The 242782-nt window shown below is 40.7% G+C and overlaps 7 protein-coding genes across 21 annotated transcripts; 4 read left to right on the forward strand and 3 right to left on the reverse strand.

Annotated features, from left to right (window-relative positions):
- Positions 1–9335: 9335 nt before the first annotated feature.
- Positions 9336–35571, reverse strand: LOC139474637 (translocation protein SEC63 homolog). Of its 2 annotated transcripts, none has more exons than XM_071257725.1 (18): positions 35400–35571; positions 24656–24758; positions 23858–23972; positions 22944–23059; positions 22494–22555; positions 21210–21268; positions 20847–20897; positions 19699–19807; positions 19322–19416; positions 17704–17839; positions 17419–17511; positions 14991–15136; positions 14396–14543; positions 12914–13089; positions 12089–12244; positions 11300–11614; positions 10454–10660; positions 9336–9704 (listed from the first exon to the last, which is right to left on the reverse strand). In XM_071257725.1, exons 1-18 carry the CDS (start codon positions 35521–35523, stop codon positions 9564–9566), a joined length of 2352 nt encoding a protein of 783 aa, XP_071113826.1. In that variant the 5' UTR covers positions 35524–35571; the 3' UTR covers positions 9336–9563. The 2 variants fall into 2 exon arrangements, with proteins under 2 accessions (XP_071113826.1, XP_071113825.1); XM_071257724.1 differs by having other exon boundaries at positions 24656–24761.
- A 119-nt stretch (positions 35572–35690) lies between these two features.
- Positions 35691–55478, forward strand: LOC139474257 (uncharacterized). Its single transcript, XM_071257186.1, has 6 exons — positions 35691–35775; positions 38708–38926; positions 42190–42358; positions 44013–44083; positions 45218–45348; positions 52929–55478. Exons 2-6 carry the CDS (start codon positions 38708–38710, stop codon positions 53161–53163), a joined length of 825 nt encoding a protein of 274 aa, XP_071113287.1. The 5' UTR covers positions 35691–35775; the 3' UTR covers positions 53164–55478.
- Positions 55479–56378: 900 nt separating this feature from the next.
- On the reverse strand, positions 56379–63590 carry LOC139474555 (charged multivesicular body protein 2a-like). Its single transcript, XM_071257617.1, has 6 exons — positions 63510–63590; positions 61639–61834; positions 60247–60426; positions 58962–59092; positions 58095–58156; positions 56379–57736 (listed from the first exon to the last, which is right to left on the reverse strand). Exons 2-6 carry the CDS (start codon positions 61810–61812, stop codon positions 57609–57611), a joined length of 675 nt encoding a protein of 224 aa, XP_071113718.1. The 5' UTR covers positions 61813–61834; positions 63510–63590; the 3' UTR covers positions 56379–57608.
- A 169-nt stretch (positions 63591–63759) lies between these two features.
- On the forward strand, positions 63760–82979 carry LOC139476071 (cold shock domain-containing protein E1-like). 2 transcript variants are annotated; one of them, XM_071259310.1, is made up of 17 exons: positions 63760–63811; positions 65350–65601; positions 66996–67130; positions 68172–68268; positions 68439–68599; positions 68921–69078; positions 69394–69607; positions 70977–71146; positions 72220–72391; positions 72579–72722; positions 74454–74589; positions 74824–74945; positions 75749–75921; positions 76441–76567; positions 77150–77446; positions 79977–80140; positions 81134–82979. In XM_071259310.1, exons 2-17 carry the CDS (start codon positions 65566–65568, stop codon positions 81282–81284), a joined length of 2457 nt encoding a protein of 818 aa, XP_071115411.1. In that variant the 5' UTR covers positions 63760–63811; positions 65350–65565; the 3' UTR covers positions 81285–82979. The 2 variants fall into 2 exon arrangements, with proteins under 2 accessions (XP_071115411.1, XP_071115412.1); XM_071259311.1 differs by having other exon boundaries at positions 67005–67130.
- Positions 82980–87207: 4228 nt separating this feature from the next.
- LOC139473912 (protein arginine N-methyltransferase 3-like) lies at positions 87208–99735 on the forward strand. 3 transcript variants are annotated; one of them, XM_071256717.1, is made up of 12 exons: positions 87208–87293; positions 88997–89259; positions 90327–90429; positions 90539–90710; positions 92523–92667; positions 93214–93401; positions 94265–94337; positions 95692–95797; positions 96673–96860; positions 97598–97735; positions 98377–98464; positions 99613–99735. In XM_071256717.1, exons 1-12 carry the CDS (start codon positions 87257–87259, stop codon positions 99720–99722), a joined length of 1611 nt encoding a protein of 536 aa, XP_071112818.1. In that variant the 5' UTR covers positions 87208–87256; the 3' UTR covers positions 99723–99735. The 3 variants fall into 3 exon arrangements, with proteins under 3 accessions (XP_071112818.1, XP_071112817.1, XP_071112819.1); XM_071256716.1 differs by lacking the exon at positions 87208–87293 and adding an exon at positions 87316–87635; XM_071256718.1 differs by lacking the exon at positions 87208–87293 and adding an exon at positions 87316–87635 and having other exon boundaries at positions 98399–98464.
- A 2150-nt stretch (positions 99736–101885) lies between these two features.
- LOC139473859 (uncharacterized) lies at positions 101886–224617 on the reverse strand. 11 transcript variants are annotated; one of them, XM_071256631.1, is made up of 15 exons: positions 224470–224617; positions 195100–195665; positions 188162–188374; positions 186136–186254; positions 137700–138605; positions 131213–132907; positions 114822–114997; positions 113371–113475; positions 113116–113136; positions 110121–110305; positions 109409–109511; positions 108624–108785; positions 107774–107991; positions 107058–107266; positions 101886–106770 (listed from the first exon to the last, which is right to left on the reverse strand). In XM_071256631.1, the coding sequence occupies exons 2-15, from the start codon at positions 195207–195209 to the stop codon at positions 106622–106624; spliced, it is 4371 nt and encodes a 1456-aa protein (XP_071112732.1). In that variant the 5' UTR covers positions 195210–195665; positions 224470–224617; the 3' UTR covers positions 101886–106621. The 11 variants fall into 11 exon arrangements, with proteins under 11 accessions (XP_071112732.1, XP_071112734.1, XP_071112733.1 ...); XM_071256633.1 differs by lacking the exon at positions 224470–224617 and adding an exon at positions 213377–213463; XM_071256632.1 differs by lacking the exon at positions 224470–224617 and adding an exon at positions 207475–207512.
- On the forward strand, positions 206724–211373 carry LOC139475633 (uncharacterized). Its single transcript, XM_071258821.1, has 2 exons — positions 206724–206771; positions 210009–211373. Exons 1-2 carry the CDS (start codon positions 206724–206726, stop codon positions 211371–211373), a joined length of 1413 nt encoding a protein of 470 aa, XP_071114922.1.
- Positions 224618–242782: the final 18165 nt, after the last annotated feature.

A 242782-nucleotide genomic window follows, 5' to 3' on the forward strand; every position in this document is an offset into this window, starting at 1 on the left:
AAAGGCCACAATAGATTAGTAACTCTATACAAAATTATTACAAACATGCATTTACTACAACCATATTACCATGTCCCAACCTATGCTACTGACTGATGGTGTGGAAGGAAACCTGACCTCTACGCATGGCAATCTTATTTCAGCAACAAATCACTGCTTAGAGCAAACTTCATCTACAGATACAATATTTGAAATTCACACAAATTTGTAAAAGGAATCCATGTCATTATAGTGTGATGCCATCAAAGCAGGTACAGTAACTATTTCACCTTTCCCGATGATGTATTTACAAGTATCATTTACAAGTATAGACCGCTTCCATGGTCTAGTGGTAGAGCATCCACCCGGAGAGTGGAAGGTCCGGGGTTTAAACCAAAAGACGTTAAAAGATGGTACTTGTTGTCACCCTGTCTGTTGCTGGGCATTAAGGGACTCAAACAAGGACTGGTTGGCTTGAAGTTAGTATACTGTGTCTGAGTGGGGTATTCATGTTAAACTGCGGCATGGTATCTCAGTGAGCTAACACTATAAATCGGCATCAGTCCGGACTACTACAAACACATGCACGCACGCACGCACGCACGCACACTATAAATCTATATATATATATGCGATAATCTTAGACATGAGTTAAACCCAGTTCCACCTCACCATTTACCATTACACCAGCAACTAATACTCCCCAGTTTGAATTATGTCAACAGGATTAGATTGATGATGAGAGATATGGCGAGGAAACCCATCCATCTGACCCATCAGATATCATTTGGGAATGTTTCTTTCTAAAACTTTGCAGAACTGGAACAAAATGGGTAGGGTTTGTTGCTGTAGCATAACTCGTAAGCTGCTCGATATTTCTTCATATTTTCTTCTTTTGCTATGAAGTAGTAATTTCAAATTACTTCTTTTTGTTATCCTCCTGTTTTAAGAACGGGGCCATATAGCAATCAGCATGTTTGTCTCATCTATCCGTATTCCATTTCTGTTGAATAGTTCGCCATGAAACTTGCCATACAGATCCGTCTAAAGTACTGTCGGAAAAGCTAGAAAAATGCATTTTACCCATTAAAAACTACCGATCGACTTACCTGTAGTTGGAAGTATTTCAGTCACAAGAGTCCTCTCGACAAGTTTACGGGAGAAATATTCGAACGTAAACATTAAGTTCACATTTATTTTAAGTCCAGTGATGGCAGTCTAAAACGGACTACAGAAATATGCACACATGACTGCATTATAATGATAATAATGTAGTCTTCATAAAACATCTAATGCACACAAAAGAAATCATATGGAGAAAATTCGAGAGAAAAATGACACTGCGTATGTTTTGTCAACACGGCTCCCATGATGCATGTTACTTTACACTTGCAAAGCCATAGCCTTGGCACACGACATTGAGTCTGTATAAGGAAAGTGTTTTACACTTTAGAGAGATAAGGGGAAACCATTTGTTAGTTTAGATAGAATTAGCGAACTGCCCAAGCCATGGGGTTTTCAGTTCATACCATCAAGTCTACGGATTGACAAGTAAAAGAAGAAGATTTAAGGGTGGTCTCAAAAACGAAAACAGAACCTAAAAGGATATAATGTGCAAGTTTAATGAGCAGAAGGTATCCCCGACTTGTAGAATTCGGGACACCAGTGTCATTGTCATAGATAACACCAGTTAACATAACGCCCGGGAATCAGATACTGTCGCCCAAACCATGAGTAGTCTGAAGGCGACCATACAGGAATATATGACATTGTCGATTTCAGACGATATGAAACGAAAGTTCAACTCATGGAGAGATTTCGGCTAAATAAAAACCAGTAAAGTACAAGGCATATGTGCTGGCGGCAAAACACGGCTACCTTGTCTAACGTACGCCAGTCAGATATTGTGAGCTCAACCCTGTTGTGCCCATCTTGGCTAAGTGTAACGGGTTCGTAGCAAGACATGAAACAACATTCAAAAGTACAGATTCATATACGTCTTTGGCGGAGATAAATACTTCCTCAAGAAACCATCTGTAGAACAACAAATACTGGATTCCAAAACCGCAACCTTCCAATACTCATCCCGTTTCATAGCTCTTAAGTAGTCCATGTTTCCAAGCAAATATAATGCAGTACATATTCTAAATTGCTACCCCATCAACGCATGTCAATTAAGTACAATAACAGCAATATTTTGAGACCACCCCAACTCGGCGACATTTGCACCTGGGAGAATGCACGGGACGGACGGTGTGAGGTCATCACCTAGGGACAGGTGTTAAGTAATTACCTCAGGTTTTGGCCATTTCAAACATGCATGACAACACACGATTATTTTCTAAGTTGATCATCATTTTACCTGTCAAAGTAAATTTTAAAGGTAATCACAATGTTGGGAAATGATGACATGTATGCGAGCCTGACCAGCCGATCTCGTTAGTCGCCTCTTACGACAAGCATAGTCAGTCACCTTTTACAGCAAGCATGGTTTGCTGAAGACCTACTCTACCCCTAATCTTTGTGCATATGTGGTTTGTATCATATACTGAACTGCAAAAGAAACGTCACCCCAAGTAATTGCATGAAAAGTTGTCATTTAAATATATGGGTAATTTTTGTCAAAGTTTCTAAAATTGAATATTACCTTGTCCGGAAAAATGAAATTTGATGAAATAAAAACAAAGCAGATGACAATAAAATCGATCGCCCAAACGCATAACGGCAACGGCCATGGTAACCTGATGCAATAGAGTTCCGTGCAAATTGAAATGCACATGCGTTCCCCCATTTCTTGCCCTATAAAAATCCACCCGGATCGGATAAATTCATTCGTTATTGAATTGCTACCACATGCCAAGATTGACAAGAAATCAACGACATCAAGCCCTTGGACGAGTGCAAGCCGGACAAACCGCCCGGCAAGCAGCCAATGGATTTCAAGTCCACATAAATACCATATACAGGCTTCAGCAACGGTACCAGACCACAAACACTATAGATGACCGACCACGTAGTGGAAGACCAAGGATCGTCAGATTGTGCGACAGCATCTTCAAGATCGCTTTGTTACTGCTGCGGAAACTGCTCGACAGACCATGGGGACACACCAGCGACACATAAGTGCTGACACCGTGCGTCGACGATTGACGAGCAGACACTTCCACTGTCACAGGCCACACCGGGGATCCATTCTGACACCACGTCATCGCCGGGACCGTCTTCTGTGGGCAACACAGCACCAGCATTGGCGCCACTAGCAGTGGAGAAGAGTCCTCTTCTCAGACGAGAGCCGTTACTGTATCTCAACAGCAGATGACAGAGAGTCTGGCGACGCCGTGAGGAACGTTATTCGGATGCTTGTGTTGTTGGTTTGGTTTGGTTTGTTGTTTAACACCACACTCGGCAATATTCCAGCTATATGACGTCGGTCTGTAAATAACCGAGTCAGGACCAGACAATCCAGTGATTAATATCATGAGCATTGATCCATGCAATTGGTATCGATGACATGCATCAACCAAGTCAGCATGCCTGACCACCCGATCCCGTTAGTCGCCTTATACGACAAGCATAGTCACCTTTTACTGCAAGCATGGGTTGCTGAAGACCTATTCTACCCCGGAATCTGCTTGTGTTGTTGAGAGAGACTCGTGGGGTGGTCCGAGCATCATGGCGTGGAGTGGAATTGGTCTTGCACAGAGGGTCGGCCCTGTGGTCTTCCAGAACATCGGTCCAGGGAGAGGCAATTGTGTCACAGCAGCTCGGTACATTGATCAAGTCTTGAGATCACACGCAATACATCATTTGGCACGTCGCCCGCCCTGCGATAGCAACTAGAGACTTCCTCCTGACTTGTGATGCCATTTTCTCAGAGACTAGTCTTGTGTTTCACTTTAAGAACATTTGACAGTTTAATTTCAACCTTGATGATCAGTTTTGTCAAGTTTCATCTTTTTAATGTCTCAAAATATGTTTACAGTGTTTGGACAAATAAGGTTTCTCATATACCTAGCCATGGTGATGTTCTTTTGCAGTTCAGTATATAATGGCAAGTGTTAATAATGCGATTAAAGCAATCTGATAAACTAGGTATGACAATCTGATAAATATGCAAATGAGGTCATCTGGCAGGAACCACTTTTACCAAGCATTACATTGATTCGATGCCTAATTACTCTGTTGTCATTGTTCCCATAATGTTCAGATGTAGGTTTCTCGATGTGGGAGTGTTCTCATAAACAAACGTGGTATAAATCATTTGGCACAATGTAAATAATAGATGGGGAAGTTCACTCAGGCATTGTATTCTTACACATTTCTAAAGTTACTTTTGTGAATGAAAATATGGTTAAACTTCAATTATTTTAAGAATTATAAATTTATTGTACACTCGCTCAAATATATCCCTTCAGGAAACTTGCAGTTGTTTCATCTGCACAGGCTATAAATATTCCTGCCTGCAGAGTGAGTGAGTGAGTGAGTGAGTATGGTTTTACGCTGCTTTTAGCAATATTCCAGCAATATCATGGCGGGGGGACACCAGAAATGGGCTTCACACATTGTACCCATGTCGGGAATCAAACCCGGGTTTTCAGGGTGACGAGCGAATGCTTTAACCACTAGGCTACCCGACTGCCCCACCTGCCTGCATAAATGTTGTACCATGCAAAGTGTCCTCAGCCAATGGGCACCATTACAACATTTTCTGAAACAGGGTAACCCTGAACCTGCTACACACCATGACGTTCTCACAGCATGGCATCACCATCACGCTTTACCTGCTTCTCGCCACTGCTCGCGTAGAAAAAATGACAGAGGTAGACTGACAATGAAAATAGTTTATTTTATTTTTCTGTAAAGAAACACTTCACACTGCTAGATCTGCCACAGGAAAGTGTAAGAAAGCAGAATGACGACTTGGAGCATCAGTATTGCACATCCTAGTGTTTTCATCTTGACGGCTCATGTTGGTCATAGTTAATGTCACGACCATAATGCTTAAAAAATAAAAGAATTGGTTCTCAGGAAATGACTTTTGAAAAATATAATGCAGGCAGGCGGTGGTATTTTTTTTTTTGCTCGTTCAAACCAAATGAACAGTCTGTGTACCATCAACCTGGGATAGGGCCTGCCTACATCAACAAGCATACAAACTCCTATTGCCGCATTACCATAACATGTGATGTGCAGTAAAGCAGTGCTCATGTAAAGGGAAGTAACTATGTGGTATATTGTATCGCATCTTTTTTAAGTATTCATATTTTTCACACAAAAAATTGAAAATGGAAATATAAACGAAACATGCGGCAGACTTTATAATGATGCCTGAGAACCAAGACTTATTTTTTTTAGCCTTCCTTTACTTTGTTCAGCACTTGTCGTGAAATTATCCATTCTACCGATACCAGAAATAGCTGGTGTCAAGTGTGGCCTTACCGTAAACTGTAGAACTATGAACAGTCAAAGAGCATTTCATATTAAAAACCCTTCTAACATCAACACATTATGAGATATTCTTCACAGCTCTGTTCTAGGTATGACATGAAGTACATTGTGTATTTCAGATTTTATTTACAAAATCAGATTAATAAGCTATTTACAAACATGATAACCTTCAACAAGAATGCGAATTATATTGTCACAAATATATTGACTGAAAACCCCTCAAACACCAAATTGTTCAACATCATAACAGTCTTATCCAGGATATTACTATGTACACATTCTGTCGCATTGATATTCAGTATTACCAGTGTTAAACAAACAATAGCCACTTCTTTCAGTGGTATTTAGAAGTTGGTATGATGAAGTAAGACAAGTTCTATGGATGAACAACTTCTTTATTACAATTAGTGCGACGTTTCGGTGTAGATCCTTACACCTTTATCAAGCAAGTGATAAAGGTGTTAGGATCTACACCGAAACGTCGCACTAATTGTAATAAAGAAGTTGTTCATCCATAGAACTTGTCTTACTTCAAACAATAGCCAATCAGTTTGGAAAATCAAATAAGAAGCTTTCTTTCAGCTGTGACTGCACAGGACTTTGTGATGGCAAACAGCAACAGTTTACTAGAGCATGACAGACGTACAGGCAGTGTAAGATTTATTAATTAGGTTCAAGGTGAGACCAATATTATTTCAAATTTTCAAATATATACTACTTAAAAAAAGTTCAGAACCAATGATTCTTTCCTATTGCTATAGTTAATCTGTCATGCCATGACATTACTGAGTAATATAAAAGAATCCGGGGGTCCCTAACATTTTTTAGTAGTATACAACTTTCCCATGCCGATGTATTTATATTTCTGACAATCTTTGTTTGCAAACTGAACAGAAGGCATACAACATGAAAATGAAGTTGATCCTGTCTGACTAGTTGTATGTAGTTAGTGATGGGTCTTCCACATGTCATCATCCAAACATATTACTACAGCACTTTATCCTAATGTCACAACTTGGTAAACATATAGAAACCTATGGCCAATAACAGCAACCAGGCTTTCATAACTCCTTGAGCACTTGACCAGCATAGCTGTCACAGTGAAATAAGGAAATACACCCTGAAAAAGATTAATTCTAAAAACAAAATAATCCTTTACTTTATATACAGGGATGAGAATGGCTGTTTTCCTTTTCAGCTGATACTTGCAATAGAGCATCTATAATTTGGGGGTGCTATGGGGGAAACCATCAGATTTGAATGAATTTGGTCACTAAAATTCGTGGATCCGCGGAAGATTCTCACCCCTGTATATAGAAACAAATGTTTAACATTGTCTTCAAGGAGGGCTAGGCTCTGGCATTTCCAGCAAGTTTTATTCCTGCCATTCAAAACGACAGTGTATGTCTGCTTATTCAAATTTTATTATACATATTAGCACTGAGATTACCATTATCACATGAAGACAATGTCTCGGCTTCATACACGACAGAAACTGCAACATCGAGAGCTAAACAGGAAATGGGAAAGAAACTATGGAGTCTTTAAGTAATAAGAATAAAAACTGTCAGCGATTCCTGGGACGGTTGTTTTGATTATTCATAGGAAGTCACCAACTATGAATGGTAGTCTATGATGAGATATATTGATGTTTAAAGATATACGTTCTGCTATACCATTATGACATGAGCCGAAAACACATACCACTCAAAAAAGAAGTTAAAGAACATCTGATTCTTTCCCATTACTATAGTTAATCTATCATGCCACAACTGTAGTAATATGAAAGAATTGGGTGACCTTTCCCTTCTTTTCAGAAGTATACATGTTCAATCATGTGATAAGACCTTGTGTGATTTAATTTGCAGAGGCACAGTAATGAATTTAATGCATAAATATAAAGAACAGCCATTTTATATCTCTAGCAAGCTCTTGCTTGATGAAGGTACCTGTATCTGTACCGAAACATTGCACTGAAAGAATAAAAGTTGAAATTCTTATCTTCTTTACAAAGTTGACTAAAAAGTACAACTAAATCTAAATTGACATTTGATAAGAGAAGAGAATTGGCAGTAACCTGTCTGGGTTGACTAAAAAGTACAACTACCGTATTCGACGTAATAAGCGCCCTGCTCTAATAAGCGCCAACGGCGATATTTGCTAATATCTTGCATGGCTAGTGAACAATCCCAATTAGCACCCCTTCCGATTGATTAATGTACACAAGACGTATTTATTCGTGCATAATACACACTCGTGTGTTATATGCACCCTTAATTATGGGCAATTAAATTCTGGAAAAATATATCTGTCGTGTATAATATGCACAGACTTTTCTCTTGTATCATTCAGGCTGTCAGCATAAACCACGGAATTTACGATCGTTCAACTCTGGTTTTTTCCCCCACCAAAACTTTATTCTAATAAGGGCCCCCTATTTCTAATTTTGAGAGCGCCCTGGGTGCTTATTAGATTGAATACGGTAAATCTAAATTGACATTTGATAAGAGAAAAGAATTAGCAGTAATCTGTTTGTCCCTTTCACAGATACACCTAAAACAGGGTCATATTCCATATAATCTGGTGTTTCCTCCATCTTGGATCTATTGACACAAGTCAAGGCTCTGTGCCAGCTCCATCTAGCAACTGTGTGGAACAGTGTAACAATCAACAGTCCCAGGAACCGTGGCCTGTGTAAAAGAGGTCCAGACAATATGGAGGGACCTTGTCTTCCTATGCCGGGGCATCCCTGTTACACATCATGATTTGGGTGCATTGTCCAATGAACAAAGTGATACAACTGATAAATGAATTAAAAAAAACAATGCCCGAAGATGTGAAGAGTTTATGCAGTAAAATGTTAAGCAGTAAATCTACAAAACGGATCCAAAACACAGCTTCAAAACATGGTCACATATTATTACAAAACAATGTGAACAAAACATCTATATAACATTCACCATCTTATTCAAACTCGACAGATCGTTCGATCTTATATATTATAAATATCATTCATTCTCAATCAGCAGCTATAATCAAGCGGACATCACAAGCACTTGCAGGTTCCCTTCTTACCCTGACACTGATACACATGTAGGCTACGAGACCTGATCCTCAAGAACGTAGGGACTGGTCACTTATCACAGGGGGAATACCAGTAAGGGGATGTTTAATTTGTATGCTTAAGCAGTAAAACAACCTGACCCAAAGTGCTTGTTTATTACTTTTGAGCTGCCTATAATGTAACATAGCCAAAGTGATTTCAATATGAGAAACACATTTCAGACAGTTCATATCTAAAAACAAAATGTCATTGTTTAAGTACCCTAAATCTGTCGTCCTCCACTGCTTCCATCCAGATGGCCGAACCTTACACTAAATAAAGGATACCTTAATGTTCACTCAAGATGGCCGACCCCTGCAATAACTGACTCATCCCTTAACGTTCAATTCAGATGGCCGACCCTTACACTAAATAACGGATCCCTTAATGTTCTGTGAAGGACAATATCTGATGCAATGTTTTACCTTGACACCCTCCTGGTTTGAGAATATGTAGTTTGTGGGTTGTTCCGTCAGGGATTAGCTCTGTCAGGACTGGAGCAACTATTGCTGTCATCACTCTGACATCCATACACACCATCCATATACACATCTGTCCTCAGTGCTTGCCCACACATCACCCAGGGGACTAGCTCGGATATAACAAGACCCCAATCATGGACCTCATTTGAACAACACTGCTGCACTAATCTCTCCCCGAACATACCACATAAGATAACAAGCTTGTACACTCACACGCTGTAACATTGGAATAGCCCGGTACTCCTCCCCTCCCCTCCCCACCCACGTCAACCTACCCCCTCCCCACCCACGTCAACCTACCACCTCCCCACCCACGTCAACCTACCCACTCCCATAATTACTTATCCCTCCCACTTAATTATTATCCTACCCCCATATTCACCCATTCTCATCCGAATCTAATTAAATACAAATATGCCGTACCCTCTTCTGCATTCCTCCCCTACTCCCTGCCTAAACACATCCCTCTTGGATAACATATCAATAACATATTAATAACATTCTGTACAACCTCCCACCTGTCATCATCCCCATCCCTCCTGTCACCCCTCCTAATCGTCGTCATCCTCCTCGGAAGAGTAGTCGCTATCTTCCTCTGTATCTTCTCCCGCGCCATCCTCCTTCTCCGCCTCGTCGTCCGAGATGTCCCACTGTGGATGGTCGGACACCACCTTCGCCTCCTTCACGTCCAGCTGCAACAGGAGAGGTCAATCTTAGTCTTGTCTTAGGTCTAAGTGAGTGAGTGAGTGAGTGAGTGAGTGAGTGAGTGAGTGAGTGAGTGAGTGAGTGAGTGAGTGAGTGAGTGAGTGAGTGAGTGAGTGAGTGAGTGAGTGAGTGAGTGAGTGAGTGAGTGAGTGAGTGAGTGAGTGAGTGAGTTTTTTTACGCTGCTTTTAGCAATATTCCAGGAATATCATGGCGGGGGACACCAGAAATGGGCTTCACACATTATTCCGGTGGAAATCGAACCCAGGTCTTCAGCATGACGTTAAGTGCTTTTACCACTAGGCTTCCCCATCTTGTATTTTGAAGGTTTATTGTGTTTAATGATGCACTCAGTAAAATAATCAAATCTGGGCCCTTTCCGCAAAGTGATCTTTGTGCTATGACTATCATAAATCTATGTTAAAAGATGAGAGTTACCATCATCCTACCACAAAGATTGCTATATGGAACACATGGACCAGACAAACCAGTGACTGAAAGCATGAGCAACCATCTATGCCATGAGGGGTGTGAAGACACACAATCATCCCAGTCACCAAGTCTCACCAAATGATCCTCTTTCTTTGTTTCTTCAGACAAGCGCCTGACACCGAGAAGCTATTCTTCTCTGAAACCCCACAAGAGTTCTTGATGCAGGGTTAAATACTGCTCTTAAGAGTGTATGTGATTTCAATAACATTACACAAGGAAATACATTTTCTAAAAGTGATCACATACCTTGATGTTGGATATTTTGTCGAAGTCGAGCAGGTATGAGTCTGAGCGCAGGATGACGGAGTACTGATACGAGCCAGGTTTGCGGGGGGCCGAGAACTTGAGCTGGACTTCCTCCTCCTTCTTCAGGCTGCAAATCTGTACGGGGGCGGTGATGAGATGGTGATGCTTCCTGTCCGCCACATACAACCACCACCATTCCTGCTTGTCCTGCAACAACACCGTCAAGGAGTTATCTCCCTGTTCAGAATTCCCAACAACATCAAGGAGTTATCTCCCTGTTCAGAATTCCCAACAACATCAAGGAGTTATCTCCCTGTTCAGAATTCCCAACAACATCAAGGAGTTATCTCCCTGTTCAGTATCCCCCACAACATCAAGGTGTTATCTCCCTGTTCAGAATTCCCAACAACATCAAGGAGTTATCTCCCTGTTCAGAATTCCCAACAACATCAAGGAGTTATCTCCCTGTTCAGTATCCCCCACAAACACTGTCAAGGAGTTATCTCCCTGTTCAGAATTGCCAACAACATCAAGGTGTTATCTCCCTGTTCAGTTTTCCCAACAACAACTAGGAGTTATCTCCCTGTTCAGTATTCCTATTCAGTATTAACTTCACACTCAGGTCCCTTCAGCTTATTCCGCAACCTACATAATACCTTGGGCAGCAATTCTTAACCTAATTGATTCATATTTGAAGAGGAAAATATAATTTTACAAACTGACCTAATGTTTTAGGTTCACTGGACATGTCCACAGCTGATCCCTTCCCCTAGCAAAAATCAGTACTTCAAAGAATCATTTTCTGACTACTGTTATAAGGGTGTTCAAGCATATTATACAACGTACTGTAGGGAAATACGGGCAGTGGACAATATGGCTCTCCTTGCTCTTGGTTTCTAGAGAGTTCTCTTTCCTCGATTCTTCCTGGAATTTGGACCAGTCCTCTTCCTCCTCCTCATCCTTCTCCTCTTCCTCCACTTTAGGAGGCTTCTTTGTCTCCTCCTGTTCCTCCTCCGAGTCATTCCTCTCCTCCTCCTCAGAGTCCTCAGCATGCGAGTCTCGTGGCTTTTTCTCGGGCACATCTTCATGCTCATCATCATCTGCTGCGTCTGCTGCATCTGCGGCATCTGCTGCTGCTGCTTCTGCTGGTTTAGCTGCTTTCTGTTCAATAAAAGCAAAAATAAGTTGCTTGCACAAGGTCGTTGTACACACTGTTTTACACACCTACAGCTTTCTGACAACAAGCATAGGCACCACTATGAGTAAAGATGTACGCATGTGCAGATAAACCATATATAGAAACATTACCCCAAATGGCTGCACTGCCAAACAGAAGCATAAGACCATTACCCAGCTCTGTTAAACGACAAGAATAGGATTGTTTCCTCATATGCATGCACTGCTAATCAATATGCATAATACTGATAACCCACACTGTTAATCAACTAGCAGAAAACTGTTACCCTGTTGGACTGTGTGCTTAACAACAAGTATAGGTTTGTTACCCCGATCAGCTTGTGTGCTAATCAAAAAGAAAAAAACCCCTGTAAGCCAATTAGCCAGTGTGCTCAAAAACAAGTAAAAAACTGTTACACCATTAGCCTGTGCGCTAAACAACAAGTATAGGACCTTTACCCCGTTCGTCTGCGCTGCTTCTGGTTTGGCTGGTGGAGCGGCAGCCTTCCATTGGTTGGCTTGCTTGGTCTTCTTCTTCTGCTTGGCTCCTCCCTTCTTTCCTTTCTTCTTCTGCTTCTCCCACACCTTGGGCTTGTTCTGGGGGGAGGCGTTTGTCTGGGGGAACAAGGAAGTCAAAGCAACATCTTAGAAAAACCCAACACAATGTATTCATCAAGTTTAGTTGTTTATTGTTGAACATCACACTCAATAGTTCAGCAGGGACAGCAGTCTGTAAATAATCAAGTCTAGACCTGACAATCCAGTGATTGATATTCTGAACAATATTGGTGCTCTTCTGTCAGAAATATGATGTCCAGTCACCCAACAGTTGTTGTTTTTTGTTGTTTAAGCTGCACTCAGCAATATTCCAGCTTTATGACGGCAGTTTGTAAATAACTGAGTCTGGACCAGACATCATGAGCATCAATATATGCAATTTGGATACAATGACATGTATCAACCAAGTAAGTGTGCCTGACCACCCGATCCTATTAGTTGCCTCTTACGACAAGCAAAGTCGCCTTTTACAACAAGCATGGGTTGCTGAAGACCTTTTCTACCCAGGATCTTCACGGGTCAATTAGCAAAAAAGGGAAACAGCAGAGTCACAGCTTGTAATTAATTCAACTCTAGACCAAGCAAATCAGATATTGAAAGCATTAGCATCTAGCCATGCCAAACCACAGAGCCTGGTCATCCAATCACTGTCTCGGTCTTGTGACAAGCATGAGGAGCTGGGAAACTATTCTGACCTGGAATTACCACAGGACTGTTTTGTCTCACCTGTTTCTCTTCACCATCCTCAGCCTCTTCATCGCCATCGTTGTCTACAACATCTTCAACACCTTCGGAGGCTGGCAACTCACGATTTAACTTCGAGCCCAGATCCTCGCGTGTCAGTCTCACTGTTACCGTGACAATTGATCCAGCAGTGATAGATTTGTCTTCATCATCAAGAACTGAAATTGGACAGGAAAGAAAATACATATTCAGTATTTCATCTAAATCACACTCACAAATACCCTCAATGTTTCTTTTTAGTGAGTGAGTGAGTGAGTGAGTGAGCGAGTGTGGTTTTACGCCGCTTTAGCAATATTCCAGCAATATCACAGCGGAGGACACCAGAAATGGGCTTCACATATTACCAAGGAACATCCTCAATTTGCCACATCACAGCTCAGTCTTTGTTTAAGCGTCCCAGCCACCACTGTGGTCATCTACTATTGTTCATAAAGAATTTGGTTTGGTTTGGTTTGGTTTGGTTTTGAGTGAGTGAGTGAGTGAGTGAGTGAGTGGGTGGGTGGGTGGGTGGGTGAGTGTGAGTGTGTGGTTTTACGCCGCTTTAGCAATATTCCAGCAATATCACAGCGGGGGACACCAGAAATGGGCTTGAAATATTGTACCCATGACGGGAATCGAACCCGGGTCTTCGGCGTGACAAGCGAACGCTTTACCACTAGGCTACCCAACCAAATCTGTTACCAAACAGTCTGTTACCATTACCTTCTGTTTGGGGAAATACGGAGACTGATGCAACTTGTCTGACATATTGAAGAGCCTTAATGCATTTCTGCTCTGAGATATCACATCCATTTGAATGACATCATTATCAAATACAGTATAATTTAAAGCAAGAATGCATCTAGCTTCCTAAATTTTAAGAAAGTTCTTTGCATTTCCAGGTTTAATGTTATCACTGCAAGTTATTCTACTGCAAAGCTGCAAACAGAATATTCTCTAATTTGAGCTAACTTTGTAACACACACTGTTGGATCGTTTCTGAATAAGGAAATCCCATGAATGCAGCAGCACATCTATAAAACAGAAACCCCATGACCTTTCAAGTGACCTTGACCTTCAAAGACCCACCTAAAGACTTGCTTGTAAAGCATATAACTCAATATATACACAACGTATGCATGAAGCACTGCATTATTATTACCCCGGTCAGTGGATCAGTGTGCACTCAATTTTTCATTTTCAGCTCCCTGGGGAGTATACAACCCAAGCTGCCTGTTAGGTGCTAGAAGGTTAACAGTCATTTGTGACCTGCAAGGAACAGACCAAGAAATGAAATTTGGGCAAATCCATGATCAGCAGATCCTGGCACAGCTAAGGGATGCAATGCTGCACAGCTAATTGTGACTTCTTACATCACTTGGTCACCTATGCTCTTGCCCTTTCATTAGGTTGTGATGTGTGATGAAACATGTCCTCTGCTTGTTTATTTACTGTTGGATGAGTTTCAGGACAAGCAAAGCTTACCCTCAGATGTGACTTCCATGATGACATTGGGCATGTGGGCACAGACGTTCATCACATCATTGTATTCACTGTCATTCAGACCACGCAGCATCGATCTCCGGTCTTCCTCCTTCATGGACACCAAGTCACGAATGGCGCGGATGTTCCTCTGAAACAGGGCAAAGACTGTTGTGATAACAAGGTGAATATTACCAAGGAACAGCCTCAATTTGCCACATCACAGCTCAGTCTTTGTTGAAGCGTCCCAGCCACTGTGGTCATCTACAATTGTACTTTAAGAATTTGGTTTGGTTTGTTGTTTGACGCCGCACTCAGCAATATTCCAGCTATGAGACAACGGTCTGTAAATAATCAAGTCTGAACCAGACAATCCAGTGATTGATATCATGAGCATCGATTCACGCAATTAGGATCGATGACCTGCATCAACCAAGTCAGCAAGCCTGACCACCCGATCCTGTTAGTCGCCTTTTACGACAAGCATAGTCGGCAAGCATGGGTTGGTGAAAACCTATGCTACCCCGGATCGTCGAAAGCATAGGGAAGCAAGGACATACTCTACACAAGTAAACCTTCACATTGACAGTGACCTCACCTTCTTGCCCACGAAGTGTCTCAGCATGTCCTGTGTGATGTGAGGCAGCTGCAGCAGTGAGCTGGCCTTCTCCTCCAGACCCTGGATGATCATCTGACTCAGCTTCATCAGGTTCTCCACCGTGTCCAGGCGGGGGCTCTGCTGCACTGTAACACAATGTTCTACATACTTGACACACCCTTCATACCTGGTGACACAATGTTCTACATACTTGACACACCCTTCATACCTGGTGCCACAATGTTCTACATGCTTGACACATCCTTCATACCTGGTGACACAATGTTCATGCTTGACACACCCTTCATACCGGGTGACACAATGTTCAACATGCTTGACACACCCTTCATACATGGTGACACTGTTCTACATACTTGACACACCCTTCATACCTGGTGACACAATGTTCTACATGCTTGACACACCATTCATACATTGTGACCCAATATTCTACATGCTTGACACACCCTTCATACCTGGGGACACAATGTTCTATACGCTTGACACACACGTTATACCTAGTGATATAATGTTCTACATGCTTGACACATGTCATACCTAGTGATGCAATGTTCTACATGCTTGACACATGTCATACATAATGATAGAATGTTCTACAAGCTTGACACACCCTTCATACATAGTGACACAATGTTCTACATGCTTGACACACCCTTCATACATAGTGACACAATATTCTACATGCTTGACACATGTCATACATAATGATACAATATTCTACATGCTTGACACACCCTTCATACATAGTGACACAATGTTCTACATGCTTGACACAACCTTCATACATTGTGCTACAATATTCTACATGCTTGACACACCCTTCATACCTGGTGACACAATGTTCTACATGCTTGACACACCATTCATACATTGTGACCCAATATTCTACATGCTTGACACACCCTTCATACATGGTGACACAATGTTCTACATGCTTGACACACCCTTCATACCTGGTGACACAATGTTCTACATGCTTGACACACTCTTCATACATTGTGACACAATATTCTACATGCTTGACACACCCTTCATACATAGTGACACAATGTTCTACATGCTTGACACACCCTTCATACATTGTGACACAATATTCTACATGCTTGACACACCCTTCATACATGGTGACACAATGTTCTACAAGCTTGACACACCCTTCATACATAGTGACACAATGTTCTACATGCTTGACACACCCTTCATACATTGTGACACAATATTCTACATGCTTGACACACCCTTCATACATGGTGACACAATGTTCTACATGCTTGACACACCCTTCATACCTGGGGACATAATGTTCTACATGCTTGACACACACTTCATACATGGTGACACTGTTCTACATGCTTGACACTTGACTTGTTAGTCCGTATCGAGATACGCATCGTATTGCAAATTACAAGGCAATACTCAGCTCTTCTTGACACACTTCATAGACGTGACACAGTATTTTACACAAACACAACATCAGGGTAGGATGTCATGATGACGCGTTCTGATCCAACTTCAGTCACTGTTTTTGACAAACAATAGCGTGCCATGTACATGCTTGACACACACTTCAAACATAGTGAGTGATCGAGCTAAAATTTAGTGTCACGGCATTATGTCAGGCATATAGTGACTCAAACAGTAATATAATTCTAACGATATCAATTATCATGATGTGAGTTCATATCACTTTATACACACACTACTGATATACATCTGAGCTTCTGAGTTGAGTGTGTGGGTGATATAAACATGCTGAGACGGTTCGTGAATTGGGTGGATGGGTTTATCGGGTGGGTTGAGAGGGATTAGTGGACAGGTTGAGTGGGTGGGTCATTTAAACATGCTGAGAGGGTTCGTGAATTGGTTGGATGGGTTCATCGGGTGGGTTGAGAGGAATTAGTGGACAGGTTGAGTGGGTGGGTCATTTAAATATGCTGAGACGGTTCGTGAATTGGGTGGATGGGTTTATCGGGTGGGTTGAGAGGGATTAGTGGACAGGTTGAGTGGATGGGTCATTTAAACATGTTGAGAGGGTTGGTGAATTGGTTGGATGGGTTCATCGGGTGGGTTGAGAGGAAATAGTGGACAGGTTGAGTGGGTGGGTCATTTAAACATGCTGAGAGGGGTCGTGAATTGGATGGATGGGTTTATCAGGTGGGTTGAGTGGGTGGGTGATATAAACATTCTGAGATGGTTCATGAATTGGGTGGATGGGTTCATCGGGTGGGTTGAGTGGGTGGATGATATAAACATTCTGAGAGGGTTCGTGAAATGGGTGGATGGGTTCATTGGGCGGGTTGAGTGGGTGGGTGATATAAACATTCTGAGAGGGTTCGTGAAATGGGTGGATGGGTTCATCGGGTGGGTTGAGTGGGTGGGCACAGAATGACATCCTGGCAACACTTACATCTTCCTGCCATTGCCATAGCAACCTGCTGGGCACAAATGTTGATCATCTCATTCAGGAGGTATGGACATTTGTTCAGGATGTATTGTTTGTCTGAGGAACCAAAACAAAATACACATGACAGTAAAACAATACAACAGAACACAGTTCCAAGAACAATTTACAATAAAAGACATTTATCTAACTAAACTTTACAGATGCATCTTTTCAAGGATGGTAAAAAAAAATAACATATTTTTTCAAGAGGCTATGTGTTGAAACAGATGTATGTAAGTTGTAACATACCAAGGTCAAGGCTGAGAGGGGGAAGGGGCATCCTCTGGCAGTGAGCCAGGATGAGGGCGCGGGCCTTGATGCTGTACGGGTAACACAGGGGCGGCTTCTTGTTCTCCTTCTGGATGTTCGGCAACAGTTTCATCAGCTGGAGCAGAGAACACAACATATGAAAACAGTCACACGTGGGAACACAACATATGAAAACAGTCACACGTGGGAACACAACATATGTAAACAGTCACACGTGGGAACACAACATATGAAAACAGTCACATGTGGGAACACAACATATGTAAACAGTCACACGTGGGAACACAACATATGTAAACAGTCACACGTGGGAACACAACATATGAAAACAGTCACACGTGGGAACACAACATATGTAAACAGTCACACGTGGGAACACAACATATGTAAACAGTCACACGTGGGAACACAACATAAGAAAACTGTCACACGTGGGAACACAACATATGTAAACAGTCACACGTGGGAACACAACATATGAAAACAGTCACACGTGGGAACACAACATATGTAAACAGTCACACGTGGGAACACAACATATGTAAACAGTCACACATGGAAACACAACATATGTAAACAGTCACAGATGGGAACACAACATAAGAAAACAGTCACACGTGGGAACACAACATATGTAAACAGTCACACGTGGGAACACAACATATGAAAACAGTCACACGTGGGAACACAACATATGTAAACAGTCACACGTGGGAACACAACATATGTAAACAGTCACACGTGGGAACACAACATATGTAAACTGTCACACATGGAAACAACATATGTAAACTGTCACACATGGAAACAACATATGAAAACAGTCACAGTTGGGAACACAACATATGAAAACTGTCACACGTGGGAACACAACATATGTAAACAGTCACACGTGGGAACACAACATATGTAAACAGTCACAGATGGGAACACAACACATGTAAACTGTCACACGTGGGAACACAACATATGTAAACAGTCACACGTGGGAACACAACATATGAAAACAGTCACACGTGGGAACACAACATATGTAAACAGTCACACATGGGAACACAACATATGTAAACTGTCACACATGGAAACAACATATGTAAACTGTCACACATGGAAACACAACATATGTAAACAGTCACACATGGAAACACAACATATGTAAACAGTCACACATGGAAACAACATATGTAAACAGTCACACATGGAAACACAACATATGTAAACAGTCACACATGGAAACAACATATGTAAACTGTCACACATGGAAACAACATATGTAAACAGTCACACATGGAAACAACATATGTAAACAGTCACACATGGAAACAACATATGTAAACAGTCACACATGGAAACAACATATGTAAACTGTCACACATGGAAACAACATATGTAAACAGTCACACATGGAAACAACATATGTAAACTGTCACACATGGAAACAACAGATGTAAACAGTCACACATGGAAACAACATATGTAAACAGTCACAGATGAAAAAACAAAACATCACCTGCAAACACAGTAAAATACAGAAACAAATACAACATTCACACACTCAAGTTTGATCTGTCAAAAAAGAAAAAGAATCAAGACTAACTGTTGGAATTTCTTCATTGTCACTTGGTCTGTTTGCGATCTCAGCATTGTGAAAGCGGTCAAATTCAAATGATGCTCCCAGGATCATTACAGCACCTAGGGAAGAGAAGTGATGATAGAAAACAAATGAGCATCGTATTGTTAAAAAATCACTGTCCATCTACAAACTGCAAAATAGTAAGTCACAAAAATTATCCAAAAACATAAATTACAGACAAACTGTATTTCCCAACTCTCAAGGTAGAGATAGAAAACAGCATTAGCAGACTCGCTCAAAATGGACACAGACAGCTGCAGGCATGTCCTACTTGGTACCCACTAACAACTGGAAGAACAGATACAGGTAATAATATTTCTGCAGTAAACTCGTGTACTCACGTTTGAGAATCATGTTTGGAGTTCGGCTTATGAAGTAGAAGTAGAGATGGGTGGTATCCAGTAGGATCTGATCTCCACTGAACTTGATTGACCGATACCACCACATGCCCTGGCGGAAGAAGATGTCATAATGCTGGTACAGACACACCCAACAGGAGATTTTATTACAACTTTTCAATCAATGAAAGTCACTGCATAATTAATTGAGTTCTTTTTCATACACGTCAGTGAGTGAGTATGGTTTTACACCGCTTTTAGCAATATTCCAGCAATATCATGGTGGGGACACCAGAAATGGGCTTCACACATTTTACCTTTGTCGGGAATTGAACCCGGGTCTTCGGCGTAACGGGCGAATGCTTTAACCACTAGGCTACCCGACCGCCCCTCATACACGTCTTATGTATACACTGTTAATATGTTTCCATAGATCAGCAACCCAACTATGGAAATGTACAGCGTGGAAGCAGAAGTAGACACACAAACTACAAACAAGACACATAATGTTTACATCGTAATGAATAAAACCCTCCCCATTTTCAATGGAACCAAACACAGTAAATCATGCACACGTACTCGGTTAGTTGGTCTCCATTGGAATTGTTGAGGTTTAAACACTACAATGCACATTTTGGGGGGAATTGTGTCTTGTTTGTAATTTGTGCGGATACTTCTATTCAAAGTGAGTACATACAGTAAACTACGTTTATAACGAACATGCTTAAAACGAATTGACTGATATAACCAACTTATATTTTTTACCTGGCCATTTGTGTATATTCTGTATATATGGTAATAACAAACTACGGCTATTACAAACAAAAATTTAGTGGTCCCTTTGAGTTCGTTATAACACTAGTTTACTGTCTTCAATAGTTTGGTAGGACTCTGGTTTGCTGGTTTTCTTTGGTAGGCTTGGGAGATGAAGTCTCAATAATGTAAATGCTACCTTTACATGGTCATATGTCAAGATAATAAAAGTTAAAATCATCCAAATCAAAACAATTGACAATGACTCTCAACATATTGTTGTGACATGTTGCTACAAATGTGTTTTTGTGGTAAATCAGACTGGGAGCTATCCTGCTGGGCGCCCCAGGGCCTACACATTTCGTTAGGCCCGGCAAGTTAGATATTGTTTCACTTACCACTATGATCGGCATTAGGATCATGAACACCAGGAGATAGGCAGCAAGCACCTGCAACACACACCACATGCTTACCTCACATACACCAGGAAACAGGGCTGTACATAGCCTTGAGACTCAGCACATATTTTTGAGAGGGGGGACTTTTTCTAAATTTGAGAGTTATGACTTTCTTTACACTAATACAGTTGAGTTTACACTAATACACTATTTTATAGCAGTTATGTAATCTATGCAACACGTGTCATTTTAGAAATTACTAAGAATACATTAAAATACATAGTCCAGCCATAATCCAATCCAGGCAATCTAGAGGAGCTTCAGGTCAGAAGATCAACATTAAAATTGTAGTCAGTTACTTACCCACATGGAGTTTTCTCTCTCTACAATCCACTTGGGCAGAGCAATACCAAACCTGGTAGCTGAAACCAATGTCATGCAGTACATGTGACATAAAGCGTCATCAGACATGGACAGACAAAGGACCACAACCTTACTCAAGATTAGTCCTGGGATGATACACGGATGTATCGGTGGATCGCGACTTTCTACTTCTAGATACAAGTATCGATCACAATCGCACACAAAGTAAAAAGTATTGATTCTTACTTGAATAGTATTCTTTAATAAAAAGTTACACCAAACGCTAATGACTAGGGAGAATGAGTAGAGAAAACATAAATATTTTCATCCGTTGCGCCATACTAACACTGCCAATAGTAAATCGTTAGTGTGCCAGATATTTGGCCATCCCGTCTAATGAAAAGATGGCTTACGCACCACAGATAAAAGCACATGTAAGTATCATGATACATATCGGATCACACAGTTGGTGTATCGTCACAGCCCTACTCAAGATATAGCACGTGAAACAGGAAACCACTTTTACACATTATAAACTTCAATTAAGTAACCTTGGCTTATCAGTACATTCTGCCGAAATTGCGACGCAAACATTTGTTGTCAGTGGGATATGTCAAGGGGTAACTATGCACATTGAAATCTTTGTATCCAAGTATTGATCACACCTAATTTGAATCTGAGTGAGTGAGTATGGTTTTACGCCGCTTTTAACAATATTCCAGCAATATCACGGCGGGGGACACCAGAAATGGGCTTCACACATTATACCCATGTCGGGAATCGAACCCGGGTCTTCGGCATGACGAGGGCGACGCTTTAACCACTAGGATACCCGACCGCCCCTATTTGAATCTGAACAGGACTTGACATGCTACTTGCCATCTGTCAAGTCACAGTATCTATAACATAGGGTAAACAGCCTTGGACCAGTAGTCTAGAACTTAGTTGGTACTGGATACCTAGTGAATCATGGATAATCATCACAATAGGAACATCACTAATTCTAGTTTCGATCCATTAATTTACTGAGTTGTGTCCCTTAGGTGTTCCAGGAGTCTATGATCAAGTGTTCAGTTTGGCTTAATTATATTTCCAGGTCTGTGAGCATGTGTGCTGGTGGTTAAACATCCAAGACCTGCATCACTTTGTGTGTCCTCTCACAACAAGCTGACACACCAGGACAAAATGTGCTGAAATACTGCTCTTAAGTGGCGTTGAACCCAACTCAATCACTCTATCCTGTCTTCTACAATTCAGAAGACTGCACATGTTCACAGCTCTTACCTCCAGGACCATCAGGGTTTCCGTACTCCTCCCAGTTCTTGCGAGATTCCTCATCTGTCAGTCTGTTCAATGAAGGGATATCAGAAATTCCGATCAAAATTATAACTCAGCTATCTTGGAAAACCCAAACCTAAAAATCCTTTAGATATACAGTACCTTTATAACGATCATGCTTATAATAAACTGACAGATATAATGAAATGAGTTTTGATCCTGTCCATTTGCTGTATATATGCTGTATATATGCTTTTAACAAACTAAACTAAAATTAGTGGTCACTTTGAGTTCTTTATAACCGCAGTTTATTGTATACATGATATATATTGCACTTAGGACATAAACCAAATGTGTTTTCATTTTAGCATGTTTAGATGTGTCAAACATACGTTTTGATACATGTTAAGTTCATTTCCAACCGAACACTAAACTTATTAAAGTTAATGTACTCACGCAGCAAAAGCTTTGGCTATTCTCATAAATTTCTTGGGGTCTCCAGTTTGCTTGTCGGGATGGTAGATCAAACTAAGCTTCCTGTAGGCCTTCTTGATCTCTCCCGGGCTGGCACCCTGTAGACATAGTTGGTAAAGGTTAATTGTCAACCTTCCATGGGTTTATATACACACGTTCCTTCCATCACCCGTGCATACATGTGGCCCCTCTGTGGTCTAACAGTGACAAGAGTAGAGTTTGTTTGATTGTTGTTTAATGGCGCACTCAGCAATATTCCAGCTATATGATGGCGTTCTGTAAATAATAGAGTCTGAACCAGACAATCCAGTGATTGATGTCACGAGCATCGATCCAAATGCGACCCCTAAGCGGGTTAATATCGATGCTTGTCTAATTTCAGTCAGGCAATGAAATGAGGCCGTGTATAATTCATGGAAGTCAAATGACCCCTACTACATGCAGCATCAACTCTGTGGTAACGCTAACACTGCATGACATTGAAGCAAGATTACGGAACATTTAATGAAATTTGCCGATTTCATCAGAACACACATTGGTCTGAACACTTGCTGTTATTCCTCTCGCTGGTACGACTATTGATCATGGCAATATTGCTTGACTGATCATTTCTGCAAATTCACCACTATAAGTTGATTTTGTATATCTTGTTCTGAAATCAATGTTTCCTTTCTGAACTAAAATAAGCAGGACTAAAATGAATCTTGATCATGCTGTATACCTGGTTATGGCCATAGCTGGGCCATAGCTGGGCCATAACTGGACCTCAGCAACGACTCAGCACCTAACTATAGTTTCCCCAATTAGTTCTGTCATCATACTGATCATATGGCCAACATGTATTGTTTTTGTTTTGTTGAAAAGCAGTTTTGGCACACTATCATCCATATACTCACTCTGTCAACTTCAAGTTCCTGGAAAGGGTCGTATTCCACATAGTCCATCTGTATTTTTGACACTTTGTAGGCCAACAGGAAAAAGATCAGCCAGCCAATTATCAAACCAATTTTCCTGAAACAAAAAAACCAATGGAAATATAATTTCACACGGAGATGCAGAACAGCGTCTATTGACATGACTGATGAAAGCAACCAACACAAACCATGCCAATTTTACTTAGTATCATTTTGAATTACAGATTAGCCATTTACCATTTTAAGTTAAACCTTTTTACAAAAACTAACACACTATTATCATGGTAATGAACTTCATTCACCATCACCTTCCTTCTAATATCTATGCACAAACTAATATAAGGGAAGATGACAAACTTGATCACATCGCCATGAAAGACATTAAAATGCTAAGAGAAGATGACAAACTTGATCACATCCATGTGCAAGACATTAAAATGCTAAGGGAACATGACAAACTTGATCACATCCATGTGTAAGACATTAAAATGCTATGGGAAGATGACAAACTTGATGACATCGCCTTGCAAGACATTAAAACGCTAAGGGAAGATGACAAACTTGATCACATCCACGTGCAAGACATTACCATGCTATAGGAACATGACAAACTTGATCACATCTACATGCACGACATTACCACGCTAAGGGAAGATGACAAACTTGATCACATCTACATGCAAGACATTACAATGCTAAAGGGAGATGACAAACTTGATCTCATCTATATGCAAGACATTACCACGCTAAAGGAAGATGACAACGGGTGAGTCTACTCACAGGGATTTGTCCTTTGCATGGAACCAGGAGTCCTTGGACTTGAGCAGAGTCTTCTTCAGCTGACATGGCTCGCAGCTACACTGGACCCGCGACTGTTGTATGTCTTCTGGAAGTAAGTGGAACTTGTTAACAAAGGTCTGGGGACATTTTAAAGAAAACAACAAATACTTGTTTGTTGCATTACACAACACTCAGCAATATTCCAGCGATGTGTTGGCAGCCTGTTAACAATTGAGCCCAAACCAGACAATCTAGTGATTGATATTATGAACAACAATCAATGACATAAGGGTAGATATCAAACAGGCCATATTTAAGGGTTTTGCTATATGTTATCATTATAAGGACTAGTGGACGAAATATGTTAATTTCCTTCCCCTGGCATGTGTTGGGTGTTGAAAAAAAAAACAAGGCAAAAAGTGAGCACAACTCACTAATACCCCCGACTTTGATGCCAACATATTTCTAATTTCAAAACATGAAAAAGGGATATTTTCTCTGATATTTCACTGCAACTCTCCTATTGGAATAGATACTGTACCCCAACTTGGAAAAGAATTCATGCAGTAGTTCCCATGTTATAGGTCTTACAAAAGTTGAAGTAAAAAAACAAAACATTCCAAGTTCAAAACATGAAGAAAGCAATATTTTCTCAGATAGTCCACTCATCAAAATTAAATTTTTCACTGTACCTCTTCTATTAGTACGGAAACTGTTCACTAAATTTTAAAAAATTCCAGGCACTAGTTTTGAAGTTATAGGTCGCACAAATGGTAAAGTAAAACAATTCTAAGAAAAAATATAGCTGCGAGCAGCGATGGCGGGCTCCCTATCGGAATTGTTTAGCAGCGGATCCTGTTTTCCATTCATAGAAGTAATTTTGAAAAATTGCACTTTGGTTATACAGAGTACAAAAACCATTGAAACTGAGTTCTTAATGACCCTTATCTATTAGCATTAAGACATTTTCTACTGTGGTTATATAAGTGCATTCCGATATGCGGAAGGATATGTGCATTACTGTGTACGAGTATAATATGACCTGGATTATCAATAGGATATTTCACCGGTCCGTTTTGACCAAGAAAAAAATTCCCATTTTGGCTCTGGGTCTGTTCAGGATGCAGAGGTCTGTTCAGGATGCAGAGGTGTTGGTGACTTGTTATTGTAATATGCAGGAAACGGATCTTGTAATTTGATCCGTGCTCAGGGATGAGATGGCTTGGGACATTATCTAACAGTAAAAACACATATCAGTCCCTTCTTGTCATCTTCTTGTTAAAACAATTCATCCAATCAGCAAAGAAAAACCCGTGTGTACCACTGGTTGACAATGGCTCATTATTATATTCAGTTTCGGTAGATCTTACCCACTAGCAGTCTGCAGTACGCTTTAACATTATAGTCCGTTTCTACCTGCGCTGTCAATGATCTGGCTAGGAGCAATAGGCAACAAATGTTGTTATACATAAATTATGTATCATTTCTCTCTTATATGCTGCGTGACTACAATACTCTACCAATACACACGAAATTTAGCCGAAATCGGACCAGTACTTCCCGAGTAACAGGTGTCTAGAGTTGTGCTATTTGGCAAGTTGATGGACTGGGGCCAAAGAGTGCCACATCTAAACGGCTGTAGCTCCGTTGTCCATTGAGCTACAGACAAACGGTTTGGTGTTCTGGAATCGCCAGGACAAGGGCTATCAGGAAAATATATCACATTTGACAGAAATACATGTTTTCTTTGAAGTTGTTAGTATGGTACTTGGAGACAAAGTATGGAGAGTTTGGAAGCTTTTGAGCTGGTAGTTTGAGCTGAGGAGATTTTGGGAGTCAAGTACTAAGAAATTGGGTAAAAAACAGTGCAAAAACACTTTATCCGATCTGGAGGCCAAACGAAGCAATTTCGCTACATTAGATGTGTAGAGAATTTGTTGGCCATCTGATTCCGGATCTGTTCAAGAATTTTGGAAGTCTTTGGAGCTTTCGTGGCGGAGATATTAGCTGTTGAAATTGCGATTTTTAAAGTTTTTTTGAGTTATCTGCCCTTAGTCCTTGAGTCTAGAGTCTTGTGATTTTTGTGGGCATCACTTCAGTAGCTAAGCTATCTTGCTGCAAAGTTTCAAGAGATTCTGAGCAGTAGTTTTGGAGTTACGATTGGTACAAAATACGCCGGAATAATAATAATAATAAATAATAATAATAATAATAAATCGAACAATAACAAGAGGGCTCTTGCCTTGTAGGCAGGGAGCCCTAATAAGAAATCGTTATTTTTGCGATTTTGGCACTTTTGACCCCGGGATCGGGTAGCTGGACTAAAACCATTAAAAAAAATTCAAGGTCACCAAGGTCACGGGGTCAAGGTCATTTAGGTGGTCCGTTAAACAAAAATGTACTTTTTTTGGCGAGCTCTCACGCAACTGTTGTTGCATGTATGGTGGAAGTGGTTGGTAATTATGCATTACCCCGACCAGTTCTAGCATATGTATAGGTAAATTTTGATGATATGCATGTCCGCCGTCCGTCCGCGCGTCTGTCCACCAAAACTCTGTTTTGTCATTTTCTCATGAACTATCTAACTTACAAAGCTGAAACTTTGCAGACATCTTTTCATGGTCTATATCTAATAGTGCTGTGAATATCAATGCACTCCGTTGTCAAGTCTGGTTTCCATGGCAACCTGACGAAAAAAAAACTTAAATCCAAGATGGCGGCCAAACGGCTGGAAATATCGATTTTGACGGCCCAATCGAAAATGATCGGTATCTCATGACGGTGACACATGCAAAATATGGTAGCTATTGGAGCAATATTGGCGGAGATATATGCTGTTTTGTGCCGTTTTTATCACTTTTTGCATTTTCACGGTCTTTAATCCAATATGGACGCTAAATGACGCAACTTTTGACAAACATCTAAGAACATGAAATGTTCAGCATCTGATGCTGGTGCATTGTGGTAATTTGTAGCACTTTCTATGAATAACTTTAGCAGCTACGTAGTTTGCTAAGTAATTTTATTAGAGGCTAGCAAAATCCAATATGGCCGCCACATCACGTGACTTTTGACATAAGAGTAAGAAGAGATCTTTTTCAGCAACCAAAGCAAGATTCAACAGAAGTTGTTCAAGTGCCTTACCTGATAAGTTTCCAATGCTAGAGCTTGCTAAAGATGTCCTATCAAAAGTTTCAAAATAACTTTGAGCCGGAAGTTGGAGTCAATATGGCGGCCATTGAAGACATATCTCAGGATTTTTTCTTTGAAGTTGTTAGTATGGTACTTGGAGACAAAGTATGGAGAGTTTGGAAGCTTTTGAGCTGGTAGTTTGAGCTGAGGAGATTTTGGGAGTCAAGTACTAAGAAATTGGGTAAAAAACAGTGCAAAAACACTTTATCCGATCTGGAGGCCAAACGAAGCAATTTCGCTACATTAGATGTGTAGAGAATTTGTTGGCCATCTGATTCCGGATCTGTTCAAGAATTTTGGAAGTCTTTGGAGCTTTCGTGGCGGAGATATTAGCTGTTGAAATTGCGATTTTTAAAGTTTTTTTGAGTTATCTGCCCTTAGTCCTTGAGTCTAGAGTCTTGTGATTTTTGTGGGCATCACTTCAGTAGCTAAGCTATCTTGCTGCAAAGTTTCAAGAGATTCTGAGCAGTAGTTTTGGAGTTACGATTGGTACAAAATACGCCGGAATAATAATAATAATAAATAATAATAATAATAATAAATCGAACAATAACAAGAGGGCTCTTGCCTTGTAGGCAGGGAGCCCTAATAAATAAAAATAGCTTTATGTTTTCAGAAAATTCAAATATTGAAATCAAACTTCACACTGCACCCCTCCTATTGGTATAGAAAGTGTTCAGTAAGTTTGAAAAGAATCTACAAGGTAGTTTTCAAGTTATAGGTCGCACACAAAAATGTCCTCAGAAGGACGAACGGACAGACGGAATTCCGTGTCATAACTATATACCTCGCCCTTTTAGGTCGGGGTATAATAAATAACCTTGACAATGGGAAGTCTGAAGCATACTAAAAGGAGCTTATTGAAACCATACACAAGTTAAATTTGTTGATGAAACGGAAAAAAAGAAATACAATTTTATCAAAAACAGTTACACTAAACTTCTACACCGCTGTTTTGCTGTCAATAATCTGCAGTAGACACAGGGCAATATGGACTGTCTTACTGGGGACACTTGCTTGAGCTGTGGATTGGATAATATATTATAATGTATTGTGATATATCGGGAGCCAAAGTGTTTGTGGGTGATTGTACACGCAGGTCGTATTTTCTACCTACTAAAGTAAATACTACTCAGCATGGTCTGTCACCACTATTTCATAATCATGGATACAGGGGAGATAACTACCAGTACAAGAGAGACAAATCACATCATTTTGCTAATCAATTTTGAAGGATTTCTGTTTAGAGTTTACTAAGTTATCCTTCTTTCTTTTATTTTCAGTCAGTGGTATATTTTGACAGTACCAGTATTGGTTGACATTTAGAATATCTGTACAAATGTCATCACAAGGGTAAAAATGAAAATAAACCATCTGGTACTCACGAATGTTTTAATGATGTGAAACTATGAAATATGTAGAGACTGATCTATGATTCCACACAAAGCAAATTGAGACAATGTTATTTTGTACAAAACTGGGATTTTCTTAAATTCGGAAGTGTGGAAAAATTGCATTCAGTGTAATAATGTCAAAACTAAACTTTAAACTAAGCCCCTTCATCACTGGACCTGATAACAGAGAAAAACAAGATAAGCCTGCAAAGCCATAACATCAGCAATCTCATAAAAATCATATCGAAGTTCTCGCTGCCACTAAACAAAAATGTGAGGACATCCCATTACGGGTCACGTCAGAACGACCTTTAGCGGACTTTGACCGACCACTGAAATGACTAACAAGAAGTTGACTTCAGCCTATTAGAAAGCAGCTTTCTCGAGCTTTATGGCACTTCCATTTCAGACTACGCTTGAAAAATATGTTGACACATTAAAATTTTGAAAACTGAACAAACATTCCGGAATGTCTAATATATGGTTAAGATTGTATGGCAGTTCTTCCCACATACTGTGCAACACCTCCTCTGTTCAAATGTTTATCCCACGGAAGCGAGAGATAGACAATAATTTTTAATGAATCAGTCGTACCGGCAGTAACTGTCGTTCGGAAGACCCTGTGTTAACATTTTCGAGGTTGCATGATTAGAAAACACTTTCAGACTGTCACTTTCATGATCTGGTAAGCGACACTTTGATTGGTTGGATGAAAGGTCGTCTAGACTTGACCCGTAATGGGATGTCCTCAGATCTTTGTTTAGCGATAGAGATTGTAACATCAGGGGATCAGTCATGCATATTATTACATGAAGAGGGGAAGATTTAACAACAAATTGGTAGCCAGCAGAGCTTTTTCCTTTTTGAAAGTGTCTGGCCCTTCATCAAACTAACTGAACAACTACTAAATGATGGAGTTCATGAACTTGCCGAACCCGAAGTCGGTTAGCATGCTTAGCGACAAGACATTTGAGAAATCCTGTTGTTGTAAACAACATTACAAAATGGCAGCCAGTAGTTATTCTATTGAGATGATCGACATGCATTTTTCTTTGACTTAACCACGACCTCATCATCCTTTATATTTACACATCAGAATTACATGATTCACAAGTTGTATCCAGTTAATGAAAACTAAATATACACGGAGAAGTGGTGAACTTTTGACTAGCCAGGTGGGCCACCTACTTTACGTTTCAGTAAGCCCTTTGCAAATTTAACTGGCCACGGGCCAAAGGGCCACCAGTTATATCGACCCCTGCATGAAATGGGAGATTCTTAATTCCCACTTTGGAAGTTTTACAGACATTATTTTACTGCAGACTTGCAGTGGAGTGCCTCATCAGGTCTAAATAAATCCCTCATATGACAAAAATAGTTGCAACTCGTATTACAATGATTTCATGGGCAAGATAATTATTTAGTTCTGAGTAATAGTAAGAAAATAGTAAGAGTCACAGTCACAGGCAACAATAAACAATCAGCGAAGTAATGTTGCCCATGAGATAATGCATCAGGTGATAGACCACGCTCAGTGTAGAGACAGTGGAAGAGGGAGGAGATCCAGGTCCAGGGAATAGACAGGGGCATGTTCACACACGAGATTATTGTTATGTCATGTATGACCTGGCATGGCTGCCATGAGCATGATGAGTGCAGGCATGTTTATTTGACTCTAGCTATGTAAATTAAGTTTTAATGTAAACAATATTTCACAACTATATTAGAGTGCATGTGACATGCCGGCAGTTCCCTACATCAAGCAAACAGGAGTAAGACAAATGCTTAGTCTCTGAAAACATATCATTTTGAGGGAAACAAACAACTCCCTTTAAATTAAAAAGGAACCTCAGTGAAATGGGATATTCTGAACCTGCAGCAAATCTATACTTGCATCTTTTAGGGCAATATCATCACAAGGACTGGACTGTAGGAAAATAATATGGTTCAGGGACTGTGGTTCAGACAGACTAAGGAACACGTAAATTAATTCACTGAAAACTCTTGTCATGGTTTTTCAGACTTGTTTGCAGATTAAAGACAAAGTAAATAATATTCATGCTTAAGCAACATGCCCTCACTTTAACTGGCCTATATGGCAGGTAACAAGTTATATCTGCTATGTAATCATATATTATATTGTCATATCATATCTATTTCATCTGGTTTGCAGAACATTCATTGATTTTGGGGAACATGTGGACAGCACTATGCAAATATTGATTACAAAGCATCCGTGATCCAACACATGTAACTAGTGGCGTGTTACAGAGGTAGTATTTATTTGCATGTCTGGAATAGCTGAATAGTTAAAAAAAAGAAGAAGGAAGAAACATGACACTGTAACGAGAGACAGCTGTCCAAAGTAGGGTTAGAAATTGGCACTAGTCCCGTAATCCTTGCCAAACTGCCCAATAGTTAAGGTATCAAAAGGACTAGTAGAAATATGTCATTTTTAAGGGTTTTGCAATTTGTTATCATTATAAGGACTAGTGGACTAACAATGTTAGTTTCTACCACTTGCAAAGGTCAATAAATCATTAAATGTCAACATGCTCGTGTCATTTTGTTAGTTTGTCATACAACATGATACAAGTCCCGCCCCTATTATATGATGACACAAGTCCCGCCCCCATTATATGATGACACAAGTCCCGCCCTCATTATATGATGACACAAGTCCTGACCCCATTATATGATGACACATGTCCCGCCCCCATTATATGATGACACAAGTCCCGCCCCCATTATATGATGACACAAGGCCTTTAAACATGGGAAACAGAAAGCAAAAAGTAAAAAACATTAAACTGTCATTTCAGTTTTCTCATCCCTCACAAAATGATAAATGAAGCTAAAATTTAACAGCTGTTGTGAATTGCATCAGACAAATGCAAGGCATTTTCTGGAAACTTCCACTTGAATTCAAAATTTTCATTTTCTCTAAGTCCAAAAGAAACCTCTATGTTTGTGATTTTTCAAACTTGTTTCGTGGTGTGGAATGTCTATCATGTTTAATACTAATTTCTTATAACCGATATTGTTTGAAAAAAACCAAGATGATATTATTTCAATGGCATGCCAGATAACTTCCTTAACAGCAGGTACAGAGTTTTTTCCTATCTATCCTGGCTAGCATACTTGTCATTGTTAACATCTCGCAACAACCCAACAATGGGGACGGCTGGGTAGCCTAGTGGTGAATGTGTTCGCTCGTCACGCCGAAGACCTGGGTTTGATTCCCGACATAGGTACAATGTGTGAGGCCCATTTCTGGTGTCACTCGCCATGATATTGCTGGAATATTGCTAAAAGCGGCTTAAAACCACACTCACTCACCTCAACCATGACTTGCTTTGCATCCGCTCACTTTCATTACACCATGTTACAACAGAAACATGAAGAGGAAAATACACCTCAGGAAAGAATAGGGCTCGGACAGGTAACTCTGGTACTTGGGTTGGGTGGGTAAGGCCCGGGTACCCACAGGACTACCTGGACCTGTGGTTAGTCACATGATATATTGTTTAATGACAACCACAATACAACTCCATGGTTACCACGGTTACACTACAAGTCACTAATGTTTGTATTTCTTTCTGAATATGCATTCATTTCTTCATGTTTATATGTCTGAGTTAAGATAAAGCTGCAATCAACTTCAATGTATGTATGATCAAATCATTTTTTACACCTCAATATGTTTTGCCAGGGCTCTAATGAAGAAACTAAAGACCTGAAGCAAGTACCAGGATAGTAAATTTGGACCCATCCCAGTCATTGGGAAATATGAAATTTAAAACAAAGAGCTTAAACATAGACCAGATAACCTCTTTGCCAAAATATATCTTTCAGAGGAGACAATCAAGCTCATGTAAACATTAACATGATAAATACAACATGGACACCCAGTACGGTCATTAACTTCTTTGAGATGCATTTAGAAGTTGCTGGTTTGTTTGTTTGTTTAACGCAGCACTCAGCAATATTCCAGCTATATGACGGCGGTCTGTAAATAATCAAGTATGGACCAGACAATCCAGTGATTAATATCATGAGCATCAAGCCACGCAATTGGGATAGATGACATGCATCAACCAAGTCAGCGAGCCTGACCACCCGATCTCGTTAGTCGCCTCCTACGGCAAGCTTAGTCGCCTTTTACGGCAAGCATGAGTTGCTGAAGACCTATTCTACCCCGGATCTTCTATTACAAATAGGAGCGACATTTCAGTGTAGGTTCTAACACTGTTATCAAGCCCTTGCTGGATAACAGTATGAGAATCTACTCAGAAATGTTGCTCCAAAATGTAATAATGAAGTTTGTCATCCATATATCTTATCCTTACTTACTTCAGTCATTGTTCACAATCAGTTCCATCATTATTTTTCAAAAATATGATTTCACAACCAAATTTAGCACTTTTTGAATGTTTTTAATGAGTCTAACATATCAATTGCATTTTGGAAACATTTCTGAAGTTGATCCATCAGTGATTTAGAGGGTTTTTTCTTTATATTTATCTTTTGTGACCCGGTCACTTATTATTACTAGATGAGCGAGTATGGTTTTCATATATTGTAATTTAAGCAAATGGGCAAATGGCTTCACACTCTTTTCGAGCTCCTAAACAACATGTGACCACTTGCATAATGACATAATCTAGGTAGACGTTTCAAAGCCCACTGAAGACATCAAAGTGTTCGTCACTTGCAGCTGAAATTATGTTACAAATTAAGCTACATGAGGTGAGATATTCAAAAAGTTATGAAAACATACCTCAAAACTTACTTTTCACAAATGCACATTTTATCAAATTTGATCTGATGACAAATTTGCATGCAGTTGCAAACAATTGTATGCACCGATGATGTATCAGCTGCTGGTTGTAAACTTTCTGCCTGTTATGTCACGTGACTGATCATGTTGTGCATTGAACAAAAAATCTAAATCCTCCACAAGGCATTATCACTTTAAAACTAACAAGACATGGTCCTTTGACCATCTAAGTGTTAACAGACATAAATGTTCTCAAAGGTAAAATTTTATTTTAGTGTATTGAGATTGTTATTAGACACGTAATGGGAAATACTTCTTAGGGGCTCGAAAACACAGTATGCTTGGATACACAAGGGGCAATCTAACCTGGGCCTTAGGGCTGGGATGGGTAACTCGGGTACTCGGGTCGGGTGGGTCCTGAGTAGGACCTGGGTACCCACAGGACTACCCGGACCTGTGGTTAGTCACGTGATACATTGTTTAATGACAAAAATTATCTAAAACTCTATGGTTACGCTATAAATCAATAATGTTCCCATTTCTCTCTGACAATGCACCCATTCCTTCTGACTTGTATATGTTTGAATAAAGATAAAACTTCATGCAGTAAACTTCAGTGTATTCATGACCAGATCGTTTTACACGTGTATCTTAACCTGTTAATACATTTTGCTAGGGCAAACTTTTCCAAATCGGACAGTTTGTACCTATCTCTTAATATCTACAGCGGGTACCCGGGTAGGGTCGGGTAATAGGGTGGTGGGTACCCGGGTAGTAAATTTGGACTCGTCCCAGCTCTACTTGGCCTTCAGCATGACGAGTGAACATTCTAACCACAAGGCTACCCCACCACCCCCATTACTGGATGAAAGTTTCACTTGAGCCAATAGAACTTTTCAGAAATTATTTATGCCTACAAAACATATGATAGCGATGTTGACCACCTGCCAACCGATGAGTGAACAATCTACAAATTGACATAAATACTATTTTCATACGTCTGATTATTAAACTATTGAATTTATTCAAGGTGTCATGTAAATGCTAACAATGTTACTATTAGGTTTTTATACTATAATTGATGTATTACGTATATGCCAATCTGCGGTATTCCCTTACCTGGCTCTTTGGGACAAGACATATGTGTGAATTGAAACATTAAATGAACAAATACATAACCATTTATTGAATGCCTGAATCCCACGCCTTAGGGTACACGTGAGAGTTTTAAATTACAAAAAGAAGTCTAGTCTGAAACAGTCTGATACTGAGACAGTATTGGATATCCATGTTTTTATTTATTTGGACTTTGTAAGGGTGTAGCAGATTTATTTATCCCATCAAAATACGAAATTCAAAATGGATGTCAAAGTCCTACCTTTTGCTTTGGCACGTGGCCATAGATAATATGTAGCCGGTATGAGGACTAAACCCCAAAAGGAGAGGAGGAAATAGTAGAAAGTTCCCCCCTCCTCATCATACTCAAACTGCATGCCAGGCATCTTGACTGTTTACGTCGCTTCCGTCTTCATAAAGGAAGTCGGTTGTGTCCCTTTATATAACCTACGTAAATGACTCGTCAGCATTCGGGTAATTCCGTAACCTTTTCACAACAGCAGTTATATCCCTTTGATAAACGATGAAACACGCACTTGTTTCTACACTTATTCAAGTTCTAAGTTTACAGAGGGCGCTTAAACGCGTGCTTTTCTAAACGAGATTTTGTGGTGATCGTGTTGTATTATCGCACAAAGGTAATGAGTGAGTGTGTAAATATTTGTTGCCAGATGCATCTGGCCAGCCTTTAGAATGGTTCCGTGTTTGTTCACACAAGTTTGAGTTCACAGGCAGTATGAATGTATTTCATTGTATTTCATATTTCATTATGCCTAAATACATGACACTTTTTTGTATGATCTGTAGCAACTCCTTATATTTTATAAGTGTCATGTATTTCTGTTCTTCCAACTTCTAAATGTCTACCAAAGTCTTCATCATGCCTAGTCTGTCATCATGGTCATACTCACCCTGAAACAATTAGATCCAATACAGCAATGCAAGTCAAAACAGTTTGACTTGCATTGCGCTTTTAGTTTAGGTTCTTGAAATTATTATTGTCTCTGGGCTCCTTTAAATTGTATTATTAGAGATTTTTCCTTCAGAAAACTAGATGTTATGGTCAACATAGGCCATAGGCTACCCCCTTATCCGTTTTTCATATAATGATCAGCTTTCTATACCGTAATCGATGTAAAAAGCACCGAGTGCACTCTCAAAATTAGAAAAAGGGGGCTCTTATTAGAATATAGTTTTGGTTATAAAAAAAAAACAGAGTTGAAAGATTGTTAATATTGTGGTCTATGCTGACAGCCTAATATGATACAAAAGAAGTCTGTGCGTATTTTACACGTAAGATATATTTTCCAGAATTTAAATGCCCATATTTAATGGTGCATATAACATATAGTTCGCAACCTGTGCTGAGCCATTCATAAACGCATTTGTCGCTTTTATTGATAGTGTAAGGGCGTATAGTCACATTGATCAACAAACTGAAATAAAGTCTAGTCTTGAAAATAATAATGAAATGTAGGTATCTTTGCATATGTAATGGTGACAAAGTTTTGAAAAGTCACTTGATTGGTATGGTGCGATTTTCGTTTACACTTTTTTGACTTGCAACATAAAGAAAATATTTGACCTGAGCATTGCTTATTTTATCGTGTGTATATTTTATAGTCGTTCTGACGTGACCCGTAATGGGATGTCCTCAGATCTTTGGTTAGCGGTAACGAAAACTAAGATCTGATTTTAATGAGATTCGTTGGTCCTTCTATAAGGGTGGTGTTCATTTCCGGAGCGTAACTGTTAAATACTTTCTCACAAAACTTTGCATGTCTACCAGGCACATACTGAACTGGTGCCTTTTGCTATTTAGGAATTTTATGAATTTTATTTTTTATGTTTCCATGGCAACAAGTTCACTTATGGAGTATAACAAATAAACTGTTAAATATTTCCTTGCCAAACATTGCATGTCTATGTATAAAGCAACTGGTGCCATTAGATATTAAGGAGTTTGAGAAATGTATATTTTAGAATTTCCATTGCAGCTATTTTGACATGGACTAAGAAAAATGTTGGGTCAGTTACCTGGTTTGGGACCATAACGTGTTAAAATTGGCGGGGGATATAGATGATTTCGTTGATTATACGCTTGTTTAGTTATTGTTTCTTGTAATTTGGCATTTGTTTGCATAAAAAAAACCCACAGAAACACACTGGTTTTACTTTCCATTTCATATGGATGCGACCATGGTGGATCTTTTATTGGTAAACAATGTATGCTTCTTCATTCAATTCTTGCCTCATTAGATACAGGATTGCACATTTACTTGTGGTTACTTTACAGACAGCTGCCGGGGGATATGTCATCTTTCTGATGATTCTTGTTTCTTGGGTAACCTGTGGTACATGTTAGCTACCGTAATTGACCCAATAAGCGCCCCCCCACCCCCCCCTTTTCCCGGATGCCCAAGTAAGATTTACTCACCTGTTTTTTACATACGGTCAAGAATCTTTTGTAGTCGGTTAATGAGGAGATGTTCACCAGTAAAACGTAAGTAACAGTTTATCTCTAGCCCCCCAGCAACAGAAGAATATTGATGAATCTACGCCAATTTGACTCTGAATTGGTCCCAATAAGCGCCCATCCCTTCTGTCTTTATTTTAAGCGCCCTGGGCGCTTATTGGGTCGTTAACGGTATGCCTAATTCATTGCCATTCTTTTGATCATGTGTCTTATATGATATAGCTACTAAATTCCCTGGTGGGTATTGCAACACACAGCCTTCATGTTGTGAGCCATATCATGTCTGCAGTATTGATGATCATAGTGTCATGTTTTGAGGGGCATTTGCAGTCCATGCTGATTGGACCCGTGAAGATCCGGGGTAGAACAGGTCTTCAGCAACCCATGCTTGCCGTAAAAGGCGACTATGCTTGTCGTAAGAGGTGTAGTCAGGATTGCTGACTTGGTTGAAGCATGTCATCGATCCCAATTGCGTGGATTGATGCTCATGATATCAATCACTGGATTGTCGGGTCCAGACTTGATTATTTACATTATTTCTTATTGCAGTCATATAGCTGGAATATCGCTGAGTGTGGATTTGAACAACAAAGCAAACCAAAACAATGCTGATTGGAATCAGGAACCAAAAGCAAAGCCAGTTTCTTTTGAACACAACCCTTTCACTACAGTCAGTAGCCAGCAACCCGTGAAGATCCAGGGTAGAATAGGTCTTCAGCAACCCATGCTTGCCGTAAAAGGCGGCTATTTCTGTCGTAAGATGGGACTAACAGGATCTGGTGGTCAGGCTCTCTGACTTGGTTGATGATGTCATTGTATCCCAATTGCTTAGATAATTGCTTATGATGTCAATCACTCGATTGTCAGATCCATTTACAGACTGCCATCATATACCTCTAATATTGCTGAGTGTGGTGTTAAACAACAAACTACTTCTAAGTTTCTATGCCATTGTTGTTTGTTTTAGGGGGTAGTTTATTACACTATTTCTTTAAAGAGTTCGCTCGTCATGCCGAAGGCTGGGTTTGAAGGCAGCCTATTTCCAGTGTCCCTTTCTGTGATAAAGCATCTCTCTTACATTATTTTTGTTTCAGATGTTGAAACGGAAAGCACAAACAGTTGAATCCAAAGCTGCTAAGAAAAAGAAACAGTCACCTGTTCCTAAAAAAACAGGGTCTGTAAAGAAAGGTAAAGTACCAAAGAAACGTGAGGTGAAAGAAAAGATGAAGAAGGATATTAATACAGTTGCAGAAAAAGAAGGAGGGAAGAAGACCCCGTACCCCAAGCTGATAGATGAGGAAACAAACATAGAGGTAATTAATACTCAAATAGTAGTGGATTTTTGGGCAAAGATGTAACCATGGTAACAGCAGTGTTTGAACTTTAATTTGGTGGTATGGGTTTTGTACTTTTCCCTTTTAGCTCACCTGACTGTCTTTAATTTTTGCATTTTCGTCATCAAACTACAAGCCCTATGAAGCTGAATCTAGTATGAAGGATACTAGCTGTGGTGTCTCTAAAAAATGCTCACAGAATTCTTATCCAATTTTAAACACAACCGCCATGGTGGCCATATTGAAAATGTCATTTTTGGCCATAACTCAACCATGTCTGCATGTATCATTATAAAATCTGATATGCAGCAAGTTGTTGGGTTTTTGTTTTTGTTTTATGATTTTGACTTTTGATCTAGTTATAACCACTCTAAGGTTACTGCATTTTTACATGTTTCCTCTGAAACTACTACGAGGCCTATGGAGTTGAAACTTCAAATGATCCCGGTTATTGTTTCTCTAAACTTACCCACAGAATTTCAGATCAAATTCTAAACATGGCCGCCACAGTGCTGAAGTTGAACATGTCATGTTTCCAGTGTCACTGCATTTTGAAATCTCTTCTGAAACTGTAAGGCCTGTGGAGCTGAAATTTTGTTGAATGATCCCAAGGCAGGACATGCTCACCCTTTCGGTGAACACCGGGTGTCATAATGGAATTCATATAATTTTCACTTTATTTAGCCTTTTGCGCGCAATGGAATCGGTTTCGGTGGATATTAAAGGCGGGTTGTTTTCTGATGTTGACGTTTCATATTTACTTTCAAAGTAAGCCAAATGAAAAGGAGTATTTTCAATCAAAATGAAAAAGATCAAACTTTCAAAATTCCATAGAGGATATTATTGGAATGTTCAGTGTCTAAATTCTGGTATTCCCGAGCGAGAACGGAATTTAGGCATGTGTTTCGAACAATCATATAATTTTCTATTTAATACCGAAGTAGATGTCTACATAGGGACGAATTTTAGTGTTTACCTATGACATGTAGAAGGATATCAAGTCACAACAGCAGCGGAACCACAATTTGTCGAATGACAAAACAAGAATCTTCAGCTATGACATCGTTTCTAGTGTGACGTCATTCCAACCTCATGTCACAATAAGTTTCGAATGACGTCCACAAAGCCAGCTGGATGGCGGAAACAATACACTGTAGTCTCGTGACATGATATGACCCTAAGGCACATATGATTTTTATGAACCCTGATAAGTTTGCCTTCATAGGTAATAATGCTGGCTATTCTCTATCCTTGGGGAAATCACATTTAATTTCAATGATAAATCAAAACTCTTCTTCTAGTTGGCACACTTCAATTGAAAAGGGCACGCCTATGTTTACGAGTGCCCCGTGGCACGTGCACGGTTCAGGTGTATAGATCCAGTCTTCTGCTGCTCTCTGTGTGAGACCTCAATGGGGAAGTACTGGTGTCTGGGAGGGGATCAGCTGCTGCCTGGGGCTAGCTGTGCAGCAACTACACACTGTCTTTCCCTATCAATCTCACTGAGATGATGATAGCCTAAAGACATATCATGTGTGCAACTCTATTGTCCTTGCCTTCCTGAATATGAACAGAAGTAGAATAAGTATTTACTGATTTGGATTAGTGAAGTAGAGGAGTTCATTTTAGGTATTGTAAGCCAAATATCCTTCTCGTCTGATCCAACAAGAAATTAGGACAGGTTTCTGCCTGTTATTGTTCTACCCGATGGTTTTGTTTGTTTGTTTGAGTGTTACATTCAGTAATATTCCAACTACCGGTATATCAGGCTTAACAAAAAGAATTGGTTCTCAGGCAATGTTTTTTTAAAATATAGTGTGGGCAGTGTTTTTTGTTTTTTTTGTTCAAATAAACCAAATAAACAGTTGTGAAACCAAATAAACAATTGTGTACAATCAACCTGAGAAAGAACCTCCCTACCTAAATGTATTCCTTGATGAGTAAAATACTAGAATACTGTATTTGACTACTGTTAGACTTGGTATATTTAAGGCTGTTTTTGGTTTTTGAAACAATGAAAATAAAAACGAAACATGCTGCGAACTTTATGATGATGTGGGCGGTGCCTGAGAATGAAGACTAAGTCAAAAGTGCAATATACTTGTGCTTTAGGAATACTTTTTGTGTTGATGTTATTTTATGTGTCATATTTTCCAATATTCACAACTGTTTAGAGTATTTCATGTGTTATTGTGAATATATATTTTTTATTCCTAATTTGAGTAAAATTTGTGCCAATTTCATTGTGCAGTGTTACCCCTGGAATCAGAGGCCCTTTTTACCATCACCATGTCCTTAGTTCTCAATATGGATGAAAGTACAAATATGCAAAGTTTGAGGAAATTAGCCTTTCACTGTTTCTTATCATTTCTTGTGTTCAACGTTTACAAGATTAACACAGTCATTAACTTCAGGAGACGTGTTGTGGTCACCGTACTTACACTTCATAGCACTGAACTGGGATAGGGAATTAACATGCAGGAAGAGGCCATAACACCTATGTACAAGCTGTGTTTTGATTGGCTAATATTGACTACTTGGTAATCTTTTCATTGGTTGTTCTAACGTGATCTGTAATGGGATGTCCTCAGATCTTTGTTTAGCATCATTTTTATTTCCATGTGGGCAGATTAGACATTTTCTAGTTGCGAATAGCCACAAGATTGCTGTTTGCGGCGTTAAGCAACACTCACTCACTCACTCACTCACTCACTCACCCACCCACCCACCCACCCACCCACTCACTCACTCACTCACTCACTCACTCACTCACTCACTCAAAAGGCGACTAGCGGGATCGGGTGGTCAGGCTCGCTGACTTGGTTGATGCATGTCATCGATCCCAATTGCGTGGATCGATGCTCATGATGTCAATCACTGGATTGTCTGGTCCAGACTCGATTATTTACAGACCGCTGCCATATAGCTGGAATATTGCTGAGTGTGGCGTTAAACAACAAACCAACCAACCAACCAATGCTTTGCGTGGAACAGTGTAGAAAGTCCCATACCATATTTCTTCTATTACACGCTTCGGCATCTTTTCATTTCTTTCAAGGTGACCTAAAAGAAAGTAACACAGCTTTGTTATTCCTTTGATGTGAGAATATGAATAGAAAACTATGCTTACATACTGCAAAATGTTTAATGAATTTTAGTTTAGATCACAAATTTATCAGGACCTTTTTCTATATTCTCTGGAATTTTCTCAACAGTTTGTGTTGCATCTTATCTTTTAACAGAGCGATGAAAAGATTGAGTTCACAGCTAGTCTGCCAACACGTAACAACAGAGGGGAACTGGTATTTGCTGGCATTCCAGAGTTCCGACCAAATATGACGCCAAAGGAAGTTATGCAAGCTGGCAGTTTTGGAGGAACTTATTTTCGACCAATCAAATCTGGTGCTACAAGTAAGATTCAAACTTGTTTGTTTCATATATGAGTTAGTAAGGGGGTGAGTGTGGTTTTACGGTGCTTGTAGCTATGTACCAGCCCCAAGAGAGCTTGGGGTTGGGGAGTAACACGACACCAGAAAAGTGATATAGATCAAATTAGATACCGTAAATCTTGATATTAACGCGAGCATGAATTAAATGCGAAAAATGCGAGTGGTCTTTGCTCGCATTATTAAACATCAAATTTATATCAACAATAAGACATTTTGGATAGCAGAAATACCAACTTAGACATACGCTGAAAACAAACAACATCACTGTTTATTGAGCAGCACTTGTTACAAGTATATAAACAATGTCATTCAAACACTAAGTACATCCTGTGAATTGTCACTAATGGGATCAAGACAAGCGTTCTACTCACTCATGTCATCACTGATCACACCTGCAAGTCCGGACAGACGTCACCCAACACAGTGTCTTTGCTCTTTGCTACTGTATCAAAGGCCGACACGAGCCAGCACGCACATATTGTTTTAGCTGAAGTACTCTACTCAGCGCTAATAAGCGGTGCTATTTGGTGTGTGATTGGAATAATGTAAGGTTGGCTTCAGGTGAGGATTCTCCTGTAAACCTGACAGAGGACATTTTGTTTAGATATAAATCCACTGATACTTGAAAGCAGGGGGTGTCGCATTCATATTGAGTCGCATTTGTGGCTAGGGGCCATCGGTCGCATTCTTTTGGAGACATTAATTTCACGTTTTACAGTATTCACAACTGCTGACAAACCTAGACACATCATCACCTAGTAAATCTGGGTAAGATCAGATAGCTCTGGCAAGTCTAAGGGACGCAACTCTGCCTAGCAAATTGCTGCCTTAGAAGACTGGGCCACCCAGTCACAATGATCACACCCATGTATTAATCATCAAGGTCTTAGATAAATAAATTGCAAGTGATTCCATGGCATACGATTGGCTAACCAAGCAATTGTTTTTTTGGCTGTATGTTTCATTTGTGTTGTTGGCTACATTTTTTGTGTTATTGACTATGTAAACAGCCTGAGAAGCTATTATTAAGGACTTCACCAGCCGATATTATTACTATTTGACAATGATTCATACATGCTTATGATATTGTCAGAATCGTAAAATCAACTCTGCTTTATGTAGAGATTTGTATTAGAAATGGAAAGGGTTTTGTCGCTTTATATAATTATCTATGTTTAAGAAATTACTTCAATATTAGTTTGTGTCAATGGAAGTATGCACACTTCCTATAAATCTGCAACGTTGACTTACAGTGTGCACACCAGTTTGCACATTGATACCTCCATAACCTCATAAATATGGAGGGGGCACGGGTGGCCCAGTCGTCTTAGGCAGCGTGATTCGCTGTGCAGAGTTGCGTCCCTTGGGCACGCCAGAAACCTATGATTGTGAGTTCGAATCCCGGTTTGCCCCAATTATGTTTCTAGGTTTGTCAACCTGTGCTCGTGGGTTTCACTGAAGTGGTAAATGTCTGAGATCTGCATCACTTCGGGCTTTCCTCCCACATTAAACTGACACGCCGTGATATAACTGGAATAATGTTAAAAGTGGCGTTAAGCCCAACTCACTCACTCATAAATATGGAAGTCCATTCTTACTTGCTTGTTTTGTTGCAGAGAAGAGCTATTCTGGTGTATGGAAGGAGCTGCCCAAGGACTGGCTGCAAGGTCTCAACATCGGAAAACAGGTGCGGGAATCTGGCTGTGTGTTTCTCATCTCACTGTTGATACAGTCCCATGAAGATTAGGGGTAGAATAGGTCTTCAGCAACCCATGCTTGCCGTAAAAGGCGACTATGCTTGTCGTAAGAGGTGACTAACGGGATCGGTAGGACTTGGTTGATGCATGTCATCGATCCCAATTGCGTGGATCGATGCTCATGATGTCAATCTTTGGATTTTCTAGTCCAGTCTTGATTATTTACAGACTGCCGTCATATAGCTGGAATACTGCTGAGTGTGGCATTAAACAACAAACACTGTTGATACGAGTATGAAACAATCTATAGGATCATTTTCAGAGATATGGCTTGACTCATTTTGAGCCTAAAGTCACAGACTGTGCTCCATTAGGTAGCCAGGAATCCTACCATGTCTCGTTCACATGTTCATAGCTACAGAGGTGACTGTAGTGTCAGGATTTACATTGATTTTTTGTAAACAAGTGCTGTTTCTAGCCATGTTTTAACCACTGTTCAGCATAAATGAGCAAGGAAGGGTACATTTTGGATTCCAGTGTTGTGTACACCAGATAACAAGAGTACAGGGAAAATGCCTCTAAGGTTTTGAACTGCTGGAAATGGTGCCAATTTAATCTGGCTGTTTTGTTGATGTGTGTGATGCTCTGAAGTTAGATGCAAGACTGGCTCCTTTTTGGTCTTGGAACGGAGGAGAAGCCTTGTTGTTGTAGTGTTCACTCATCTTAGCAAAGTCCCAGGTTTGCTTCCACACTGGAGTGGGGGCACGGGTGGCCCACTCGTCTAAGGCGCCGCAATTCGCTGCGCAGAAACCTATGAGAGTGGGTTTGAATCCCGGTTTGCCCCGATAATGTTTCTAGGTTTATCAGCACCATACCCGTGCTCGTGGGTTTCACCGAAATGGTAAACGTCTAAGACTTGCATCACTTTGGGCTTTCCTCCCACATTAATCTGACAGGCCGTGATATAACTGGAATACTGTTACAAGCGGCGTTAAACCCAACTCACTCACTCACTCCACACTGGAGTACAATGTAAAGCCAATTACTGGTCTCCCCTGTCTGCTTGATAACCGCAGGGTAATACTCACTCCTGGTCCAATGTGGTCATCTTGTCTTCCTCACAGGTGTCAGCATCAACATATGACGAGACGGTCAACACATACAAGGCAAAATGTGGCGGCAGCCTGGACATGTGGGAGTCAAGTGGCTGGATTCATAAACAAGACCCTTATGGCTGGTTCCAGTGGTACTGTAGGTGAGTGTAGGGTCAACACCTGACTGTGTCAGTGGTACTGGCTGTGAGCATATTACCAGGGGCAAGGCAACGGCAATGGTGTTAACTGACGCTCGATCATAGCGCCACCAGTAGCTATTACGAGTTATGTCCCTCCTTTGTCCCTCTTATTGATCAATCAAATTCCATCTCTCATATCACTTGCAGTTGCGTCAAACAATATGGTGGCGCCCGGGCAAGACGATCTGATTGATAATCAAGATCTATGTGGTGATAAGTACCGGTCTTACACCATGAAGTGCATTAAATTATTTGAGCACCTTGATTAAAAACATGAAACAATTTGTAAAAATATCTGTTGACGCCCAGTTGGCGGTACACATGCTTTGCAAGTCCTGCAATCACCCCAAATCTGCATGTTGAATTCCATGTTGTTAACGAACCGTATGTCTTGTTTGTTACATAATTTTGATTGGACTATGCATAGACTTGTTAGTCCAGCCAAAATGTAACTGTAGGGTTCCAGGGAAGTTCGGCAAGGGTTTAAACTGGACTTTTATAGTCAGTTAACTCCTTTGCCTCGGGAAGATGGCATATTACCAGCACAAATATGGCTGGTGGTTGCAGTAAATTAGATATGATACCAGGGTGCTGTTGTACAACCCTAAAGCTATGACTGTTGTAAGTCTGTGTTACGGCATGGGAGTTATGATCACCTTAGTGCTCGGATCGCTTTGTACAACAGCTCCCTGGACCCACACAACCCTACGGTGTTCAGGTAACAATTGGTACCCAGCCACCTATACCTGTTGTATGAGGCAACTCAATGGTTGTCAGGTGGCAGCATCAAGGACTTGGTTGATTACATGCCATTAAACCCAAACAATGTAGATTGTTGCTCATTTATCAATCATTGGATTGTCTGGTCATGACTCCATTATTTCCAACTGCTGTCGTAGTGCTGAAATATTGTTAACAACAAACTGAATTATTGGCTGAGAGTTATTGTGAGTAAAGATACATGCAGTGCATCTTTCCGAGACAAGCGTGTCCACTAGCCTATATCAAAGCCTAGTTTCTACCCTTGCCCCATCAAGGCTACTTTTCTTGGCTTGACCCTGGCACCACAAGTTGTGCCCTTGTAATGAAAATGCGATATCTAATCAGATCGCAGTTTTTATCTCGTTTCACAAAAAAAGGCAGCAACCATTGGCGACGACTTCGTTGAACAGATAACTTGAGACTCAGGTGATATTCTGTATATTTTTTACTTATCCTGCATTACTCCTTAATGCATTCACTGCTTACTTACGACAACTAGAAGGACAGCCTGCGAAGGTCCTGGGTGAAGAAATAAAGTTGTTGTTCTCAAGTCCCAATAAGTGGCCTTCCGTCGCTGTCCTGTGACCTTGATGACACCTAAGGTAATCTTCACATCACTGCTTGTCGCAGCACAGCTAGGACGTGTCCCAGCGGAGCTCTCCTTTTGGATTAATTATAGACCTTCAGTTTGTCTACAATCTTAAAAATTGATCTGCGATGGGTGATGTATTCTTTTCATATTACTTTCACCATGTTGTGTAGTTTTATGTGAATTAATTAGGCGTGTAAAGACTCTTGTCTTTTTTCCCGCCAAAATATTGTTGTTCGCCGCCATTTTGAATTGTGTTACAATCGTTTGCCTGCCAAGGTAGTCATATTGTTTACAATTCTCAGCTACGTATGTATAACATATTCTTATGTTCTTAAATACTACTAGCTTTGGCGTAACAGTGAGTTGCGTATACTCAAATTATTGTATACTTTTTCAACTCGTTAAAAATATGGTTGCCGAATCTACGGCATTCTTCCAGTCCCGCTTTATCAACAATTCTTTTATTGCGTACCTATGTTTATGCAATTAAATAGGTTTTTGTTGGTCTTTTTGGTTTACATTGAGTTGCGTATATGAACTATTGTATACTCTTGCAACTTGTAGTTTTGCCGATAGATTATTGTTCAATTCTATGGCATTATTCCAGTACCGCTTCATCAACAATGGCGTAATTGTGTAACTTATGATTGAGCGTGGTACTAATTGTCGTGGGAAAAATCTTACAAGATTATCATCCACGTTGTTTGGTCTGTACGCAGATGTGCTCTCCAAACCCTAAATGAAAATATAAATACCCTTGGTTTACATTTAGTTGCGCATACAAAAAGATTGTATACCTTTGCAACTCATAATTTTGCCGATAGATTAGAGTTCAAATTCTTCGGCACTCTTCCAGTATTGTCTCATCAACAAGGGTTTAATTGTGTAACATACCTTTGAGCATTGTACTAATTGTCGTGGAAAAAACCTTACAAAGATTATCATCCACGTTGGTTGGTTTGCGAGCAGATGTGCTCTCCAATCTCTAAATGTAAATAGCCTTGGTTTACATTGAATTGCGTATATAAAAATATTATATACCCTTGGAATTCGTATTTTTGCCGATAGATTACTGTTCAATTCTACGGCATTCTTCCAGTACCATTTCTTCAATGGTTTAATTGCGTAACTTATGTTTGCGTGGTGTACATATTGTCGTGGAATATTCGCCCAAAGCTCTTTATCCACGGTCCTAGGCATGCATGTAGATGTGCTCGCCCAAATTCAAAATGTAATTTTTGTGTAAATCTCTAATCCAACGAGTTTACTATATAAAAGCAGATTACTCACAATCATATTTTGCAGTTATTCCGTCGTGAGACGAGAGGAATGTCACTATCGCAGAATAGCGAATGACATGGTTCGGTCATTACCACCCAACCGTTATTATCAGCAGGTATTATGACGCCTGTGACTGCAGAAGTACACCATCCACCGAAATCAACAATACCGAGGATTTTGTGAGTATCGTAACTGCTCTTATTTTTTCAGCCGCCGGACACTTCCAGATACATGTATGTTAATCTGTGAGGTCGGCGACAGCACCAGCGTATCAAGATGCTATGATGGGGGTAGATTAGACGCAAGCCTTGATCCAGTCAATACTTTTGAGCTTTGTGTCTGATTTATCTGCGCCGAGCGCAGCACTTGACTACAACCCAAGCACTTCTATTACGCAAGCGACGCACGATCAGCTTAGCGCTGTTCCAACATATCCAGCATAGACATGCGCCGAGCGCAGCGTCTGACTGCTACCCAAGCGCTCCTATCACGCAAGCGACGCACGATCAGCTTAGCACTGTTCCAACATATCCAGCATAGACCTGCGCCGAGCGCAGCGTCTGACTGCTACCCAATGCGCTCCTATTACGCAAACGTCGCACGATCAGCTTAGCGCTGTTCCAACATTCCAGACCTGCGCTGAGCGCAGCGTCTGCGTACCAATCAAGGTCTCTACAATGACGTTAGCCCAAGGCTTACAGTGTACTCGGTTACGTAACCGGCACATGATCAGCTTAGCACATGTACCCGATTGGGAAGCAAACCATCTCGTGTCAGTAACGCCCTCCCCTGATAACAGGGTAAATAAGAGGGACACCACGAGGTCATTGGAGGAAGACTTCTCCAAAACTCACTTTTGCTCCGTCATTTAAGCGACCAATATCGTCAATGTTTGCAGTGGATCAGAATCTATTAGAGGATAACCCTATCTGAATAGATCACTTTCAAACTATCGTGTTTTTCCTACAGCGTCAGTTTGACCACAGGAAAATTCATCTTGAGACCGTTCTGACGGAGATTACCGTCACACCCAAGACTTTACAGCGTTTCCAACTGAGATGCTGGTTTCAAGGGCAGTCTATTACGTCAACCTTGGTCATCTACTCCCCTGTTCAACGAACAGATCGCAGACACGCACGTCAAGTTCCCAAAAAGCTTGGAAAGTCCAAGCGGGCTGGCAAGTCAGGGAATTATAAGCCTTGACGCGCGTTTCTCAGGGAAGACCAGCATTCCCTTACTGAGAAGGGAGTGGCAGAGACAAGTCTCAAGGACGATTTCGTACTTATCGCACTATATCATGGTGTCCGTATACGGGTAGAGATAACCCCACCGTTGACCACAGTTTGATTGGGAAAATCCAACATTGATATACTGTTGGTAAGAAGAGCTGTAGAGTGGGTTCACAACCCAGTTTTTACACCGGGGTTTTATCCTCACACCTACCTGGTACTCATGAAGGACCCAGACAAGATGAGAATGATCCACAATCTCTGTGTTCAACGAACGTTTGACTCTTGATCAGTCTCGACTATCCATCCCAACCGTAGACTTTTCAGGTCCAGTTCATTGAGGTTCACTACCAATGGTAGTATTTCCCATTTGACATGTCAGTGACACTTATGGCTATTTACAGGAGTAATGAAGCCAATAACTATCTACACGTGATGAACACTTGGTTCGAGTCGTAGATGGAGGGCGATCTACTGTATCATCAACACATGTCAATAACTGGGATAGACAATCAACGAGACGAAGTCGGGAGTATTCTCCTTCCTATTGACTTCAGTTCATAGGAGACCTGTTCAAGACAGACCAGGATATCCTATCTGTACCGAGGGACAGATGGCACAAGTTTCTACTTCTTTTGTCATCTACTCTACACCAACCACACACACTTCGCCAGTGGCAAGTGTTGCTAGGGTTAATCACCTCGGCACAGGAGTTAACTAGCATGGGCCGCTTACAACTGCGACCAATTCAATTTTTTCCTGAACCCTTACATCAGGAGTCAGGATCCACTCAAGGCCATCACTCTACCGACTAATCTAGAGCCTTGCCTCAATTTGTGGCGTTGAATGTCTGCGGAGTCTCTTTATTCGGGTTTTCCCCGAATACACACCTGTTTGTGGACGGCCCCTTTCAGGGGTGGGGTCTTCACTTACAAGACCAGATAAACTCAGGGCTATGGCCCGGCGCTCAATGGAAGTGGCACACAAACAACTTGGAGTTGGAAGCTTTAATTCTGGCTATATCACATTGGCAGAATCAACTACAGTTAGCCCGACTCGCAATATCCACAGACAACAGCACTGTGGTGTGGTGCCTGTGCAATCGGGGAACAACACACTCCCACTCTTTACTTCTAAGGACATTCAGATTTGTTCCATCTAGTGGATCGGCTGTGACTAAAGTTCATAGTTCAGCACATCCCCGGATGTAGAAACAGACTGGCCGATACTTTATCACGTCCAGACAGGGTGGCTCCCACCGAGTGGAAATTTCTCACAGAAGCATTCCAGTTACTGCTTCAGGAATTCAGGCAACCAAACATTGTCTTGTTTATTACTTGCCTAGGCCACCAACTCATGACGTATATCTCCCCGTTGCCGGATCCGCAGACTTGGGCGGTGGACGAGTTCAGTATCACTTGGGAAGGGCAAAAAAACTAACACTTTTCTGCCACCACTTTTACTTCCCAAGGTGATACAGGGGATCAAGGAGACAAGGTATCTCGATCTCTCCTTTGGTCGCACCCTGGTAACCGGCGAGAGGGTAGTTCGTCAAGCTCGGAAAAATCTAAAACGATTCACTACCCCTCTTCACAGTGGTCCAACCTACTCATCCACCCTCAACAGAAAATTGCCTCACCCAACGTCTGCACGCATGGTTCGTCTTTAAAAGGCGTTTAAGTGCGAAGGGTTATTTCGACACGGGCAGCAAAGCTATAGCTTTAATTCATCGTTACTCTCCCAGAGACGACGATGACAAGTGGGGATCACTTGAGACTTTTTACAGGGAAGGAAAGAATCAAGACCCTACGATTGCGTCACAATTCCTAGAGGAATACCTCCTACATTGCGTACCCAAAAACACTTGGAAGGTAGCACCATTACTACGTAATTGGCTGCAATTATCTTAGTGTTGGCCGTTTCCGGAAAATCACAATGTGATTAAGGTCACGGAACTACAGGCCATATTATGCTCATTCAGGCTTGAGGATCAGAAGGCCAAGTTCCAGCCACCTGATTGGGACTTGAACGTGGTACTTCGAGGTTTGCGAGGGCCCCCTTCGGGCCCCTCATTGCATCCTCATTTCATCCTCATTTTCAAGCTCCTTCCCATCGCGTGACACCTTCGTTACACTCTCGGTATAGTATAGAGAGCTCCGCGAACGGGCTATCGCTGTGAGGAGCTTGGACATCACCAAGGAAACAATGGTTTCTCTTGGCATTAGCAATGGCGGTACGGGTGAGCGAACTACATGTGATTGACTCAACCCGGATCCGTTTTGAGCATGGGACGCACGGAACGGGACATCTAGGGTTATGCTGGGATTTTATTGCTAAAATCTACTACCGGGCCAACCCGACCGTTCCTTCACCATCCCACCGATATCGACTAGTGTGGGAATCGTACATGGTGAAGTTCTCCTGGGCTCGGTGCGAGCAGTTCGAGTTTTCATTCGACGCTCCAAGACTAGGAGTTCGACGAGGAGTTCGAGGAAGCGGTCATTGATACCCGTATTTACTTTGTCAACGACCGAAGTTAGTCGCATAATTGCAAACACCATATCTCTATGGTTACGTGCAGTAATCCTTCAGACATACGAGATCGCCAAACGGAACTCGCCGAGAGCGAATTACCCTCAAGATCTCAAGGTGTCAGCCTTACCAGGACTCAACACGGCACTTGTGGTTTTGGAACAATCACGGAAGGATATTTCTGGAGATTCGACACATATTTTCGTTAGTCATAACCTTCGCGTTGGGGCTCTCGGGGATGTCGAAAACGTTTGAAGTTTGGCCCTCTGGTTGTTATCCTGTAGGTTGCCAACCCCTGACGCAAGTAATGAACTCGCCCTATACAGAGCCAGTCAACTTCCATGTGCAGTCACTCAGTCGCCGCCAGTGGAAGAATATTAGACAATCTTGTTTGTCAGCGACGGCTCGATGACGTAGTAAGTAAAGAATTAGCTGAATAGCTATTATTTTCTTTATTACTATGCGTGTATATATAGGGAATTTCTCTTTAATTCCTATGTTCAATCTTTTTGATTTTTGAACAACCCTACCGTAATGGCGTTTTGTTTCCTTTCTGAACTTTTCCGCTTCACGGTTTATCGACCAACTGGTGTCGTATTGTAGGGTGTGAATTATTGAGGTTTCTGTATTCTGAAGGTTTACCCACCTCCAAACCGTCCGATACAGATGCATTAAGGAGTAATGCAGGATAAGTAAAAAATTTAGTAAAATCTAAATATTTTTTACATTTGTATACTTATCCTGCATTACTACGCTTAAGGCCCACCCGTCGTAAGACTTGCCTCCCCACTTTGGCTTCAGAAACCTCAAAAGTATGTTTTTCTAAGAGCTTGGGCGACAGGCAGTGATGTGAAGATTACCTTAGGTGTCATCAAGGTCACAGGACAGCGACGGAAGGCCACTTATTGGGACTTGAGAACAACAACTTTATTTCTTCACCCAGGACCTTCGCAGGCTGTCCTTCTAGTTGTCGTAAGTAAGCAGTGAATGCATTAAGGAGTAATGCAGGATAAGTATACAAATGTAAAAAATATTTAGATTTTACTAAGAATCTAGGGACCCTTATGTCTGTAACGTTTAACATTAGGGTTATGACAAGGACCACTTGACGTCAATGCTTAGTTTCAACCACTGATATGTTTCAGGTTTTATCAAGGGCGTCGGACAGAGGATGATAGACGTCAGATTGGGCGGTGGTTGAGGTGTGCAGGCAAGACGGGACGGTGGCGGAACAATCTCATCTCTAAGTGTGTGAAGAGTGGGTGTGGCTATGACAACCACGGCATCTCGCCAGTGGTGCGACAGACGTTACAGCACTGGGGGTACAAACTTAACAAGGAGGATTTTGATGTGTATGCAAAACAGAAACGTCTTTTGTGAGATAAAATGTGAAGAAAACCTTCCGCCTCCATCTTTGACTGGACTGAGGGAAAAGTAAGGGGGGCACTCCACCCTCGGTGCATGCGGAACCTGCTCAAAATACTCAAATGTTAATATCAACACTCAGGAAATATGTTTCTTTTCTGTTATGAGAGTTAGCTCCCCTTGGCATTTGTGCAATTACAGATTCCTGATGCACTGGATGTGAAAAAGTGAGGGTTGCAACTTCAATGAAGAAGCAAATAGTTTTTCTTGCAAAAGGGCAGGGAAAATTACGTTTTTTGTATTTTGTAAACCTGATTCTCCCACCAGCTTGCCTCAGATGTTCCTTCACAGAACAGTTCCACAGATGTTTAAAGATGTCTTCTTGTACCATGTATGAAGGAGAGACTGGTGCCTTACTGGCGGTTTTAGCTATACAACGACAATTTTAGGAGTTCTTTTTTTATTCATATACAGAAATTCAGGTCAATCATTACTAATGAATTTATGGTTTACATGCTGCTTTTGCAGTTGATGTCAGTAACTAACGTGGTGTGTTTGTTAGTACTGCAGATTCTGTCTGTACACTGTCAGATTTATGAACTCTTTAGTTAAAAGAGTGGTACCCACTGGAAGTGTTCTTCAAAATTGTCATTCTCAAACACGTCAGTTTGGCTGCGGCTCTGTATTTTAAATCCTTTATCACTTTGGGTTTCTTGTTTCATTCCTCCGATAGGTGTTGCTTCATCCTGTGCAGTTAAAATAGTGCCCAACATAAGTCAAACCAGTCTGAATTGTAGTCAATAAGAAGCAAGTTTTTATTAATCCGCGGAGAAGCAGCCCATCTATATTTCAATACTTTCAAAGTTAGTGTGTTGTTTCCCTTTAATGTCCTGGAACTCTGGTAGAGAGTTCATGCCAACACAGTCAATGTAGGACCTGACAGGAGCTCAGTATCAGATCAAGGATTAACAATATGAACCTTTTGATGTCATAATTTCAGTCTCTATTTTGAATCTCCCTGCTCTAGACATTAAAGGTAGTGTTCAAATGATGGAGGAAAATGGAGCGTTTGTTTCTCTCCCTGATCCTTACGTTACATGATCAGCTGTTAGTTATTGGTGTGGATGGGGTACCATTCTACAATAGCATGTGGACCAGGCATCATAATACAAAACAAAGTTAAGAAACGTACACTTCATTCCAAGAAATCATTTGTCCAAGAAATTAACATGGCCTCGTAACTAATACACGAAGAATGCCTGTTTCATAGGTGTTCATTGGTCAGACAGTGTTTCAATGTGTATTTGTGGCACATCTACTTCTGGCACCATGCAACAAATGACAACATGATAAGAATGTCTGACTGAACATGTCCGTCATTTCTTCCTGTTATAACAATAACAATGCACCACTTATGGCATAATAAAAGTTATTTATCATATTATGGGTAGGGTTCTCTGCAGGATAAAGCCAACGGATAAAAACGATATCCGTTGGGGTCATATGCGGATTGAGATGCAGATATCAAAGGTCAAGTAGGGACTACTTTCACTTTTTACAAACATTTGGCTATCGAGGGTTAACCATCATGAGTTTTGAGAAACTACTGGGATAATTGATATCATTAACAAAAGAACAGTCTAATATATCGAAAGTCAGTGTCTAACTGTGACTGTCAACAACGTCTGAACGTGGCTGTGACATCTCATAGACTAGGGTTAGACTAGCTTGCCTTTGACAAAGGGCAGTTACTCTAGCGGACAGACCGATGGATTGCCGCGAGAGGCAAGTAAAAACAATTGTTGTTTTGTGTATATGTTGCTTTGCCACTGTATAAGAAACATATTTCGGTTGGAACTATATTGGCTACTGTCACTGTCCGACTGACTCATCACTTACCCTGTGACGTAATAAATATTAATGTGCAGAAGTTTAGGTAATGTTTGTGAGAGAGGGAAAGCGTTTTCCAAGCACAGAATTATAGAATGACAATATATGATAAAGAGGTTATCACGCTTGTGTGTTTGGGGATGCTAAATATCCTGTATTAGGAATAAATGTATTAGTGTTTTCATCACTCATATAGGACGAAATTACGACAAAAATTTAAGCCAGATTAAAAAAATAATCATAAGATATGATGTATAGAATGTTGAAGAAGGTAATCCAAGCAAAAAGATTCGTTAAAAAAAGTTAATTCTGAACGGATGGCTTGGATTATGAGAACAGAAAAAAAAGTTGTTTTGCATTAGACATGCGTTTTGAGAATTGGAACATGTATTGTGATCATCCCTATTACCCTATTTACAGTATTTTATACAAATAAAATCATGGCATTGTATTTGTTTCTTGGTATTTTAACTCACCTGAAAGTCAAGTGAGCTCGTCTTACAGCATCCAAAGACATGGTTCTCCTTCCACCCTGAAGCTTGGAAAAGGTCTTCAGGAACCCATGCTTGCCGTAAAAGGTGACTTTGCTTGTCGTAAGAGGCGACTAACGGGATCGGGTGGTCAGGCTCGCTAAATTGGTTGATACATGTCATTGTATCCTAATTGTGTTGGCCAATGCTCATGATGTCAATCACTGGATTGTCAAGACTCCATTTTTTACAGACAGCAACTCAATGTCTATGTGACGTGCATATGTTGTATCAACCAGGAGACAGTTGACAGTTTGCAGACTGCCGTCATATAGCTGGGATTTTACTGAGTGTGACTGGAATGGCTTATAGATGGCCTAGATTGAATGGATATAATCATAAACCCTGTAACTGTCGTTTGGAATACCCCATGTTAAATATTTCGTGGTTGCATGATTAGAAAACACATTCCGACAGTCACTTTCATGATATGGTAAGCAACGCTCCAATTGGTTGGATGAAAGGTCGTGCTGACCTCAGATCTTTGTTTCGCGATAGCGAGAACTAAGATCTGATTTTAATTAGATTGAGTACCTTCAGATCTTCATATGATTGACAAATATCAGTTTTAAGTCCTAATTTCACAAAGTCACTCATCACAACACCTTGACCTTGACTGGGAATGTGCCCACTGCGGAATGATATGCCAGCAAAGCTTCTGAGGATGAAGCCCTTAACGCGTAGTCATATGTAGAATGTAAGGTTATTGCAGCTACATACATATCCAGCCCATTTAACTTGGGACTTTACTACCTGCTCAGTACATCTGATGTCACACTTGACATGAAGACAAATAAATAAATCCCCACATATCCGTTTGAAAGTGTTTACTTCAAAAGGCATACATATTAATATATACACAAGTAAAAATACATTTTTACATTGAAAATTCTTCACAAATATACGAGAAGAAATAACGAAAAAAGCAGTTATTACTTTCATAAATAGCTTATTAAAGGCTACAACTGGTCAACTGATTATTTGGGCCAAAATGCACAATGGCGTTGAATAAAATTGCTTGCTCATATGTATTTATGGTATTAAAATATTCCCACATTCAAATCCTGGTGACCATGGAATCACAGATTGTCATTGTAGCGGAGGTACTGTACTATTTCTAATTCTCAAAAGCTTTTGAATATTTATTCTGTATAATTTTTCATTATTCAAGAAACCATACCCTCCTATTCTAATGCTATGCTACTGACCAAACATGCCAGATCAATAAATATGATCAAATCACACATAATAACAATGTCTCTTTAACAAGCAGGCATGACAGTACTGACAAACACCTAATATCAACCTTTGTACATGAACATTACATGTAAGCATTACACTTTACCAACTTATTAACTGATCATTTCATGTGGACTCATACAGACTAACACGAGCTTTCTTCAATACTCATTGGCACAGGTACCATGTATATGGAACAGAATTAACATGTCATTACTGGAAAATTAATTAAACCTATACATAATTGCTAAACCCCTAGGATGGATAACAGCCACTAATCAGATAAAAACTCAAATATGCACAGAGTAACTTAAAAGACGAAAAATGAAATGATATAAAAATGGATTACCGTTACTTGCAAAATGCCTACCAGAAATAATAAAGGACTCTGGAAGGAAACTCGATCATAAAGTGGAGAAACAGTTTTTACAAGCTCCAATGAATCTTACACATTGTGAATGATCTTATATTAAGTTAACTGACAATGTTATAATGTGTAAACTGTTTTGTAGTGCTTCCCTCTGTGACGGCCACTTTCATGACTAAAGGAGAGGGTTTGTCGTTGAAACAGACCATGCTCTTTTCCCGAACTGAACCGAAGATGTAGTTTTTAATTAAACACTACAATATGCCAACACTGTGTGAGCAAGACCTTTATCTTGCCGATGACTTGTTTCCATGACAATCTACACTCAAGTTTGTCCTTGATCACATAGCAGCTGTCATCACCAAGAGGTTGTCGACAGGGAGGTTGCTCTCAGGCAATATCACTCTTGTATCATCCCACAGATTCTGTAAGTCTTACTGTCTCTTCAGATTATTTAACCTTGCTTCAAGATCGGCATCTGCAGCACTGACATCAGCAGCGGCAGCAGCTTGGGGTTGTTTGGAGGCTCCGGCAGTGAGAGTCTGGTTGGCAGTTGGCAGACCTACAGAACAAGAACAAATGATCCTCAAACATATATCGAACCATAGCTGCCAACTTTCCCAAATTACAATTAAGAATTGACTTTCACTTTGTGTGAGTTCATTAGAGTATGAATCTTCATAGAGTGAGGGTCAAGCTGTATGAAGGTCGGAGCTTGCGATCCCATCCATACAATGTTTGGCTCTCATTCTACTCTATTACCCAGAAGCAGAGGTTACTGGAAACAAGTATCCCCAAAACGTCTCAGTGACTGGGGAACCATAAATATGTCAAAGTTGTCTATCTATACATTCTATTCTTAGCATTTTCTTATGTTTAATTAAACCTTTGTAACTTTCAGGAAATTTTGGTATTCTTACCTGATAATTCATCAGCCATTTGTAAGCCTAGTTCATCCAAAACTTGAGACACGATAGCATCACTACAATGAAACAATGTCATATGTAAAACAAATCAAGTTCAACAATAACCCAAAGTACAAATTAGCTGACATCACTAAAAGCATGGAGCTATATATCATATGTTATGTCTGGAATTACACTTTCTTAGTGTTATCCCAAACAGGATTCGAACCCACAGGTTAGGCACCTAATCTTCAGCACAAAAAGTCAGCAATCCAACCAACTCGGCCATAGAGGCTTCCAAATAAATAGAAGTCCAACAACTGGTTGTCTAGAACATCAAGCTGGCTACTATTTCTCTTCAGAAAGGAATCGGGTGGTGGGGTAGCCTAGTACTTAAAGCGTTTGCTCGTCACGCCGAAGACCCGGGTTGAATTCTCCACATGGGTACAATGTGTGAAGCCCATTTCTGGTGTCCCAAGCCGTAGTATTGTTGAAATAATGCTAAAAGCGGCGTAAATCCAAACTCACTCACTCAGAAAGGAGTCTTTTCAAATTTGAAAGCAATGTGGCAAGCAATTCCTAAATGACATTTAAAGTTTCATCCACAATGGTGATTAACTGACTAATTAACTACAACAGAGCAATTTTACCACAAACACTTTAGAATCTTCTCAGAGTTCACATCCCATAGCACATATCACTATTGCCAACACAGCACTGATGACACTGTATACCTCAAAGGATCAAAGCCAGCACATGTTCTGCAGATACTATTTCAGCGGAAAGTCAAAATTTTCAGGTTGGTCCCCATGGACTATTACAAAGGAGGATAGTAACCTGGATTAAATTTGACTGTTGCATTTTTGGTGTAGCCTCCCTTACCTCTCTTCTTCATCCTCCTCATCTCCGAGGGCATCATCAATCGCGTCGCTCATCATCTCTTCCTTCATGTCCATGATCTCGGACTGCTTTTCAAACTCCATCATAATCTTCTGAATCTGAGGCAGCTTCAGCTACAACCACAGCATAAATACTCATGAGAAGACTCACTTTGTCTCAATGGCTGATACTTGAAAATGTGATAGATCCATTTACATATTTGTGAAAAGACTGGTAAATGTTGTGAACCAGTGGTAAAAATTTGCACCAGTCTTGTAGTCCCTGCCAAACTGCCAAATAGTCAAGGTATCATGAGGACTAGTAGAAATTTGCCCTTTTAAAGGGTTTTGTTATATGTAACATTAAAAGGACTAGTGGACTAAAACTGTTAGTTTTTAATGCTGTAAATTACCCAAAATATTTATTTACATTCACATGTTCACATGTCAACTGTCTGTCTCAGTTGCAAAGCTAACATCACTTTTTCAAATCTAAAACACTTAGCCAAAAAAATCCCACGATCATGAACGTTCATACCATGTTACTATGCACATTATCATAAAAATATTCTGTTCATGCCACCCTGTGTCAGTTCATTATAATTAATATAATTTCACTGTTAATTTCACTTAAAACTATGCCTACTACTACTAACATAGCTATAGATCTCCACAGCTGAAATACAGGGAGCAGAGCTCCAGATAACTTTTTGAGCAATTGAGTTTTTACTCTAGGGTTTCTATTTTAATTGGGTTATTACATTTTTCATTGGGTAACCAATATTTTTTCACTCATCTATTCATCACTCTATTGGGTTTTTCCCAAAATGAGCGAACACTTAAAGATTTAAAAAAAATGAAATAATGTTTTAGATGTATATAACTGTTCTAAATATATATTCTTGACTCGGAAAGTAAATTAGCTCGTAAATGTGTTTCAGAAATTAGCTCCTTTGAACGCAAGCTGAAAAAGCTTCATTGGGTATTTACGCGAGCTGTTTTTATAATTCAAGTTTTCCATTTAATGCATGCGTTTCTGTACACAAGTTAATTGAAAGTAATTGGGTTTTACATATTTTGGGGGTATTTTAAGCAAATACGCTGCTTATCTGTAGCTCTGAGGGAGCATTTCGTACATGATCATTTCTGTGACTCTGACATGTACACATAGTTGGAGGTAAAACATCAGTGTCCACACCTACAACTGAATTGGGTTGTCCTTGTTGTTGCAGCAGGTTGATCATGACAAAATACTAAAACATACTAATGTCAAGATGACCCACAAGTACCTGTTTGTTCATGGTTGCCATGGCTTTTGTAACGCCCTTCATAGCTTGTGCCATTGCATTGTTAGACTTCAGTGTTTGAATTTTTAGTGACACTGCCTGGATGTTTGCTCTCATCGTGATGAACTTCTTCACATAGCGCCGTGTACGGACAAGGTCTTTTGCCATCACTTTAACAGCATCCTGTAACATAACACATTATTATGTCAAAAATGGCCATTATCATTGCTATAAATGTCCTGTTAATATTCAACCATACTTTGCAAAAGGCATACATCATGATGGTTTTCAACTTCCCAAGGCAAGGGAGTTAACTGGCTATAAAAGTCCTTGACGAACTAGGCTGCAATTATGGAGCTATATTTTGGCTGGACGAACGAGTCTTTGCATAGTCCAATCAAAATCGCGTAAAAAGATCGACATTTGGTTCGTAAACAATATGGCGACAGCCGTGCAGATTTCGGTCGATTGCAGCATTTGCAGAGCAAGCGTACCATCAACTGGGCGTCAACAGATATTTTCCAAATCTTTTCATGTTTTTAATCAAAGTGCTCAAGTACTTTAATGCACTTCGTAAGATAAGACCCTCTTTATTACAATATAGATCTTGATTATCGATCAGATCATTTTCACTGGCGCCGCCATTTTGTTTGAAGCAAATGCAGGTGATATGAGAGCTGGAATCAGATTAGTCAATAGGAGGGACATAGATGGGACATAACTCTCGAGCCCATAAATTCCAGCCTTGTTTGGCAAGGGTGGAAATTGGACTTTTTTACAGAGAGATAGCTCCCTTTCCCCGGGAAGATGGATGGTGTTATGATCTAGAATGAAAACAACACCACATTCACTAAGCTAATGATTACTACTTGTGTAGAAAAGGTCTGTGTGATATTGAAGATATCGAGGCAAATTGTTCATTGTATAATGTCACCAAAGATAAAAGACATTATTTTTTATTCTCCATGACATGAAGACTTACAAATTCCTGAACTACATGTTTGGAAATATCTATATAATGTCTTCAAATTTGGAGGTGATATGATGTAAATGCGATGTAACAAAATTGTACTGTTATGATTGTATGAATTATGGGTCATTTGGACTTACAAATAAACAATAAACATTGATTTGATTGATTGACTCATTGATTGTGTACCAGAGATGATGGCTAATTGTTTCTTAAAAGGAAATCGCATAATATATTCTGCTGTTGCCATCAACATCGTCTTTCATCTTCCAATATCAGTCAGTTAACCTCAAACAATCCTCAAAATATGTTTTAACAGGAAAACGCTCATTCAACTGATTATAATTAAAGGTTGGACATAAATTCAAGCTGCAATGATAATCACGCTAATCATATCTTTTTTAATAATGAATGCATCATCTTACCATTTGACCCTGCTTGGCCATCTTTTTGATGTCGGCAATGACCTTCTTCTCTTGTTGCTCCATCTTTGACCTCTCTCTGTCCAAATCTCTCATGGCTTTGTTGAGAGCTCTCTGGTTCTGGCGCAACAATTCCTCTGGCGTCTTTTTACGCCCAAATAACCACTCGAGAGGCATAATGAATAGTTTATGAAATAACCTGGAAACAAAGTATGAAATATTGCTTCAACATAGCCCACTGTCCACACTCAAATCATGCAAATGAAACTGCCAATGCTACCCTAAATGGAATATTAAAAATCCCCTGAACACACTGGTATGTCTAAGAGGGCAAGGGATCAAGTTTAGGCCATAGTAATAGCTTCCCTATCTCAATGTAATTTGGGTTACCAATAAACATGGTACTGCTAGTTGTTTAAATGGATGTTAGCATGGTTAGGCAACATGAAATTGCATCAAAACTTTTTAACTGTATTAAAATGCTCAATATGTCATTTGACCCGTGAAGATCTGGGACAGAATAGGTCTTCAGCAGCCCATGCTAGCCGTAAAAGTTGACTACCGTATTTTCTTGAGTATGCTTGTCGTAAGAGGCGACTAACGGGATCGGGTGGTCAGGCTCGCTGACTTGGTTGATGCATGTCATCGTATCCAAATTGCGTTGATCAATGCCCATGATGTCAATCACTGGATTGTCTGGTCCAGACTCGATAATTTACAGACCACCGTCATATAGCTGAAATATTGCTGAGTGCGGCGTTAAACAACAAACAAACAAATATCACATTTATCATTGTTCATGTGATTGCTTAGTATTTACTTTAACACGTGTAAGCTAATAATTATTGCATCAAGAGAGGAAGTGGTATATTATTGTGTGGAGATATCAAATATTGAGAAATGTAATACATCAATTCAAGCATGTTGTCATTAACCTCATAAGAATAATGAAACATAAGTGTAGATCTATAAATGTGTATAAATTTGAGAATATATGTTCTTGTGAAATAAATAAATGGTGAACAATGTTTTCCTTCAATTTCTTTCAGTGTCTTGAAATAATTCTTATATTACACATAACATTTTTTGCCAGAAGTCACTGTTCTGTTTTTGCCAACTATTTAGACAGAGTGTCTATTGACCTGACATTGTTTACATGGCCCTATTGAAACTTTAATGTCACTTCAGTTTTAGCTTCAGTTACTACAGTGATCTCACTGGCTCACTGCACAGATCACACTCCAATAATAGTCAGGCAAATTACAGGCCCGTCGATAAAATTGGTCCAAACTCAATTACATACAGGCTACTGTTTAATAGCTGGAATATCACTGGTCCTGCAGTGTTAAACAACATTCACTCACTGTGTCTAATATCAACATTCCAATACATCATCGAATTATTCCACCTCTTGACTAGGCCTAACAGGTTGCACATTGGGGTCTAATTCACCATTTTCATTCATTAATAATTCATATAATCCTATCATGATCATCCAACTGGTATTAGTGGTCAGTAAACGTGGTAAACTAACACAATATATATTGTTGGTGGACTTAAAACCATGAACTTCTGATGTATTCATTATTTCTGATGGAAAACCTCCACCTACAACACCTACCTCGCACTGCTCCACCTAAACTGACACTTATGACGGATATTTTTTTCAATCTGTCACTGAGTAATCGTCATATGAAGCGGTGCGTTAGAAATCCCATGACTCTGACTCTAGACTAATATTGAGTAAAGATATATCTGTTTGCCAAATATAACTCTGCATTTGGTTAAGCTATGTGACATCTATACCCTTGACACACAAAATGAAGATTTAAGACGATGTCATGATAAAACGTTTTTTGATACTTCAGACTCACACGACTTAAAAGAATGTTGGAAGTAAACAATCAGTTCTTGTGAAAGACCTCTTCCGTCTTTCCCCTGTTGTTGATGATGACGTCACGAATATCGTGATGTACTCTCTAATCTATATCACTTACTCGTATATATAACTTGCAGTTTTCTTAGATACGGCAAATGTGTTTTATAGTTGGTTCTTTAATTATAAAGGGAAAAATATGTCTCTCTATGGTGACATTTGTTCCTTTATACTTTGTAAGGTTAGAGGGTACTGGTATCCTAAGATGGCGGCAATGATGCAGTGATGTGCTGAATTGGGGTGCGCAAAAAATTATAGAATGTGATATATGTGATTGTTTTGAGCGCTTTTAATTGATGAAAATAGACTCAAGAGTATCTTTTATCATTGATCTGCTAGTGGGGCGTCTTTTCTTACCTTTAGTTATCGAGCAGTGTCGTTCAAATACCAGCTGCGTCGAAGGCCATTCTTTTGCGCAAGATATTTGGACAAATGCCAAACTCAGCAAATTTTGTTCAGCTACCTTGCTGTTTTAAAATGGTTTGCATACATTTTGGATAACTGTATTTTACAACTTTGAAACATTGGCCACTATTTTGCATATTCAAAGTGTTGATTTACACAGTGCACAAAAACAAAACATGTAGGATGCCTAGGCCTAAACATCTGTGAAACAACAACCCCCCCTTCACTTCCATGTCAGCACCATTAGTAGATGATCATGTGACCTCCCTACCTATGTGCAGTTTAGGCAGCTAGTTTGAAGTCTTTTCTTTTCTGCACACTTATCAAACTGTTAAAGTTTTCAAAATTAAGGTTCCTTAAGCTTTAGCTTGGTCTTTTTGGTTTGAGGTCCCTCTAGCTATGACCGTGGTGACATGACCCCAGTATTAGAAATTATTGGGAATTGGGGGCAGGACCCAGTATCCTTGATGTTTTTGATAATGATTTTATATTCTGAGGCTTTCCTGAATCATATCACATGCTAGATGAAAAACTGGTAAAAAAAATACCTAGTATTTAGTTTTGGTTATTTGGGTACAAATTTGCCCATATGGCAAATGCTAGTCCTTTAGTCCGTGATAAAATTGTCTACTGGCCCAAAGGTAAGTTTTGGCATCATTTTAAGTACACTTCAGTGGTCATATGTGGACTTATTATTATCCAAGAATACTTGACAGAAATAAATGTGACTAAATATGGATTGTGGACATGTGGCTGAAGACAGACTGCACTGGCAGTGATACCAAGTTGCAACCCTGATCCATGCTACTGCTAGACACCTATGATTGTGGGGTAGAATCCCAAGTTCGTCTCAATTAGGATCTTGGGTTGTCACAACTTGTCAGCACCATAACAGTGTTCCTAAGTTGTATTAACTTGGACTGTCAGTTGTTATTACTGAAGAACTGTTCAAAGCGGTGTTGAACCAAACTCACCCAGTCACTCTAATGAAGTGTAGCCATGGTATTATTTGGACAGCATTGCCCCAATGATTAATTAGCATATTTCATTCATGTTCACGTGATGATTTTGGGGGAAGAAGAGGTTGACATTGCTCCATGTAGTTGTGAGAGCTGATTCGCATGGATGAGGTGCTAAAATGTGACCTAGATATTGTGTCTTTGTACCTGGATGACATGGATCAATGTTCATATTGTCAACCACTGGTTTGCGGGGCCCAAGACATGGATTTGCATGTTTCTGTTAGATGACTGGAATATTGCTTTTTGGCATTAAAAAGCATTTTCTCACTCGCATTTCATGTTGGTGTATCTTTGTAAAGGAAACTGTATTTGTAAAATATGAATCCTAATGTGTTTCTTTTGTTTTTCCAGCACTCCTTTTTGAAAAAGGGGAAGATAAAACGTTGAGTTTAACCAAGATAACGAAAACTACGGAAAACCTTTTGATACCTAAGCAAACGAACCAGGTGCCCAATCCGTCAAAAACTAGCACACACTGCACATCTGAGGTACTATAGAGGGACAACAGCAGGACAACAAGTGACACAGAGCATCAACACAAGAATCTTCAAACAAACTTCTCGTCCAATGTCTGTCAGAAAGATGAATAGTCCTCAGTGGAAGGTACAGTTAGGTTTAACTTAACCATATCTAAACAGTTTTTTTTTCCCATTACATTTATCCTGTATTAGGGGTGACTATTGGTCTGGAAATCACTAGTGCAATAACTATTGATATTGAAAGAATTACAAGCAACTATTGCGATAACTATTAATATTGCAAGCAGCTATAACGATAAATGTAGATAGTTTTCAGTGTATCATTTTAGATGGATTTTAGAGTTGAATTTAACTTTGGAACTGAAGTTTCCTTTAAATGTGATAACCATAACAACAAATAAAAAGTAAAGTTTGAGATATGACTGATTTGTTTTTTCTTTTCCCTAATAATTTAAGAAAAAGAAACTGCCACATTACCATGTGTAAATTACTACCACTCATGATCTAAAGAAAAACAAATTTCAACAGCTTTGCGTGAAACTGTAAAACTACAGTAAATACAATCGAAACTATCAACTGATCAATATTCCTAACGGAAATCAATACTATTGATTGGAAACTGATTTAACAATCGATTTATTGACTTAGCAATATATCAATATTTCGATTTATCGTGACACCCCTATCCTGTATAATTACTGACTGTCACATAAGGTGTGAAAGATGACATAGCTTTGTTGGTGGCAGTACTGTGTCTGTTATCTTTAACCTTTGCCCTTATTATGATCCTTGGTTTATCAGCACCATACCCATGTCTGTGGGCTTCACCAAACTATAAAAATATCAATGACCTATTACTCCGTGCTTTCCTTCCACGTTAGACCACCTCTGTGGTCTTATGGTAGAGAGTTGCTATATATGTGCAATAATCTTGGACGTGATGTTAAACTCAATTTTACTTAACCTCACCTTCCTCGTTAAGCTGGAACGCAATTTTAAATAACTGAAATACAATGTACTGTTCAAAGCGAAATTTATTGTTTGATGGCAGAATTCAAATCCATTTTGATATCAAGCTCATGTTTGCTGAGTATGTGTCTCATCACTTATGGTAGTTATATTTTAAAGTCATATGACATTGAGTATTAAACAACTGTACTTAATTGGTGCTCCTGCTTGTATGAAGGTGGGGCAGTGTGGTAGTCCAGTGGTCAATGTGTTTATGCTGAAGGCCAGGTGTTATTACTGTGTGAGCCCTTTTCAGGTGTCCCCTGCCGTGATATTGCTGGAATATTGCTAAAAGTGGCGCAAAACCATACTCACTCACTAACACACTTGGAAGACTCACACCATGATATGACTGGAATACTGTTCAAAGTGGCGTGAAACACAACACACTAATTCATTCAGTTACTTGGTAAGCTGTCATTATGGTTCTTATTTGTGCTGATGTTTGTTTTCTTTTCTTTTTTGCATGTCAGTTTGCTACCACTGTTTTCTGTTTCTCATGACTATTAGAAATTCCAGCCGCCAGCCCAAGATCCCGCCATCATGTCTTTCCATCAGGGTCCCAACATAGTTTCATCTTACAATAATATTCCAACATCAGGCAACAATGGTCTTAGGGAAACAGGGATAATTGACAAACTTCAGGTAAGTAACCAGCTATAGACATGATAGACACTAACACTAGTTGTAACAGACTGAAATAAAATAACAGATTTTTGTTTGTTGTTTAACACCGCTATCAGCAATACCTCAGTTGTTTGACAGCAGTCTGTGAATAATCCAGTTTGGACAAGACAATCCAGTGATTGATATGATGAGCATTAATCCATGCAATTGAGACATGATGACATGCATCAACCAAGTCAGCAAGTCTGACAACCCGATCCTGTTAGTCGCCTCTTACGAAAAGCATAGTTGATGGTTAAGGCATATTCCATGATGCATGATATGAACTGATTATGTATGATCTATATACATTATACAGGCTGTGTATGGGCAAAAGATTGTATTGCAATCTGTATTACGATACATATTGCGTTGTATTGAGAGATAAAGTGTTTGATAGTGATTGACACTGATGTTTACAGAAAGATTGTATTTGCTAAATTCTAAAGTAAATATTACTTAACATTGTCGGTCACTGCTATTTTGTAGTCATTATCACTTCCGTCTTCCTACTGTTATATTAATCTATTTGGAAAGGAAACATTTTGATTTTTTGTTGTAGATTTTAGATTAGACTATATAAATTACAACGAAACTTGTTATACATTGTGTACTCAGTATGCCTGAAGTGTGTATACCAGTAATACTGTGCAGTCCTAATACATTACTAGAATAAAATAGCCCAGTATCCCTATAATATTTGAAAGGCTATAGCATTAGTACCGATTTGTATGTCTGACAACTGATGTTGCATATTAAATTGTGTTTATTTTATAGTTGTAAAGAGTCTGTTTGATAAGACATGTCCAACATGACATTTTTCCCCTTTGATCATGTTGATCCTAGTTTTAAGACATTTGAAGTAAGAAGCAATGTTGCACAAAGAATAACATATCTTGGTAATTAAGTGATGGTTATAGCATTGATGCCGTTATGACTTATTTCACGATAGTTTGGAGATGTTACAATGGAAGCATGTGTAATATTACCACGTCTGAAGATATGCATTGTTTGTTCCAGCATTCCTATGGATTTATTCAGTGCTGTGATAGAGAAGCCAGGCTCTTTTTCCACTTCAGTGAATATAGTGGTGATATAGACACCATGAAAATAGGAGGTACCTACATTTTCTTTATAAAACATGAGAATCTCATTAATCTTTCGTTGTACAAATTTTGTTGGTCAGTGTTCAGGGAGACTTGGAATCTTGATAGTGCTGATCAATTTTTCTGGAAGCCAATCAATCACACCTGATGATTTCAATATTTGTTTTCTTTTGTGTTGAAGATGCTGTGGAATTCCAAATGTCTTACGACAGGAGGACGGGGAAGCCTATAGCAGTGACTGTGGTGAAGGTGGACAACAGCATGGTGACCACAGAGATTCTCAGTGATGAGCGCTTTGTTGGCAGCATTGTTCAGGTGGCCAAACCATCGCATGCAAAAAATGTAAGATAAATTATGTCTAAGGATGTGAATTAGTTGCATTGTGCCTGACATTTTCATGGCAGTGGGTCTTTGGAAACAAGATGGTCATGCAAAAGGATTGGTCAATTATCCACATCACTTTAGTTACATTACTATAATTATAAAAAAAATGACTCCCATATCTGAAGGTCCAAGTAGATATTTTCCCATTTGCAACATTTTTTTTTAACCAGCCACTGGTAACTGTAACAATAGTAATAATTTTTGATATTACAAAAATGCAATAGAGAAACAACAAAGATGAACAAAGATGGTCTGAGGCTGTGGCTTATCATTGCACAGGGAACAGTTGTTAACACTCAGGATGGGCTTGGTCGAGTCACCTATGAACATAATGGAGAGTGCTTCTTCCTGCCCTATGGTCTGGAGGATTTGTCGGACAGTGGCGTGAAACTCAAACCAGGAGACCAGGTCATGTTTCACATAGCCACAGATAAAAGGTAACGCTCCCAAATATACCTGAATTTAACTTGTTAACTGGGCAGAAAAGGAATGAAGTCAAAAAGCTTTTCTCATCTTCAGATTGTTAAGGGGAGGTGTAGCCCGGTGCATTACCTTATGGAGATGACACTAGTTTGATTCCCAACATGGATAAATTGTGTAGAGCTGTTGCTGGTGTTCACTGCCATGATATTGCTGGAATATTTGTTACCACTAAAAATGTTGTAAAAACCATGCTATATAATGTTCAAAGAACCCACTGACTATCCCCATGTTATGATTCATAACTTGCCTTTCATTGCTCCTTGATACAGGAATGGTAACATACGTGCAAGGCAGATCGAGATGCTGCAGCCTCCGAGTCAGCAGAGGTTCCAGGGAGTTGTGTGTTCCATGAAAGAGACGTTTGGCTTCATTGAGAGAGCTGATGTAGTGAGGGAGATTTTCTTTCACTACAGTGAATTCAAGGATAACATCAATGAGCTAATACTCGGGGATGATGTGGAATTTAGTGTTCAGAATAGAAATGTAAGTGATAAGCAATGATTGTGATAAAAACTTAGGGCTGTATCCTCCATGCATTTTAAATACAAAATATGTCAAGGCATCATCTGTTGTCTATTAGATCATGGGTGATGCCTTTCATCTTGCCTCCAACCATGATAAGATAACTAATTTACGATTTTCCTCTTTAACTACTGCTCTCACATTAGGAAAATATAGTCCCAGCTAACAGCTTTAGTAATTGCCACTAGTCCTATAGTCCTTGCCAAACTGCCCAGTGGTTAAAGCATCATAAGGACTAATAGAAATTTACCCTTTTAAAGGTTTTGCCATGTGTTTTCATTAGGAGGACTAGTGCTAAAGCTGTTAGTTTCTAACACTGGATAATACACTGATCTGGTATGTTTATTGGGTCCACATTGTTTCCTGGTAAGTTCCAAACACTCTTGCTTGTCACAGTTGAATTAGGGGATCAGGCTCAGTGACTTGGTTGCTTGACTGTCATCGTACCCCATGAGTGTGGGATGTTTCTCATAGCATCATCCATTGGTTTGTCTTTCCAAGACTTGATTATTATCCCCCTGGCATATTATAACTCAAATATTTTTCAGCAAAAATTAGCAGATAATCGGGCCCTGAAGTGGCGCCTTTTGCTATTTACAGATTTGACATTGTACTTTTTCTCGATTTCCATGGAAACAATTTGGACTTATAAGGGGGTGGATTTCGTTTCCAGAGCACAACTGAAAAAACGTTCAATACCTTTCCACAAGCCTTGGGAGATATATCAAACAGATCCTCAAGTGGTGCCTTTTGCTATTTGCAGATTTTTGGCTTTTTCATTTTTCTATGGAAACAATTTGGACTCAAATTGCAGGGTTAGGTGTCGTTTCTGTGTAAGACTTTTCACCAACAGATTAAAAATAGATATGGAAATTCTCTGATGAGTCTGATGATTTGTTGGGGACCGGTGGGATTTGTAATCTTCTGATGACTCTTGTTACAGGCGGCTGTAATATAGCACAACTTGTCGTGATTCTGTGATACCGAGGTCCTTTTGAAGCAGAAACATTTTTGGCATTATCAGATTGGACCATTTGTGACTTTCAGTCAAATGAAAGGCGCTAATAGTAAATTGAGACGCATGAGGAAACGAAAATCATGACATTTACATTCAATAATTGAAGCAGTTGTCCTGTGATGTAAACAGTTTTGGGGACATTCAGTGACTCCCATCATTATATAAAATAAACCCATCTACATGAATGCACCCCTTGTCCCACTGAGAGTACATATCATGCGCCAATCGATGCAATATTGCGAGAATCCCACGCAGTGTTACCTCGGCAGAACATTGAGATTGTGTGAATGATGCATGTGACATTCCTTGCAGGGCAAAGAAGTTGCTGTAGATATATCTCGCTTACCAGAAGGAACTGTGATATTTGAGGATATTGGTCTGGATATGATACAAGGAAAAGTGCTAAAAACTTTAAAGAATGGCAACAATCGTCGACAGAGTGATCCTCTTGGTGGGAGAATTATATATGAAACACCTAAAGGGTATGTATCCATTGTACTGTGTGTTGAAATCGTGTCTGTTTATGAATTGTAGCAGGGAATCTTCATATGGGAGATGACACTCCACTGAGTCATGCAGCTCTGTAGGGGTCTCATTGTCAGAACTTTATACATGTTGTGATTATTATTACAGGAAGAATTTAATTTACTTGACATCCTTGAGAAATTACATGATGAAGTTGATACCTGAAAAAGAGGTTGAAAATAAGGCCTGTACGAGTGACTGTAAATTTGTAGTTGTGCAGGATAAGTTTACAGATGAAAAAAAATATTTAGATTTTACTAAATCAACAGCTAAGCACAACCTACCCCTGAGGCTGAAGTCAGGTACCTCTGCAGGAACATAGTGGGATAATGTTGGAAACTCCCAAACTCTTCACATCATGTCCGACTACAATGTCTCCATGTCCATTGCCATGCTTCAGTACAGTTTACAGTGTGTCAGTTCATTGTTGCTGATTTGCTGTGCATCTTTTTCTGTCATTTGTCTATATCACTGAAGACTATGTACTTTGGACATGAAAATATGCTTCCGATGGGATGGGTATTTGAGTTTTATAGTGTATCACAATATTTTAGAATGTGCAAGGCCGCACATTGCGATACTTCTCATGATATATTGCATAATTCTAAATTTTGAATGCAGAAGCAATTTGAAACACCAGTGTATGAATTAAAGTTCATAATGGAACAAAACAAGATGATGGTACAACATAATGTTTACTCATTGAATAAATAGGCATGGATGCACACTCTGGATTCACGCTTTGGGTATTTGGCCTGTGTATAACATTGAACACATGATAAAAATTGCCATTTGAATCAATGGATTGTCTGGTCCAGACTTCATTACTTGCAGGCTGTCATCATATAGCTGGAATATTGCAGAATGCTGCAATAAACACACACAATTAGTAGGAAATTAATTTCTAGGTTGTGATTTTAACATGTTTAACTGTGTTAGCTATTTTGAAACAATGACTGGTATGACCAGCATTGTCAGTGAAGTGTGTTGTCATAGTTGTTGTGGATTCAACTGTCCCATTCTCTTCCAGTACAATGGATATTCCATTTGGTGATAAAGACCAGAAGGGTGATTATACTCTCCAGCAAGGTGACACTGTGGAGTTCAACATTGCAACTGACCGTCGTGATAAACTCCAGCGGGCAACCAACATACAGCTGACGGAGGAAACATTTGATACTGTTGGGGAAGTCCGAGAAACGGTGTGTGGAATAACTTGTTGGATTGTTAGATTTACCTGTTAACATGTCATTGAAACAAAACACTACACATTTGTATGATAGTTCTTTGGATACCCTTGTACAAGAAAAACATAAACCATAAAGTATATAGATTAACCTTTTGTGGCCTGCCTAAAAATGTACAATATTTCCATTTTTCTATCTTCAGGGATTAGTTGTGAGCTTGAAAGAAGGCTATGGGTTTATCCAGTGTGCTGACCGAGAAGCTAGAATGTTCTTCCACTTTAGTGAACTGCTTGATCCAACATATGCAGTGAACGTACAGGATGATCTCGAGTTTACTGTTGCACAGGTAACATTATACAGAATCCACATAGCAGTGTGATGCATTATTGGATTTTTGACAAATAAAATTAGCTGTTATACTGTCTTAGTTATGTAACCGGAGTGGTTTTGGTGAATGAATCACGCAAACGCAGGTTGATTTACAGATGCCAGTTGTTTAATACATTAGATTAAATGAACGGAGGTCCAAGTGTATGGCACTGTGCCCTAGCATGTCACAACATCATAAACATCATTTGATTTGTCAGGACACACTTGTGATAATTGACTACATTGTTTCAGCAATACACTGAGAACTTGCTTCAATGCAGAGTCGAATACAAGTGTAAATTCAAACTGACCAGTGCAATAATGCACCCTGTCACTGAAAGTAAGGGGCTGGGGCTGGGGCTGGGGCTGGTGCTGGTGCTGGGGCTAGACAATAGAGACTAGAGAAACAATAGAGGAGGCAAGCGCAAGGGTGACTGCTATTGTAATAGTGAAGCAGGTTAGATTGGGTGGTTAAAAGGAAGGACTAAGACTTGGTATTAAAATAAGAGCTGACTTTAAAATACACTTGATGATATATGGATAATTTCATACTACTTGTTATTTCCAAAAATGACCTGCAGAAATATGAACTTGTTATGTATATTTGTGTTGTTACCCTCCATTAAGGGAAGAGGAGGTGGGGTTGCATTGAACTGAAGGTCATATGAATTAGGCATCAAAAAAGTTATGTAGAAAATAAATTATGAAATGTGACTTAAATTTTATCATGTTTATGAAACTTTATATTACTTCATGAAAACTTCTTGCAGTTTCCAATCAGATACGATACTCTCTGTAATGAAATCAACTCCTTTCATGTATCATGATTGTGTCAAATGTCATGGTCACTTTGAAGGTAATTCACTCATGACATGACTAGTATATAGTTTAGTTCAGAAAGTATTGTAAGGTTATTATTGAGACTTCTTATTTGTAATACCACCTAAGTTTGCAACAAGTAATGTTTGCACATGGGATTGTGTTGAAGGTCAAGGTCACTCAATGAATAAGGTTTGGAAACTTGGTATACATGACCTCTGTGGTGGGGTTTGATTGATCAACTTTTGGGTGACCTCAGTGTAAGGTGCAGGGCACTGTCACATTATGAAAAATAGCTCAGATTTGATGTAATATTGAGGAAATATAAAACATGTTTCAATGATGTATGACAGACACTTTCTTCTGGACTTGCCATGTGTCAAGGTTTTTAAGATGAATGTTCTTTCAGTTTTTTTTATCCATGAAGATTCCGGGGTAGAATAGGTCTTCAGCAACCCATGCTTGCCGTAAAAGGTGACTATGCTTGTCAAGGCGACTAACGGGATCGGGTGGTCAGGCTCGCTGACTTGGTTGATGCATGTCATCTATCCCAATTGCGTGGATCGATGCTCATGATATTAATCACTGGATTGTCTGGTCCAGGCTTGATTATTCACAGACCGCCGTCATATAGCTGGAATATTGCTGAGTGCGGCGTTTAAACTACAAACCAACCAACCAACTTTCAGTTTTAATTATGGTATTTTGATTAATTTGTTTATATTGATGGAGATGGTAAATGAGGTTTTATTTATTTTCTGGTCAGCAGAATGAGGAAATCCAGTTTTTCATATTCTTACATTTTTCCCTATTTCTGCTTTTTTATGTAGGTGGATTTTGTAAATAAAGTTTGGCCTTTTATGAGTTAATAGCATGGTTTGTATTTCAGGATCCCTCTGCCTCCAATCGTCAGATTGCCATTCGTATCAAGCATCTTCCTAAAGGTTCTGTGTCTTTCCTGACCATTCATAACGAAAAATATATTGGAACAGTAGATAGAGAGCCTGCAACTCATAAAACACAAGGTATTCTTTGTCTTGAGTTCTGTCTGTTTTTAACTTATGCAGTTTCTCTTATACAGCTCCTCTTAAAAAATAAGCTTTATATGGATCCAAGCTTGTGTCTGTTACGCTCACAGAATTCTGATCCCATTTTTAAAATCACAGTCATAGTTAATGAACATTCTCAAAGTTTGTCCTTTGTGTACAAGATACAACATGGAAAATATTTCACCTGTGAATTTTCCGTTTCTGTTCCAGCCAAGAACAAAGAACAAGAGGGTGGTAACGTTGTCTTTGACTATGAAGGCACCATCCAATCTATAACGTATTTTACTAAAGACCTTGTGGAGATGAAACAGGCTCCCCGCTATGGTGACAAGGTATGATCAATATTAGATTCACTTCTTGTTACTATTAATGTCACGGGTGGCCCAGTCGTCTAAGGTGCCACAATTCGCTGTGCAGAGTTGCGTCCCTTGGGCACTCCAGAAACCAATGATTGTGGGTTTGAATCCCGGTTCACCCCGATTATGCTTCTAGGTTTGTCAGCACCATACCCGTGCTCGTGGGTTTCACGGAAGTGGTAAACGTCTTAGACCTGAATCACTTTGGGTCTTTCCTCCCACATTAAGCTGACACGCCATGATATAACTGGAATAATGTTAAAAGCGGCGTTAAACCCAACTCACTCACTCACTACTATTAATGTGATAAAATGTCTGGGTATTGTTGCAAATTAATGTCAACTTTTGATGGACAGGTCAAAGTGTGTTGTTCCACTTCACATTCCGGACAAGGGCTCCAAGACATGGCATCATCAGTTCAATCCCTAAAGCATTATCAGTGATAACAAAGTTTGGGTAGCATACACCCAGGACACTTCACAAACCAATCATTATGGTGTGACATGTCCATCAATAGTTAAATGTAGGCACTGCAAATAGCAAGGAACTAAAATCACTAATGAAATTACTTGGGGTCAAGGACTGGTCATAAATCATTCATTACAGAGTGGGTGTGGGGGTAGGGGTAGGGGTAGGGGATGAGATTGACCTTAGGACTGTATGATATTTTTATATTTTGCCCACATTTTTGTACTGGGCCTGTGGAGATGATTCTAAATAGTACCGCTATTTGTATTCTTGAAATGGGTGTGTCAATTTTTATGTATTTTATTTTTCAGGTTGAATTTTCGATAGGGGAACAAAAGTCCAATAACAAGCGCCAAGCTGTGAATGTTCGAGTGGTTTTGAGGAACATCACTGGTCGCTGTCAGGGCTTTATTGCAACACTGAAAGATAATTATGGCTTCATAGAGAATGCAGAACATGACAAGGAAGTCTTCTTCCACTATAGGTATTCCATGATTTTCACACTCTTTAGAAACCCATGCTTGTCATAAGAAGTGATTTACCTGATCGGATGGTCTGACTGGCTGACTTGGTTGATAGTGTGTCACCCCGTGAAGATCCTGGTTAGAATTGGTCTTCAGAATCCCGTGCTTGTCATAAAGAGGCAACCAACAGGATTGGGTGGTCAAGCTCACTGACTTTTTTGATGCATTCAGTGTATCCCAATTGCATAGATCAAAGCTCATGATGACAACTGGGTTGTCTGATCCAGACTCCGTTATATACAGGCTAGCATCATTTGGCTGGGATAGTGCTGAGTTTAGCAACATACAAACACTCAAAGATGCTTGTATTGTAATAGAATTATGGATGATGTGAATCAAATAGAAATTTACCACGTTATATGGTAATGGCACATGTAACATTGGTGGAGTTTACTGTAAGACCTGGGTTATTGGTATCAGAGTCTGTTGTATTTGAAGTAATGATGTTGCATGACATTCACATGTTCATTATCTTGCAGTTCGTTCGACAAGGATGCCAATGATCTGGAACTAGGAGATGAAGTAGAGTATATCCTTGCTCGAAAAAGCAGCAAATTAAGTGCCGAAAATATCCGCAAGTTGCCAAAAGGAACTGTTGCACCAGAGGTATGTTTGTGTGGCATTTGTTGCATTTAATCAGGATTGATAATGATGTACTGTTTTCATCCATAACAGACCGCCTCTGTGGTCTTGTGGGAGAGCGTCCGCCCGGAGAGCGGAAGGTCTGGGGTTCGATCCCCGGCTGCGTCATACAAAAAGACGTTAAAAGATGGTACTTGTTGTTACCCTGTCTGGCGCTCGGCATTAGGGGCTAAAACAAGGACTGGTCGGCTCGGAGTCAGTATACTGTGCCTGAGTGGAGTGTTCATGTTAAACTGCGGCAATGTATCTCAGTGAACTAGCACTATAAATCTGCATCAGTTCGGACTAGTACAAGCAGCCACACACACACACATACACGTACATGCATGTCGCTATATAAGTGCAATACTCTTGGATGCGACGTTAAACCCAATTTCACCTCACCTCATCCATAACAAACAAATATAGATTAAAGTAAGAATCTTGTTCTGCAGGTATTATTGGTAAGCCACACACAATTGAAAAATGTATAATACACCAAATAATAGAAGCTCATCTGTGGAATTGAGAGCATAAACAAGGACCTGTTTTGCTTTATGTTTGCAGGAAATGATGCGAGATCAGGGTATCCTGCAGGGAAAGATTATCCGTCCAATGAGGATTGTCAACCCTGAGCAGGATGAATACTGTGGTCTGGTGCAGGTGAGGGAGGAGGACGACCCAAGCATGGTCACCTATCCATATGGAATCACAAGTCTAGCAGACAAGCGTGATTTCCTTCAGAAAGGGGACATTGTCAAGTTCAACGTTGCTATTGTGAAGTCCTCTGGGTCTCACCGAGCTGTCAACATAGCAGCACTGCGGAAGTATGTTCGAGCCAGGGTGGATTCTGTCAAGGGACAGGTATGACATTGTTTCAGATATTTTTTGTGTTTCTTGAATAAAAACAGCCAAATGACTGTTTGAAAAGATCTCCAGGTTTATTTTGTCATGGAAAGCAGCAAAAATGTTGACTGGATGTTCACAATAGTTGTCAAAATGAATATTACTTGAATTGGCCATGTTGAAAAACGGCTCGGTTTGGAGCCTCTCAATTTTTTGGCCTCAGGTTCCTGATGGTTTCACTTTGTTTGTTAGGACAGCTGGAATCTTAGAATTGCAGGCCATGAACTTACAATTGGCATATCATGTGTTTTTATATAAAACAGCCCAGATTTGTCAGTAAGATTTAATTCTTGTAGCAGTCTCATATTTTGAAGTTTTATTAGAATTTGACTGAAACCTTAAATATTAATTTTTAAACTTATCCTATCCCACATGATGGATCTCTCTTCCTTCTTTGATCCTGGTGTGGAGACGCCTCAGAACAAAGTTTCCACCTTCTAAAACCACCTGACCCCAACACATCCCTATTCATCACCATGGTCACTGCTTGTCCATCTGGGTCACGCACCAATCAATCCCGTGCGACCCTACCTCAGCTTACTAGACCATTTAGTATACCTTCCCAAACCATTTTCTTTCTCATCAAGACATGCCTTCAAGAATTGAAGATTTTTGGTTGTTTTTTGCTTTGATTTACCTACAAACATTGGCCATCATGTTCTCATTCTTTATGGAGAAACGCCTGTATTGCAAGTTATGCAAACATACTTTTTCGTCATCTGATCCACACAATGTGTGCTTTGACTGCAGTGGCCCATGTAAGGACAACGATCTCTGTTCTCAGTGTAGAGAACTTTCTGAGGAGGAATTTTGTGTTTATTAATATAACCAGCGTAATTTGGATCGCCGTTCCAAATCTGCGTCCAAAGACCAGGAGCCCAGATCATCGAGGGTAAAGAAAGCCAAACGTGTCACGTTAAAAGAAGTGAGATCAGCCGTGGTCGCTGTTTCATTATTAGAAGATCTAGGATCGCACATCTTCTTACTGATGATATTCTCGCCTAAGCGAGCATGCTCATTTCCTGCCCTTTTCAAGCCAGCGCCCATAGCCCGGGTTTTGATATGGCCGATCGACACACAGTGCTATCATCTGATCTCTCACCTACATCAAACACCACGAGCTGACCCGACGAACCAAGGAGGATTATGTGGTGATTTCCTAGGAGCATAATTCACAGTCTGATCAACAGCGTGTGGATGAACCTCAGCGATCAAACGACATAGATCGGCAGAACAGATTGGATCGTCTGGAGTGATCGCAATCTTGTGAATCCAGTTGACATTCCCTTGTCAGATTGGCATCGACACGCAGATCAACTACGGAATCGTTCTGCTGATTGTGACTCAAAATGGCTCGAAACAGAGGGAATTCAGGCATCCTACTGACCCAGATCAACTTCGTCTTTCAGGGTCACCTTGCCCCAGCAGATCGCACTCAACAATCGGCAGATCGCAGTTGACTCTCAGATCGTTGTCATTCTAGATCACCTATCTCAATTTGCTTTTCTCACTCGGATAGACAATCAGCAGATCACAATCTGCTATTGGATTGACCTTCCTCTGCAGATCGCAATCAATTCTTGGATCGATACTGTTCCAGATCACCTTTCACGGATAACTATAAGAGTTCGGATTTTCCTTTGATGGATGGCGCAATCGGATCTTGGATCTTCATTCTAGATAACCTGTCCCAGATAGCCATCAATGCCCAGCAGATCAACTTCGAACTTCGGATCAGCTTTCTCCAGCAGATTTGCTATCGACTATTGGATTGTCAGCATTCCAGATCACCTGCCTTGGAACGACATTCACGGTCGGATCAATAAAAGGCAGATCGACATCGTCATTCTGATCAGATGACACAAAATCCTAGTCACGTGAGTCATGTCGACAGCACACTTCAGAACGTTGTCGAGGCCCACCTAGTTGGAACAACAGCGACAACAATCAGCTACTGATCATCACCAACAGGTGGAGTCTGCCTCGGTGAAACTACACACTACGACCTTGGAGCAATCTACCCGTAACGATCAGCGTAGGGATCGACAGCACTCTGCCTCTATTACGCATCATCTACAGGATATTGCATCTGTGGATCGTCATCGAAATAGCATCTATCATAGCAGATCTCCATGGAGTGTGTCGTCGCCACAACATACTCATGTGCAGGATTGGCTGTCCAGAAAGGATATGACTGCTACTAAAACAATCCCTCTTGGGATCATCAACAGCTTTGTCGCCTACTACAAGCGATGTCATGACTTCAGTCATGGATCGTCTGATTGACCGTGGTGATGAATAGGGTAAGGTGTTTTTTTAAGTTGGAAATTTTGTTCTGAGGCCATTCCACAGCAGGATCGAAGTAGGAATTGAGATGGGATAAGTATATTAATGTACAATTTTTAAAACTTCCAGTTTTCAAGAAGGTAAATTTTTCTGTATGACTTATGAATCTGTAAAGGTGATTGATGTTGACATGTGTTTCCAGTTCGGGTTTATCCAGTATGAGGTAGAAGAAGGCAAGAAGCTGTTCTTCCACATGACAGAAGTCCATGATGGAGCTGAAATTCAGCCAGGGGATGAAGTGGAGTTTGTCGTTGTCCAAAACCAAAGAAACGGAAAATACTCAGCCTGCAGTCTCAGGAAAATCACGTAAGCTGATCTCAACATGCTTGCTCTCTAATTGAAACTGTCCAACAGCTTAAAAAGTAAACATTGGTAGCACCCAAGGTGGTTAACCATATTAGAATCAGTTATTTGGATAAAGTTTACTAGGGGTGACTATTGGTCTGATAATCACTATTGCGATAACTATTGATATTGAAAGAAACTATTGCGATAACTATTGTTATTGCAAGCAAGTAGTGCGATAAATATCAATAGTTTTCAGTGTATCATTTTAGATGGATTTTAGAGTTGAATTAAACCTTGGAACTGAAGTTTCCTTTGAATGTGATAACCAAGTTACCATAACAACAACAAAAAAGTAAATTTTGAGATATGACTGATTTGTTTTGTCTTTACCCTAACAATTTAAGAAACTTCCACATTACCATGCCTGTGTGAATTACTACCACTCATGATCAAAAGAAAAACAAATCTGACCAGCATTGCATGTATTTTATTGATATGGTAAATACAATCAAAACCTTCGATATTCCTAACTAAAATCGATACTATTAATCGGAAACTGATTTAACAATCGATTTATTGACTTTAAGTGCTTACCAATAGCAATATATCGATATTTCGATTTATCGTGACACCCCTAAAGTTTACCACAGTTACTGTTTTAGTTTACAAGTATTGATCATACCATCACATAACAGACCCAATGAACAGGTCATTCATATTGCCAGAGGGTTAGTAGGTTAGTAGGTAGAGCTGTTGCTGGGGGATTCCTGTGTGAAGTCAGTTCTCGGGCATTATTCCTTCCTATAGCTATAGTTTAGTGTGGATTCAGTGCCTTTAACTCAAGGCATTCTGATAATCAAGGAAGCAGGGATACAAGCACAGGAGACTGGGTTGAAAAGAGAATATGTATATTGTTGGGATTACAAGTTCCTCCAAACTTAAGTGCCAGATTGAAATGGTTCTACTAGTTCCACTAGTAATTCTTTCATGAATGTCTTTTCTTTTCCCCAGAGACCGTCAGCGCCCAGAACGCCTTATCAGTCGGCTGAAAAGTATGTCGGACGAGGTTGGGCAGCGCATGATGATCATCAGAGCACCCAAAGGCCCCGATAACACAAAAGGCTTTATACAGCCCCGACTACCATGGACGCCAACTGTTTGAGTTACAAGCTAAAGTCGATGTCAGTTTTTGCCGTCTTATGCAGATGAACAAAAAAAATCTAAGTTATAAAAAAAAAATAGTCACTAATTGTCAAAGTGTCTTTCATTTCTACATTTTTGTGCCTCAAAATGCCTATCCTATGTCTTTGATTCCTCTATGGAGGGCGATGGCTCCCCCTTTTGTATGTATGTTTGTATGTATGTGTGTGTATGTCAGCTGCCCAAGTGAGAGAATTAAATCCTATGATGTAGTAGACAGAAATGAAATCCTTGTTTGGCTGTTGCTTGTGAATGTGACACAATTTTAAGAAAAAAGCCTCACCAAAAACCAAAAAAAATATTTAAAAAACTTCCCAGTTGTTAAATGTGTAAAAGATGTTTCTTGCCTGTAAAGGCTTTAGCTACTTTTCCTTGTGTTTTGTTTTTTCTTCTCAAAGTTTTTTATCATTTACCCTGCCTTATAAGGCTAAAGTGGGCAATTTTCAGGTGGCGTTTTATCATGAAGTATTTTGACTGTGGAGTTGGTGAGCTGACTAAGGAATCACTAATTTCATGTTTGGTGCATCAGTTTTGACCAGATTTTTACCATCATTGTTGTGTACAGATTAACCATATTTTGCTGCAATGCTGAGACAGAACTGTGCATAATGTATAATGTGACAATAACAAATGTATGCTGATACCTATAATAACACATTAAAATCATGAGTATCATCCGTGTAAACAGTATTTTGTTAAGCAATTTATGATGGAGTTATGGACGATTTGTAACAATGCTTGCAGCTATATATCATCATGTAGAGGACACGTATCAGCATTGATAGATTGCTGACCACATGCTCACTAGCCTACTGACGGACTGTGTTCCTGTAGACTAAGTGCAGGCCTTGTGATATTGTTGTTAACTTGGGCCTGCTTATGATTAGATATCCAAGAAACAAGTTCACAATGCTCATGAAGCCTCTGTTTTAACGTCCAAATTAACCGGACTAATACTGGTCTCGTAGGAAGCAACACTGTTAAGGCTAAAAATGACATTGGTTCTCATGTATTGGCTTTTTGAAAAATAGTGCGGGCAGGAAGCCTTCTTTTGGTGTGTCCGAACTAGTATGTTACATAATAAGCAGTTGTGTACAATCACGCTGGGAAAAGGCCTCCCAACAGTCTTTGAAGAGAATTTTTTTGATAAATTATCTCCTATTGTCAAATTTGAAGCAGTTTGTGGTCACCTTGGTAACTCTTCAAGGAGGGTAAACAAAACAAAAAGTCACCCAAAATTATCTTCCGTTTACCATTCAATATTGTTTACATTAATTTCGGCAAACTTGTGTGTGAAAATGATCGGCTTATACACGTGTCAGACTTTATGAAGATGCGGCTGTGCCTGAGAACCAAGACTATTTTTTTTAGCGTAATAAGAAACTATTTATTGAAGCAACTCCTTTTATTTGTTATTCGTTGATTTGGCAATCTGAAACCTTTCCATACTTATTTTGTCTGTAATAACCATGAAACTATGTGCTCAATGGCTGAGATTACGTTGCGTCTTGAAGCAACTGCACCGAGCCATTCTGCTCAGGACTACTTAGGTCCTTGATGGAAAGACTGCGATACTTGTTACGTTTTCTTGTATGGCAACTAAATGCAACAAGATCATCCGCCAGGCTTGCCTGAGAAATAAAATAAATCAACCAAACAGGTGTTTGTGGTTAATTTCATGGCTTGATTACATACCCAGTATGAGAGGAAAGCATCCCACACCGACACTCTTAACTCACTACTGGACAACAAGATAAGTTACATATATCTATTATTGAGACCAGCAGGAGAAATCCGGTTCAGTAAACATAAGTACATAAATATACGAGCTGAAGCTTCCGACACAATACTGTTGGTACATGTATTATCACCTACCAGTACGTGTTGAGTCTGAAGTTGAAGAGGGGAAGGTTAACCAAGAAATTGGTGTGTACAAACTAAATTGTGCAATTGGTAAATTACCACAGACAACCAGTGAATAATTCACAAATTATATTGGAAGTCAGGAGTAGGTAGGAATGGTAAACTGTGATAGAAGCAGGTAATAAGTCGATGTTTTCCGCAATAGGTATCACTGGGCAAGTCTGGTAATAGAAGGCCTCGAACTGCCCTTGTCTTGAACTTATAACAATACAGCCAGGCTTCAAGAGACTGCTCCCTTGCTGAACATCTCAAACAATCAAGTTATTTCTGGAAGACTAAACTAAGGGAGGTAACTCTAAATTACGAGCTGCTGTGGGCATGCTTATAATATTCTATGAGTATTTGATTTGCTGCCTCTAAAATCAGCTGAAAAATAGTTACAATATATATACTACCACATCACACTCCTTTGATAAAAGGTTGATATATTATATATTTAATTTGAAATTGAAAGTTTATAGTAAATAATAAAATGTATGTATTTCGAGAATTCCACAATTGCAAAATCAAACAAATTTTATGATGAAAAGATATCCTTTATACATAGAACATACTGTGTAGGTCACTTGTATTCACATTGCGAGATGAGCATTCCTGAAAAAGTTGCCCAGTTCCTTTTTTTTTTAACGTTTCTATTTGAAATCCCGAGAACATTTGAACATGGGTTAAGTGAAAATATTTTACTATTCAAATTGAAAGTTACTTTATAGTCTGGAAGGTCATTTAAGGTACTGACATTTTTTACAATATCTGAAAAACTATCGGACCTACTCCAGTCAAAGTTGGTATGAGATTATTAAACAGTCATACATAACTGGATATTACATTTAAAGACAATCGGTGCATGAATAAAAAATCTATTAAGCTATCACTATATTTCATCAACAACAAGACCTGTTCCTCACGGGTGGAACGAGCATTCATTGAAACAGCCATCTGCATAATGCTACCCCTGCGTCACAGGGCCATATGACACAGTTGAACCAATCAACCCAACTCGAAAGGGTGCACGGGAATCACGCACGCACGAATACGGTGTTAGCGTTGGGCGTCTCAACATGTGTGATTCCTGTGCATCATTTGAAGTCATGACATGTAAAATTGGACGGAAATTATCACCTGCTCCAGTGGTTCAGTGGGAAAACACAGTGGGTTACAAAACTTAACACGTTATGTGAGATTGCAGGTTTCATTCCTGTCATCCATAATAGAAAAGTTTCATTTTCTTGTCTTCGATTTTAGAACATTGTACGTTTGAAACACCAAGTCCAAATTTCATTTGCTACTCAGGTCTTACAAGGAAAAAGGAAAACCTCATACCCAGGAGGTTATTACGACATAGGAATATACCTACAATATAATAGTCAAAGGTGGCAGTAGGCTTAAAAGCATTGATACAAATGACTTTCAGCCATTGGAGTGAGTGAATTGGGTTTAACACCGCTTTAAACAGTTTTCTAGTTATAAACCCACAAACAGATATGATGCTGACAAACCTATAAATAATCGGGACATACCAGGATAAGAACCCACAATCACAGGTTTTTGGCGTGCCCAAGGATGCATACCTGCACAGCAACACCGCGGCAAATTCTGTACCACCTCCTCCAAGAGGAACAACATTAGAGGTGTTCACATGGACGCAAATATGTTTATCAAGCTAAGGCCACACATTTTCTACTTTGTTTCATGGGTCCGCCGCCCCTACTGAAAAGCAGGTGGGGGAAAAAGTAAAACAAACAAAAATATATATTTTTATTATGCCTCCCACTAGTAAGTGGCAAAATAACGTCACATTTAAGTTCCATGTCTACATCATTATCAGTGATTCAAGAAACCAGCTGCAATTTTAACTCCATTGCAAAATGACTTCATATAAACAAATAAATGATTGACAAAGCTATTTCTTTTTATTTCAACCAACCTTGTGTGTTGTTTGTTTTTTAACACCGCACTCAGCAATATTCCAGATATATGACGGCGGTATGTAAATAATCAAGTCTGGACCAGACAATCCAGTGATTGACATCATGAGCATCAATCCACGCAATTAGGATACGATGACATGCATCAACCAAGTCAGCGAGCCTGACCACCAGATCCTTTTAGTTGCCTTTAACGACAAGCATAGTCACCTTTTACGGCAAGCATGGGTGGCTGAAGACCTATACTACCCCGGATCTTCACGGGTCCCAACCTTGTGTGGAAAAAGTGGAATAAATCTGCGAAACATAAAATAAAGTGTGGCCTAATTCAGTTGGAAGATAAAAACAAGCTGTTAACTTAACAATGTACATAGTACAGCCTCAGAATTGTTTTATAAAGTCTGAAGGACTTGTGAAAACTTTATTTCAGTTGTTCATATAGTTTGTAGCTATTCCGGCTTGAACATGACAATAATGTTTTTGTTTACATTTTCTGCCAGTGTTAATAATTTCCAATTTGTAGCAAAATAAAAGCATTGAGAACTGGAATACTGTTAAAGGTGGCATTAAACCCAACTCACTCACTCACTCAGTATTGATTCTACTAGAATGGAAATAAAAATATAACCAAACTTGCATCATTTTTGACTGGCTAGGTCAAATATTTAAAGTTTGGTATAAGAAACTTATTACTTTCAATCTGCTACTGTTTGTTCCTTAATTCTTCCACTTGCATACAAATGTGTTCGCCTGATTTCATGGACATATTCTGGCTACAAGCCTGCACAAATTAAACTGAATTTTCATTCAATCTGAGAAAAGTGTACATATTTGATTAAGGAAGGTGGCAAGGGTAAAGTAGACTGACTATACATGTTCATTGCTATGGTTTGGTTAATAACTGATCGACAAAATGACTTCAGATTAATTGGTTTTGGTACATTGCATGTATATATTAGAGTGAATTCAGCTTGTTCTCGTTCCATTAACCAGAATGTCACTTTTGAATCACAGACAGAAAAGACTGGCACAAGCATTTCATGTTTTTTCAATTGAAATGAGCTCAAGCTGAATTCTTCACTGCCTACGAGCTTCAAAGTTGTTGAATTGAAAAAATACACATTCAAGAATTTATTTGACATATTGTCTATTACTGTGCAAGAAATGAGAATGGTGTCTCCACTTCGACAGTATGTCATGGAACAATCTTGAAGGAAGAGGTATCTCAACTCCTCGTCCTCACTATCTGAATCGGAACCAGTCTCCTTCTCCTGTTTTGTCAGATACAGCTTTCTTGAACATTGCAACACGTCTTTCCTAACATGAAAATCGTGCATACTGAACTTACATTTGGAGCAGTAGCTATCTAGTAATACTGTCAGTAATTTGCAAGGGTGCTTAGGATCGAAAGACATAAGCTGGAATTTTCGATCTCTGAAACTGCTTGGTGATGTTCCAATGAGGGGATTTTGATGTCCTACAGGATCTTGTTCCTGTGCCTTCTTACAAATGAGAAGTTTTGACCATTTCTTTGGGCTGAGAATTGATTGAGGGAGTCGGAGCAGACACACCATCTGGTCTGGGCTGAGGAGGCATTCAAGAGGTGAAACTGTTGCAGAGTCGCGGTGAAAGAAATGATGGGTATCTTCGAATGCTGTCACTTGCTTGGAGCGTGGGTCTATCACAACAAATTTTACAAACCGTGCGTGTTTGTCGCTGGTGACGTACTGGGCAATGAAAATGTCGCCAACACATCCTATGCAAGTCATTTGACCCATCATGCTCCCAATCTCAAATTCACTTGGCATTGAGAAATAATGACAATATTTAACAACCAAATGTTTCCGTGAAATTGTTGTTGACTCAAAATTGGGTATGGCCTCGAATTCCCTCAAAGCGAACTTTCTCTCCGTAAAATAGGTGTGGATATTGATGAAACGCCCTTGAACATACTCAGGCTTTGTACCCATAAACACGAAATGATCACTGTCATGATTGTCTGGTTCTTCGGCCGACATCATTTCGGCTGGAAGACAGATGACGTTTCTCGCCTCAACTCCTTCAGCCTTGACCTTAAAAACAAATTATGACCTTCACCTTGTCAACAACCATGGCTTCCGGTGGTAAGGGAACACGTGTGTCCAAATCAGTGCCAAATATTTACCGATGGCATTGTTAATGATTCTTAATGACGTATTTTAGACAAGTTATGTTTACTCATGTATTACACATCTGTGTTTGAGCAAGTAACACACGCTACGCTTTTTGTAGATAGTAATATGGCTTGCTCTACATTGAGTGCCCGTTTGTGTCGCTGTCACCCTCACGGCAAGGCAATGCTGTTCCCTCCGTCAAAATGCAATACACAGACAGACATGATTTCTTATGATTAAGCACGTTTACATATTTCGTTATGTACACCAGGCGATTGTCTACAGAACCGGATCGTGCGAAAACCAGTCAAGGTATACACCCTGAAGATCCGGGGTAGAATAGGTCTTCAGCAACCCATGCTTGCCGTAAAAGGCGACTATATGCTTGTCGTAAAAGGCGACTAACGGGATCGGGTGGTCAGGCTCGCTGACTTGGTTGATGCATGTCATCGTATCCCCATTGCATGGATTGATGCGCATGACATCAATCACTGGATTGCCTGGTCCAGACTCGATTATTTACAGACTGCGGTCATGTGGCAGGAATATTGCTGAGTGTGGTGTAAACAACAAACAAACCAACCAACGTGATATAGGCACTAGTGATACATTTTCGAAATGCCCAACAGAAGATAGTTCACATGTATATCCTGGCTTTTACCATTAGGGTACACATGTACAATGAAGTCCTATTTATCGTCATTTCCTTGATATGGCTTTAGACTCTGACCCAAAACATTGATAACACAACATGCAGGAAGTCTCATAATGCTTTGAGTACATCACTGATCTTGGCCTTTGGGATTTTGTGTAGATTGTTTATAAGTTTGTAAGTTCTTGAATACATACCAGAGCAGAGGTCTGAGTGGTCGGTGTGAGATGAGAGACGTCAGAGAATCCTTATTCTATCCAAAATGTTGGCCCAAGAAGATAACGATCATTTCATGTTTGCTAATTAAATCCACTCAATTCCATTAATGATGATACAGGCTTGTCCCTCTTGAAAAGCTTTAATTTTCAGCATGTTCAGTGTCAACCTTTGAAAGCCTTGAAAATTACCAAAATAATTTGAGGAGCCCTGAATTTGTTCAAAGTGACATGTACTTGTTAATGATAACAGTTATTTACCATGAATGTTTAATTGTGATTTATCACAGTGATGGATTTGTGACAAGGACCGAGAAGAATTCATGTCAGCCATAATTTATTTTATTTGTTGGTTGTGAAAATAAATCGTGTTGGAAAATTTGTGATGTTCGTACTGCATTTTAGGTCTCACAACTAATACGTAGTACGCTGGATTTAAAAAAACATATTGACAGACCTGGCTAATAACCCAACGAAAAGCTTGAATGTCAGTGTTCCATAACTGTATGAGCCTTATGTATACTCAGTAGTTAGCCAATCTCAGTCCTCATTATCATAAAATAAACAAACCATTTACTGTATGTCTTGATACTAACCTAGAAATGCTACTCGCTGGATTCTTTGGAAGAAGTGCGACTTTTTATGATATTGGTGCTGTGCCATTTTCCCCCTCTTATCCATGCACCAACAGAGTGAATTTTCAAGATGCCTGAAAACTGATTACCTCACCGAAAATTCGTAAAGATGGATTGTAGAAATGTCTACATATCTACAACCGACACACAATTAGTAAAACATATTTACAGATACTGAAAACACAATTGGGACCAGGTGTCCAGAGTTGGACGATGAAGAGGATGATGGCATGTGGGATGAGGAAGAGGAAGAGGGAATGGAGATGCTGAATGGGCCAGTCAGGTGCTTGTTCTGTGATGGTATCCTCCAGGGTGTCGATGAGGCGTTCCGTCACTGCCAGGACTCACACCAGTTGGATATCCTGCAGATTGCTCGACGCTTCAGCCTTGACTGTATTGGGTACATCAAGATGATCAACTATATCAGAAAACAGGTAAATGATTTAGTGACTTTCTGATGTTCCATCAAGATTAGGCGGTAATAAAGTATTTGCTAGATAATCATCCCTGCCCATTCTCACTACTAAAACCCCCACAAATTTGCCTGTTTGAAAGGTTTAGAGCACTGTATGCCTGTCCTTTGCCAGTCTCTATGACGCTTTTGGGGCGGTCGGGTAGCCAAGTGGTTAAAGCGTTTGCTCGTCACGCCGAAGACCCCGGTTCGAATCCCTACATGGGTACAATGTGTGAAGCCCATTTCTGGTGTCCCCTGCCATGATATTGCTGGAATATTGCTAAAGGCGGCGTAAAACCAAACTCACTCACTCACACTGGCTAAGACTGCATGATCTAAGTCGGTGTAAACTTTTGAATCTAGTCGACCTAGCACTTTGATTGCAACTCTAAAAGAAAACCCAGTCCCCCCTAATTTTTGCCAGTCCCTGCTTTCAACAAATAAAAAAATGTATGTAAATTATTTGGTTTTGATTCTTTGAACATGTTCAGTGCAAAGATGTCATCTCTGAAGTAACTTAATTAGATCTATACGTCATTCACACAAACATCAATCACAATTTTCTCTCTCTTTTTTTAATATTTCAAGACAGTTGCTACAAATGGATATTTAACCTAGAAATATACAAGGGGAAACCCTGATGGTAACAGACAAGTTGACTTTGTTTGAAAAATGTACTTATGTGAATATCACCGGTGTTTTGTTCAACTACAAAGATTTATAAGGTACTTTATTTGCCAGTCCACAGGGACTGGCAGTCACATGAATTACCGGTCCAAGCCTTATTTCACCGGTAAAAGAGGATGCTGATGAACCTTGACAGGTTTGTATGTACAGGCCTGTGTCAATGATGACATGATCACGGTGATAGTGTGGAGTCATGTGTTCAATAATGTCACGGACGTATGTACTCCAGGCCTTGTTACACACACAGGCATTAAGAGAAGACAATGTAGAGCTTTTGTAAATTTTTAAATGTTTTTTCAACCTTCAGTGTCAGAATAACATGTCATATGTTAAAATGATGTTTTGATGTTGTGTTTTCAGAAGCCAAGTCCGTCGTCTCTGAGCAGTTTGACTTTACCAGTCCCCTGGGCCAGTGATGACTTCATGCAGCCGTCAGACCCTGATGATCTACTGTTACAGTACGGTAGGTAGTCCTGGATTGTGTTTTATATGGTTAAATTAATATAACATATTAAGTAAGATTTACTGTGATGCATCAATGTATTGAGGACTAGTCTCACTGTTATTTACAGATATAGAGTCCGTGGAAACCAGTTCTATACAGCGTGATACAGATCAAAGGGAGACAACTTCAGCCACATGTGGCACCCCAGAGCTAGAACAGAGAGCTATGACAGCTGAGGTTCGGGCCAAGCAGGCTGAAGAAGAACTGAGAAGAGCAGTCGCAGACTTGGAGAAAGTGAGGTCTGTCGCATAGAAAGAAGTTGTGATTAATTTGTGATGTTAAGGATTCAAATAAAGAGGAATTGTTGAGTTCTTGGAGAATGTTCGCATCTGGATGTACCATGTATGTCAAAGCCGGACTCCATTGCGATTTGGTCAGGACTGGGTGATTCATTGTCCCTTGAGGTTTCAGAAGTCATTGAGCTTGATACTTTGTTGTGAAATGATCTCACATTCAGAGTATATAACCATACTTTGAAAACACTTAAAAACTTAGATTAACTCAATCTCATTAAAATCAGATACAAGTTCTTGCTACCGCTGAGGACATCCCATTACCGGTCATGTCAGAACGACCTTTTGTAAACTTTGACTGACCAATGAAGTCGACATTAGCCACTAAGAAAGCAGCTTTCTTGAGGTTTGCGAGACTCGTTCCAAACTGGCGACATTCATTTAAAGTATTTTGTATCAGTCATGCAGCCTGTCACCTTAGTTTTGTGTTGAGCTTTAGAGGTTGCATGATTAGAAAACATATTCCGCGAACAATATAACATTTTGTATATGACGTGTATATATCGTTTGTACATACTCGTTAATCCGACATAGCATTATGCAACCAGCCCTGTCTGAATAACAGGACTTGCCTATATATAACCATACTTTGAAAACACTTTGAAACTTGTTGATTATGAACCTTAAGAAGACCTTACTCTGTATATGATTTATTTTTCAACATATCAACCAAAGTGAAAGTAGGAATATTTTCTCCTTTTTTTATTGCATAGGATACAATTTTCATAAAAGAGCAACAAAATCTAATGATTTATTTTAATTCAACAATCTTGTCTCATCTTTTTAAAATTATCAATTTTGGTTTTAGAATGTACCATAATAGGCCCTACAATGACGACTGAGTTTCCAAGCGACATGCTCAAACACCTGTGGCCTCAGTGTCTCCTCTTTAGATGATTGGACAAGCAGGTTCCATTTCCAGTTCAGGAAATGTTGTGTGTCATTACTCACCAAGGGCGTTGATCCTTGCTCACAATATCAGTCACTGGATTGTCTGGTCCAGACCCGGTTATTGACAGACCCTTGTCATACAGCTGGAATATTGCTGAGTATGACGTTTAAACAACACACATACCGTACACTTCAGAAAACATATTGTTTATACTTGGCGGGCCAAATTTTCAAACACATGAAGGATGAAGAAAGCCATTTCTAACGAAGTATTTAGGGTCAAATCTATGTTTTTGTGAAATATAGGTTATCGGTAAAGTTGTCAAATCATCCCCGCTGCAATTCCGCTGTCGCAGAATATTTTGCAGAAATGCCCTCTTGGTGCAGAAATGTGTCTATTTTTGCAGAAAATATTATTTTGTGCAGAACTCATGATGCAGAATTTGTGAAATACACTGAAGAATTTTAACATGAGAGTCGAAAGTGCATGTCTGTTTGTTTACACTTATCATCTCCAGATTCACTTCAATAAGTTATTCTAGCTGTGGATAAGTTTATCATAAAAATGCCTGTCACAAGTGAATCAGGCGCAAAACTATGATATTCGTGAAAACTAAGCTTAGAAGTTTGCAGAATTGTATGCAGAATTATCAACGTTTGGCTGCAGAATTTACAAAAGAATTACCAGAGAATGTGTATTTTTTGGCTGTGGAATACAGAAGGGACTGTATAATACGTCAGTCTGTTACTTCTTTGACTTCGCGCATGTCAGTCTGTCAGTCCTGTCGAAACTGGTGGATACAAGATTGTCTGTAAAAGGTAAGTACTGGTACTGTTTGATTACAAATACTTCACAAACTATTGCAGGTCATTTATGAAGACCTTAATGTCCACTGAATCAGAGGTGAAGGTCACACACTCGGCACCCTCTATACAGAGTCTGAAGGCTGATGAAGATGAGGCCTACTTCTCGTCGTACTCTCACTTCGGGATTCACCAGGAGATGTTGAAGGTTGGATGTGGGATCAGGGCGGGGAGTTATTGTTTATCTTTAGTTTCACGATTATATCACCTACATCATTTTTGATGAGGCCAGTTTTGCGGCCTAGAGGTTGTTCTTAGGTTTGATCCTCCCTCCTGTGTAACATTTGAGGGGGGGTTCTTGTTGTCCTCCATTGTGACATTCATTTGGTGCTGTTGATGGAGGCCTGAAAATGCATGCACACACGCACTATCCCAATTGCATAGATCAATGCTCATGATATCTATCACTGGATTGTTTGATCCAGACTCGTTTATTTACAGACCGCCATTGTATAGCTGGAATATTGCTAAGTGTGAGGCGTTAAACATTCACTCACAAAGCCCACAAGGTGGTCTTTCAATGATGTGAAGATTAACTGTGCTAATACTGCTGCTGCTGCTGCTGCTGCTGATGATGATGATGACTTTTATGTACCACAGATGAGGCACTATTCCCTTGTCAACAGATCAGACCAAACATCATGCTCGGCTCTCTGCGGAGTACTGATTGTAAAATGTCACATTTGTTCTTCAGGACAAGGTACGTACTGAGAGCTACCGAGACCTGATGCTAAAGAACAAAGACTTGTTTGCTGACAAAGTTGTCCTGGACGTGGGCTGTGGGACAGGCATCTTGTCCATGTTCGCAGCACGGGCTGGTGCCAGACTTGTCATCGGGGTTGACCAGTCAGAAATCATTTATCAAGCTATGGACATAGTTAGGTATGGGTTGACAAAATTGAGCTCTCAATTGTCCTGCAAGATGGCCTCAGCATCATTAGAGTCATGGGGGCACGGGTGGCCCAGTCGTCTAAGGCACCGCGATTTGCTGTGCAGAGTTGCGTCCCTTGGGCGTGACAGAAACCTATGATTGTGGGTTCGAATCCCAGTTCGCCTCGATTATGTTTCTAGGTTTGTCAGCACCATACCCATGCTCGTGTGTTTCACCGAAGTGGTAAACGTCTGAGACCTGCATCACTTCAGGCTTCACTCCCACATTAAGCTGACACGCCATGATATGACTGGAATGATGTTAAAAACGGCTTTAAACCCAACTCACTCACTCACTCATTAGTGTCGTAATTGTGTTACATGAACCAAGATTTGATTGTGGAAACAACAAGGAATTTAAAATGTCATATTGATGCGAGGCTGTGTAGATTTAGTAGTATTTTACCGTAAGGCATGTGTAGATGACTCATCACTTTATGATCCCTTAAAATCCCCTGCTTCATTGTTTTCTGTTTATGATTTGGATTTATCAGACTCAGTTTCAAGCAAACAAGTGCAAAAGTGACCAATTTTGCTATAGTGTTAACCTTGAAAATAAGTACTGGTATGCTGATAGATGAAATGATGTGGATGATTATCTCATTAATTGTTTAGCCTAAGGCTTAAATAAACAAGAACGTTAATTCTCAGGCATTTTCTTTTCACTGATTGGTAGGGGGAGTTACAACCGCAAGATGGCCTGAGAACAAAGAATGTTTTTGTTTTGACTTAATATTCATATCAAATTATTTATATCAGCATATTCATTACATACCAATAGCATGATTTAGCAAAAATCATTTTCTGTTTGTTAGGGAGAATGATCTCAGTGACAAGGTGACATTGTTGAAAGGCAAACTTGAAGATGTGAAGCTGCCCGTCGACAAGGTAAGTAGTACGCCATGATGGAAGACATCTTGGCTGGTGTGGAAGACAACTTTATTGGTGTGGAAGACATCTTGACTGGTGTGGAAGACATCTTGACTGGTGTGGAAGCAACTTGACTGTGTGGACGACATCTTGACTGGTGTGGAAGCAGCTTGACTGTGGTGGAAGCAACTTGACTGTGGAAGCAGCTTGACTGTGGTGGAAGCAGCTTGACTGTGGTGGAAGCAGCTTGACAGTGGTGGAAGCAGCTTGACTGTGTGGAAGCAGCTTGACTGTGGTGGAAGCAGCTTGACTGTGGTGGAAGCAGCTTGACTGTGTGGAAGCAGCTTGACTGTGGTGGAAGCAACTTGACTGTGTGGAAGCAACTTGACTGTGGTGGAAGCAGCTTGACTGTGGTGGAAGCAGCTCAACTGTGTGGCAGCAGCTTGACTGTGGAAGCAGCTTGACTGTGTGGAAGCAACTTGACTGTGTGGAAGCAACTTGACTGTGGTGGACGACATCTTGACTGTGTGGAAGCAACTTGACTGTGTGGAAGCAGCTTGACTGTGGAAGCAACTTGACTGTGGAAGCAGCTTGACTGTGGAAGCAGCTTGACTGTGGCAGCAACTTGACTGTGGAAGCAGCTTGACTGTGGCAGCAGCTTGACTGTGTGGAAGCAGCTTGACTGTGTGGAAGCAACTTGACTGTGGAAGCAACTTGACTGTGGAAGCAGCTTGACTGTGGAAGCAGCTTGACTGTGTGGAAGCAGCTTGACTGTGTGGAAGCATCTTGACTGTGTGGAAGCAACTTGACTGTGGTGGAAGCAGCTTGACTGTGGCAGCAGCTTGACTGTGGTGGAAGCAACTTGACTGTGTGGAAGCAGCTTGACTGTGTGGAAGCAGCTTGACTGTGGTGGAAGCAACTTGACTGTGTGGAAGCAGCTTGACTGTGGAAGCAACTTGACTGTGGTGGAAGCAACTTGACTGTGTGGAAGCAGCTTGACTGTGGTGGAAGCAGCTTGACTGTGTGGCAGCAGCTTGACTGTGTGGCAGCAGCTTGACTGTGTGGCAGCAGCTTGACGGTGGTGGAAGCAGCTGGACTGTGTGGCAGCAGCTTGACTGGTGGAGGTGTCAGCTGGAAGCCTGGTTGTGTCCACAATTTGGAGTTTGTCTGACACAAGAAACTGGAAACCGTGGTTCTGTTTCACTTGTGAAAATGAGTATCTTGTCAAGCTGCTGAATGAGTTATAACATTTAGTCAAAATGTCACACATCTGGTTTGCAGTAAAGGATAATCTATCTTTAGAGTTTTTAACCCTAATTGTGACCTGGTCCAGGACCACCTGACACTGACTTGAGTATTACTCTGTTGACAGGTGGATATCATTGTGTCGGAGTGGATGGGGTACTTCCTGCTGTTTGAGTCTATGCTGGACACAGTGCTGTACGCTAGAGACACCTATCTGAAGGAGGATGGAATAGGTAGTGCTTCTGGCTGTCTATGCTTGCATTGGCTGTTCTGCATCACACACAGACTGCAAGTTCATAGAAATTTGTTCTCAGTGCGCTACCAATACACTACACATGAAGGTCCAGGGTAGGATAGGTCTTCAGCAACCCGTGCTTGCCGTAAAAGGTGACTATGCTTGTCGTAAGAGGTGACTAACGGGATCATGTGGTCAGACTTGCTGACTTTGTTGATGCATGTCATTGTATCCCAATTGCGTGGATCGATGCTTATGATGTCAATCACTGAATTGTCTGGTCCAGACATGATTATTTACAGACTCCATCATATAGCTGGAATATTGCTGAGAACAGCATTAAACAACAAATAAACAAAACAAAACATAAATATGAGCATGATGAGGACATTGCATTACAGTTAAAATCAGAATCACCTTTCATCCAACCAATCAGAGCATCGCTTATCAGAATGCAGAAGTGAATGTCCGACTGTGTTTTCAAATAATAAAGCTTGAAAAGGTTAACATGAGGCATTCCAAATGACAGCTAAGGGCGGCACAACCGATTCCTTCACAATCATCATCTATCTCTCGCTTTGATGCGATAAACATTGCAAACAGAAGAGACTTTCCACAGCTCAAGGGGAGTACAACCATACAATCTTATACATTCCAAAACTTTCTTTAGTTGAATCGCCAGTTTTGAAACTGTTGCCATAAAGCTCGAGAAAACTGCTTTCTGATTGGCTAGTGTCGACTTCGTGCTCATTGGTTGGTTCTTTCTTACGTGATCTGTAGTGAGATCGTTGTGTGGCATTAGCAATAGCAATAGGGTGTGATTATCTCCCTTAGTAATGCTAAGGTGTTATTATCTCCCTTCCCATGTTGCAGTGTTTCCTGACCGATGCACGCTATCCCTCGTAGGGTCAGGTGACCTTGACCTGCATGGCAAGCACATCAGTTTCTGGGATGATGTGTATGGTTTCAAGATGTCCTGTATGAAGGCGGAGGTGATACATGAGGCCATTGTGGAGCTGGTCGAGGATGGCGGAAGTATCACCCAGCCATGTGTTGTCAAGGTGAGGCTCAGAGAGTCCTGACAGCTCCCAATACGAGCACTGTGCTGTTGGACAACTAGCACTGTTTATTACCCACAGGGTTAGAAATAACCGAGGTCATAAAAATTGTATGTGCACTAATGTGAGTATCACTTCTTGCCTACCAGTGTTTCTGTCATCCAGACGGCATCGTCGACATCTTTCAAGTTTTGTGGTGACCAGGGATGAGAATCTTCCGCGGATCTGCAAATTTCAGCGAATTTTAGTGAACACAAATTTGTTAAAATCTGATGGCTTCCCCCATAAACATCCCCAAATAATGGACCACGCTCCATTGCAAAGACGTTTCAGCTGAAAAGGAAAATATCTCTTCTCATCCCTGTGTGACGTAAGGATAGAATGAATCGCTTGGGAAAAACAAGAATTTTGACCCTCGCTTCGTAAAACCGGTATGACACACATACTCGTATAATAATCTCTATTTATGATCACTGGCAGTGTATAGAGACTACAGTGTCTCTGAACAGGGATGAATGCTTCAACTGACTGTTTAGTTTGTGGTCATATTACAGAAGCATTAAAGATGTTCATGCACTTGACCCTTTGATGGGGCATGTTTTGTGTCCACCGTCGTGATATTGCTGGAATATAACTATTGGCGTAAAACTATACTCACTCACTAACTATCACATATAATTACATGCATATGTCTATTGAAGAAACGTGGTGACCTAGTTTTCATCCTTTAATTGATACAGGAGTTAGATGCCTGCAGATGTCGCCTTGATGACCTTCAGTTTGAGTCGCCCTTTTGTCTGACATGCACACATGATGGCTGCCTGTCCGCGATAGTGGGCTACTTCGACATCTTCTTTGAGAAGGGTTGTGATACAAAGGTGGGTGTGAGAGTAACACAATTCACTTTATCCTCAGTAAGGGCCAGCAGACAGATGTGTTGTATCATGATAGTGTATAAGATATGAAGACTTGTCATTGGTGATATTATAAGTGGTCCAATTTTGACTCACGGCTTAAAAAAATTATCTTTACATTTCTTTGGCAAGATATACAGACACTGTACTTCATTTGGCTAGAATGAATAAAACTGGTAAACTAGTAGATAGACTTATTAAATTATACTACTCAAATCTTTTTAGGAATATTCTGAATGTCAAGATTGGAGCTGAATGAAACAAATTTCTTGGATAAGTTGTCAAGAAAATATTTCTCAAAGGTTCCCAAGGAAATGGAGCATTTCTGCTATTGGTCAAGTTAAAGTGAACATAAGTAAACAAGTTTACATACTGAGTTTTGTAAAAATATGAAATGTCTTAATGTCCTTATCAGTAGTTGAGTAGTATATTATAGTAGATATAAAATTATTCAAGTTAATTTTTTTATGTTCGAATTATTCAGATAGTTAGTTTGACATTGTTTTGGTCATTGTTAGTAGCGTTGTAGTTTGTCTGATTCCCTGAAGTTTGCTGGTTGTGACATGTTGCCAGGTGAGCTTCACGTTTGTTGTGATGTATTCCAGGTGAGCTTTTCTACATCGCCAGGGAGTCCGGCCACCCACTGGAAGCAGACCGTGTTTCTCCTGGACAAGCCCAGGACTGTCAGGAAAGGTGAGACGGAAGTCTGTGTGAACTCTCATGATCAACTGCTGCTTCATCCATAAATTGTGCAAGACAGAATTCTTTTTGTTCATCAGCACCTTTTATTTTGAAGGATAAGACCTATCCAAGAATTGTACAAGATTTATGTCCCCCATCAGACTCCAGGGAATAACACAAGGGTGATGGCCTGGGGTTAACTGTCAAGGTTTTAATTTAAGCAAGGACAAGTATACCAAGACACACCTTCACTGACAGTTTATAAATCTGATAACGCACAGTTACTGTTATAAGGCTGAGAACCTCCTGTGTGGGTTCAGGGGAAGAATAGGTCAGGGTTAGTCAATGCTTGATGTAAGAGTCTACTGATAAGGATGGTGTGGTAACCATGTGTCCCTTGAGTAGCATGCCCAGTCAACATACTCATGCTTATCAACTACTGAGATTACCAACCCCTTTTTGGTACACAGGATTTGGGACACCTTCACAAATTCAATTTTTTTCAGTTATTTACCTTCAAATCGCACCCTTTTATGACCTAAGAATGTGTACTATAGGTTTTTGTCTGATCGACTTCTTTGAATTCTGACATGTGCTCTTGAGATTTCTGCTAAGTAGTAGGGGGCACAGGTGGCCCAGTAGTCTAAGGCGCCGCGATTTGCTGTGCAGAGTTGCTTCCCTTGGGCACGCCAGAAACCTATGATTGTGGGTTCGAATCCCGGTTCGCCCCAATTATGTTTCTAGGTTTGTCAGCACCATACCCGTGCTCGTGGGTTTCACCGAAGTGGTAAACGTCTGAGACCTGCATCACTTCGGGCTTTCCTCCCACATTAAGCTGACACGCCGTGATATAACTGGAATGCTGTTAAAAGCGGCGTTAAACCCAGGGTATTCAGGGGAAGGTGCGTGCGTGCACCCTCACTACCAGATTGCCTGGCACAGATTTGATTAGGCCCCATTCATATAGAAAGACATGAAACTTTTTATGGATCTATATAATGTTTCATTAAGGGCTACATCTTGCCCATTCATCAGGTGATTGATCTTATCAAAGACCTGACACGCATTTGTAATGCTGGAATTTTGCTGACTGCAGCTTGAACAACATTCACTCCCTCCCTTGCTAACAGCCTCACTGACTCACCCATTGTTGATTGCAGGAGAGAAGCTAGAGGGCAAGGTCGTCTGTAAGAAGAACCGAAAGGATCCCCGGAGTCTTGTCATTACGATCGATGTGGCTGGTGTCACACACAGATACATCATGGAATAAATCCTATATCTTACCTACAGGAGTAGTGTTGTTATGTCATTGATGCCGCCAGGTGACACTTCACCTCAGTTGTACCTGGCCGGTAACCCGTGAAGATTCCAGGGTAGAATAGGTCTTCAGCAACCCATGCTTGCCGTAAAAGGTGACTATGCTTGTCGTAAAAGGCGACTAATGGGATCGGGTGGTCAGTCTCGCTGACTTGGTTGATGCATGTCATCGATCCCAATTGCATGGATCGGTGCTCATGATATCAATCACTTGATTGTCTGGTCCAGACTCGATTATTTACAGACCGCCGTAATATAGCTGCAATATTGCTGAGTGCGGCGTTAAACAACAAACCAACAAACCAACAAACCTGGCCGATTGTGTCAGCTTGGGGGAGCCCAGTGGTACAACTTGTCACTTTTGATCTGAGGGGATTCTGGGTAAGAATATAGGTCCCCAGCAATCCATGCTTGTCGTAAGGGGTGACTAGCAGGATCAGGCGGTCAGGCTCGGTGACTGATTGTATATCATCATATCTCAATTGTGTGGATAGATGCTCTTGTCAATCACTGAATTGTTTCGTCCAAACTTAATATTTTACAGGCCGTCTTCATACAGCTGGAATATTGCTGAGTGCGATATAAACAACAAACAAAACAGTCCATTTGGACAAGAAATACAGAACTCTGCTGTTTAGATCAGTATTTAATGAGAAATGAGTGAAAATTGTATAAGAGATTGCACCTAGTACATAATAAGAAACAAAAGTATTATTTATATTGTTTGCAATAAAACCCAACCATATATTTATATATGTTTATATACAAAGATAATATTTGAAATACATTGGCAAGTCGATTTGATCTGAAATTACAATAGCAAGGTAATCGTATATCGTAACATGAGTATTTCCATAGTGAATTGTTGCATACTTCATCATCTACTGACATGCCAGTATTTACACATGATTCACGATGGAGAAGCATCAAAGAGTGAAACACGGAATTTCTGCAACGGCTACTCAAAAAGTAGTCCAAACAAAAGTAGTTCCCAAGCAACAGACATGGACAGGATGAGCATCAGTCGGAGTTTGTCGGACCCAGGATGATTGTCAAGTAACTAAGGAAACTTTTCAATGTACATGGGATTTCATTGTATGATCTGCTCGCACAACTTGTACCAGTCTGAAAACAGATGAATATATTGCCCAGTGATATACTAGTATCTGAATTGGCCCGTCCAACAATGCACCTGTGGTGTTCCGACTGCCGTAAATCTATGTTAAAGTATAGGAATTATGGACGTCGTTTAACGATGGCTTTGTGAAACAGACCCAGACGTATATTAAGATAATTCACTGAAACATCTTAGTTCTTCCTGCGTTTAATTTCTTGTTTTGTAGATTTATGTTTGTGGCAGGAGGCAATAAACTGAAAATGTCTACATGGAAGATTTAACGTTCCATTCATAGATTGTAAATTGTATGCTCTTGAGAAATTAAACAGAAGATTTGACATTCATCAATGTACACTTCAGATCAAGTAGGTTTTATTTCTGGTTCTGCAAAAATCCAAAATTAATGGCCACTAATATGTCTCTACCCTACAGTAATAAACCATGTTTCGATGGTAAGAAATAGGATTCAAAACATCAATTCTATAAAATGATTAAAGGGCAAGGTCACCAATATAAAAGACCAATCACTAGCACTGACAATAAGATAAATCGTCTACAAATGTATATCACAGTTTGGTTAAAAGTCCCATTACCAGCTTCTGTATAGTTCAATAACAGATAGAGGACAAGGGACATAGAGAAATATTTATCATTTATCAAAGGCTCGGCAAATACCGATTAACTAAGACTCGGTTGATATTTGCCATATTAAAAAACACTCGTGATGAATCCTCTATATATTATATTGTATATAGGATATCCCTAATATTGGATATTTACCATTCGGAAACACATGAGGGTATAAATCTCTATATCACATAATGTCATTCTTTAAATACTAAACGTTTAAGATGTAATTTCGCTCGATGAAGTAGCTTTAGAAACAGTATATATTATGCAGTGCCAAATGATTTGCAGACACTTTTGTCTTCATAGTCCCCCACACATCAGAAAATCTCTATCTAAACTTACTGGGAATGTAAGTCAATAGTTTCAATAGTTTCCTAGGCAAGCAGACGTGGAATTGATTTATGGAGATCAAAAGTAGTTCTTCCTTGGTGACCTCATTTGCATATTTATCAGATTGTGATACGTTTATCTGATTGGCTTATTGATATAATAATCTATGATAATTATATGATCAAGTGCTTTATCGAGATATATAAGGTATGTTGCAAGAACAACATAAGGCAAAGCCGAGTCCTTTGTTCTTGCAACTGTTCCTTTTATCCTGATAAAGTACTGTCACAAGTCCTCTATCTCTCTTAGAGCACAGCCAAGTACTCGAGTTCCCTGAAAAGATTATCTGTGTATACAGTGTACAGTTGGCGCAAACGGCACTTTCCACTCAAACCCACAGCCCAGAAGTCTGTGTCAATCCTGAGGTAGATTGAGCGTCACTGTTATATAAAGAGTATTGGTTGGACAACATTATTGGGATAGGATTGTACCACACACGACCCCAATGATGAGTGCCTCATGGATCAGGGCTTCTAGCTGTGCTCTAACAATACATCAATCTCATTCAAATCAAATATTTCACTCCCAACACAATACCTCTCTGCATTAAGACTTGAGTGAGTATGGTTTTACGCAATATTCCAGCAATGTCACAGCAGGGGGTTTTACACATTGTACCCATGTGGGGAATCGAACCCAGGTTTTCGGTGTGACAAGCAAACGCTTTAACCACTAGGCTACCCCATCGCCCCGCATGACGACTTGAGGACCCAGCAATCAGAGATCCAAATTTGACTTTTGTATATAAAAAACAACAATAACCAAGGAAACCTGCTGGCACACAAAAATAATGCCACGCTGTTACATTGTTGTGGATATGATACACGTCCTGGTGTTGGCGAGTGCCGCTACATCTACACCCAAAAGGCTTACTCTGGCGAGGATATTTGAGTTCTGTGATGTTCTTCTTTGGCAGAGATAGAAATTTCTGAATTAAGACAGTAAACAAATGAAGACAGATTGTTTTAGAAAGCTGACATCTGATTGGCCCAAGAACCCCCACGCTTCCTTCATTTTGATTGGGTGGTCTAAGTTCGCTTAATGGCCACCTCACCTAACCGTCTGTGTAGGTGGCTTCAGATGCTGACGCTGAGAGGTATTGTGTCGGAGTAAGATCTGGTCTAACAAGACTGATGATTTATTAACATTGTTGTATACAGTCAATATCCTTTAGATGGTGTGTTTGTTCCAAGAAGATACAGCAACAATGTAGAACATTGCTCATCTCACTATAGGATGTTATTACACACCATTCATTGATACAGACAAGTCTTCTGTGAAATGATTTTGTCAGTGGTCTCCCTGCTTGAAGAATTGGTATCATGACAAATGTGGATGCATAGAACCTAGATATAGATGACACAACAAAACAAATCTTATGACCCAAACTAATTCTGAAGTTAACTGACATATACATCTTGGTTCCAGCCAAGGATAACATATTGGAAAGGAAACAGATTTGTACAATATGTATAGAAAGACAAAATATATATTAAAAAAGGTATAAACTTCAACAAGTATAAACTGTACAGTAAGACAGATAGAAAGCTCTGGATGTGTGAAAATATAAAGACAGACATTAGGAGAATCTATATACAATTGTCATACACAGCGGCTTGGCTTGAGACATGCACACTTCCAATGACTCACGTCGGCTTGGCTTGAGACATGCACACTTCCAACGACTCACAGCCACTTGGCTTGAGACATGCTCACTTCAAAAGACTAAAAGAGGTTTGGTTTGGCACATGCACACTTCCAATGACTCACATCGGCTTGGCTTGAGACATGCACACTTCCAATGACTCACGTCGGCTTGGCTTGAGACATGCACACTTCCAATGACTCACATCGGCTTGGCTTGAGACATGCATGCTTCCAATGACTCACATCAGCTTGGCTTGAGACATGCACACTTCCAATGACTCACGTCGGCTTGGCTTGAGACATGCACACTTCCAATGACTCACATCGGCTTGGCTTGAGACATGCATGCTTCCAATGACTCACATCAGCTTGGCTTGAGACATGCACACTTCCAATGACTCACGTCGGCTTGGCTTGAGACATGCACACTTCCAATGACTCACATCGGCTTGGCTTGAGACATGCACGCTTCCAATGACTCACATCGGCTTGGCTTGAGACATGCACACTTCCAAAGACTCACATCGGCTTGGCTTGAGACACGCACACTTCCAACGACTCACATCGGCTTGGCTTGAGACATGCACGCTTTCAACGACTCACATCGGCTTGGCTTGAGACATTCACACTTCCAATGACTCACATCGGCTTGGCTTGAGACATGCACGCTTCCAACGACTCACATCGGCTTGGCTTGAGACATGCACAGTTCATACAGTTCCAGTGAAGCAATTGTTAGGCTTGAGACATGAATATCATACAATTGCACAGAGACACAGACTCACAGCAGCTCGACATACATTTCCCGTATCCTACAGTTGTTAGTCTTGAAATGTTTATATCCTACACTATCTGTCATGTCCTGGTACACATTGTAACACAACTGCCACATGAAGCAGGTGCCCCATGATTCAACTGTCATCTCATACAATTTCATATATTAGTAAACATATGTATATTTTCCAGAAAGGTTGAAGGAAATCACTGAACGAGCACTACGCCGTTAATGTGTCTGTGTGCACTATCTTCCAAGGTATAACCAACCTTAGTTCAAACACTGCAGTGCAAATGCACAGGTCCTTGATGCACTGATGTAGAGTGAGCGAGTCCATGGATGCTACAGGGGGCACGGGTGGCCCAGTCGTCTAAGGCGCTGCGATTCGCTGTGCAGAGTTGCGTCGCTGGACACGCCAGAAACCTATGATTGTGGGTTCGAATCCCAGTTCACCCCCATTATGTTTCTAGGTTTGTCAGCACTATACCCATGCTTGTGGGTTTCACCGAAGTGGTAAACGTCTGAGACCTGCATCACTTCGGGCTTTCCTCCCACATTAAGCTGACACGCTGCGATATAACTGGAATACTGTTAAAAGCGGCATTAAACCCAACTCACTCACTCACTCATTCATGGATGCTACAGTCAGAAAGCCCAACAGCTACATGGCAGCTTTAGTAATCAAGTCTGGATCCAACTGACTGGAGGTCGACCATGTGACCAACGCCCCACACCGTGGGTGGGAAAAGCGTTCTCTCAGGACCTGCTACAATATGAGCCAAGCTGAATCCTACCACACAAAGCAGAGCTCTAGGATTACTTTCAGTCCATCTGCCAGCTATGTATCTTCATGAATGACATCAATTATTTCTAAACCTAAACAAATTCTACCGGTAGTTATTTCTAGCATTTTAGAGTGCTGCTAAACATCTTGTCCACAAGCCACTGACCGACATCACAGCCATCTTCCAATACTGGTGTATTTGGGGAACGTGGGAAAGTTATAACTCTAACCTTCGTATGTTTGTTTATGGGTCAAAAGAAAGGAGCCTAAAGTCAACTACCCGAAATTAAATAAACATAAATAAAATTTACCAAATATTCATGACCATCTGTTGAGTATAAAATACAATAAACAGGTTTTTAAAATGATTACGGTCAAATGTGTGGCAAAGATTCTGGCTACTGCAACACAAACAAACACTCCTCCGACTGACGTGAACATTTGTTACTGAATAGACATTACATAACCTCCATCTGGAGCAGATTGACCGTTTTCAGATATACAAATATATTGTTACAGGTAATGGGCTCACACCACATTCATTAGCTTGTTACAAACTGTAAACCACAAAATATTATTTGTAGCATTTGTCTCTCATGTTCAGCGGCTGTCACTAGCACTTACATTGATATACTTTACTAATGAATAACATAGGACTGTAATATACACTACAAACAAAACAAATGTACCCAGGTCAATGTCTGATAGAGGACAGCCAAAAACATCAGGACCACCTCTTGCTCCATGTCCTTGTTGGCAAACAAGCTACAGCACAACTTCCCCTGTATCGGCTCCAGGCAAAGGACCTACGGTGCTGTCCATTCATCTCGTCCACAGACACACCGTGCATGCTATGTTTATAATGGATGCTTCTTTGGCTTTATTCCCCCATATAATAGAATGGACTGTTCCAAGGCTTGATTCCCCATGTGAACAGAATGGACTGTTCCAAGGGTTGATTTCCCCCAGGTGAACAGAATGGACTGTTCCATGGCTTGATTTCCCCACGTGAACAGAATGGACTGTTCCATGGCTTGATTTCCCCATGTGAACAGAACGGACTGTTCCACAGCTTGATTCCCCATGTGAACAGAATGGACTGTTCCACAGCTTGAGACCCACGTGAACAGAATGGTCTGTTGTATGGCCCTGAATATGAGGTCTGTGCAAGTCTCTTTATAACTAATGAAATGGTGAACTATTCTGATTTAGACTCCGATGGGAGTGAGTTGATCTAGTCTCGACTGTCTACAGAACTACAGTTTACAGCTGGTGTTGCCTACAACACAGACGCTGGGCTCACCCTGTCACAGGTAGAAACGACAGATATCCAGGGCAGCCATGTCTAGAGTTGGCTTCATGATACAAGGCAGAACAAGGGCAAGGCCAAACGTCTCACAATAATCTGTCAAAACGTCCATGTAAACAGCATACTTAAAGTACGTGACCAATCCATGTATTTACAGACACACCACTATGAATGATGTGATTAGCTAGGTCCACCAGGCGTTATTTGCGTATCTCACTCTTGCCCATGGTTGCCCGGAGACCGATGGTTCCATCATTCCAGCAGTTGGGTCGGTCGATTGAGGACTGCCATATAGCTATCTCTTCCCCTCGTGCGTCCATCCACTCCACAGTCTTGCCTGATGCTACCCCTGCAGACAGAAACATTGTTTTAGCTGGATTTGGAAAGGTTGTTTACCTAATGACTATCATTCATTGTGAAACTAATAAATATTCATCAAATAAAACCTTTTTCTGATCCTCAAAAATAAGATTTTAACAGTAAAAAGCCTTTTCAAGTCTATATTCTGAGTGAGTGAATGCATGATTATTGTTTAACGCCACATCAGCAATCTTACAGCTATTCGGTAATCTACCTTCCTGAGCGCATGTGTTGAGCCTACCTCAGGAACTATAAGATGCAACAAATTGGTCATACCTGTTCCTATGTTGAGTCTGACGCCGCCCAGGAAGTCGTTGCTGGTGATCTTGTCATAGTCCCAGACAGTCAGTTCCAGGCTGCGGTCCTTCATTTCCTCCAGACTGACGTCCTCGAACAGGAACACGTGGTTCCACGTGGGATTGCAGTTCCGCTTCACCACCGCAGACTTCTGCTTGTTACTCTTGTTCTTCTCGGGCAGAAGGTAGCTGAACAACACACAACATTCAGTGAAGCCCTCATACCAACACAAAATATCTCCCAAACATCAATAACTAGTGACAACCATATCTTTAATCACTTTCTCAACCCTGTCAAACCCCTTGTTGAAAAATATGAAGTATTCTGGATTTGCTTTGCCAATGACTGATGTTATCAAGAAAAAAACATTGACCTGATGTTATCTTGTATCAGTATTAGTTTCCTTTTTAGTGTGTGTGAAGTCCCCCGTTGTGATGTTGTGATGTCCCCACGCCGTGATAAAGTTGGAATATTGCTAAAAGCGGCATAAAACCACTCACTCACTCCTTTTATAGTGTCTTTTCTATATTTAAACATAACTGATCAGCTGCTCCCTAGCAATTTAATGCACGAAATATTATTCGATTATACGCCTACCTAATATTGAGAAAACCATTGTGCATTAAGACGTCACATACTTGTTTTTCTGGCCTGCACAACCAGATAACAGAAAATTATATTCCAATTGTACGTACGCTTTGCAGAAGGGGTCTGAGGAGCCATTAGACCGCACGGCTGTCAGATTCTTGGCCTCCTTCACGAGCACCTGTAGTTCTCCTCGAGGTGGCGCCTTGCCCTTCTTAGACTTGCCCTTCCGAGAACCGTCGTTATCAAGGTTCTCGGCTGTGACAAACTTTACTGACAGGACAAGGTCACCCTTGTAGGACACTGGCTGGGCACCAGGAGCTTCCAACTGCAAAAACAAGGGGCATAACTCTGTCAGTTATATTTACTCACATATATATGAGATACACTATTAGAATATCCCAACTCAATACGAGACATAAAGATTGCTCTCCTTGCACTATACTCAACTGAACCAGGTGATACGGGAACATGGCTACCCCACTGCTCCTCATAAATGAAAGTTGTATGGTGGACTAGCAGTATATGTACAGATTTTTGTTTTTGTTTGTTTTTTAACGCCTCACACCCAGCAATATTCCAGCTATATGATGGCAGTCCGTAAATAATTGAGTCTGGATCCAACAATCCAGTGATTGACATCATGAGCATCGATCCACGCAATTGGGATACCAGGACATGCATCAACCAAGTCAGCAAGCCTAACTATCCAATCCTGTTAGTCGCCTCTTATGACAAGCATAGTCGCCTTTTACAGCAAGCATGGGTTGTTGAAGATCTATCCTAACCCAGATCTTAACGGGTCTATTTGTACAGAATTTCTGCAAGTATTATGGATGGTAGTATTCATTCTTCTTTTGTAAACCAAGTTCTTTATTTTACAAACAAACAATGCCCTACGACATATTGCAATACCAGTTGGTAAAGCGTCGCCTAGTTTGTACAAGTAAGTTGATTTACCCTGTCCTGGAGGGGGTACCACTTGAGAGAGGCGTCGCCAAACTTGTAGCAGTCCATGGGAATCATCACTTCACCAAGGAAGTCGTTCCTGCCAAATCGGTCATTGTGCCACACTGTTACCCACAATGCCCTGTTCTCTACTTCGCTCTTTGAGATGACATACTGTAACATAGCAACACATACTGTAACATAGCAACACATACTGTAAATCATTAAGAACAGAATATGTCTAACTGATGATTGTAGCACACAGCAAAACTTTCTTAATTTGAACTCCATTAACATGATGTATAAGTTTCTGGACGATGTTTATTCATGGTCTTGAATCTTCATTAGCACTGGGACTTTTAGTTAGTAGTTATTACATTAATGAGATTATTTTTGGGGTCATTGCTTCAAGACCAACAGATTTTATTCAGGATATCCTTGGTCCACATGCACAAAGCTATCTTAGCACCACAATGATGGTCATTCCCATATTCATGAGACACATTCATGATAGTTACAGTGCTAAGATTGCTTTTTGCAAGTGGGCCCTGTATGTCTGCAAACATTATTTTGGGGAAGGGTAAATTATATTTCAAACACTTTTTCTGAACAAAGTAAAAAAAAAATCAATTCCTCAATCCCTTAGGACTCTTAGAAAACAAGTGGGTTTTATCAATTTGTATTAATTATATCAATATATTTTTATTTCTTACAACACGACAACTTAGAATGACAGTTTAGTCTCAATCTATGTATTTGGAGATATATTTCAGCAACTGATAGGCAAGGCAACCTACTCTCAACACTTCATCAAATGTGGGGCTGAGGGTGTGCTTCTTGATCTTTGTTTTCCTCTTCCCACTCCGCGTCTTGTCTGGCAGCAGGTAGGTCTTCACGTACCTACAACATGTCACCAGAGTTGTCTCCCCTTCATCACTGATAATCTACATCTGACCAGATAATGAAGTAGTTCCCAGATAGCATTCAGACATTGGCCCAACATTGGTAATGGTTGGCAGTGTCGCAGTCAGTTTTCATATGTTGGCCCAACGTTGTTACCATGTCAGGTAGCATTTCAGAATTTATTTTCAAGGGAAAATATAGGAGTAAGTGTTTAATTAATGTCTTATTACAAGGTTCAAACAGTACCCCAGAAAAAAAGAACTATTGTTTATTCAGAAATCCCAACACGAGTAATTATTTCCCAGAAATTGAAAACAATATGTTCACTAACTTATTGACCGATTGAAAAATATGCCGCTCTGATTGTGGGCAAAATATAGCATACTAGCATCCCAAAAAACCCGAGTCTAAAGTTGGCTCAACGTCTGACTGCTATCAGGGTTGTCTCCCCCAAAGACACATATACGTCTTTGTCTTCCCTTTCCATGTGATTAAGGGAAATACCCAATATTTCTCACCCAAATCATATATAAGTATTCAGATTTTGCAGTTGCCATTTGAGTTTGAGTAGTGTATAAATCAAGATATTACTGAGCGGTAACTCACGGATCTGAACGATTCCTTTTCGTGTCGACCGGTGCGATATCCTTGCACTGCTTGATGTGGATTTCCAAGGCACCAGTCTTGTAGTTGTAGTCCAGCCCGAACAGTATCTCCCCGGTAGCAGGGATCTTCCCGAAGTTGATCTCTCCAGCATCACTGTACACGCTGTACAGACTCTCTCGGCTGTCCTGTAGTACCCACAATACAACTGATGTACACACGCCAAAGATGTCTGACAATATCTGGCACCAGACCAGGGTCAGGCAGAGCTTAAATTATGACATTCTGTAGGTAGATACAAATTACTCATCTTCCAAAATACCAAAATTAAATTCTACTTTTTTATTGGTTTGAGAAATGTCCCAAAATTCCTTCAAAATATTGGTGATGGTGAAAATTATGTTGATAGGGATGAATATGTCCCTAAAAGCATTGCCAACCTTTGCTTCTGAATGTTTTCTTAACAATATATTGTTATATCTGAATGAATAATTAAGTGTCATTTTTCTCTGCAGTCAGCCAAATTCCAGCTATATTTACATGGCCTGTGTTGTAAATTGAAACTCATTCTGTCATATAGATTTTAGCTTTATGTATCTAACTTGTGGGTTACTTCCCCTTGTCCAGAGGGCACTGTACCATGAACCAGGACTGGTCACTATCTTCCCCAGACAACCAGGACCCATTACAACCTGGACCATCACATCTTTCCCAGACAACCAGGACCTATTACAACCTGGACTATCACATTGTCCCCAGACGACAAGGACCTATTACAACCAGGACCATCATATCTTCCCTAGACAACCAGGATCCATTACAACCTGGACCATCACATCTTCCCCAGACAACCAGGACCCATTACAACCAGGACTATAACATCTTCCCCAGACAACCAGGACCCATTACAACCCGGACCCATCACATCTTCCTCAGACAAATAGGATCCATCACAACCTGGACCATCACATCTTCCCCAGACAACTAGGACCCATTACAACCTGGACCATCACATCTTCCCCAGACAACCAGGACCCATTACAACCTAAACCATCTCATCTTCCCCAGACAACCAGGACCCATTACAACCTGGACTATCACATATTGCCCATACAACCAGGACCCATTACAACCTGGACTATCACATATTGCCCATACAACCAGGACCCATTACAACCTGGACCATCACATCTTCCCCAGACAACCAGGACCCATTACAACCTGGACTATCACATATTGCCCATACAAGCAGGACCCATTACAACCTGGACTATCACATATTGCCCATACAAGCAGGACCCATTACAACCTGGACTATCACATATTGCCCATACAAGCAGGACCCATTACAACCTGGACTAGCACATATTGCCCATACAACCAGGACCCATTACAACCTGGACTAGCACATCTTCCCCAGACAACCTTATATAAGTGTAAGAATGACCTATATCATGAGATGTTATACAAAATATCAGGAACAATTCCTTGAGCATGATATATTGTCAGGCTACGTGTCCGCCATCCGCCCTTGCCCTATTGGTGCTGATGGTTACAGTTTCAAACAAAGGAAGTGAAATAAATACAGATGCAGCATCTGAATATGACTGTTCATAACCCTCTACCACAATAAAGTAAAAAAGACAAAAACCAACAACCTAAAATATATATATATGTTATTTTACAAAAAAAAGTCATATTGTTTTTGTAAAAACTAATCACCAGTAAACAACAACAAAAACAAGGAAAAATGACCTGTATAAAGAATTATAAACAACTTGAGAAGCTAAATGCCTGATTTCTGTAACCACAGTCAAAACCACATTTGAGAAGTAAGACTGAAAATGAATTGACATATATATATATATATATATATCCATGAAGCTGTTGTTATAATATCATATTGATAAATAGTAAAACATGAGACATTGACAAGCAAAAAGAGAAACACACTGTTGTGTAATATATAGTGTACACAAAAAGTTAGGAAGCTGCTGATACTAGCGTGAAGTGAATGCTAGGTACATGTGCACTACAGTGCAAGGAGCTCATGGTTGTGGGCGTGGCATGTTAGCAGTAATAACACACATGGTACCATTAAACAGACAACACTTGAGTAGTCATTATAAAACACAATAAACAAATCTACTTTTGTTATCAAAATTATGGTTGTTATGAAAGAAAATTTGTTAGCATTGTTAGTTAACATTATTAATACATATTATCCTACATGTTGATATTATTAATACATATTATCCTACATATTAATATTTATAATACATATTATCCTACATATTAATATTAATAATACATTATTGCTTATTGCTAGATTCATATCTGACTGGATTGAACAGGTCAGTTTTTCATTGATTAAAATTTACTGACACTGTCATCCCTGGTATAGGTGGAACTTGTTTGAAGATGCATCACAAAGAATACAACTACTAAACACTGCAGTATTTACTCACTCACTCACTGCAGGTTAATACTGTTTGTCAAGTATCAACAAGCCGTATTGTAATGCCAGTATTAGTTTTTCAGTTTTTAGTCTCCGAACTCAAAGCAAATGCCATTTAGTTTTAAGTCTTATTAGTTTGTTAAAATATGTCAACATTGTGTGAAAATTCTGAGTGGATGTTAAATCGTAATTCCGATAACTAAAACATTCTGGTGTTTAGTCATAACAACAAACTTCAATCTCAACAAAACTTACAGCATACTGTCCCATCATCTGAAAGTCATATTTCCTGATACCAGTAATTGTTTCTCACTGCTGATAATAAAAACAATCACCAAAAACAGTAAACATAAAAGTGTTGTCCAGTTAATATTTCCACTAGCCACTGTTTCTGTATGTGATATGAATAAAAGTAAATAAATATTTAAAATAAGAAAATGAAACTTCTGCCAATGACCAAACACCTTGTACGTAGAATATTTCATTAAGAAGGCCTATCTGTGCTTAATTTGTTCATGCAAAAATTCTAATGACTATTACCGAAGACAGTGTGCTTGAACGCTGAAAATGATAGTTATGTATAAACAAATATACCCCGTAATCAGTGCTACAAATAAACTAGACCTTAACTGTTTTAATTAATCTATATTGCACTGTTCCAATTGTTTATTAGTAAGCATGTATGAATAATAAAAAAACAAACATGACTCACAAGTATCATTAGAATCAGAACACAGGCAACAGAGAACAGACTTTCTCATCCATAGAACTTATCAGTTTGTGAGACGGACTTACTGTAAGACTGGAATGAAGGTTGCCACGACTACCACGTAAACTGCCAATAGACTTGTGAGAGGCAACCAGGTCATCAATGTCATCTTCTTCTTCTCTGTCTTGCTGCTATGGGACCAGGGGAGACAACTCATTATCACACATCTCCAAGGGGAGACAACTCATTTTCACACATCTCCAAGAGGAGACAACTTACTTCCACACATCTCCAAAGGGAGACAACCCATTTCAAAGGACTTCACACACATACATTCTGCCATGCTCAAGGAATGTCCTCAGAAAACCACCTTATACTTGACCCCACATCAGGTGTGTGACCACCTGCATTAGTTTATTATATCCAAGAACAGTCCACAAGGCTATCACAGTGCTACACTTGCTGTCACAGCTGTAGAAAGCAGTGATGGAAAGATTGTAGCATTTAGATTTCTTTGTGGAATGGAAGGCTGATCATCTCGATGATGAGGTACGTATGTGTTCAAGTGTGGGAAATGCAAGACAACATTGACATCTGGCTGGTAACCAGTACACACAGGAAGCAAAGTGCTCATTGTGATGACATGGAGAAGTGACCATTGCTACACTGCAGTGCCATCGCGCACACACAGGCCACACAATACATAGACACACATACGGAAGGGATGGGCAACAGGAAAAGCTGCAGTGTGGTACATATTGCAAGTGATAGACTTTGACATCCTTACTACTGTCTGACCAAGGTGTACATATATTGAACAAAAAAAGTTATTATTATTAACTGAATTTTTTTATTATCTCCCCTGACGATTGCCTTGGTTTATATACTGAACAAAACAAGTTGGAATCATGAATATTTTTGGCGATTTTTTTTGGTGAAGACTGAACACAAGATTTTCTAGTTTCCACAAAAAATATCCCAAAAATATTCATGGTCCCTAACCTATTTTGTTCTGTATAAAAACCAAACCAAGGCACTCAAACATCACTTCACTGCTAAGGGAGATAATCTCCAAACCACTGACATTCAGTGACAATTGTTAAAGGTTTGAATATGAGATTCCTCTGCATAAGAATGTCAAAGTTTAACACCTTGTCCTAGTTTCAGTAAGTGTGGGTATAACTACATGATGTAATATTATCATATCAATGAATTTATACTTTCGCAACTCAAGTTTAAAACCTGTCGCTCGAAAATAGAAGATAATGTTATTGCTAGTCATATACTATTTAAACATTCATAGAATATTTAAAAGGATATGAATTAAGAGGTACTTGTTAAAAAAAGAAAGATTACTTTATCAAAATCAGCTCATTTAGCCTAGAGAGGTGTTCGTCAAAATGTGACAAATTAAAATTTAATTTTAAACAATTTAAATGAACTTAAATAACAAGTGTATTACATATACCACACAATTACTGAATGCAAGATATCTATCGATGGAGGCACTAGTGGAGAGCGACTATGACAACAATACCTCTTCCGCAGACGTTGACGTCAATACAAGAGACGGTATGGACAAATGGCTGTGATGTCGGGACTTGTGTTCAGGGGTGTTCTCCGCAGATGTCCCTGAAATATGTCCGCTGTCGCCTCCATGACTCTCAGTCTCCGAAGTCCGATCGGACATCCCCGGAGGAATCATACCCACATCTGAAAATATGGCACAAAAAAAACCCACATATATTTCAAATACCGTAAACAATGTGCATGGTGTCTCCTGGAGGTCACATGATCAGAGTACTATTAGTGGCTTCGTCGATATTGGATTAATTGTTACAGAATGTTAGACCTGCAATACGCCAAATGTTTACGATTACACAGGTGGGATCCACTTGAAAGCAGCTGAATTCAGTGTTGACAAACACAAGGGAAAACATGGATGACTAGGATTCTAAATCTTTTTCTTTTCCTTATCTCAGCAAAAGAATGTACTGAAAGATTATTCACATGGATATCTTTTACCCCAAACATAAATATGCAAAACACGTAACACCAGAAACTCACGATCCAATTCCATCTCCCACTCCGCCATATTTAATTGGTATTAAATCTTGCGCCAGCTCTTTTTTATCAATATCTAAACTTTGACAACAACCTGAACTGTCCCTGCTGCTTCCATCAAAGTTTGGATCCTTGAAAGTCCCACTAAATATGTCATGTTTCCATACACAAACAGTTCATTACGACAAACAAACACCACCACCCTTTATGGAACACCAGTTCCCCATGTACATGTAATTAGCATGCAATAATACATCTGTTAATTCATGCAATTAGTAAGTTATGTGATAATGGCACTTGGTTGGAATGGTAATATATGGTGGACCAATCCTAGACATACTCTAACGTTGAATACCAGGACAAGCTAGGCTCAACAAACTCCAGTGCCGTAGTCAACCTATTTAGTGTCCTTTCTTTCAGCCTCCAGGGAATACCAGGACAAGCTAGGCTCAACAAACTCCAGTGCCGTAGTCAACCTATTTAGTGTCCCCTCTTGCAGCCTCCAGGGAATACCAGGACAAGCCAGGCTCAACAAACTCCAGTGCCGTAGTCAACCTATTTAGTGTCCCCTCTTGCAGCCTCCAGGGAATACCAGGACAAGCCAGGCTCAACAAACTCCAGTACCGTAGTCAACCTATTTAGTGTCCCCTCTTGCAGCCTCCAGGGAATACCAGGACAAGCCAGGCTCAACAAACTCCAGTACCGTAGTCAACCTATTTAGTGTCCCCTCTTGCAGCCTCCAGGGAATACCAGGACAAGCTAGGCTCAACAAACTCCAGTACCGTAGTCAACCTATTTAGTGTCCCCTCTTGCAGCCTCCAGGGAATACCAGGACAAGCCAGGCTCAACAAACTCCAGTACCGTAGTCAACCTATTTAGTGTCCCCTCTTGCAGCCTCCAGGGAATACCAGGACAAGCCAGGCTCAACAAACTCCAGTACCACAGTCATCCTAGTTAGTGTCCCCTCTTTCAGCCTCCAGGGAATACCAGGACAAGCCAGGCTCAACAAACTCCAGTACCACAGTCATCCTAGTTAGTGTCCCCTCTTTCAGCCTCCAGGGAATACCAGGACAAGCCAGGCTCAACAAACTCCAGTACCACAGTCATCCTAGTTAGTGTCCCCTCTTTCAGCCTCCAGGGAATACTAGGACAAGCCAGGCTCAATAAACTACAGCGCCGTAGTCAACCTATTTAGTGTCCCCTCTTTCAGCCTCCAGGGAATACCAGGACAAGCCAGGCTCAACAAACTCCAGTACCACAGTCATCCTAGTTAGTGTCCCCTCTTTCAGCCTCCAGGGAATACTAGGACAAGCCAGGCTCAATAAACTACAGTACCGTAGTCAACCTATTTAGTGTCCCCTCTTTCAGCCTCCAGGGAATACCAGGACAAGCCAGGCTCAACAAACTACAGTGCCGTAGTCAACCTATTTAGTGCATTTCTTTCAGCCTCCAGGGAATACCAGGACAAGCCAGGCTCAACAAACTCCAGTACCATAGTCAACCTATTTAGTGTCCTCTCTTGCAGCCTCAAGGTGCTTGTCATAAGAGGCGGCTAAAAATGCATTTCATATAAATAAATGTTTTAAAATACTATGATAAAGACCTGTTTAAAACATCGAACTAACAGGATCAGGTGGTCAGGCTCGCTGACTTGGATGAAGCATGTCATTGTATCCCAATTGTGCAGATTGATGCTCATGATATCAATCACTGGACTGTCTGGTCCAGACTTGGTTATTTACAGACCGCCGTCACATAGCTGGAATATTACTGAGTGTAGCGTTAAACAACAAACAAAAAAACATACCATCTACTATGGACCTTCACCTTATATATGTGCTTCATGATGACCAGAATGTCTGTCAATGGGCTTACTTTGTTTATTTATTTGATGGTTGTTTCACGCCGCACTCAGCAACATTCCAGCTATATGACAGCTGTCTGTAAATAATGGAGTCAGGACCAGACAATCCAGTGATTGACATCTCAACACAGGGATATGATGACATGCATCAACCAAATCTCCCTTCAATCGCCTCTTCTGATAAGCATGGGTTGGTGAAGACCATTCTAACCCAGGCCTTCTCAGGGTCGATGTGCTTGCTACTCTCATGGAATCAAGCATGATAACGTGACTGTAACTACAGCATGTGAAAAGGATGACATGAAACTGTTCCCAACATAAAACTATCTGTCAAGCAACGGCACCCAGTAACCTAACTATCAACTGTATTGAAGCATTTACACCCTGGTAGCCACGAAGATTGATTGTAGGGGTCACCTTTTATCATGGTGAAGGAAACTGGCAAATGCATCTGAAGAGGATGATCTAGTAGTGTGCCCTTTGCCAACCTCTGCCATGTGATCAGTTCTTGAACAGAGTGCGGGTGATTGATAATGATCTCTCAATCCAGGAAGGTGTAAACGAGAGAGTCCATCTCGGCAGGCCAGGCTCACAATGATGACTATAACCATTGATCAGAAACACCCTTATCAAGATGCTATTTGGGATACTAGGGAACAAATTTTGTATGGTATTCAAGGTTTTAAGAAGTGATGTCTCTGTTTCGAAAGAACTCTGTACAATGAAACTAATTATTAATAAATACTTTAATACACGTACTTTATTGAGAGTCTTGTACTGAGGATGACAGTAAAATGTTTGTGACCTACAGAACCACACATATTTATTCTGTTTCGACTTGTTATTTTCCTGTTCCAAATGCGCCCCTCACTTGGCCCACGACTAATGGAATAAGAGGTTAAATCTGGCCAGATATCCCACAGGACTTCATCTGTCAGACTGTAGCATAGAGTAAATAGCATGATACAATCCATTATGAAAAATAAATACCCTGGTTATTGCCGTAAGCTAATGTATGCATCTAAGCAGCATCTGATGTTCATCTGCAGTGGCTCAGAAGACTGCCGTAATCACCTAATGGTTTGGGATCAGGTTTGTACCGAGGGAGCGTACGCTAGGAGATGGGAAAACAGTCGTATAGTCTCCAGACAGACAAGCGGGGCTGTACTGCCACAGAAATATTGGCTGCATAGTTCCATCGGGTCAGTGGTACATGTTTACATTTTGATCAACCTCACAAATATTTAAGGTCTGGAAATGTTTTGCACACAGTCAAAGAGCTTCTTTAACCTGATACACATGCTTAAAAAGAAAAAAAAATAGATGAAAATATGTTCTGTGTTAACAAAATAAACAGGAAATATCAAGGAAAATATTTCATCATAATGTCTGCAAATACCTATCCAGCAACTACCTCTCTCTTCACCATTTCTTAATATGTTGGCTTCAAACTGAATTTAATCCTCTTGGTAAACAGTCCATTGCGATATTGATTTTCAAAGATTAAAAAATGAAGTTCTAAGAATCCTTACTTTTTGTCTAAAAAAATTGTAATGAAAATGAATGACTGAATGACAGCACATAAATCTGAAATGAGATTTGAAAAAATGATGGTTTTAAATTGCCAATCTTCCCATCTGTCCTTAATATCTTTATGTCTGAGACACGTTTATTCCAAGGTAATCTCTACTTGGGCATGAAGCTCCACAACTACTGATTACTGTGATGTTCTTTCACAGTTTTAAAAACACTGCTTCACAAGAACTACAAATAGTTCACCAACACAACACTACAACAACACTACAACACACAACACTACAACACTACCCTCCCTGAAGATATACACTTTTCCTCACAACTGTACTATTTTATCATCCAAAACTAGCTTCTTCAGGAGATATCCCTGGGTAAGATCAAGCCACATCTCCAAGGAGATATGCTGCAATAATTGAAGTTTCCTTGTGCTCATTGAAATTCCTGCATGCTGATTAGCTGAATTGGTCACGTGTTATTGCATTCATTTCCCAATGAATGTAAAAAATTAAGACACGCCCACTTAAGTGGACGACTTTTATTACAATGGAATGTTGGGGAATCCCAATAATACAGTCGAGGGAATTCCCTTTCTGCTCACGTGTATCGTCATGCATAGGACATTTAGCGAAATCCATGCATATTCATTGTCCAAACAACCCTTTGAGACCCAAGCCTGAGAAGGAATGAAACAGCAAACGTGCAGGCTCTCTCGCCGTTTTTCCCCTGCTCTCCTCAGTCCCACAACTTTCATGTCTTCGGGTTTCATTTCTAACTAGCATGTTTACAACTGTGTCTTCCCGTTCTCAGGGAACTAATACTTGAATCAGGCAGTAACTGACCATGTCATTAGAAACAGCCGCCTTCTCCCGGACAGATTTGTTCGGGCCAGTGACAGTCTGTTACACTGCTTCTCGCCTCTTGTCTTGATTGACAGGTCCTATGAACATTGTTTTGATCTTACACTCCATTCACTGGCTACTGACATTGTAGGCCACAGTATGTGTTCCTACCCCGTATGTATTCCTAAACCAATGTGCAAACTTTTGTAAGAATTCGGTTTTTCGATGCATACCTCAATGAACTGAAAGAAATACAAAGTCAATCCTTAAATGAAATGCTTTGCAGACCATTGTGATGTCATGACATCACAATCAAATGACATCACCAATCTCTCTGCCACTGACATCACAATCAAATGACATCACTCATCTCTCTCTGCCACTGACATCACAATCGACTGACATCACTAATCTCTCTGCCACTGAAGCTGGTTAGCTGTACTTCTTTCACTCAAGACAAGGTTGATAAACAGAATCTCACTCTCATATCTTTTGAAATCAAATATATCAACACTCGTCTTGTGTTGATGTAGCCTATTTGATATCAAAATGAGAGTGAGATTGTGTATACAAATACTGTTTAGGTTAAAGAACAAACATTTTTCATAATTAGGCAAGATAAATGTAATCGTTTGTTTTTAAAGATTTTCTTGGCCACCATGACAATATGCATGAATATGATACAATGGTGTCATGAGTGATTTTGAATTACTCAAAACAGTGTTTGAAACAAAACTTATAAACAATAATGTTCAAAATGCATGTATTTTCAATCAGTAAATTCTATCTATTCTGGAGGAACATATTGCTTATTTAACCTGAGTAAAAAACACTTGATGCCATAACTACTTTCAGTCTGCTTCCATGACACTACATACTTCAGAGGAAGATCATGAAGTGAGTGAGTGAGTGAGTATGGTTTTACGACGTTTTTAGCAATATTCCAGCAATATCACGGCGGGGGACACACATTGTACCCATGTCGGGAATCGAACCAAGATCTTCGGCGTGATGAGCAAACGCTTTAACCACTAGGCTACCCGACCGCCCAAGATCATGAAGATTACCAAGAAAATACAGAAGAAAATAGAACATGTGTAGTTTGTTGTCAGACATGTATATCTCATCTCGTGGACTGTGGAAGTTAACACTATCACTTGCTGTGTGAACATATCAAGACTGCCAGGTCAAACTTGTTATCTGATACGAACTTCCGAACACAGTATTCTCTATTTACCCATATTCAGGATCAGAGCCAATATGCAATTCTGCCAGTTACACTGTCTCCAGCAACATGTCATGTGGGTGAAGTTCAGTTAAAATTGGTTTCATGTACATGCCAAACAGTCAAGATAATAATGGTCTTCCTATAAGAGGATGCCAAATCTACAAGATCAGGCAATTTCACACAAACACTTGATTCTGGCAAAAACAACAGATATTGCTCTAAATAACCGTCAGTGATGTGATCAGAGTTATGAATCTCATAAATGGTTTATGAAAAAAGCGTTATTGAATGTCTAAACCAATATTTCTCATGCCATCCATTAGCTGTGATATATATCCCGTCAATGATTTGTGGATGGAATAAGATACAGAGAATCTGACACGAGTGGCAACGTGAATTTATACACCATAAAACCGGAGAAATGATGAACGGTGTCTACACACTGTCCATCCACAAATCTTGCCTCTGTAGTAATCGGGTCAAGCTGATCCCAGAAACCATTAAAAGTTGCCTCTACTTTGAAAATAACTTTTCAGGAACCCATAAAATTCCTTTTATGGTAATGTTGAAACATGATAAAGATGAAGGCGCAGAACGCTACAGACAAACAGGATTCTAAGAGGCCTGACTGTTCATGCTACTGAGAATCTGATCAAGCCCCTGGTAATTCCTCTCAGCCGGAATAATAAAACCAACATCTCGTTGCGGAGCCAGGGTAGGAAATGAGAGTGATATGGCATGGCATCCACTCTGGCTCATGTCTGTTATTAGAGTGTGGAGAAGTAGTCATACAACAAAATGGAATGGCAGAAAATTGCTGCTTAAACCACAATTTGCCCTGCACAACGGGTAATTGTGGTGTTTTTCAGAAATGTACTTTTTCAAGTACAGTATCCATGATTGTTTGACACAGTCACCTATGGATATACATGTACAGTCGTGCCCCGCTTATACGGACTTCAGATATCCGGAAACCTCGGTTCCCGGACGATTTTCATTCAAAACGAAATAATTACTATATAAATTTACCCGTATATACGGAAATTCAGTTTCATACACAAAACACTGAAATGCACACAAAATTGTCTCACTTTTCCGGACAATACACTTCCGCTGGTGGTAATCCTTTGATTCGTGAGAAGTCAATTAACCGAGTGACACTGAGTTATGTTTGAGACAAGCTTGTTTATTGTACATGTAATCCCGTTCGATAAATATGGCATCTGTGGAGGTCAGAGGTCAGAGTTGTGGAAGTATGGCCTGTCAACCAGCGAAACGTAAGCGACACGCAGTTACAGCACGCGGAAAAAGGGAAATTTGTCTGTTTAAGGAAAAACACCAATTATTGTTTAAAATTCAAACCTCAAAATGTGGTAAAGTTCAAACTTCCATGACAGACTTTTTGAAATGCGTATGAATAAAGATTGAGTGGATGTATCTGTTTGTTCTGTCATCTGTCATGAGTTGCATAATTGAAGGGAAGTAACTCTTCCAGTAAGAAGCTAGTTTCAGTTATACGGAAATTCGTTTATACGGACGAATTGTGAAATGACGCAAGTGTCTGTATAAACGAGGCACGACTGTATGTCATTTTACTCCATGTGATACTCAATATCAGTGTGTGTGATACACACCATATCAACCTATGTGATACACACCATATCAGCCTATGTGATACACACTATACCAGTTCGGAACTGTATGCTCAAGATGACATAATAACATCAACTTTACTTAACACAGGTTCACTGACCAGTACAAGGAGGAACTAGCCACAGTGCTGACAAACCTAGAGTGAGTGAGTTGGGTTTTAATGCCACTTGAACAGTATTCCAGTTATATCACGGCATGTCAGCTTAATGTGGGAGGAAAGCCCGAAGTGAAACAGGTCTTAAATGTTAACCACTTTGGTGACACCCACAAGCACAATTTAAGTCATGGTGCTGACAAAACTAGAAACATAATGATGGTGAATCTGAGATCGCAGGTTACTGACACTTCAAAGGGAGACAATTCTGCCTGACAACTGGACCAATCAATGCTCAGAAGCTTATTTTAGTTGCTGCATGGTACTGTGACTCCTACACAGGATCCTGGAGGGACCTTCTGTATCACTGCAGCCCCATACCATTGGATGCCTACAGCCACCTGTGAGGGTATGGCATGTTCACATGCTAGGATAGGACACGTTTAGCTGGCCTTGAATTGAACGATTAGATGTTTGCACTGACAATACTGTATCACAATGACTTTCTGTTATGTCCAATTTTCCAATATGCAGTTAAGTTTTATGTAAACTTGAATCTATCCTAAAATATATACCACTCAAAAGAGTTTCAAATCAATGGTAGCATTTGCCATTGGGATGTAACAGCAATACATAAATCAGCCTATCAGATACAAACTTATTCAGTGGAACTAATTTGGTGGAGGCAAATCATTTGTTCCCATCTGAATCCATGAAATAATTAATACAAGTAAGGAAACTACAAAAAGAATATTGCTGGCGATTATGGATTTTCTGTAATGTCTTCAAGGATTTTCGCTTAATTTTCTCAGTCGTCTGGCCTGACCAACGTCAAGGTCACTACTGCTTCTCGTGGCTCGATTTGATTGAATCTGTACGACTTACATTGGTCAGTGTGCTAGGCAGCGTGGATTTAAGTTTATAATGGCTGATGAGATCCAACCCAGCAGATGATATTGTCATCACCCTGGTCATCATCAATATGACTAAGTCAACCATGGAGGCAAACGAACCTTGTAGTGATTATCTCAGTGATGTATCTACCACTTGTGACCAGTAACTAGAGATTGATGGCATCACCCAGATTCCTTGTTTGAAGATGTCTAACATCTATCAATGAAATCAGAAAGCCCCTATAGTTTACCTTCAGAGTTGTATTAGATGTGATCAGAGTATTGTCTAACCAACTAAAAGCACTAGTTATTACAATGTAAATGGATTTCTATTTTACGATACTTTTAGGAATATTCCAGCAATATCACAATGGGGGACACCAGAAATGGGGGATACGAGAAGTGGGCTTCACACATTGTACCCATATTGGGAATCAAACCCGAGTCTTCGGACGCCCATCTTAACGTTGATTTCAGTGCAATAAAAAAATTAAACCGCTTCCTCTCCATTGGTCCTGTTAAGAATTAAATGCAAGTAGGTGAGGTGAAATTTGGTTTAACGTCGCGTCCAAGATTATTGCACTTATATAGCGACGTGCATGTACGTGTATGTGTTTGTGTGGTTGCTTGTACTAGTCCGGACTGATGCCGATTTATAGTGCTAGCTCACTGAGATACCATACTGTAGTTTAACATGAATACCCCACTCAGACACAGTATACTGACTACGAGCCAACCAGTCCTTGTTTTAGCCCCTTAATGCCGAGCGCCAGACAGGGTAACAACAAGTACCATCTTTTAACGTCTTTTGGTATGACGCGGCCGGGGATCGAACCCCGGACCTTCCACTCTCCGGGCGGACGCTCTACCACTAGACCACGGAGGTGGTCTGAAATGCAAGTAAACTAGACCAGTGAGTGAGTATGGTTTTACGCCGCTTTTAGCAATATTCCAGCAATATCATGGCGGGGGACACCAGAAACGGGCTTCAGACGTTGTACCCATGTCGGGAATCAAACCCGGGTCTTCGGCGCTAGGAGCAAATGCTTTAACCACTAGGCTACCCGACTGCCCCTAAACTAGACCAAGACATCACATTAGTAATAACTATATGAACATTCATGGTGAATTTTTTATACCTATTTGAAATAATAATAACAGGCTATTTATATTGCACATATTTCCACACAAATGAGGGGCATGCTCAAAGTGCTATTATTACCCCGGTCACTGGATCTATGTGCACTCAAGAATCATTCTCAGCTCCCTCACTGCCTGTTTGGTGCTAGAAGGTTAACAACCACATTAACATCTCATCCTAACGGGTACCCATTCACTGCTGGGTGAACAGTGGCAGATTCCGAACAAAGTCACTTGCCCAAGGAGACACCACATGCAGTACATATGCTTCAGAAACTCTCAGGAGTCAAGCTGCCAAAGCATGGTCACCCATTCAAGGACTCTCCGCGAATACTGGTCTACATAAACACTACTAACAACATTTGTTAGCATTTTCCTTTAAGAACTAGTTTCATATAAATCAGTTATTTAAATAATGGGGTTGCTTAGCGGTTGAAGCATGAAATAGCCACAGGCTGGGTTCCCTTACATGTGTAATGTGTAGTCTTGGTGTCCCAAGGCACAATATGGCTGAATAGTGCTGAAAGTGGCATTACAGCCACTCACAACAGAAAGGCTTGCTGAGTTTTACACAAGCAGAGATTAACAGCGTGTTCCTTGAGTGTGAAATAACGTGACACTGGTTCACAGTGAACGAAACAGAGCATGGTAAACGGCAGTAATTTGAAGGAACATAAAACCATGGACGGGCGTGTGGGAATCCTATGGATTGATCCGTCAGAGGGCCTAAGACTCTCTGATAACTAATGGCAGGAGAACAGGCAGGCAATTTGTTAGGAAAGTAGTATCTTGTTTGTCAAGGTCACATGGGGGAAATGGTGGAGTGCCAAATCTGTAACAGTACACATGAGGATGGGACCCCATTGCATTCATACCGTATTTACCATATTATTTGCCCTGCTTCTGTAATCATCCCTGACCAACTTCTAGACCAATCTGTAAGTAATATTTATAAGCACCACTTTAAAAGATAGCAAATGTAAATGACAGTTCACATTTTTGTGTGAATATTACACACATCAGCATCACAGAAGGGGTATCTAATCGCCAAGTGACTGTTTCAGTTTCATTGACATTTGAAAATTTGTTCATCACTGTTTGATCTCTAAAAACTAATTTAACTTGGTGTGTATGGTTTTAATAACTGCCACCTTGGCCAATTTTCTCAGCGCCATGGCACCTAATACTGCAAATATGGAATTTGAAAAGGGAATTGTCAAGAAAAAAACCAGACAACTTATTTAAATTTTACGGGGAAAACCATCCGTCAAACATGCCATTTACAAAGGCAGAGTGTTCTATGAATAATGACTGATGACACAAGATGAAGAAACAGAGTGAAGCTGCAGACGCTTGCCTCTCAAGAACTTACAACTCTGTCCAAGTGGATAGTATATAGCTTATCGGTGCCTCAGGAAGGGCAGATCCAGCATCCAGCAAAAGGGAGGCGCACAAAATATCAAAAACCTCTCTCAGATAACATACTACATATGGTTTTTAAAAGGGGGGTCCGGACCGTGGACCCCCTTCAGGATCCGCTTTTGCTTGGTTTAAGTGTCACTATTATTAAAAAAAAAATAGAATGTGTCCATTTCACACGGAGCATGGGCAAAATCATCTAGGCTTATACTGAACACTTGACAACAGACCTTGGAACATTTACCAGCATCACCGTGGGCCGGATTGAATACTGTAATTTGTTAAATTAATGCGTCTCCAGAAGAATGCGACCACTGGCCCCTAGCCAAATATGCAACATCCCCCCCTCCTTTCAAGCATCAGTAGATTTCTATCTAAAGAAAATGTCCTCTGTCAGGTTTACAGGAGAATCCTCACCTGATTCCAATCTTACATTAATCCAATCACACACCAAATAGCACCGCTTATTAGTGCTGAGTAGAGTACTTCCGCTCAAACAATACATGTGCGTTGGCTCGTATCGGCCTTTGACGCAGTTGCAAAGAACAAAACACTGTGTTGTGTGGGTGGCGTCTATCTGGACTTGCAGTGTGATCAGTGATGAGAACTCGATCTTGTCATGACCTCAGCAGTGACAATACACAGGATGTAATTAGTGTTAGAATAACGTCGTTGACAGTATATACTTGTTACAAGTGCTGCTCAATAAACAGTGGTGTTGAATACATAGTTGTTTGTTTTCAGCATGTGTCTAAATTGGTATTCCTGCTATCCAAAATGTTTTATTTTTATATAAATGCGATGTTTAATAATGCGCGCAAAGGCATTTCACATTTTTCGCATTTAATACACAATCGCGTTAATTTCAAGATTTACAGTATATGCTACAGCCTGGTGTCATAGCTGGAATTTCCCTTGAAGAGCCAGGTTAGAATCGGAGTTCGGCAAGTAATCCATGCTTGTCGTAAGGCAAGTAACATGACTAGGTGGTCAGGCTCACTGACTTGGTTCATGCATGTCATCGTATCCCAATTATTCAGATCAATGCTCATGATGTCAATCACTGGATTGTGTGATCAAGACTCAGTTATTTACAGACCGCTGTCATATATCTGGAATATTACTGAGTGTGGTTTTAAACAACAACAAATATATATAACAAACAAATATAGGTGGAATATTGCTGACTACAGCATAATATCTCATACACGACCTAAAACAATGCATCACAGAATACTTAAGAAAACTGACAACAAATATCTTCACGTATCAACCTACTGCCTGGATATTAACTGAAATACATTTTCGGCCACCTGAGTTAAGGATTCATTACATATCAGCATCAACCCCGTATCACAATGCCTTCATAACTGTTGCTAGGCAACAGCTGAGTCCTGAAGATGATGTGGCTACAGAACTCTTTACCAATATCTGCCAGCATTACAGAACAAGCATCTAGTTGACAAACATGTCCGTATTTCAATCTCTCAAAATTAAATTTTAAATGTTTCATCAATAAATTTGATTGAAATCTTTCTTTCCGAGACACACTGAAATTATTCCATATGGAAACTGGGCAGAATTCCAACAGATGAATGATCTTAAATTCTTCAAATGAAAATCAATCATTGAATTTTTCAAAAGATTATTCTTGTGTAGCTGAGACAGGCAATGTACAAGGTCTTGATACCCTGCACACATTGATGCCAAACCAGGTTTCAGCTACCGTAAAACATCTAATAATAGAATAATCATTTAGAATTTACAATCTCTTTTTTGAAATAATTTGTTTACTGAAAATGGTTTTGGTGGAGTAATTATTTTAAAAGCAAAAATATATCTGAATGACCAATATCAATTCTAGATTATAGTGGACCAGAATAGTGTCACAACTAAAAAGGTTGTTTTCAAGAGGAACTACATTCTTCTGACATGCCTGATAATGTGTTTTAACCTATTCACCTATTCATAATACTATTTTGGGGTGAAATATATTTTTTAACCTGCTTTATCATTAATGCATATCCTTCAAGCCATCCATTAATAGTTTGTCTAACATAAACTGTGAGGTTAAGATGATGTTATGGTAGATGGTATGGTAGACTTATTGTTTATTTTCAATCCTTTCAAATATTAACCCTATAAAGTGCATAAATATGTGGACGAAAAACAACACTGACCTTAAGAACGTATCAGTTTTATCTAAGTGACTTTTCAACACTTTGGGGGAAAACAAAATCTTTAATCCAATGTCACAATCTTCCGATTGCATGACGTGTAATGTGTCACTGTAAGAGGTGATCGCATTGTCTATACTGCCTGACTCTCAAGAGACCAGGATTGAGTGAGTGAGTATGGTTTTACGCCGCTTTTAGCAATATTCCAGCAATATTATGGCGGGGGACACTAGAAATGGGCTTCACACATTGTACCCATGTCTGGAATTGAACCTGTGTCTTCGGCGTGACGAGCTAACGCTTCAACCACTAGGCTACCCGACCGCCCCCAAGAGACCAGGAACTCAAAGAGCATATCATTGTCTCAGGTATCCAATTACAGCCTTTACTCAATCCAATCACCCGTACCTCAACTCCGCATACGACTAAAGGAATCCCAGACGAGCGACACGAGTGACAAGGATTATCCTTGACATTGCTCAGTCACTAATGAAGAAGTCTCCTGCCTCTGGTTGGAGACGCAGAAAATTGGGCTGATGCATACCAAGGTGCTGACAGTTCACCTCCCCATCGCTAAGTGGGATGAACTTGGAAAGACAAGATAAAAACCACGGATACAAAAAGGTTGTTACCTCTGGGAAAGCACTAATGCCTTTCCTGACGTCTCCCATCAATACTTGTAACCTTCTTACACTGACGTCATCCCATGGGGACTGAAGTAGGCCCCAGTGACCTATATTTGTTGTGTTGCCGATAAGGTTGGCAGCAGGTGGAAAATCTTTACAACTTCTGGAAATATGTATTGTCATGCTTATCTTTTCAATTTTTGAATGAGTACTCAAGCATCATTATTCATCTATTGGTGCATAGCTGATGATGGAAATGGTCCAAAGATATTGTTTCCACTGATATCATCTTTATTGCTAATGACGTACTAAGGTAGGTGGTCTTTATAATGATCACGTGTAGTGGGCTGGCACATGGCCTTGTTGTACACACTTGCCTGTATAAGATTTGTTCTGTTTGCCATGGAGTTGCTGCTGCCTCTCCAAGAACAGGACACTGAATACCGGTACAATGAACATGCATATTATCATCAAGGCATGCACGTGGAACACTGCACACACACTGGAGGGCCATGACCCATTACACCCTAGAGTCAACTCAGGTCTAACTCCAGAAAAGCATTGACCAACCTCACCCTATAATAAATTCAGGTCTATCTCCAGAAAGGCATACACCCATCTCACCCTATCATAAATTCAGGTCTAACTCCAGAAAGGCATAAACCCACCTCACCCTATCATAAATTCAGGTCTAACTCCAGAAAGGCATTCACCCATCTCACCCTATCATAAATTCAGGTCTAAGTCCAGAAAGGCATACACCCACCTCACCCTATCATAAATTCAGGTCTAACTCCAGAAAGGCATAAACCCACCTCACCCTATCATAAATTCAGGTCTAGCTCCAGAAAGGCATACACCCATCTCACCCTATCATAAATTCAGGTCTAACTCCAGAAAGGCATTCACCCACTTCACCCTATAATAAATTCAGGTCTAACTCCAGAAAGGCATTCACCCATCTCACCCTATCATAAATTCAGGTCTAACTCCAGAAAGGCATACATCCACCTCACCCTATCATAAATTCAGGTCTAACTCCAGAAAGGCATTCACCCATCTCACCCTATCATAAATTCAGGTCTAACTCCAGAAAGGCATTGACACACCTCACCCTATCATAAATTCAGGTCTAACTCCAGAAAGGCATTCACCCATCTCACCCTATCATAAATTCAGGTCTAACTCCAGAAAGGCATTCACCCATCTCACCCTATCATAGATTCAGGTCTAACTCCAGAAAGGCATAAACCCACCTCACCCTATAATAAATTCAGGTCTAACTCCAGAAAGGCATTCACCCAATCATGAATTCAGGTCTAACTCCAGAAAGGCATACACCCACCTCACACTATCATAAATTCAGGTCCAACTCCAGAAAGGCATTCACCCATCTCACCCTATCATAAATTCAGGTCTAACTCCAGAAAGGCATACACCCACCTCAGCCTATAGTTAACTGTGGTATAACTCAAGAAAGGCATTGACCCACCTCCCCCTGTGATAAATTCAGATCTAACTACAGAAAAGCCATAACCAACATCACCCTATAGTATAACTCCAGAAAGGCCACGATCCATCTTACCCTTTGATAAATTCAGGTATAACTCCATGAGGCAATGACTCACCTCACCCTATAATGAACTGTGGTATGACTCCAGAAAGACCATATCAACATAATACATAGTCACATCTACCATCTTCACCATTCATCCACATTCTCTCCGTTCATCCAATATCAAGTGAAACATTTCCACTGGTTTCACATGAATTAAAGACAAAATACAATTCTTTATCGTAAACACATCTGTGACACCAGGATGGTATAAGCATCAGTTATAAACACATGAAGCACCAGTGCAGGCAATTACGGACTGATACACAACACATACCCTGGTTAGTATAACAGTTAATACACAGACAATGAGCTTACCATAACCCATGCACTACCAGCTACTGAGACTGTGTGAACATGAACTGAAAAGGTTTTAGTATTTAGTTAAAACTGTGATGTTTTCTATGCCATTACTATCTACTCCAACATTCATAGAAGCTCTGACCCAGACAACAGCTCTTTGTTATTCATTGTCCAAGAAAGCAATGAAGAACTGCAATGAGTACAATGTGTAGAGACTTTTCTGTAAAAGTTCTATTTATTTGAACAATTATCTGTAGGAGAATAACAATTGAGAAATATATATTGTATATAAGTAATGAGAAAGCAACAAAAGTGAAAAAAACAACATAAATAGAAACAGACATGTCCAAATTATCTTGAAATATATAATTTATAATTTCTGAAAATAACTCAAAATTTGAATTAAAATTAATTAAGCCATAACAAAACCAGCTTGACTAAAGGGAGTTAATGCATAATGTGTGATAATAATTGTACCTGGTTGACACTCAGGAAGCGGGGATGAAGGTGAGGCAGCAGTTGGTGAGGTCAAGGTCACTGGTAGATCTTGAAGGTGAAGGTCGGGTGGGGAGGAAGTGTTTGAAATGGGATGAAGGGTTTCAGAAGGTACAGAAGTGGCATCAGGGTCATGCCCAGGCACTAAGGGGATGCTGGGGAAATCAGAATCAGACAGAGGAACATTTGCATTATTAATGTCATTCTCTATGCTAACTTGTTTGAGACAGTTAGAAATGTCTTTCTCATTAACCAATTTGTTTCCCTCCAGTGTTTCTTTGGAGTCCAAGTTGGTATCAGTTTCAGGAACATGAGGTTCGGGAGTTGTTCTGTCATCATCCACATTAGCAACACCATCCTGTGGAAGATCTTCATCACACAGAGTCTCAGTGCTAGCAGACATTAATGCATCTTGGGAACTAGAGTTCTTGGCAGTGGGAAGCTCTTTAACCGAATCGACAGACAGGGACATATCAAACCATGCTGAATCATGCTCCTCACTGGTTGTATCGCTGCTGTTTGTGTCAGCGTTCCCCACAGCACCATCGTCTACCGAGACCAGGATGCTGCTTGTGGGTGTCTGTCTGTTGGAATGGTCCACAGAACTCATATCACTAAGGCAGGCAGATATGGTGTCAGATGTTATAGACACTTTGTCCACAGACTCAGTATCACTCTCTTGTTCAGATGGTTCTTCTTTTGATTGAACAGGATTGTCTGTAAACCCCTCTGATATCACCTGAAGTTGAAAGGATGTTGGGCTAGCAAGAACCTCTTCAATGTGCTTTTTTTGCTGTTCTCTCCTTGCCTTCCGAATGGCTGCAGCGGCAGAGCCAGAACTGAGATTGTCGCTGCTGGAGTAACTCTCAATACTTATGTTTGCTTGGTATATCTTTTCTATTTCCTTATCCAGGTCCTCATCCTCCATTGTGTCATCTAATACTTCACTCAACTCCGATAATTCATCTTCTTCTGGTTCAGTCCTTTCTGTGATGACACTCAGGCAGTCGGATAGCTCATCTACTTCTTGCCGCAGGTAGCGCTGTAGAGCATCACTGATATCAACTGGTCCGGAAGCAAAGGGGTCACCTTCGTCATTGTCGGCTTTGAGTCCAATGGCGGACAGATTAGTAACCGTGGCAGCTGATGAGGCAGCTGTTGAAGTCACAGCTGCAGATGGTGATGGTTTAACATGTTCTAGTTCACTGTCATCTTTAGACCTCCTAGTCAGTGAATGTTGCGACTGAGGATAAGTAACTTGAGGACGAGACATGGATACAAGCTGAAATAAGTGCTCGTCATCTATGGTTTCTTCTAAGTGATTGGGTGTAGATGTGGCATCCGGCACATGTCCCTCAGTAATGTGCTGACATGGATGTGATGGTTCTGATTTAGTCTCCATAACATCTTCATAGTCTGTTCCTCCCTTCAGACCATGTGCTATTATATCGTCAGTCCCTTCAGTCTCCTTCATCCCAAAGTGTTTCTCAGCCTCATTGAACTCCTCTGCTCCAGGAGATGACGGCTCGCCAGACAACTGGTTCTCCTCTGTCCCTGACAGCTCCCCCGACAACGGCGCCTCCTGAGAGTGCCTGGGTGACATGTACAGAGGGAACTCTGCTACTTCCATCACATCACTGTCCGACCCACTGCATATGTCAGACTGAGGGGAGGAAGCTGAAGCAGAAGCAGCATCTCGGGGTACATTCATGGTGGAATCAAGTAGTGTTGCTTTATATGTCTCAATTGCTGGGGCACCTACACCCTCAGAGCTAACATTGGCTACACATTCAGGTGTTAATGGTTCATTTTTATGGGCAAGTATGTCATCACTATCTGAATCTAAAGTCTGGAATGGACTCCAGTTTCTGGCCGATGTAAAGTTGTCAGAGGAGGAAACTGGACATTTATATTGTGCAAGATCAGAGGCAAGGACAGAGGAAGTGGTGACTGTAGATAGAGGTGATATACTTGGGTCAGAGCTGTCGGACAACTTGTAGGAGTTAGTCAGATAAGAAACGTTTACATCAGAATCAAGTTGGTTATCAAGTGTGTGAGAAAGGTGCTTCTGTGAAGATGTAGGGCTTACAACAGTAAAGGTGTCTCTATCAAAGAGGTCAGAGTTACGCTCACTATCAAAACAGGCATTATCTACTGGGTTATTGCTGCTAAGTGTTAAAGGTCGTGCTTCAGCACCTTGATATCTGGCTGTTTCAATATGTGCACTATTCTCTCTACTGCTGGCTATCGTAGTTGATGGTACATCTACAACCTGGTCTTGTGACCTTGGAGCACACATGCTATGTTGGTGTGCAACCGGGTAAGTAGTACTAGCAGATGATTCAACATCTTGCTGCCTTTGCCCTGAAACAGGTTCTGCAGGGGTATCGAAAAGTTGGCAGCTTTCCGGAACTCTACTGTCTGAAGGATTTACAAAGGCACACTGAAAACTACCAATAGGTGTAGGATCACTTGTATTTAAGACAAATGGGTATTGGTTTTCTGACCCTGGAATGGAAAGATCCACAACATGGTGAGAACCATGGCCAGATCCTGCATCAGCGCCAGTGAAGTCAATAAGCTGATTGTCAAAACCATCCTTCACATCAGAGAAAGGGTCAACCAGAGGACCATCTGTCTGAGCTGATTCAACCGGAGGACCATCTGTCTGAGTTGATTCAGCCGGAGGACCATTTGTCTGAGCTGATTCAACTGGAGGACCATCTGTCTGAGCTGATTCAACCAGAGGACCATCTGTCTGAGCTGATTCAACCAGAGGACCATCTGTCTGAGCTGATTCAACCAGAGGACCATCTGTCTGAGCTGATTCAACCAGAGGACCATCTGTCTGAGCTGATTCAACCAGAGGATCATCTGTCTGAGCTGATTCAACCAGAGGACCATCTGTCTGAGCTGATTCAACCAGAGGACCATCTGTCTGAGCTGATTCAACCATACGACCATCTGTCTGAGCTGATTCAACCGGAGGACCATCTGTCTGAGCTGATTCAACCAGAGGACCATCTGTCTGAGCTGATTCAACCAGAGGACAATCTCTCTGAGCTGATTCAACCAGAGGACCATCTGTCTGAGCTGATTTAACCAGAGGACCATCTGTCTGAGTTGTATCAATATCTGGGCTGCAAAGCTGACTACTGAAAATGCCATCACTCTGCTGACTTGACACTGTGATACCTTGACAGTTCTCCAGACCAGATAATCTGAAGTCCATGTCTCTCAGATCTTCACCTTCTTCATCTTCAGGACCAGAATCTGATCCCATGGACTCCATGCACACCATCACAGCGAGCCGAGGATTAGGTTCCCCTAACACAAGTTCACTGGTTCCTATGTCAACAATCACTGGATCATAACCAGGACTCCCTGAATCACTTGATCCAGTAAAGGATTCCCAAGTCCTTTCTGAAGAACACACTTCTGAGGATTCAAGGGGATCAAATGAACACTTTGTGTCTACCTCCAGCTGAACAGCAGGTTGACTTGTTTTAGTCTTGGATCCAACCTTGTCCACATGTTCCACAGATGTCCCTGAAACAGGCTCAATCAAATCAGAACCCTCTGGGATATTTGAGTGTCCATATTGTTGAGAACCTACAGATGTCCCTGAGACAGGTTCAACCAAATCAGAACCCTCTTGGATCTCAGAGGGTTGACATTGTTCAGACCAATAATCAGTCTTGTCCACATGTTCCACAGATGTCCCTGAAACAGGCTCAATCAAATGAGAACCCTCTGGGATATTTGAGTGTCTATATTGTTGAGACCTATAACCTACAGATGTCCCTGAAACAGGCTCAATCAAATCAGAACCCTCTTGGATCTCAGAGGGTTGACATTGTTCAGACCAATAATCAGTCTTGTCCACATGTTCCACAGATGTCCCTGAAACAGGTTCAACCAAATCAGAACCCTCTTGGATCTCAGAGTGTTGACACTGAGGACCACGATGGTGTGGGTGGTTCTGGGGATCAGCTGCATGTGGAGTTACTGCAAACACTATCTCGGCATGTCTGGGTGATGAAGCTGCAATGGCAACATGAACATCAGAGTTAGCCTGGCTTACCACTGGACTGGGAAGAAACCCAGTGACAGCAGGAACCATGGCTTCCTCTCGTGTCTTCTGGTCTACAACTGTACCATCACTGGTGTCCATCATGTTTTGTTTCTGTCGAATTGACATAGCAGCAATAGCACCAGTGGAGTATAAATCAGTAGTAAGGTTATCTGGGTCATGTGGTTCATCATAGGACCTGTCTGATTTATGACCCTTGAACCTGCTATGATTATTACAGCTATCATTAACGTTTGAATCAATGCAGTCTGCATCAAGAAGCTTTTTATTACTCTGACTTGTTTGATCAGAAGTAGGACCAACAGTGTGATTTGACAATAAATCATCATGCATCAAGTGTTGTGAAAGAGTTATCTCCCTTGTGTTAGACTCAGAATTTGAAATATTAGATGGATTATTCATACCACAGAGAGAATTATTGTGCTCTGAAAGAGATGAGTAAAGGAGTGCAGGAGTAGCCTCCCTTGATTCAGTGGCGTCGGTGAAGTGATGTGGGCTTTCATGCATGAAACGGTGAGTTATTGGTAAAGTATTTGGAGGTAGAGTATGTGATGGTTTGTGAAACTCCTCCGTAGCATCAGCTGTGCACTGGGGCCCTCCACCCCCTGCATCTGCCCTCCACTCTACAGCACTACACATGGAAGAACCTTCACCAAACTCATCTGACAAGTAAACAAACAGCAACTGAATGATAAACACAATTTGGATGAATCAAGATGCAGTGATCGAAACACAAACCAGAAAAACAACAAAGAAAATGACGCTATCATCAACTACAAAAATCCACCATTTAAAATTACTCTTATACATATTTTATATTATTTATGGCCTATTTATTCAAAAATTCTTTGAGATATTTTATCAAAACCACGAATAGCTGTAATAACTGATGAGTCTTAAAGCAATATTTACTAACTCACTTCGAGATAATATACAAAGCTGATTGCAATAATAACTCTTTGCACGCTATTATAAAGCAAACAAGCTCAAATTAAAATAAAATGTTATCAAACATACGATGCAATAATTTGATGTAAGAAATATCCAAACAAAATATGTGCTTTAATACGTGCAAGTAGAAACTACAAATTGCACAAATGGATCCGATGACATTAGTGCCTAAGCACCATCACTCAACACAACAGCTTGAGTTTTCCTGAAACCACATATAATGCAAAGGTCAGCTATCAGATAAGGATTGTGCTGCCTGGTAATAATAACATGACATTCTAATATTTCCTTTCCCTATAGGATGTAACAGATACTTTGAAACAAAACAGGAAGTCAGGTTAAGAAGAAAATCTTTCTGAAAGCAAAATATTATAAAACAACCTGACTCAGCATAAAAGCTGAAAATAAATCCTGAAGATTCAGCCTCAACTGATCAGACAAATACCTGCATGTCTATTACATGTAATCTTAACATCTCACTACCAGAAAATGGTATACATGTATGAAAACAAAAAACTGGGTAGACTGCCATCAGGATCCAGCATGTTAAATGGTATCTTGGGTATTCAAACAAACAAAATTGTCGACTAAATAAGGGTTCGTCTGTTAAATTTTCATACAAAATGTGAAAACATATCTTAAGGTGATAAATATGATAACCACATGGCATGCATTATCAATCCTTTATTTCATCATGCACAAAGCGAACGGTAATGTTCCACATCAATATTCTCGGAATACGAAAATATACAATCAAAGGAATATTTTCTCATTGTTTTGAATAGGATATTATTGATATTTCTCATGCATTGCTTGTATTGAATAGTTTATAGATTTTATTCCATAATTCTTGTACACCTTTACTCAACACCTGCCAGAAACCCCTCCCCCAGGTCCTGTTGTGAGAAACAGGTGTGAACTCATCCTAGAAATATTTCTTGTTGCCAAAATCAAACATATTGATGTTAAATAAATGAAAATCCAATGAGGACTTTTTCTCAAGTTGTTACTTTTTAACTCTTTTGAAGTAGAAATGCAATTAAGTTTTTAAGATTTAATTTCTAAACCTTTTTTGTAGCAAACACTCATCCTAGAAATATTTCTTGTTGCCAAAATCAAATAAATTGATTTTAAATGACTGGAAATCCCATAAAGAATTATTTTTTTCAAATAGTTATTTTTTAATTCTATTGACGTGGAAAAGCAATTAAGTTCTTTAGTTTTAAGCTCTTAACCATTTTTGTAGTAAGAAATGAAAAAAAAGGTCTCTACTATTAACAAAGCATTCATGGTTGAAGTGAACAATGCAGAGACGTAACTGGGATAATCATCACTATCCCGGGAGACAAAGCAGGAACAACATGGACGTCACACTAACAGATCATGCGGCCGGGCTGCCATGCAGAGAGCATACACTGTACTCACGTCTCACTGGTGACGACGATCCACCTGTGGTCCGGCTTGGTTGGAGACGAAGACGGTTGACACCATTTGAAGGGGTATCCTCTGGTTTGTGTCTTGGGCTATCATGCCCTGACTCTTCCTGGTCGAAACTCTCCCGTTCTAGCGCACGTTTACTTGCCATGTCCAGGAGCCTCATTTTGGTGGCTGGGGAAGCTGTGCGGGCAGAGGACATGCTGGAAGTGTCGGACTTCTCAGAGGATGTTCTCCGGACGATGCTGGTTTTGTGGTCTGGGGAATGCGACATGTTACAAACTGGAGACACCGGGCTATTGGAAGAAGATGGCTGACTCACCATCAGCTGGTCTTGGGTGCCTGAGAACCGTTTCGAAAAAATCACAGCCTCTGTCGGGGTCATTTTAGGTTTTTCAGGGGAGTTCCTCGAACGTTCTGTTGAAGCAGACTCTGCCCCTTCAACTGTCTCTCCGCTGTTGGGTTGTGATTCTCCATTAGGCACTTTTCTCTCTGGAGACTCTTTTTGGTCTCGACGCAAGTCAGAGGCACTCTCTGTCTCAGACAGGTTTTGAGCCAAGATGGCTGCAGAAGTAGACGATACTTGATCTGAGGACTGAGTCTTGGAATCGGCAACATCCATAGGAGTTTCTCCATCTGATGATGACCCCGAATCTGAGTCTGAGACATTGTGCCGTCTACATGACACATGTTTTATGTCTTGTTCATCATTATCAGGTACATCTTTACTAGATTTAAAGGTTTCAAACAAGTTGGACAATCTCTTCTTGTCTGCATTTTTAGGACACCCAACTCTGTCAATGTCCTCTCGACTGGCAGAGTCTTGTCTGGTGACCCCTCGTTTAGTGTCTGGCACACCATCGCCACTGTCGCCATCACGAGTCTTGGAAACAGTGCCTGGAACAAAATAGGTCAAACAATGAAATAAACTCAAGAAACTATCTCCTTTAAATGTATTTACATACATCAGCCAATACTGAATTACTGGATGTCTTTTACTTTCATCAGACAGTGAGTTGGTTTATTGCCACTTGGAACATTATTCCAGTCATATCACAGCTTGTCAGCTCAATGTGGGAGGAAAGTCCAAAGACGTTTACCCCATTGGTGAAACCCACGAGCACGGGTATGGTGCTGTAAAACCTACAAACACAACCAGGGTGAACCGGGATTGTAAACCCACGGTCATAGGTTTCTGACGTGCCCAGGGGACGCAACTCTGCACAGCGAACTGCAGCGCCTTACACGACTGGGCCACTCATGCTCTCATCCTCTGGCATTGCTGTTTCTCAAAACTATATTTATTAAAAGCAAAATTTAATCATTTTACTGAAGTCAAGAGTTTGAATTACATAAAAACCAAGAATAATAAGTTATTTTCAGAATGTACTAGTAATATGATAGGAAGAGCAAATCAGAATCTAGAATATGCATGTAATCAACACCGAACCAGATAATGTTATAGAGATATTAGGGAATAACACTCAATAACATAAATAATGGCATGAATAAAAAATAGATGACAAATGTAGAAAAGGTCCAACAACCAGCCTGATGTAATCAAATGCTTACATCATCCACTCTTTGTAAACAGAGCCATCATGGCTACAGATGAAGGTGAATCATGATAATTCAGCAGTTTTTACAACCCTTTGTTCTCTGTTCAGAGCAAGTACTGAGAGGCAAGAAAACTTGTGACACTACTTCATGAAATCTACTGACAATATTTTATGGGAAAAACAGGATATATTTGATGCAATGTAATGACAATATTTTATGAAAAAAAAGGGATATATTTGATGAAATCTAATGACTATATTTTATGGGAAAAAGGGATATATTTGATGCAATGTAATGACAATATTTTATGGAAAAAAAGGATATATTTGATGAAATCTAATGACAATATTTTATGGGAAACAGGATATATTGGATGCAATCTAATGACAATATTTTATGGGGGAAAAGGATATATTTGATGCAATCTAATGACAATATTTTATGGGGGGAAAAAGGGGTATATAGACTACTGGGGTATTTCATGAAAATTTAATTAAAAAAAGGGATATATTTTATATGCATACAGTAATCTGGATATACGTTATCAGCCGTATATACCAACAAAACAAGCATGTAAGCATGTCAGGGCATGAAGTCTTTGGATGAACCCTGATCATCCGAAGCAAAACCCTTGTTCTCCACCATGTCCTTGAGGCTCATCTGTCCTTTTGAATGAGAAACATCAAATATGATGAAAGGGTCTATTAAATATTGATGTCGAATGCTGAAAACTCTGAAACCTTGATACACAAAACTATCTGTTGGTTTAAATCAATATATATATATGGAGACACTGGGATTGATGTCTATTTGTACTTGTTCCAGACTGAAACCTGAGGCTATCACTAAACAGATACATTTTGTTGTTTTATAATGATTAACTAACCCTTAGACAAAGGGATGGAAATAAACTCCCAGTGATTTGAAGGATGCCTTTGGCATTTCTTCTTATTATTGAAGTTTATTTCATTGTTTATAGCGCCAAATTGTTAATGTTTGTCCAGTATCCTCCAACAAATTGCTGGAGTGAGAGTGAGTATGGTTTAACACCGCTTTTAGCAATATTCCAGCAATATCACGACGGGGTACACCAGAAATGGGCTTCTCACATTGTACCCATGTCGGGAATCGAACCCGGGTCTTCAGCATGACGAGCTAATGCTTTAACCACTAGGCTACCCGACCGCCCCCACAAATTGCTGGAAGATGAAGATCACTGATGTTCTGGCACCACAGATAACACATGGCCTTGGCAGCATCTCATGACATGGCAGGTATTGTATAATTTTTTTTTGAAGCGGTATCTTTTTTGTGTATGGGCAAAAAGAATTAATTCCATTAATTCAATTTAGTTAACATTTTGAAAAAAATTGAAATAACAATTTCTTAATTTGAACTGGTAGTTTGTTTTTAGATAGGCGAAAAAAAATCTATTTGATTTTTTTTTTTTCTCAAATGTTTGGGTCTTTGCTGCAGATGGTCAAGCCATTAACTGAAAACATTATCAAAAAAGTACTGCTTCACATTTGCAGTATTTACTATCAGGGTAATATTGGCTGTGGCCAAATCCATTACACAGTTTATGCTGAGTCTAGACAGTTTCCACACACTACCATGTGGGGTCATGAGCTCTCATGGTCCCATGGCCCTTGGAGCACGGGGCACAGCATGCTGGCAACAGAAGAGCAGCCGGGTCAGCATCAAGAGTCTTCACATATGGACATAACAGTGATACTTCCAGCGGGACCGTTTCCATTTACGATATCAGGCTGAACATGAGCGATTACTCCCCAGCTCCAATGTTGAGTGTCATGGCAAAGGGTCATCCTACCCCAGAGACCCAGACGTATACTGTGTCAAACACTGTCTTATTACACAAGGGCATGGATTGAGGCAGGGATAGTCAGCCCATGCTTCAGCGAAATCTTGGTGCTACAATCATACAATTGAGTCTGAATGGGAGTTCAGAAGTCTAAAAGCTTGGGACTTTCTATATCATGATCACTTGCCACGAACGTGCTCACAGGATGTCAATAAGTTTTGTTTGTTTGTTAAATGCAGCACTCAGCAATATTCCAGCTGTATGACAGCGGTCTGTAAATAGTAAGGAGCAGACAATCCAGTGATTGACATCATGAGCATGGTTATACACAATTGGGATCGATGACATGCATCAACCAAGTCAGTGAGCCTGACCACCCGATCCCTTTAGTTGCCTTCTACGACAAACAGTCACCTTTTGATTTCATGCGTCACTTCATTCATCCATTTTCCATTCCCTCAGATATTGATACTTCCCTGCTCATGTACTGAAGCGATAGCATGTGTAAGACATTCAATACAGCAAGGAATCTGACTCCCTGAATACTGTCTCCCCAGACTGCTGTTCATTGAGCTATGACTGAATATCCCTTTGTCTGTATGACATGTATTTCAATGATAAATGTAATTAGTGTGACATATTCCAAACAGGTTAAACAATTTCCATGAGGAATCAATACCGACAGCCAGATTAAGCCACCCTCCAGCTCACCGACTGTATTAAGTCAAAGTTCTTCCAGTTTATCATCATGCAATCTTGGCAAGAAGACAAAATATTTTCAACAACATAAATAAGTGTTTTTTCGAGTGATATTATTGGCCTGCTCCAGTGTACGTCAGAGAGAGTGAGTGAGTTGGGTTTAATGCCACTTTGGAAAGTATATCGGTTATATCACGTCGTGTCAGCTTAATGTGGGAAGAAAGCCTGAAGTGATACAGGTCTTGGATGTTTACCACTTCGGTAAAACCCACGAGCACGGGTATGGTGCTGACAAACCTAGAAACATAATCGAGGCCTGTAAAGGCATGTGGTCCTGTGCATAACACACAGGTCACAAATCAGGTCAAGCAAAGGTGGCGGTGGAGAGTAGGTGGGTGGGTGACCACGCTCAGCAAGCTTGCCCTCTGAGGGTTTCTTGGGCTGAAGTTCCGCCCAGCAGTGAAACTTATATTACTTCACCCGTGGTGTGGCATCAGGCAACTGACTCTGTTCGACGCGTTCCTCTGTTCACCAGTCAGGAAATGGAAATGTGATAATGTGAATGGAAACACCTTACAGCGCGAAAAAGCAGATCAGACTATACTCCCCAGGGAGCTGAGAATGCACACTGATCCACTGACCAGGGTATTACAGTGAGCTACTTTGAGCAGACTGTGAAGTCTTGTGCTCGTCAACATCCAGGTGCTTCCTTTACCACAGGCGGCGATCAGGAAATACTAGACATTCCACCTCCCGACTAACCACTGCGACACGCCCACACAGGAAGCATGCGATACATGTTTCCTTATGTGGCTAGTATCATAGATACAGCTGTCAGACGATTTCAGAGAAGTACTTCAATGAGTTGCATGTCGATTTAAAGACAATTCAGGGCTAAATTCACATATCAATTTCACATACCATAAATAACTTACCGTATTCGACGTAATAAGCGCCCCGTTCTAATAAGCGCCCACAGCAATATTTGCTAATATATTGGCTAGTTAACAATCCCAATTAGCAACCCTTCAGATTGATCAATGTACACAAGACTTATTTTTTTTGTATATAATACGCACCCTAATTATGAGCAATTAAATTCTCGAAAATATAATACGCACAGATTCTTCTTTTATATCATTTCAGGTTGTCAGCATAAACCACAAAATTTACAATCTTTCAACTCAATAAGAGACCCCTATTTCTAATTTTGAGAGCACCCTGGGCGTCCAATACAGTACGGATAAATTAGTTTCAACAGTGCTTACTAAACATTTCCAAATCATATAGACACATCATATCTGAAACTATTTCTAGAGGGATATCTCTTATCTATTAAACAACATATCTATTGCAGTGAACAGTTTCTGCACAACTTTCTTTCACAGAAAAAAAATAAAATTGGCACCAAAACTCTGACAATGAATGAATTTGTTTTCTTTTCTTCCTTGGCACGAGATACCTCACAGAAGGTGAGCCTTCAGATTACTACTTCTTATGTGTTGTCCTGTCCAACCTTTAAAAGTGTATGAAACATTTATAAATGAATCTTACTGCGCCATTACAAGTCCATGCTTGAAAAACAACTTCGTTCGCTAAAATAAAATGAATGCACAATTAAATTTCTACTTTATCCCCACTTTCTATAATTTGAGAAAGCTGATCTGAGATCCAAGTAAGAAAAAGTTACTTTTTAAGGTTTGACTTCCTGCTTGGAATCTTTTTTTTTAATAATATGGGAATTTAAGCCAATAAGAATTCTCCTGTTACTCATGAATGTTAAGTAAAAAATAGCAGCATTGTATACAACAAAATGTCTCTCAGCGCACATGACAAATGCAAACCTGTATGGTCATAAGGCATACCAACTGAGTGAGTGAGTATGGTTTTATGCCGCTTTTAGCAATATTCCAGCAATATCACGGCGGGGGACACCAGAAATGGGCTTCACACACTGTACCCATGTCGGGAATTGAACCCGTGATTTCGGCATGACGAGCGAACGCTTTAACCACTAGGCTACCCGACCGCCCCGCATACCAACTGATGAGACAGGCTGGAGCATGCACTAGATGGGAAAACAGCTCAACTGAATGAAAGGTTTTCATTAGTCAGGGTGGTTTGATGCAAATATTCCATTCTGGGTGCTGCAGGGCTCCCTTAGAAGCCTTCCTGGTGGAGCACTATGGGTAATATACAGTCCTGGCAATACTGGGAGATGTCCCCCGGGATCAGTCTTGTAGCGTTTGACTTAAACAGCCAGTATGTTGTTGGTTCTTGTGGGTTTAAATCATACATGAAATAATTTCTGAGTGTGATGTCACACCTTTAGTTCATGCACGATTCAATTCTCAAACCAAGAAAGATAGCTCCTCACAGCAAAGCCGACAATAACATCGTCACATCTTACACAATCCATTCAAGATATTGTTATAAAATTTGTTTAAATTTCTTTGTGATTAGATCCTAAAACCACTTTCCATTCCCTAGTACTTATCCTTTGTTTACATTGGTTGCACAGCTGTGGTGTCATGGAAGGCCTACAGATAATTTTATGTTGAAGCCTCGGTGGCTGAGTGGGTTTGATCTCTGACTTTGTGTGCTGGCGATTAGGTGCCTGACTCTGGCAGTGTGGGTTCAAATCCCATAGGGCACACAACCCCAAAAAGTACTAGAATCTGTACTTTACTAAGAAAGTGTTATCCCGAATAAAACACTTGTTACATGGTCATTTTGATGTGTAAAGCTATATTGTCTTGTACCTCACTTTGTCACTGTCACAGTCGTAGCAGTATGTCTGTATAACTATGCAAAACAATATGCAAAGCACACTGAATGGTTTGCATCAGGTCTGTCGGGACATATTTCGGAATAAATCTGTTGGTTTAGAAACAAGAGTAAAGTCCAGTCAAGTGATAAGCCTACACCTGTGGTGTGGTCACTGGAGCAGAAACATCTGTTGTGGAATAATCCGAGCAGAGCAGGGCAGATTCAGCTCGGAGGGTTTTCTGGCTATTGTTTGTAAACAATGCCCAGAATGGTGGACCTACTGGTCCTTAAAGGCTATAATTTGGGGATGTCTTTCTGCTTCTGTAGTGTGGTTTTGGGGGCATATCAGGTGTCAATAGGAATCACAGTTTTCTGGTAATATGATTTACAAATATAATGACTTGAGGAGGGAAGCAGCTCGCAATGCTTCCAAAGGTAGATTTGGTGACCTGGCTCAAGAAGGTGAGGTGAGGTGAAATGCGGTTTAACGTCGCGTCCAAGATTATTGCACTTATATAGGGACATGCATGCACATGTGTGTGTGTGTGTGGCTGCTTGTACTAGACCGGACTGATGCCGATTTATAGTGCTAGCTCACTGAGATACCATGCCGCAGTTTAACATTAATACTCCACTCAGACACAGTATACTGACTCCGAGCCGACCAGTCCTTGTTTTAGCCCCTTAATGCCGCACGCCAGACAGGTCAACAACAAGTACCATCTTTTAACGTCTTTTGGTATGACGCGGCCGGGGATTGAACCCCGGACCTTCCGTTCTCCGGGCGGACGCTATACCACTAGACCACGGAGGCGGTCTGCTCAAGAAGGTTTACCTTACAGTCATAACACAGTGTTTGCGTTAGTGATTAGCTGGTATGTGTAGGAATCAGTTGGGTAGATCCATCATCCATGTTCTACACATACAACAAGACTGGATGCTTACACTCGATAAAGAAGCAAAAAACAATGGCACAGACATGCAAGCCATATCATAGCAGAACTTCTCTAAAAACAGGCTCTCAGTTCGAGTGTTCAAACAACAGTATAAAACATGTAGTCAACAATCAAATACTGGTATACAACAATCAAATACGAAAATGTGTATAAAACAGGCTTGTATCTGCATACACCAGTATTTGCCACCATTCACATGTTTTATACAACAATGTCGTACTTGTACACAACAGTCAAGTAATTGTACACAACAAATAAGCCTGCACAACACATTTGTTTCTAATTGACTATCATACAACATGACACATAGAGGAAGCAATGGGTGTACGGCGGTGCATGGGAGCCAGGTTAGGTGCAGTGTTTTCAACTGTGCATCTACAGATTGCAAGGAGACAGAGGGAGAGAGTCTCCTAGTCTACAGATGTCTACACTATATGCAATCATCTACCATCATACAAGCACATAGTGTATTATGATGGATATCTACTGCCATGCATGGGCCTATACATATATTTCACACAGAGTGTAACATAATATCTATCTAGCATAAATAAAACCTTCTACTACTACTTATGTGTAAAATGATATATCTACTACAACATGTATATAGATAAATATCTCTACATTGTACGACTATATATATACAAATATCTACTACTACATGTATATAGACAAACATCTACTACTACATGTATAGAGACAAACATCTACTACTACATGTATAGAGACAAAAGAAATGAGTTCAAGAATAATTCATATAAAAAATGGAAAAGAACAAATTACAACATCAAAATATATTCATGAAAAAAATGGTAAAATATTGTCAACCTTCCCAATACCATTTGATATTGAAGTAAACAACAATTGGAGAATAAATGGCTTGAACCAACCTGTGATTGTGTGGTGATGTAAGTCCTTCGTGTACACATCGGGAGCTGTCTGTATGTAATCGCGGCCTGTATACGGCAGCAAAATCCACACCATGTGTGAACAGTTTTCAAATGTGACTTTTCCATATTAACAATAAGTTTATGAATTTTAGATGAAGAGGTTTAACTATGTAACCTTTTTAAGTCTCATTAAGGCATGATATATTATGAAGGATTAACATAAAATATTCCAGTTTTCTTATATGGATTTGTAAATTTTAAACATTTAAAAGACTACAAAAACATTACAATAACATATCTTATATTCACCACAAAGATGAGAAAATGTAATTTTTTACCCCCCAAATGTTTTGGTTAGATTATAGATTTAAGTTAAGATTTAAGAAAATTGAGTTTAAACAATATCTGGCTTACCGGCACAGCAGAGTAAAGAGGCAAACATACTGCAGCCGTGAGACAAAACCCACTGGGTCAGTGAATGAATGCTGACTGCTGACTGCTATGCATCACAGCTATTCTAGAGGTCAAGGCCTGAGTGAGAGTACTGTAAAAAACCTCCCATTCACACAGTGTCCAGATCTTCACACTTCCAACAGTTTCATTGTAGTGGGGTCACAAATACCCTGGGGGCAGGTTTGTAGTAATCCTACAGGTCCAGCCAGTTACTGATGATACCTGGGTGGCTTGAGGGGATTTAAGCTTTTTCAATTGTTTTATCCCCAGACATGCTGTTTGTACAGGCATTTATAGAACAATGGCTTGATTGTTAGAAGTATGTCAGCTTTATCACATAGGCCACTCATTGATTTAATTAAGGCCAGATCAATTAAATGCTATTGTTTTTATCAGGTCTGAGGAAGCAGCAGCCAAGCTGACTATTTGTCAGATGTTTTAGAATTCACATAGTATTACTCCCTACATCCAAACCCTGACATTCAACCCCATGGACATGTTTTACTATTATCAGGTAAAAAGTAATTATGTCATGTCAAGAGGCTTTTCTACTTTGTATTCAATATGTCATTTAAAAATGAGATCCTAATGTCATTATTTACTTTAGCTGATTATTAAAAGTTTTTTTATTTAATTCTTATGAACACTATAAACACATTATCAAAATGCTGATCAATAAATTTTGTACAAGAAAAATAGTGGGTGAGTGAGTTGGGTTTAAAGCCGCTTTTAACAGTATTACAGCTATATTGCGGTGTGCCAGCTTCATATGGGAGGAAAGCCCGAAGTGATGCAGGTCTCGGACGTTTACCACTTCGGTGAAACCCATGAGCACGGGTATGGTGCTGACAAACCTAGAAACATAATCGGGGCAACTCAGGATTGAACCCACAATCATAGGTTTCTGGAGTGCCCAAGGGATGCAACTCTGCACAGCGAATCGCAACTCCTTAGACGACTGGTCCACCCGTGCCCCCACAAGAAAAATAAACAGGCCTCGTCTAACTATTAAATATCATAATTCCAAGGTCATAAAGATAGTAATTATAATTAGTAACGGAATATGTTCCTCATTTGTGTATTTGGATTAACATGCTATTGATAAAAGAGTCAAATGATATTTACATTCAATTCTCTGACAAAATAATTGACTGGTCTGAAAGAACGCAACTGCAGTCATGTTGACATAATGTCTCACTTCAGTCAATAAAAACACTCCAGTAAGTCTCACATATTGACTTTAGTTTGTTCATACGGTACATGCTGCATGCGTGGAGTATGTGGAATGACAATACAAACAAGGGACATGTGTTTGTAGCTGTTCACCAGAGTTAATGTTAACATAGACACATGGTGCAGTGCTTCAATCAATAACCGAAGAAAACAACCAAAAAATAACAAAAACTGTGATGCATAATGTACATGCAATAGATGGCTTAGCAATACATGCGACATGACATTGTTACAACACAAACAATCAAACAGCCATAACACTGTTATCTATCAGGAACAATGAGGCAGCAATAACACTGTATTATATATCAGGAACAATGAGGCAGCTGTAACACTGTTATATATCAGGAACAATGAGGAAGCTATAACACTGTTACACATCGGGAACAGTGAGACAGCTATAACACTGTTACATATCAAGAACAACAAGGCAGATATAACACTGTTACATATCAAGAACAATGAGGCAGCAATAACACTGTTACATATCAAGAACAATGAAGAAGCTATAACACTGTTACACATCAGGAACAGTGAGACAGCTATAACACTGTTACATATCAAGAACAATGAGGCAGCAATAACACTGTTACATATCAAGAACAATGAGGAAGCTATAACACTGTTACACATCAGGAACAGTGAGACAGCTATAACACTGTTACATATCAAGTACAATGAGGCAGATATAACATAGTTTTCACACCACAAACAACGAAGCAGCTGTAACACTGTTATATATCAGGAACAATGAGGCAGTTATAACACTGTTATAAATGAGGAACAATGAGGAAGCTTTAACACTGTTACAAATCAGGAACAGTGAGACAGCTATAACACTGTTACATATCAAGAACAACGAGGCAGATATAACATAGTTACACACCACAAACAATAAACAGTTATAACACTGTTATACAGCAGGAACAATGAGTCAAGACAGGAATAGTGCTGAGAATCATGGTAAATCAGAGATCTGAACCAAAGATCACAGGATCCTGGCATGTCTAAGTGATGCAACTCTGCACAGCAAATTCTGGAGCCTTCGAATGATTGGGCCACAAATCAATGCTCTGGGGATAAACCTACTAGCTCACAAAGGATTTAAGTGCTAAAGTACTAGTAATCAGGTATGTGTTTCAATTTACTATTGATTCTGAGTTCCCATTCTAGACATTGGAAACATTCCCTTCAAACTCATAATAGCCTCTAGAAACACATTACAATGCCTGGAAACACATGGAATTCACCTCCTTATACTGTCTCTCTTTAAGATCTTGCGACTGCACTAAAATCAATTACAAACGTACATCTATTGTTAATTAGTCACGAACTGAAGAAACTAGAGAGACAAACAACAGTTGCCAATGGCAGAGGTTACCTACCTCATCTGTACATCCACTGATGGTCGTAGCAAGCTCTACATTTAACTGAAGATATTTTGAGATTTGTGAAACTGAATCTTTTATCCAAAGATTACACTCACCTGTGAGATTTGAAGGGCCCTCTTTCCCATCAGAGTTGTTCATGAATGATTAATGGACTTGCCTCTGCTCATTCCCATCAATAGTGTTGGACAACATCCGACCCATTATAAGTGTTGGTCAACAACAACTCAAACAATAGTGTTGGTCAACAACAACCCATCAATAGTGTTGCTCAACAACAACCTATCAATAGTGTTGCTCAGCAACAACCCAAACAATAGTGTTGGTCAACAACATCCCAAATCAATAGTGTTGGTCAACAACAACCCATCAATAGTGTTGGTCAACAACATCCCAAACAATAGTGTTGGACAACAACAACCCAAACAATAGTTTCCGACAACAACCCAAACAATAGTGTTTGTCAACAACATACCAAACAATAGTGTTGCTCAACAACCACTCCATCAATAGTGTTGGTCAACAACCCATTAATAGTGTTGGGCAACACTGACACTATTTGGTAGGGCTGGCTATCGATACAGATAATAGAGAACGATAATCGCTAACTAAATATCGATCAATTATCAACAAATATTGGATCAGTAACTGTAAGCAAATATGTGAGAACATATTTCACGCCACTGGTGAGCAGTGACACATTATTTTATACACAGATTATTTTGTGGACATTTGAGATTTAACAAAAACAGTTGATTTCCGTCTTCGACAATTGACATAACTGACAATAACAAGTCTGTTTTAGTAAATCTAAACTTTATTTCATCACAATAGTTTATGTAAGTTATTATCGATGACAACAATTTCATATTGATAATTGTCAATAGTTCTTCCCATCGACGATAATTCTGATCAATCTTTTTAGCCAGCCCTACTATTTAGCATATAATTGGTACCTATTAATTATAACCCAAAGAACTCTGTTAAGGCAATCAGACACTGTTTCATAGTTGAGGTGGGACATTTTTATTATTATTTCCAATTGTAAGAGCACCAGCTGTGCACCATATACGGACTGCACCACTTATAACACACAGTATCCGATATCACAGTTATATTACCTACACTCCTGTTGTGTGTGTGTGGCTAGTATCCGATATCACAGTTATACCACATAGATTCATGTTGTGTTTGTGGCTAGCTGTCACAGGAGTCGAGGCGGGTGCGGAGGCCTGATATATTGGTTCCAGGCCGGTAGGTTTTACCTGCTATCACTCACCAGCTACACATCTTTACACACACACGGTACTAATTAGTGTACGTACAGGGCAGGGACATTTTCATTTCTGTATCCAATAACTAGGATGTATCTCCATTATCTCAAAACCTTATGGTAAACAGATACAGCAGCGGTCCTTCATACCTGGTGTGCCTTTATCAGGTTCCTAACCATCAGATAGACTAAAACAACTCTGGAATATAAATAGGCTGCAATACATTTGTTTGTTCCAACCACTACATTTATTTTGTGTTATGATTAATGAAAAAATGTCATTGCCAACATTCCTTACACAAGGGTTCTATGTAACCTTGGGTCAGCTTGAAAACTGCTTATTCAGCATAAAGCAATATTCACTCATTCAACTACACTAACAGTTAGTCTCACAAGCAAAGTTGTCTTGTTTAAAAAAAAGTTTTCTTATCTAAAAATAAATATCTACAAAATATAAAATGAGATCCAATGGCGTAAAGAACAATGCTTAATTTCAGGCTAGACTTGAAGTGGATACTTTCTTTTAAGTTTATTCTCTAGGTTCTGGGAGACCATCATTCACCTACAGCACTTCAAAATTCCAAGTATGGGATGACTTAATTCAAGAATAAAATTTATAAAATTTTAATCTAAAGACACTGCAATAAGTCAGCTACAAAGCAATCAGCTGTAAGGACTGAAATGATAACTATTGTGAGATATCATGTTATTAAGACCTGACCTATCCAACGTGATGTCAGTTGAAGGCAATGAGACCAGATATGGAGTTGGGGTCCAGGGGCTGGGGCACCTAGAGGACCTAGGGGTATAGGGTTATCCTAACAACTCTTTCCACTCTTTCTGACAATATGTTAGACCCCAGGTGACATTTTCAAATCATAAATGTTCTGATTGGAGCTACGTCCTGAAAATCTTTTTGTACAAATTTGTTTTTAGGAGGCAAGATTTTATATCTGGAGCGTGGGAGCGTGACTTCAAAAGAAACATGTCTCTCATGTCAAAAGCATGCGAGTGGGCAGGTGACGAACCTGTGGAGAGCTGGGTACCATATTCCTTCTGTCTGTGATAGCTGTCCCCCGCTGGGTCCGGGTAATCAGATGCTACCTTGCCTGTTGACAAACAGCCACAGCCGCTAATCACCATTTCAATCCAATAATGTGCTTTCCTTGAGCAAACATGCAATTCCTTCTTAAATTCTGTTAATCAAGATAATTAACTTTCACTTCTACATTTTTTCAAAATATATGAAATTAATGCACTAAAAGAAAAAATACAAAATTTGAAATTAATTCCTATATACAAAATCAGTGTTACAGATGATTTATTATAGAGTTTGGTTTTTAAACAGAATTAGTTATTAGGCAAGTCCCATGTGGACACTCCAACATGATGATAATGGACTCGCAATTTAATCTGTCACATCAATTAGAATTGGGATTAAATTATAGATGCAGATATTTGTATTTTTGTTTACTTCAAACAACACAATTTCTTACTTCATAAATAAAGCCCTACTTACCAGCACAGCACAACAGAGAGGCAAACATGATCACACACAACACAAGTATCCAAATATATTGAAATTCAATAAATCACAGCTGGCGAAGAACATTCCACGTACATCCAGAGACTATGTTATTTGCAATTTTATTTCCTATGAGAACGGAGAGGCCATTTGATCTTCTACAGAGCAGGAACTGTCAACGTAGAGGCATGAGGTGAAGCAACAAGTCAAGGCAGGACTACTCTCACTAATTGCGTTGGCTCTCATGACGTGAGGACTTGCACCACACAGGTGTGTTTGTCATCCTGCAGTTTCCACAGGTCATGTGACTGTGACAGCTGGCCACATCGCCCACCGACCAACGTAAAATGATTGACATGATTGATTCTAACACAATACTTGCAGTATCTATGTCTTCATTAATTTAGGATCAGAATGAACATCAATCATAACCTAATCACAAGTTGGTATTGGGTGTGGAGTCAGTCACACTCACTAAAACGGACATCATGTTCTCCTAACCATTGGTTTCAATGAAGAGTCACTTACACTTACTAAAAGGGACATCATGTTCTCATAACAACTGGTTTCAATGAAGAGTCAGTCACACTCACTAAAACGGACATCACGTTATCCTAACAACTGGTTTCAATGAAGAGTAAGTCACATTCACTATAATGGACATTATGTTCTCCTGATAACTGGTTTCAATGAAGAGTCAGTCACACTCACAAAAACGGACATCATGTTCTCCTAACAACTGGTTTCAATGATGAGTCAGTCACACTCACTATAATTGACATTTTGTTCTCTTGATAACTGGTTTCAGTGAAGAGTAGGTCACATTCACTATAATGGACATTATGTTCTCCTGATAACTGGTTTCAATGAAGAGTCAGTCACACTCACTATAATGGACATTATGTTCTCCTGATAACTGGTTTCAGTGAAGAGTAAGTCACAATCACTATAATGGACATCATGTTCTCCTAACAACTGGTTTCAATGAAGAGTCAGTCACACTCAATAGGCCTGCATGTAGTGGGAGGGAGGCCCTTATACTGAGTCCGAAGCATCTCTTGCTTGAAGTTTCTCCATGGAACTGATAAATTCATGAAGAGCGACGACTTGAAATCAAGACATGCTGCATAAATCTGCATCTCTTGTTGCAGTCATCAAACAGCCATCCATCAACAGATGACAGTTCGATGCTTTCATGTTTTCCACTATAAAAACATCCTGTTCTTTAGGCTAAATATCACCATGACAACAGCCACCAAGCATCCCATGTGCACAACAACCGCAGCACTTGTCATAGTCTGTAGTAGCATGCAGAGACAATGACCATCAGCACCACCAAGCCTATGTATGGCAGTATACTGTGGACACGGCAAGTTGACAGCACATACTGCAGTCTTCACAACCAATAACTTTATTATTGATTCACTGAACTTATTGCTACGAAACCAAAAAGAAGGTTTGTCAACACAGCACACCATATCTCTGAACTTCAGATTCATGTCGAGGCTTATGGTTGCAAACGCTTGCCTGTGGAGAGTGAGTGAGTGAGTGAGTGAGTGAGTGAGTGAGTGAGTGAGTGAGTGAGTGAGTGAGTGAGTTTGATTTAATGGTTATATTACAGCATGTCAGCTTGAGCTGGAAGGGTAGGCCTGAAGGGATGCAGGTTTTAGATGTTTATTATAACCAGGGTATTTTGGAAAAAGTTTTTTTAATATTAACTTAAAATGTAGTTTATTAAATCAGGCTTTAGGTTAAAACACAGATGGATATGAGAGAAGTGACTGTACAGGGTGAGGGCATCACCCACAGGGCATGTAACACCCACCCACATGTAACCTTATCACTAGGAACCGTACCCACGAGCATGTGTACGGTTCTGACACACCTAGAAACATAACCAGGGCAAATCTGAGATTGCTGTCCATGTCCCGGTTCCTGGCACCCATAAGGGATGTTACTCTGCACAGCAAATTCTGACAAACCTAGAACTATAATAAGTCAATAATGCAAAATTATGTGTGATTTTCAACAATCTATTTTTAGCCAATACCAAGGTGGGGAGTGTCATTATCTCAGTACATTGAAAAGAATCAACTACATCATTAGTCAGTTATTTACAGTCGGCTTTAGTCAGGTCGAGTTTCGGTTCGACCACAGAAGCTGTCGGGTCCTCGAAGCCTTGTCAAGAGTAATTTTTGGTTTTGTTCTACTGGAATTCACCTTAAATGTTATGAAGCCCTCAAACTGTAATCTGTTCCATTACAGTAACATGCGAACCGTCAAACGTTACTACCAGACGCCATCTTGTTTCCAGCAGAAAAGAGTCAATATTCACCACTTGACATGGCAATACTGATCATGTGACGAGTCAATATTCAAAGTTGAAGTGTCAGTCACATGATTTGAGGGTCTACATTGGTCTGTACTTTTCATGACATGATACGGATTATACCACGGAAATGCAAGATTCTCAATTGAGGGAAAAAAATGACACATGAGACTTATCAAGCATGAGACTCATCAAGCAACATTATATCTCTGAATATCTTCAATAATGTCAGTCATATTCAATGCAATTGAGCAAAAAAATGAATCACCCTAGAAAAAGACATCCAAGATGATGGCCACAACTAAATATCATGCCATACACGTAATGAATTCCATTGCTGTGCACACTGATTGATCCGTCTGCCCCAGGCTATCATCAATACAGGATCATCTGTACATAGTCAACGGATGTTACAGCTCACTCGTCCAAACCCTTAAGCTGTCTTTGTCAATGTTCCATTAACTATTCATCTAATTCTCCTGGATTATGTAACATATGTTATATTTGGGATAACACTTTCTTAGTAAAGTACAGATTTTGATACTTTTTTTGGGTCGAGTCCCATCTGGGATTCGAACCCACACTGCCAGAGTGTGCCCACCTAATCGCCTGCTCATGAAGTCAATGATCCAACCCACTCAGCCCCTGAGGCTTCCATGCATATTATCCCAAATATAACATTTGTTACGTCTGACCACTTTCTAAATGGCATTGTGTGTTCACACCTGGATTACGATGACATAACATCCGCCCAAAGAGTCATTTGTGAGTCACTAAACACACAATAGACAGCAGTATTGAGGTAAATTTATATGACCCAGCACGATCCTCAGGCGCCACTACTCCTGCTTAAGGAGACTCAGGAGACTCAGAGTGAGTGAGTGAGTGAGTGAGTATGGTTTTACGCCGCTTTTAGCAATATTACAGCAATATCATGGCAGGGGACACCAGAAATGGGCTTTACACATTCTACCCATGTCAGGACGTGAACCCTGGTCTTTGGCATGACGAGCAAGCGCTTTAACCACTAGGCTACCCAACTGCCCCCCCAGCCCCCCCAGGAGACTTGGAAGACAGTGGTCTAGTGGATAGTGCGATTGCCCGGAGAGCTAAGGCCAGTGTTTCAATCCCCTGCCACATCACACCAAAAGGCCTTAAAGCTGGCACTTGTTGTAACCCTACATGACTCTCAGCAATTAAGGGATAAAAGGACTGGTCAGCTTGGAGTCAGTATACCATGCCTAAGTTGGGTATCCATATTAAAATAATAATAAAACTAAGACTAGTACAAGCAGCCATACACTCATGCATGCCCTTTGCAATACAAGTGGCATAATCTTGAACGCAATATTAAACCTCACAGGAGTACTGTGGACCTCTTCTACCCAGGTCTCCCCATGAAGTGTCGACAGTATGTAGAAAAGAATGTGTGAAGCTGAGAAAACAGACTAGCATGGCCAGTGAAAGATAACAATGTTCAGCCTCGGAAAAAGTGAACATGTTCAAGCGTAAAGTATTTCATTTAATGCTTTACAAAACAAATCAATAAGACCAGCCTTGCACCTGAGGTATGAAAAATACACAGTGTGAGAAAACAAGATCTGATATTGATATTATTTGTATGATCTGATGAAATATTGATCTCAACACCCCGGGCTCGGGCAGTACACAGCCTTCCTCTTTCGAGGTGTAGCGCTGAAGAAGCCACTTTAATTTCATCGTTAATTGCTTCCTGCATTTTACAGTGTTGCTGAATATTGAATATTGAATAAATTGAATATATTGAACAAAGAAACCTTCTTACAAAAAACCCTATTTCTGTCTTGCCAACAAATTAAGCTGTTTTGGTGCACACATACACTAGACATATGAGAAACTGAATTAACATGCAAAGAAACTAAAATTACAACATCAGAGTAACATAGAGAGAGCATATACCTGGTAAAGTTGGTTATTTACCACTAGGAATAATATCTGTATACAAAATGTAGGCAAAAGATTCAGTCTGTGTTTTACATGTTGGTAAAAGATTCAGTCCATGCTGTACATGTTGGCAACAGATTCAGTTCATGTTGTACATGTTGGCAACAGATTGTGTACATGTTGGCAACCGATTCAGTTCATGTTGGCGCCAGATTCAATCCATGTTGTACATGTTGGCAACAGATTCAGTCTGTGTTGTACAAGTTGGCAACAGATTCAGTCCATGCTGTACATGTAGGCAACAGATTCAGTCTGAGTTGTACATGTTGGCAACACATTCAGTTCATGTTGTACATGTAGGCAACAGATTCAGTCCATGTTGTACATGTTGGCAACACATTCAGTTCATGTTGTACATGTAGGCAACAGATTCAGTCCATGTTGTACATGTTGGCAACAGATTCAGTCAATGTTGTACATGTTGGCAACAGATTCAGTCTGTGTTGTACATGTTGGCAACAGATTCAGTCCATGTACATGTTGGCAACAGATTCAGTTCATGTTGTACATGTTGGCAACAGATTCAGTTCATGTACATGTTGGCAACAGATTCAGTTCATGTACATGTTGGCAACAGATTCAGTTCATGTTGTACATGTTGGCAACAGATTCAGTCTGTGTTGTACATGTTGGCATCAGATTCAGTTCATGTTGTACATGTTGGCAACAGATTCAGTCCATGCTGTACATGTTGGCAACAGATTGTGTACATGTTGGCAACAGATTCAGTTCATGTTGTACATGTTGGCAACAGATTCAGTCTGTGTTGTACAAGTTGACAACCGAATTCAGTTCATGTTCTATATGTAGGCAACAGATTCAGTTCATGTTGTACATGTTGGCAACAGATTCAGTCTGTGTTGTACATGTTGGCAACAGATTCAGTCTGTGTTGTACAAGTTGACAACCGAATTCAGTTCATGTTCTATAAGTAGGCAACAGATTCAGTTCATGTTGTACATGTTAGCAACAGATTCAGTTCATGTTGTACATGTTGGCAACAGATTCAGTCTGTGTTTTACATGTTGGCAACAGATTCAGTCTGTGTTGTACAAGTTGACAACCGAATTCAGTTCATGTTGTATATGTAGGCAACAGATTCAGTTCACGTTGTACATGTTGGCAACAGATTCAGTTCATGTTGTATATGTTGGCAACCGATTCAGTTCATGTTGTACATGTTGGCAACAGATTCAGTTCATGTTGTACATATTGGCAACAAATTCAGTTCATGCTGTACATGTTGGCAACAGATTCAGTTCATGTTGTACATGTTGGCAACAGATTCAGTTCATGTTGTATAAGTTGGCAACAGATTCAGTTCATGTTGTACATGTTAGCAACAGATTCAGTTCATGTTGTACATGTTGGCAACAGATTCAGTTCATGCTGTACATGTTGGCAACAGATTCAGTTCATGCTGTACATGTTGGCAACAGATTCAGTTCATGTTGTACATGTTGGCAACAGATTCAATGTTGTACACGCTGGAAACAGATATAACAGATTCATGCTAAACATGTCGCTAACAGATTCATGTTATAAGTCGATAACAGAGTTATGCATTACATACTCCTATTTGATATATTCCGTATCCCCCAGACACCAGTAGCCCATGACCTCCAGCAGTCAATATCATGCTGCATGTCATGATGGTCTGACTTGGTCGAGTCATCATTTACACAGGTTCCAGACAGTAGTCAGGGTGTTTTAATCAATACAGCACAATTAGTCAATAGATGAATTTACAGGCAGGACATGGCTGGATGCAAGAAGCTCATGTAACAGTAGAATAGGCACCATGAAATGAATAAATAGTTCTCTTTGTCTGTGTATTCTCTCTAAGAACTAGAGCAAAACACTGTCATGAAAATTCCTCTCAAGGAGGGTAGGGTATATCATTCATCACACGTTTCAACAGTCTGTACTTTGCATCTGGACATCACTGTTTAACCGTGAACATCAAACAATGGATCATATGCAGCACTGGCAGATCCAGGGGGGTGCTACTGGTGCGTCCTCCGGCTTTTTTCACACCTTACATGTTCACTGCACCTCGGCAACCAAAATTGTGGATCCGCCTCTGCGCAGCATGATGCAACTGTTCATGTCAATCCTACCACCATCAGGTCTGAAGGGTTGCCATATTACGACAAGACAGACAAATGCCAAGCATCTCAATGAGAGGAATCAAACTCGACTGGTCATCACAAAGAACAAAAGCAGCTAGCAAGGGACTATCAGTCTGTCCTTAATTTAAACAAAACTTAACCATTTCAACAGAAAATGCCCTGCTGGGGAAGTAATCAATATGTTGACATCTATTGAAATAAAACACCTCAGCATCAGCAGAGAAGACACATGATTCTGTCTAACATGAAAACCAATCAGAGTCAATTTCCAACAGCTTTTTTACAGCAAGCTCTGAAACAAAGCCAGCGTGATGAATCTGTAGGCAGTGTTGACAGAAACCTATATTCTGTGTGTCACATATTGATACACAAACAAAGATTTATCGGCCAACTTTCCAGGATGGTCAACTTCACCCTGCACAGAGTAACAGAAACACATCGCTCTGTCTCTCAAGTAATCAAATATTGATCTCAAAGTACCCATCAGGTAATAAATATGGAGAAACATCTCATTGAGAGACCCAGGCTCACACATCCTTTCACAAAAGGGGAAGAAATGTGATCTTAGAGAATCCATTTCTCTGCGGTGAACAATTTGTTCTTTTCTCTTCAAAGCCTTCCATGGATTTGGACTAAGATACTTGGGAGTTAATGTGTTCCTGTGTTTAACCGTTCCACACAAATCAAACACAGCTGGGAACGCATTTCCTGGGTTCCCTTGTCACTAAGAGATGACTTCCGATGCAGTTGACACTGTAGTAGCAGGCCATTCTGGTGGCGTTCCGTATCAGCGGGATACTTTCCTCGTTGATCCTTTTCAGCATGTGTCCTGTTTGTTGTGGCAGTGTCTACCAAAGGTCACTCTTAACATGAAAACACTATCAATAGATGTGAATAAAGCTGGCTTGAGTAGTTATTATACACTACTCAACTAATGATAGGGATATTATAACAATAAGTGACATTTATAATGCACCAAATTCCATATACTGACTTAATGTCCATGGTGCTACAATATTATTACTTTCTTTCAAACCCGTGAATATCCGGGTTAGAAGAGGTCTTCAGCAACATATACTTCCCGTAAAAGGCGACTATGCTTGTTGTAATCTTAAGGTGACAAACGGGATCGGGTGGTCAGGCTCACTGACATGGCTGATGCATGTCATCGTATCCTAATTCCGTGGATCAATGCTCATGATGTCAATCACTGGACTGTCTGGTCCAAGCTCGATTATCTATAAAAAACCTGGAATAATGCTGAGTGCAGCGTTAAACAACCTGAAACAAACAGACAAACTTTCAATGGAAGAGTGTGCACTCAATTTCTTTCTCAGCTCCCTTGGGAGTATACAACCCAAGGTAGCTGTGAGGTGCTAGAGTGAGTGAGTGAGTTGGGTTTAATGCCGCTTTTAACAGCATTCCAGTTATATCACCGCATGTCAGCTTAATGTGGGAGGAAAGCCCGAAGTGATGCAGGTCTCAGACGTTTACCACTTCGGTGAAACCCACGAGCACAGGTATGGTGCTGACAAACCTAGAAACATAATTGGGGCGAACCGAGAGTGAGGTGCTGGAAGGTTAACAGTCACATGACCATCTCATCCTACTGGGTACCCATTCACTGCTGGGTGAACGGAGGTATGTTATGAACAAAGTCACTTGCCTAAGGAGATGCACCGTCGTGGGTATCAGTGTGGGGCAGGACCAAAGCCCGAGAAACTCTCAGGAATCAAGCAGCCTAACATGGTCATCCATCGAGAGATTCCCAACAACATGTGCTTAACTTCACCCGATCTGGGACCTGTGCCACCACCAATATTCAGGCAGGGACTGAAAGCGACTGATCACTGGGAGCAGTTGTCATACATTTAACATTGCCTTGGACCTCATTTGCCGGAGTAGTGAAACTTATCTAACATTCCCTAAACTTTTGTAACTGTTTGTAATATCTTCATATCCCTAGAAACAGTTGAGTAGTACATATTAAAGAATATATAAATTTTGTCATATTGTAAAATTTCACTGGTATCTCTAGAGGGTAACTTACTTTCCATTTAAACATTATGATATATATCTACCGAAATTTATCCTTGGATGACATGATTGTAACAGTACAAAATATTCTTCTTGTTTAGCATAAATATGTGTTATCAGGATCAAATGCAAGTTCTGCTACAAAAAAACTTTTTCACTGCACACAAAGACTGACATAAGCCAACATTTACACTGTTCACAGTGCGGCCTTTCTGATCATGTGTTTCATGGAGCAGTAATTCCCAAGCAGGGAATAAAACTAAATGTTCGGAGAATTCAAAGAACTCTACACAGTATGTTTCCTTCATCTTTAAAATCGTTATTTCATCCTTCAAAGCAGATTGTTTTAGACCACTTAAAGATATTAAAAATAAGTCTTACAACTTTGTTTGAATTTCCTTTCAACCCTGGTCTATAGTTCTTCTGTAAACCAAGCAAAAAAAACTATCTGATTTTCTTCTTCTCTGAGAGGCAGTTTAGGAATTGACAAGAACACAGCAGGATAAGCATGTGCATGTACATTTGTACAGCACTACAGCATTGGAAGGGACAGGTCTGGGTGCACACTGTCATGTAAACCAGAATTAATATATCAATGTTTTGTTTATTTGTTTGTTTGTGTTTAATGCAACACAGGGCAACAATCCAGCTACATAAATTGTAAATAATCGAGTCTGGACTAGACAATCCAGTGATTGACATCATGAGCATCAATCGTGGGTACTTTAGCACACAGTATCCTATGTAAGCACATCACGGCTCCTGTTGACATTCAGGACAAGGTGGTCTCACTAGATTAGTGTTATCCACTTGTGACAGTACACTAACTACAGCACTAAACATCACTAAATACAAAACAGATATAAACACAGCACTAAACATCACTAAATACAAAACAGACATAAACACAGCACTAAACATCACTAAATACAAAACAAACATAAACACAGCACTAAACACAGCACTAAACATCACTAAATACAAAACAGACATAAACACAGCACTAAACATCACTAAATACAAAACAGACATAAACACAGCATTTAATAGAACACTGCAACATCATTAAATACATAACTAAACACAGTGCAGATCTAAATCCAGCACTAAACCTGCGCTAAACACAACACTGCAACATCATTAAATCCATAACTAAACACAGTGCAGATCTAAATCCAGCACTAAACCTGCACTAAACACAACACTGCAACATCATTAAATACATAACTAAACACAGTGCAGATCTAAATCCAGCACTAGACACTAAACCCAGTACAAGACATCACCAAACACCTGACACTGACTACAACATAGGTTGTCAATTCACTTGTTGAAAATGCCTCACATAATTCTCTGTAAAAGGTATCTGTTCAATTCTCAGCAAGAAGAGACAATTCAGGAGACCATCCTAATGCATTTACTTGAATTCCACATACTGTATCCGTCACACTACGCTCCAATAAGCTCTCCCTGGCCAACATCTAGACCACTCCATAACTAATCTTTATAAGCGCCCTACAAAGACCTAAAATGTCCATGATAGTCCTTATTTTCTTGTCTACATGACAGATTTGTTCACAGAACTCCAGAGCAGAAGGGGTGTATAATTGCCATGTAACTATTTGAACTAAGTGACTTGGTGTTAATGACTATAATAAGTACCCCTTTGTCAGGTGTACGAAAGTACAGAATGGTATATATAGGCCTAATATCAATAATTCCAATTTTAAAATAATGGTAATTAGTGTCATTTTGAGAGAAAAGTAAAGAATGATCTCTTTTATTTTACATCAGATTCATATTCACAATAAGGTCAGGTGAGGTGAAATTGGGTTTAACGTCGTGTCCAAGATTATTGCACTTATATAGCGACGTGCATGCACGTGTGTGTGTGGGGGGGCTGCTTGTACTAGTCCGGACTGATGCCGATTTATAGTGCTAGCTCACTGAAATACATGAACATGAATACCCTACTCAGACACAGTATACTGACTCCAAGCCGACCAGTCCTTGTTTTAGCCCCTCAATGCCGAGCGCCAGACAGGGTAACAACAAGTACCATCTTTTAACGTCTTTTTGGTATGACGCGGCCAAGGATCGAGCCCGGGACCTTCCACTCTTTGGGTGGACGCTCTACCTCACAATAAGGGAAATGGCCTCTGTCAATACTGATTTACAATTAAACTTTCCTCTGTACCTCAGAAATATATCCGTCAATGGCCGAAACCTTATTCAGAAACATCCATGGCAATGTGCTCCATACAAAACTAATATCTTTATCCAATGCGTCTGATTTGCTGTACCCCTAATCTGGCCTGAATGCCCTTCTTCATGACTGAGTCCTGTCACTCGTATTAGGTCAATAACATTTAAGCTATTGAGCCGAGTCACTGGGTGGACCAAAACCAGAAATCTTCTACCGTTCTGGCAGTAATGGCCATGACCTTGGTACTATGGCAGAAATAATGAAGAAATCTCAAACAACAAAACTGTCATTGGTTCAGCCTGCCCGCTCTCCGACATCATTACAATCCCCTACAACTGATCACACAAACAAGCGAACAATTCAATTGCACTCTCTGGTCCAATAGAGACTTGCATCTGAAAACCATTATGGCCGAGAGAAGGAAAACGCTTGTTTCAGCTGACACGTAAAGTAGCTGTTTGCAGAGGGAGCCTTTAACTCATCTCAGGTTGGGTTTGTGGTAGTGTATTCTTTATTTCACAAAACAACTGCTCCTATTCCAGACTAATGAAATTATACTGATTAACTTGTTGAGGTTTTTAGGTTCTTTTTCAAATGTTTATTCAAATAAATTGGCAACGTTTCAAGAAAGGCGAGCACAGTCTCCCCTTGATCCTTGGTATGATGTGGAATAACAACCAGACAGAATTTCAATCAATCTCAAATTCTAGTCTGTCGTTTTGGTGAACACTCGTCTGCTCTAGTGAGAGTATGGTTTTACGCTGCTTTTAGCAATATTCCAGCAATATCACGGAGGGGGACACCAGAAATGAGCTTCACACATTGTACCCATGTTGGGAATCAGTCCCAGGTCCTCGATATAATGAGCAAACACTTTAACCACTAGGCTACACTCTTCATTCATGAGGAATACTGTTAATAGGGGCGTTAAACCCAACTCACTCACTCACTCACTCACTCTTCATTCATGAGGAATACTGTTAATAGGGGCGTTAAACCCAACTCACTCACTCACTCACTCACTCACTCACTCACTCACTCTTCATTCATGAGGAATACTGTTAATAGGGGCATTAAACCCAACTCACTCACTCACTCACTCACTCTTCATTCATGAAAACATTTGTTCAAATTTTATTGCAATATGAAAGATACCAATGCTGGAAAACATATAAACGATGGAGTGATGTGATGCAAAAGAAATTTAGTTGACATTTTTATTCATCGGTTATATTTGTACTGAAAGCTAGTATGATGGACCAGACACGGAATGCCGAGTAGTCCACTATTGGGCATCCACTAATCCTTCCAGGTTCATGGAAAAATCAACGCCAAAACAAACTGCTTGGTTAGCCCTTGAATCACTTGCAATTTACTTTTTCACAAATAAACTCATTTTACATTCTGTCATGAATGTCGTTACCAACATCCAATAAACAAACTACCATATTCGACGTAACGACGCCCACAGCGATATTTGCTAATATATTGGCCAGTGAACCCTCCCAATTAGCACCCCTTCCGATTGATCAATGTACACAAGACTTATTCATTCATTCTGGGAATAAGATTCTGGGAAATATATCTGTTGTGTATAATATGCACATACTTTTCTTTTGTATCATTTCAGGCTGTCAGCATAATTAAAACACAAAATTTACGATCTTTCAACTCTGTTTTTTTCTCACCAAAATTATATTCTAAGAAGAGCCCCCTATTCCTAATTTTGAGAGTGCCCGGGCGCTTATTACGTTGAATATGGTAAACTACTTGAAAAGGATGTGGCCTTATTTCATAAACTTATTATAACGTGGGATATTTTTCTTGTTGCATTATCAACTTTCCAACTGTTGAAAGACAATTCATAAAAATTATCAAAACATATTTTATATCCTCATTGAAATGAATTCAAGTGTCATAAACCTTCAATCAAATGAATTATACCGAACACTTACGATAAATAATTTCTTTGTTATAAAAACTATTCCCTTCTATCAAAATCCTTTCAAATAAAAATAAATGAATAAATAAATAAAAATAAATGTTCTATGTTATTGTTGAATAAATATGTAATCAAGGTAATATCCAGAAAGATAGCTGTCATTATTTATCAGGTACGTACATAGCATTAAGGACATTACAGAGATCATAAAGACATCGCATGCCTCCTCCCTGACAGGACAATACACAACTTGTGTTAACGGTGTCATAGATCAATACCGCTTCGAAAAACTGATATATCATTAAACAAGACTATAATATCAACCGAGGCAGAATAAGTTGTCCTTCATCACCAATGCTTGATTTGACGTCAACTGAAGACACAGGGAGATGATGTCAACTGCGGCAACAGGTGGCCGCCATCCCATCATCTCGCCACGTCTGTACGTCTACGTCAGTATGTACGCCTATGCTGATGTCATGTCAACTATAGCAATCAATTTTGCAATGACTGACCATAAATAGTCCTGTCAAGGCTTGAGTGATGGGTCGACTTTGTGATGTACATCAAGGAGACCCACAAAGGGGGAAATCTATATACAAGTGTGTTATCAATTAAACCAACCCCCCAAGCCAACAGGACGGAAAAATTCCTAATTGATCACGGTTAATATCAGTCTTGAATAGTGATAAATTGTGTGTATCTTTAACCATATAGTCAAAGCTCTACTCTTTAGGATTTCAAATTGAAATTGTTAATAAAAAGATCCTGTGGTTTGATATTTTACATGACACTTATGACAAATCATGACTTTGTTATTGCCGATTAATCATTGAGCACAATGAGAAAATCACTACATGGTGGTGTTCTAACAATCCATCAACCATTTATCACAAGACGTCAACACATTAGGGAAATGAAATCAGTTCAAACAAACCCCAGCTGGTTGTGTGGGCATTCAGCTGTAATAACAATGTTTCTGCTCATCTATCAATATGTTCCGCTTCCTGAAACTTGCCAATTTGGTCTTGAAATTCCATTCAGATCAAAACTACTCTTTCTTAAAGAAAAACCCCATAAAAACTGAATCAAAGTAGGAAACAGAAAAAGGAGACATGGTATTAACTTAGGTCAAATTAGTCTGTCAGGTATTGAAATAAGAATTCATTTGAGAGATTTCAAAGATATCAATACTTCTATCAGCTGAAAGGCTTTCCTTTCCACACAAGTCAAAATGGTAGGTAAAGTTCATTCACAAGTACAATGTCAATGACAAGTGTCTTAACAAATAATTTCAAAAGTTATTAAGAGACTGGAAATTTATTATTGGGGTTGTGGTGAGATTATGGGTGGGGTGGGGTGGGGTGGGGGGGGGAGTCAGCAAAATATAATATTGTCCTCATGTCACCCCATCAGCCACCCGCTCTAATAAATGACCAGTCCCTAAAACAAAAAATATTCATAATCTAACTAAAGCCAGATGAATCATCGTTACAATTGTATTATCCCTTGCAAAGGGCCCTCCATCTTCCCGAGGCAATGGAGTTAACTGACTTTAAAAGTCCAGTTTCCACCCTTGCCGAACTAGGCTGGAAATACTGGGCTTGATCGTAGCGCCACCAGTGGCTTTTACCAGTTATGTCCCTTCTAACCCTCTCCTATGGACCAATCAGATTCCACTTCTCGTATTGCTTGTGTTTGCTTCACACAAAATGGCGGCGCCAAGTCAGGACAATCTGATCGATAATCAAAATAGACTCCATATTGTGATAAAACGGGTCTAACAACGCGAAATGCATCAAATCACATGAGCACCTTGATTAAAAACATGAAAATATTAGGAAAATATCTGTTGACAACGAGTTGGCCGTGCACATGCTTTGCAAATCTGGCAATTGATCGAAATCAGTACGACAGTTTCTGAACCGGATTTAGATTTCGGGGCGCGATTTTGATTGGACTATACATAGACTCGTTAGTCCAGCCAAAATGTACCTCCATAATACCAGCCTAGTTCGGCAAGGGTGGAAACTGGACTTTTATAGTCAGTTAACTCTCTTGCCTTGGGAAGATGAGAGCCCTCTAATCATACATGTTATTTCCAAGATATTTGTTGTATGGGTCGACCTTGCCATGATGAAGTCTGCCTCAAATAATACCCCTTGATGATGAGGGAATCAATAAACTAACATCATCAACTAACATTTTACTATCCTTCCAACCAATTCATTTTTTGATCTAACACAAAATAATCAGTCATATAGTTTCATGGACAATCTAACTGTCATTACGACTGTGTTCTGTTTGATATACGTTTTCATGAATGTACACCATTAGCGAGGAAGCTTCCCCGATCAATGCAGCAGATTATTAGGATCTTCAGTTGGCGTGGTCCTGTGACAGACAGACTATTGATGAGGAGGCCATTGGTGTGCTTTTGATTAGGAAAATCTATTTCACATTCAAAACAAATCATGAACTTCAGATAACCAAATAATATCTGACATAAACATGGAACCAGCACACAGATGATGATGACGATGATGACAATGATGGTGACGATGATGATGATGATGATGGTGACAACGATGATGACAATGGTGGTGATGGTAGTTATGATAACAACGACAACGACAATGATTGTATTGATTCAGATTCAGTGATACTGTTTCCAGCCAGCCAGTTCAAGGAAAACTTTGACCGACAACCGTCTCAATTATACTGTTTTCTGACAACTTTAACAATGATACTGTTTTCTGACAACTGTCTCCATGATAATGTTATCTGACAACTGTAACAAAGACACTCAATGATACTGTTTTCCGACAACTGTCTCCATGATACTGTTTTCTGACAACTGTCTCCATGATACTGTTTTCTGACAACTGTCTCCATGATACCATTATCTGACAACTGTCAACTATCACAAATACAAACTAAGTGAGACATCATTGTGCCATTAATAATGTTATCTGGCATACAAAAACGTCATAACAGGGCTCCAGAAACATCTTCTGGCGAGATTACACGTCAATAGCTACAGTTTGTTTTCATTCCAAAGCTATTCATTACTTTTTCAGTACATCACACCATTTCAATTCCTCTTGTGTAAGTGATAGTGCTAAAAGAACAACTGATGTGATTTCAAGGCTACAGTGACGTCACTAGCGTATTGTCTCCTGCCAGAGTGCTTCATACGATGTCTGGCGCATTGCCATTGTGTGTAAAATTCTGTCTTGCATCATGTCAGATCCAGTCTCCTGGAGGAGGAGGCTATATCAATGATTCAGAATGCCAGACATGCGTCGCCTTCCATGCTAACTCCTTCAAGCGTAAACAAATGATGTCACACTTGAGGCAGTGTTGTGAAAGAGGTTGTTGCATAATGTACTTCTCAGTAGATGCATGTGTATGCAACAGAAAAAAGAAAATATATATTTGATTAGTTAAATGAGGATCATATGGATGATTGATGGCCGAATGTGGATAATTTGAAAAAAATCTATTAAGCTATGACTGGATGATTTGACATGTCATACCATCTGTGTGATTGGGATCAATACTCATACAACTGGTAACCATTTCATGGTTATTGGTTGCTCGCTCACTCACTCACTCACTCACTCACTCACTCACTCACAGCTGTATTCAATCTCTCTCTCACTGTCTCGCATATCTCTCTCTCTCTGCCTACATGTATTGGTAACGATCAGCAAAACTAAACACACAAAGCATTATTTTAACCTGATATTGATTTTCCCACAAACACCTGTGTCATTCGTCTAAGTGTGTGAAGAAATCACTTAAACAACCTCAAAATATCCCCAAAGCCTTGGCTCCCCTACTGTGCGATGTGCTTGATGTAATGTTAGAACACAGACTGACATTCAGGAACCTCGCACACATATGATATTGTGAGTTATGCATCAATACTCATACAACTGGTAACCATTTCATTTACTATTGGTTGCTCACTCACCCACTCACTCACCCTCTCACTCACTCACTCACTCACACACTCACTCACTCACTCATTCTCACTTACTATGTCTCTTTGTTTCCTCACACAGCCTCTCTCTCTCTCTCCCTCCTTCCCTCTCTCTCTCTCTCTCTCTCTCTCTCTCTCTCACTCTCTCTCTCTCTCTCTCTCTCTCTCTCTCTCTCTCTCTATGCACACACACAATATAAATTGTGTGAAAACAGGGAAAACAGACACAAACCCATGACAGGGACAAATATACCTAACTCAAACAAAATCCTTTGAAAATTTTTCCGCAAAATCCTCACACAGTACACTGACTCCGAGCTGACCAGTCCTTGTTTTATCCCCTTGATGTCTAGCGATGCAGCGTAACAACAAGTTAGTTAAATATAAGACTATTGCAGGTTTATTTTAAAGTATGGGAGTTGTGACAGTCGTTATGCTACGATCATTTTGATCATGATTGCTGAGTGCACAATGATCCAGTGACCGGGGTAATAATAGCACTTTGAGCTTGCCCCTGAGTGGTCTGGAAATTTGCGCAATATATATGACCTTTTATTATTATTATTATTATTATTATTATTATTATTATTTTTATTTTTATTATTTGAGGAATAGGGCCCAGGGTCATTGGGCTTGGAATTAACAATTCCATTTGCAAAGGCCCTGAAGTCCTGGTGTTGGTGCGGAGTAAGTCTTTGCCGGTGCACACCATATTGCTCAATGCCGATCCATGCAACTTGATGATAAAACAAGAGTGCAGTGTACACACACAGAGAGACTACAAATACGTCATCACTCAAACTATGACTTGAAATCAATATGGTTCTTTATAGTCACTGATACATGCATTACGTCTTCAGTATATACTTTCAATAGGCTGCTCCCTTGATACAACCTGGCCTACTGATCATTGTCACTAGACAATACAGTGTATTGAGAAACATTATTGCCTACCAGCTCTCATTCTGGCCTACATTATACAAAATACCCAATAAAACATGTCCGACCTAAGTGCTTAACAAGACATCACCTCAATGAGTTGCAAAATGTACCGGTAAATTTGCTTGCTTTTTTTTCTGCCACATTTCATTTTTCCTGTTTCAAAGTGTAGCAACAAATCTGTGTAGAAATGATATACATTATAGATGATGCTTCCGACAAAAGCAAGAACATTGGTCTTTCCTGTCGGTTTCACAATAGGATGAACAATCCTTTTTATTTTCTAATGGACTGTTGTCATCTTGATGTCATATTTCATTTTGTGAATCTGGTAATATTGTGCAAGGTAACCTATCGTCCCGCAGATTGGAACATTAAGATTTGTTGCTAGACAGGGCCAAAGGCACAGTAACGTACTGCGCCTGTGGTAATCTAGTAGAATTTACCAAGAGACGGAACTACTGATTCGACTCTCCCAGACTGTATTAAACTTCCAGTCAACTGCATGAGTTTCTCAATCACAACGCATCAAGACAATAAAACCTGTGATGGAAAAGTTAGCTGTGTCGCTGCCTGCACGAACTAATTCATCCTTAAATATAATAGTCGAGGAAAGATCCAGGTCTTCATTGCCAGATGCAATAACTTTGCCAACAAACAATATTCCAGCCATATCATGGTGTGTCAGCTTATATAGGTGGATAGTCAGTCATGCAGAAGATTGGGGACACCGGCAGGTAAAAGGTATTTGGAGCCTGTTCTGTCTACATATCTCCTGTACATGGAGCATGTCTTGTCTACATATCTCCTGTACATGGAGCCAGTTCTATCTACATATCTCCTGTACATGGAGCCAGTTCTGTCTACATATCTCCTGTACATGGAGCCAGTTCTGTCTACATATCTCTTGTACATGGAGCCAGTTCTGTCTACATATCTCCTGTATGTGGAGCCAGTTCTGTCTACATATCTCCTGTACATGGAGCCTGTCTTGTCTACATATCTCCTGTACATGGAGCCAGTTCTGTCTACATATCTCCTGTACATGGAGCCAGTTCTGTCTACATATCTCTTGTACATGGAGCCAGTTCTGTCTACATATCTCCTGTATGTGGAGCCAGTTCTGTCTACATATCTCCTGTACATGGAGCCTGTCTTGTCTACATATCTCCTGTATGTGGAGCCAGTTCTGTCTACATATCTCCTGTACATGGAGCCAGTTCTGTCTACATATCTCCTGTACATGGAGCCAGTTCTGTCTACATATCTCCTGTACATTGAGCCTGTCTTGTCTACATATCTCCTGTACATGGAGCCAGTTCTGCCTACATATCTCCTGTACATTGAGCCTGTCTTGTCTACATATCTCCTGTACATGGAGCCAGTTCTGTCTACATATCTCCTGTACATGGAGCCAGTTCTGTCTACATATCTCCTGTACATGGAGCCAGTTCTGTCTACATATCTCCTCCTGTACATGGAGCCTGTCTTGTCTACATATCTCCTGTACATGGAGCCAGTTCTGTCTACATATCTCTTGTACATGGAGCCAGTTCTGTCTACATATCTCCTGTACATGGAGCCTGTCTTGTCTACATATCTCCTGTACATGGAGCCTGTTCTGTCTACATATCTCCTGTACATGGAGCCAGTTCTGTCTACATATCTCTTGTACATGGAGCCAGTTCTGTCTACATATCTCCTGTACATGGAGCCAGTTCTATCTACATATCTCCTGTATGTGGAGCCAGTTCTGTCTACATATCTCCTGTACATGGAGCCTGTTCTGTCTACATATCTCTTGTACATGGAGCCTGTCTTGTCTACATATCTCCTGTACATGGAGCCAGTTCTGTCTACATATCTCCTGTACATTGAGCCTGTCTTGTCTACATATCTCCTGTACATGGAGCCAGTTCTGTCTACATATCTCCTGTACATGGAGCCAGTTCTGTCTACATATCTCCTGTACATGGAGCCAGTTCTGTCTACATATCTCCTGTACATGGAGCCTGTCTTGTCTACATATCTCCTGTACATTGAGCCTGTCTTGTCTACATATCTCCTGTACATGGAGCCAGTTCTGTCTACATATCTCCTGTACATGGAGCCAGTTCTGTCTACATATCTCCTGTACATGGAGCCAGTTCTGTCTACATATCTCCTGTACATGGAGCCTGTCTTGTCTACATATCTCCTGTATGTGGAGCCAGTTCTGCCTACATATCTCCTCCTGTACATGGAGCCTGTCTTGTCTACATATCTCCTGTACATGGAGCCAGTTCTGTCTACATATCTCCTGTACATGGAGCCAGTTCTGTCTACATATCTCCTGTACATGAGCCAGTTCTGTCTACATATCTCCTGTACATGGAGCCTGTCTTGTCTACATATCTCTTGTACATGGAGCCTGTTCTGTCTACATATCTCCTGTATGTGGAGCCAGTTCTGTCTACATATCTCCTGTATGTGGAGCCAGTTCTGTCTACATATCTCCTGTACATGAGCCAGTTCTGTCTACATATCTCCTGTACATGGAGCCATCTCTGTCTACATATCTCCTGTACATGAGCCAGTTCTGTCTACATACCTCCTGTACATGGAGCCTGTCTTGTCTACATATCTCCTGTACATGGAGCCATCTCTGCCTACATATCTCCTGTACATGGAGCCATCTCTGCCTACATATCTCTTGTACATGGAGCCATCTCTGCCTACATATCTCTTGTACATGGAGCCAGTTCTGTCTACATATCTCCTGTACATGGAGCCTGTCTTGTCTACATATCTCCTGTACATGGAGCCAGTTCTGTCTACATATCTCCTGTACATGGAGCCAGTTCTGTCTACATATCTCCTGTACATGAGCCAGTTCTGTCTACATACCTCCTGTACATGGAGCCTGTCTTGTCTACATATCTCCTGTACATGGAGCCAGTTCTGTCTACATATCTCCTGTACATGGAGCCAGTTCTGTCTACATATCTCCTGTACATGAACCAGTTCTGTCTACATATCTCCTGTACATGGAGCCAGTTCTGTCTACATATCTCCTGTACATGAGCCAGTTCTGCCTACATATCTCCTGTACATGGAGCCATCTCTGCCTACATATCTCCTGTACATGGAGCCATCTCTGCCTACATATCTCTTGTACATGGAGCCATCTCTGCCTACATATCTCTTGTACATGGAGCCAGTTCTGTCTACATATCTCCTGTACATGGAGCCAGTTCTGTCTACATATCTCCTGTATGTGGAGCCTGTTCATATCTCCTCCTGTACATGGAGTCAGTTCTTTCTACATATCTCCTATGTGTGGAGCCTGTTCTCCTTACATATTTCCACCGGTACATGGAGCCAGTTCTGCCTACATAACTATTCCTGTTAATATGGTCAAATATTATTTTTAGTGTTTATCATTAATAAAAAGCCATCAGAAATTCAAGGTTAAAGATGCAATTGTCCTATATCTGATAAAAAGTAAACAATCGTAATGGTTGCTATCCAATAAACATTTTTTAGGTGATCTGAATAAATACACACGTCTTCATTCAATTCACAACCAGTTTGCCATTACTATTTCCCATGTGGCCATGGGATTCTACGCTCCCCTTCCAAGCCTGCCCCTGCTAGAGCCTGTTGTAACTCTAAATACCGGCACATTGCCTGGTCCCTACCTGTGGCTGTGGCAGCCTCAACAATCAGCATCCGGAAACGCTCAAGCATCATGGCAGCCGATCTGCCCCTTTGGAACTGCCCTGAATTCACTGGTCCATCTTGTCACAAGTACTCACACATGGCGTACAGTTTGTTGTCACTGAGAACACGGACCACTTGCCATCACAGAGGAAGCAGGCCTGACCATAACCTAGATACATCCACACACCTGATTGGCTGATTGGTCTGTAAGGAAGCAGAAACTGTCGTCTGCTGGCTGCCCAACACGGTACATGGAATCGGGCTGTCCGCCCCGAGGGAAGGACATCGGTTACATAACAAACAACAAGTCTTTGCCAGTGAGAAGAGAAACAGTAATCAATTAATCAGGACTACAATGGCTGATCCTCCGAGACACTCTCTGGCAGAGATGGAGCCAATGTCCTAGGATTCCGTCCTACTCTCCCCAAATCAATCAATATCGTTTTGTCAAATCAACACACAGGCACACGTACATGCGTCTGCTTCAGAAGGTGCCCACTGTCATATCTCGTTAGCTGATACCAGACGCCACTATTCATATATTCTTCCACTAATCTGATCAGGTCATATCCGACATGGTGGCCACTTGACTACATGTCAAAGGGCAGTCTTATCCATGTATGCAGGCGGCTTGGTAATCTTAATATCAATAAGAGAAAAAAACATAACATTAAGCTGAACATTACGCTTGTATATTCATGAAAGTAACTAGCTTAAGGATCAAGGTAATCAATAAACTGGCATTAAAACAGGATCTTAAAGAAATTATCAAGGATGTCTATGGAGGCCAGTCAATTATCGTTTGGCATTCCGTGAATTAAGACATTTGGAACTAATTCCATCAGGCATTTATCACGCTCTGGAGAATCAGTGTAATTCCATTATTACCAGAACAGGATGCTTTGATGGTATAGTTGTGAGAAAGTGCATGTTTGACTACAGTCAATCTGATCGATACAACTCGTAACACCGAAAACAGGCTTGAAGAATTGTCCACCTTGATTACAGAAATAAAAGGTCATCATTGTTTTTGTTCAGAGCTGCTGTTTATGAAAGTTCTATTTGTCATGTGTCAACAAGTCCCAGGCTGCAAAACTCTCTCTCACATGAGCAAACTCCATATATAACAATCCCTTACAATCACCCTTACAAACAGAAGTCTATCTTGTCCCATATTGCTGATGAACAATTCTATGGCACAACGAGATATTAAACTTTAACAAGCTCCCAAGTGCTTAATAAGCCTACTGCATTGACAATTGTCTTCTTTCACAATGACCTGACTGAGTCATTCATATAGAAAGTTGGTCGTTCTTCTCAACAAAAAAGGTTTTCTTCCCTTAAGGAGCTTACTAATGGTAGGTGGATTCAGCTCAGTGAAGACATTAATAAGCTGTATTGACATGGGAATGTCTGTGTGATACACAGCGTATTCCATACTAACAAGCTGTGTGTTTTACACAGTGGTGGAAAGTCCTATACATGGACCATAAAAACTTAGAAATATATATTGATCTTAATTAGTATAGAAAGGAAAACATTCTCTTTCTGTATCATGGTTCAATAATTGTAACTAATGTAACCACGGAACACTGCTTTCCTCATCGATTATTACAATGATGTTATAGAAATCATTGTCATATAATTGATACTTGTGAAATTATAATGGTAATTGTGTTAAATGTGTCAATAGTGAGTTATACATTCATATAGTGTTTGTCTGATTGCTATTTAACGCTTCACTTAGCAATATTCCAGTTATATGATGGCGGTCTGTAAATAATCGAGTCTGGACCAGACAATCCAGTGACTGACATCATGAGCATCGATCCATGCATCAACCAAGCCAGTGAGCCTGACCATCCAATCCCGATAGTCACCCCTTACAAAAAGCATAGATGCCTTTTACGGCAAGCATGGGTTGCTGAATTCTACCCCGGATCTTCAGGGGTCTATAGTGAGTATAGTGAGGACTACATGCATGTGCACACCTCTAACTCAGGTCACTTGTGTCCACTGGTCACAGTGCACTCCACTATTGGCACATGAAACGCATAGGGTATAAATCTTTTCTAAATACATTAAAAAGTGTTCTATGAAATTACAATTACAATAAAAGAATAATCAGTTCATTGAGACCCTAATAAATAAATCGTAAGCGACTCCAAGCATTTGATTGGCAAACCATCAATTTCCTTTTTGCGTTTGTTTCCATAAAATAAAAAATATGAGGTCATGCAATAAACACACACAAAAAAAGAAGTCTATTCTTAATTGTCTTATTTCTATAAGTGCTTACTCAGCAGCTTTACTCACAGCATTGACACACATCCTATGTCTTTCTTATGTCCCTTTGATTAATTGATAAAATCAACTAATTGCCCAATGTAACTAGAAGTTAATGAATCATTAACAGTAACGCCTAAGATTGAAACCTGCTGCATCAGGGGAACCAGCTGAGCACACAGGGAACTACTAATGTATTACACGCACACAGCATCTGTCAGAGGGGGATAAATGATTCATGCAGTGACTGTCCGAGGCGATACGCTGCCGTAATGTCACGTCTATGCTTTTGTATCATGTATTATTACCTCATGGCATTAAGAGGAAGGTGATGATAAAAGTCATTTGGGGACTGAAAAAATATGATAAATGAATTTCAGAAACAAAACATTCATCAGGCCAGACCAACTGTATTGTTTTGCAGATGTATCCTGAATTTATTTTTGATTTGTTTTTATTTTTTTATTTTGGTTAAACTGTTATTCGAAGATTTTCTTTAATAGAATCTGAATGTTTTGTATTTTGCCTTCTATCTCTTTCCATATTGACCAAAAAGGCAATAAAGTCTCATTATAAAAATAAACATCATAAATGAAGATAATGTTCATGACTTTAAATATTTAGAAAACAGGATTAGTGTAGAAATTTGAATTGATTTTTGGAAACAGTTACAATGATTTTCTTCCTGTGGATGATCCAGTGATTTGAGGTTGTTGATAAGAATCATAATATGAGTTGGTACCCATCCTATAAGACAGTGTAGACACAGGCCAATTTGAATTTTTAGGAAGTTTCCTTCAAGTCATTTTCACCCATTTTGCTTGTTTATATTCTCAAATAATAATGTACATAAATCTAACAGTTAAAGAACATCTTACAGACTCAGAAACATCTCCATTTCACACACATGTAATTACAACACCTCTACCCCAAATGGGCGCCGGACCAGTGACGACACCCAGCATAAGAGAAAGAAAGAAACAAAAAAAATAGGGTTGGGATGGGTAACTCGGGTACTCATACTGAGTGAGTGAGTGAGTTGGGTTTAACGCCGTTTTTAACAGTATTCCAGTTATATCGCGGCGTGTCAGCTTAATGTGGGAGAAAAGCCCGAAGTGATGCAGGTCTCAGACGTTTACCACTTCGGTGAAACCCACGAGCACGGGTATGGTGCTGACAAAACTAGAAACATAATCTGGGCGAACCGGGATTCGAACCCACAATCATAGGTTTCTGGTTGCCCAAGGGACACAACTCTGCACAGCGAATCGCGGCGCCTTAGACGACTGGGCCACCCGTGCCCCCCTACTCATACTGAGGTTGGATGGGTACTGAGTAGGACTCGGGTACCCACAGAGCTACCCGGACCCGTGGTTAGTCACATTATATATTGTTTAATAAAATTATCTAAAACTCCACGGTTACACTACAAGTCACTATTGTTCACATTTCTTTCTGACTATTAACGCATTCCTTCTGACTTTTATATGTTAGAATAAAGATAAAGCTTCAGTCAACTTCTTCAGTGGATGCATGGCCAGATTGTTTTATATGTGTATCTAAAAACATTTTGCCAAGGTTACTGTCAAACTATTCCAAATCGGATATTTTGTACCCATCTCTTGAGACCTACTGTGGATATCCGGGTAGGGTCAGGAAATAGGGGGTTGGGTACCCGGGTAGTAAATCTGGAGTCATCCCAGCATGACAAGACACCATATACTGCAGAAATTCTGCTAATGGTGGCACCTACTACTGTTCTAGGTGCATCATAAATGGATCATTTTAAGACACTTCAGTTAAATGTACATAGAAGTATTGAATGATCATGATGCTTCATATGTGATGTACTGTAAACACAGACGACTTGGAAGCAGGGAGGAGGCTGAGGGTAAGAATGCAAGATTTATCTCCCTTAGACAGGATAAATAACCTATTTCCCCGGCCATCGGCGCTGACTTGATGTGAAATGGCATTTTCACTTATATAGCCACACGCATGCACATGAATGTAGTTGCCTGTAAAAGCCCACACTATTGCAGGTTTTATAGTTCTAGCCCACTAAGATACCATGCTATAGTTTAACATGGAAACCTCCTGGGCCGAACTTATCCATGTTACGTTCCCAGACCAAACCTATCCATGTTATGCTCCTAGACCAGACCTATCCATGTTACGCTCCCAGACCAGACCAAACCTATCCATGTTACGCTCCTAGACCAGACCTATCCATGTTACGCTCCTAGACTAGACCTATCCATGTTACGCTCCCAGACCAGACCTATCCATGTTACGCTCCTAGACCAGACCTATCCATGTTACGCTCCTAGACCAGACCAGACCAGACCTATCCATGTTACACACCCAGACCAGACCTATCCATGTTACGCTCCAAGACCAGACCTATCCATGTTACGCTCCCAGACCAGACCTATCTATGTTACACTCCTAGACCAGACCAGACCTATCCATGTTACGCTCACAGACCAGACCTATCCATGTTACGTTCCTAGACCAAACCTATCCATGCTACGCTCCCAGACCAGACCTATCCATGTAACGCTCCTAGACCAAACCTATCCACGTTACGCTCCTAGACCAAACCTATCCATGTTACTCTCCTAGACCAAACATATCCATGTTACGCTCCTACACCAAACCTATCCATGTTACGCTCCTAGAGCAGACCAGACCTATCCATGTTACGCTCCCAGACCAGACCTATCCATGTTACGCTCCTAGACCAAACCTATCCATGTTACGTTCCCAGACCAAACCTATCCATGCTACGCTCCCAGACCAGACCTATCCATGTAACGCTCCCAGACCAGACCTATCCATGTTACGCTCCTAGACCACACCTATCCATGTTACGCTCCTAACCCAAGGCTGGCAGTGTTTATCAGGGGTGACTTCTACCCGTTGATGCGATGAATGACCTTCAGAGACAAATGGTCACATGACTATGTCAGCTGTCATCTATTGACCCAGCTTCTTTGTCGACTTCATTATCTAATGAATTTTGTTGTTATACAAACAAAGTGGCATCTTTGAGATGAACCTACTATCGGATGAACCTACTTTGCTTAATGGGCAGACACCGAGACTTAATTGACGAAGATGAGCTCTTACAGTTTACTGTTAGAATCTTTATTCAACTGTGAATGATTGCTGAGTCATGACTTTGGATGAAAATTTAATTTAAAGGTGGTGTATTGACATAGATGAAGTTTACACAGCAGATAGCTTGAAGTACTCGGTTACCTAAGTGATGAATTCACACGTGAGTGAGAGTGGGTGAGAGTGGGTGAGAGTGGGTGAGAGTGGGTGAGAGTGGGTGAGGTTTTACAACTTTTAGCAAAATTCCAGCCATATCTGGGCAGGGGAAACCCAAAGGACTCCACACACTTAACTCTTGTGGGACATTGAACCCAGCCTTCGGCCTGACCACTAGGCTGCCACGCCCCCATTGTTTGTTTAAATGCATTCATTATGCAATAGTGCAAGTGCACAATAGGGGGAGATAATCCAATATAATCCAGTAAGTACAGATGACCTCCATCCACAGTACATTGATGTGTGTTTGTCAAGCAATTGACCTGCAAATACAGATATCCAGTATGCCTCATGATGACTGACATTCCTAATGATAATTAGTCAGCTGATCACCATGTGATAAGTGCAAATATAAGTGGACTAATTAAGATAATTTGTGACATTACCAGAAAAGGAAAAACATAATTCTGATAACTTATTAACTGAATTTACTGACTAACAGTATTCCAGGAGGCAGTTATTTCATTGTGGATGATACAATATACATTTCTTATTCCTGAAAAGTTCCTTTAACCATAAGGCAACCCAAACACCCCTCATCTGAGGGAGGACAAGGCTATAGAACACTTCCACACTTGTCGAAAATGAATTCTAAACAAGAGTTTGCCATTAACATGGCGATATCCCCACCCCTGTTGCAGAATTTATGACATAATTAAATCTAAACATACCCTAACCTTTTTTAACCGAGGTGGAACTTGTCATGAAAATTGTAAAAAAAAGAAGAGTTTGGAACCTAAGTCCATCTTGCTGCCATGGAAACGTAAAAAAATAAAAATTTCTAAAATTTCTAAATAGCAAAAGGCACAAGTTAAGCATGTACCTGACAGACCTGCAAAGTTTGATGAAAAAATATTGAATGGTTTATGAGTTATGCTCTGGAAACGAACCCTACCCTCACAGAACCTAAGACCATCTTGTTGCCATGGAAATGTAAAAAATATAAATTTCTAAAATTTCTTAATAGCAAAAGGCACCAGTTCAGCATGTAGCTGACAGACCTGCAAAGTTTGATGAACAAATATTGAACGGTTTATGAGTTATGCTCCGGAAACGAAATGTGACCGACGGACGTACGTATGGACGGAGCCTGTTTCTATATCCCCTGCCCAACAAAGTTGGCGGGGATATAGAAACAGGCTCCGTCCGTCCGTATGAATTATAATTATATGAACTGCATTGAAAACTCTATTCCAGTTAGGAATTCGAGAATATCATTGACTGTTATTATTAATAGTTCACACCAACATATGTTGATATCTTCATTGTGAAAGCTTTGTAACTATTTACCTTTTCAAAAGATCTAATCAGCTGTGACATATACAGATTACATTGTAATAACATGCATTCAGATATGTCCACCAGAAAGGCAATAATATCACTTCTCACACAATACAAACACTATCATATTACACACACAGTCTAAATTCTGGAAATCATTACCATACATACATTATATGAAAAAAATATTTAGTTAAAAAATGAAATTTAATGCACAATAAAAAAGAATTTGTTAAAAAATATTCACTTTCAAAATAACAAAAAGATTAATTTCAAGTAAATCAATACATGCTGAAACTGGTTTGTGGCAATACAAAATGGCATATTCCATATCATGTGTATCTGCCAATCTGTTTCCAACCAACAAGTGCACACCCTGCCACGATTCCCTACATTGTATTTACATAAAAAAGCAAAGATTTAATAAACAATATGTACATAGATATTATTTCAAAGTTTGAATGCAACTCCTTATCCAATACAGTGAAACCTTGTTAATCCAGATAATCAGCTTCCTATGAAAGGATCCAGATTAACAAGTGTCATGTGCTTCCAACTTCTAAGTGCCTATGAAAGACTTTAACAAGTTGCTTGGTTGGTTTGTGTGTTTCTTGTTTTACGCCGCACTTAGCATTATTCACGCTACATGACATCGATCTACGCATTCGGGATATGATGACATGCATCAACCAAGTCAGCGAGCCTGACCACCTGATCCCGTTTGTCGCCTTTTACGACAAGCATAATCATCTTTTACGGCAAGCATGGGTTGCTGAAGACCTATTCAACCCCGGATCTTCATGGGCCACTTTAACAAGTGTTCAGATTAACCAATCCAGTGTCGGTAGAAATGTCCCATTAATTGGTGTGGATGTGGATTGTTCAAGAGACAGGACTTATGGATGAACATGATCGTTTATAACTGGTCTTCGCTACAATAGTCATTATAAGTATATATAATAGACGTAAACGCAGATGCCTGAAGGCAACTTGGAAGGTGTGTTTTACTGCCAATACAGTAAACCACGTTTATAATGAACTGATGGATATAACACACTGTTTTTTGGTCCTGACCATTTACTGTATATATGCCGTATATATGCTTAAGACAAACTACGATTATTAAGAACTAAACTAAGTGGTTCTTTGAGTTTGTTATAACCGTAGTTTACTGTATCTTATTATTGCAGAAGTAGGGAGCAGTTATTGAGGAGAGCTGCTGGTTAGGATGTCTCCACTACGAACGATAGGTTGCCATCCCCTTCAATAATATCGGTACTCTAGGTAACGTGTTCAGGAACAGCTGTGCAGGAAGAGCATCACCGAGCACGGTATGCACATCCCTTGTATCCAGGTTTAGTAGTGGTCAACAACATTGGAACACAGTTGTAGTTGATAACATCAAACAAAAAGACAAATTGATACGGAAATAGGTTGAAATACACCATTAAACAACCAAGTATTATTATTAAATCTTCCATGGTTAATCATTTTAATAAACCTGGGGTGTTCTATGACAGCCCTGGAGTGAATCGGATATATAAGTATGTTCTGGAGTCGCACCTACTAACAACTAGTTGACAGGGCATCAGTTTGTTGTGCAGAGGGTTAAACCTCGTTCAACAATAATTCAGTTATGTGGCTTATCAGCCTGTTATGTGAGAAAATGTAAAACACTAATAATAATGATGATAATGATAATAATGATGATGATGATGATGATGACAACAACAACAACATAATGTGCCAATTCCATTGACTAAATGGATGCTCAAAGCATTACATTATTATTACCCCGCTCAATGGATCAGTGTGCGATTGATTTTCATTCTCAGCTCCCTGGGGAGTATACAATGCCAGAGAATAACCACTCTTGATTATGAACCAAGAACAGACTCCATTGGGTGTAAAAGGCAAAATAGTGGTGAAAATTAAGAATGGATCACTGAAAATCAGTGATAACACCAGGGCTTTGCAAAAAGGGTAAGCATGCCCTGCCCTGCCCTGCCGGTAGGACACAGGTTGTAGGGATTTGTGCTCCAACAAAAATGACAGATTACAACACCAAATACAACATTGTTTTTATGTGTCCGAGTTGTAAAATGTCCAAGAAACCTGAATAAAAACGTATCCACTGAGTTGAGTTGAAACAACCAAATCCCTGTTGACACTGTGTGTACACCAGCAGATGAACCAACGTTGCTTGTTCTCAGCTGGCTGGTATACTGTACACAAGGCTCACATGGATTTCACACTTCATTCTTCCATTGCACTGTTTGGTAGTGCTAGTACATTTATCACTTGCTTGATAAAGCTACAAGCACCTGTTTCAAAATGTTGCACTGGGAGAATATAGAAGGTGACATCCCTATCTCATAAGATCTCATTATAATGAGATTGTTTTGGTACAGTACTACCACATTTATCACTTGCTTGAAAAAGGGACAAGTACCTTCATCAAACCTCCATGTCAGAAAAATGACATCTGATTGGTCCTCGTGATCCTGATAAAACTAGAAAGTGTTTTTACTCGTAAAAACATATGTCTCCCCCCACTCCCCTAACCCACATTCATTCGTTTACTTCACGTTAAACCCCATCTCTTCATTCCCACCCTCCATTACTAAATAACAGAGACAAAAATAGAACTCCTAGAAATTTCAACTAATGGGCACCACTTCAGTGCTGGGTTAATGTGTATACAAAGTTTCCCGAAAAAATATTAAACGGTTTCTGAGTTATGGTCAGGAAACAAAGCTTACCCTATTTAGAGCCTATGTTCAACTTATCTCCATGGAAACGAGAAAAAATAAAAATGTCAAACATCTCTAAATAGCAAAAGGCACCACTTCAGTGCTGGGTTAATGTGTATACAAAGTTTCGCGAAAAAATATTAAACGGTTTCCGAGTTATGGTCCGGAAACCAAGCTTACCCCCATTCAGAGTCTATGTTCAAGTTATCTCCATGGAAACGAGAAAAAATAAAAATGTCAAAATCTCTAAATAGCAAAAGGCACCACTTCAGTGCTGGGTTAATGTGTATACGAAGTTTTGCGAAAAAATATTAAACGGTTTCTGAGTTATGGTCCAGAAACGGTGGGAACGCCGATGCCGACGCCGACGCCGACGGGAACCGTGCCAAAAACAATATGTCTCCCTCCATTCTGGGGGAGACATAATAATATGTATCCCGCCTAGGGAGGGAATAAATTTTTCCCAGGTGAATAAATGTCTCATACCCTGCCACGAGCAATACAGGCTCCACGTGGATATCTGGACAGAATAATTCCCTTATACCCCGCTTCAAAGCAAAAAAGCTGTTTTCCATCAATTTTGAATTTGTTTTAATTCATTTACAATGTCAAATGAAAACATGTTGGTTAGATAAATTTGTTGTAGCAGGATCACTCGCGATACATGGGGTTAAATGGTGAAACCGCGGAGCACTTCGCGTTAAACGCACATCATGTCACTGAGTACATGTTGTAGTGCCCAGTATAGGGTAATCGATGTATACTGTCATTTATGAAAATATTGGTTCACGCCGAAGTCTACAACAGGTGGTCGTCATGTCATACATATTTCATTGTGAAGCATGTGATCCTATCTAGCCTCAGACATGAGCATGTATCAATGACAGAAACTGCAACCAGACACCACATGACCACCATAACCATTATCAATTTCCATTTTCCCACTCAAAAACATATGCATCCCCTTTAAACCATGTGCATCCCATTCAGAAACAGCTGTCAGCTTAATTAATATGTCTGTGAAAAAAATGCCTCCTATTCTATAACTGCCTGTTGTAACAATGCCTCCATTTGACTAAAAAGCCACAGGCAACTACATTTAGACCAATGACTACAACATGTAATATGGATTTAGATAACATATAGATGAAATAAATTATCAAAACGCAAATCATTAAAGTGCATGTCAACTCAACTTTGCAGATTTAATACTTCAGGGCATGCTTAATCACAAATACTTGACCAAAATCACAAATTTGAAAAACTGAAATAGTGTAAAACAGACAACAAATAATAATAACCTAAATCGTCATGCAAATGAAAAAATCTGCCACTGGGGTCCAAATCGCTTCCCCGTGTTTGTCGCGCTGGGCAAATTCAATTATCGTGTCGGCACCCTGTCTGCTCACTTCTGCCTCAGATTTGCAAATATTAGCAGGCTAGGCACCGCTTCACCGGCAGCTGTGGACCACACCCCCATATAGGTTTGTTTGGGGAAGCTGATAACAGAGTGTGTGATTTCAGCACTTTCACATTTAAATACTTTCTAAAAATAGATTTACGAATGATATCAATTTTCACTCTCTCGGAAAATCAACAAAATCACAATCAATTTTTTCAGATTTCAGTAGAACACGAATATAACGAACACGGATAGAGCGAATAAACGGATACAACAAACTGTTAAAAAATTTGTGATTTATCTCCTATATATTATCATATAAAATTTACGTACATAATAAACTCTCTATAGCGAACTAACGGATATAGCGAACTGATATCTGATCACTAACAAGCCCATCTACCACTAAATAGTGACGTGTATAGCGAACTCAGAAATCTCACTCAGTGTCAAGTGTCACTGACATTTGGCTGTATGCAATCAGAGGCGAATCAATACAATCGCGGCAAATCAACACAATCACTGGTGACGATTCAACATGTAGCGCGGGAAGTCCCTAAGGTGACTGGTAAAACTGTTCCTTACGTACAAATATCCCGCAATAACAATCACCTGTACCAAAGTGCTACGCTTATGGTTCTTATAATCTTAAATATATATATAGTGAAAGCTGTAAGCTAAAATAGCACGATATTGGAATATATTATTCTGACAAAATAGTAATTTCAGATACAATTTCTTCCGACCATTGCATCAAAATGTTTTGAAGTTATATCATTGGGTATTTTTTACTTTTTAACTGAATCACTGGTAGATGCGGGAGGAAACATGTATAAACATGTATGTGTATTGTGGTCGTCGTCATTGATGCTTATCAAGGACGACAGAAATCTTAGTTAGATGCGATAATCAACAATTACTAATTGTAAATATTGTGAAAAACAATAACACTTGCCATTGTTGAATTGTCTTTATTCAAATACAACAACTGAAAACTGAAGTACCGCAAAAATTAGAGTCAGTCAGACAACATGTATATTTATCTAAACCCAAGCTTAAAGATCACAACATCTCGGCTGATCACTAAATGATATCTGTCTAATAAGCTTTGGCATGAAATCTTAACAGAAGAACCGCTTATTTATCTACAGCAATGCTGTGTGATGAGTAATGAGCGATTGGCAGTGTATCAGGCGGGCTGAAAAACGAATCATTTGTGCACAGGTGTATGCTGTAATGAAGCCATGTTGCATTGATGCCGCATTCATGCAGTGTGAGAAAGATGCAGTATGTGCAAGCTTGTGAGGTCCAGGGTACATGGTCCAGGGTACATGGTACAGGGAACATGGTCCAGGGAACATGGTCCAGGGTACATGGTCCAGGGTACAAGGTACATGGTACAGGATACACGGTACATGGTCCAGGGAACATGGTCCAGACAAAATATTCCAATTAGTTTGTTCAGCTATCATGGTTAAGCTGCAATGGACTGTTAATGTGACCAAGCTTGTTCCTACACTAACTGCTAGGAGGCGCCACTTACCATTGGAGAGACTATGTCTGAGTGATGCCTTCACCAAGTCGATGCCAGTCTGCGATTGTCTTCGCTTTTCATTATTGACGTTGTCTTGAATCCACTCCCCTGTTAAACCCTTGAGTTGCCTGGAAGAATATTTCATACCAAAATCATTTCATATATAGAGGTCATATTAAAAATAATTCCACAATTATTCCGAAGGGCGATATCTGCTCCATGGTATATGAAATAGATACGACCCAAGTGATGTATCTGTGTTCTCCATAGGGACGTTACATGGAATCCAATTTAGGCAATGTGTCATAAAATAGAAAATTTTTGTTGATGATTTAAAGCTATTTGGCGAATGAAAACAAAATGTCCCAATTTCAATATACTGAAACAAAAAAAGCTAAATTAAAGTATTGAATTTTGTAAAGAAAATTCAGCAGATGAGGACCATATCTCTCTTCGTCTCCCAATGGGGATTCCAGATCTGAATAGGTCCCCAGTACCCCAAGCTTGTCCCCAAAGGAGATTCTGGTTCAGAATTAGTCCCCAGTACCCCATGTTTGTCTCCCAAAGGAGATTCTGGTTCAGAATTAGTCCCCAGTATCCCATGCTTGTCTCCCAGGGGGAATTCTGGACCAGAATAGGTCCCCAGTACCCCATGCTTGTCTCCAAATGGGGATTCAGGATCAGAATTAGTCCCATGCTTGTCTCCCAAAGGAGATTCAGGATCAGAATTAGTCCCCAGTACCCCATGCTTGTCTCCCAAAGGTAATTCAGGATCAGAATTAGTCCCCAGTACCCCATGCTTGTCTCCCAAAGGAGATTCAGGATCAGAATTAGTCCCCAGTACCCCATGCTTGTCTCCAAAAGGAGATTCAGGATCAGAATTAGTCCCCAGTACCCCATGCTTGTCTACCAAAGGAGATTCAGGATAAGAATTAGTCTCCAGTACCCCATGCTTGTCTTCCAATGGGGATTTAGGATCAGAATAGGTCCCCAATACCAAATGCTTGTCTTCCAATGGGGATTTAGGATCAGAATAGGTCTCCAGTACCCCATGCTTGTCCCTAAATGGGGATTCAGGATCAGAATTAGTCCCCAGTACCCATGCTTGTCTCCCAAAGGAGATTTAGGATAAGAATTAGTCTCCAGTACCCCATGCTTGTCTCCAAATGGGGATTTAGGATCAGAATTAGTCCCCAGTACCCCATGCTTGTCTCCAAATGGGATTCTTACTCAAAATTGGTCCCCAGTAACCATGCTTGTCATAAGAACTGAATAAACAGGATCAGATGGTATGTGACTGCACCTAGAGTTTGCACAATGTCATCTTCGTATCTCTGAGTGGGCGTTCAGGCTGTGACTTCTCTAACAGTGTATCATCATGCCTAACTTAATATTACACTTTCCCTATATAAGCTGTGGACGAGCTGTATTGAACTTTTGGTGTGTATCCCAGACATGTACATTGCACACGTGTCACAGAATTAGCCATGTTCTACCATCATAGAGTACACCAGCTGCTAATCACTGCTAATTTATATACCCTGTCAATAAAGCAATCTGGAATGAAGAACATCACCAGCCCATACACAATCCCTACATCTGCAATAAAAATGTGTTTGTCTTCTGTTGCTTTTTAAACACCGCTTTTTGGTATTTACTCTAGCACAGGCCGCCATTTTGTATGTTGACATGGTGCCAAATTATGATCACCAAATTGGTGGTCATAAAATGAATTCATTTCTGAAGTCATAAAGTAAGTACGATAATGGTAATATATTTCCTGTAATTTAATCACTAATTAACTGTGTTTCAATTCACTAGGTTTAGTTTTGTCAACTTCAGTGTGTTGATTCAACAATCTCCAATGCATGCCTTCTGAAACCCTTGCTATCAACTGTAGAAACAAAGGGAAATTTTAGTGTTGACTCAACTTATCCAGTGATAAATTACTGTGAGCACCTAGAAACATTGTTTGCCAATACTGTATGACAACAGTAACTGTCAGTTTACGTATTACATCCTGACTGGTACTTACACTTGCTTATAGCAGAGAGTGCAGAGCCATTTCCCTGTCAACAGACTCTCACGGCAGACGCCACACACTCGGAACTTGCACTGGGAGCAGACGTCACCTGTGTTGAAGATGAACCCGAATGGTTTGTGACATCGTGCACAGATCTTGTTGAGGTCATCGCCATCACGGATCACACTCTGAAGTCTCAGGTTGTGTATCTCACTCCGTAGCTGACTGTGGAAGCAAAACATATTTCAAGTGAGTGTGTGAGTGAGTATGGTTTTACGCCGCTTTTAGCAATATTCCAGCAATACCACTGCGGGGGACACGAGAAATGGGCTTCACACACTGTACCCATGTCAGGAATCGAACCCGAGTCTTCGGCGTGACGAGCGAACACTTTAACCACTAGGCTACCCGACCGCCCCACATATTTCAAGAGAATCTTATCAAGATAATGAATATGGCAAACGACAAATTATTCCAACAATTATGCTGCAATTATGAGAAGAAAAAATGGATTCAAAATTAATGTTTGGCTGGTTGACAAATTTCTTTATGAATACTGGTATATTACCACCAATCGTATACTGGTATATTACCACCAATCATATACAACTAGAGCCCCTGTATTACCTCGCCCAAATAACAGCAACACAACCGTCTCCTTAATCATCAGAGTGTGAAGCCCATTTCTGTTGTCCTCACAATGATGTAGCTGGAATATTGCTAAAAGCGGCGTAAAACCATACTCACTCAATCACTTAATCATCAGAAATCTCTGCTAAAAGAAGCATCCATTATAAAATTCAGACCATATCTAGATCATGAGCAGACCGCCTCAGTGGTCAAGTGGTAGAGTGTCCGCCCGGGGAGCGGAAGGTCCGGGGTTCAATCCCCAGCCGCGTCATACCAAAAGACATTAAAAGATGGTACTTGTTGTTACCTTGTCTGGCGCTCGGCATTAAGGGGCTAAAACAAGGACTGGTGGGCTCGGAGTCAGTATACTGTGTCTGAGTGGGGTATTCATGTTAAACTGCGGCATGGTATCTCAGTGAGCTAGCACTATAAATCGGCATCAGTCTGGACTAGTACAAGCAGCCACACAAACACACACACGTACATGCACGTCGCTATATAAGTGCAATAATCTTGGACACAACGTTAAACCCCATTTCACCTCACCTAGATCATGAGCATGTGTTTATGAATCGATATCAAATAGTGATGATACCAGGTGTTCTCCAAAAGGTGAGCATATCCTGCACCATCTGTGGCACCCATCACAAACACATGCAAAGGCAACTACAAAAACATGGGGACACATGGTACAAGTCAAAATGTGGAATTGCATTTGCCATTTTTATTACTGTTGTAACCCTGATCATGCAAGTTTTGAGTAATAAGTTGTCTGATGCTCTTTGAAATATTTTTGAGAAAGGGCATACTCAACTGAATCTAAAAAATGTGAAATGTAGACACCAGAGGCTGGGACTTGGATAGATGAAGTCATATTTCTTGTCACTGTCTTGTGGATATTTTTTTTGTCAATCGGAATCTTCATGCATTGATCAGGTTATGAAACAAATGAGGCAGTTTCACTGGTCTCTTTTATTTCTAGTTCTGGTGGGTAAATAAGTCCAAAGGAATTGCCTAATTCACCATTATCATCATGTTTTTGGGGTTGTTTTTTTGTTTAACATCGCACTCAGCAATATTCCAGCTACATGACGGCCTGTAAATAATCAACTTTGGACCAGACAATCCAGTGATTGATATCATAAGCATCAATCCACGCAATTGGGATCTAAGACATGCATCAACCAAGTCAGCAAGCCTGACCACCAGATCCTGTTAGTCGCCTCTTACAACAAGGATGGGTTGTTGACGACCTATTCTACCCCGGAATCTTCACGGGTTACCATTATTAGATGATATCAGATCACTGGTAGTACTGATGCTTGGTTTGGGCAGATTTTCTCCTCAGTTAACATAATGTCCTTATATGTGGCATTATTTGATATGTCACGCATTACCAAGATCAAACAATTGATGTAGTCATGTTTACATATAATAGTCATGTTATTTAAGGCCTTCTCAGTGGGAATTAACAACTACAAACATTAAATGTAGGCCAGCCTGGTTTTGGACGACAGCTGGCTCAGACAGAATGGGTTTTATCCAATTCTGTTTCCTCGATCCTTTTCAGTTTGTGCGTTCTACCAATGACATCATCACGCACTGACTTAACCCACTCTGAAGGACAACCAACATCTTCATCTTCTCTTCTGGTCCATTTTTTGACATATGCATAGACAGCATCCACAGGTTCTTAACAATATTTTTGTCCATCTCAGCAGTAAACCAAAGAGATAATACACTTACATGCAAGCTTGAAATATATTGAATGACTCTCATGGACTGTCATGTATAACATGGATGCAGATTTAATTACCTGGGATTGGTTATGACGGCTGATTAGTGTGAAGAGTACCTACATGAATAGGAGGCCAACAGGAAGGAATGCCTGGGCCCCGTTCCACAAAGCGATCGTAACGCTAAGACGATCGTATCTCCCATACTTTAACATAGACTTAAGGCAGTCATGGCATCAGATTGCTTGATGGAATGGGTCTCTGGCTGATGGTGTTTGGTGGGGGTGGTGGGGTAGGCTTGTGGTTAAAGTGTTCGCTCATCACACTGAAGACCCGGGTTCGATTCCCCACTACTTCCATCACCCATCCATTCTCCTACTCACTCTATCACCCACACATTCTCCCACTCACCCACTCACTCCATCACCAATCCATTCTCCAACTCACTCAATCACCAATCCATTCCTCCATTCACCCACTCACACCATCACCAATCCATTCTCCAACTCACTCCATCACCATTCCATTCTCCCACTCACCCACTCACACCATCACCAATCCATTCTCCCACTCACTCTATCACCAATCCATTCACCCACTCACTCCATCACCCATCCATTCACCCACTCACACCATCACCAATCCATTCTCCCACTAACACCATCACCCATCCATTCTCCCACTCACTCCATCACCCATCCATTCACCCACTCCCACCATCACCAATCCATTCTCCCACTCACACCATCACCAATCCATTCTCCCACTCACTCTATCACCAATCCATTCTCCCACTCTCACTCCATCACCCATCCATTCTCCCACTCACTCCATCACCCATCCATTCTCCCACTCACTCCATCACCCATCCATTCTCCAAATCACTCACTCCATCACCCATCCATTCACCCACTCACACCATCACCAATCCATTCTCCCACTCACACCATCACCAATCCATTCTCCCACTCACTCTATCACCCATCCATTCTCCCACTCACTCCATCACCCATCCATTCTCCCACTCACTCCATCACCAATCCATTCTCCCACTCTCACTCCATCACCCATCCATTCTCCCACTCACTCCATCACCCATCCATTCTCCCACTCACTCCATCACCCATCCATTCTCCAAATCACTCACTCCATCACCCATCCATTCTCCCACTCACTCCATCACCCATCCATTCTCCCACTCACTCCATCACCCATCCATTCTCCAAATCACTCACACCATCACCCATCCATTCTCCCACTCACTCCATCACCCATCCATTCACCCACTCACTCTATCACCAATCCATTCTCCCACTCACTCACTCACACCATCACCAATCCATTCTCCCACTCACACCATCACCCATCCATTCTCCCACTCACTCCATCACCCATCCATTCTCCCACTCACTCCATCACCAATCCATTCTCCCACTCACTCACTCACACCATCACCAATCCATTCTCCCACTCACTCCATCACCCATCCATTCACCCACTCACACCATCACCAATCCATTCTCCCACTCACACCATCACCCATCCATTCTCCCACTCACTCACTCACACCATCACCAATCCATTCTCCCACTCACTCCATCACCCATCCATTCTCCCACTCACTCTATCACCCACCCATTCACCCACTCACTCCATCACCCACACATTCTCCCACTCACCCACTCACTCCATCACCAATCCATTCTCCAACTCACTCAATCACCAATCCATTCTTCCATTCACCCACTCACACCATCACCAATCCATTCTTCCATTCACCCACTCACACCATCACCAATCCATTCTCCAACTCACTCCATCACCAATCCATTCTCCCACTCACCCACTCACACCATCACCAATCCATTCTCCCACTCACTCCATCACCCATCCATTCACCCACTCACACCATCACCAATCCATTCTCCCACTCACACCATCACCCATCCATTCTCCCACTCACTCCATCACCCATCCATTCACCCACTCACTCCATCGCCAATCCATTCTCCCACTCACCCACTCACACCATCACCAATCCATTCTCCCACTCACACCATCACCAATTCATTCTCCCACTCACTCTATCACCAATCCATTCTCCCACTCACTCACTCACACCATCACCAATCCATTCTCCCACTCACTCCATCACCCATCCATTCTCCCACTCACTCACTCCATCACCCATCCATTCTCCCACTCACTCACTCCATCACCCATCCATTCTCCCACTCACTCACTCCATCACCCATCCATTCTCCCACTCACTCCATCACCCATCCATTCTCCCACTCACTCACTCCATCACCCATCCATTCTCCCACTCACTCACTCCATCACCCATCCATTCTCCCACTCACTCACTCACACCATCACCAATCCATTCTCCCACTCACTCTATCACCCATCCATTCACCCACTCACTCACTCCATCACCCATCCATTCTCCCACTCACTCCATCACCCATCCATTCTCCCACTCACTCACTCCATCACCCATCCATTCTCCCACTCACTCCATCACCCATCCATTCTCCCACTCACTCACTCCATCGCCCATCCATTCTCCCACTCACTCCATCACCCATCCATTCTCCCACTCACTCACTCCATCACCCACACATTCTCCCACTCACTCACTCCATCACCCATCCATTCTCCCACTCACTCACTCCATCACCAGCCCATTCTCCCACTCACTCACTCCATCACCCATCCATTCTCCCACTCACTCCATCACCCATCCATTCTCCCACTCACTCACTCCATCACCCATCCATTCTCCCACTCACTCACTCCATCACCCATCCATTCTCCCACTCACTCACTCCATCGCCCATCCATTCTCCCACTCACTCACTCCATCGCCCATCCATTCTCCCACTCACTCCATCACCCATCCATTCTCCCACTCACTCACTCCATCACCCATCCATTCTCCCACTCACTCACTCTATCACCCATCCATTCTCCCACTCACTCACTCCATCACCCATCCATTCTCCCACTCACTCACTCCATCACCCATCCATTCTCCCACTCACTCCATCACCCATCCATTCTCCCACTCACTCACTCCATCGCCCATCCATTCTCCCACTCACTCCATCACCCATCCATTCTCCCACTCACTCACTCCATCACCCACACATTCTCCCACTCACTCACTCCATCACCCATCCATTCTCCCACTCACTCACTCCATCACCAGCCCATTCTCCCACTCACTCACTCCATCACCCATCCATTCTCCCACTCACTCCATCACCCATCCATTCTCCCACTCACTCACTCCATCGCCCATCCATTCTCCCACTCACTCCATCACCCATCCATTCTCCCACTCACTCACTCCATCACCCACACATTCTCCCACTCACTCACTCCATCACCCATCCATTCTCCCACTCACTCACTCCATCACCAGCCCATTCTCCCACTCACTCACTCCATCACCCATCCATTCTCCCACTCACTCCATCACCCATCCATTCTCCCACTCACTCACTCCATCACCCATCCATTCTCCCACTCACTCACTCCATCACCCATCCATTCTCCCACTCACTCACTCCATCGCCCATCCATTCTCCCACTCACTCACTCCATCGCCCATCCATTCTCCCACTCACTCCATCACCCATCCATTCTCCCACTCACTCACTCCATCACCCATCCATTCTCCCACTCACTCACTCCATCACCAATCCATTCTCCCACTCACTCCATCACCCATCCATTCTCCCACTCACTCCATCACCCATCCATTCACCCACTCACTCCATCACCCATCCATTCTCCCACTCACTCCATCGCCAATCCATTCTCCAAATCACTCACTCACTCCATCACCCATCCATTCACCCACTCACTCCATCGCCAATCCATTCTCCAAATCACTCACTCACTCCATCACCAATCCATTCTCCAAATCACTCACTCCTTCCATCACCCATCCATTCACCCACTCACTCCATCACCAATCCATTCTCCAATTCACTCACTCACTCTATCACCAATCCATTCTCCCACTCACTCTATCACCAATCCATTCTCCCACTCACACCATCACCAATCCATTCTCCCACTCACTCCATCACCCATCCATTCTCCCACTCACTCCATCACCCATCCATTCTCCCACTCACTCCATCACCCATCCATTCTCCCACTCACTCCATCACCCATCCATTCTCCCACTCACTCACTCCATCACCCATCCATTCTCCCACTCACTCCATCACCCATCCATTCTCCCACTCACTCACTCTATCACCAATCCATTCTCCCACTCACACCATCACCAATCCATTCTCCAACTCACTCCATCACCAGCCCATTCTCCCACTCACTCCATCACCAATCCATTCTCCCACTCACTCCATCACCCATCCATTCTCCCACTCACTCCATCACCCATCCTTCACCCACTCACTCCATCGCCAATCCATTCTCCAAATCACTCACTCACTCCATCACCAATCCATTCTCCCACTCACTCCATCACCAATCCATTCTCCAAATCAGTCACTCCTTCCATCACCCATCCATTCTTCCACTCACTCACTCACTGCCTCCTACCTGGCTCTTGTGTCCTGTTCTTTCCGTAGTTCCTCATCCCGTCGTATCACACTCAGTATGAGCGTCTTCTCCTCCTCCGTTAAACCCTCCAGATCAATCATCTCCTCCATTGCTGTCTAACAGTGTGGAGGATATCCTGTATATTCCACTTCTACACACAAAATTCCTTTGTAGTAGTTCTGTTTACAACCATTGCTATCTGTCTACTCACAAAAAAAATCCATTTTGAAAAAGACAGCTGTCACACAAAAGGTCTTCTATCTTGGCTATCCAATTCCACAGATACAAACAAATCATATAATGTTGTTTTTTTCATATGGTAATTTTCACAATATACACAAAATGGAAGACTTCTAAAACAGGTACATAAACACAAAACAAAAACTGGCTTATTGCGTGCTGTAACTTGTAAAATGTTTTAATGATGTATCCGATATGACACTAAATGCGTGCACCAATCTCCAAGGCTGTGTGATGATCTGTGGTGGCACCAGTGCAAGGATGCTATGGAAGACTGGCAGACATAAGGCACAATGGTCAAATCCAGGACACCAGGTCTACGTCATCTGCAACAACCATGAACACAGCGTGACATTTCAAGTCTTGGAACATTTGCAAATACAATTCATTATTCTTCCAGTACACATCACTGTCACTCAGCCTGTGATAAATTAAATGTTTTTCACTTAATCAGCAAAAATCAATATGCACAAGGTTTATAATGTCACTAGTTTCATATGAGATTGTATCAGTGACCTTATCACCAAGTGACAGTGTAATATCAAGAATGATTGGCACAAATTCAGGAAATTAAATGTCATCGGGGAAATATCATCAATAACACCTCTTACAAGGCTATCATCAGTATTACCAGAATGTCATGTTTTGAAGTTGACATCTGATTCTGGGCATTTTTTATCATATTATCAATTAAAAGATCTTTCTTCTTTTGAGTTCTTGACTAAAACCACTTCCTCATGATTTTTTTTGAAAAACTTCATTGTGTGATAACGTTCACTCCTTCGAAATCTATATCTGACAACAAAATGTCCTAAAATAATTTTCATTAGTACACTTTGTAAACAATATACCTAAGTACAACAATGCCTTTTCTTTTTACAACAGTACTCATTTCTTTATCCATAAACATAACATACACCAGACTCATATACCAAAATAATATTCTTTAGCACACTGTTTGAACAATATTCCACAAAGCCTATCACTTTTACAACAAAACACATTTCATAATCAATCATATTCCATAAGTATAACCGTTGAGAAACTCAAATAATGAATCTGTCACAGAAAATATTTCCAGATAAACTTCCTACCATGAATATTCCCAGAGTGAGACAAACGGAGCTCCACACTGCTTAAACTATCCACAGTTGTGTTGCTAATTTCCTTTACCTCGCAATCTGCAGTCAGTGGACTGACACTGTGGCATTTACCATAATGCTTAGCGCTCCACCCACATCTCCTATACTGGTAATTGTACTTGATGGAGCAATGTTGGTTATACAGCATGCAGGACAATATGGCTCGTAGCGCCCTACATGTACTGCCAGTGCAACAGTGCACTGCCAGGGTACAAAGAAGTTTGTTAGATATGCCTCTGGCAACAGGTGCTCTCAACAACCGGCTTAATGTGACGACCACACATTCATTGGTAATAATATCATAAATATTTGCACCAACTCTGGCTGGGAATATTTAAGAGTTGATCGGAGGCTGAACTAATTATACGCCTCGGCTGGGAGCATCTTTAGGCCCTGAATGACAAATGTTGAACTCAAACAGCATATTTTCCCTGCAGCAGTGTGCAATTATACCATGTCCTGATGAATCAGTGGACAATGGTTGTGTGGTGTCGTGATACAGGGGATAATACAATAAATACCGAACATTCCTTCACTTTAGCTCTCAGGTTAGGTGTGTGTCATGACAAACTATATCACAACATTTAAAGACTGAATACTGGACCATGCGTTATAGAAATTATAGTTGTTTACCTATTTATCTACTTGGTGTATACTCATCAGTATTTTTTAACATACAGCTTGGCACGGTCTTAGTCTGATCATGTGACCTTGAAAATAAAAGCAGCAAACCCATTTCCCTAAAAGCAGAGTCTGTTGTACGATTCCAGCTGTATCACAAACATGTGTTACCGTATTCCAAGTAATAAGCGCCCACAGCGATATTTGCTAAACTGTTGGCTAGTGAACAATCCAAATTAGCACCCCTTCCGATTGATCAATGTACACATGACTTATTTATTCGTGTATAATACACACTTGTGTATTATATACACCTTTAATTATGGGCAATTACATTCTGGAAAAATATATGTCGTATATAAATATTTCAGGTTGTCAGCATAACACACAATATTTATCTTTCAACTCGTTTTATTTCACCAAAGTAATATTCAAATAAGAGCCCCCTACTTCTAATTTTGAGAGCGCTCTGGGCGCTTATTTGGTCGAATACGGTAATGTATCATTATCAAATAATGATGATTCCAGATTTTCACGAAAGTTTCACGTATCCTGTTCCACTGGTTGCACCTGTCACAAACACATGCAAAGGCAAGTCAATTGTCTACAATAACTGGAACGTATGGAACGAGTCAAAACAGAGAATTGAATCAGACATGAATTGATTCACTCATGAGTCAAATTTGAAAATGTCCCCCACATGTCTACCATGAAACATTTTGAAAGCCTTACGATGGCCGTGAAAGTTTGTAATCCTGATAAAAGACTACTCTTTGAAATATTTGAAGAATGAGCATGCTCGGTTGTTGAATGTTGAAGTGATCCCTCTTGTGAATGGATACCTTATTGTCGCTCGGAATCATTATGTATTGATCTAAATATAAAACAGATGAGGCGGTTTCACTGGTCTCTTTAATTCCAGTTCAGATGGGAAAATCAGTAGAAGGGAATTGGTCTTTTGGAGCATAACTGAGCGGTAACAGGAGCTTAAATTGGCCCTATTCCTGTGTACAGAATTTGACAATCTGAGCAGAATTCCAAATTCATATGCATATTAATCATTGAGACAGGGATTTGGTGGTACATGTGTTGGACCCTACAATGTATCTGTCTTCTTATGGGGCTTTTGAAATCCAGCATAAAAGGTAAATGGAGATATCTTCAGGTCAAGCAAAAAGTTGAAAGTGAATGAGTATGGTTTTACGCCGCTTTAGCAATATTTCAGCAATATCATGGTGGGGGACACTAGAAATGGGCTTCACACATTATACCCATGTGGAGAATCGATTCCCGGGTTTTCGGTATGACAAGCAAATGCTTAATCCATTAGGCTACCCCACCGCCCAAAAGGTTGCAAGTACTGATGCCTGGTTTGGGGCAGATTGTCAGACAGGGGGTGCCAACCCCTCCTCTTTGGGCATCCAGCATACCATTTAATTTGTCTTGGCAACCAGCTTAAGAACTCTCAAGTCAAAACAGTATACACAGCTGGTAAATTGGACTGGCATACCATGTAATTTGTCTGGGCAACCAGTTTAAGAACTCTTAAGTCATAACAGTATACACAGCTGGTAAATTGGACTGGCATACCATTTAATTTGTCTTGGCAACCTTAAGTCATAACAGTATAAACAGCTGGTAAATTGGACTGGCATACCATGTAATTTGTCTTGGCAACCAGTTTAAGAACTCTTAAGTCATAACAGTATACACAGCTGGTAAATTGGACTGGCATACCATGTAATTTGTCTTGGCAACCAGCTTAAGAACTCTTAAGTCATAACAGTATACACAGCTGGTAAATTGGACTGGCATACCATTTAATTTGTCTTGGCAACCTTAAGTCATAACAGTATAAACAGCTGGTAAATTGGACTGGCATACCATTTAATTTGTCTTGGCAACCTTAAGTCATAACAGTATAAACAGCTGGTAAATTGGACTGGCATACCATGTAATTTGTCCTGGCAACCAGTTTAAGAACTCTTAAGTCATAACAGTATACACAGCTGGTAAATTGGACTGGCATACCATGTAATTTGTCTTGGCAACCAGCTTAAGAACTCTTAAGTCATAACAGTATACACAGCTGGTAAATTGGACTGGCATACCATTTAATTTGTCTTGGCAACCTTAAGTCATAACAGTATAAACAGCTGGTAAATTGGACTGGCATACCATGTAATTTGTCTGGGCAACCAGCTTAAGAACTCTTAAGTCATAACAGTATACACAGCTGGTAAATTGGACTGGCATACCATTTAATTTGTCTTCGCAACCAGCTTAAGAACTCTTAAGTCATAACAGTATACACAGCTGGTAAATTGGACTGGCATACCATGTAATTTGTCTGGGCAACCAGTTTAAGAACTCTTAAGTCATAACAGTATACACAGCTGGTAAATTGGACTGGCATACCATTTAATTTGTCTTGGCAACCTTAAGTCATAACAGTATAAACAGCTGGTAAATTGGACTGGCATACCATTTAATTTGTCCTGGCAACCAGTTTAAGAACTCTTAAGTCATAACAGTATACACAGCTGGTAAATTGGACTGGCATACCATGTAATTTGTCCTGGCAACCAATTTAAGAACTCTTAAGTCATAACAGTATACACAGCTGGTAAATTGGACTGGCATACCATGTAATTTGTCTTGGCAACCAGCTTAAGAACTCTTAAGTCATAACAGTATACACAGCTGGTAAATTGGACTGGCATACCATTTAATTTGTCTTGGCAACCAGTTTAAGAACTCTTAAGTCATAACAGTATACACAGCTGGTAAATTGGACTGGCATACCATTTAATTTGTCTTGGCAACCAGTTTAAGAACTCTTAAGTCATAACAGTATACACAGCTGGTAAATTGGACTGGCATACCATTTAATTTGTCCTGGCAACCAGTTTAAGAACTCTTAAGTCATAACAGTATACACAGCTGGTAAATTGGACTGGGATTTCAACTAGAATGCATGACCTAAAGCTTGGGGCTAAATATTTTATTGATTTGTATCTCTGTGCCAGAAAGATGAGAGGAAAATTAAATTTCTACATTGAAATATCGGTATCTGTGTTCAGATAAACAGTTCATGGCATCCAGTGTACGCCAGCATCTGGATCCCCACCTGACACGGCTTGACTGACATCCGGTGTACGCCAGCATCTGGATCCCCACCTGACACGGCTTGACTGACATCCAGTGTACGCCAGCATCTGGATCCCCACCTGACACGGCTTGACTGACATCCAGTGTACGCCAGCATCTGGATCCCCACCTGACACGGCTTGACTGACATCCAGTGTACTGCAGCATCTGGATCCCCACCTGACACGACTTGACTGACATCCAGTGTACGCCAGCATCTGGATCCCCACCTGACACGGCTTGACATCCAGTGTACGCCAGCATCTGGATCCCCACCTGACACGGCTTGACTGACATCCGGTGTACGCCAGCATCTGGATCCCCACCTGACACGGCTTGACTGACATCCAGTGTACGCCAGCATCTGGATCCCCACCTGACACGGCTTGACTGACATCCAGTGTACGCCAGCATCTGGATCCCTACCTGACACGGCTTGACTGACATCCAGTGTACGCCAGCATCTGGATCCCCACCTGACACGGCTTGACTGACATCCAGTGTACGCCAGCATCTGGATCCCCACCTGACACGGCTTGACTGACATCCGGTGTACGCCAGCATCTGGATCCCCACCTGACACGGCTTGACTGACATCCAGTGTACGCCAGCATCTGGATCCCCACCTGACACGGCTTGACATCCGGTGCACCACAAAGGGTTGGCCACAATCCAGACAGCTATACGCAAAACGTTAAATTGGTTGGTTGGTTTGTTGTTTAACGCTGCACTCAGCAATATTCCAGCTGTATGACGGCAGCTGTAAATAATCGAGTCTGGACCAGACAATCCAGTGATTAATATCATGAGCATCGATCCACGCAATATGGATCGATGACATGTATCAACCAAGTCAGCGAGCCTGACCACCCGATCCCGTTAGTCGCCTTTTACGACAAGCATAGTGACCTTTTAGGTCAAGTATGGGTTGCTGAAGACCTATTCTACCCCGGCGTCTTCATGGGCCACAAAACGTTAAAAGTACTGATGCATGTTTTTTGCCGATTGGTTTTGGCCAACTGTGAGACATCCACAAGGCTGATAATTTTTCCCACCCTAACTGGTGTACAGTTGGGAGGACTGTCTGTTTGCCAGGTGCAACCACAATGACAGCTTAAGGAGCTGATGACATTCTCATAAAACGGACATACTCATTCACAAACACCAGATGTTATCATTACAATGTCGTTTGATGTGTCATGATAATTGATTTTCTTCCCCTATTATGTGTACACATGGTGTAAGTGTAGAAGTAGAAAGTAATGCTATTCCACACATGAAGACTCTCACACAAAGCAGACACATGGTGATTCCTGGCAAACAGTTTTGTAAGTCAGTTAAACTGGGGACCAGACCCTACATTGGCAGCTGAGTACTTGGATGGGTGAGAAACAGGAATGACCAACTCTCATCTGAAAGTAGATTCGTGAAGATCCGGGATAGAATAGGTCTTCAGCAACCCATGCTGTCTGTAAAGGCAACTATTGGGATCGGGTGGTCAGGCTCGCTGACTTGGTTGATGCTTGTCATCATATCCCTATTGCGTGGATTGATGCTCATATCAATTACTGGATTGTCTGGTCCAGACTCGATTATTTACAGATTGCCGTCCTATAGCTGGAATATTGCTGAATGCGGTGTTAAACAAACAAAATAAACGTCTGAAAGTGTCTCACAAAACTCAAACAGGTTGTTTCATCTTCACACTATTAACCACTGCATGGTTTGCGTGAATTATACTCACTCACTTCTGCATGAGTGGAGCAGACGGCTACATCCTGAAGGATCAATAACTCCAATAAATCCATCTCACCTTTCAAGTCTATTCTATTTAACAGCAGTTCCCACACAAAGCCACAATCATTTGTCTCTCGAACACATCCGTTCAGATAACAGTAACCTAACAATTTTATGGGGCTAAAGCCTGTAAAAACATATCTGGCGGAAAATTGGCAAATTGGGATATCAATCTTTCCTGTAGTGTCAGTCATTATGCTGCATGACACACAACTGTGTCAGCTATGTACACAGTGCAACAAACAATCAATACACTCTCACAATCAGCAGAATACGATCCTGATCTTTATTTCTTACAGGAACACAGAACCTATGTAGTGTTTGTTTCATGCCTATTCAGATATTTCAAAGCATGAAACAAAAACTGTAATGGATCTGGAACGAACTATGAACAGAGGTAACTATAGACAAAGGTTGAGCAGAAAAGTTTCAACGGGGAATTTGAAATGAATGAGATGAGTAGTTGTAACAGAACTGTGTCTGCACAGACACCAGGCACATAATGAACATGCCTTGTGGCAACATGCTCAAAACTTTTCGTTAAGGAGAAAACACGCCTCCAAGGTGTTGGTTGAAAGTGTAAACCCTTTTGGGGCAGGGAACATTCCTAACAAAACTGAAGAGAAATATTTTCTCCAACTCAAAAACTGTTGACAGAACATTTATTAATATTTGTTTAAGATTACTTGTATAAAAGTGTGTTACCACAGTCAACAGAGAGTTTGTCAAATATATCTGACAAATATGTACGTGTTATACGCTACACATGATACCTTCTAATGGACCATATCTTCAGCCAGCTCTGTGGTCTAATGGTTAGAGTGCCTGACTACTGATCAAGAGATTGTTGGTTCATTCACATCATCCATTATGAAAGAAATTCAATTCTTGTTTTTTATTTTAGAACATTAGATGTCTGAAACACTCCAAATTTCATCTGCTAGTCAAATCATCAGGTCTCATGAGGATCAAGTAAAACCTCGTACCCAGTCTCGAGGAACACGTAAAACCTCCTACCCAGTCTCACTAGGAACATGTAAAACCTTGTACCCAGTCCCACGAAGAACACATAAAACTTCTTACCCAGTCTTACTAGGAACACGTAAAACTTCTTACCCAGTCTTACTAGGAACACGTAAAACTTCTTACCCAGTGTTACTAGGAACACGTAAAACTTCTTACCCAGTCTCACGAGGAACACGTAAAACCTTGTACCCAGTCTCACGTGGAACACATAAAACCTTGTACCCAGTCTTACTAGGAACACATAAAACCTTGTACCCAGTCTCACGAGGAACACATAAAACCTTGTACCCAGTCTCACGAGGAACACGTAAAACTTCTTACCAGTCCTACTAGGAACACGTAAAACCTCGTACCCAGTCTTACTAGGAACACGTAAAACCTTGTACCCAGTCTCACGAGGAACACATAAAACTTCTTACCAGTCTTACTAGGAACACGTAAAACCTCGTACCCAGTCTTACTAGGAACACGTAAAACCTCTTACCCAGTCTCACGAGGAACACGTAAAACTTCTTACCAGTCTTACTAGGAACAAGCAAAACCTCCTACCCTGCCTTACAAGGAACAAGCAAAACATTGTATCCAGTCTTATTAGGTAGAAGTAAAACCTCCTACCCGGTATTAGTAGGAAGGAAACTTCTTACCCAGTCTTACTAGGAACACGTAAAACCACCCAACCGGTCTACCTAGGAACAAATAAAACCTCCTACCCGGTCTTACTAGGAAGTAAAACTTCTTAACCGGTCTTACTAGGAACATGTAAAACCATCTACCTGGTCTTTCAAGGAACAAGGAAAACGTCCCAACCGGTCTTACTAGGAACAAATAAAACCTCCTACCCAGTCTTACTAGGAACACGTAAAACCTCCTACCCGGTCTTTCAAGGAACAAGGAAAACCTCCCAACCGGTCTTACTAGGAACAAATAAAATCTCCTACCCAGTCTTACTAGGAACAAGTAAAACTTCTTACCCAGTCTTACTAGGAAGAAGTAAAACCATCTACCTGGTCTTACTAGAAACAAGTAAAACCTTCTACCCGGTCTTATTTGGAAGTAAAACCTCTTACCCAGTCTTACTAGGAACACGTAAAACCTCCTACCCAGTCTTTCAAGGAACAAGTAAAACCTCTTACCCAGCCTTACTAGGAAGAAGTAAAACCATCTTCCTGGTCTTACAAGGAACAAGTAAAACCTCCTACATAATCTTACTAGGAACAAGTAAAACCTCCTACATGGTGTTACTAGAAAGAAGTAAAACCTCCTACATGGTGTCACTACGAAGTCAAACCTCCAACCGAGTTTTACTAGGAAGAAGTAAAACCTCCTACCTGGTTTCACTAGGAATTGTAAAACCTCCTACCCAGTCTTACAAGGAAAAGTAAAACCTCCTACCTGATCTTACTAGGAATTGTAAAACCTCCTACCCAGTCTTACAAGGAAAAGTAAAACCTACCTGGTCTTACTAGGAATATGTAAAACCTCCTACCCAGTCTTACAAGGAAAAGTAAAACCTCCTACCTGGTCTTACAATGAACAGGTAAAACCTCCTTAGAGGTTGTTATGAAGAAACCAGTATTCGTAATAGGGTTAAAAAGGTGACAGTGTAACATCCTCACTTATCCAGGGTATCACATCATTATCGAGGATGACATGGAACCTACTTCTGCGTACAGTCTCACACTGCTGATACATTTATACTTGTTGTGTTTACATCATACTCTGTCAAACACTGTAAGAAATTCCATATTTACACTGCTGTGCAATGTTCTACCTATAAACCTTTTCCTACCTATGACCGTGCTATTCATCTACATTCACTGTGTTCCCAGCATGTGTCTCATTAGTTTTAGGTACCTGCAGTATGACAACCCTGAACACACAGTGAGTGAGTGAGTGAGTTGGGTTTAACGCCGCTTTTAACAGTATTCCAGTTATATCACAACATGTCAACTTTATGTGGGAGGAAAGCCCAAAGTGATGCAGGTCTCAGACATTTTAAGATACTACTTTGCTGAAACCCATGAGCATGGATATGGTGCTGACAAACCTAGAAACAAAATTGTGGTGAACCAGGATTCCAACACACATTCATATAGGTTTTTAGGGTGCCCAAGGGACACAACTCTGCACAGCAAATTGCTGGGCCTCGGACAAATGGGCCACCTGGGCCCCTAAACACACACAGAGTAGGTTTCTCTGCTTCGCATGCGGCACCTAGTAAGACCTTGACCTTGACCTTGACGGGGACATGAGATCGAAGACAGTTCCTTCAGGCTTTGATGAAAAGAAATAATTTCTTGCAAACTATCGGCTAACCCCTTCTCAAGGGAAAAAGACCAAAATGAAAACACAGAGTGTCGATAGAGTATTAGTTAGTGCGTGCAGATTAAGAAAATATCTGTTTTGCAATAATCAGTTAATATGTTAATACATCTGACTAAGGGTGTGCCGTATTTCAGAAGACGACACAATTTTTAAATGTTTAAATGTTTTGGTTAAATAATTATTTTGAGGTCAAATTAAAAATATGCATATAGTTTTAAAAAAATAATTTCAAATGGAATAAAAATGTTTGGGTAGGTTACTTAAGTTTGAAAAGATTTATGGTTATTCTCTGGACAATGTAGGATATATACTAATATTAAAGCAACATGTCAATCAGGGCTGGGACGGATAACTCGGGTACTCAGGTCAAGTTTGTACCGAGTAGGACGTGGGTACCCACACGACTGCGAGGACCCATGGTTAGGCACGTGATATATTGTGTAATGTCAAGCAAGCATTTGTTCTAATTTACATATGATTGAATAAAGATAAAGCTTCAGTCAATTTCAGTGTATGCAGGACCAGATCGTTTCATACATGTATGTGAACACTTTTGCCAGTGCTCTGGTAAAACAAGCTCTGGTAAAACAATTCCCAAGCGGACATTTTGTACCCAACTCTTCAGGCCTATGGTGGGTACCCGGGTAGGGTCAGATAATGGGGGTTTGGGTACCCAGGTAGGGTCGAGTAATTGAGGGGTAGGGTCGGGTACCCCGGGTAAGGTAGGGTAATAGAGGCTCGGATACCCAGGTCGTAAATTTGGACTCGTCCCAGTCCCACTGTCCATGTATTTACATCTGGGAGAGGTGTCCTGTGTACTAAGTGTTTGAGGGGTGGTCAGGTAGCCTAATGGTTCAAGCGTTCGCTCACCCAGCCTAAGACGCGAGTTTGATTCCCAACATGTGTACAATGTGTGAAGCCCATTTCTGGTGTCCCATGTGGTATTGATGGAATATTGCTAAAAGTTTCGTAAAACCATACTCGCCATACTAAGTGTTTGCAGTGACACTACATTTAAATCACATGGTCAATTATTATTTGTTACTTCTTGTTCAACTTTTGTAGTTACATACATATTCCTTACATCCATCACAGGTAGAATGGCAAATAGAAATATATTAATAGAAATACATTTTAAAAATCCTTTCCACTTAATTATAATATCCAACTGTTAATAAACTTTTTTTTATTTCTGCCGTTTATCAGAGCACCTACCTTACAAAGGTCGCACAGTGAAAAGTGTATATCCCATACATCAGCTGTCGACATAAGGTAATTTTGTACAACAATTACACTCCTCCACGAATCAGTGCACCTGTCACAATGCCTCACCTGGCCTACATCGTTACAGGTGTTAGAGAAGGTGTACAGGTATGTTATTGACTAGACAGCTGATATACAGTTGATCCCAATATCCCAGGGCAAAACGAAGGCTATCATCTCATAACAGGAATATGTACATTTAATATCGACCTGCTTGGAGGTCTGTGCTCTGCTCTACTTATCATAACAATGTTTGTAGACAATGAATTGAACTGTATGTGCCATTGATTGATACAAAACCTATGATACGCCCTCTGGATAACATTTAGCATGATTACTGAAGCAAAACAAACATCATCACATTTTATTATCAGGATCAAGTTGACATCCCATTTGTATAAAACGTGATAAATATGTAATAAATCATGTGAATTAATATATTTTTTTCAATAGTGAGTGAATGAGTATGGTTTTACACTGGTTTTAGCAATATTCCAGCAATATCACGGCAGGGGACACCAGAAAATGGGCTTCACACATTGTACTCATGTCGGGAATTGAACCCGGGTCTTCAGCGTGACGAGAGAATGCTTTGACCACTAGGCTATCTGACCGCCCCTTTTTTTCAATAAATGAAATTCACGACAATCTATTCATAATGATCATGATGACAGGAGAAAATATGATATAAGAGCCAATTCTGCTTCACAAAAAAAACATACATTTTTTTATACCTTATACTTGTCATTATCGACCAAATATAAAAAATTATATAAAAAATTATAACAAATAAATGTAATTCTTCAAATACCTTCAACTTGTGAATGTACACGTCCAAACCAACAGTTGATGACGGTTGAATGACTAACATAACAAGGCAACAAACTCCTCGTGATTAGAACCATTATGTAGCAAATTATTTTTAACATATTCTTATACAGATTTTTTTTTTCTATAATAGCATCATTGGCATGATTAATACATATGAATTCTCATTACCATATAATTACAAAATTGCTTCCTAGGGCTTGTCACTATAATATCTATTAAAATGAGTGAGTGAGTGAAAATGGCATTACCTCCCTTGAGCATTCTTTCAACTATAGTGAGTGAGTTGGGTTTAACATCGCTTTTAACAGTATTCCACCTATATCATGGCGTGTCAGCTTAATGTAGGAGGAAAGCCCGAATTGATGCAGGTCTCAGACGTTTACCACCTCGGTAAAACCCACGAGCACGGGTATGGTGTTGACAAACCTAGAAACATAATCGGGAAGAACCGGGATTCGAACCCACAATCATAGGTTTCTGGCGTGCCCAAGAGACGCAACTCTGCACAGCGAATCGCGGCACCTTAGACGACTGGGCCACCCGTGCCCCCCTTTCAACTATATCACATACATCTTTGGTATAACATCCAATCACAAGGGAGCTCCACTGCCAATTAAATGATTTCCTTGTGGGAATACCTGTTTGGAATAGATCCCCAGTAACCTATGAGGTTGTATGAGATGACCAAATGGAAGACATTGCTTCCTTGGTTGATGGCATGTCGTGCCGACATTGTGGATCGCTGCTCAAAATGTCAATCAATGGATTGTCTGGTCCAGACTTGATTATCTACAAGCAGATGTCAAATAGCCATAATATCGCTGAGTGAGGCATTAGAAAACAAACAAAATTAAATAATGATGAACATACACATACTGGAAATGTAATTTAATACGAGTTTACTGCTAATGATTTTTATAGAGATGTATGCAGTTATAACAATATATCTTTTTTAAGTGAGAAAAGCAATTTGGCCTTCTTCAATGTCAGAATTTTTGTGGTGTACAACCTGCATGTTATCAACATGATATACTCACCGCCAAAAGAAACACGTACCATAGAACATATAGAGAAGTATGTATGCGAAGATGAGATGTGTACCACTGTGTACCACTTAATGAGAAAACTAACAATCAGTCAAGTGTAACCACGGAGTGTCTTATTCACCATTCCCCTCACATCAAGTGTCACCCAACCCACTCACAGCTCACCATTCCCTTACATCAAGTGTCACCCAACTCACAGCTCACCATTCCCCTCACATCAAGTGTCACCCAACTCACTCACAGCTCACCATTCCCCACACATCAAGTGTCATTCAACTCACACCTCACCATTCCCTCACATCAAGTGTCACCAACTCACACCTCACCATTCCCCACACATCAAGTGTCACCAACTCACAGCTCACCATTCCCCTCACATCAAGTGTCATCCAACTAACAGCTCACCATTCCCCACACATCAAGTGTCACCAACTCACACCTCACCATTCCCCACACATCAAGTGTCATCCAACTAACAGCTCACCATTCCCCACACATCAAGTGTCACCAACTCACACCTCACCATTCCCCACACATCAAGTGTCACCCAACTCACTCACAGCTCACCATTCCCCACACATCAAGTGTCATCCAACTCACACCTCACCATTCCCTCACATCAAGTGTCACCAACTCACACCTCACCATTCCCCACACATCAAGTGTCACCAACTCACACCTCACCATTCCCCTCACATCAAGTGTCATCCAACTAACAGCTCACCATTCCCCACACATCAAGTGTCACCAACTCACACCTCACCATTCCCCACACATCAAGTGTCATCCAACTAACAGCTCACCATTCCCCACACATCAAGTGTCACCAACTCACACCTCACCATTCCCCACACATCAAGTGTCACCAACTCACACCTCACCATTCCCCACACATCAAGTGTCATCCAACTCACAGCTCACCATTCCCCTCACATCAAGTGTCATCCAACTCACTCACACCTCACCATTCCCCTCACATCAAGTGTCACCAACCCACACCTCACCATTCCCCTCACATCAAGTGTCACCAACTCACAGCTCACCATTCCCCACACATCAAGTGTCATCCACTCACAGCTCACCATTCCCCACACATCAAGTGTCATCCAACTCACAGCTCACCATTCCCACACATCAAGTGTCACCAACTCACACCTCACCATTCCCCTCACATCAAGTGTCATCCAACTCACAGCTCACCATTCCCCACACATCAAGTGTCATCCAACTCACAGCTCACCATTCCCACACATCAAGTGTCACCAACTCACAGCTCACCATTCCCCTCACATCAAGTATCGCACACTCACACCTCACCATTCCCCACACATCAAGTGTCACCAACTCACAGCTCACCATTCCCCTAACATCAAGTGTCACCCAACTCACACCTCACCATTCCCACACATCAAGTGTCATCCACTCATAGCTCACCATTCCCCTAACATCAAGTGTCATCCACTCACAGCTCACCATTCCCTTCACATCAAGTGTCACCAACTCACAGCTCACCATTCCCCTAACATCAAGTGTCATCCACTCACAGCTCACCATTCCCCTCACATCAAGTGTCATCCAACTCACAGCTCACCATTCCCCTAACATCAAGTGTCATCCACTCACAGCTCACCATTCCCCACACATCAAGTGTCACCCAACTCACACCTCACCATTCCCCACACATCAAGTGTCACCCAACCCACACCTCACCATTCCCCTCACATCAAGTGTCACCCAACTCACACCTCACCATTCCCCTCACATCAAGTGTCACCCAACTAACAGCTCACCATTCCCTCACATCAAGTGTCATCCAACTAACAGCTCACCATTCCCCTCACATCAAGTGTCACCCAACTCACAGCTCACCATTCCCCACACATCAAGAGTCACCCAACCCACAGCTCACCATTCCCCACACATCAAGTGTCGCACACTCACACCTCACCATTCCCCACACATCAAGTGTCACCAACTCACAGCTCACCATTCCCAACACATCAAGTGTCATCCACTCACACCTCACCATTCCCCACACATCAAGTGTCATCCAACTCACAGCTCACCATTCCCCTTACATCAAGTGTCACCCAACTCACTGCTAACCATTCCCCTCACATCAAGTGTCACCCAACTCACACCTCACCATTCCCCACACATCAAGTGTCATCCAACTCACAGCTCACCATTCCCCTCACATCAAGTGTCACCCAACCCACACCTCACCGTTCCCCTCACATCAAGTGTCACCAAACTCACACCTCACCATTCCCCTCACATCAAGTGTCACCAAACCCAAACCTCACCATTCCCCTCACATCAAGTGTCACCCAACCCACACCTCACCATTCCCCTCACATCAAGTGTCACCAAACTCACACCTCACCATTCCCCTCACATCAAGTGTCACCAACTCACAGCTCACCATTCCCTTCACATCAAGTGTCACCCAACCCACACCTCACCGTTCCCCTCACATCAAGTGTCACCAACTCACAGCTCACCATTCCCCTCACATCAAGTGTCACCAACTCACAGCTCACCATTCCCCTCACATCAAGTGTCACCCAACCCACAGCTCACCGTTCCCCTCACATCAAGTGTCATCCACTCACAGCTCACCATTCCCAACACATCAAGTGTCACCCAACCCACAGCTCACCATTCCCCACACATCAAGTGTCACCCAACTCACAGCTCACCATTCCCCACACATCAAGTGTCACCCAACTCACACCTCACCATTCCCCACACATCAAGTGTCACCCAACTCACACCTCACCATTCCCCTGACATCAAGTGTCACCCAACCCACAGCTCACCATTCCCCTGACATCAAGTGTCACCCAACCCACAGCTCACCATTCCCCACACATCAAGTGTCACCCAACCCACAGCTCACCATTCCCCTGACATCAAGTGTCACCAACTCACACCTCACCATTCCCCTCACATCAAGTGTCACCAACTCACTCACAGCTCATGAGAGTACAACCCAACCCATTCACTGGAATGAAGCACCATATAAATTGAACACAAACATTCTCGTAACAGTTTTACAGTACTATGATTAATTGCCAATTAACAGTCAGTTAGTGTAACCAATCATTGTGGTGCTGACACAGATGTTTGGCAATGGGCTTGAGGGATACACCCAGCCTACACATTCTTCATGAATGTCACTGGTGCGAACTCTGACACTCTTCATGACAACAGCTGTGACAGTGACAGTACATGTATTGATTTGTTTTCAGCTCAGTGACATTTGACAATTCACTTCATTTATGTCAGTGGAAATATTTCCATAGTAATATTTGAAATAGCACATTCAACAATGGGTAATAGTCGATGTTATCAACAAAACAACATAAGAAATTTCATCATTGGTGAATTCTGTATGAAATCCATCATCAGACACTAGGCTGCACTGATGGTTTAGAGGCATCCTGTGATAAAGCACACTTTTTGAGTTACCGAAATCGACGTAAAATTAGAAATAGGGGGCTCTTATTAGAATATTATTTTAGTGGAAAAAAAACAGAGTTAAAAGATAAATTCCGTGGTTTATGCTAACAGCCTGAAATGTTTATGTACGACAGATATATTTTTCCAGAATTTAATTAAGTGTGTATATAACACACGCGTGCGTTTTATACGTGAATTTATAAGTCTTGTGTACATTGATCAATCGGAAGGGGTTCTAATTAGGATTGTTCACTGGCCAATATATTAGCAAATATCGCCGGGGCCGCTTATTAGAGCGGGGCGCTTATTACGTCGAATACGGTATGTCATAATGGTCTGATGTCATGACGCTGTTCAATTTACCTCCCTGTGATCTACGTATCCTTGGTAATATCGTTCTCTCATTACTGTCAAGCAAGATGGCTCATCTGTTATCGGTGAAATAGTTTCATTAAACTTGTCCAATATTTGAATAGTATTACCTGGAAAGAAATATGGCAAAATGATGTGAACCATTCCTCATGCTGATGGGTCTCGTCCACGTGCGTTAACTATAATAATTCAGGGCAAAACTATTCTTTATTACACTACACATACGGGTAGAGCAAACTTTCTTTCTTAAACAATGTTTACTGGTCCATGAGATATTTGATAATAGATGCAAGAGTGAATGTAAATGCATCATTCATCATGCTCGTACTAGTGCTAGCTAACTGAGATACCATGCCACAGCTTAACGTGAATACCCCACTCAGTATACTGATTTCGAGCCGACCAGTCCTTGTTTTAGCCCTTAATGCCAAGCGCCAGACAGGGTAATAACAAGTACCATCTTCTAACGTCTGTTGGTATGACGCTGCTGGGGGTGAAACCCCCGACCTTCCCCTCTCCGGATGGACGCTCTACCACTAGACCACAGAGGAGGTCAGTGGCAATATGCTGTGCAGAGTTGCGTACCTTGGGCACAACAGAAACCTATGATCATGGGTTCCATACAAAAAAAAGTGTTCAGGCCCTCCTATTGTTGATGATTCATGTGTAAAAGGTGCTCATGCTATTGAAAATGAATTGAAATATACTATTTTCTCATGTAGGTTGCAAGCTACAGTGAGTTTTGACAGAGAGACCTAGTTACCAGTATATAGTAGCTCATTCAAAATGACTGACTGACTGACTGACTGAGTATGGTTTTACGCTGCTTTTAGCAATATTCCAGCAATATCACGGCGAGGGACTCATTCTAAATGAGCCAAAATACATGGCATAAGGTGTTTAAATGTCTCTATCATTTTTTGTGTTAGAAAATCCCATGGATATGACCACTGAAATCACATGGCCCAAAAATGAATAAGAAAGCTAAACATTACTTACAGGTAAAGAAATATCTGGCCTCCAGAGCCTGGAATGTTTTCAAATCACATCATGAAAAGCACCGAAACTATAATTACAATGTTAAAGTCCTTGACATCCGTTTACAAATGATATTGTGGAAACAGATGAAGCTGATCAGTGGCTGCGTCCAGGGTGTGGATCTACATGTGTGTGTATGTGTGTGTGTGTGTGTGAGTGTGTTACACATGGGCAGTCACACATGACAGACACTTACAGGACGACTGACACACAATAACCTAAACACAATACAGACCCTAGGAACACTGGCACAGGAATACTTTATGCCGACTCTGACTCAGCAGGTCAGGTGATTTGGGAGGCCGGGGCATGGGGTGTACTATGTAGGCACTGTTCAAAATTCAGCCTGAAATTAATGGGGTCGTTGTCAGAATCCTAATATTAAAAGTTACAATATTAGAGGGTCTGTACATTTCAATACTGCACACATCTAAAAATAGTGTTTTTTCCAACTGATCTTTATCACATTGTATAATCCTGATTTATCTTAATGATTCGTAACACATTGTCGACCTGTTTTGTCAAATTGATCTTTAACACATTGTTGTCCTGTATTGTCTAATTGCTTTTTAACACATTGTCGTCCTGTTTTGTTTCACTGATCGTAAACAAATTGTCATCCCATTTTGTCTAACTGAACTTTAACACAATATATCTTTCCAGTTTGTCTTACTGATATTTAACTATCGATATCCTTATTCTGTGTCTCGATCTAACAATGTGTCAGATCCTTTTCTTTTCTATAACTTACGCATGTTCTTTCTTGAAAAAGCTTTTCATATTTTACTGATAGGTCAAAGTTCCAAGATTCTGGAGAATGAAGTAAAACAATGTCTTGTGTTGCCTAAGGCAGGGTCTGGTCAATCACAAGAAAAACACACACATTCAAGACATCAGTTTGAAATGACTTGATAATGGAGCCTTTGGTACTTTTCACCAACGTGGTCTCGACACAAACATAAACAGATGTCATTAGGAGTGAGTGAGTGAGTGAGTGAGTGAGTGAGTTTGGTTTTTACGCCGCTTTTAGCAATATTCCAGCAATATCACGGCAGGGTCACCAGAAATGGGCTTCACACATTGTACCCATGTCAGAAATCGAACCCGGGTCTTCGGCGTGACGAGCGAACGCTTTAACCACTAGTCTACCTGACCGCCCCTGATGTCATAAGGAAAGCTATGTATGCTTGGCCCGATCCACAAATTTTCACAGCCATACGAAAATATCAAGGTTTTTTTAGGAATAAAAGTCAATGAATCAATGGGAATTAAGTGATACCATATTCTAGCAAACAAATTGGACAGTGTATTTCAGCATTAAACTAGTCCTTATGAATCTCAACAATTCTTCAACTGACAGGACATTGTTGTTGTTGTTGCTGTTGCTGTTATTGTTGTTGTTGCTGTTGTTGCACCCTGCGTAAGTCACAGCATGAGTACAAGTAAACCACAATCCTGTGCATTCATAAAACCTACAACACAGTTGATGTATCCGAGATAAGTACACAGTGTCATTCAAATCCACTGACCCACATTATCCCATTTCGACAGCATCCCCCCAAGCGCAATTGTATACTTAAATGATATGATATCTATCAACTTACTGATAAATACAAAACTAATTTGAACTGACTGACACTTTCACCAGTGTGGAGACCCAGTCATGTACAAGTGTGAGGCAAGTTTTGACCATCAGTCCGACTTACATCCACGGTCGATTAGGCAGGGCACTGCTACCACCTATATACACAGTATGCACAGCAAGGTATTCATGAGGTTTACAAACTCTTCTTTCTTAAATACCACACATACCCGTTGCAGAATGCTAAACTGCTTGGATGACAAATATGAGAGAGTGAGTATCGTCATACACCACTTTTGGCAAGAGTCCATCAACATCACGACGGGAACACCAGAAATGGGCTTCACACAATTTACCCATATGGGAAATAGATCGGGGCCTTCAGTGTGACGGGTGAACGCTTTTATCACTAAACTTCCCCACCGGCCCTACAAACATGTTTGTTTGTTTGTTGTTTAATGCAGCACTCAGCAATATTCCAGATATATGATGGCGGTCTGTAAATCATCGAGTCTGGACCAGACAATCCAGTGATTGACGTCATGAGCATTAATCCACGCAATTGGGATACGATGACATGCATCACAAGTCAGCAACCCTTACCACCCAATCCCCTTAGTCGCTTCTTACGACAACCATGGTCACCTTTTACGGCAAGCATGGGTTGTGGAAGACCTATTCTACCCCAGATCTTCACAGGCACCCTGAAGGGTACCATATGTAACCTTTTCACAAACGGCTTGAGTACAGGTTTGTGATGCAAAACCTACCACGATGCTTACTCCATTACCATATACAGGAAACACAATTTAATCAGTAAATCATCATGTCCAGTGATGCTTTATCTCAAATATCAAATTTGTATTGACCAAGTTTAATTGTTATGATCTGTTCGTTTCCCTGAATTTGCTGAAGGGATATGATGTAATTTCTTTCTGCGGAAGACAAACACGTTTTTATTGCAAATGTAGGGATTGTGTATGCACTGGTGACGTGCTTCATTCTGATTTCGCTTTATAGATGGAGTATATATTTTAGCATTGATTTTGAAGGTTTGTACAGGGGGGTCGGGTTACACGTGGGGTCGCTTTACAGTCGGCAATAAACAGTAATTGTTTGTTTTGTGATGACAGATATAGTACTGATGTCCGCAGGAAGAGAAATCCATTGCAAAGTATTTCAGTCTCTTTAAAATCAGGTTTTTTACTCTGATACCTCCCTGTGCTAAGATCTGAAGACACCTTTATAGAAGTACTTAGGCTATGTGCTACTTTCAGTCTTCCAACCTTTTAGTAAGGCTTGCTGATTATCTTTAACTATACAACTAGGATGCATTATGTCCCTTGTCCCAGACACGCGCAAAGCCCCGAGGTCGATTAGGGTGAGAGGTGAGCGAGCCTAAGTTCCCAGTTTTGCATCGTCACTTAAAGCACACCGCCTTAAGGCCCACATGCTATAAGTCATTATACACAATATACATTCCAAGAATTCCTTGGTCCTTGTATCAATTGCTTTCTACCAAACATAAGTAAATAAGCCATTACAGAAGTAAAGGTTCACGTCATATAAACCGCTATCATCTTAGATTGACACGCGCATCAATCTAACATTTGATACCTTTACAGTTCAAAAATAAAACCTCAGGAGTTACGTTAGAGAAGTAAAACCCCCAAACAGGTGATACTTATGATTTAAAGTTAAACCTTAGGTCTTACTTGAGAGAAGTAAAACCACAAAGCAGGTCTAACTTATGATTCAAAGTAAAACCATAGGTCTTACTTGAGAGAAGTAAAACCTCCTCACAGCTGGACTTACTTATGATTCAAAGTAAAACCTTATGTCTTACTCGAGTGAGGTAAAAACCTCAAAACAGGTCTTATTTATGATTCAAGGTAAAATCTTAGGTCTTACTTGAGAGAAGTAAAACCTCAAAACAGGTCTTATTTATGATTCAAAGTAAAACCTTAGGTCTTACTTGAGAGAAGTAAAACCTCAAAACAGGTCCTACTTATGATTCAAAGTAAAACCTTAGGTCTTACTTGAGAGAAGTAAAACCTCAAAGCAGGTCTTATTTATGATTCAAAGTAAAACCTTAGGTCTTATTTATGATTCAAAGTAAAACCTTAGGTCTTACTCGAGAGAAGTAAAACATCAAAGCAGGACTTACTCGAAAGTAAAACCTCCCCATGTATATTAGGTCACTTTCAGCTTTCAACATGATTGAGTCCAAGTACTTGGTGAAAGGAGAAAAACCTGTATAGAACAATATGATGACATCACTGGGGGTTTATAGCGTTTGTTGTCGTTACTAACTGACATTTGATAACCTCTATCACCCTCTGTCATTATACAGTCATGTTTCGTGTGAGGTGAATACCGGCAGCCTGTGTAATGTGATCGCCTTTAATATGGACCACGTGCTGATAAAACACACATCGATCTACAGCCACAGCACGAAATGAAAAAATGCATGCATTCCTGCATGGAAAAATGAGTTGATATTACAACACAAGCACATTCTTTCCCACAGGTATATCACTGTAAAAGAAACATACCATATGAACTGACTTAATCATCTGTTCTGTAACACAGCTGTAATCAGTAGAGGACGTAACGTGTACGTGACACGGGTCTCCCATCTCTCGTACATGTGACAACCTGAGAGGGGTCACTCGTATGCGTGACGGTCTGTCAGTGGACCATGGTAATACTCGCAAATCATGCCTGAATATACACATTCACTCCATAACCTACAATGTGTTTTGTTTGCTTTATAAGTAAGATAGCATGAGCTCAACTGGTTCATCTTGTCTACAAACTTAGCATTCCCTACGATACAACTGATTGATAGAAGAGACTCACATAAGAGACATGGTAAACATGAATGGAACTCTACAAACATGTTGGATTATAAAAAGAATGTGTTAAATACATAAACTGACGCAGAGACTGAATGTTATTAAAAGCATTGCTTGGTAATCTTTAAGAATAGGAATTGTTTGTGTTGCAATACATTATATTGAAAGCCAAATAAAGATCACACTGTACATTTTTTGTTGTAGTATTTCTTGGAAACACAAAATGTGATGACATGTGATATTGCTATTCATTTTAACAGAAAAAAATTAACCTAAAGCTTGGATTGTGCTGACATAATTGTACCAGAGATGATAGACTAATGTTTCATCTCTAAAAACATATAATTATGATAGAAACAAGCAACTACATTTATACTGAAAAAATGTCCAAGTCAACATGTGGAAAATCTAGTCTTGCTTCATTTAGAGATATAGTTTTCAGTAAGGCTGCTGGCAGTAAATAATATGGTTCAGGGGCTGTGAGACAGACAAAAGGCTTCATGTGTTCGTGTTTGTTTTGTTGGGTTCATTGTTTGACGCAGCACTCAGCAATATTCCAGCTATATGGTGGCGGTCTGTAAGTTATCGTGTCTGGAGCAGACAATCCAATGATTGACATAATGAGCATTGATCCACGCAATTGTGATACGATGACATGCATCAACCAAGTCAGCGAGCCTGCCCAACCGATCCCGCTAGTCGCCTTTTACGGCAAGCATGGGTTGCTAAAGACCTATTCTACCTGGGATCTTCATGGGCCTCATGTGTTCATAGAGAATACCCTATTGCTAAGGAAGAATATACATGTACTGGATGGACCCATGTATGCAATGGCAATTGATCAATTAATTGTGTTGCAGCAAAAAGGCATATGAACATGGGAACTGTTAGTTACTTGCTATAATGTTGGAAAGGGTAGTTATAGAGGGAAGGGCCATGAAAGTTGACATCGGCTTGGTCATTATGTTGTTATGTTTGTATATAAATCCTATCTCATTGCCTTTGTCCTACCGGGTACCCATTTACTGCTCACTCCATTGAAACCCTAGAAACTCCCAGGAGTCAAGTCTATTGACAAAAGCCATGTTGGGATATCTTAAGTACCGTATTCGACGTAATAAGCGCCCGGCTATAATAAGCGCCCACGGCGATATTTGCTAATATATTGGCTAGTGAACAAGACCAATTTGCATCCCTTCCGATTGATTAATGTACAAAAGACTTATTTATTCGCGTATGATACGCACTCGTGTGTTATATACACCCTTAATTATGGGCAATTAAAATCTGGAAAAATATATCTGTCGCACATAAACACTTCAGGCTGTCAGCATAAACCACGAAAGTTATCTTTCATCTATGTTTTTTGTTCACCAAAATAATATTCTAATAAGAGCCCCCTATATCTAATTTTGAGAGCGCCCCGGGCGCTTATTACGTCGAATACGGTAATACATCTACCATGTACCCATTTACTGCAGGTAGTCAGACAACATGCACTGACTGGGTGGTAGAGTGCTAGGAAGCCCTTGTGTGAGTGAGTGAGTATGGTTTTACGCCGCTTTAAGCAATATTCCAGCAATATCACGGCGGGGGACACCGGAAATGGGCTTCACACATTGTACCCATGTCGGGAATCGAACCCGGATCTTCGGCGTGACAAGCGAACGCTAGGAAGTCCTTGAACTCTCAGGAGTGGTGCCAATAGTTGTGAGGTGGCTGTCCTCCGCACGAGTGAGTTAGGTTTAACGCCACTTTTATTATTATTAATAGCATTCCAGTTATATCATGGCATGTCAGATTAATGTGGGAGGCAAGCTAGAAGTGATGCAGGTCTCAGGCCTTTATCATAAACCCATGAGCACAGGTGTGGAGTTGACAAACCTTGAGGTGAGGTGAGGTGAAATGGGGTGTGTCCACGATTACTGCACTTACATAGCAATGCGCATGCATGTGCGTGTGGCCGCTTGTACTAGTCCAGACTGACCAGTCCTTGTTTTAGCCCCTTAATGCCTAGTGCCAGACAGGGTAACAACAAGTACCATCTTTAAACGTCTTTTGGTATAACGCTCTGCCACTAGACCACGGAGGCAGTCGACAAACCTAGAAACATAATCAGGGCCAATCGAGTTTCGAACCCACAATCATAGGTTTCTGGGGTATAGAAAGTAGGCAACTCTGCCCAGCGACTTGCAGTGACACAGACGACTGAACAACCCATGCCCCCTCTTCCGCAGGAACAGGCTCCTACCAACTATACGTATTATCTGCTGAGGTGCTCCAGGTCAACTTGCCTGATAACAATATTAAATGAACATTATTGAGCGTTGTGATTACTGGTTAAACTAAATCTTGAAATTAATTATGCATCTGACCGTATCGCAACAAATTTTCACACACCTTAACGAATACACTTTGATAATCCACTTCTTGTTAATCCAAAACCTATAGATTGAAATGTGACTATGACAGTAAAAGATGGACTCCCAAGGTGAACACGCCACTGAACGATCTAAATAATAAAGACATCAACTTCTGGAAATGAAGAGTCGAAATAAAGAAACTCTGAATTTGCTGAACTCACGGCTGAATACACAAACTGTGATAGCAATTGAAGCACTGGTCTTTTTGCCATTTCCATGCAACCAGGCTTCTGATTAATAGGGTGAGAGAAACTGGGTCTCAATTATTTATCATTTTGGATTGTATGATCATGTGTTACCATCAGTTAATATTTCTAAATTCTCAGTTGTATTTCATGTGGGAAAACAAATGACAAACTATGACATATATTACCCTGCCACATGCATATGGATCTGAAATTATGCACCAGGAACTCCCAACAGAGTTGTCAGAAAAATTGATAAATGGACTATGTTCCAAAAAGATGGCATTATGCAAAAAAGGGTACTTGTTGCGAATAAGGCGACACATTTATTTCTTTTGTTTCACGGGCGGCTGCCCACTACTGAAAAGCTGCTGGAAAAGAAATAAATTGCACATAAAAATATTTATATTTATTGTCTCCCACTAGTAATATAGACCCTCTTAAACATTATTAAATGTTATATACAAATTCCATGTCTACATCACTATCAGTGATTCAAGAAGCCAGCTGCAGTTTTAACTTAATGGCAGGATGACTTTCATATAAATAAATAAATGATTGATATAGCTAATTGTTTTTAACTTGACCGACCTTGTGTGGAAAAGATCGAATAAATCAATGAAACATAAAATTAAAAAAGTGTCGTTTAATGAATATTAGTGATTGTACAGTCAATATTATTTCTGTTGACATTACACGGAGGGATATCACTGCACCCTTTGCCCTCGATGCCCCCCCAACATGATGCTGACAATCCAGTGATTGACATCATGAGTATCAGTCTACACAATTGGGATATGACAACATGCTCAAAGTCAGTGAATCTGGCCACCCGATCCTGTTAGTTGCTTCTTATGACAAGCATTGGTTGCTGAAGACCCATTTCCAAACTGGATCTTCATGGGGAACAAGCATGGGTTGCTGAAGACCATTTCCAAACTGGATCTTCATGGGTGAGACAAGCATGGGTTGCTGAAGACCATTTCCAAACTGGATCTTCATGGGGGAGACAAGCATGGGTTGCTGAAGACCATTTCCAAACTGGATCTTCATGGGTGAGACAAGCATGGGTTGCTGAAGACCATTTCCAAACTGGATCTTCATGGGGGAGACAAGCATGGGTTGCTGAAGACCATTTCCAAACTGGATCTTCATGGGGAACAAGCATGGGTTGCTGAAGACCATTTCCAAACTGGATCTTCACGGGTAAGACAAGCATGGGTTGCTGAAGACCATTTCCAAACTGGATCTTCAAGGGTGAGACAAGCATGGGTTGCTGAAGACCATTTCCAAACTGGATCTTCATGGGGAACAAGCATGGGTTGCTGAAGACCATTTCCAAACTGGATCTTCATGGGGGAGACAAGCATGGGTTGCTGAAGACCATTTCCAAACTGGATTTTCATGGATGAGACAAGCATGGGTTGCTGAAGACCATTTCCAAACTGGATCTTCATGGGGAACAAGCATGGGTTGCTGAAGACCATTTCCAAACTGGATCATCACGGGTGAGACAAGCATGGGTTGCTGAAGACCATTTCCAAACTGGATCTTCATGGGGGAGACAAGCATGGGTTGCTGAAGACCATTTCCAAACTGGATCTTCATGGGTGAGACAAGCATGGGTTGCTGAAGACCATTTCCAAACTGGATCTTCATGGGGGAGACAAGCATGGGTTGCTGAAGACCATTTCCAAACTGGATCTTCATGGGGAACAAGCATGGGTTGCTGAAGACCATTTCCAAACTGGATCTTCACGGGTAAGACAAGCATGGGTTGCTGAAGACCATTTCCAAACTGGATCTTCAAGGGTGAGACAAACATGGGTTGCTGAAGACCATTTCCAAACTGGATCTTCATGGGGAACAAGCATGGGTTGCTGAAGACCATTTCCAAACTGGATCTTCATGGGGGAGACAAGCATGGGTTGCTGAAGACCATTTCCAAACTGGATTTTCATGGATGAGACAAGCATGGGTTGCTGAAGACCATTTCCAAACTGGATCTTCATGGGGAACAAGCATGGGTTGCTGAAGACCATTTCCAAACTGGATCTTCATAGGGTGATACAAGCATGGGTTGCTGAAGACCATTTCCAAACTGGATCTTCATGGGGAACAAGCATGGGTTGCTGAAGACCATTTCCAAACTGGATCTTCATGGGGAACGAGCATGCGTTGCTGAAGATCATTTCCAAACTGCAGCTTAATGGGGGAGACAAGCATGGGTTGCTGAAGACCATTTCCACAAACTGGATCTTCAGGCCAATTCTGACCTGGATCTTCACGGGGGAGACAAGCATGGGTTGCTGCAGGCCAATTCTGACCTGGATCTTCATGGGGGAGACAAGCATGGGTTGCTGCAGACCAATTCTGACCTGGATCTTCACGGGGGAGACAAGCATGGGTTGCTGCAGACCAATTCTGACCTGGATCTTCACAGGGGAGACAAGCATGGGTTGCCGCAGACCAATTCTGACCTGGATCTTCATGGGGGAGACAAGCATGGGTTGCTGCAGGCTAATTCGGACCTGGATCTTCACGGGGGAGACAAGCATGGGTTGCTGCAGACCAATTCTGACCTGGATCTTCACAGGGGAGACAAGCATGGGTTGCCGCAGACCAATTCTGACCTGGATCTTCATGGGGGAGACAAGCATGGGTTGCTGAAGACCAATTCTGACCTGGATCTTCATGGGGGAGACAAGCATGGGTTGCTGCAGGCTAATTCGGACCTGGATCTTCACGGGACACACAATCAAACAAGTCAGTGAGGCTGACCTGAGCCATTAAGGAGTGCTTGGTCGTTGGGGTGTGTCACATTACAATCTTGTTCCCAGGAGTGGATACCATTGCATTTTCAGGTCTTGAATTTAATAACTGATAGTTTCCTAGTCACCAGAGATATTGTCCCATCACACTAATTAAAAAATGCAGAATTTCTGCTCTTTACAAAACTGGTATTTTATTTCAAAGGAGATTTTTAAAAACTTTTTTTATTAAACATGATTTTTTCATATATAGTTTAGTTGGAAAATACTGTTTAAATTGAAGAATTTGAGTTAATGTTTGAAATTTATCACATGAAGTATCATGCCCTTAAAATGAGAGTCTTGATCTTGTAGAAAATATGCCTCTACATGTGACATTGTGTAATGAACTGTTTCAAAAATGATTAATTTAGTTAAACAAATATACTTATGCCTTGATATAATGATGCTCATGGTGCTCATGGTGTCAATCACTGGATTATCTGGCCCAGACTCGATTATTTACAGACCACCATCATATAGCTGGAATATTGCTGAGTGCGGCGTTAAACAACAAACAATCAAATCAATTCATTTTACTCCTACAATTCATACATAGAAATTCTCCATACAGTAAACTATGTTTATAACAAACATGCGAACTGACCGGTAAAACAAACTTATTTTTAGTACCAACTGTACATATGGTTATAACGAACTACGGTTATTGCGAACTAAATATAGTGGTCCCTTTGAGTTCGTTTTAACCCTAGTTTACTGTATATATATTCATTGATAATTCCCTCCAATGATATTCATACAATAATATGCAGATTGTCTCGTGTACTACTCAGTCTGACGTGGTCACATGCACACAATGAAAAGAAATACCGCAAACAACAACTACTCCACTGTCTGTGATATAAGCAGATTATAACACATTATCGTTCAAGTAATCTGCCACTCCCAAGAGCGACTTACCTGACAAATGCTTTTCCCTGCATTACGTATCCAAACACTGATGACACTTCCTATGCTACCATCCCGCCACATGAATGATAAATAGTGGTTATCGATCTACATGCATCACGGCATGTAGGCTATGTACACTGTTGTATATCTGTATCTACATCGTTGTGTTGGACAGTCACCTGTCGCCTGCTCCCTGAAGCAACAGGTGCGTGCCAGGTTGTTCATCGTGTGGTCGGCACGCGATCATGACTGGTCCGTTCGTATGAAAATAGTCTCCAACTTACCATGTGTCTATGTATCCTGGCACAACTTCACCATACTGGATGGCACTGTGTTTATACTCCAGTTAGGTGACTCTTTAGATGACCCCGAGGTCAATATCGGCTTCCGTTCCCGTTGACAAACCAGATACACCCGTATACATACAGGCTGTTATCGTCGGCTGGACAGCGTTGCGCAGCCAATCGCTGCGTCGCAAAGTTATTCACCCGGTTTATAAAGAAAGTTTAATAGCCCACCCGTGTATTCCCCAGTGTAAATAGAGGCATGGCCTGCATAACAGTATGGATTTTCCCGTTGCATTAACTTTACGTAACACTAAGAAAGATATGTCGGTTTAATTTCGTGTGATTGTTATTTTAATAGTTACAGTAATTATTAGGCTTGTCGTAAGAGGCGACTTAGGGGATCGGGTGGTCAGGCTCGCTGACTTGGTTGATGCATGTCATCGTATCCCAATTGCATGGATCGATGCTCGATCAGTATATCTGTAGTGAACTGAAGAGGCTTATTCTTGCGATAGGGACATGACGGTCCAAATAGAGATTCCTCAGTAGATCCCATATCGCTCTCGCGAGAAGGTAGTCACCGAAACAATCTGTACTGGGTTATCTACTGATGAAGGAGTAAGTATATACTCCAAATCTTTATGTTCCTTATAATAAAGAAGTTAACATCCCTAAATTCTCTTCCTACGAGTTTCACTTCTAAATGCAATTCCAAGACTTGGATTATGTACAACAAAAGAACCAGTCGATCAGTCTAATCCATTAATCCGTAAAACAAACAACACAAGCAGCTTAACTCACCTTCCATTCGGTGGACTTGGTCTTCTATCCAGTCGGTTGTGTTTAACGCCGAATTTAACAGTATTCCAGTTTTATCACAGCGTGTGTCAGCTTAATGTGGGAGGAAGGTCCGACGTGAGGCAGGTCTCAGACGTTTACCACCAAGATCTATACATAAAGATTCAAAGTGACAAAACAGTCTCTACAAGTCTGTATGACAAGTGGGATGACTTCAACTTTCCCTTCATGTCCAACAATATTCTAGCAGCTCCAGCCTTTGGTGTCTACATTTCACAACTTTAGAGATACAATCGCGCATGCTCTTTCTACCAAGATTTCAAAGAGTGTCATACGACTCTTGCTCAGAAGTTGTGTGATCAAGGTCACAACATTCACTCAGTAAAGCTTTCAAAAAGGTTTATGGTTGACTTGTGGAGGACATTTCCAAATTTGACGCATCTGTGACAAGAATGATGTCCATTTCAATTCCCTATTTTGACTTGTACCATGTGTTCCCGTGTTTTCAGGTTAACTTGGCTTGCCTTTTGCCGGTTTGTGACGGGTAACACCGTTGGGGAACGATACGCTCACCTTTTCACGAACACCTGGTATCATTACTATTTGAAAGTGATTCATAAACACACACTGTTGATATCGTCGGAATCGTACAATCGACTATGCTTTCTGCAGAGATTTCTTTTGGATATGGAAAGGGTTTTGTCGCTTTATTTACACGTATTGCTGAATTAATTGGGTAATCAATTATGCGTATAGTGATGCATCGCCCGCGTCAACAACGTCATTTATGTATACAAGAAATAATAACGGTCCCAACACCGATCTCCGAGGGACGCCTGCTATGGGGGGCATAAATTCCGAACTGACTGTACCCGTTTAAAACTACTTTTGTAATTCTATTAATAAGATAACTTTCAAAATAATTCAGTAGATTACCACTAACTCCACATGAGCGCAACTTGTTCAAAAGTCCTTTAGGCCATACTTTATCAAATGCCTTGCCAATGTCACAGACAACTGCTCTAACCTCGTTGCCTCTGTCTAAAGCGTAACAGATGTTATATTTGGGATACCACTTTCTTAGTAAAGTACACAATCTCGTACTTTGTGTGTACTTAGTCCCATCCGAGATTCAAACCCACACTGCCAGAGTGAGGCACCCAATCGCCAGCACCCAAAGTCACCCATCTAACCCACTCAGCCACCGAGGCTTCCACAAAAAATGAAAGTTCGAAACTGGTAGTCGAGATCACGTACTTTGTGTACCCCTCTGATCAGTGAAAAATGGCACGGCTCCCAATTATTATCTAAAGCGCTTGAAATAAAATTATATAAAGTTATCAACTTGTACCGTGTCGAATCTCACGGGGTATTTGATTAATTACGTTGTTATCTTTAAAGAAGTTGAATACATACTTATGAACACATTTTTCAAAAAGTTTTGATAAACAACTTAAAAAGGCAACATGCCCATGATTAGTACATTCACTTATACACCGTCCTTTTTGTGTGTGACCGCCTCTGTGATCTAGTGGTAGAGCGTCCGCCCGGAGAGCGGAAGGTCCGGGGTTCGATCCCCGGCCGCCTCATACCAAGAGACGTTAAAAAATGGTACTATTTGTTACCCTATCTAGCGCTCGGCATTAAGGGACTGAAACAAGGACTGGTCGGCCCGGAGTCAGTATGCTGTGTCTGAGTTGGGCATTCATGTTAAACCCGCGGCATGGTATCTCAGTGAGCTAGCACTATAAATCGGCATCAGTCCGGACTAGTACAAGCAGCCACACAAACACACACACGTACATGCACGTCGCTATATAAGTGCAATAATCTTGGACGCGACGTTAAACCCCATTTCACCCATCACATCTTCCACATCGATGGAAATATGGAAGTTTGAAGTGACTGATTGACAATCTCTGAAAGGGGGATGACATTAGCTGTTAATTTAAGGAAAGAAGTGCCAATTCCATTGGAACATTTTGAGTCAACATTTGGCCAACAGCCATGTTCCCTATGAAATGATTGGAAATCCTCAACAATGGCAATGGATACAGAAGAAACAACAACACCATCCCCATCCCCAAGTTCTCCCCACAAAGTAACCAAAAGAGAAGGAGGCAGCAGCAGATGGATCCACAAGCAGAAGATGAGATGTCCAAACCACTGTTGATGACCCTACCTCCCTCTGATACCAAACAGGACAGATTCAGGCGAAGTTCATGGATACCCTATAAACACCACATACGAAAAAAATCTCTCCCTCTCTATAAAAGGCCATCCATGTACCGAGAGGCATCAGTCTGAGAGAAATGAAGCGACAGACCAAGACTTGACGCATTCCGTCTGCTGTAGGGAAACAAAACAAAGGACTTCCTACTACCCTTTGGACTGCATGGTTGGAAAAAAACAAAACTTTAATCCTGACATCCAGCAATTTTCGGCAGCTGGCGACCTTTGTGGAAAACAGCACGCATCCATGCTCAAGATGCAAGCACCAGTAAAAGCAAGAAAAAAACCAAGTCAAATCAAGCGTTGGTTGTAAAACCCAAAGTACATACACCTTGCACAAACCAGCCAGACGATCCTTTCCAAGAGACCACTATCATGAGGGAGGCATCGATGAATTGTGGCATTTGTGACTTGAGTGACATGACTGCCTTTCAAGACAACAACAAAGGGTTCAAATACCAGCTGTGTGTGATTGTGATTTTCAAAGATAGCATGGGTGCAACCACTGAAGGCCAAGAGCAGTTCTTCTTTGACTGAAGGTTTTCAAACCTTGCTGGTGCAACAAGCCAAAGGTCGACTACCTACTCAATTGTAAACAGACAAAGGCAGAGAATTTGTCAACCGACCTTTTGGGGATCTCATGACAAAGCACGGTATTCATTTCTACACCAGTCGAAGTCCTGAAACTAAAGCAGCAGTGGTGGAACGGTTTCAAAAGATTCTGAAAAATAAAATGCGGCGATACTCTTCTCAGCATGGGACAAGACACTATTTGAAAGTCTTACCCCAGTTCGTCAAGTCGTACAACCCTAGTGTGCATCGGACCAGGAAATCGAAAATGGTTGCCAAAAGGGCTTCACGAAGAATTGTCATGCTTCAGCAAAGTCATTGGAAACAGGATCCTTGACATGACAATTCTTCGTGCAGCCCTTTTGGCAACCATTTTCGATTTTCAAGGTCAAGGTAACCCTTTTTACTTTTAAAAGTTGCTTGGTTGAATTTGTCATATCAGAAAACATATTATTAGACACTAAAATCATGACTATCGGACAATGTTAACTGTGTTTGTGAATTTCACCGACTGCCAAAAGTGCGTTGACCTTTCAACGTTTTTGGCCATAGCTCCCCCACTTAAGGTCGGAAGTATAAAAAAAATCTATATATTTCTAGGTTCCTTATGGTTGAACGAGTAATTTGATATGCATATCGACACCATTTTGAATTTTGACCCCTGTTTGACCTGTGTTGACCCTTCCCCGAAATGCCCGGGATTTTCAACCGGGCAGCCCAAGTCAAAATTGTTCAGTATACATCAGGAGACTCAAAAACACTTTCAAACCTTTGTTTCCATGATTTGGTTACGGGACCTACAGGTTGGTCTTCTAGTATTACAACATGGATACAATATGTTGTGTGGGGTGTACTGTCTCTACATGCTAACCTATCGAGTGCGTGGGTGTACTTTTAATCAAGTTTGAGATACTTTGGACTTTAATTACACAGTAAAGAATGATGCCATTGTATTAGAATGCTAACGCGACTAACGGGATCGGGTGGTCAGGCTCGCTGACTTGGTTGATGCATGTCATCGATCCCAATTGCGTGGATCGATGCTCATGATATTAATCACTGGGTTGTCTGGTCCAGACTCGATTATTTACAGACCGCCGTCATATAGCTTGAATATTGCTGAGTGTGGCGTTAAACAACAAACTAAAACTAGCCTGTGGGTGAGATGCCTGCCCTTCGACTGAGTGCACAGACGCGTACCCTACATCAAAAGAACAAACCTTTCTGCCCTTACTGACCTGACAATTGTTCACTGAACATACGTCCACCCTAGTTACAAAGTTACTGTTCACTAGTTTTATGAGTGTACATACGTTCACCCTAGTTACAAAGTTCCTGTTCTCAAAAATCCCATGGACGCACCTAATCCTGTGACCTTTGTTTGTTGGTTAATGTAAGCGGGGGAATTAAAAGTTGAAAAAAATGTTGCAAAAAAAATGTGTTGTGTTATCTTTCCCTCATGGTGAATATTGACGGAAGAGGTCGTGATTGGTTCATAGGCAGACTCTTTCAAAGATTATGTTTCAAAATGAATGACAGTTTTGAATGTATATCTTGAAGAAATCCTGATTACATCTATGTAGGTTTCAGTGTACGTGCTCTGTCATTAGTGATAAAAACAACTTCGGGGTAATTGACATCGGATATTGACATGGCTCAATATCGGACATCATTATTATACTGAACAACAAAAGTTCCTGTGACATTGAATAAGATTTAACGCAAAGTTATGTTTTATACCAAGTCTGAAACAATTTCGGTTTGCAGCAGATATAAGACTCCTGTAAGTGTTCAAATGATTTAATTTGCCATAGTGACTTCAGAAATCGCGTGATTTCATAAAAAAAAACCCATGAACATGCCAAAATGTCAATTTATACAAATCAATAGCGTGTGTGTCCACCTCTGGTTGCGATGCAAGCAACATATCTTCGTCTCATGTGCGTCACACAAAGTCCTGTGGGATATCTGTCCATATCTGCTGGAGCATGTTTCGAAGTTCCTGGAGTGTCTGTGGAACACGTGGTTGACGTCGAAGGCGCCGATCCATCTCATCCCACATGTGCTCGATTGGTGAGAGATCAGGGGAGCGAGCCGGCCAGGGGATGACATTCACGTTGTTTTGTTGAAGAGAATGCTCAACAAGTCGAGCAATATGAGGGCGTTGTCATGTTGAAAGGTAATGCCTGGGCCATGGCGACGCAAAAACGGTAGAACAACAGGGCCGATGATCTCGTCGCGGTAGCGCTGTGTATTGAGATTTCCCTCTTCCACTATCAAACGGGTCCTCTTGCTGTAATCCCACCCCATACCATAACGCTGCCGCCCCCATGCTTTCTCATGAAATGTATTTTTTTCTTTCATGTTGTGTTTTAAAACGACTTTAGTGTTTTTACACCTAGGTAGGCACATATATACATTCAAGGACATGTGTGATAGTTTATTTCCAGTACAGTTTTCCATTTCATCTGTTTCTACAACAGTAAATGTTTGAAATAGATAATAATTGTAGGTCAATGAAAGTAATGGAATCATTTGTCATAAAAGGAAAAATATATTCTTGTTATTGAGCTTCGAAGATATAACAAGCAAAAAATTTAATATATATGGTTTTCAGTTATTATGTCTTTCCTTTTTTCTGTTGGCCTAGCTAAACTACAGCTTCGAGGGAACATACAATTAACATTGTGAAAAAAGAACCACAATTAGGCATTCATTTTGCTCTTAGACAAGATGGGTTTTTTTCAAAAATTCTATTTCGTACTGGGTACTAAGGATACGAAAGAAAGTAATTAATACTAAATACCTATGTTACTATTCGAAGTTTTTGATAATTTAGATAATGCACAGTGACAAACCACACAATGAAATCTATTTAAAACATCAAAATTATGAAAAATCACATTTACACTGAAAACGTTTTATCATCCAGAAATCGATTCTCTAAATATTGTGTGTAGATCTAATTACTTAAATTACTGTTATAAATTTAGCCATACGAGATTCTAATATATGAGGCTAAAATATTTAAAAAAAAGTTGTTTATTATTCTACCATGACATTGATGAATGCTTGCTCGGTTAAAAAATATGATAATTATAATAAAGAGGTATCTATTCTACAGTGGGACTACATCAAATTTCTAAACACAGTAGGTTTATCTCCCAATTGGATCCATTTCTAAAGCTTTCTCACTGTAAAACATTCCATTCCACTTCTCAACCATGTGCACATTATTTTCTTGGAATATTAAGTCGTCAAACAGATATGAAAAGCATATATGTCAACATACCAAAATTAGAAAAGTGCCCCCAATATTCTGACAGTGTTAGTCAAGTGATAAACGGTCTCATTCATTCGTCGGTCGCAGTGGAAATCTTCCCAATCGTGATGTACTATATATCGTTCTAGTTCAGTCAAAGAGAATATTTTTATTTGAAAACTGAAAACACGTGTACCCATAAGACGTAACACGTGTACCACAATATCAGATCAGCTGTTTGACATTACGTCATCCACGTCACAACAAGCGAGGTAAATTCACGCGCACCTGTTCAGACGACAAATTCACAGCGGCGGGAAGTCACCGTCTACTAGCCCACAAAAAATAAAATTGCAGATTGTTACGTCATTGAAAGAAAAAATACAAAGGGTTTACTCATTGCTGACATTTCAGATAACATATCAAATCAGAGTTGACGATACGTTAATCAAGAGTAGTCTTTATCAATAATTTCTAAATCTAATATTAATTACATCTATATATCCACGGCCGAATGTCGGAAATACGAGCAGTCGTGTTATGATAACATATTCTGAGGAGATTAGTGATGTGTATTTGATGATAGATATGCATACACGGTTGGTTATCAATTATCATGTACAATCACAGCATGTACCATGTACATTAGACTCACGGAAAATAACAAACCAAGCATAGCACGCCATTATCAGTTTCAGTGAAAGGACATCAAATCGATTTTAGAAGTTATCTTGATGTTTTTAGTAGTTGTTTTATACTTGTATCGCGTGTACCATCGACAGAGCTACCATGTGAAACCGACCTTGACCTTTGTTTACAATATGGCGTCGACTCACGTTAGATGTCGTTGCCACACTTTTGAAATCTCCTTTTGCGACAAAATGCCAAACGGTTAGGGCAATTCGTTCACGCGGTCAGGCAGTTCGAGCAATCACACATGACCCTTAGTCATTTCATATGAAAAAAGCAGCAGTTATTTGTCGAAACGGGCGAGCATGGTAGAAAAGAAATCGCGGCACTGCTTGATGCGAACGTAAATATACACTATACCACCTATAGCTATCTTTCCATATCTTAGATTTGAATATTTTCTGTACATCAGCGTCATAAACAGAAACACAATCTGCGCTGCCGTTTCTTCTCTAGCGCCGTGCTAAATCGCCATGACACACGGTCAATAAAAATATGCAATACTTGAACAAAACACTTCCGTTGCGGACTTAATTTTAGTAGTCTTACGCCCATAGCTGTGCAGCGGGGAAAAGTAAATATTTCTGACCCGTCTGATAGATTTCTTCTTTTTTTTCAAATTGGCTGTCTGATATCATAATAGTTACGTGCATGTGACATGGGTGCATAATATTCGCAACATGGCAGAAAAAAGTCGAGAGGCGCGGTATAACCACTTTAATATAGGCCTACTAATCTCGCCATATTTCGCAATCCGTAGCACTGCATAAAATGTGAGTTACACGATATTAATGCTGAGATGATTAGGGTGAAGATGGTTATAATTTCATTCAATGAACGTCATAAATGTAATGGAAATATACACTGTCGTTTTCTCATGTGTACCGACCATTCCGCCTTTACCGATAGTCGATAAAAATATACAAAACGTGTAAATAAACTTGTTCGTAAAGGAGTGAACAGAATTAAATTGACGTGAATAAGTATACAGTTGTGAAAAATATGACCACGCAGTTAAGGTCAAGGTAAACAGCAAGCAGCAGTTAAAGTCATGGTAAACGAAGGCCAGCAGTCAAGGTCAAGGTAGACAGCAAGCAGCAGTTAAAGTCATGGTAAACGAAGGACAGCAGTCAAGGTCCAGCTAGACAGCAAGCAGCAGTTAAAGTCATGGTAAACGAAGGACAGCAGTCAAGGTCAAGGTAGACAGCAAGCAGCAGTTAAAGTCATGGTGAACGAAGGGCAGCAGTCAAGGTCAAGGTAGACAGCAAGCAGCAGTTAAAGTCATGGTAAACGAAGGACAGCAGTCAAGGTCAAGGTAGACAGCAAGCAGCAGTTAAAGTCATGGTAAACGAAGGACAGCAGTCAAGGTCAAGGTAGACAGCAAGCAGCAGTTAAAGTCATGGTAAACGAAGGACAGCAGTCAAGGTCCAGCTAGACAGCAAGCAGCAGTTAAAGTCATGGTAAACGAAGGACAGCAGTCAAGGTCAAGGTAGACAGCAAGCAGCAGTTAAAGTCATGGTGAACGAAGGGCAGCAGTCAAGGTCAAGGTAGACAGCAAGCAGCAGTTAAAGTCATGGTAAACGAATGACAGCAGTCAAGGTCAAGGTAGACAGCAAGCAGCAGTTAAAGTCATGGTAAACGAAGGCCAGCAGTCAAGGTCAAGGTAGACAGCAAGCAGCAGTTAAAGTCATGGTAAACGAAGGACAGCAGTCAAGGTCAAGGTAGACAGCAAGCAGCAGTTAAAGTCATGGTAAACGAAGGACAGCAGGCAAGGTCAAGGTAGACAGCAAGCAGCAGTTAAAGTCATGGTAAACGAAGGACAGCAGTCAAGGTCAAGGTAGACAGCAAGCAGCAGTTAAAGTCATGGTAAACGAAGGACAGCAGTCAAGGTCAAGGTAGACAGCAAGCAGCAGTTAAAGTCATGGTAAACGAAGGGAAGCAGTCAAGGTCAAGGTAGACAGCAAGCAGCAGTTAAAGTCATGGTAAACGAAGGACAGCAGTCAAGGTCAAGTATATGGTCCATGCTACAACTGTCAAGCCGTTGGCCATTTCGCTGCCCACAACCCCATCAATGACGACACAACTGACACAAGTGCTCCATCTCATAGAAGACATGCATAACGATGTCCGTGGCTTACAAGAAGACATACAACTCCACGCGGATGTCCTACCACGCCGAGGCAAAAGAAATCAGCAGAAGCCCCTCAAGAAAGTCCCCTTCAAAGCGCCGGCGACGTCATCAGTCCGAGGAAGAGGAGGAAGAAGACATGGACAAATCTGAGCAAAGTGACTAGCTCATGGCATGCTGCTAAACTTTGTTTTCCAGTTTGTTTCCAACGGCCCTTTTCAGGGCCACCCACCTCTCCCGGAAGAAAACTTAAAACATGCTGACCGAAAAACAAACACCAAAAGAACCCCCGCCCTCCCTGCCATCTTGGATGCGCACGCCTCTCGGAACCGTAAATGTCGACATCTTGGATGTGCACGCATTACCCTCCATGCCATCTTCGCCCATGCGCAGAACCACTTCCGGTTACTAGTCGATTGTACTATCCCGACTATATCATCAGCATGTGTTAATAAATTACTATCAAATAGTGATACCAAGTGTACGCGATAAAGGTGAGCGTATCCTGCACCACCGATGGCACCCGTCACAAACACATGCAAAGGCAAGTCAATTACTCACCTGAAAAAGCACTGGAACATATTGGCTATTTGATGGTTATACAATGATATCAGATCATCGACATACCTGAAGCTAAAGTTTATTTTTTGGATCGAATTACCATGTTTTGACTTTCCCAATACTAGCAGAAATTCCGATTCATATGCACGAAGAAACAGATCAGCAAGAAGGGGAGCACAATTGCCCATGGGGATACCTACGTCTTACCTAAATGTCTTAGTCAATATCAGATATATGTAAACGATAATCCCAGTTATACTGACATAAATATGACATTAAATCTTCCTGATAATCAAAGAATAACATTATATCTTTCTTTTAAAACTTGTGTTACCGGTTACATTTACATATACGGGACAATAGTCGCTACACATATAATAATATGATGAACCCCATGAGTTGCTTGCAAATATTCTAGTCGTTGTTCGTGTTTGTTTGTTTGTTGTTTAACGCCGCACTCAGCAATATTCCAGCTATGTGGCGGCGATATGTGAATAATCGAGTCTGGGCCAGACAATCCAGTTATTGACATCATGAGCATCAACCCACGCAATTGGGATACGGTGACAGGTATCAACCAAGCCTGACACCGATCCCGTTAGTCGCCTATTACGACAAGCATAGTCGCCTTTTATGGCAATCATGGGTTGCTGAAGACCTATTCTAACCCGGATCTTCACGGGTCAGTTGTTTATGAATGCTTTGGTAATCAATACTAAAATCACCTGCTACTAAGATATCGATATCTAGATCAACCGCGTTACCAACTGACATGTCAATCAAGGCCCGATAGAAAGTACCATTCAGAGCTGAAACCCCTCGAGTGAGTGAGTTAGGTTTAACGCCGCTTTTAACGGTATTCCAGTTAAATCGCGGCTTGTCAGCTTAATGTGGGAGGAAAGCCCGAAGTGATGCAGTTCTCAGATGTTTACCACTTCGGTGAAACCCACGAGCACGGGTATGGTGCTGACAAACCTAGAGACATAATCGGGGCGAACCGGGATTCGACCCCACAATCATAGATTTCTGGCGTGCCCAAGGGACACAACTCTGCCTAGCGAATCGCAGCGCCTTAGACGACTGGGCCACCCGTGCCCCCAAAACATGAAAGGAAAAGGAGAAGTTATCCCAACATCGATATCAGTCGGGAAAGGTAAGGGAAAATAGCATATTGGGCCACGAAATGTGAAAAATGTATTCTTAAAATAAGCACTCATTTATGTACAGAGAAAACCCAACATGAAACAAAGCGTCGTGATGAGCACTGCAGGAAAGAGATGCATGTAATTTAATTTAAAGTTAATCTTAAACTTTAAGCCATAATTCTCACATTGTGTTTACAATTACTGTTAAACAGTTCCAATGTAAATAAATTTCAGAATAGAACCAAATAAAAAAACAACAACATCTGCTATTCACCTGGAAGCGATATCAGATGTGTAATAAAAATAAATGCAAAAAATATGTATACTCTTTAAAAAAAGAAACGCACAACCTGATTTGTGTGAGGTGGGAACCGTACAAGGTATTGAGCCAAAATATTGTAGTCATCTCAGTTTTTATCGGTACAGGAAAAGTCCAAGGTGAAGGTCAGCTACCATCAATAACGCATATGTCCCCCGTTGGAATCGATAGCAGTCATACATCTACTGCCCATGGAAGAGACAAGTATGCGAATCACATCCTGGGGAATGGTAGCCTCCCACTCGGTACTGCTGCAACGTCTTGGGTAGTGGTTGACGTCGGCGTAGCCGTCTATCCAATGCACCCTAAACGTGCTATATGGTGTTCAAATCCGGGGATATGAAGGGCCAGGGGAGAACATCAACGTTGTTGTTGTGTAGGCAGGCTCTTGTGATCCGTGCTATATGCGGTCGAGCATTGTCCTGCTGGAATACACCCTTGCCGCTGGCTGCAATTAGGAGGACGTGTGGTAGGAGAAGTTCGTTGATATATCGTTGAGCCTTACGATTGCCCGGATATGGACTAAACCTGTCCTGCCATGATGAGAGATATCCGCCCACATCATAACGCTACCCCCATCAAACCTGTCCAGATCCTGTACGCAGTTTCCGGCGTAACGTTCTCCCCGACGTCTGTAGACCCGTGCTCTTCCATCCCCTCGAAGGAGGAGAAATCTTGATTCGTCGTTGAATCAGACATCTTTCTATCGTAGTTGAGGCCATACCCTGTGTTGACGACACCAATGCAGCCGTTGTTGACTCAATATGGATGTCCTGCTCGTAGACCTGCTGCTCTTAAACGGTTTTGTACGGTCTGGTCGGAGATTCTGCACAATCCGGGTTTGTGATGCGGTTGAGTTGGCTGTGGTCGTCATTTCACGTAGATGGCGCATTGGATGTAGCGATCTTGGACGGGGGTGGTAACTTTTGGTCGTCCCGGCCATGGCCGATCACGTTTTGAACAATGCTGTTGAAACGATCCCATAGCCTTGTGAGGGTGCTGTGCGCTACACAAATCCCGAAAATCCTAGCTGGATTCCCCTGCCTGCAAGCGGCCGATGACGTTGTTTCTTTGCACTTCTGTTAATCGTGGCATGTTGTTGAACTGTCTCTGTTCGATTGACGCGGATGCCAGGCGATCAAAATCCCTGCACTTTAATACCATTGACTATACTGCTGCACGTACAGTACGTACAGCTCCATGGCCCTTTTGTTAATGCACTGGGTGCGTTTTTCCGAATCGTACGTGTTTCCCCACTAATGGTATGCATGTTATCATTTTGATCCGGGTAAATTGTCACTGACACTATAACACATTAAACCTCTTCATTTTGCACCCCTTGGTCTGCTAATTTTGCTTTTATGGCCAAATATATCCGTTTTATGTTTCTATTTTTGAGAAGTATATATTCAAATTCAAGTGCAAGGCAGCGTTGTAGTCAGGACGAGCAGCTGGGTCGTCGACCCATGTCCGCTCTAGACACTGCCAGGATTGTCGGGCATATCTCCTCTTGTTGCACCTAAACATAACACCTTTAAGACAAAGGATGCGACCTGTGAACTTGTCATCTAACTGTGCGTTTGTCTTTTTGCAACAAGGTTACATGTTCCCGTCATTCATAGACGAACATTGAGCTATAATTCAATTAACTAAAGCTTATCTATTCCATGATGAACAGAACACACTGTGGTTAATGTAATCAACACAACATATGAATAATCAATAATCGCTATGATAACTGTCAAGTTACATGAGGCCATATCAGGCCAGCTCTGTCTGTCTGGGACACAGTGGGTTTAGGCCTCTTTTTCAGGTTGGGCGTTCTACCAATGAGTGAGTGAGTTTGGTTTTACGCCACTTTTAGCAACATTCCAGCAATATCACGGCGGGGGACACCAGAAATGGGCTTCACGCATTGTACCCATGTCGGGATTCGAACCGGGTCTTCGGCGTGACGAGCGAACGCTTGAACCACTAGGCTACCCGACCGCCCCTCTACCAATGACATCAGGCACTGACTTAACCCACTCTGCAGGACATTCAACCAGTTCATCTCCTCCCTTTGCCAATGTTTTGGCATACGTGTCGACAGCATCCACAAGGATCTGAGAGTTGTGATCCAAATTGTTAGCAGGGTGTTTACAATATTGGAATAACTGACGCATGTAGTTAATAAAACAATGTATTCCGTGTTGTTTTTTGTTATTTGTTGTTTAGCAGCGCACTCAGCAATTTTCCAGGGTGCCATTGTACGAATCGATCCTAGCGCTAAGGTGATCGTAACTCCCATACCTTAACATAGACTTACGACAGTCGTAGCGCTAAAGTTGATTTGTACAACGACACCCAGCTATATGACGGCGGTCTGGAATAAGTTGAGTGTGGACCAGACAATCCAGTGATTGACATCATGAGCGTCGATCCGCGCAATTGAGATACGATGACATGCATCATCAAAGTTTGCGTGCCTGACCACCCAATCCCGTTAGTCGCCTCTTACGACAATCACGGTATTTTTGTACGGCAAGAATGGGTTCCACCCAGGATCTTCACGGGTCAATCTATTTCGTGATTATTGTTTCCAGGGAGTCTACAAGAGTTTGTTTGTTGTTAAATGCCGCTCTCAGCAATATTCCAGCTATATGACGGCGTGATAAGACTGGTATAGACATCCCGTGGTAACCACGGAAGGACACCGGTTATTGTGTAGGTATTACATCGGGTTTTTTAATTGCACAAACACAATCAGATGAGAATATGTCGCCGATATCGTGCCATGTAGAAACACGCCCCCAATAAACCTGTCACATCAGTGATACATACACATCTGTTGGTTAATCGACGTGTTCAGACTGACGTTCAACTCGGGGAGTTGTGTACATAAGTAATTACCACCACTCGAAACATTGATCTGAAATTGGGAAACATTTTGAAATATATTGACCACGCTGTACTTGCCATGTTCTTCATACTGAACCAGATGAAGGCAGCCGATCCGACATTTTTGGTGAATTGAATCTAGATGAGTGACGCATGATAATTTGCTTTCCACTATATATCATGGTCCAGTGATCTGAGTTTTAATACATATGATTCATTCCTATCGCGTCATCGCTCCATCCTACCATCACATCTCTCCATCATTTCACCGCATCATCAATTCATCGCATCGTACTAGCTTGTTTTGAATCGTTCTCTGTTTCATGTCTCCCGTCGTTTCATCGCTCTATATATCGCCTTATACCTTATACATATCCGGGGCGGTCGAGTAGCCTAGTGGTTAAAGCGTTCGCTCGTCACGCCGAAGACCCGGGTTCGAATCCCGACATGGGAACGATGTGTGAAGCCCATTTCTTGGGTCCCCCGCCGTGATATTGCTGCAATATTGTTAAAAGCAGCGTAAAACCATACTCACTCATTATACGTATCCGTTCTAGCGCCCTATTAACATGTCCAATGACTATAAATACAAGCAGCATATTAGAGGAATGTATATTCAGAACATTCTTTTGAATTTGCCTTTGCGTGTGTTTGTGACTGGTGCCACCGGTGGGGCAGGATACGCTCACCTTTTCGCGAACACCTGGTGTCATCACTATTGGATAGTGATACATGGACACAATATATATTGTCTCTTGAGAAAGGCTTATATATATATAAATAAATATATAAATAACCTGATATATATATATATATATATATATATATATATTGTTTCGTGGTTTGGGTACGCCGATATTTCTTATGAATATGGACAGGCTTATATATATATATATATATATATATATATATATATATATATATATGGTTTGGATACGCCATTTACGGTTTCTCATGCCGAGGTTCAAAATTGTTTATTGATGTTTTCGCAGTCTGTCACCAGTGTATCATTGTTGTCGCCCACCTGAACATGCTGCTGCCCCCACACAAACAAGGGAGTGTCGGGTAACGGGGATGAGTCACAACAGGCCATATATACTAGTATTCACCTGAAAAAATGTATCCCAGGCCACAACAATTCGGCAATTCGTTTGCCTGCACTAGAACATCCTGTGTACATTGGCCATTCGTGTACCTGCCCTGGAACATCCTGTGTACATTGGCCATATGTGTATTTGCTCTGGAACATCCTGTGTATATTGGTCATTCGTATACCTGTTCTGGAACATCCTGTGTACATTGGCCATTCGTGTACCTGCTCTGGAACATCCTGTGTACATTGGCCATTCGTGTACCTGCTCTGGAACTTCCTGTGTACATTGGCCATTCGTGTGCCTGCTCAGAAACATCCTGTGTACATTGGCCATTCGTGTGCCTGCTCTGGAACATCCTGTGTACATTGGCCATTAATGTGTGCCTGTTCAGAAACATCCTGTGTACATTGGCCATTCGTGTACCTGCTCTTGAACAGCCTACTACATTGGCCATTCGTGTGCCTGCTCTGGAACATCCTACTACATTGGCCATTCGTGTACCTGTTCTGGAACATCCTGTGTATATTGGCCATTCGTGTACCTGCTCTTGAACATCGTACTACATTGGCCATTTGTGTGCCTGCTCTGGAACATCCTGTGTACATTGGTCATTCGTGTGCCTGCTCTGGAACATCCTGTGTACATTGGCCATTCGTGTGCCTGCTCAGAAACATCCTGTGTACATTGGCCATTCGTGTACCTGCTCTGGAACATCCTACTACATCGGCCATTCGTGTGCCTGCTCTGGAACTTCCTGTGTACATTGGCCATTCGTGTACCTGCTCTGGAACATCCTACTACATTGGCCATTCGTGTGCCTGCTCTGGAACATCCTGTGTACATTGGCCATTCGTGTACCTGCTCTGGAACATCCTACTACATTGGCCATTCGTGTACCTGTTCTGGAACATCCTGTGTACATTGGCCATTCGTGTACCTGCTCTTGAACATCGTACTACATTGGCCATTCGTGTGCCTGCTCTGGAACTTCCTGTGTACATTGGCCATTCGTGTACCTGCTCTGGAACATCCTGTGTACATTGGCCATTTGTTTGCCTGCTCTGGAACATCCTACTACATCGGCCATTCGTGTACCTGCTCTGGAACATCCTACTACATTGGCCATTCGTGTGCCTGCTCTGGAACATTCTACTACATCGGCCATTCCTGTGCCTGTTCTGGAACTTCCTGTGTACATTGGCCATTCGTGTACCTGCTCTGGAACTTCCTGTGTACATCGGCCATTTGTTTGCTTGCTCTGGAACATCCTACTACATCGGCCATTCGTGTGCCTGCTCTGGAACAGCCTACTACATTGGCCATTTGTGTGCCTGCTCTGGAACATCCTGTGTACATTGGCCATTCGTGTGCCTGCTCTGGAACGTCCTGTGTACATTGGCCATTTGTGTGCCTGCTCTGGAACATCCTACTACATTGGCCATTCGTGTACCTGCTCTGGAACTTCCTGTGTACATTGGCCATTCGTGTGCCTGCTCTGGAACATCCTACTACATTGGCCATTCGTGTACCTGCTCTGGAACAGCCTACTACATTGGCCATTCGTGTGCCTGCTCTGGAACATCCTACTACATCGGCCATTCGTGTACCTGCTCTGGAACATTCTACTACATCGGCCATTCCTGTGCCTGTTCTGGAACTTCCTGTGTACATTGGCCATTCGTGTACCTGCTCTGGAACTTCCTGTGTACATCGGCCATTTGTTTGCTTGCTCTGGAACATCCTACTACATCGGCCATTCGTGTGCCTGCTCTGGAACAGCCTACTACATTGGCCATTTGTGTGCCTGCTCTGGAACATCCTGTGTACATTGGCCATTCGTGTGCCTGCTCTGGAACTTCCTGTGTACATTGGCCATTTGTGTGCCTGCTCTGGAACATCCTACTACATTGGCCATTCGTGTACCTGCTCTGGAACTTCCTGTGTACATTGGCCATTCGTGTGCCTGCTCTGGAACTTCCTGTGTACATTGGCCATTCGTGTGCCTGTTCTGGAACTTCCTGTGTATATTGGCCATTCGTGTGCCTGCTCTGGAACTTCCTGTGTACATTGGCAATTTGTTTGCCTACTCTGGCAATATGTGAAGTGTTCTTGGCCATTAATCCAGGTTGATATGCCTGATCCACCTGATCATGACTAGATTCTAAGTTGTAGTTGTATATTGAATCTTCAAGAAATGACATGCATTCCTATCTCAATGTTGTAAGTATGTGACCATGCATAATGTTGAGTGCCATCCCAATTTGTTTTAAGACGAATCTTCACCATGTTTATTGTAGCACAAAATCCAACCCATCTTTCCTCTCCCATGTCAGTTTTCAGTACAAGGAATTATTTCTTATAATACTTTCTTAGCTTCCGACTATTGTAAAATTTTCTAGGCCATGCCATAATATGTGCAGATAATCCTGATAACATGTAGACAATATATGTCAAATGACTTACAAACGTTGTATCAATAAACATGACAAATGAAAAGATCCACCTTTGTGGTATGTACATAAAAGTTTATTGTCTGAACATACATTCACATGTACAGTCATATGTTCATATATATTCATACCTATTCATAAATAACTTGAAATTGATTCTGTGGCATTTGTTGTCTAATCA

Source organism: Haliotis cracherodii, unplaced genomic scaffold, assembly GCF_022045235.1.
Source record: "Haliotis cracherodii isolate W230 unplaced genomic scaffold, xgHalCrac1.p SCAF_3, whole genome shotgun sequence".
In the NCBI taxonomy this organism is placed as follows: Eukaryota; Metazoa; Mollusca; class Gastropoda; order Lepetellida; family Haliotidae; genus Haliotis; species Haliotis cracherodii.

Bases quoted from the DNA above. Each gene is read 5' to 3' on its own strand.
- LOC139473912 (XM_071256716.1), top strand. From the start codon at position 87,584: ATGTACACCAGGCGATTGTCTACAGAACCGGATCGTGCGAAAACCAGT. The intron at 90,711-92,522 runs GTCTGTCGCATA...AAACTATTGCAG, and splicing joins GCAGACTTGGAGAAAGTGAG to GTCATTTATGAAGACCTTAA. The intron at 96,861-97,597 runs GTGAGGCTCAGA...TAATTGATACAG, and splicing joins CCCAGCCATGTGTTGTCAAG to GAGTTAGATGCCTGCAGATG.
- LOC139474257 (XM_071257186.1), top strand. From the start codon at position 38,708: ATGTTGAAACGGAAAGCACAAACAGTTGAATCCAAAGCTGCTAAGAAA. The intron at 38,927-42,189 runs GTAATTAATACT...ATCTTTTAACAG, and splicing joins ATGAGGAAACAAACATAGAG to AGCGATGAAAAGATTGAGTT. The intron at 42,359-44,012 runs GTAAGATTCAAA...GTTTTGTTGCAG, and splicing joins AATCAAATCTGGTGCTACAA to AGAAGAGCTATTCTGGTGTA.
- LOC139474637 (XM_071257724.1), bottom strand. From the start codon at position 35,523: ATGCCTGGCATGCAGTTTGAGTATGATGAGGAGGGGGGAACTTTCTAC. The intron at 20,898-21,209 runs GTAAGTAACTGA...TGTGTGTTGCAG, and splicing joins AGAGAGAAAACTCCATGTGG to GTGCTTGCTGCCTATCTCCT. The intron at 9,705-10,453 runs GTATGTGATCAC...CTCCTGTTGCAG, and splicing joins ACAAAATATCCAACATCAAG to CTGGACGTGAAGGAGGCGAA.
- LOC139474555 (XM_071257617.1), bottom strand. From the start codon at position 61,812: ATGCCTCTCGAGTGGTTATTTGGGCGTAAAAAGACGCCAGAGGAATTG. The intron at 60,427-61,638 runs GTAAGATGATGC...GTTATGTTACAG, and splicing joins TGGCCAAGCAGGGTCAAATG to GATGCTGTTAAAGTGATGGC. The intron at 59,093-60,246 runs GTACTTGTGGGT...CTGTGGTTGTAG, and splicing joins TGGCAACCATGAACAAACAG to CTGAAGCTGCCTCAGATTCA.
- LOC139475633 (XM_071258821.1), top strand. From the start codon at position 206,724: ATGCCTCACCTGGCCTACATCGTTACAGGTGTTAGAGAAGGTGTACAG. The intron at 206,772-210,008 runs GTATGTTATTGA...ATCCACTCACAG, and splicing joins GTGTTAGAGAAGGTGTACAG to CTCACCATTCCCTTCACATC.
- LOC139476071 (XM_071259310.1), top strand. From the start codon at position 65,566: ATGTCTGTCAGAAAGATGAATAGTCCTCAGTGGAAG. The intron at 74,946-75,748 runs GTATGATCAATA...TTTATTTTTCAG, and splicing joins CTCCCCGCTATGGTGACAAG to GTTGAATTTTCGATAGGGGA. The intron at 76,568-77,149 runs GTATGTTTGTGT...TTATGTTTGCAG, and splicing joins AAGGAACTGTTGCACCAGAG to GAAATGATGCGAGATCAGGG.
- LOC139473859 (XM_071256631.1), bottom strand. From the start codon at position 195,209: ATGGAGGAGATGATTGATCTGGAGGGTTTAACGGAGGAGGAGAAGACG. The intron at 186,255-188,161 runs GTAAGTACCAGT...ATATTCTTCCAG, and splicing joins ACTCTCTGCTATAAGCAAGT to GCAACTCAAGGGTTTAACAG. The intron at 107,267-107,773 runs GTACGTACAATT...TGTGTTGTTCAG, and splicing joins TCAGACCCCTTCTGCAAAGC to CTACCTTCTGCCCGAGAAGA.